This window comes from Lagopus muta, chromosome 7 (genome assembly GCF_023343835.1).
Source record: "Lagopus muta isolate bLagMut1 chromosome 7, bLagMut1 primary, whole genome shotgun sequence".
In the NCBI taxonomy this organism is placed as follows: Eukaryota; Metazoa; Chordata; class Aves; order Galliformes; family Phasianidae; genus Lagopus; species Lagopus muta.
In genome coordinates this window covers 6,463,643-6,719,360 of record NC_064439.1, presented here as the reverse complement: position 1 = coordinate 6,719,360, position 255,718 = coordinate 6,463,643, and the positions used below count along the sequence as shown (strand labels likewise).

The window sequence follows — 255,718 nt, the reverse complement described above, 5'->3', positions numbered from 1 at the left end:
CCATAAAACCTGACCTTGAACACCTCCAGGGATGGGGCATCCACAGCCTCTCTGGGCAGCCTGTTCCAGCACCTCACCACTCTCTCTGTGAAGAACTTCCGATCTAAACCTTCCCTCCTAGAGCTTAAAACCATTCCCCCTTCTCCTATCACTGTCTACTCGAGTAAAAAGTTCATTTCCCTTCTTTTTATAATCCCCTTTGAAATACTGGAAGGCTGCAATGAGGTCTCTTTACAGCCTTCTATTCTCCAGGCTAAACAAGCCCAGCTCCCTCAGCCCGTCATCATAGGAGAGGTGCTCCAGCCGTCTGATCATCTTCATGGCTCTCCTCTGGACCCAGTCCTCCAGTTCCACATCTTTCCTCTATTGGGGGCCCCAGACCTGGATGCAGTAAGGCCCGCAGGAGTTCTGTTGCGGTTTTCTCTGAAGACTGAAGCCATTTCCAGTCTCCTCAGGAGGTCCTGCTTTGGGCTTCGTGTCCTTGAATGACATTTGGAAGTGTTTATCATAGATCTCTGAATGGGAGAAAAGAAACAAGTGGAGGTTAGGCTGACAGGAAATGTCTGGGCTAAATATCTTTATTTCCTTTGCTGTGAAGCTGTCAAGCGTGTATAGGACTAACTTCTTTCCCTGCCTTGGGGAATAGAAGTACCAGCCTGACACTTAGTATGTGCCCCAGCAGAGTGTGTTCAGTACTTCCTCTGGGAGCTGTTCTGCTCTGCATGTGTAATTAAATACTAATTAAGCTATGGGAAGTAATAAGTTTGTAGGGGTTGTGGGTTAGTTCCTTAGAAGGGAAAAACCTGAAATCAGGTCCCATTATCACACTTGTTCTTTTGACCCAGTGATTACCACTTGCAGAATGGAGAAAGAGCTGAGAGAAATTAGCCACAGCTATGCTGAAATAATGTCAGCTTGGCAGTTAATGTGCGAGAGTTCATGTCCTTTCAGATGGAGTGGCATGCTGAACTCTCAGATCTTTCAGATCCAGAATAAATGATCTAACCAACGATGAAAGGGTGGTGGGGTGGCTTCACCACTCATCCATATTTGTGCAGAACATGACATGTCATTGAGGTGTGAGACTGAAAGACATTTTGGGTTTGTAAATCCTGGTGAGGTTTAGGAATGAACTAAGTGATGACTTGCACAGCATAGTCAGGACGGGAAGCTTTTGTGAGCATGCCCAGATACAGAACTTGAGCTGCCTGCACCATCTGATAGCTAGCTGCTGAGTGACATTTTGAGGATGGTGGATTTTATTTTAGTAAATAAAACCTTTTTGTTTTAGTGAAAATTCAACAGGCTTGACACACTGAGTCCCTTCTTTGGTGCATTACTGCCCCGAACTTTACAATAAGATGCTTTATAATAACACAAATAGAGCAAAATGCAGAATTTGTTGAAAGGCTTTAATTACAGCATTAAAATACTGGAACCAAAAAGGCAGCATGTACTCAGCAGCTTCAGTAAGAGTGACAGGGTTAGCTGGCAGATGACAAGGAGGCAGCAGGGATCAAGATAAAAGTAATGTGTGCAATGAGATAGCCTTGTAGTTAGCATCCCCATCAGCCAGCTTTTCGTAATGGCTAATATGAAGCTTTGATCTCTCATTCATAATAATTTAGCCTGAGGATTTTAGGTATGTGCGAAGCAGTTTTAGGTAAAAGCAGCCTCAGCACATATGCTATCTGCTTCGTGCAGATTTATTATTGTTGTAATCCTAATTTGGCTAGTTCTTGCCAAATTCCAATTACTTAATCTACCCAAGCAGTTATTTTAGTTCTTACTGCAGAGAGTTTCCTTGCTGCCTGGATTATCATTTTATTAACCATTAATGAACTGCTACTTTTTAGTTTCATTTACTGTACGGTCTTTGAGACGTCTGTCATTTCTTAAAATCCCTAATAATCTGCCCAGCCCAATTGCTTAATATGCTCTATAATAAGTCATTAATGTTAACTGATTGCTTCTCTTCCTGTATGTTCATAGCAGGAGTCAAGAATTCGTATATAGATGCTGGCTAGAAATATTAACCCAAGTTAATGCTCTGCCAATATGAGTTATGTTCAGAATTTGGAATCCATGTGTATTCAAGCACTGAAATTATATTTATTGACATGTTATGCACAGAAAGGACAGAAGAGAAAGAGATATTGAGCTATAAAAGATAAATTCTGTGTCTTTTTCTTACACTGACTCTTCAATACAAAGAAGAGGAATATCCCTGAACAGAACTAACATATTATTCTTCAAAATGCAGATCATGAAGAACAAATGTCTCCAGCTGATATGTAGAACTGTTGGCCAGCTATGATAGAGGAGATGGCGGAAACTCCAACCATTCTTTTAATAACCAGGAAAAAATGCATTTATTTCAGTGATTTCCGTGTGTAAGTTTGTGTGCGGGTTGTCCATGACTAAAGGCAGAGTCTGCATATTCTCTGTTAGAATTTCTATATGATTACAGTTTGGAATGGGGTAAACAAGCCCTTGTAAGCACTGGGCATTCTATTCAGAATTTTCTACCGCTTGTTTTCACTGCATATCATGCAGGGTTTCTTTTGCCTGCTCTTTCCGAAAAAGAAAAGGTCAAATGAATATTTGGAATATGTATGTGGGTTATCTGATCTGTTCTCTCTTCTCAAATGCTTTTAAACTCTTGGGCTGTTTTCAACAAATTTGACAGTGGGTGAAGATCTCAAAGAGATTATATTCTGAGTAGCTTTGCAAAAGTAGATGTCGGGATGGGAGACAAGTTGCTTTCCTACCACTGAGAAAAGCCTGTAGAACAAGTTCATCCCACATACCCCTAAGTTCATTAGGAGCGCATTGGGAAGACTGTGGAGCTGTTGTGGCTAGTCTATTGAAAACATCAGTTCTGTGATTCATGGTAGGTGAAAAGGCAAAAAGCTTATTGGGAATATTAGAGTAGGAATGAAAGACAAGATTTAGGACTCTAGAGTGAAATTTTCAGGCAATAACTTTAAAAGAAACAAAGGGAACTATGTTTTCCCTTGAGTTATAATTGCAAATTGCTAGAAGTATATTGGGGAGGTCAAAAATATGATTGTGCTCCTGAATGAGTTAGATGTGGACAGGGAGAATATGTCCATTGAGGAATGTTTAGCATAATGCTAATGCAGCTGCCAGCTCAGGAAATCTCCAGGTAAAGGAGTGGATTCAGCTAGCAGCTTAAGGCACCTACACTTGTGTTGAACTGTGCAGGTGTCTCTGTGTGAACCAGATGTCTAAGATCCTTTGACGCTCAGTGGAGAGCTAATGTGGGATTTAATTACATAAATGCAGGCATCTAATGCCATTTAAGGCATTGTGGAGTCTCCTACCTGGCCTCCAGCTCCTGTTCCAAGAACATTCAAGTCTCCTACAAAAACCCACAGAACTGTCATATCTGTCAGTCTCATGTGGGAGCCTGATTTCTCAGACCATCATAGCTGTCACTAAGCTGAGCCCTGCTCGTAGCTGATTCAGCAAGCTATTCAGATCACTGTAAACTGGATAAATCTGCCTATTTTTGGACAACTGAATGGCTCTTGACTGTAGCGAGTAGTTCTGTATTGACTGCAGGAGAAACGTAGACTAGCATGAAAGCATCTACTTGGGGACACTTCAGGCTAGATGTCAGAATGTACAGCTTTTTCCAGACTGTATCAGAAGGTAAAATTGCTTAGTTTTCATTATGCTGTTTGCTTAAGTTCCCTTAGCTAGTCAGACACCTGAGATGATTTAGCTGGTGTTGATTTAGGGGATGAAGACAGAATACTGCACATGAAAAACCTTCTTACAACATTCAGATGTGATTAATAATAAGGTTTGCATGAAATTCACAGTGTATTGTAGAATGATGCCCCGATGTGTAGTGATGCTGAATGCAGATTCATAAATCCCTAAGCCTAAAAGATGCCTGATGGCTGAGAGTTCTGGGGCAGCCACAGATGCTGCTGATGAAGCCACTGGAACAGCAAATTCTTAAGCCATTAGATCCTGTAAGCGCAAGCGATTTTTTTCACAAAGGTAAATCAAAACGAATTTGGTTGATGACAGCTTCACACCCTTCTATGAATCAGACCAGTTGGATCTTGTTAGAGTAGCAGAACTTGCCTAAAGGGAATTTCGGCTAACGTTCAAGCTTAAAATAGAACAGTAAGAAGAAAAGCCAAATGATAATTAGATGACTTTTGGAATCAATTTCCTTCCCAGTCTCTTGCACTTAAAATGTTTTAAAACTAGTGTTTTCTAGTTGGAAAGGCAAAACTTGTAGCACTCCTGCATTGTCACAGAATCATAGAATGGCTGAGGTTCGTAGGGACCTTAAAGATCATCAAGCTCCAACCCCCTGCTGTGGGCAGGTTGCCAAGCACTCGATCAAGCTGCCCAGGGTTCCCCTTCATGAAAATCTTAATGAAATGAGTAAGTCAGCATACTCACTTTTTGGAATTTCTTTGAACTAGCTGTGATGGAGCATTTATGCTTTTAAAACTAAATTGGTAACTGTGCAACTACAGCAGCGTTCCCATTTGATGTTTATTGACAGGATGTCTTAACAGTACAATAAATAACCAAGACTCCCTCTCAGCATCTGTTAACTGTTTGTTAACAAACTGTCTGTTAACTGCTATTAACAAACCATCTATGTCTCCCAAATGCCTTGCTTTTCAAGATGAGACAGATGAAAAAAAAAGCCTTCCACGATCCAATGGCAGACCCTTGTCCCTTATCTCATACCTGAGACACAAGCTCTAACAACTAGCTGAATGCAGCAACATTAACCCATACTAATGGAAGAAGGAAGTTGTGTAATGGACCATCTGTGATGCGGCCCTAAAATCCATAGGGAGGCAGTGACATGAGCCACAGACTGTGTGTGGCAGAATTCACAGACCTAAGTATCTTGCCCTGTTTTGGCTCAGCAAGGAATTACGTTACTGAGAGGTTGCAGAGCTGTAGTATTTTCGTGCTCTGTTCCAGTCCCTTCAACTTCGTAATGCCAATTTTCAGCCTGATCTGTGTTATTTTCCTGTACTTCTTATACTTCTCTGATATTTTCTATAGAGTCTCTCATGCACTGTGGAAAAGTTGTGTTTTAGCTTTTAAGAGTTGCTGACAAAATTCTGTCTGTTTTTGTATTCAGAAGTTCTGTTTAGAGCTGGGAATGTCTTGTTACTTTCTCTGTCATTTCATTTTACTGAAATAAAACATTCTTTGCAGTCTAGAAGGAGGTAGCTGGCTAAACATTCTGTCCAGCATTGCTCAATTGTGCTCACATCCCTTCCCAGGCTCGGTATCTGAGCCAGCCTGGCTGATTTCTGTTCCACTTTTGACTGTTTTGCAAAGTTGTAAGAATGAAAACAATCACATATAACCCTGAAATCCCATAACTGAACTGGAATCTTTCCAATGAAGTATTTTAGAATCATCCCTCTCCACCTGTGTTTTTTTTACCCTGATTAGAAAAGAAAAAAACCTTATTTGCAGAGCAGATAGATTTTATCTTCTTTTTATAGATGTGGAAGTTAAAGCACAGAAATATGAAACTATTTGTTCCAAGTTGCCCAAAAGAGCAGCAACAAGGAGGAAAATGGAATGGAGTCCTTCAGTTCTCACTCCGTTGCATCACACTGCCTTCCTATCTTGATGAAATGTCTGAAATTTAGTTTTCATAGGTAAGTGTGAGAGAAACATTCAGTCTTCCTGAAGCCTAGAACCAAAGCCTTTACCTTTATCACAGATACTGGGGCTGGATAGAGTTTAGACAATGGTGTTAAAGCCTGGTTTGTGCTGCTGTCTTTTAGGTGACAGCCTCATAGCTGGTGTAATCTTCCAGTATCCAGGGACACTTTAGCCTTGGCCTCCATACCTATTGTACAACAGGGTGCTGAGTCTTTTCTTTTTTAGTGCTGAAGTTTAGTTTCCTATGTTTTCAAGGTGGGGGCTTTTACTTTCCTTACATTGAGAAAAGCATAAAAAAGAAGGACATGTAAAAGGAAGGGGTTGTTATTGGGTAAGATTCATGATTTTATTGTAGCTCTATTTTTCACTTCAGTCTTACAGATTTATTCTGATTCCTAACCTACTAGAGGCAGTTCTGGCTTGTGGTTTTCCAGAGACGTGTGCTATGGAAGGCTATCAAAAGCAGTGCTTCTCAAGTGTAAGTTTTGTAAATGGCTTGAGCCTGAAAACAAATTAGAAAACAAATATCTTAATTGGTCTATACAGAAACAAAGTTCCATGCAGTTACTTTTAGATTTACTCATTTTATCAGAGAAAAGAATTCTACTTGATTAAAAATCTCAAAATAACTTTGGAGACTATTAAAAAAGCTGATGCAAATAACATGACCATTGTGTTAATGATTTTAGGAAGGGTTATTAGCAGGCAATTATACAAGGGTCTGGAGGAAGCCGTTATTGCGTTGTCTGAAAATATCAAACTCTGAAAGAGGTGTGCAGTCTAAGGAAAATGAAAGAAGTGAAAGATAAATACTGCTAAAATCTGTCCAGAACAGACCTGGGACTGCGTGAGGGAATATTGTAACATCCTGTGCAGGTTGTGAGATGCCCCCTGGCGTTACAAAGCTCTGCTGTTTCTGTTGGGACCCACAGTCACAGGGGAATAAAACACCTGACAGAGGGTAAGAAAGTGAGAACAATAAATGGAAGCTACAGAAAGCTGCAAAGGTGAAAAAGGGGATTGGTGACAGTGCCATTTAGGATCTAACTGCTATGTACACTAAGCAAAATCGTCTCTGGGAATCTCAGTTTTGAGTAATATTTTGAGTAGCAGGAATGAGGAGATGCTGGATGGAGTGCAAAGAGGAGTGACAAATGGGGTGGTGATAGGGATCCATCATGGGGATCCTGGTTTGGAAGGGATCAGCAGTGTTTTGTGGAGGCTACAGACAGAAGAGAGGCTTTGGAGAGCCCCTGGGAGAGGTGACTCCCTCTTCACCTGGATGTCTCTGCTGAACCACTGTGAGGGTAACAGGACCCTCAGACCTACTCTTCCAATCGTGTGTCTCAACTCCAGTTGCCACAAGCAGCAATGCATCCTGTCTTCTTCCTACAACGATTTCTACTTAACTGGGGCTGCTGAGGAGAAGGAGGAGATGCAGAGAGGGGGCAAGAGAGGCTGTGGATGCCCCATTCCAGGAGGCATTCAAGGCTAGGTTGGATGTGGCTCTGGGCAGCCTGGTCTAGTGGTTGGCGACCTTGCTCATCACAAGGGCTTGAAACTGGATGATCTTTGAGGCCTTTTTCAACCCAGGCCATTCTATGATTCTAAGAGAAAGGGAATATTTCAGCAAAGGGAAAGGGAGAAATAGAAGGTGCCAAGATGAAGAGGAAGGCCTTAGGGAGTGAGGCTTTCTGTTCCAGTTTCTGGAGTCAAAAATCACTGCTCTTAAGGACCACTGTTGCAATTCTAATGCCTGCTTCTCTTTCTTTCGGAGGCACTCATGGCTGTGCATGCACAACCTGTGTGACTTCATGTTTCTATGTAGCCCAGAACATGAATAGAGCCCCCGTTTGCCAAATAATGGTGCTCTGAACACCAGGACACTCTCATATGAAAGCCCTGCTTTTCAGGCAGAACTTTTCTTCAATGCAAATAAATTTGCAGACATTTAAACAGAGTGCAAAAGTATTCCTTGTTAGGGAAATACAATTAATTACCCAGTAGTATCCTGATAACTGAGACAAGGAAAAAGTGGAAAGAAAATAATGTCAGGCTCTGGGGTTATGCATGAGGAGGATTTAAAGAGTCAGGATTTTCTTGCTGTAATGTTGTCAAGGAAGAGAGAATGATAATAACTATGAGATAAACTAGAATCCCATTCTTGCCTCTAAACTGGCACGGCTCTTCACCAACCTTAAATGACCATTCTAGATGTTAACAAGGGGTTCTCTGGGGTTGGGTTTCAAGTATTTTTCTGAAAATTCACATAAACTGTGGAACTTGAAGTATGTACACAAGAAAGGAATGAAAGCAAGTGACTGTAAGATTTGGGGAGGATTCCTACAGTATACCATAGTTACTTGTAACTAGATATTCAGTATTTGCAGCTTTCTTTTGGAGGATCTTCAGATGCCAAAAAATGAAGGTGGGTATTTTCATTCACAAGCTATTTTCAGTATTTTCTGAATATGAAAACCTTTTCCCTTGTTGTATGTCCTTATGATGGAAAAAAGCATATTGTCTCATACAATTAAAAGAAAATAGCAGTGGTTTAGCCAGGTGGCTGATTTTAATGTTGACATCTTTTGGAAATTGAGTACTTAAGAAAGTTATGTTTCTCTTGTGAATTAGATAGCTGAGGACATAGTGCTTAGCAAATGAGAAGGAAATCCCTTTGAACTGCTCAGTATTGGTAGTAACAAAACTTACAATGTTGTTGTAAACCAAGGAATACTAGCATTCTTAAAGTCCCTGTTGGCAAAGCAAATAAGGCAAGAAATTCAGCTTCCATTGGACAGAATGCCTTCAGCCCTTGTGGACAGAGGAATAAGGCCTTGAACACTGACATACATGAAGTGATGGCTCATACTATGAGAGTCAAGGAGAAAATGAAATATCTTCTAGTGTTTTTTAAGAAAGCCTTTCTGGTTTTATAAAGACCAAATCCTGCTTTTTTCAACAGTCAGGCTAGTAATACTGAACATACATCCCAAATATGTCTTATGGCACTATACCAGCTTGAGTTAAAACAAAATACATTATCCCTTCTCTTAAATGTAACCTTCTGCTCTACCACATTATGGAACCAAGTTCTTTGACAGTTGCAAAGCAATGCCAGATTGTGATTGTAGGTTGGCTGGAATTTGTGGCCTCTCTCATCTAGCCACGTTTCATCACTTAAATTATATTGTTCAATTATTTGCTTCCTTGGCTCCAAATTCCCTTTCTTTCCTTTTATGATCTGGTGTAATTCCTCATGCATTCACTAGGTGGGTCCCCACAACAGTACACTGGGTTGGCCATGTGTTGAATAGCCTGAACTCGTCTGGGAAAATGCATCTCCCAGGGAGTTTTATTGCCCTCCTCCCCCCTTTTTGTTGTTTGGCAGAAGTTCACTGCACCACATGTTTGGATGTACAATTGAGTGATTTCAAAACCTGAGTGAATGCTGGGTGGTTGTCATAAAGGGAGTGGGTCTGGGGATCTTCCTAGGAATATTCTGTTCTAACTTAACCTGTTTCAGCTGAGGTTTAAAACAAATTTGATTTTGCCTTGTAGCAGTTTATGTAACATCAAGTTTAAGCACATCAAGCTTTGAAATCACTTTAGCTTTCAAAGGGTGATGCACAGCTGGTTGGTTAGCAATATCATATATATTTCTCCTTTCCAAGATCAGGAGTTAGCCTGTGTATCTTCAATGCTTTCTGATCAACAAAAAACAAAAATCAGTATCCTTTTATGTGTTTATTGGATGTCTATTAAAAAAAACGTATTTTTTAGCTAAAATCTTTGGGAATTTTATTTCCAAGGACCTTCGATTTGTAAGTGTGTATGTATAAAAAAATATTTACTCCCTAAACCTGACCAAAACAAATTCCAAACACGAAGCTTTATCCTTTTCTATTCCATAGCACCCCATGATGAAAACTAAGGGGAAAAAAAGTGAGATACTAGCAATATTTCATAGCATACAATTAGAAAGCTAGTGTGACCCAGTGGTGGGTAGCATATAAGGTATCCTTTGGAGCCCTTTGTGATACTCCCCCAGCTGGGATCTGAGTCTGATTCCTGCCTGGTGCAGCACCCATCTGTCACATCATCCTACAGGAGACCTGCAAGTCAGGAACAGGGCAGCTACTCAGCATGCTAGTTTTTTATGGTTAGAGCTTTATGGTCTTTAAATTCATGGTGCTCTGAAGGATGAGGTGTTTAGTTTCTTTACCATCTCAGGCTTTGTTTTCACACTGTCATGAAAGAAGTTCAATTAACCTGTCAAGAGCTCTATACTGTCAGGTTCAGGCTGTTTAATGCATTCAGGCTTGTACACATAGAGCTAGTTTTCTCTGTATAGTATAATCTATATTGCTAATTTAACTTTAGACTGGATAACTGTTATCTGCAGGTGGCTTATCAGCTGCCTTTTCAATGTCCACTTCTCATATCTTGGCTCCTACAGAAAGATCATAACAGCCTAGCTGATATATTTCAATTACTGGGAGGTTTGGGTTTATTTTTTTCTTCTTTGTTTTTGTTCCCTCTCTTATCCAGGCTCATTAAGTGAATCTATTTCATCTGCTTATGTGACAGGGTAAAATAATTCATCCAGCAAGAAGTGCAAATTTTGATGGAGCTACAGGTTTTGTTTCACGTGATCTGTGCTTAGGGGTTGAAGAAAGGGTTTAGGAAATTCTTGCATCATGTATTACAAAGATAAATGGAGAACTAAAATTGATGGTTTTCTTGCTCAGTGACCAAATTGTATTAAGAAAAGCTGATATTCAGTGTTGTATATATTCAAAGTCAGGAAATCTTGGTCCATCAGATAACAAATACAAGGCAAGACAAAGGCTGTCACAGAACACAGAGGCACAGTAGTACTTAATGTCAGAGATGTGGCTTAAAATGGATCCTCAGCAGTGGCTACAACAACAGATTTCCTGGTTTTAGCAAGTAGGTGGAATTTTCTGTGTCTTACTCAAGGCAGTTTTAATGATTTCCTTGTATCATTTTGATGGCAAGAATCCCAACTTGCAAAAAAATAGCTTCTCTATTCTTTCAGTTTATTTATATATCTCCAAGTGATGGCTTTGAGCTCCAGTATTTATCTCTTCATCATCAAGCCACTATCAGTTACAATCTCCATTCTTCAGCTCTGTGCCAAATCTACGTGTACATTTAGACTGAGTACAATGTTTGAGGAATCCAATGAGGGCAATGAGGAACAGTGAGGCATTCCACTGAAACCTTGGTTGAGATTTAGAAAGTTCTCATGTGTCTGTGCCTGGAGACTGTTTTGGGAAGGGGATCTCCCACTCTGCTGCATTAGAGTCACTGTTCTGCATCTCTGGGAAATAACACAAAGTGAAGCAGGAGCACTTGTCATTTCTACTTCCAGAACTTCAAACCACAAAGCCAGACACACTATATGAGGTTGGTCTGCTCACACTTGTCTGGCACCATCATTTCCTCTGGGAAAATGGCAGGAGCAAATAGCAACTTGCCTGTTTGCATGTAGGCGTGATCCTCCTGAGAACATATAATTTGGCACTGTGTGCTGCTAAGTTCAAACATCCTCAAGCTATGAGTTATTGACAACATTTCTCAGAGTAGACATACAAACTACATAAAGAAGTTTTAGTGATGGCTTATTTCAACATTACCTTCAAAAACTGTAATTGTTCCCAAATCACTAAGTCACCCTGATTAGGAAATATGCTTACAGCAAAGGATGTTGACACTTAACCTTTACATTCGCCCCACTGTCTGTAGGCAGAGGGTAACAAGACTTAACCAGCCTCACCCTGGGAGATGCAAAGCACATGTGCATTAAAGGATGCTTATGTGTTACTGCCCCACAGTGGCTGTGGTTATGAAGGATACAGTCCTACAATAAAGGCAGTAGTGCAGCATCTGACATGTCAAGTAACAGTGTGTTCTCAGTCAGATGATTAGCTGTGGAAAATGGGCATTGCCCATTTCAGATTCAAATTGTTTCCCTGTTTACTATTCAGGATTTGAATGTGATTGGGATAGCTGGGGGTGGCATATCTGTATTCCTAGTGACAGACCTGTTCCTCCTCTATAGGAGGTTGTATTGAAGTATTTTAGAAGGAGGTAAATAGACCACATAAATATTCCAAGGCTTCTTGAGAGAGTCAGCAAGCAAACCTTGACTATAGCACAGAAAATTTGAGAGTTGTTAATAAAGAGGATTAAAGTGATAGGCATCCTCTAGGCTATAGCAAGATTTGATAAATGCCTGCGAAAGTGACGTTCAGTAGGACTCCAAGGCAAAGCTCGACTGTAACTTGGAATTTGCACCGAAGGAAAAGAGAAAGCAGTCCAGGCTCGTGTTACTCATCTGATTGCAAAGGGCTCTGTTTTCAGCACTGCCCCCAGGGTTTTACCTGATCTATCCAAATAGGAGATGCCTGCCCTTCCCACCCTGCAATCATGCATACATAAACAACCTCTAAATACTTTTCTGACTGTTTTGCCAGTTTCAGCTTTTCTTGCTTACTCAGTGACTGTGCTCCTGCCAAAACAACAAACTGAGCATGTGTGGGTTGTGGTTGGGAGCAGAGGAAGGCAACAGCGGTCTGCTCATTTCCTTTGTTTTTCACGTTTCTCTTTGGCCTTTCCTTGGGTGAAATCCAAGGGATGGATCATTGCTGGTTCCATCACAGTGAAGAAGAAACAGACATCACTTTTCAAACAATGACAGCTTTATGAAGCTTGGCTGCCTGAGCCAAAGTCTTGATGCTATCATCAGACATGTCTTTCTTCCCAGTCTCTGCAGGTGACTGCAGCTGGCAGCAGATATTTGACAGCCAGATTCTGTATGTTATCTCTTTTGAACCAAAGCTTTAAATAATTGGATAGGAAGACCTGGGAAACAGATACGGTATTTCAAGGCACAAACAACAGTGTGCTGAGTGCTTTTGGGTGAGTGCAGAGGGCCTTTATTTAATTTGGTTCGATTTGATTCTAACATGGTCATTTGGTTTGGCTTCCAACCACAATCTTTATCAGTGTATGCTCAGTCTCTTCCTAGACCACAACCATCACATACTGATCACTGTGCACCCTGTCTCCCTTATTCAGCTCCTCAATGGCAATACTAAGTTTTCCTTGACTGAGAGGGAAGGGAGATATGGAGAGATGGGAAGTAACCATGCATAGGTTGTGAGATTTTCTCATTTTCTGTTGAGAAGAATAGTTGCTGCTAACAGCAAAGAAATGTGGAAAATTGTCATATCGTGTCATATAAGAGTGAAATCCATCCCTGTGAAGAAAGCCAGTGTAAGCCATGCACAGTAAAATCTATTTAATGTGTTGGAGCTGAAGAGGAACGCAAGCTTGGGGTACTACATCTGACAGTGTCACCATGATGGACTGAGGACTGGCTATTCCCTAACAGCTATAGATTGGAGAGAGCAAAGAAGCATCAGATGATCTGACCTACAGCATTTTAGGACATCTGCTCACTTCCCAGAACTCTGGGAGGCTCTGGATTCCTTGGCATCTGGTTGAGCCAGGGAGATAGATTAACTGAAGGACTGTTACTGTTTTGTCTTGGGTGAGGCCTTCTGGGCAGCCAGCTGTTTTATTTTGTATGTTGCACAAATGGTTGCTTTAAAACTGTATGTTCTGGGATGAGGGATTGGAAGCAAGAGGAGAAGCTGGGGAATATTTTTTGTCTTTACACAGCAGTCTTTGCAAGCCAAAATTGTTGGCAAAAGCAGAAGGAAGAAAGAAATTCCCCTTAGCGTAACAGTAATGCACATTGCCCTGTCATGCAAAGTTTAAGTCAGAGAGGTCCAGTTCAGTGTGGTGCTAAAGGCCTGATTTTGAAACGATTTAGCTGTTGGACTCTAGCTGCTACAGGTTACTCCTGAAGTACTTTAATAGCTTCTGAAAGTTAGGATCCAAAAGTGTAATGCTCTAGCTAGACTGCAATTACCACGCTTCTGTGTACACAGTGAGTTCTACTGACATCAATGGGTTTTCCATAGGCAAAAAATGTTCACCTGGAAATAAATGTCTGTCTGTTCCCAGATATTAGATCATCAGTATCTTACACGCTATCCTGAAAGAGCCTGAGCAAAACCGGGAGAAACTGTAAGGTCAGCGACGTTTGTGTAAACCACAAGACAGATACTTTCTCAGATCATCCTTTTTTAATGCAGCGTGCAGCTCACTTCTTAGTCTTTCCCACATTTGAAAGCAGAAAAATTATTGTGTACTTCTGGCAGTATATCCGTATCTGCTGAAGCTGACTCAGAACAGAAGAAAAGACAGCTTTATTTTTCCAGCTATAGCTTTTAAAAACATTTTTGTCTGATTCTGTTTAGTTTTCAGAGAATGTCTCATGGGTATGTAGCACGTTATGTTACTACTTCAGTACATCTGTATTAAACCTTTTATCATTCCACAGCCCTATGAAATGGCTTACAAATGAGAAAACAGTAGCACTGACCTTAACCCCTATAAGATATCTCTTAAGCCAAATTTCCACATTGGAGGAGCCTGATGTTTTCTTTGTTCTTTCCTCAGACCGCTAATGTCAGTGATGATGAATGAACTTTGTGGGATCGGGTCCATCCTGAGGATGGGGGGGGAAGGTTGTAACTCCCACTTCAACCCGAGCCACGAGCACACACACTTGAAAGGCAAATCTGAAGTGATTGGCAGTAGACATCCTTAACAGCTTGGAAGAAAACTGCCAGCAGACATCTCAGTTAAGTTTCTTCCTGACTGGAAGATAGGGATTGTAGTACAATTACAGATACATCATCCAATTTGTGGAACCAGGGAAGGCATTTGTAAGTTATGACCTGCCTTTATCTTATGTTATCTTATGGAAACAGTAATGAATAAAAATATATTTGATAAACTTATTTAGAAATTAATGATTAGCTTCCTTAACAACGTTGGCCTTCAAATTACTGTTAGGAGGCATTTGAGCTGATGTATGTCTCAGAATTCATATTCCATGTTCCTTGCAAACCTTCCTTTCTGCACTGATGCAGTTCATGAGGTTTTCCTCACAGCTGTTAAAAGCTGGAAACCTTATTTAGTAACATGTATGCATGTGTTGTGTGACCAGGTTAAAGTCCCTACTGCTAAAAGAAACATAGGTATCTCAGATTTCCAGGTTTCTGTATAGATGTTTCTGATGCAATAAAATGAAAAACACTCATAAAGCATTTGGACACAGTCCCAAATTGGAGATGAAAACACTTTAAACCCCAAGATCGTATAAACAGAAAAATGTTTGCTGTCCTAGATTTACCCAGACAGTTCCAAACTCGTTTTGTTTTCCCTGTTAAGTTGAAGGATTTAATTAAATTCACCTGCATCTCCTTTATCTGTAACATGAGATGCGTAATGTGAGAGAATCTCATCAATATAACTTCAGATGTGATGTCAGCTTAAGAAATAGCATTGTAATGATGACCATAAATCTGCAGCTCCTCCATTGCTTCACTCTTTGCTGAGGAGACTCAATCTAAAACTTGTTAAGCAGGTGTCTCTTTGCACCCAGGGAGCTGATGTTGCCTGCCTGTGGCTCAGACCTTGCAGCTCAGTGGTAAATCGTGACTCATGGGGGTCCCATGCCAGAATTTTGCCATTTACCCACCAGTGATAGATTCATGAGACTGAAAGGACTGCTGTGTTTCACATCTGTCAGATGTGTAGAATCTGCTTTGTCATGGGAGAAGTTTAAAGGGAAAACAATACTTAAGAATGAAAGATTTTCAGTAATGGAGAAAAGGTACAAGATGTGTCACTAAGACACATTCATAGCTTCTCCACTGTCTCATGCAGTATGAGGATGAGTGACTGATCAGTGTGTGCCATTTATGTCAGATTTGATGCACCCAGAAAACATCAGAGCTGTATTTTTCATGTCTCTATTGATAAAGAGGGTTCCTAAAATCTTATGTAACAGCCAGTTAGGCCTAAAGCAGACTGTTGTCACTTACCCCTGGTAACACTTTCATTTCTTTTCTCTTGTGGTTGGACACTCAGACTCATGCTAATGAAGGAAAGAGGTCACTTTTGTGCACTACTCTCCTTAAAGTGCTTAAACTGAGTTCTTTATTGTACACTTTGATTAGAACATTTGTGGATTCAGCTGTGAATTGTTTGGGTTTTTTTTTTATGAGCCCCTTCAGACAGCTAAATTTTTCAAATCACACCCTATACATATGTAATATGCAATTCATAAATGATGTATTATTATAATCCCATTACAAATTAGCTCAAATTAGCTCATGTTTAGCAATTTAGATTCAATTCTTAAGTTAAATGTATATTGGAATTGGGTGGTGCAGCGCTCCTGTAAGTTATAGAAGTTTTTATCCTCATACACTCCTCACACCGCCGTTTGGCAAAGAGGTGATCTAGTTAGCCACTAGATCCATCGAATGCTCCAAAAAGCTCTTAACGTGTGCAGGAGTGTACAGTTCTCATACTTTTACAGCTCTGATTTAAGCTCACTTAGGTGCTTTTTTACCTCTGTAAGATTTTGAACTTGGGACAGAAGGAACATGGTCTCAGCACAGTATGATCACGTAGAATACAGTCCTTCTTGCATTAAAACTACCTCGTATCTGACACAACAGTACAAAGTTCAGGCAGTTGTTGAAGGCTGAACTGGACTGTTGTGATTTGATTTTCCTTTATCTTATCAAAAGTCTCCCCAGAAGGCCAGGCATGTCCACACTGCTTGGGTTTTGATTCTTTGCCTCGGTGTCTGCCTGTTTTTGGTTGCTATTCTCTGGCTACCATTCTCTAATCTTCTATCCTGTTTTTCTCTGGCCATTTTCATCTTGAGCATGTGTTAGGAATGTTTTGGTTCAGGAATCTCTGATTTGCCCTAATCTGTCTTGAAATAAAACACTTCTCTCTCACATTTCCTAGCTCTGCCCCTGAATGTAGCTACACAAATTTTGATTGCTGTGTTTACTTTGCCTGGCCGTTTTGGATTCCCTGCCATCTCATTTGTGATGTACAGAATGACATTAAACTTGCTTGCAGTTTCCCTCCCTGTTATCATTTCTAAATCCAGAAAATGAGGATTGTATACTAAATAGCAACTGCATCTCCACAGGGATAGTCCCAGCTGCAGTAGGCATCATAGCTGAAGAAATGGCCCACTGCATTTATGGCATCACTGATCTGCACAGTTCACCCAGTTTTAAGTGAGGCTGATGAGGCGTAGGTCAAATGCCTGTCTTGAACTGGTACAAAGTAAAATCATGTTTCTCTCCTGTTCTGTTTTCCATTATGTCTGTCTAGTGGCTTCTTTTCCTCAAAGGCCTCTCTTTGGTCAACTTATTTTCCAGCTGACCTTATAAGACTGCAATATACATCTGAAAAAATCAATTACAAAAGAACTGGAATACACTCCTATTATATATTAACATGTGTCCTTGTAAAGAAAGACTGTGATCTGGGTATGCAAAAGCTAATAATTGACCAACTTGTGCTGCCATAATATTTGATTTATTTCTTTTCTTTGCAGAAAGCATGCAAAATGCTTTGAAGGAACACTAAAAACAAAAATAACCTGCAAAATACTCCTACCAGGTTTGAATAGGCACATTTAAAACGTTGAATAATTATCATCAGTAGTTATCTCCAAGGGCTCCAAAACTCTTCTAACAAAAGAGCAAATGTAGATTTTATAGGTTAATGGTAATCCATGAGAAGTAGGTTTACTTTGGCTGTTTGTAACAATATAGAAAGTGCTGAAGATCTAACGTGATAAGGGAACACGAAAAGACTGGCTTGTGGTTTTCTGTTACTCACAAGAGACAAGTTCAGCATTTGATTTCAGGAAGTTTCTAAGGGCTTTGCAAGGTGCTCACCATTTGCACAAGTGTGTCAGCAAACCGCTGTAAAACTAAAACTTAACCGTGACGTTTTACTTGGAGGTGAGACTCTTGGTGACTGGCGGTGTTTGAGGGTCAAAAAGGACAAAGAAGACAATGCATTCCTGTGTCAGTACTGATGGCAGAGGGCATGTAGCCTGTAACTCCCTGTCCAGGACCCCCTGAGAACTGCTATGGCCTCCACTCTTGTTTGTCTTCCTTAATTTGTATGTTAATGTTTTTTCGTTATTCACTGATTATGCTCCTTTTTTCTCCAGCCTGAACTTCCTTGTGCCATGCAAGTATTCCACTTCCACAGATTTCTTGCCACAGGACTGTTTGTTTTCTACAATGTTCTGAGCTATTGCAAAAAAAGTTTACTTTCATTACAGTAGTCTCTACTAGGGTAAGTGATATTTGCTGTGCAATTGCTGTATAAAGCCAGGTGGTGAAGTCATTTGTGAGTTGCTGCACTAATGGCAGTGCCATACCATCTTTGGCTTTGTCTTCTGGTGTGCATCTCATAATGTTCAGAATTATCTCACAGTATGCAGGACTATCATAAAATGAGTCACTGCTATCCTTACCCTGTGAATTTTGGAACAATTCAACTTTTCTTCTGAGCAGGCACATATATTCAGAGGACTGAAAAATAGCTTTTCTTCTACTTAAGGAAGTTATCTTTCACTCAAATGAGTCATTTCTTTTACACGTAGTTTATTGCCCAAGGTAAATTTGATAGATGTGATACTTTCAATATAAGCTTTCCAGCTGAGGAGCACCAAGGTTTTAAAGTCACATTTCCTTCTCTGAGTAAAAGGTAAGCTAGGTGCAATATCTGAACAATATATTGACAGGGAAGTCTCATTTGTGGCATCCAGCTGTGAACACAACACTCGCGTAACCATAATCAAACCTTGTTGGTCCCTGTTCTGAAATTAATGTTTATATCCTTTGTGGGAACATATTCCAATCATCTTTTATTACTCTATGATTCTATGATTGTTCACATTGGATTGTACAATCCTTTTAATGAATATATTGCACAGTTGGGGCTTTTTGGTCCCAGTTTCTCATTGAAAATCTCTTGCTGGTCTTCCTTGCTCTTATAGCTAAGAAAGCACTTCTAATTCCTCTGGTAAACATGTATAAATCAATTTACTTATATTTCTTCTTTCATCAGCTTTAGACTTCAGACTAATGGATGGGAGCTGAGAACACTTTCAGAAGCTGATACTTTTTGAAAGCCCTTATAAATATATAATTCCAAAGCTCTTCAGTTTTCTTTATAGAGAAATTGTGTTTCCTGCTGCCCAGCAACAGAAATGCTTTGACACCCACAAATTGTTTGAAGCGCTTCTTCAGTTTTAGCAGATTGTTGCAATTCATCTTTTGTGACTTGAAATACCTAGTTAGTATCTTGCAGAAGATATTAAAGAGGAAAATAATGGGGCAGTAAATAATTAAATGGTTTACTGTGATTAGAATTACCAAGGCTTAGGTTTTTTATAGATAAGAAAACGGTATCCTTCATTCCACATAACCCATGAAACAATAACTTTTTGTATGATTTTGTGCTAATTATTTCTTTGACCTTTGACATGTGTTTGCTTGGCTATTGGGGTTTCTTCATTTTTTCTTTTACTGCTAACAGAAGGATATACTAAAATGTCTTTCCTAAAGTTGCCCTAATTCTTGGCACATCTTAGTTCTGGTAGCACCAAGCCTTTTGCTAAGGGATTCCTGTCAGAGTCTGAAGAGATGAATGAGAAAAGTTGTCCTTTCATCTTTGAACAGTTTTAAGTGAAATGTCCAAGTTTCCACTCTCAGGAGTCAAGTCCTGAGGCTGAGTTGAATGGTAACAAACCTTAACAGTTTGAAGAACAGCATAATTGTTAGGCCACATACCAAGGAACTGAGTGCTAGGTAGCAATTGCCTGAGTGGCTCTGAATAGCAAATATGAATATTCCAGAAAATAAACGTAAATGTAAAGTGCTTCACATTTTGTGCTGGCTGTGAGATAATAGTTGTTTAATATGAATTCTGAAGACTGGTTAAAAACAAAACTTCTGTAATGATAAGATTGTAGGGTTAGTCCCAGCTTTAGTAATCGTGGCCTGCCTCCAGCATGAAACTATCTTCAGTTTCTCCCTTAGAAAACATAGTTACCTTGGGGCCAATTTTGTATGGAATGCTTGAGATCAGTTTGAGGTACATTGGCTACATATGCACCTATGTTTATATCTGCATATTACAATTCTGTGTTATTACTTTGGCATTGCTTTTAGTACAAACTTACATTTATTTCTGGAGATTTTACCATTTTATTATTATTTAATTACTCTTGTAGTGAATGCTCCTCAAAATTCTGCTGTGATAGGGATATGATGGCAGTTTCCAGGCACAAAACACTTGCCAGTATAATCTTCAAGATATTGATTATCAATTCAGGTAACAGAATAATGCTCAGCACTGACAACTACTGTGTAACAACAACAAAAATCCCTTATGCATAACATGTTTGCATCTCAACTGATACGGACTTTTAGTCTTATATAAATTTTCCTCTTTCTGTCTTCATTCTGATATTTATTCTCTTCCCATATACAGGTTCTTTTCCTCTCATACTCTTTCCTGATTTTAGTATTCTGTTATGTAGCAGGGTTTTTTCACATCTGTGCTCTGTCACAGGATTTTAGCAGTTTGTGGTATTAAGCATCACTAGATCTAGCTGCTTTGTGACTGGAGAAGGGGACAGGAAGAGGAGAAAGCATGAGCCAGTGTCCATTCAACCGCTGCACTTTCAGGTTGTCAATCAGTTATCCTGCTAATTACACACCTGATGATCTTTGTCTCCGAATTCAGCTTGAACGCATCTCTCCCCTCAGGTTTGCTGTTAGACTGCCAGTGGGTACTTCAGCAGCACTTTTTAGGACTTCCATAGTTGCTCTTTCCATGCTATTTGGCAAGACTTTGACCAAGAGCTGCCTTTCTTTGAGTCCTGGTTGGCAGCTGTCTGTCATGTATTTCAGGTGAGAGATCTTCATTGCTTATTGGCCAGCATTCTCCCTGTCTGAGTCTCTCACCTTGACATCTGTTCACTCTAAGCAAATCATTCATATCCCCTCGCTCCATGGTTCCTGCAGGCAATTGCACTTTATTGATTGCACACTTCCTATTGTTTTCCAGCCTTTTGCAGCACTTTGTGTGAGTTTCTGACCATGTGCTCATTCACTAAAAGAAGAGGTGCTCCTGCTGCTCATGCTTCTATTTGTTTGATTCTGTAAGATGATTGCTGAATAGGAAGTAAACTAACTGCAAAAATGGGGAAGTCAATACGACTTAAAATACCGTAACAACGAGACTTTGCTGTGCTCTCCCTTCAGTGCTGAGGACCCAGAGGAAGACTGTTTTCTGCTGAAAGCACTCAGACTGGCCCAAAATAGGGGCCGAAGTCGTTACCAGTTACAAAGGTAAGAAATGATTTTTTCTTGCTAGTCTTCATTTTGTGGGAGGGCATTCACTAGATAATACTCTGAGATCTGTGCCAGTGAGCCTCTGAAGATTGGTATTTGCTGTGCTTTGTGCCTTCTGTGTGATATTTTGTATCCTTCCTAGTGACATCACAACTATAGACTCTTCATCATTGATAGGACATAATCAATTACTGATTCTTTTTGGTTTCATTTTTATCTTCAAGGGCTAGGCTTTCTCCTTGAGCCATTTACTTAACTCCCTTTTCATACTACGTTATCCACTGACTTATGCACACCTCTACAGTGTTATCTCTTCAATTTCAATTTTAGATTCTGAAGTCCAGGTCATTTGCACAATTAGACATAATCTAAAGTTCTACAGAGAAAAAGTTAATAATCTCAATGAAGCTACACTGAGTCAGAATAACTAAATTATCTGTTTGGAGTTGGTTGGAGCCAGTGTAGGGAGCACCTTTGTTGTCTAGGGCCATCTTTAGACATTTGTTACTTCTAAAAGTCTTCTGATAAGGTTTTAGACCATCAACTTAAGAACTTGATACAGTTATTTGTAGCTAGTTCTAAACAAAAGCTCTTTCCAGCATGAAATTATGTAACTATACATCTTCCCTTGCTGTCATTTTTTGCCATTTTCTAACACTGAGAGACCTAAAGCAATTCTCCCTGCTTTAGAATCTCTGAAGTAAAAAATGAAATGCGTTGAATCTACATTATAAGTATATACTTTTGGAATTACATCGTTGCTATGGCAATACACAATCTTCAGTCTTTAACTGGATGTATCCAAGGCCATTCACATGACAGAATGATTTGCTTGTAATTATGACTCTTGGTACCTCCAGCATTATACACCTCAATGCGATGTGAGGAACATAATAGGACATCATGTTTGTCTCTTCTGTGGACGTGGTCTACTAACAGACCTGAAAAAGGCTGAGAGCAACTTGATTGCATGGAATCTACACGTGCAGGAGAGCAGGTGTGTACAGAATCACAGAATCACAGAATCACCCGGGTTGGAAGGGACCCCAAGGATCATGTAGTTCCAACCCCCCTGCCTAGCAGGGCCACCAAACATACACATTCAGATCAGGTTGCCCAGGACCCCGTCCAACCTGGCCTTAAACACGTCCAAGGACGGGGCATCCACAACCTCCCTGGGCAGCCCGTTCCAGGGCCTAACCACTCTCCTAGTAAAGAACTTCCCCCTAACATCCAACCTAAATCTTCCCTCCTTCAACTTAAAACCATTTCCCCTAGTCCTGCTGTTGTCAGCCCTTTTGAAGAGTTTACTCCCCTCCTGGGTGTAGGTTCCCTTCAGGTATTGATAGGCTGCAATGAGGTCACCCCGCAGCCTTCTCTTCTCCAGGCTGAACAAGCCCAACTCCCTCAGCCTGTCCTCATAGGGGAGGTGCTCCAGCCCCCTGATCATCTTAGTCGCCCTCCTCTGGACCCTTTCCAAAATCTCAATGTCTTTCTTGTACTGAGGGCTCCACACCTGGACACAGTACTCCAGATGGGGCCTCACAAGAGCCGAGTAGAGAGGGACAATCACCTCCCTGTCCCTGCTGACCACCCCTCTCCTGATGGAGCCCAGGATCCCATTTGCCTTTCGAGCTGCCAGAGCGCACTGCTGGCTCATATTCAGTCTCTCGTCCATCAGGACCCCCCAGGTCCTTCTCTGCCGAGCTGCTCTCAAGGACCACTCCTCCCAGCCTGTACAGGTGCCTGGGGTTCTTCCGGCCCAAATGCAAAACCCTGCACTTTGCCGTGTTGAACCTCATCAGGTTCACCCGAGCCCAGCCCTCCAGCCTGTCGAGGTCCCTCTGAATGGCATCCCTTCCTTCCACCGTATCAACCGCACCACTCAGCTTGGTGCACTCAATTCCCTCATCGATGTCATTAATAAAGATGTTAAAGAGCACCGGTCCCAAGACAGACCCTTGGGGGACACCACTTGTTACCGGCCTCCACCTGGACATAGAGCCATTGACCACCACCCTCTGTCTGCGGCCTTTCAACCAATTGCTTATCCATCGGGTCGCCCACCCATCAAATCCACTTCCCTCCAATTTGGAGATGAGGATGTGGTGGGGGACCATGTCAAAGGCCTTGCTCAGGTCCAGGTAAATGAGCTCAGGTCCAGGTAAATGAGCTCAGGTCCAGGTAAATGAACACTGCCAGCCTTCAGTGCTGGTCCAAGGTGCAGATCTCAGATGTGATTTTCACATCCCAAGGCCACCTGGTGCAGCAAGACTTGGAGAGAACTTCTCTATCTGAAAAAGAGCAGCTCTTTCCAAACTTCCTAGTAGGAATGATCCCAGACCAGTGTTAATTCCTGTGACTTGACGGCATCTTGGAGAGTTGTAGTTGGCCTGCTCCAAAAGTGTGTGGAGACAGCATAAATAATTAGACAATATGGGCAGTCATAGGGCCACTTTGGTTGTTTGCTAGTGCAGATGGAAGAACTGCATCTGAGCAACTTTCCCAACATGTCACCTTTTGTTTTGATCAGGTGGGATCTTGGATCTGCGTCAATGCACACTTTGCCCCTCCTCTGCTTGCCTGTGCTCATCATGCATGGAGAAGCATGAAAATAATTTCTGCAGCGCCTTAGGTTTAAATGGAATAGGTTTAAATGCCAGTCCAGAGAGAAGCACAAACACCTGACCGCACAACCTTTCCTTCAGCATAAAGATTTGTCAGTCTTTGTTGTTATATTGTCCCACCAGGCACAGACATTTCTCTCATTAACCTCATTATCTCACTTTTGTCCAACCTGCTCTCCTGGAGAATTTGTAGTTTTCCCTTCAGATTTCCCTACCGAAGGCCATTCTAATTGCAGTTTTGCTGCAAACAGGGCAATTTATGTGTCTGCAGATATTTCCTCATGTTGACTGTATGTTAGAAAACCCTTCCCTGCAATGTGATGAGGTTCTGCATGTAGAAGGTGAGAGTGAGTACAGGGGGACAGGTGTAGATGTGTAATAGCATTTTAATTATGGCAGCTACAGTTGATACAAGCAAGGTTTTTTTAAAAAAAAAAGTTTGATAGTTATTTCATAAACTTAGGAATGTACTGTGATGATTTATAATGGAAAAAGGGATTCAACCAGTATTTAAGGAATATCTAGGGCAAGTGCTGTGATGGGGTGTAGTCCAAAGTATGTGCTGTTTGTGCTGGGCTGTAGGTAGGGCTTGTTATTGAGGAGCACTTGCATTGTGCTGCAGAAAGACGTGGCTGATGTGTTTGTGATTCTCTTCTGCTGTCTGCCTCTGAGGATGCCCAAAACCTTTCAGTATTTAGGGTCATATTTTCAAAGGTATTTAGGTGCCCATTAGTCTGTGAAATCAGTAATTTAAATACCTGCATCTCTAAAAACGTGGCTGTTGGCAGCTGAACAGACAGGACTGAACATGGGAAAAATAATGTGAACTCTCACGGCAAACACAATATTGCTTGTCCACGAGATGTCTGCATTGGCATTGTTTAGAACAACATGAAGAGCAAAACCATGATGCCTTACTGGAGATCTGGTGGCACTGTTACCCAGCAGTTTCATTTCTGGGGTTGCTTCCTTCCATGGCATCCTGAGGGGGTGTATGGGACACTTACATGTCACAGAACCATACAATGGTTTGGGTTGGAAGGGACCTTATCCACTTATCCACCTTATGACACTTATCCAGTCCCAACCTCCTGCTGTGGGCAGAGCTGCCCCCCACCAGCTCAGGCTGCCCAGGGCCCCATCCAGCCCAGCCTCGAGCCCTCCAGGGATGGGGCGCCCACTGTTTCTCCAAGCATTAAAGAAGTATCTTCATATCTTTTTACCTGTGTGATTTTAGAACGATGACTGCAGATCATTCACCTGAATTTGTATATGTATAATTCCTGAGACTTCCATGAGAAGCAAAATAAATCTGAGCTTTATGTTTCTCCAGGATAGCCATCGCATTTCAACTTTTCTCAGAGGATAAGGATAATTCTATGGAAAACACTGCTCCCTTATCCCCACTACTTATAAATCATGTTTTTTTAGGGTCACCTGGGGGTTTGTTTGCAGTGATTACAGCATACGCTCTGTGAACACATGGATGCATGGATTTGAACCCAGCAAAAATCTGCATTTAAATGATGCGAGCAAAGAAGTGGGGCAGCTGCGGGACAGGCTGGGTGTGATTGCCAACTACAGACACCTGTATGTGGGAAAGAGGTTGCTAAGGGAAGAAGAGCCACTTCTATACCCAAAACTTGTGTTTTGATCCAGAATGCTCGTTTCTAAGCAGATGAAAGCCAAGGGCTGTTTTAAGGCAGAGACCTCGCGCTTGGATTTGCTGCCCGGAGTTCAGCCCTCAGCATCTCCACGGCGTAGCGCCTTTGGAACCCCTTTCGTTTCTCGATACTCTGTAACACGAAAATCGTTTGCCTGAAGGGCGCGATCTGCCCCCGTCCCTCGGCTCCTCTCACGTTGGCAGGCTTCTGGGGCGGGCAGGAGTGGAAAAATGCCGTCCGTGAGGAGCGGGGCCCTCCTGGCACGGCTTCCCGGGCAGAGCCCCGCTCCTCGCACACACGGAGGGGCTGCCGGAGGAAAGTTGGGCTCTTCGCTCTGTCTGCACTTCCTGTGGAGCCGCCCGAGGCTTTCGGCAGCGCCCGGGCACCTCCTCCCGCCCCACGGGGCTCCCGCCCGCCTCAGCCCGGCGCGGGGCTCCGCGGAGCTCCGTGTGGAGCGGCCCGGGCCCGGCAGCTCACCTTACGCACTCCTCCGACCTCGGCCCTTTGGATTTGTATGTAATTATTATTATTAATAATAATTGAGGAGTTAATTTCTTTTAAGGAGAGCGCGAGAGAAGGGGAGGAAACTTTCTTACCTCCCCCCCCCCCCCAACAAGGACACTCCGGATACTTTTGAAAGGGCGGAAGGGTGAGAAGCAAAGCGAGCAGCGCTGCTGAGGACATCTCCCGCTCCGCAGAAGGGACCCCTGATACCTCGCTGCTGGATTAAAGGCTGGAGCTGCAGAAACTCCTCCCCTTCCCCCCTGTTTCTTCCCCCCCTTATTTCCTAAGACCATTAAAAAAAAAATAATTAAGGAGCACGGGAGCACGGAGTGACTGCAGCCGATGGGATAAGTGGAAGAGAGCCCACCTCTCCGGGCCGGGATGGGCAGCACTGCCATGGACACCAAGAAGAAGGACTCGTCCGGCAGCGGCAGGAGAGGCTCCAGCCAGAAGAAGCTCGTGCTGCGAGTGCACATCCCCGTAAGTGGTTCTCTGCTCTCCCTCCCCTTGGCAGCCAGCGGCGTTGTTTTTCCCTGACACGGGGCTGGAGGCACGGGACGGTGTTTGTGCTGCGGGTACCGCGGTCTGGAGGTGGGGGTGTTGGTCCCAGCATCCTCACTGGTGGATCTGGAAACTGTCCGTGCTTTGGGGTTGACGGAGTGCATTTTATCCGATGGTTTCGTGTCTCAGATCCAATTCACATCTGAATCTCCCCCGGCACGGGGACCCAGAGCTCCCTTTGATTTTGTCCCGCAAGTCTGTTTGTTGCTGAAGAGTCAGGAGCAGTTGTATGACCACACTGGAACAGAGAAGCGAGCCATGCACTCGTGCCCCAACTCAGTTTTGGGTCGTATGTTCACACAGTAAGGAAACATGCAAGAATCTGTACTATATACGTACCAAATAATCTCAGACCAGAACTTTCTCTCTGTTCCAATGAGTACTCAGAAGCTGCCTCATTATGTGAGCCTGCAGTGTTTACATCCCTTTTGATTATTGCTTTCTTGTTGTTTGCTTGCTTTTGTTATTATTCAGCTATCAGGGCCTTCTTGTTATCTATTTAGTTGTTTTATTCTTAGTACATGGTTTTGCTTCCAGTGCTTCTTGCAGGAAATGTCTGATATCTTTTTCTGTGCACTCTGTTTCTTTGTTGAATATATTTTTTAATTTAATCTCATCATATAAAAGTGGGAAACAGTCCTGCACGTGTGTCTGCCAGGACACTAAGGAGCAAAAACGTATTTGTAAGTTTTTCCTTTCTTTTAGAGAGAAATAAGAAGTCCAAAGAAGTGCATTAGGTCTTAAGCATGTGGAATAAGATGGAGGAGCAACTCATGGCTCTTCTGCAGATTTCGTTTTTCTCTGGAGATGACTGCAAACCCAGGAGCCTAAGCCAAATTTCTGCTGTTCTGTGTGAGTGCACTCAGTGCTGGGAGAAATGGGTCTAACGTGGTGCTGCTGTGTGTGATGGGAGTTTTTGAGCATTAATCTTTATCATGCAGTACTTTGCAGCTGAGGTTCCTTAAGCCTATAGGCATATTTCTTCACAAGCGTTACTTCAGCTCTGTCCTGGATGGAACACCGTGAGTCCTGGACCTTAATTTTTCATGTTACTTTATGGTTTCGTTTCTTTGCTCTTCAGTTTGTCCTTTAGCTAGTGGTGGTTACTCAGACACAAGCCTGATGTTGCACCGAAGCCCACATGAGTTTTATTGTTCACCCAGTTGGGAGCAGTTCAAGACTTGGTAACAAGCCTTCCATCCCTCCTTCCTATCCTCCAAATGTGATCCCTCTGTTCCATACTGCATTATTTTATCATTCCCAAAGTGAGCTATTGGGCCCAGATCTCTACAGGTAGTACCCTCCTTTTTGGTGGTTTTCTGTTATCTGGCAGTTTAAGTGCGACTGTGCTGTAAGGAAGAACATTTTTGTCATTCTCCTCATTTGACAGTGGAATCTGCATTTGAAAAGATCCATTTAGACTGTTTTTTTTCTCTTTCATAACGTTTTCTTGGCTGTTGTTTTGAAGCATCATTCCTGTTATTTCAGCGGCGCCTGTCAGTGTAGCTGTAGTTGTCAAGGGAGCTTTCACCAGACAGTCATTTTTATTTTGTTCATCCTCTTCTTTGTTTTATTGTGAGATCGTGTTTATTGCTGAGACATGTAATTCCTGCTCTTTGAGATCTTCAAGTTAGAAACGGGAAAGGTCTGAACAGGAAGAGAGAGAGGAGTCAGTTGCAGCAAGAGAGAAAGGTGCTGTTGTGATGCAGGCTGTCCTAAAGCATCTTTATTAACCGTGTAGAAATTCTGACTTTGAAAACAATGACAAATACTGTGAAAAAGAAAGGTGAATAATGCAAAGGTGAATAGTAAGCATGTCGAAATAATAACTTGTATGTTTTCCATCCCTCTCCCACGCAGTCTTATTTTTTTTGGTTGGCTTCTGACAATGGGAAAAAACACCAATTTAAGAAAGCTGGTTTTGTGTCTTGCAGCACCCCAGGACATTTCTCAGGTACATCTTTCTTGATCAAGAGTATCAGGGTATTATTAAGAAAATATATAAAACAGTCTGTTTTTGCTTTCTTTCTGTGTTGAATCTCCTTTGGGACAAGTTGGTGGTGCCCAGGCTTTGCTTCTGGGAATAGCAGTAGACCTCTAAGTTTCTGCTAGTTGAGTCTTCTAGACTTGTCATTCGGTAACCAAGAGTAAAGTGGGGGACTCAGTGTTCTGGTGGCATGGCAGGGAAGTATTTGCTGAAGTGCTGGACTGACTAAACAACTTTTTAGTTCCTTTGTTGTTTTCTTTGCAAATGCACAACTACCAACTACTGATTTGGATGGACCGCAATACGACCACAGGAGCCTTTGTGAGGTAGTGGTCGTGTCAACCTCTGCCTTTCCCAGCAGCGTATTTTAAAGCCTTGAATTTAGAAATGCCCAAGTGGAAATTTCTGATCCGTTGCCATTGGAATCCACTACAGATTTGGATACAACTCCTTGCTCTCTAGATGTATCACATCTTTCAGATGAAGACATTAGCATTATAGAACTCCTTTTTAAGCTATTAGAAGATAATGCTTCCACATTGCTTTGAACATTTTAAGACCTCTAAGATGGGATGCAATTGTCTACTGAGTAGGAAGGAGCTCACCATAGTGAGATCAGCATGTTCTTTTGTCATCTTGCAAAATCAGTCTGTTCTAATGTTAATATTATCATTCTGTCCCATGTTGCTATAAAAAGGAGAGATTCTGCTCTTGCTTGCTTTCTGTTACAGCTGGGATAGTTCAGTCAGTGCCAACAAAGTTCTGTTGTGTTTACACTATTGTGGCTGAGAGCAGAACATGTCTCAAGAGCCTCACCATGGCAAGCTCCAAGCACCTGCTGCTCCTGGCAGGTGAGAATTGCAGAGCTTTGGCACTTCCTTGGTTTGTACCCAAATATGTCACAAGGTGACATTTTATGCAAAGAAACAAAGAAGTTTTTTTTTCATAATAAGGACAAAGATTATGTCTGCACATAAATGTGAAAGCATCTTCTTTCAGTCCAGTGATGTGGCCACTGTCTCAGATACTTCAGCCCTGACAACAAAGCAACAAGGAGGCTCTGGAAGACCTTTATTATCAATATCACACAAGTGTATCTGTGCACTCTTGCATATTTCTCTGTCATCTGCTGTATTTCTGAGCAGATTCCTCAATTTGCAAATTGATTACTGTTTCCAGGCCTGTTATTATGTTGGAATGCCAGGCTGAAACATCAGATGGCTTAATATTTTCTGACATGAGAAGTTACAGTGATGTTCTGACAGCTAGTGTTGGCTCAGGCTTTGCCTCTCCATCTTCCTTGCCACGCTTGCAAAGTCATTACAGACTGTGTGCCTAATAAGTCACTGTGAAATGATTTTGTTCAGTGACAGTTTTTGCAGGGTGAGTCTTGTCTCCTGGTGATTGTTGGTTGGGCTGGTGAGAATTGCACGTAAATCTAAGGAATGCTTTAGAAAGCTGCAGAAGAGAAGTAAGGTTGTCGGCTGTTTCAAAGAAGTTGAAGAAATCAGCTTTTGATGGGATCAAAGAATGAAAAAAGGTGTTTCTTTTCTTGTGAAGAGGAGGTGGAGGGAGATGGAGACAAAGAGGAGAGAGAAATGTTTCTCTAAAATTAAATCTGCAGCTGTCCTCCCTCTTGCTCTCACAGGCAGACTCTGAGTTGTCCTGAGCTTCTGTGGCCTTGAAGTTTACGTTTGGACTCCTGCCTAAAGGGCTGACATCTTAAACATCTGAAGAAGGCAACAGGTATTTGCTTAGGAGCTTTGAGTCTGTACTTTGAGTCTATCTGAAGAGTAAAGGATTCCTGTTTGCACTCAATAGTTGCTACTGTGATTAAAGAAGCTGTTAGTGTTTTTAGTTTTAAAGCATAACACAAAGTGGTCATCGTTTAGTTGAAAAGTACTGCTTCTTTAAAACATCCCATTTCTGATAGAAGGTTCTACTCCTAAATTATCTCATCCTCCTTCTGTTATTTATCCCTGAGAGCCCTGTGAGGTCTGTGAGCTCAGAGGAAAGACATGAATTTCATAGTTGGAATAAGTTGTGAATGTAGAAGAAAACTTACAGAAACGTGGATATTGAAACTTGGTTCCTGGGAATGTTGTTCACACCATGCTTGTATTGGGAATTACTGAAATAGAAGGAGGTGTCACCCTCCTGGAGAGATCGGGACTAAGCAAAGGTCTTCTGAAGATTCATGGTTTTGTAGTCCTTTGAAAGACTACATGATTTTGTAGTCTTCTGAAGGTGAGTTCATGATTTTGTAGTCCTTTGCCAAAGAGAATTCATGTTGTTAAGAGTTAGTTCAGTTTTAATATGTAAACTGTAAGGTCAGCCATGCTTTTTAGAGCCCAGATGACACGGCACCATGTTATGTCTGCCTCAGTGAGTCTGTTCCCAAAAGCTGTTCCTTCCTTTTCTCATACACCAGTCTAAGAATATCAGGAAACCAGATACATTCTTTCCTTCTCTTGAATCATTTCCAGTAGCATCTTGTGGTTGCTGTGTGCCCATATTAACACAGGTTTAGAGGTTCCACTATCTTGCTCACAGATCTGCAAGGTCCATATTACACCCAATTTCACATGGGTACCACACTGCTTTCAAGGGAGCTGCTCAGAGGTGACTTGAAGCAGAATTTAGCCTTGAAGACAGGGTTAAACAGTTGTGTTAATGATGTAAACACTTGTGTTAATGATGTATGTGGACTCACAAAAGTTGGTTGATGTGCCCCTGTGCTGGCTCAGCATGGCTAGTGGGAAAGGAGAGGAGAAAGTAGTAGGAATTCAAAACAGCGTCAGCATGGTTGTTGGTAGACCGTTATGGGCATACATGTTGATTGAGTGCATCTTAAATTGTCAACTTTTTGAAGAAAAGCTGAATTTATATCAAAAGGTGCTCCTTTTTCCATAGGGAAAAGTGAAAGAGCAGAGTCGGTTACGAGAAGAGTGAAGAGCATGTCTGTCTGGCATAAAAACAGACCTTTTGTGGACTACACTACCCTGGGCTGCTCATCAGGCTTTGACAATTAGCCTGTTTCAGAGCCTGATCTGCTTGCAGATGTCTGCTGTCTCAGTTTTCTACCATTGTTTGCACTGCAGATATACTGAGAAAGCCTTGGAGCCTGACAAGTCGGGAGAGTTGTGTATGTCCTCAAAGGCAAAAAGGGAAAGTAGCTTGAGTATGTTTTGCATGTAGTTGGAATGATCTTATGTGTAAGTGAATATAAGATGTCACTGGTAACGATACAATGTTATTGGTGGTTTGGTGACTCAGGACTTTGCTTCCACTGAAATACCTCCAGTATTAGCAGTGAGTTGAAATGGTGCAAAAGACTGTTTCTGCTGCAGACTGATTTTTGTGTGTATTCTTTAGGCGGTTTAGGGTTTGTAATGTAATGCATCAATTCGGTGCTTGCTTCTGTAATGCTGTCTCTCAAATTGCTAGCATAAAACTACACACAAAATCTTTATAGCAGTAAATTACATTATGTAAGCATGACTTACTGGGATGCATAGCAATTGCATAGCAGTCTGTGCTTCATTGTTGTCATTTATATGACATACTGTGATTGTTCAGACCTTTTGGTCATTATTATACAGGGAACTGATGATCTTCTGTTCCAAAAACAGAACCTATGTCATAAGCTGAAGACTTAATCTATTTTTGCAGGCAGGGTGATTGAGCTATATACCCATTTTAAGCTGCTGGAGAGCATATTCATAGACCTAGAGTTTCATTAGAAGGAAATGTGTGCATTATAAACATTATCAGCCACTCTACGAAACCTTTATCATCATTTATTTACAACAGGTGTCAGGCAATTTGCAGTCAAATTTTCATGTTGGTAATCATGCTGGAATAATGACACTAAAATACCCTGTTCCTGAGAGCAGAAGAAAGATAAGCTACCACAGTGGTTGGAGTGCTGGAGTAGAGCACCACAGAACACAGGATTTTCCTGCCTGGTTCTAGATTTCATATTGGTCTTCAATGAATCACTGTTGCACAGGTCTGATTTTCAGAAGCTACCTGCCTGTCAATTCCTTGAAAAAAATTTGGGAACCCATTTTTTATGGCATCAGAGAAATCAGTACCTGCTGAGGTGGATTAGGATTGAAGTGATTGCAGTATTGAAGTGATTGCAGTTCTTTTTGGATTTGGATCCAAGCATGTGGAAATATTTCAATGAAGACAAGCTCTGCTTAGAAAAAGTATAAGAATGAGATTGACTGAACAGATGCCATTAATATTTCCTATAACATATATGCTGGGAAAAATGAATTGTTACCTGCATGACACTGATTTTGAATGGAGTCTGTACAGTGTATCATGATGTCTCTAGTTTTGCCACCTAGCCATAACCTTTGCCAAATTTCTTTAGATTCAGGACTTTATATTCCTTTAAATAATCGAGTTTTCAGTATGTTGCCTTGCTTTTTCATGATGTTGTCTTTATGAGGTGCATCTACCAACAAGTGTTTTTTACAGAATCATGAAAAGTTGAAGTCGGAAGAGACCTCTGGATATTTTTGGTCCATGGCTGCTGAGAGCAGTGTTGGATGAAGTACGTTGCTGAGGACCTTGTTTCCTCACATTTTGCATAATCTCCAAGGATGGAGATTGCACAGCTTCATGTTTCTGAAATCTCATATTTGGGCATGTGAAAGGTGATTGAGACTAAATATTGTTTAGACACTACCCAAACAAACAAGTGATAAACTCCACAGTTGGTTGGATCTGATCCAGAAAGTGTAATGTTCGTTTGGGAAGTGAGACTGGATTTGGTCATGTCGTGTAGACTTCTGACAAAAGCATACTGTCAGACGGGAATGAGACTGGAGGCACAGAGGTCCCAGGAAGGCTTATGGAAAATAGGGAGAGTAAGGAAGAGATTAGGAAAGATGCTTAGTCAATGTTATCACAATATTTATGGGAGCTTGCCAGCTTCTCAGTAGAGCGTTGTGTCCTCTGGATTGTAGTTTTCATCATGCATTGTCATTCCTTCTGCATAAATTAATTAGAGGGGGATTTGCTGGTACTGAATATTAATCAGGGCTTCTGTGTTGGACGTATGATCTAAATCAAGAAGCATGAGGAAAGGCAGTTCAAGGATAAGAGCATGAAATCATCACCTACCTATCTGAATCTCTATCTGCTGTATTGCCTCAGGTTGGACAAAGCAGAATGCTATATGTAAGCTTTGCACTGGTGAACGTGAACCTTGAGACCCACAAATAATATTCCATGCATAGAGTGCAAAACAGTAATACTTTTTTTGTATCACCTTTCTGTCATTTTGATGTGGTGGCTGGTAAACTATGAACTGCTTTTAACTTATCAGTATGCCACGTTGAAAGACCACATGGCTAAATGTTGAGCTAGACATCCATGCTCACATGGGATCTAGAAGTTGGTAGAGACAAGCTCTCTGAAGACTTTGAAGATTTGAAAGATGTTATAGAATGCAGGTGTGAGAGGAAATGTAATCCCTGCAGTACTGATATTCAGGAAGATGGTTGGGGTTAAACAATTTGTCCCATGTTGTACAACAGCGGGTAGTTGCACTCATGAGATCTTGAAACCTGGTTAGTTCACCTTAATAATAACCCTATCCTGTTTCCTATGGTGTTTCTCACATAAGGATCCCTGTACAGGACTGAGGTAGCAATTACTTTTAGTAATTGCTTTTTTAAAATATGTGTGAAGTTCAAGGATTCCCCTTTCATTTCTACAGTCATTCTGTGTTCTGAAATAACACTGTTTGGGCTCTTTTGACCACCTGATCAGGAAGACCATAGAGGAGATTAGATAAGTGAGGGAAGACTACATGACATTTGACATCTGAAGTGAAACATCAATGAGATTCCCTCCATGTGGTTCGTGTGGATGTGGAAAAATCAGGTTTTGTTGTTTGTTTTTTTTTTCTGAATAGGTGGTGGCACATCAGCTGCAGAGATCCCTTAACAAATGATCTTCAGCTGTTTATTGCATAATCATCCATAAATGCAACAGGGTTTGAAGCATTATAAACAACACTGTACTAATCATGTTCAACCATGAGCACCTTCCAAAAAGTTTGTGGGCATCCGGCCTCCATTCCCACAGTCCATTGACTTGTTCTTCCAGTTGCCCCATTTGGGTATTCCTCTCTTCTTTTGCCAGCTTATTGTAAGACAGGGAATACCAGCATGGGCTCAAACTATTCTTGGATACTCCCATTAACATCCTACATCTGCTCAGTGCTCAATACCAGCTCTATATTTTCAGTGGGAAAATGGAGAGTTTCTGCCATTTGAAGAGTTGAGCCAACACTGTTCATGAACGTAAGATTTATAATCCGAGATGAATGGGAGGTAAGAAACATTACTCAGCTGTTCTCTTTGTCCTTTTATTTTAGCTAGTTGATGTTAAAGGTAAACACTACTTCAGTAGGTTTCTTTTAGTCAGGTGATGATTAATTATACATTTTCCTTATTTTTCTATCTTCCTGAGAATGACTGTACACAGCTCTAAGCTATACAGAGGCAGGAGGGTACTTGCCAACATTTTTCTTTATAAAATAATACCAGTAATTAAAAAACTGCAATTACTTCAATTCTTTTTTCTTTGTTATGAATTTAAAGAGTTCTGGCTCCTTTTGCTGAAACAGACCTGTGGAGGCATCATCAGCAGGCATGCAGAAGTTGCTGTTAAATGAACAAGTCTGATTTTCATTAAATGCCTTGCTTAACCATGCACAGAAGCAGACCAGTCGCTGTTACTTAGGAAGGCAAAAATGTGTCTCACCTTTGGGTAGTGCTCCATTCCTCAGCTGTCCTGTTGTACTTCTACCAAGGCAAAGCAAGATGCTGTTTGCCAGTTTGACTTCATTAGCAGACGTGAATCCTCCTGTCCCATTGAGATAGTGAGTAAAACATTAAAATGCTTTCTTCAATATCTGACGTGATTCATTTTCATAGTGGGCACTGTCAGCTAAAACAGATGAGCAGTGAAGCAGTAAGCCACAGTAACTCATTCACTTTTTATGCCCGTCTGACTACAGTCTGAGATCCCCCAAACCCAAGAATAACAGAACACTCAGGTTCACTTGAAATGCTGTTCAAGCATTAATCCTAGAGAAAAAGCATTAGGTGCTAAGAATGCTGGAGTTCAGAGGCTAGGTTTTCATAAGATGTTAGGCACATCAGTTCCCCCTGCAGTATTTGAAGACCAGGAAATCCTGAAGTACCTACATTTGAACATCTAGCCTCATGTCTTTCAGGCTTTCAAAACACCATTCTTCCCATTCTGTTTTATGTATATGTGTTACAAAACAAAAGCTGATTTTCTACTTTTTCCACTCCCTGTGTGTTTTCAGCTTAGAATGGGGAAAGCATTCTCTTGCACCTGATAGCTAAAATAAAATTTAAAAAAATCTTGACAAAAAATAACAAGAAAACGAGTCGTTAGCTTGGTTTGTAATGGAACAGAGATGGAAAGTAATACCAGGAAGTAATTTGGGGTGAGATAAATAGCAGCTGTTCTCTTGATGATAAAGACTGACACCACTACCAATACTCACACTGTGTGCCACGGTGGGCTGCACTACATATGAAGTTATATTTGATGGAGTGACCAATTACAGCAGATGATGAAGACTTAAAAAAAAAAATTCCTTTTCTACTCTCTTTAATTTTAAATTTAACTTGAGAAAAAGCTGAGCTCATTTCAAGTGCAGCAAAATTCTTAAGGGAGAATTTTTTCTTTATGTATTTCTACCTGTGCAGCTTTTAAAATCTGTCATCTACTGCAGGCATTTAGTGCGTTCAGACTCACTGTGGATAGTTGTTTTGGTTGTATATTGTATACAAGAAATACACAATCACTGATTGCATATTTAAAAGTTTTTAAGAGGAAAAATACCTTTCATTGCCACAGTCTGTATATGCATTCTTTCCAAATAGTCTAGGGCTGAATGTGGAGGTTGGTGGCCCTGCATGTGGCAGCGGGGTTGGAGATTCATGATCCTTGAGGTCCCTTCCAACCCTGGCCATTCTGTGATTCTGTGAAATGTTTATGAAACAGATGTATTTGGATTTAGATGTATTTGGAGATGCTGGAGCATCTGCACTGTCGATATTGCTTTGTGGGGTGCTGCTGGTTGTGGGCACTGGGAAGAGAAGAGCAGACACCTCAAGTTGTCAGAAGATGATGGGGAAACCAGCTTTGTCTTTGAAAGCTGGTTTCTTTGAAAAGAGACAAGGGAAAATGTTTTCAAACTAAAAAAAAGGACTTAAGGAAGAAGTTTTTTGTAATAAAAGAGTTGCAGAACTCTGGCACAGATTGCCCAGAAAATGTGGTGGATGCTCTGTCTCTGGAGACATTCAATGGACTCAGAGCACCTGATGGGGCTGTAGGTGTCCCTGTCCATTGCAGGGGGGTTGGACCAGATGGCCTTATCAACTCTTTGATAAGGGTGGATAACAGCAGGACAAGGGAAATGGTTTTAAGTTGAGGGAGGGAAGATTTAGGTTGGATGTCAGGGGAATTTCTTCTCTGTGATTCTGTGGTCTTTAAGAGTCCCTTCCAACTCAAATGCTTCTATCATTCTATGAAATTTCCATTTGCATGTCTGCTGTATGACAGCTTATTGCCTTGAATGTGTAACAGTTAAAGTAACTGAGGCTAACACTAATCTAATTAGCAGTGTACATGGATGTTGATGGATGAGAGCTGGAACGCACGAGCTGAGCATCTGTGGACATTCATGTGGAGATCACCTTCTTTCACAGGAATGGTGAAATCTTATTTCTGTGCATTTCAGCTACAAAACAACAGGAAATATTAAGTGTACGCTTTAAGGGAACATCCCTTTTTGGATAAGAAAGTTCTAAGGGTTCGTTCCCAGGGAGCAATAGTCTAAGTTATGTTTTATGGTCTTGAATGTTCCATGCACTTGGCTGGGTTGATTTAAAAAAACATGGAAGGACACAAGTGCAGAGCCTGTGTGTGTATGGACGAAAGGAAACTGCCCTGCGTGCAGCTGTTTACTATAAGCTGAATACTTTCAGTGTGCATGTACAAGCTGGCAAAGTGCTCATGTTCCAGAAAAATGAACTGTGATGCAAAATGCAATAGATATTTAACGATCTCAGAAAAAAAACAACAACCAACCAACCACCCGCAACACACCACATTATGAATTTGCTTTTGCCTGATGTTAAAACATCTGGACTTAGTTTCCAGCTGTATGGAGATTATTTTCATTTTCATATCCTGTTTTAACGTCACAAAACAAATGGAACAGTGAGCTGACTTTGTGTCCTGACCTTTACCCTGTCTTTCCTTCTTTCTTTCTTTTTGTCTTTCTTTTTTGCAAGATGAAGTGAATTAAAGCCCAGTCATGGGGGGCAGCACGGTCAGGCAGTCGGGTATATTAATTTGAGTCCTGCTGTCCGAGATGGTTGTAGTCTCACCTAACTTTCTTTCTCGTCTCTGCTTCCCTGTGTGCAGCTGTTGCTGTAGAAGTACTCTGAGTCGTGTCATGTCAAATAATGCATGGTCTTCAGAGCTCACCGAGGGGGGGAGAAAACCCTGGGAACAACGTGAGCAGGCGCAGCCAGCCGCTTCCACTAATTGTTGGTGTGGACGATGGAATACAAAAGCAGAAGGAGGGAGGGGGGGAATGGAAATGTGTCTTAGTGTGGAAACGGCTGTGTGAAAACAAATATGCCTGGACTTGCTCTTTGGGAATGTACGTGGAGCACAGGAGAACTCCCACAGCAGGAATCCTGTGCTCTAGTCTGCTCCTGCCAGATGAGTTTAGAAGCTTTCTTTTTCACTTGTATACCTGTAGAGGCTTTTTGGGTATTTGGGGATGTGGATTTTAAGAGCCATGAATCGTGAGAGGTAGCGGCAATTTCCTGCTGGGCTGGCTTGAAAACATGCTAATTTTTTGGTTCTAGTTATCAAGTGCTGCTACATATTGGGAATGTGAAATTTAAATGGATTAGCTATTGATATAACATGCTAGTGGCATTTTGAAACGTATCATGCCAAAGCAGATTCAATGTCTAAGTGAATCTTGTTCTTACTGTGTCCTCAAAGTCAAAGCAGCCCAAAATGCTTTGCAGATCAATTTTATAATGCATAAAATAGAATAAAATAATAGATTTGTGATTTTTTTATTTGTAATGAAACAAAAGCAGAATTTGCTCTCAAGAATTGCTGCAGTAAAATGTCTAACCTGTGTTTTCCTTAAGCTCTGACAATAGATGACAAATAATGATGGAGGGATGACTATTTGCTAGGACAAGCTGCAAAAGAAACATTTATCCTATACGATGGTTGCAATAGCAAATAATGGGCAGCTGAAAAGTTAGTGAAGTTACTGAGATTCAGACAGTGAAATGAGTGAATTTGTACTTTGCTACACTTCAGCTGCACAGGGGAAGCCACCAGCTCTGTGCTTTGTCTTCACTTTGCGTCAAGGAAACACAGAGCTCAGGTGATGCACTGGGAAATTGCACGTTCACCTGTGCCTGCCATCATTATCCTTACGCTGAGCAGTCGGTGTTTTTGCAGTGAAATGTAACGACTGCAATTAGTAACTGACACTGTTGGTAAAAATCCAAAGGCTTACTTTATCCATTTGCTAAATGAATTGCTGATGTCAAACTGAACTAAGAACTATTAAGGAAGCGAGAGAGAAGGGAATAGCCAGCAGAAACACCAATTTGTTGATTATATAATGGACCTGTCGTTAGTAATGTGATTATGCCAGTGCCATTTCTTTTCCTCCAAGACAGATACTTGTTCCTGCTGGGGCTGATTGATGCTGAAGAGCAGCCTGATTATGCCATAGTGCATTTTAAATGGAAAATGGTAACAGAGTTAAGGAAGATGGAAAACTATTTAGCGGTAGAAATATGACTGCTGAAAAGCGAGAACATAGAAGGATATGATGGTTTATCCAAAGAGTTAAATTTATCCCTTTTCAGTGGAAATTATTTAAATTACAGTTATCATCAGGACAGCCTTGAAGACTGGTCGTGGCTCAGAGCACAAACCAATTCCATCAGAGAGAATTCCTCACAACAATTCATTGTGACACTTCTGTTTTGACAGGCAGGATTGGCCCGCAAGCCATTATCGCTGCAGATATTTATTGTTGCAGTGAGGAAATCTGACTTCCTGGCACTGGATTGGGAACTTCATTTCACAGTGATCTCCTGAATGTTTTTGCTGACTAAGACTGATTTTGAACCTGTTGCCAAAAGATTTCTCAGTCTTTTTGCCAAGCATTCCAGTTTTCACATCAGATTGTTCTTTAAAAAAAGATCCCATTTTTGTAATCCATTTACTTCTGAAGGCCACTGTACCCTCTGCAAAAAAATAATAATAAAACAATTTCTTAGTATCTTCCCAACCAAAAGCAGTGGATGCTTTTGAAACAGTTTCTAAAAAAGCCACCACACATGAAATACATGCACCGTAAAAGTCATTCTCATGGAATTATATCTCCTGCCCTTAGTGAAAGGATTTTTTTGGTTTCATTTGTGTGCCAGAACCATACGTGGACACTGGGGATGAATGGCAGCTTTTCCAAAACTCTGATAACCTCGGGTGCTTAAATTTGGGCAGCAGTATTCCTATTTCATGGAGGATACCCACAAGCAGGGTTTTAGGAGATGTAAAGAGTATCTTTTAGCCTGAGTTCCTGCTGAATGCTGAGCAGGGACTTCCAGTTGTATGAGCTGCTTACCACTTGGTGTGTGCTGGCTCTGATTCTGGTTCCTTGCCCTCATTTCCTGTCACTTTCCAGAACTGCTGCAGTCAGCAGTCAGTGCTGAGGACCTTATTTCTGCATAAGGTTAAACTGTTCAGGTTTCATTAGGGGTCTCTCTCAGACGAGGAAGATGGCAGAGGGAACCACCTCAACTTGTGAATGCTCCAATAGCCAGCATAGATGCCAAAAGTATGGTGCCCTGACAAACACCTTGCTAAGAAATACTAAAATCTGAGGGTGCCATTTAGGAGGACTGTGCAAAATGGACAGTGTGAGAGATGTGTGATGGAGATGGGTGAGTGGTAATGCATGAGTCGCTCTCTCTGCTGCTTGTGTTACGATGGTAATTCTGTAGCTGTGATTTCTTCCAGTGGTCTCAATGGGAAAGTAGGTAAGTGGCTGAACTCAGTGTCAGCCAGAAACCTGAAATATCTCTGTGTGCCATTTGCAGAGAGCAGAACAGATGCATTCAGCCTTTCTCTTTCACATCCACGTTATGGAGACGAAGTACAAAAAGGCCAGTCAGAACTCTGACAGCCCAGATTTTGTTTAAATAGAGACCTGGAAATAGTGTGCATCATGAGACAGTTACAAGGCTAAATCCTGTGCTTTTAATGGATTTATAAGTCATTTAAATTAAGTATGCCTCAATGCATGGGCTGAAAATAGGTAAATTCCAACTGTTTCCTTAATATATGCTTTTGTATGTGCAGTACACATGCTTGGTGACGTGTTTTATGTTGGAATTGTTATGGTGGGTTAGTTAATATTATCTTTTCTGAACATCACATTGGAGTTTATCATGATCTATTGAGTACGAAAAAAATATTTTATTAGTCCTAGTTTGAACACAAGGCTGGTTCTGAGGAAAGCTTGACTTTTCTGAGAAGCTTCTAGAAGTCCTGAGGAAAAACGGTTTGTTTCTTTCTGGCAATTGATTAAAATTAGGCCTTAAGAAGTTAGATATTTTTTTTCCTACGACACTCTGCTATTTAGGCCTTTCAGCACAGCTGTCCGTGGGTCTGACTGCGTCACTTTAGGGAACTGCTCAGAGGAGGATCCAGAATACCAGTGGAGACATGGAACTTAGTGCTGGAGCTGGAGCTGTCTCTGACACATTGGTTGGGCTCTGCAGAATGCTGTAACTTTGGGAAAGAAATGTATGATGTGGTGCTGGCAATGGCCTTAATGTTTTCTTGCTCTTAAATTTTTATTTTTGGAAAATTATATGTAGAACAACTGCAACTGATGCAACGTGTTTGTATATTGTATGTATATTGACAGAGCAGGTATGAATGTGCATCCTGTTTAGATCCAAGTATATGCATTCCTTAAGCTGACCACAGAAATTCAGTCAAATATAAACTCAGCTATAGCTGGTAATTCATTAACAGAATCATCTGAAACTTTGTCCAAAGCTTGGCCATGAATGTCTAATTTCCTCAACAACTCCAAAATACACAGTTGATTTAGTGGTTAAAGCAAGTCTAGCTAGACTGCTAACGAGAGCAACCTCCTAACCACAAGCTTGCTTTATCTTGGATGCAGCTGTGCTTCTCCTTCCATGTGTCAGAAGTAAAGATGAAAAGGATTTCCTCTTGGTAGTCTTGACCATAACACCCTGATGATTTTGTTCTGATCCTTAGAGGAACATGTACTCAAACTGGGCACTGGCTCCACAGACCTGTTGGCACTGGCTGGGTACAGCAGACATGGAGGTAACTCTGAAACTGTTGCAAGGCTTCAAATACGAAGCTACAAATATGGATCTGCAAACCTTCCAACTATGAAGCTACAAAAGTCTTTAGAAGTATTTTGTAGAATCATAGATCACAGAATGGCTTGGTTTGGGAGAGTCCTTGGAGCCCATTCAGTTTCAACCCCACTGCCATGCTGGCTGCTATCCACTGGATCAAGTTGCCCAGGGCTCCATTCAACCTGAGCTTGAATTCAGCATCACAGAACTGTAGAATCACAGAATCCAAGGGGCTGGAAGGGACCTCTGGATATCATCAAGTCCAACTCTCTGCTAAAGCAGTTCCTTATAGTAGATTGTACAGTGGGTATTGTACAGTGGGTTTAGTAGAGTATATTATAGTAGAGTATATTATGTATAGTAGATTGTACAGTGGGTTTTGAAAAGGAGATGTACCCCAGGATACCATTGGTCTTCTTGGCCACAAAAGCACACTGCTGGCTCATGGCCAACCTGTTCTCCACCCAAACACCTACATCCTTGTCTGCAGAGCTCCTTTCCAGCAGGTCTGCCCCTAACCTGTACTGATGCATGCAGTTGTTCCACTCCACGTGTAGAACTCTACACTTGCCATTGTTGAACATCATGAGGTTCTTCTACACCAAACTCTCCAGCCTTGCTAAATGGCAGCACAGCCTTCTAGTGTGTCAGCTACTTCCCCCAGATTTGTATCATCAACAAACTTGCTGGGGCTGCAGTCTACCCCTTAGTCCAGGTCACCAGTGAAGATGTTAAACAAGACTTGACTCAGTACCAACCCTTGGGGAACACTGCTAGCTTCTCTGCTGCTTCTCTGGGCAGCTTGTAGCAGTGCCTCACTGCCCTCCAAGTAAGAAATTTCCTTCTAACATCAAATCTAAATCTTTCCACTTTTAGTTTAAAGCCATTTTTTCTAAAGGAAAGCTTCATGAGATTTTGAATGGACGCAAGCAATTTATTTCTCTGTATCTAGAGAAAAATATATTTTTATTCATTGCATTTAAACTCAAGTGCCTCTGCAGCACACTGGCTGCCAGCACTGTCTTGGGAACTGCCTGTCCTGGTTTGGAGGGCAGAGTAATTCCTAGTGAACCATTAATGCTATCAATGCTTTAATTGCAGTGAACATGAAATGGAAAATATCACCAATCTGACCTGAGCATTCTCAGATACCTGCAGCACCCTAATAGTTGCCAGTATCATCTTGAACACTATTCAGTTTGTCCTCTGTAGATCACAGCTCTTATCAGTCAGCTGGACCCTCTAACATCAACCTTCTGTGCACTCCAGGTTTTATTTATACCTTAAACACAGCCAGACCAGCTTTATTTGAACTTGCCAAAGAAGTGGACTCCTGGAAGGTGTCCAAGTTTATATTGATTGGGGGATTTGATTCAAATATTTGTTTTAAAACTCTCCTGAAAAGAATATCTGGTGTCAGAGCCAGCATAATGTAATAGCCCTAATGCATCGCCCTCTTCTGTCTCCTTCCTTCTGCAAATTTCAAAATGTTCAGCAGAAATGTATGTGTCTGTAAGTACAAAAGCAAAAATATAAAAGGTGATTTGCCCAAATCTATAGCAAGATGGAAAATAGAGCCGAAAGGCTCCCTAATCCTGGATGTCAGCTAAAACATTGTGCCTAAAGCCAGACAGTTCTAGGTAAATCAATGCTGGCAGTGCTGATTCTGCGTTGATTCTGTATAGAGCGTTCTGTGTGTAAGATCAACAGTAATAAGACTCCTTTTGGCTTCAGGGATTTACCCGTGATGAGGTTCACTGCTCTGTAAATAGATTTACAGCCTTCCATTGTGGATGATATGAGTTTGACCCAGCTGAGGCAAAATCAGATAGCACCATCAGCTTGTGGCTCCCCATAAAGCATCCATTCCTTGCCATTAGTTGTGAAGAAATAAGCCAGTCTTTAATAAGGGCTGAGAAAGTAGAGCCTTGACTTAAACTGAGCACAGCTGCTTGTTTGTTCCTCGGTTGTGCGTGAGGGCAAGCAGTGTTCTGGCATGCTCTTGGTTCCCTAAAAGCACTGCTGAGGGAGCTCACTATTTTAACAGGCAGGTCACCATGCTCCCAAAGTGACTGCAGCTGATGCCTCTGGAGAGCTGGCTGCTCCCCAGGCCTTGGGGAGAGCAGATGCTGGGAAGGATGCCCTCACCGTGGGAACCACGATCTGAACCTGGAAGTGCGGTGACAAATCAGTTCAGCTGTCTGCAGGGTAGGGGCTGGGCTTTATTTACCTGGTAAAAGTGTCTGCTAGGTGGCTGAGGTGGGTGAAAGCAGGGACTGTGGTGGTGGCTGGTCAGAGCTCCCAGCTGACAAAACCAATGTTGGTATGTTTCATTTCTTAACCATTTTCAGGAAGATTTTTTTTTTCTCCCCTTTTCTCTCTCTGTCTTGTTTTAGTTGTAATTTCACTTTTAGAGCTTTCCCTTCCTCTTTTTGTGCTCGTCTTTTAAATCTAGCTACAAATACATTCTTTCAGATTTGCAGAGCCATCAATGGTTTGCTTATTTGCTTTTCTAGGCTATTCAGTAAGTTACAGAGATCATTACTGCTTCTTGGTTAGTTTAGGTAAGTAGAATCATCTTGATAACACTTTAGAGCCATTATACAGCTCCTCGAATCTGGGGGTACTTCAGACCCTTGTCTAAGCAGATGAAATGTTTTTATGAGCAGTATCCTAGTTTTGTGACATGTACCTGAATGTGGGTGTGCCTGCATACACCCATATTTCCATAGGCGCTTTTGTGTGTAATGCGTGCGGCACATCTGATGTGAAACGCATACAGCAAGAACTTCTTACAACAGGCTTACCATGTTTTGCTGCAGGCCTTGCTAGGAGCTATGGTTGGCATGCTCTGAGCACTGGAACAGTTGTTCTCAGAGACACAGACACATGTTGCATACCGGTCTCTTTGCAAATTTGGGAAGTGGTCCAGAATTAACCTTCTTAATCATCCTATATTTTTGTGTTGACCCTCACGTTATACATAGAATGACTTTTTTTCCAGATGTCAGTAGCTTTTTCTGGTCTTCCAGACCAGTCATCAGACTTCTGGGCTGTTTCTGTCTGCAGACCTGTCAGCTGTGGGGCCTCCACAACAGAAGCAGAGCTGCTTAAGGCTTGAAAAACTGCAAGTAATAATGATCTCTTACTTTCCTGCTTGTTGTAGAAAATGCATAAAGCAAGAAGCAGCCTTCTTTTAACTTCCCATTTAGTTCCATTTCCTAATTCTGTAGGAAAATCTTGTAGGCAGATGCATTATGTCTTTCCTGTAAGAAATTTCATCAGTCTGAAGAGCCTCTATGGATTTTGTCCCCATTTCTATTGCTAGAATTTTGCTCCAGAATGTCGTTTCCCCCCCTCCTAACATCCAATTGGAATTTATTCATGACCTATTTCCATTTTCCAATGGCACCCAAAAGTGTCCTTTATCTTCCTTCTCCGTTAGTGGTGTTTGTCCATCTAATGTAGTTTTGAAGTGCAATCACATGCACTCTCAGCTGTCAACTGCAAAGCAAAGCAAGCAAAGCTCTTTTAGTCACGTCCCATAAGAGAAACTGTTCCTCTCATCATCAGAATAGTCTTTTGGTGCACTTGTTCCCAGATGAATTAACCTTTCCTGAGCACAGATGACCAGAACTGTACACATTATTCCAGATGAGTCTTCACAGTGCTAATATATATATGATATTAAGGTTTTTTTTATCTGCTCTCAAGGCTTCCTGATGCATTCTGTAAGCACACATGCTTAATGCATAGCAAAAGTGTGATGACAGCTCCTCATTAACCTTTAGAGACATGGACATTTTGGTTAGTCTCTATCCAGCTGTTAAATTCTCAAGTTTCGGACAAAATTATAGTCCATAATTATGTGAATACAGGGGTTAAACTAAATTCATTAAATTGATTAAAACTAGCCTAAGTTCCCTCACTCAGCAATGTAATTCATTGAGATCTGCTGCTGTTAGCAAATGAGCCTGGTAGCTTTGTATCATTACCAAGTTGTCTGCCTCAGCTTAGAGTATCTGGAGGGGACTCTTGAGCTGAGATTAAAAACAGTAGTTGGGGGAAGAAGAAAGAAAAAACCATGTTGTTCATCTGTGTTGTAATAAATCGTTTCTTTGCATTAGTGACTTGCTGGGGTGCCAGCAGGAGGGAGTGGGGCAGAAGAATAACAAAGGGATATCTGCCATCTACCAATTAAATCTTGGAAGAAAAAGTAAGAAATTGAGGAGATCGAAATTAACTGGCTTGGCACTGGGGCAGAGCTGGGGAGAGTCGCACAGATGGCCAAAGACAAATTCATGTACCCTGTGAGACCCTCCCAGACCTCATGTCTCATTGCAAATGATAGCTCTCTTCAGATTAATGTTGTGTTGGCTTTTTAATTTGGCAAAATGTTTATTTTTCTAACTTTGCCATTAGCTAAAGCTTAGTTTGAAAATGTGCATTTGAGGTGAGCATCTGACAGTTTGTTGAATTGTAGGCCACTAGGACAGGATTTACGTTTGCAAGGTATTCATGTAGCACTTGCTATATTTTGTATGACTTACAGACCCCTTGCTGCAGATGTACAAGTGAAAATAGAACAATTCAATGCAGGAAGGCAAATTAACTGCCTAACCAAGTAGCTAAAGATGAAACAGAATTAAACGTTTAGTTAGAAATAGTTCTGATGTCTGTGCAGCAGTAATGGCAATATAGAACTATACTTTTATGGTAGAGTCATCAGGGCAAGCTTATAAGCTTGGTGGTTTGGCTAAAACAGCATGATCCTTGGAACTAAGCCTGCTTATGCTTTGGTCTCCCTCTATTTAGGATGACCTGATTCACAGATTTGATGGGATATAGAGTTGCTGGGAGAAACAGAGCTCATTTGAAGTAGAAATTGCTCAGATTCTGGTTCGAGGTCTTCATAGCTGACTTGAGAGGCTGTTCTCTCTTTGCTGCCTTTTTCCACTGGTCTGTTTGAAAGGTATGAACTGTACTTTTTCAGTGGTGATGTTCATGGAAAAGAAAAGGTTAATATGAGATCTGGACAAATAATGATTTGTTTCCAGCAGTGCTACCAGCTGAATTTGCTTTCAGCTGCACGGTGTGCTGAAAACTGATGACTTTGAATTGGCTAAAACTGTCAGTGGGGTTGGAGCAGCTGTTGTGTTGCAGAACAGCAGAAACTGTTTTGCAGAAACAAAACCAACACTTTTCCTTAAAGCTGAAACAGAATGTTGTTTTCCCCACCCGCTCCTCGCCTTCCCATGTAAGGTTTTCTTGTTAGATACCCGCTGAGAAAGTAGCGAGATTTCAAGAACAAAGCTGTTTGCACTTGTGTGTACTAATGCAGTTACCATTTGGTAACACTTATGTTTTAGTAAGGATCTTTTCTTCCCGTGGATTTAGTGTTTTCAGAGCATTTGCTGGATTTACAGTCCTGTAAAGAGAACAAGCGCTGCCTAGAGCCTAATTGGGCATTGCCTTTAGCTCAGCTGCCAATCTGAGAGGATGCTGAGCTTCCTCCACTGACCATTTCAGTGCCCCTTTAGCCCCCAGTCAGCCTGCAGAGGCTTCTGAAGTTATGCTTTGCTGAAAGCTCTGCGAGTTCCATGTTGCAGACTTTGGGCCCTTTGAAGCTCAGCTGGGTGCTTTCTCACCTGGTGGCTGTGAAGGTGATTGCTGAGGGCACTCTCTGGGAGGGCTGCATGGCCTTTGTCATGCCAAGGAAATTGTGTCTTATGGTTGGTGACAAGAGACACCATCTCCTGCTCTGGTGACCATAATTCCTACCAGCTCCTCTCTGTGCTGTGCCACTGCTATGGCAACGTGGTTCCACCACAGAGGACATCTTCTGGGTAAAGGTGTCTTTGTACAGTCACCTAGTGGCTCTTCACCTGTGCTATCAGTGTTACTGCAGCTTCCCCTGGGGCTGCAGCGTGTGCCCTGAAATGCGTCACTGTGTTCAGCGCTGCCATAAACGCTGAGCACTGTGTTTCCTTAATCCATGCTGACTCCATCATTTGTGGGCATTAGCAGAAAAGCACTCACCTCGATAGCAACTGTGCACAGCCCACTTGGCATTTTGCTCTGGCCTGCGTCATCACGTGAAGGCTGGCCAGCTCTTCCCTCTGAAGAGAGGGGCAAACAAAGGGGAAGGAATAGCGTAAGTGACTCTTCTTATCAGCACCAAAGAGGATTTGTTTTCTTGCAGCCTAAGCTGCTAATGCTGAATGACATAAAGAAAGAGATAAAGAGAGCTGCTAAGTCTATGAGGAGGGTTGTGGGGACAAGGTATGATCTCCAAGAGGATACAAAAGGCAAAACAAAGCAAAACCAGCACGGCTATGGAAATTAAAAATAAGGCCCTCCAAGAGAAGGCTTAGTGGAGGAAATGAGCAGCAGGCAGCAAAATGGTGACGTCTGCACCAGGGAACCCAGGGCCAATAGAGGCTGATGAAGATCATCCTCCAAGTAACAGAGATAAGATCTGTAAGTAACAGAAAAGGAATTTAAAAAGGGTTAGAGGCCTAATTTTCCCTCCTTTCCTCCAAAAGAATTTGTTACATCTGCGCCGCTTAAAAGAGATTCTGTGTCAGAATCCTATATTTTTTCCTATATAAACTTTTCTGGCTTCCATTAGTTGGTAACAAATAAGCTTCTGCATAGATAGGTGAAAAATGTTTTCCTGCTTATTTCCTGAAATAGGTAGATATGAAATACCAGTGAGATACCGAAGAAAGAGTGTCTTTATTGAAGAAAAGTACCAAAGAACTCAGAAGTGGGTCTGAGTGGTTAGCTAGGAAGGCTGAATCACCCTTCCAGAACTCTGAAAGCAAAAATAAAGTAAAATGTTACAAAAATCACAATATTAAGTGAATAAACTGAAAAAGAGGTGGTAGAAACTGTAACCATTGCTGATGGCTCAGATCCCAAGGAATTGCCAGTGGAAAGAGGGGCTCCTACTGGAAGTTGTGCTGTTCCTGACAGATCCAAGAACTTCGTAATGGTCAGGAAAGGTGTTCTGAGTCATGGCCAGGTCTTTGACACAGTGAAATTGATGGGTGGAAAAAGCCAGGCCAGCAAGACTGTTTTGCTTTAGGCATGTACCAGGCCTCTGGAGTTGTATTTATCTGTTAATAAGTCATTTTACCATTTCCCAACTTCTAGCAACAGTGTGAATGGAAATATGAGACAGCACAGCCAAACGCAGCCTTGCATATCTTGGTATTTCTCCTAAATTAAGCTTCTTTAATTGAAGTGAAATGTCAGTGCTTTAGAGAACCAGAAGCGCTGCTGATTATTGGCATGTTCGTAGTTTTTGCCATGGGTTTTGCTGTATTGACCATCTGAGCTTCTTGTGTGCTGGACAACACAAAGCAGAGCTGCTTTAAAACAGAACACTTGTTATTAGTAGCTTGTTTGTTTGTCTTTAGGCCTATTTATAAAAACAGCAGGGAATTCTGCCAGCAGCCCAACCACTAAACAATTACAGAGCTTTTCTTGGAGCTGTGTGCGCAGATCCACGCTATAATCCAGCAGCAAACCTCAGCCCTATGCACACATATAGGGGAGTTGTGATTTTGTGTGCAGCACAATTCTTCACTCAAAACATAGTCTCAAAATGTATTCATATTAATGCATGTGAAAATCCAAAATTTGTCTGAACGGGGATCACTGCCAGTTCAGTGAAGCTGGGCCCACAAGTCAGATATGCAGAGCTCAAAAGGAAGTCAAAATGGTCAAATAAATATTAACCAAATACTATACATAGGCTGCAAACTCAGACAAGGCATTCAAGAGTCTGGTGCTCACAAAGAGCTCAGCTGTCCAGCTCCCTCCACTTACCTAAGTTTACATGAAAAATAAAAGGAAACCCTGCTGCAAGAGAGGAGGCTCATCCTATTTGGAAAGGACACTTGTATTGGTGGTATGGTATTTCATGCATTTCTGTTCATGATTGTGGTAGAGGGTTGGTGTTTTTTTCACTGCTAGTGCTGTAATTCAGTTAAAATGTATTCATTAGTGAATGTAGAACTGAAGGGACTGAACAATTGTCCCTTGATGGCAAAAATACACGGGCACTGGAAGGAGCCTTAAGCATTTGGATCTGGCTTTTGTTTTTGTTCCGACTGCTGTAACAGCATAGCAAGAGGATTTTGTGAGTATCTTGTTAAACAGGAGACAGTAAACAAGGCTCTAGTGAGCCTTATGAAAGGTGGGGATGTTCAAGTGAAACTCTGGGGGAAAAGGAGAGTGCTAGCTGAACAAATCTATTTAATGCAGATAGCAAATTTTGCACAAGGCTGCCTCAGCTGGGTTGCTTCTCAGTACAAAGTTCAGGAGCCACGAACTGGAACATCTCTGCTTGAGGAGCACGCATTTGTTAACCAGGCTGGTTGTGTGTCAGGGGGTTGAAATGCTCTTTATGCACTCCAAAAATCTGTCTGCATTTGATAGATGTGATGCAAGGTTTTGACAGTTTGGCATTTCATTTATAACTTGAGCCTTAAGGAGGAGCTAGAATTTGGGATTAAATCCCAAGTCATTGTGAAGTTCGTTAGATCTTTGTTTTTTCTGTTTTTGTTTTTAATTGTTATATTCTATTATTCCTTGGACAGAAAAGAAAGCAAACCTGCCTGGCTGCTGCATGGAGAGGTGTGGCATGGGCAATCTATCCCAGGGATACCTTAGGCTCAGATTATATAAATGCTCCCTTGAAACATTTAATGCCTCCATTCATGTCTGAAGATGCCTGCAAAAATCCAAGAGGCAAGAAGTTGAGGCTGATCTTGAAGTAGCTTCAAAATCAATTGCTGTGCATAGGACTGGAGCTGGAATCCCAGAAACCCCATCTCCTTTTCTTCTGTGCGTTTATTTCAGGGAAACATCCTCTGTTAAAGGTATGACAGAGGCAGAGTCATTTCCAGCACGTACAGCAGATTGAGGGGATGCAGGGCATGGATGGTGGAAGTCCACAGCATCGTTTGCTTCTCCCTTGCAGCAGCCTGGTAATGTCAATGGGAAAGACTGTGTTCTTAGGAAGCATGTTCCATCCCTGTTTGCTGTTCAGGTTGATGGAAAAAAATCTCAAGGTATCAAATTTTGGATGCTCAAAAGTGAAGTCATTCAGTACTGGGAAGTGTGTATATTTTGCTCTTGAACTAGGAGGTGAGGGAATTGGAAGGAATCCTGTAGTATTTGTGTAAGCTTTTTTCTTGCAACCTGTTTACTTTGCTGTATGTGAGGTAATCTGCAATCTTGTGCTAAGGAGCAGATAAAAATGTTAAGGTGTGAAGTTCTGTTAAGTTAGTGACCTTCTGATTCTTTTCTTTTTGTTTTTCTTCATCAAGTTTAAAAATGGGGAGCTGAGCAGGCATGCAGTCTCAGTTCCTTCTTTGTGTTTTCTTTCAGCAGAGCCCTTGCTGAATTGCCCTGCTCTCCCTTCCCTACACACAGACTTTTCAGCCGCTGTTCATTATATAAAGGGTTAAGGTCCAATGATGTTGAAACTACTCTCCTGTTTACAATCATTGCAGAATTGTGGTATGGAAATTTCCATCTCAGCAAGATTAGGAAAAAAAAAAAAAAAATCCCCGCTGATTCTGTGAAGCTTTAGTTCCAAATAAAGAAATAGAGGCTGAATCAAGCAAATTAATTCTGATTAGCACATACAGTGTGTTTGGCCAAAGAAGTCTCAGGCAACTGTCCCCCATCCTCTGCAGAAATCTGCTTGTTTTGCTCCTGCAGCCAGCAGAAGGTTTTCAGTATCAACATAGGAATCAGTTTCACTTGCAGAGGTACCCAAACTGCTAACCTCTGGTAATCTTTTAATGAGGTCTTCTCAAGTGCAGTGCTTCCTTCTTTGGGGAGATCAAGGTGAAAAGTTACTGACTTTGCAACTATTGCTGGCAGTGGGTTAATTTTTTCTTGTCACACTGACATAGATTGCTCTGCAGCTCTTCCATCTGTCTGGGCAATGACAAGTACAAGGATGTCGATGCTTCTAGAGTGCTGAGCTCGTCGTGCAAGATGTCTGTGACAGATTATGATCTGATTCTTTTGAGAAGGGAAAAAAGATCTGTGGGTCCTGTTGGCCTTTTGAAGAAACTAAACAGATGCTTAACTTCTCTGAAAGTAAGAGCAGTGCTGTCTTGGTTTCACATGCTGCATCTTGAATGTTACTAGTATTACTAGGGGTGTCATTTCTTGTAGAAGCCACGTGCTCTGTACCACTCCTGAGCACACACCAAGAAAGCACCCATCTGCCTGCAGCCACCACTGCCTCTCCTGCTCCAGCACTGTAACAGTCTGTAGTGTCTTCACGGGGCACAGAACAGTGCTTTTGTTTAAAACCCTGGAAACCTTAAAACTTGCATTGAGATTTCTGGTAGTGATCTTTTATTTTAACCCCAGAATTTAAATTAATGTTTCTGTGTTGAGTTCCTGACAGTAGCATGACAAAGCATGATGAAATTTGCAGTTGTGGTTTCGGGAAGAGGATCTTTCCAAGTTGTCACTTGTAAGTTGTGTACATGGCAAAGTTTCTCACTGGGACAGTTTGAGAGAGAGCATTTTGTGCCTGTGAAGCCGTACTGCCAGTCTGTGTGCTGTCAAGAGGCAGGAACCAACTGATGCCTGTTTAAAGGCTGGGTGCTTAGTGCTCCATTGGACACTTGTGTGCACACTGCTGAGCTTGGCAGCCTCAGCCAAACGCTGCTCCCAGGTTAGCTGCAGGCTGCTGTAAGCAACTGCCTTGTTTTTCATGAGAGCAAAATTGAGGGTGTTCCACTTCCTCCTATTTTGCATTTAGGACAAGTTATAATTAATCTTCTGTTGCCTTTCTAAGCTCCAACCCAAAGTTCTGCATACGCAATAATAATGAAGGTTAATAATTCAGTGCTCGGGTGATTTATATTTTCAGAGGCTTTACAAGAATTGCATAGTTAACTGTCACAATGTTATTGTTATAAATGAGCATGATGCTCATTTTATAGCTGGAGAAACCTCTTGCTGAAATACAGCTGTGTTGGAAGACAAGTCAAATGAACAGTGGCAGTGGGACAGGCTTCAGAAATGCCTTTTGCAAGAATAAGGCAGGATCACAGAGCCATGGAACACCCTTAATTGGTTGTCACGCAAACATGGATCATTGAGTCCAACCCCTGGCTCCACACACAAATCCAAGCCCAATGTCTGAGAGCACTGCCCCTCTGCTCCTGTGAGCAGCTGTACGGCCTTGAGGATCCCTCAGCATCCTCTGCTCTGCACCCAACAACTGCTCACCCTCAGCTGCTCCTCATCTTCCCCTCCAGACCCGTCCCCATCTTTGCCCTCCTTAGGACACTGCAATATCTTTATATCCTTCTTATACTGTGGCACCCAAACCTGAACGCAGTGCTTGAGGTCAGGCCAGAATTTGCTTTTATGTGACCACTTCTGAGCTGGTCTCAATATCTCCACAGGAAATATCTGTGGACAAGGAGTAATTAATGGCCCTGCAATGATTGCTTTTAGCCTGGTTTATCTGGCCATGGAGCTGTTGCTGTGGTAGCATCCTGATGGAAAAGGCAAGTGGGCAGTAAGAAGGAAAATGTGAGTTTCAGAAATATGGATTGTCTTTGCTTGCAGACACAGTCTTCCTAATCTGTACATAAATAATCTACAGTGGAAGAGAGACAAACTGCACAGCTCCGAGGGAGATCACAGAAGGATTTTTAGGCTTTAATGTTGTATAGAGATGCCCTTGTAAGATCTGTCTGGGTTGGCATGTGTGGGTCTGTGTGGCCACATTAGTAAAACACGTTTGCTTCGGCTTAGAGGTGAAATCCTGGCAGTGGTCAAGTCAGTGGGACTTCTGCCAATGATTTTAATCAGAGCCAGAATTTCACCCTTGGTCTATAATCTTGTGTAATCTCCCTTTGAAGTCACATGGATTTTTAACCAACGTCTTATATAACACCAAAACAATTCATTATCCACACAATATTGTCTGCTTTCCCACATAACCAAAACTGAATGTTGAAAATGTCTTCTAGAAAAAAAAAAAATAATCTGTTGATGATGGTGTTGAATTAAATCTGTTTTTTTTTGTTGTTGTTGTTGCTTTGCTTTTTATAATTTTTGAAATACTCTTTTTGAGTCATCAACCTCAATTGTGTAGTTATGTTTCTGCAAATCCCCCATTTGACCACATAGGTAACCATGCTTTAAGCCAGAAGTTGGAATAGAAACTTGCACCCATCACTTCCAACCTCAATTATTCTCTGATCTTGTGATCCTGTTTTGGATCTTAGAAATGCATTTTAGATCTGCTGAGTAAGGAGTTGATTCATTACTGAACGTGAAGATTGTCTCCTTCTGTGAATATAATTATCAACCAGTTTCAAGTAGGAAATCCTGGGTTTAAATTTACATCTGTGTGTGTTTGGGAGCCTGTATCCAAGGACTGGCTCTACTGAAAGCTGGGAAACTCCATCTCCATCTTACACGGAGTCGCAGTTTGACTGTGACGTCAATACCACATCTGGGAGTTTTAGCACTGCAGAGAGAAGTTGAGGTGGAAACCCCTTCAATGCAATAGCCCAGTGTTTCCATTTCATGGTGAATTAGGTGGGTAGAACAACTTTATTTTGGGGGAGAACTCTCTGGGTTGTTTTGGAAGGGGCTGCTTCTTTCAGATCTTAAGATAATTATGAATCCTTGGAGGTTTTAAAAACGAGACCAGAACCCTTCACTACCTGGTCTGAGTTCAGTGTTGACCCTGCTTCAAGCAAGAGGTAGAACTAGAGATCCCAAAGTCCCTTCCACTCTGAATTGTTCTGTGATTTTGAACAATGCACAATTCTCCTCAAATAAGTCCTTAGTAGGTCCTTACCAAACACAGGTGATCGGTTATGCGGTGGTAGTACATGAGGTGATCATTCAAGTGCAGGTTGTTTTTAACTGCTTTGCTCACAAGGGATGCACAGCTGGATGTTCTACCTGGAATCAGTGTATTTGAAACTTTAGTGCCTATTGCATTCAGGTCTGCAGGTCACTGGCAGAAGGGGTTCAGCAATTCAAACACAAGTGCTTGGGATGAACGGAGAAATTACGGTACAGCATTCCTTGGCCTCTGCAGAAATCAAACTGTGAGAAGAATGGCCTTTCAGGGATTATGAATCTTTGTTGCTGCCTGCATTAAAGTAAAATCCTGTTCCATTAGATGCTAAGCCCTTTGTAGACATACAGTGAAAATATTTTACTCTGGGGAGTTTGTATTATTTATGGTAAAAGCTGAGGAAGAGCTTCAACAACAACAACAAACAACAGAGACATTTTGTACTAAAAGTCGAAACGTCAGCAATGGAAGGGACAGTTGAGCATCCTGTTCACTTGATCGTCTGATCATTCAGGATTTAGGAATTCTGTTGCAGTGAATATCTGGGAAGATGTTATAATCTCTGATAAATATTGTGATTCAAGGAGTAAGACTGCCGTTGTCCTCAACATATAAATATTACATGTTTATAACATGTAATATTAAAAACATTTAAGGAAAAATTTCTGGCTCTATTAATTCATCTGTACCTCAGTTTAATAATGCACCTTTTTCAACCTTATCTCTAGCTATTTGTGGTTTTTAATAAGAGGACTTGGCTGGCAGCTCCTGTTTCTTTGCAACTTCTTCATTCCTGTAAGTTTTTATTTAACTTCTTTATTTTTAACATTGACTTTCAGTTTTTCCCCTCTTAAAAGAAAAACCTCTGTCTTTACCAATCAGCCAGGTCTGAACGAACATGCACACACTTCATGCTAGCTTTGGAGCACATCTTTTTGGGGCTGTGAGTTTTCTTTGGTGAGGGTTAACTTCACAATACTTGGAGGTGACTGTTCCAGCCTGGGAATTGTTTCAAGTGGCACATTAAGAGGTTTATGGAGAGGTTTGTCTAAAGCACTTAGGAATGCAGGCTTTGCAATAGAAGGTGAAATAATTTGTCATTGAAGTCTGGTAACCTGCCTCCAGCAGCTGTCAGTCTCTCATACCATGGTGAAAATCTGTTCTCTTTTCTCAGCCTCCCTTGTGCAACTGGGCTGGTTCCTCATGCAGTGCATCGTAGTACGACTGTGGGAAAACAGGCTGTGTTCTACAAGAATAATTAAGCTCCTTATGCTGCAAATATGACCCACATTTTTAAAATATAGAATTCGGTACAAAAACTTTTGGACTGTAAGTAATCTGGTTTTTGTTCTGCAAATACATAGGACAGAAAGCTTTGTTCTCCAATTTCTCAGAAGTATTGTGTTTTCCTACAGAAGCAAATACAATCCGAAGCAAAAGAATGACTTAGGCTTGGTGATGCCCCAAAAACTACTTTAAGAAAACAGATGGTAAATGGGAAGTCCAGAACAAGAAATCAGTGGGCCAAAGCTTGTTAAAGTGGAATTAAAGCCCCATTTCTAAATATGAGCAATGAGAAGAGGAGCATGCTGCTCAGTACTGCTTTCTGATTTCCATCATTGGTGATGAGAGGCAAAAGCTCCATCTGGTATTTGGGGAATGCCTGATACTTGGGAATACTGGGGGCTAACGAAAGTTTGTTCTGCTATTTTGGCTGCTGAGTTGCTGTCTCTCTATCACAACACTGGGCCTTTCTTGTCACCATCCCAAGGAGTGGCTTCAGAGGTCTGGGATGGAAAGACCAACATATGTGAGAGCACCATCTCTTTGTCTCGCTCTTGATCTCCACCTGAGCAGGAAGATTTCACTTTCTCCTTTTGATTTATTTTTCCCCATCCCTCTTTTGTTCTGTGTCTTCAGAGAGCATGTGCTGTGCTTAGCCACGTGGCTTTTCTTTTACCTTAAGACTCAGCACCTGAAGGAAAACCTTAAACAGGCAAATTTTGCTCTAAATTGAATGTTTTACAGCGTGGCTGGTTAGGCATGGTACCATGCCTGCACTTCTCCAGGTAAAAACTACAGGAATAAAGCTGTTGAAGTTTCCATAGCTTTGTTGCCTGTTGTTTCAACAGTTGCCTGTGTTGAAATGAAAGCATGACAGCTTGGGATGCTTTACATTCTCTTTCCTCATTTCTGCACCTGTAATAAAACTTATTTAAAATAGCTTATGTTGCTTTGACACTAATCAGACCCATGTTTCTCTATGTTGGAAGTTCAAAATTTGCTTAATTATTAAGTGCTATACTGTGACAGAGCTCACGTTTGCACTCTCAGCACCTATTTATTATAGGAATATTATCTGAGCAAGCCCATGATTGTGGAGCAGGGCTTTCATTTTTGCTTCTGCTCTGTGTTACCCACCCACCTGTGTCATACACACCTCTGTCCCATCAAGGAAAGTCCAGAAGCAGCAAAGCAACCAAGCTCAGTAGTGTGACAGTGCAATAGCAAGCAGTTCACTTCTTCCAGTTTTCACCTTCTCATGGGTTATGGAGTGGTTGCAAAGGGTGTGTTGATGGAAAAGCATTGAAGAATTAGGACAATTTCTGCTATTGAATCTGTAGTTGACTTTGTGGGAATGCTTTGTACTGCATTCTCACCACAAGTGAAATGGAACGTGCTTAAGTACTTTGCAAGAATGCTGAGATGAAGCTAGAGTGTTTGGTGAACAGCTTTGGTAGCATTTTAGCCTGGTTTGGGAATTTTACAATGCAAATACAGAATTTAAAAAAAGGAAAAAAAGACCTGATCAGAAAATCTACTCGATGTGCCTGTTAGTTAAACTGTGCTTTTTTTGGAATGCTCTTCCACAAAAGCGATCCCTTGTTCTTGATGAAAGGGAGTCGTGCAGATTCTGCCAAAATAGAGGTGTTTTGGGGACCAAAGAGCAGAGGGGGCTGTGTGGATGATGAGCTGGGAGACAGATGTGTTAACACTGAAGGAGCCATACCATTCACCATGGGAGTGGAGGACTGGCTACATCCCACTCCACTGTGTGCCCATCTTGGTTAAAGCTCTGGATGCACAGGGAAGAATTCCTCTTATGGATCATCAGATGGCTGAGAATTATATTGTGAGAGAAAGCAGTTGGAGGGAATGGATTCAGCCTTTATGAATTCAAAGGCAAGTAGTTTCTTAAACTTTGTCACCATTAGACACAATGTTATCCAACCAACCTTTCCTACAAGTAAAGTTGATTTATTTTTATTCTTGGATCAGTGGCCATGGAGACCTGTTCTCATTCTTAGGACAGCCACAAACGTGTCCTTTCTTGTCTTCTCTTTCCTAGTCAACACCAGATCACAGTTGATAAATTTCTTTTTGTTCTCTGGACTGTTGGGTTTTGGGGCACTGTATTTTGAAAAACCTCTGGACAGGAGTCTTGCAGGAGTCTTACAAAGGCAGTAAATAAAGACACTCCCTCCAACCAGGCCAACAGTAGTGCTATGCAAAAGCCTTCCAGCCTTAGTGGTAGGCCATCTCTAATTACTGTCTCTTATTTTATGGGCATTTTTTTTTTATCACAGTGATTTCATCTGTGCCTTGTTTCCCCAGTTTGATTATGAGAACATCCTGTGGGATAAAGTAAGAAGCTTTACAGAATTTAAGATGTATCTGTTGTTTCTTCTTTACTCAAAGGCTGTTTACTACTTCGGGTTAAATTAGGTTAGTGTGTGATTTATTCTTGACATACCCATGTAAGATACTTATTTCATTCTTACTTAAGTAGCTGCAGTAACCCCTGGATCCCCCAAAAGAACCTTAAATTATAGAATAGGGCTGTGCTTCCTGCTCTGTAATTCCCTCATCCTAATGATGTAAAGTACCAGTTGGAGAAAGAAATTACAATTTGTTATATACATACATACACGTATAAAAATATGTATTTTGGGGTGCATTTGAGTATAGATTGGGGAAAAAACAGAGATTCCCTCTGCAGATCCTGTTGTTCGTACTGGTGATAGTATGGTGATTGCTTGGGAAGAGTGCAAAGTGCTTTTTGTGCTGGCAGATTTGAGAGCGAATTTGCTGTTGCCTATAGGCATGTTTAAGAAGCATCTTTACACCAATTCTCTCCTCTCTCTGTGCTTTAATATGACTGAGCTTTGTGTTATTGTAAACTTAAGACTGTTTTATTGTGTTTATATGCCTTTACACCTTTCTAATTTGTACCTCCTGTGGCTCCTGGGGGTTGAAACTAGAAGATCTTGAAGGTCTTTCCAGCCCAGACCATTCTTGCAGCTGTGTTTTCTTCACTAGATTTGTTTATTTTTCTTCTAGTGCAGTATGCATGTGTCATTGATAAACTTCCGCTGCCTCCAGGTACACAGAGTAAGAGAGAGAGCAGTGGTGTGACCAGCAGAGAGGTGGGTTTTGCAGACCCAAAGTGTCACAGTAAGTCCTGCCTTGGGCTGATCCTAGGTGTGTTTGGGAATAAGACAAGCAGAAGGAAGGTGCCATTTGCCAAAATCTGGTGCATTTTGCCACGTTGAAAAAGAAAATAAAGATGTGCTCACAGAGTACACCTTCATCCCTCTGGGAAGTTCTTTGCTGAATTATGAGCTTTGCATATTGTTTTGATTAAAGTCCTTCATTCTGTAACAACACCCAGTGCTCACATTCCCAATAATCCAGGTGTTACCATTTCTAAAGCCACCCATCCTCCTGACAGAGGCAGCTCTGTCAGCAGCGCTGAATACAGAAGATTTGTATTTGTCTGAGAACAATCACTGCAAACAAGAAAGCAAGTAGGAACAAACGTCTTTGGACGGCATCGGTGTGGGCAGGGAGGAAGTTGTTGAAGTGGAACGATTCAGTAATCCTGATGTTGACTGGTTTAAGGCTCTAATCGCTTTCCATTGCACATGAGTCTCATATCTGTTGTTAATTTTAATGAGCCTTCTGTGCCAAGCCTGCAAGAAGAAAGGGTCCTAATTTGTCCCACTGCCGAACTGTTCCATTGGAAAGTATCCTTGTGTCTTTCTGTTGACATGTTGGCTGACAGCTCTGACACAGGAACAGACCTTGCAAGAAGGAATTCGCCACAGATCCGATAGCTGCGGTGAGAAAAGGAAGCACAGAATCACTGAATATCCCGAGCTGGAAGGGACCCACAAGGAACAGTGAGTCCAACTCCTGGCTCCACCAGGACCACCCAAAATCAAACCGTGTTTCTGAGAGACATAAGCAGGCTGGTGCACAACTAGAGATCAAAACCCATTGGTTCCTGTTTGCTCCCTCAGTGGATCTGAGTAAATCCCTGACAAGCTCCACTTTCTTTTCTTGATTTCTACAAAGGAGGAAAACCTGTCCTTATCTCCTTAATAGAATTATTGTAAAGATGAGCTGGATCATGCTTGTAAAACTCTTTAGGCATGAGAATTTTTACTTGCATGTTATTATTACTGTGAGCTGCCCTCCTTGTTAACCTGGTGAGCCTTTCTTGACATTAAGCATTAGCCTACAACCATCTTACATAAAAATGAATAGCAGGTGAACAGATTCACCAAATATCTGCGATGACCTAATGAATATATTTATGGTAACAACCTTATAAACACAGAATAATTGACGAACAACCCACAAACCAGTTGCAGCCTGGAAAATCCTAATTTATGACTACTTTCTGCCTTCATCTTCATAGCATTTTTAATTTGTTGCACTTCTTTTTTCATGCAAATTTGCACTGCGGGTTGCGAAAGCCATTTGCGCCTGTTGGCAGCGGAGGAATAGGAGCCAACCTGTCACTTCAGCAAGGAGAGAATGCCTTGCCCCTTGCAGAGCCATCCACTCTTGTGTTTCCCTGGCAGCTGGCAGTTCAGCCAGACCACTTTGCTGCACGGCTTTTCTGGTGAAAATTCCTTACTTAGTTTCAAACTTCTGAATAGCATTTTGGCTTTGGAATTTCTTTCTGCTCCCAGCACCTGGGAGCTGCCCGCTGGGCTGCCTTGCCTCCCAGATTTAGACATTTTGTCTTGAAGGTGGCATTACTTTGGAACTGCTCAAAGGGATTGCAACTATGTGGGACAGGCAACAAGAGCTGAATTCTCTATTACGGTGTTGAGGTACTTGAATAAAGTAGGATAGTTTTTTTTCCTGGAGTCGCTCTTGGTTGCTATAATTATCTAAATATTTCTTTATGTAATAAGATGCTGCTCGTAGTCAAAAGTACTCATGGATCCCAGCAGGGAAACATGGCCTGTGGAGATTGCTGTTGCTGCTACAGAGTGCAGGTTCTTGACTATTATTAGTGTTAGTATCTGATATTTGTTAACAAACACTACTTGAGAGCCATCAGGCTCTAGGAGGCCTGTGGATCATTTTGGGTCATTAGCAAAGCTTAAGAGCTTTGTTGTTTGGGATAACAAAAATCTGTGTACTCTAAACTAACCCAGTGCTTCTTCAGCTGAAATTACAGTTACCATGAGCAGAGCTGGTGATAGTTCTACAGCAAATATATATGTTTTTTTTTCACTAACTGAGATCTCTTCAGTGAAAAACACTGAATTATATGTGGACTATCAATCGTGGTTTCCTTTTCCTGCTCTCTTGCTACATTCCCACTTCCCACTTTGCTAAGCAGTTGCCTCCTTTGGCCCTTACTCTTCGACTCCTGTGACATCTCTGTGCCTCTTTTTCACTCCTGTGCTTTCCAGAGAGACTTCACCTCCCTTGTCTTTGTTTGGCATCGGTGAGTGAAGCACAAAGATCTTTTTACCTCAGTTTGTGTGTTGGAGACTCCCCTGATCACAAGAGATGCCAAGAACAATTTTGGGGTCAGCCCTGGCTGTGCACTGTATCTCTGCGGCAGCATATGCAGAATAACCCAAAACTTAGAATATTTTTCTCTTGCAGTTGTGTGAATACAAATGAACTACGGTTTTTTCTTACTGATGGTGTTTAGCTACTTTTATCTGAAATGCATGATTTGTTTTAGCTTTGGGTAGATCACCAACACTAAACATCTCAAGTATTTTCCGCCATTAATGCCAAAGATGGCAAAAAAAACCCAACAAACCAAAAAAGTTGGGTACAACATTTCACCTGCCCCTGCTGCTTTGCTGAAGGGCTTCTTCAGTGTAGATGGATGTGTGAGGTCACCTGAGAGTTGAGGAGTCACTTATGGTTACCCAGAGGGACTGGGGATCTTGATCACTGGTGGCTCTATGAAGGACCAGGTAGCCCATCCCTGCTGAAGAGGATATGCTGTCAGTTTTCAGGGATAGGACTGAAGCTTTTGTTGCCTTTCATAATTTAGTCTCATAGGATTTTTTTTCCCCAAAGTAAACTGGTGAGCAATAAATCATCTGCTTTTTTTTTTCTTTTTTAGGTTGACAGCTGATTTCCTTCCTCTTCCTCTTTGAAGATCTCAGCTCTTCTTTTGTAGTTGTTAGTTAAACTGTTGGCCCAGGGTCTGGTAGAGTTCTCAAACCTTTGCAGCTCGGTGGATGCACAAAATATTATAAGATCTCAGGAACTGCAAACTCTTGCCAGAAAGTAAACAGCTAGGACAGAAGTACAAAGGGCAGCATTTGCTTTATTCTTTTGCGCACAGATAGCTGATTGCCAAATATCCACATCGGGCTTGGGGCATGAAGTGCTTGATCTTATGTTTGAGATTTCAAACAGGAAGTACTCATAGCCAACACGGTGTGAAACGCATATGTGTGTTTTGTTGTTGTTCTGTGTTTCTGGTTGTTCTCCTCCATAACCTTTTTATAGTACTTCCAGGTTCCTCTTTGCTCTTCACAAGTTACATGCAGTTTGCACTGTGTTTGAGTTCCCCAAGCACGTAAGGGCAGGAGGCAGTGAAGTAGACCAGGCTGGGCTTTCTCTCAGTGGGAGAGCTTGCCTTGCTATTGACTTTCAAAAATAATTTTTTTGATCATGTTTGTCTTTGGTGGTTGGGAAAATCAGCACTGGGGTTGCTTTAATTGGCAGAGGTATTCAACAGCAAAGAACATGCTGTTTATTATGTATGCAGAGTGCTGTTTTAATGGCTATTATGAATCAAAGAGGATTTGTATTTATTTCATTAGGTGTTTTTGACTATTCCAGACCAAATTAACGTATAAAGATTTTATATAAGCTTACTCACCCATGGAGTGTTGAAAGAATATTGGTAAGGTTACAAAGTGTGGGCCAAAGTTAGGAAACGTTTGGATATAAGTAGTCTATCCAGCTTACATTCCTTTCTACAGATGCATTAAGATACAGCTCTGATATGCAAGCCTGTAATATAACATTTGAGTTGTGCTGAGGTAACCTACCAGGCCTTCAGCCTCCTTGCACCCATACAGACACTGGGCAGTGCTACCAGCTTCAGTCCTTTCTTTGCATAAATTATATCAATCACAGAGAAAGACAACAAAATTCCTGCCAAGGGATGCGAAGCATATTGGTGAAGCATTCTCCTGTGGAGCACAGATCATGGGAAGATGCTGCGGCAGATCTGTCAGCCCTGTGTCTTTTCTTCTGTTCTCGGGTGGCAATAGGGATGTCTGCTCGGGCAGCTCACATGCAGACACTTATGCTGAGACACCTAAGCTCGAGTTGGGTTGACTCCTGCTGATGATGTCAGATTATCCAATCTCATACCTTTATTTCTGCAAGAGGATTCCATTCTGCTTTTTTTTTTGGAGGTAGTCAATAGTGAGTGTTAATCTGCCCATTCACTGCAAAGTTGCCTCATTCCCATCCTGTGAGAGGACAGGGTCCCTCTCTGCACTGACTCTACCTCATGGCTGCTTCTTAATCCCAGTTTCTATTTTAGGGGTGTCTGAGCTCAGTTTCAATCCCCTTGCCCAGGCCAAGATTCTTTTCTCTACCTCTGCCTCCCCTTGCTCCAGTGGTGATATTTCCAGATGTGTGGCTGCTTGTTAGCTAGTTTTGTCAAACTCTTCCATCCTCCTTCTCCTTTTTTACCTCTTGATGATGCCAATTGTTCAGCTCCCAATGCCAGTACCAGTGCTGCCAGTGCCTGCCCAGTGTTTGTGTCAGCATCCCCATGTAAAGCAGCTGCATTTTGGTGTTTTTTTTGTAAGAACAGAAATGTTTGTGTGGTGTAGAATTTGCCCTGCTGAATTGAGGCTCTTCGATTAAAACCAAGAACAAGCTAGAAATTTCCTACTTGAAGTCACCATCAAATTGTTTTTGCTACAAAAAAAAAAAAAAAAAAAAAAAAAAAAGGACATTTTCCTGCAGTGTTTTTGAGAAATGGCTGAAATATTTTGGCTGAAGTTTCCCCAGTCAGTTCCTGTTTGGGGCAGATGCAGCTTTGAAAAACTTCTGCTCTTTCTCATTACTATTTGGCAAGGCTTAAAGGCAACTTAAAACAGGTTGTTAAAATAGAAATTGCCAAATAGTTGATTCAGATGCAATTCCAGTTTTGAATATGTGTCTGTAGCTGAAGCCATATATCAAGTTTATGACCTTCAAACTAGTTTTGTAAGGTATGAGAGCTGCTGACTTGCACTGCAGCATTCTGGGCAGCTGACACAGGAACTGCTCTTTATGACTTTTATAAACCAAAGAACTTCAGTAGTGGGGAAGGCTCGCTGTGGACTGCTCTGTATTGTCCTGCTACCTCATTTCCTCTATGAAAAAAGAAACAAATTTGGCTTGAAAGCATCATTTAAGCAGCTGAATATTTGTGGTTACATCTGGAGGAACGAGCTGAGCTTGGTGGTTGCTTGCAACAACAAATTAAGTTTCTTAAAATTGTGTGCAATGACACTTGTTGCCAGTGAGCATATTGTTTATGTGTGCATTGAGAGAGAGAAACATTGAGATATAGCCCCACAGTGCTGCGCTTGTGTTTTTGGATAGAAATGTCTCCAGTTCTTTCCTTCTTTGAGGTGTTCACCTGCCAGCATTGGTGCCAGCAGCCTTCAAAGGCTTCACACTACAAGGATCAGGAGAACACCTATGACACCCTGTACACCGAGCCACAAGCATGCAATGGTCCGCATCATATTTCACAGCCTCTAATGACAAAGCCTAGACCTGTCACAAAAACCAAAAGCTGCAACCATGATCTGCCACAGGAAAGGGGCCGGAGTCATCAAGTATGCTACCAGTTTTTTATTTTGAACTACACTTTCCTGGCAGGAAGAATTAGTTAGATAAATTTCCCAGGTGGCCCTGGAAAAGGGACCACACATCAAAAGATGAAAAGCAGACAACCAAACAAAGCACTTTCACACTGGAGCTGGAGGGAAGGCAGCAGAGGAAATTCTTCCTGTCCCAAAGCTCTCCGTTTGTTTTGACCAAATTTCTCCATTTGCTGTAACCTTGAGCATGTGAATCACCTCTTCTTCTCCCAGCGATCCTCTATACAGCCCATGCAAGAGCATTACTTTTATCCTTTCAGTACAAGAGCTTCAAACTCTAGCACTAACCAAGATAAACCTATTTATTTTTGCAAAACTAAAGCGAGTAATATGTTCAAGAGGAAGGTTAGCCATGTAATAACAGATGATGCTGGTGTCCTGTTTTCTCCTGATGGCTCTGTGTGAGCCAGCTTTGTCTTGGAAGACCACAGCTAGCGTTATCAAAGGCAGGTGGGTAAAGGCTATTGCCTTGGGTGTTAAGCTCCATGTTAACTTTAAATGTAGTCAGTGGTCACTTTCATCCTTGACTTTGAAATCTGTCACTTGAAATAGCATACTGCAGGCAGTTCTATGGCCTCTGTTTTAATCTCCTGGTTTCTTTTTGCATCCCTTCCTTCCGCTCTAGGGAAAATAGAGCAAAATAGCTCAGTATCTACCACGGATTGAGGTGCTGTCACCACACTACACAAAAATCTGACTCCCAAAAGCATTGAAACGTTATGCTGCAAAGTTTAAGATGTTCCCATATCCCTTTCCTTGAAATTGTGCCTGCCAATAAAACTTCAGTGGAAGTCTGTTCTGAGGCCCTGATGAGAAGCAATTGGGCTCCGACACCGAAGAGAACATTCTGCAGAGAAAAATTCTGCACGAAAGCCATGGCTGGGGTGGAAGGCAGCTTATTACACGAGCCAACATGCTGGCAGCACCGCAGCTGGAGGTCCCCACGGACCCCGCAGTCTGTTAAATGTTGGTATTTCAGGTGTGTGGGACTGGAAGGCCAAGGGACTGGGGAATTTGCTTTTCACATTTCTTTGCAATCAAGACGAGAATCAGTGGTCCTGGAGAAACAAATACCTCAAGCCCTGTGCGGTTGAGAATGTTTATTTTGTTTCAGGACTTTATAACTGGTGTATTATGCCACATTAGCAGTGTTTTTAACTCTGAGGGCTATGAGAGGGCAATCCAAGAGTATTTTGGAGCTGCAGTTACTCCTTCTTTTCCAAAACAGCTGCCACCTTGTGCATTCTCTAAAAGAGCGTTGCCAACAGTAAGTGCACATAGCAATTAATGTATTCTAAAATACAGTTCTCAGAGTATTTTAATGAACTGTAGGGGCGGATTGTCTTTGGCAGGAAGCACTGCAGAGGTATCCAGCAGAAAGGGCAAGGTTGAAAGGCTTGGAGAGGTTTGCACAGCCCTCAGCCGGTGGCTGTTTGTTGATCCAGCGGTGCTGTTTGTCACACTCAGCACTGATGTCCCACCAAATGCCACCCCAGGGTTCCTAATGCTGCCTGTTTAATGCTGTGCTATCATTGCATCCAAATCACACCAACTGGTGCATGCTGATACATGCTGTTCTGTAAGAAAGCACTGTGACTGAATAGCACATAGTCTAAAGAAGCAGAAAATGATGCATTCAATTACAGAATGCTCCCCAAGAAACAAGATTTAATTCTTCAACCTTCCAAACAGGTGATGCTGCTGTTTTAGGGCCTCATTCCTGCTCAGAAGCTCACCTGGCACTGGTAGCTGCAGGGTGCCTCGTGGGAGTTTGGGTTTAATTCTGGTTAAGCAAAATATCTCTCCAATTTTAAAGACAGAGTTGAACATTCTGGTCACCGCTGTATTTTTTCAGCATAATTATGTTTTTGGTTAGAAGTGATGACTGAAATGAAATTGGGGCATCCCTGCTGACTTCTGGTTTTCTCCAGGGCTGTTTCTTCAGCTGTGCTGCTTGGTTTTAGCAAAGTGGGGTGCAGCTGGGAATGAATCTCAGGTGTCCATGGCTAAGAAAGCCAATGAAAACTTTCTCGACGGGATTTTAATATCAGCAGACCTTGTAATTACAAAGACTGTCCTGGGAACATTAAAACAAGTGCCAGGAAGATGCCCATAAAGCAATCAGATTGGCTGATGGGATTTCATCTGTAGATAACGAGCAGTAGCTGTTGTGTAGAAAATTGAAAGCTTGAAAGACAGAAGGGCTGGTGAGGACTGGGCAGTGTGGTAATGGCCAGAGATCACTTGCTGCTTCAGGCAAGTGGGTAAAGTTGTTCATTATTTATTTACTGTTTATTGTTTGCTCTGCCAAATCTGGGACAAGCATGCTAAAAGGGAATTTCAAAGGGACGGCTCACAGCTAGGCTGTGAAACCAATTGGCTGGAAGTGCTGCTGCCACTCTGCTCCTGCAACCACTGGGAGAGGTTGTAGTGTCAGCCTTCTTTTTCTCACACAGCTCAGCCTTCCAGGAAGACACTGGTGGGACATTTGTTGTTAGGGATGCACCTTTCACTCCTTTAATGGGCACATATAACAGAGAGTATGGACTAGGAAAGATGGGAAGGCTTGAAAGCATTCATGAGCAGCACTAACTTTTATATATGTATCCATAGCTTTACGTGGGTATGTGTTACTAGGGAAGTATATATCTTCATACACATTATTACTCTTGTTACTCAGGCTCTGATTATGAGTAAGGTGAATTCAGTTATACCCTCTTATTTGCTGTGTGTGTAGGTTTCTCCCTCCATAAGGCTGTACCTTTTCCTTTATTTCATGAATCTCTCAAGTGAAAATCCCTTTTGATGGCCTTAGTGACTGTTTTGTGTGCAGTGCCCCATCGCTTCTTTAACAAAGCATAAAAAAGAATGCTAAAGAAATGCTGTAAGCATTTTCTTCTGCAACGATACTTTGTGGTTGTATTTGTGCTTATAAATTATTATTATTATTTTGTCGGCTGGCTATTTGTTGAGTTCTTTTAAACCAAATTACATTCACTTTTCTTTAGGCAAATTGTACTTCTAGGATGTGTTAAAAAGCTGTTGCCCGTGGTCAAAGACTGGGAGAACATGTTTCTCTTTCTGACAGGGGTAGATTGCTTTAAATTATTATTGACACAGTAAAAATAGGAAGTAAAGCTTGCACTCTGAGTACTTCATTTGTTAGTTTTTTTTAATTATAATTTTGATTTTTTTTTTTTTTTTTTTTTTTTTTTAAATAATTCCCTGCAGTGGAAATCAAACATTTCTTCTTAAAATAACTGCTCTCTCACCGGATGCTTCCTATATCCAAACTGTTCTTTGTAAACTTAAATAAACACTGGGCTCTTATCACAAATGGCATCTATTTCAGAGCTCCTTACCACAGGGTTCCGCTGTGCCAGTGGATGCTACAATGAAAAAGCAGGGCTTTGCCTCCAGGCTTTCTGCTGCCCTCTGGGGAGGGAACGTGGCTCTGTGTGAGGCCCCCACACCTGGCATTGCCCGGCCACTCATCAGCATCCGTAGAGCATTCTTCTCCAAGAGCTCATGGAGTCATGGAAGGTTGGAAAAGACCACCCAGGTCATCAAGTCCAACTGTCAACCCATCCCATCGTGCCCACTGACCACGTCTTCAGTGCCACATCTCTGGATCTAGAGCACCTCCAGGGACAGTGACCCCACTGCCTCCCTGGGCAGCCTGTGCCGCTGCATCGCTGCTCTTAGAACTGGGCAACTCGCAGGTATTGCACTGGCGATGAAGCAGCCTTGCTCTTAGGCAGGTAATTAATCCTCCTGTTGGCCAAAAATCCCTCTCTTTACAGTATAAGGTGTCTGACTGCTTTTTCTGATATGAACTGCTATGGTATTAGGGTTAAGACTATTCCTCAAGCATTCCTGCCAGTCTGCAAATGTTCATGTTGCTCGTACCCATGGTATTCAGCCTCCCACTAAACTGTGCCTCTGCAAATGAAAATGAGCTGATAAACTGGTTTACTTTACTTTCATTAAGATGACAAATATGTGTACCACATTCTTTGTGATGAGTTTTTGACTCTTTGCCAGCTGTCTGCATCAGAATACGTTTATTTAAAAGCATTTATTTTCTGACTGTGCTTTCTTTAAGTGCTGCAAGGCAGTGTTACCTCCATTTTTTTTTTCAGCAGCCAGTTGATACCAGTGGAGATCTTTGTACTTCACCTTCTAAGCCTTTGATGACATTTTAACTGCTCATTATGGTATGTAAGCTTTATCCTTTTCTAGGTGGGCTCTTGCTTCAATTCAAAGTTAATGGTTACTATTTATTGCATACTTCAGACTAGCATGCAGCAAAGTTGGTATGTGCACGTAGTGCCTTAGAAAACCCAGAATCCCTAATATGAAGAACATTCTGTCCCTAGGCAGGCTGTGCAAACATGGGAGTACATGAGTAATTTACCTGTGCCCTGGAGTCATGGGGACAACTTAGGTGAAATAGTTCGGTGCCCAGCATGGCTGAGCCCATAGATGAGTAATGAAGAGTCATAAAGCTCAAAGAAAAGAAAAAAGGCTGTGCAACCTGCAGGAACATCTTAATTCCTGGGTGGTGCTGCCATAATGTTACTGCAGTGGGATACTTTCTTTCAGTGCTCTTCAGAGAGCTGCAGGTGTTCTATAACTTCTTATGTTCTCAGCCTCAGACTCTAAACCGAAGGCTTAAAATACCACAGAGAGTTCTGGTGGGGCAGGTTTTAGGTGGAGCTGATGACCATCATCTTTGTCTCAAAGCATTCCCTGGCTTCTTGGGCACTGATTCCCCCATCCTTGTGGGGAGAGGTACCTGAAGCACCTGTAACAGAGGGAACAGCAGAGCTGAGGCATCTCCACTGGATGCATCCATGCTATGTCCTCATGGAGCACTCATCCTTGGAGGTCCCACTTTAGGACCGTTGAAGCCAGAAAGTGACACTGCAGGGTACAGGTTTCCATACATTCCAGTTAAAAGCCTTAGTGTGCATACAGAAGCACAGGGCTTCCTGCTGAAGCCCACAGTTTGAGCTTTTTGTTGATCCACCAGTTCCTACTCCCATGTGGTTTTCTCCCATTTCCAGATGCCACAGTGTCGTCCTTCATCTACTCTCTTGTGGGACTATTTCTGTTCTTTTCTACATGGTGTAATTCAGGACGTACTGATTCAGCGATAGCTTCTGTTGAGTGCTGCACAATTCTGACTTAAAATCTCTCAGTACATCTATTTCAGGCAAGGAACCACTGAGGGACCACTGAGTCTCCTACACTAATTTTGCTCTCTGATTTATTTTTCCATGGAGATCAGGATATTTCTGAAGGACTTCACCCCTGTAACAGAAGATTAGAGTCCAAAATGTCAGTCCTTCATGAGTTATTGGGCACCACAACCCAGCCCAACCCTCATAATTCTCCTCTATCACTCAGAAACCGTCACTGACCCCACAGCCCTACTCTGACACATCTCCTGCAGTGCCTCCTGCCACAGCCACGTAGGAAGCAGGCTGCGTCTGTCTCCAGACATGAGGATGAGGTGTGAAAGGCAGGGGGAAAGGTCAGTGCAACATAGGGCACAAGGCTGCAATTTCTCAGCCTCCAAAGCTGTTTCTGTATGAGCACTCAGTCATTTCAATATGGCTGTGGTTTGGATATGCATGTAAATACAGAGAGGATAAACAGACAGTGGAGAATTAGGCATATTAACCCAAGGAGGTATCAGCTGTATGCATCTGTCCTGTTTTTGGTTCAGGGCATCCCTGGCACAGGGCCTTGGCTGCAGAGGTGTGTGGGGAGCTGACTCCAAGAGATGGGCGCTCACTCACCAGGTTTTGGTGGCTCTCACATGGATGCTCTGCTTCTGGCTTGTCAACAGTGAGTCACAAATTCCAACTGTTTGTTTCATTGCTTGGTAGATCATGCTGAAAAATTGCAAAGAAAAAACTGACTGTTTGAGATGAATAAAAGAAGAACTGTGGATTTTGTTTTGCATGGAATGTTTCTCTCCTCTCTTTCCTTTTCATATCATCCCCATCACCTTTATTTTCCAATTTTTATTATTTTTGCTGATGAACTCCACAGTTCAGTGCTCCCTCTTACTGTTGGGGTGTCCTGCTTTTTTCCTTGTATTCCCTTTTCCAGTCCTTGCAGATCACAGCTGCCCTTTGCTGAGAATCACATCCCACTAAGAACTGGTGTCATTTATGGTGCATATTGGCAGTATTCAGTCCCTGGTTCATTTTCCACTTGGGCTCTCCTTGCCTTCCAACCACTGCTGTGGTTTTTCATGCTCTTCAAGGAGCTTCTCCCAGCTGTGCTGCCTCCTTGGCTGCAGGCTGTGGTGCACATCTGTGCTGCATGCTGCTTTTGGTTGCTGCTCCCTGCAGCATTTTGCAGGAATAAGGCAGCCATAAATATGATGACTGTATTCCGTGTAAATAGGTGTCTGAAAAAGGACCCACAATGAACAAATGCTCTGCCCTACCTTGCAGGCCTCCAGCTCAACGGTATGTTTCCATTTTCTAAGGAGCTTCTCCATAGATTTACTCACTAAGAATTGCTTAGTAAGTCAGGACAAGAAAATTTTAATGGAATCAGGCCCTATAAACTCATGTATGTGGTACTTACAAAACCACTGGATCTTTGTGGAAATTATAGCATACAAAGAGCACCAACCAATGGCAAAGCCTTTCAGTCTCCTCTGGGACATGGTGGAAGGTTGCTGTACTGCCAGTTGGAAATTCGTGATATTTTAGGCTTGTTCTTGGCCCAAAAAGAAGAAATAGGATCAGTGTTCTGGAACAGTGTGAGCGAATTGTGCAGGAATTGTGTGCAACAGAATCTGAAGCTGATTGAAAGCCTGGCTCTGAAGTTTTTTGTTAAATTCTTTGAATGGAAAAACAAGATACAGCTGGTACAACAGTGACTGTTCCAGTTAGGCAGCCAGCTTTGTATCTCTAGGCTGGTGAGAACGAGGTACTCGTGCATTTCCTCTTGTTTTGATCTATGGACTGCAGGTGAGAGATTGACTCACCCTAGAAAGCACAAATAGGTTCAGAGAAAAAGAAATCACACTGAAAAATCTATTTGCATGGAAAGTTGATTATGTAATACGTTTTCTGGAAGCTTATAGGATTGTCCTTAGTGTATAAGGAAAAAGCTAGTGCACTAGCATAGGGAATTTTGGATCTGTATCCTTACAGACTCCCAGAATTTGTTAGAAAAGGATATTTGCAAACATGCGTTGGTGGCCTTCTCACGTTGTACAACCTCATGTGAGATGATGTGCATTAACTCAGCCCTGCTCCTTGTCACTCAGGCTGCTGGATTTCACTTCTGAGCAAACACAGCCTCGCCATCTCACACCAGAGCACAGACACGGGCAGTCACAACTGACACCTCAGGCCTGTGGGTTCAGGAATACCTTGGGGCTCTTGGGCAGGATGCGTGCCACATAAATGCAAGCAGTCATTTAGTAACTTTAAAATAATAATGATAAAAATTCTTGCCTATTTTTCATCCCAGAAGGGTGAAAGAAAAATGGCAAATTACTAAATGTTTTTTTGTGGATGTCAGAAGCTGGATGGAATCCAACAACTATTTCAGCAAATATTTATGAAATTGTTTCTAAACCATTAACTGTTCTGCTTATCTCAGTTGTGGTTGTGCAATGTGTTTCTCTTGCTTCTATTCCTTATCCAAAGGTGGGGGAGGAAAGGGGATATTTTCAAGGTGGAATTTGTGCCATTTCAGACTATGAGAATTGATTTTGAAGATGAATTAATAGAAAAACCCTTTAATAGGTCTTGGTGTTCCTTTAAATTGGCTGTATCAAACTGAGCACTGCGAGTGATTTGAAAGGAATGATTTAGGGATATGAGACAGTTTCCTGGCTTTAATACCTATTTTATTTGATGTGATCTTTAATCAGAATAATCCCTTTAAGCTGCCTATGCACAGAAGTGTTTGAGCTGATCCTTGCCTTGTGGCTTGGTTGGTAGGAGAGCCTCTTTTACTCCAAGACTGCAACTGCACCAATCTTCCTTTTTGCCCTTTCTAAGAACAGTCACAGATGGGTCCTTTCTCCTACAGCTGCGGTGGGACAGGCACAAATGTGTTTTTCTTGCCCCAGCTGGTAGACTGATTTCTCTGGTAACACAGAAACAGAATTATAAGAGGAAGCTTGTTTATTTTCCCAAACTATTTGTATGTTCTGCGTGCATAAAATATTCATTAAGCTGGGGAAAAGCCTCCTAAACACTAAATATTTGTTCATTTCTGTATTGAAAGAGGCAGATGCTGAGCTTGTCTCCAAGTGCTCCAAGCAATAGCTGCCATTTGTGAGCAAACACCACGTCTGCGTTTTATCAGATGGACGCACACCCAGCGTGCCTCTGGTGCTGCTGAACAAAAGTTCCTTCCTGGCTTTCGTGATGTTTGTTATTTGGTTTGGGCAGAATAAAGGACAGCACTGGTTGCACCTGAGTGCAAAGGGGAGCAGGCTCCTGTGATGTGTTGTTCTGAGTTCTGAATAGTGTGAGAGTGGTATCTGAGCCACACTGCTCACACTATAATGATGTAGGAACCAGTAGCCATTAATTAAAAGCAAGTCTCCTATGTTAAAAACTGTTTCAGTCCATCCTGGTAAATGTTATTCTGAAATGGGCCAAGAAAGGGTTGGCAAAGCCTCACGGCTCAGGATTTGGCCACCTGTTTCTCCAGAGAGGTGTCAGTTCATTGCATGAATGTTTTGATGCCTTTTGTTAAAACATTGGATGCTGCAATAGGATCTTTCTGCTTTTTGCCCTAATGTTGGTGTTGTTCTCCCAGGGGTGACCTGATCCGTGGCAGACTTCACCAGTGTCTCAGCCAAGGATGGGGCCGCATGGCTTGGAGGTGCTTTGCCAGTAAAGGACACTTTATGAGATTGCTTGGTGGATTGATCATAGAACCACAGAATGGTTTGGTTCAAAGCCTATCCAGTTCCAACCCCCTGCTGTGGGCTGGATGCCCTCCACCAGTTTAGGCTGCCCAGAGCCCCATCCGACTGGCCTTGAGCACCTGCAGGGATGGAGCACCCACAGCTCTCTGTGCAGCAGTGTTGGGGCCTCAATGCCCTCTGAGTAAAGAATTTCTTCCTAGCATCTAACCTGGATGTTCCCTCTTTTAGTTTAAAGCTATCGCTAACTACCTACACAAAATGTCGGTCTTCCTCCTGTTTATCAGCCCCCTTTTGATCAGAGCTGGATGTGATTATAAAGAAAGATTTTTCAAAGACCTGTTGCTGAAAAAGAAAATTCAAGTCCCCCATCGCTCAGCTCACAGTCGGAGGGTTTGCACTGCTCTTTGCACGTAATTCACGTGATTAATTCCAAAAGCTGCGCTGTTCTCTTCATTTCTAATGCCAATGTCATACTCTGCAGTCAGACAACTTGTTTTCCCAGCGAGGTCCTTACAGCAAATTACAAAGCAAATTAAATCTTCCTCTGTTCACGTTGCGGAAGGGAGAAGTGAAGCCCAGGGGCACCTTTGGTACCGGCACAGAGCAGGCCCACGGCTCCAGCACAGCACCCAGCCCTGCTCTGCGCTGCCTTCCCCGGTGCACCGATGCAGATGCAGCCTCAGTTACGTGAAGCTACCGCTCCCAAAAATAGGCTCCCTTCTCTCCCGATCACGCTAAAAACCTCTGCGGTTATTTGAACTCGCAAACTTCCCCGCTGGACCCGCAGCGTTCAGCTAACGCAGCCGGTGCGGCTCTTAATGACCCTCCTGCGCAGGCGGTGCTGCTGGAGCCACCGTGCCGGGTCTCCGCAGCCGGGTAATGGAATCCTGCGATGGTCGGAGCATCCCTGGCACGGAGCCCGCGTCGCCTGCCTTCTCTTCAGTTACCTCCGCTCCCGCTGTCCCCGCGCAGCGCTGCGATGGGAAGGAGGAACACACCCAGCCCCGCTCCCCATCTGTTGCAGCATCGGCTTCAGTAGCAGAGCCTGAGATGTTTAAATGTGCTTGCCTTTAGGGAAAAGCCTTGCATGCAGTTCTTCAATGGACGTTTCCAGCCAGACTGCGGGATTTTTCAGAGCTGTAAGTCAGAATGTGGCTTGCCCATCTGTGGGTTTCTTCAGGTTCGATTTTCTTCTCGTTTATTTGTTCTGACGGACTCGAAAAGGGAATAGCTTTTGCATTCATTTAAGTGGAGAAGCCTGAGTGCGCTGCAGGACTCAGCTGAGAGGCATTCTTCAGGCTGTGTAAGAGATGCGTGGTTCTCGGGTATTTTGGTTTTTTTTTTCTTCATCTTGTTTTGTCTCTTTTGTATGCATGGCTGGCACAGGGCTGCTGTCCTGTTTTTGCAGCATTTAGTTACAATAGATATTTCAAGGCTGAACAAAATGTTCTTTTATGCAGTTAAAGAATGCAGTTGGGTTTTTTTCCTTGCATAACTTTTCCTTAATGTTTTGGAAAGACAGATTATCTTTTTGGGGTGTTTATTTAATTTCAGTCTGAAACCATCTGCTCTCTGCATCCTGCAATGCCTGTTTTCTCATCCTGATCATCACAGAGCAGCCTGAACTGCTGTGCAACCCCTTGCTGTGGCTAGGCATTGCAAACCCCAAATTGCAGCTTTTTGGTAGGCTCGTCAATTAGAGCTTCTATTTGCTGTTTGCCTGTCTTTTCATGTGATATTTGACTCCATGTCAGAGTAGAGATACGTACTGCAGCCTTCACATGTTCCTTTTGCATTTTTCCCTTTCTGCTGCCAGACTTAATGCTGAGCTCGCTGCAATTCATGGGCCTGTGAATGAATGAATGTCCAATAATGATGATGGCTCCTCTTTGGGATCAGATGCAAAGCTTTGGGTGCCCTGTTAGCGAGGTGATGGGGGGGTTTCAGCGAAGGGTAATTGGAATTTATGCTGGTATAAGATATAGGGGATTTTGCCAGCTCTTCTCTGCTGTGCTTGTTGGTCCCTGTGTTGTAGGTGTTCTTATGGACTACATTTCAGCTGCACAGAGTGGGATGGATTAGGGTGTCTGCTCTGGGGGAGAGATTTCAGCTCGATCCCTGTATGGGAAGGAGTCAGGACTCCAGGAGAGGTGGGGCAGCAGAGGCTGCTCTGAATCTGGAAGAGAAATCTGAAGTTGGGAGTTGGGGCCTGGAGCATCAGTGGAAAGAGAGAGTGATTGGCAGGAGGATTAAATGGATCCTGCTGACACAGGGCCAGCCCACTGCGTTTCAAGTGCCGATGGATTGAAAGGGAGGCAGCAGGAAAGCCAGCCCACAGGGCTGTGCTGCTCCTCTTTTCTGTATGGGGTTACTGAGGGTGGAATGAAAGGGTATTCATCCTGAAAAATGACACAATTTGAAATACAGGCTAAAACCACAGAAAAAAAAACAAACAAGCAACCATTAATCTGTACCAGGATGTCTTACAGCCATCAGGAAGAAATTAGGAGAATACAAAGCAATATTGTTGTAAACCTTTAAAGGTAAATCACAGAGCTGCTGGAAGCCACCTGCAAGCACAATTTGCTGCTGGCTGTATGCAAAGCAGGGCTTTCCATTGGGAAGAGCAGACCTCTGTGCCATTTGGGCACGTTCCATCGCCCGAGTCGCTCCAGCAGTGAGCTGATTTAAAAGGCAAGAAATAATAAATCATCTGAATTTAAGAGAACCAGCAGTTGGTGAGCTTGTTATGCATATGCACACGCAGAAAATGACTATACACGTGTTTACCATATATATTCTCACATATGAGAGCATGCACTACATGTGAGTAAAACAAGAAGAGATGCCCTGTGAGGTGAGCTCTGCCACTTCCAGTCCCTGGAGGCCACAGTCAGCAGTGACAGTCTGCTCCTGTTTCTCACTGTAGGAACCAATGCTTTTGCTTGTAGAACTGATATGTTTTGGTAAACGTATCCTCTCGCTCCTATGTAAGAGATGCTTTTCTAATTGGTATTTAACTGCTTATAATGACTGTGGGCAGTAAAATTTCCATCCTAATGAAACTCAAAAGAGGTGTAACTGCAGCATGCATTTGAATGCTTATTGATAGCAGTGCAACTACTTAATATGTACAGACAGAAATTATTGTTTTTAATGAGAAAAATAACCAATATACTTTCAGGACCATATTGCTCACATTAACTTAATTTTTGCTAGTATTGTCTCTCTATAAAAATAGAAAGCCAACCAAAAATAATAAATGTTATTCTGAGTCAAGGTTGTCTGCTTGTGGTTTTAATTCACCTTGAGAAACAAATGGTGTACTTCTCTTTGCTTAGTTTTGTTTTCTGCTCCACTGCTCATCTCTTCTATGGGAGGATTTTGGTGAAGCCCCACGGCACAGTGAGTAGCTGAGATGGGCTGAGCTGCAGGCAGAAGCTCTCCCAGTGCCCCTGGCAGAGCCTGGGTCACTGATCCCAGGAGGAGGTTTATTTTGTTGTGAAAACTGCTTTGGGACTGTCTGCCACACGTCTTGAAGCAACAGCCGTGTATCAAACAGCCCCAGCCGTGCCAGGCTGGCACTCTGTCCATCTGTCACCATGGTCAGGGAGCCCTCCTAACATGGAAACGTCTCCTGCACTCTCTAGGCAGGAGCAAATGCTTTCTGAAACACGGTCATGTACCAACTGCCAGCCAAACCAAATGCAAATTTGCCTGTTTTGGCTGGCCGGTGTCTGCTGGGTTTAGAAAACAGTACATTGGGCAGAAACAACTTTCTGGGAACACAGGTGTGTAAATATCATACTTAAGTTTTGGATTGATTCACCGGCATATAAGAGTGTTTCCTGGTCGTTTCTCCATAGCGTATTCAGACAGGTCCATTGCAACCATCGTGCTTAATGGGTGCGTGAGGATTGAGATGGCTGAAATTGGAAGACTTCTTAAAGGAGCCAGAAATGAATATAGCTCACTTCTAAGAGGTCTTTCCTGCACTGGGAAGCCATAGACCTTGAAAGAAGCCCGCAGTTTATTTGGGGAGACATCCAGTTTAAAATGTTAGCATTGCATGTAGAGTATTAGAAATACACTTTTGAGTAATGTTTAGAAATACCAACAGAGAGTAGGACCTCATCGTGCTACCTGTTGTATATGGATGCCTACAGTGTGTCTAGACTGCGGGAAGAGACGTGATTGAAGCTTGCCTTAAATTAGCCCGGCTGAGTCCTGACAGCCATACAGCAGCAGGAGCGAGGAGCTCCAAGTGAGCTAAATTGTGGAGTATTTACTCAGCCTCCCACGGGGATTTTACAGCCTACGCTCACTGGGTGTTGTCATGGCTACCCTTGTGTCTGAGCGGGGCGAAAGCGAGCTGGCTGATGCCACACTTGTGATTGCTGTGTAGACGTGCCTGTAGTACGATGGAGCTCCTGTGGTGAGGCTTCTCATCGGAAGGTGGTGGGCATGGAGCTGGCTGCCCAGGGCAGCGTTCACGGCCCCAATGCCAGAGCTCATGGGACACCGCTTTGAGACACAGGGTTGGGTTTGGGTGCCACTGTGTGGAGCTGGGGGTTGGAATCGGCGATCCTTATGATTCCTTCTTGCTCAGGTTCCATCCAGCTCAGGATGTTGTGTAAGTCTGGAACTGGATATGCAGGCCATAATGAAGTTTGGATTCTCACAGAATGAATGATTTAATGTCATTTGTTGCTATTGAATGGCACTGCTAACCAGAAAAAATAAGAGAGGTACCAGTTCTATGTCTGCAGCTCTCAGCTCAAAGCATACAGTGGGACTGAAGGACACACAAGCTGATTTTAAGGCAGAGTATCACACTGTGACTGTGACAATCTTTTCTGTATTGTCTCTGAGAATTTGATCTTCCTTCTGTCCTTGAGGGCTTTTTATGTTGCCAGCTTCAGCAAATTGTACAAGGAGCTATAAAGTCATCCATTCTTTTGGGAAAAGGAAAACAAATAGTCTATCCTATGAAATTAAGCATCCTGTATATAATGGTCTCTTTATACGTTTGGTGCTAAAACTAAAACAAAAGCTGTAGCAAAGTGACTGTACATTTTGTAGATTGGAATGGTTTTTTCTGCTGCAGAATTACAAAGGAGAATAGAGCAGGACAACAAACAGGGAATCTTCCCTCGCCATAGGTTCCATGTACTGTCCCCTCTGAGCTCCCATTCTGGTCTCCAGTACACCAGACATGGAGCCATTCTGTTCTTCCCTTCTTTTCCTCATTTTCTGCTTCTACCTTTTTTCTTTTTTACTTTTTTTTTGGCTGAGGCCTCCTTGCTCAGAGTACATCCCTCCATCTCCTGACTTTCCTGCTAAAAGCTTTCTTCTTGTTGTTAAGAGTATCCACAATTATTAACTGAAAACAAAAGGAAGCAGTAGGCACCTGTCTTCCTAAATGCACTGCAAAAAATAGTTGCAGTTCAAGTACTTAAGGCAGGGGTTTTCTGTCTGCCATGAACGTCACTTCTTAAAGTCATATATATGCAAGAGAGAACCCAGCAAGCCCTGCTCAGACAAGGCCATCAGCTGGAGGGTTTTATTTCTGATTTTGTTTTGTTTCCCTCTTCCTTCCATGGTTTTCTAAGAGATCTGGCCTACAGACATTGGGAAAAACATTCAACTGCAATGACTTTCTGTATAGTGCAGAGATGATTTACTGGCTCCTGATGGTCCTTGCACTGAATCCATTCAGATTGCCCCTGTGCTATAGCATCTCAAGTGTTCTCATTGCATTACGACAAAATCATCCTTTGTCTGCTGTGGTTCTGCTATTTTAATGTGGCTGATGTTCTGTTTTATAGAAAATGTGTGCTTTTCTCTGCAATACCTTGGAATCCTTTGTTGTGTTTATGTAAGTATTGGAAAGGAACTCTGTTGGCACAGAGTACATGCCATCTGAAGGGTAACATTTGCAGTCTCTTGCTGCCTCTCCCCATAGCGGTGTCTCATTTTGTTGTTTTTTAATTCCCTCATCACTCATCTGATCACGTTCACCAGGTCTGAGGTACCTTATCTTCTGCTTTCACTTTATCTGTCTTAACTTGTTCTTCTTGGAGGAAATGTCTCGACAGAGAAAGTTGCCTGAGCACCCAGGAAGGGGCTTAACAAAGAGTCTGTGCCCAGCAGGGACTGCGGAGCACTGGGGTGATGGTCAATCCACTCCCCACTTGATACACAGCTCCATACATGTAAATCAGGCTGCAGTATTTAAAGGCAGCCACTTTCTCCCACAGGCTGGGAATACTTGGAGCTTGCTGCTGCAGGCATTGTATGTGGATTGTGGTGTCACAGAGAACATTGAGAATTTCTTTTTCCCCGTTGACTTGCTTTCTCTGCTCTTCTCTCAGCCTTTCTCTGTCTCTTTATGGGCTGTGATTTACTGCTCAGGGGACAGCAGTGTACCCTCCCAGCTCTGTGCATGCTGTGCACAGGATGGGGCACCAGGCAGAAGTGGCTGCATCCCACCCCAGGTCCACATACTGCAGGCTACACTCGGCTGCTTTGCAAAGGCTGAATCCTGGCAGGAGAGCACAGGCTTGAAAGAAAATTTAATTTTTTTCCAGTAATGTGCTCTTGCAATTGAAGCTGACACTGAGAGACAAACAAAAAACCATCCATGGGTTCTTGACAGTGTTTTTAGATGAATCTTGTCTACAGCCTCAGAAGAAAAGGTGCATTTGCTGTAGGCTGCTGGAGCTTAATGACCATTGAGAGCTTTAGAAGGGTGTGCTGCAGACTGCCAGTTTGACACCCAGCTTGGACAGCTTTTTTGAGGGAACTATGACGGAATTATTGGTTTCACTGGTCTTTTTATTCCCATACCTGGGAAATTCTCAGTGTCAGCAGCTCTTTCAGATCAAATAGCGACAGTTTGAACCATCAACTCACGAGTGAGAAATGGAGAAAAGTAGCTCCAGTAGCTCTTCAGTTCTTGGCGTGTCTGTTGTTGCCCATGAAACTGCCAAGTTTTTTTATGTAGGACATTGAATAATTACCAGATGGATGGCAATTTTCACTTATTGGGTTCTGTGCTGGAGTTCAGCCAGCAATAAATCCTTAACTTTTTAGATCGTGTCTCTTTGGGACTGAATATTTCCATTTCACCCAGGCAGGTCACTTATTTATCTTGATTAATTTTAAAAAGGTAGGGTGATTTATGCTTTGTTATTTCAAGCCTGGTGCTCTATCCACTTTGGTGCATGTGCAACTCCTCCTGCACAATCACCCAGCTGACTCCTGGACCACGCTGCCTCTGGCACCGTCGTGCTGCACACAAACTCAAGTCTCTGTGTTTCATTTCTACCATCTCAAACCGTCCAGGTTCTTTTAAAATATGAACAGCCTTAAAACGAATAGCACACAAATAAATTACAATTGCCCTGTGAAGTACGAAGCTGGCTTGCACAAATCTAACCAGCTTTGTACATCTGTTACTGCCCACTCCCGTTGAGTCATACTGAGACTTAGTCACCAGCATCCTATGCCTCACAGTGCGATTTATGTCTCTTTCTCCAAAACACATGCTGCAGTCTTGATGGCATGGGGGAGGGAGAAAAGCAAAGCAATGAGCAACCTACTCTTAAAGGAATAAAGCCATGTAGCAAGCCCTATTATATGCTACTGTGCCTATTACATCAAAACAACAAAACCAAAAGGACAGAAATTCCTGTATATGTCAGTTTTGAATAATTCTTTGTGCAATAATTGAGTCATCTGATATAAATCCTCAAAGGCTTCTGCACAGGATTGTTCTGAAAAAGGTAATTTTTAATTCAGTCAGTGCTGCCAAGCTACGTACCCTATTCCATAGAGTTCAAGCTTTGGAGTCTATTCACAGCCTATTAGCATATGCAGTATATTTACTATTCAGAGTTCTACATCGGCTTGTAAGAGGTACAAACCAAGGTTGATCTAAAAAAATCTGCTGGTGCGCAGATTGAGCTGAAAGAAGCAGTTCACAACTGACATTAATAAATATTGTGACTTTCTTTGTCCTTGGTAGGACAGCTGACGGGCTCATGGCTCAGTAACATTAGCAGAGGGGGAGATCCTGAGAGCACTGTGAACACGTGGTGCTGAGGAGTGAAATTTCTAGCCGTACTTTGTGGCATCAGGGATCTCGCCAGCACTCTTTGCTCAATTTCTCAATATCTTGTTTTATTTACTTTATCAAAGGAGCTGCCTCCCCATATTAGAAAGCTTAGTAAAGTGCCACCTTCTGCTTGATTTACATTGCACAAAATGACTGTAATGTCTGGCAGGCGTGTCGCATCCTTAAATTCAGTGCAGCACCAGCACATACACAGCAGTTATTGAAACAGAAGAGCGATGTCTCACAGCCGACACCATCAGTGATCAGAACTGCGTGCTGCTGACGCCTACACCAGGATTCTGGAGCTGCTCAGCAGAGGTGCTCAGCCTTCCAGCAGCAATAGCCAGTGGTGTTGCCGTGAATCCATCCCAACCTGAGGCACCTCTGAACCACGCCAAAGACTTGGCCATGGCCTTGGGGCAGGGACCCACCACCACAGATGTGAGCAGACATGTTGCATGGCCGTGCCTGTTGTTTGGAAGGCCTGGCAGCAGGGAGCCGTGTGTGAAATACTCTTTTAATACCCACCCCTGAAATTCCAGACGACTGCTGGTTGCGGCCATAAAAATGTCTTACTCCCACCCAAAACACCTCGGAAATGGGTCTGTGACTTGTAAATCCCCGCACACCCCGGAGTGCCTGGCTGGCTCCTTGGCTTCAGCTATTACAGAGGAGCTTTAGTAGCCTGGCTGCCAAAATAGCCTTGAAACAAAACCATAATAAAAAGGAATCCTTTTTTATTCTATGTTGTTTACTGGATTCGAGGCTTTAGTGGTCTGTTACTTAAGCTTCCTGCCTCTGCAGCAGAACTGCTGGAAACTCTTCTGACACCGAGGTCCCCAGCTGCAGCAGCAGCCAGAGCAGCGTGTTTGGGCAGGCTTTGTTGGCAGGAATTCTCTCCGGTAAGGAAAGAAACAGGGAAACTGACTGGAAAAGGTGAAAAATAGCTTAGCCAACCAGATCTTGCTCCTGTTGCTATTTGGCTACATTTTGCCAGCCAACATATTTGCTTTCCATATCCTAAAGTGTGGTTTTCTTCCTTGTTCTGCAGAGCACTTCTGAGAAAAAGATTTTGTTTTGTTTTGTTTTCCCAAGATACCAATTAACGAAACTTTTATTCTTCTTTTCGCATCGTTCCAAGTATTGTGATATGAGGGCTGTCCCAGGAAAAAGGGGACTCAGGAAGGAATGATGCAGCACTGTGTGTGTCTGAATATTAAACTGGAGCAGCCTTGTGGATGTAAAGTCAATCTAAACTGCTCAAGAGTTCATCTTTTCTAAGGGGGTGGCAGGATTGATGTCTGACAGTCAGACTGCACTGGGCAGTGTGAAGGATCTGAGCAACATGAACACTCATGACAACATGAGCCAACAGAATTGTACAAAACAAGCTTTGCATTGCCTTTATTCCAGGTTAGCATCACTAGGACCTGCAGCTGCCAGAGGCCTTCCTTCCTTACAAAGGTAGCCATAGATTTTGATCCCAACAGAGTTTTCTATCCAAGGACGTGGTGCAGAACTGATGGATACAGGGAGTGATGCAACTCGTTCTTCAGCCAGTGTTTTGCAGTTTCAAATGAGAAGGTCTCTTCCCCTACCAACACATCAAAGGATTTCTTTGGCAAAAGATTTTTAATATCTGCCCAGAACCATGTAATTTCCAAGGGCACTTATATAAAGCAAAGCAGAGAGAGCCCCTGGAGAGGGCTATTGGAGAATATCCACACCAGCTTGTTCTAAGAGTGAGAAAGCTGTCCAATAATGGTTTAAATTCCAGGTTAACGGCAGAGCAAGTGTAATAGGTGCATCAGCTGGAAGCAGATCAGAGCGCACAGATAAGCACTAAAGCCAGGGCCACACCATTGACTTGTAAAGAACCACAGGTGTTTTGCAACACTTTGAAAGTTTTCAGTACTTTCAACTCTTTGAAAGGGTAGGTAATAGCAGGACAAGGGGAAATGGTTTTAAGTTGTAGGAGGGAAGATATAGGTTGGATATCAGAGGGAAGTTCTTTACAGAATGAGTGATGAGGTGCTGACACAGGCTGCCCAGAGAGGCTGTGGATGCCCCATCCCTGGAGGTGTTCAAGGCCAGGTTGGATGGGGCGCTGGGCAGCCTGGTGTGGCATTGAATGTGGAGGTTGGTGGCCCTGTGTGTGGCAGGGGGTTGGAGATTCATGATCCATGAGGTCCCTTCCACCCCAAGTCATTCTGTGATTCTGTGAACACATTTGAAACTGTTCTTATCTTTTTCTTTTCTTTTCTTTTCTTTTCTTTTCTTTTCTTTTCTTTTCTTTTCTTTTCTTTTCTTTTCTTTTCTTTTCTTTTCTTTTCTTTTCTTTTCTTTTCTTTTCTTTTCTTTTCTTTTCTTTCCTTTTCTTTCCTTTTCTTTCCTTTTCTTTCCTTTTCTTTCCTTTTCTTTCCTTTTCTTTCCTTTTCTTTCCTTTTCTTTCCTTTTCTTTCCTTTTCTTTCCTTTTCTTTCCTTTTCTTTCCTTTTCTTTCCTTTTCTTTCCTTTTCTTTCCTTTTCTTTCCTTTTCTTTCCTTTTCTTTCCTTTTCTTTCCTTTTCTTTTCTTTTCTTTTCTTTTCTTTTCTTTTCTTTTCTTTTCTTTTCTTTTCTTTTCTTTTCTTTTTTAAGAGATGTTGGATCATCAACCTTGTAGCTGCATACTTTTCTGAATGAAGAGCAATAAAAGAAAGGAATAGATATCTGGTCTGTCTTCTACAGAGAGTCACGTAAAGAACAAACAAGCACGCGGTTATTTCCTTGTTTAACCAAGTGGTTGGAACTGAGAGAGCAGTGTTTGTAGCTCGGCTTTTCATCTACCCATTCTTTCCTTCAGTAACTGCAGTCCCATGAGGAAGTAGAAGATGAAGAAACTGTTGGTAGCAGCTGCAATTACAGGCTTTATCAGAGCACTCAAAATTATCACGCTGTTTAAAATGTTCTCCAGCAGACTAAGAGGGGTCTTGTGCTGCCCCACTGGGCTCTGGTATAGCCCCAGTAATTTCTGCTTAGAAGTAGAGATCTCCTATTTCAAAAATCTCCTGCATTTGAAAACGGATGAAGAAAGCACACCTCCGTGGTATCTAACAGTTACAAATTAGAATAAGGTCATCAGGTGGGTTTCATGATACGTTTAGGCTCTAGAACATAGCATGCATCCATTTTTAAGCTTGGAATTGTAACTGGCAGCTGAAATTTAGCTCACTGGAAAGTAATTCTGCCTGCCTACCTCTTCCTGTTTTTGAAAGCTTCTGCTCAGAAGTGAAGTTCTGGTTTCATTCCCAGCTGTTCCAGGTTTCTCGGGCAGCTTTATCTACTGTAATTGCTAGCTATATGTCCCTTCAAAACCCACTTTCTTCTCCCAGGCTTCAGCCTTCCCAAGCTGCAGGTTTCCTCTCTGCAAATTAGAAAAGTAGTAATACAGGGACAATAACATGTGGAGCTCAGAGATTATTTGCTTGATTTATTGCATGGAAAATGACTTAGCACACATCAAATTCCAGCTTCTTCACTACCAAAGATGGATAGAGGAAAATGTTGGTAAATCCTTTGGCTAAGTTAAAGTAAACACAAAGGGATGTGTTTTTGTGTAACTTTCCATTCGGCTCTTAAACTTCTTCACAGAGATGTATTATTTAAGTCTGGCAGTAATATATTAAGTACGAATATACTAATTCATGTATTGGCAATGTTTATAAACACTGCTTATGGCTGATTAATTTTACTGGAGCATGTAGGTCATTTTGCTCTTAATTAATGGTAGGAATTAGCAGATTAATACAGAAGTGCTTAAGATCCTCTGGTGCCAGGGCAAGCCTCTGTCAAATCTTGACAACAGTGAAAACAAAAGCTGAAATTGATCAACTCTTCTTTTGGTTTTGAGATATTTGCTTACATTTCCATTTCCACTGAACATGACCTGAAACACATGTCGAAGTGTGGCGATGAGGGTGACACTATATAGCTCAGTTGGTGCTTTGAATTTGCATGAGTAGAGCTCAGAGCACACTGACATGTCGTGGATGCTTTGGTTTGTGGCCTAGGGACTCAAGGCCAGTTTGGCCAAGTGGGGTTGCTTTTCTTTTTCCCTTTCCAGCTTGGCATGACTTACTCCCACATGCTTCACTTCCAGTAATTCAATATTTTGTTCCTTATTTTTGTTGTTTGTTATGTAACTAGAATATTTTCAAACATTTGCAAGGATTACGCCTGAATTATACACATTTTTGAGCAGTTTGGATTTAGTATGATTATACAATGTGATGTGATTAGACTTGTGGTTGTTCTGAATTCTGCAGGCCTTTGGCAAGCAAACCTTGCAGACATCCCAGCCTGTGCTAATTCTTAATTAAGCTCTATTTAATCTCAAATTAGGTTTACGTGAAATTGCTATTTATTTTTGTTTTGAACAGTTTTAAATGAGATGCAGATGTGGTGGTAGAGAAGCACTGAATCATTACATTTAAAGGGTGATGCTTTGCACCAGGCAGGTTCTGCGCTGGGCATGTTTTCCTGACATTGAGATCAAGGTTTGGGATCCAAGCCTCAGTTCTTCAGCATACAGTGCTGCCAACCCGTGCTTGTGCTCATACAGTTACTCATTATGCTGAACTTGACACTAACACAGAAAACTTCATTAGAAGTCCTAAAAATCCCAAGACTAGGACATGAGGTAGCATAAACAGAACAGACGGCAGGAGGTAGAACATAATTGCATCTTGTTTTTGTTAGTTAAAGATGAGCATGTGTGCCTCTTTTATGGCTTTGTTTTTGTTAGTAGCACAGAACAGGGGGCTCCTCTCTGCCTTGTGAAAATGAGTTGGTTATTGCATCCTCAGACACCACGTCTGCATTTGAGAACATCGACATATTCTCATTCAGGTTCTGTTTATTGCCATAAATACTCCTTGAAGGAAGACTGCAGTCCCCACTAAAGGCCACATTGGTCTTTAGCTGAGCAAGGGGCTCCAGTTAGACTGTAATTTCCTGCTGTATTTTTCTGTGGGATTTGGGTTCCTCCCTTTGAAAGTTTCAGCACAGGACCTTCCACTGTGGCTGTGCAGATACTGAGTGCCTTTTGATAGTGATGTACTGGGAGTGCTTCTAAGGGCTCTCTAGTCACAAGTTACTTAAATCTGTTCTCCTTGCCACGCAAGCAGACATGTCAGATCCCGTGTTATCCTTTCCAGCAGTAGCTATGGGTAAGGCAGCAGGCACTTTGGAGGTAGAACTGTGGGCTACAGACATGGGATGCTCTGATATAAGGAAGGAGACATTGCTACAGGACATCATTTTTTCTTCTCTCTCCCATCAGGATCTCAGCTCTTTTGCCATGCCATTCTTGGACGGTGATGTGGAGAACGCAGACAAAAATGCTTCTCGCAAGGTAGGGTCTTTCCAAACCTTCACCTTCATTGTAGTTGCTGAGTCCATCGGTGATAACCACAATTCCTTAGACTTGGAGAAGTCTCAGGCTTTTAACCTTTCCTGCCATTTACCCATTGAAAGCGATACTCTCAGGCAAACACTGTGACTTCTGCAGGCCTTATCATGACAGTGCTTAACGCTGTCACCTGTAAAGAACAGTAACCTCGGTTCCTTTAGATACTGCAGATGTGTTGTATAACACTGTAATTTGATGGAGTGATATTGGATTACTGTATTCTCAGGAAAACAGCTGCCAAAATGTGTGGTGTTGCTACAGAAGTGCGGTGCCTCGTGTTCCTGGCCTCATAATTTTCACAGAGCTTTGACATATGAGTTGATCTGCTAAACGTAGACCTCCTGCCAACCAAGTTACAGACTTGGTGACGAGAGATACCCTTCTGAACAACAGTAGATATCTCAAAAGCTGATCTGTAGCTACACAGCAGATTTGTGGCAATATTTACAAGGATATGGACCTTTCTGTAGGGAGGCCATTTGTCAGTGAGTCTGCAGTTATAGTTCAAGGCAGGTGAAACGATAATATCTCCTTAGTGAAGCTAATCTGCATCTAGAATGATAATAATTTAACTCTGCTGACAGCATGCATCTCTATGCCTTTGCACCTCGTGGCAAAGGACAGTTGTTTAAAAAAAACTTCTGCAATCCATCAGTAACTGAATATGTTTATAACAGTGGCCTTGTCCTTTTCTGCACTGGATCTTTTAGGACTGTGATGTAGGAGTCACTGACAAACACAGAGCAATTCTTGTAGATGCCAGGGAAGCTAAAATACAGTGTTACCAAAATGCTCTTGTTTGATGGGTCTGAATAAAGTGGCCAATATGATGACATGCTGAAAGAGTGCTGGTGATCCTAACTGGAGCTTGATTTTTCCCAAGGAAAGGCGAAGAGGCTATATGAAGAAGAAGATATATCAAAGCCGATGTTGCTCATGTGTAATTTTTTGTGATATTGTTAAACAATTTCAGTTTTACCATTTATGAACTCCTTGTTTTTTCTCTTACCAGTCTTGGAACAGTTTTTTCATGAGCGGTTTTCTTGGGAAAAACTGGAAGAGCATTAGATTAGTCACCCCCTTTTGCAGTTTCATAGAATCATAGAATGGCTTGGGTTGGAAGGGACCTCAAGGATCATCAAGCTCCAATCCCTTGCCATATGCAGGGCTACCAACCTCCATATCCAGTGCTAGACCAGTCTGCCCAGGGCCCCATCCAACTTGGCCTTGAACATCTCCAAGGATGGGGCACCCACAACCTCTCTGGGCAACCTGTGCCAGCACCTTTCCACTCACTTTGTGAGGAACTTTCCCTTGACATTGAATCTAAACCTTCCTATCTTGAGATTAAAACCATTCCCTCAGTGTTTTTTATGAATACTGTTTATTTTCCCCAAAACTTGGGTCAAGTTCTGCATGTGGGAGTGTGGATTTTGGAATAACAGTGCAGCCAGGCTCTAGATCCAAAATGGTTTATTTACCTGACATGTAAGGCCTCTTACCATTTTGTTGCATGTGTTGAACAGAACTCACTGTCAGACCAGCTGACAGTGCCAAACTTCCAATCAGAAACAAATCATCAAATAAAATAAATTGCAGCTCATCCTAAATAGCATTTTTCTCCTTAATGCAAAGGATGGGATCTTTGTAGTTAGTAATTGGTGGCCACCATCAGATTGCAGTAACTTATTTAATTTAAACTCAAAGTTTTCCAGGTCCTGCTGGTGCAATATAAAGAAGTTCCCGATTTTCACTGTTCTCCTTCATGTAAAATGGGTTTCCTTTGTCCAAGTCTGAAATCACAAAGTGTTGTGTACCTTTCGTACACCGTAAGTCAGTATTTCATCAGCAGCATGGCTTTTCCATTCACCAGTAGTGTTGGAGACTGGTGATTAATCAGGGACATCTCTCTTCCTTCGCTGAACTCTTCTGTCAGCTGGGCTATATGTCAAGTCAGAGAAGAGTAGCTCACAGCCTGCCTTTCTGATCTGCCATTAATTTAGTACCACTGATCTTTGTGAAAACCTTTTAGAAATTGTATTAACATTTTTCACAAGGATTCTCAGCACTTCAGTGTGTGAGTGCCTCTCAATCATTATCCTGTGACAGTAATCCTCACTTTGCAGCCAGGAAACTGAAGGGCGGAATTACTTGTTCAGATTCACATAGGAATTTTTTGACAGAGGTGGGAATGTGTCACATATTTCCTGAAGCTCAGCCTTAATCACTTCTCACTGGCATGGTTATTATTATAACCGATGTATTTTTCTTTCCTTTATGACCTGATGGAAGGAGGGGGGCAGTGGTGGTTTTGACCTTCCTCTGTTGAAGGCAAGGTGTAATACTCTGCAGGCTCTCACACGGAATGTTTGGCACAATGTGATGCAGCACAGTAGCTCTTGTGTCAGCTGCAGGTACTCTGACGCTTCTCGTTGCATCACAAAGAGCTTTAATACTTGTGGTGGCTTTGTCTAGAATAACTGGTATTGCTGATTGCCCCGTATTCAAACTGAGACTCTCCAGAAATGGCATGAATCCTTGAAGGAGGAATGGCCTCACGGGATCATTATAAGATGTTTGTCATAAGCTATAGATGGAAGCTTGAAAAAGAAATATGCATTGACTGTTCTCTGCATGTGAAGAAGTGGGTGAGGTGTTTATCTTATGTGATAATGGCAGCTCTATCTCATGAATGACTTAAGTGTGCATAAGATGGAACATGCTACAGCTAAACCCAAACAACTCTGATAAAACAGCTCTGTAGGGATTGGCAGAGCTTTCTGTGACCAACCAGTGCTAATTTTGAATAAACTTTGGAGCAGAGATGAGGTTGCAAAAGACTGGAAAAAAGCAATTATTTTGTCAATATTTACAATATCTGCAATTAGGATAATTTGCAGATTTGTCAGTGTGACATTACTCCTGGTTATAACAGTGAGATATCTAATGTTGAATAGTTAATGATGCTATTATAGTAGACTCATTTTGATTGGAATTAATGGCAAACAGTTCTTAGTGAGCAAATTTGGGTTTTCAAGGAGATTATAAATTTGGTTGGAAAATGTAATGGTGTTGGTGTCATGTATATAAAAAAGAAGCACAGACATTTAGATTTAAGAAAGTGGAATGATGCTGAACAGACCTGGGAGCCTGTGAATTGAGTAAAGCCTGGATGATTAAATGAGTTAGGATTCATCAGTGGAAAATTTTGTTTCTAAACAGGGAAAACATACTGTTGTTATACTGTATAATACTTTATCAGGGACTTGAAAGAACTACAGGCTCATTACTGATACAGTGTGCAGTTCTTACAAAAACGAGGGGGGAGAAAGTAATACATTCTGAGCAGGAAACTCTTGAGTGCAAAATGCCCTGAGTCACTAAAACACATTTTGCAAGTGGTTCAAACGGAGCAGTTGCACCTGGGAGCAGACCTGGTTGTTTGGAAAGTCTGCCACAAAGCTTGGTTAGATTTTGAGAATAGCTGTCGATAATCAGCTGTACGTGGATTCTGGATGTGACACAGTGGCTGAAGGATTACTTTGGTTTTTGGATGTGCAAACAAAGGAATAGGGCAAAACATAGGCTTTGTTATGACTGCATTTGTCATCATCCCACAGTTCTGCTGCCAGTAATGCAGGACGATGCTGATGGGCTCAGGCGAGCACTTTGTCCTGGTTCTGCTCCCAGCATTGTTTTTGTTTTGTGCAGTGACTCATAAACGGTGGAACAGGGAGAAGAAGCAAAAAATACCCCATTTTTACCCCCTTTCTCCTTCGCTGGATAACAAGTCTCCTTTTGATCTCTTTTTTCTCAGCCTTTAATTATCCGTTTCTTTGTGATCAGTGAGCTGGCCTCAGCAGGAAGGACAGGCAGCGTGTCCCAAGCGGACGTGGGGCACGGGCAGTGGATGCAGTGAGGCTCAGAATGAGGACATAAGTGACAACTGCTGCACGGCCCTTCACTGCTTTGCCACAAACACTTTGTGTTAGGAAATGGAGCCTGGAGCCATCCTGCTCTCACCTGGAGCCAGACCTGCTCTTCCCTCCCTGCCCTGCTCCTACCTTTGAGCAGGCCTGCTTGCTGTGGGAAACCTAATCCCAACCCTACAGCCATGCCAGGCACTCTGAGCCTGCCAGATCAGCCAGCCGCATCCCATTGTATTTTAATTTGGGAAGTGTCACTGGGCTTTAATTTTGGGAAGTGACATCTCTGATCCTGTAAAACACGTTGTCATATCAATTGTTTTTGCTCATGCAGATCCGAGGGAACTAATGGGGGTGAATGTAACCACATGGTGCCCAAGAGAGTAAGTCCTTCATTACCTTTTGGTCTAACGAAGTCAGCTCTTGTGATTCTGTGAGCTCTTTTATTCCACCGTAATAAGGGAATCATCCAATTAAGTTTATTAAAGGGCTTCTTTGTTGAGATTCAGCACAAGGGCAAGAAATAAGTGCAGACATCTATCTCGTGTGTCGTCCTTAATTGTGCTTACTGTCCCTGACAAGGGAGGTGGAAGGCGATTTTTGCTTTCTGGATTTTTCTAAGCAAAGAAGCAAAATTAAGGTGAAATAAATCACTGCTGTAAAAGCATAAAAAACTCAAATGCTTCATAAGTGTCCTAACTACTTAGAGCTGGAGAAAAAGGAGCAGAGCTCAGTAGCATTTAATAACTTTCATATAAATTCAGAAGCATTTTGAGGCTTTCAGACAGTTTAGCTTGAGCCCATTCACATTCCAGACAGGTTTTAATTTGGTCTGTTCTGAAAGTGCATCTAAATTCCCCAGCAACTGAATCAGAGATGGAGGTTTTTCAGGGATCCTGAGCTGCGTAAGTCCCATGGCAGACAGGAAGGGATCACTGCAGGGGTTGGTCAGCACAAACAGGAAAGATGGCACATCCAAGGAGAGGAGAATTTGTCCAAATTTGGAAGAAAAGTGGAAATCCAAGGAAGTGCCCTATCTTCGTGTTTCCTGAAGCAGGTAATGAAGGAATCCTCTGAAGAAGGCTGTGTGCCTATGAAAAGGCCCGGGGAGCTGGCTGCAGTGAGGTGCTGCAAGGGACAAGGACAGAAGCAGGGTTCCCTGGCTCTGGCCCAGTCCACCTATTTGTGGTTGGTCTTCTCAGCACAGCTCATTTATTTTTCTGTCCACGTCTCTTTGGCAGGACTCTTCTCTTCCTCGCAGTTAAGAAGTCCTTAAATTTTAAGTTGTCAGCACAGATGCCTTCTTATAGAAGGCTACACTTTGCAAAACAGAAGAGGGATTGGATTTTCCATACAAAGTATGGGAAAGAAAAGGGCAGTGTGGAGAAGATTTGTGTGTGTGAGTGAGAAGAGGCAGGACTGAGATGGATTTTGTGTGGGTGACGAGAGAATGGTTTGCAGTGAAGTGTGAATAGTTTGGTCTCAGTTCACTGCAGTGGGGATTACCATATGGTTGTGATTAAACGTGATGCGACTTGCAATTCTTCATCTTGCAAGCAAGAAGAATTGCAAGTTAGGTGAGAAAACAGTTGAAGTTTTCTCACAGTTTGAAGGGAAAGATGCCAGGCTGTTGTCAAAAAGAAGACTGTTGGGTGGAGGGACAGGAAAATCTGGATGATCTTCAGGACAGGTAATGGGTGGACGACCCCATGGATAAGCAATTGGTTGAAAGGCCGCAGACAGAGGGTGGTGGTCAATGGCTCTATGTCCAGGTGGAGGCCGGTAACAAGCGGAGAGTGGTTAGGCCCTGGAACGGGCTGCCCAGGGAGGTTGTGGATGCCCCGTCCTTGGACGTGTTTAAGGCCAGGTTGGACGGGGTCCTGGGCAACCTGATCTGAATGTGTATGTTTGGTGGCCCTGCTAGGCAGGGGGGTTGGAACTACATGATCCTTGGGGTCCCTTCCAACCCGGGTGATTCTGTGATTCTGTGATTCTTAACAAGATACGTGGTTGTTCAACTGGAATACATCTGGAGTAGCAGCATGTAGGAGAGGTTAAGGGTTGTGGTCCAGGATGGGCTTAGGCACAGTCCTGCTGTAGAGTCAGATTCTCGTACCCACTGAAGCAGAGTGGCCATGTGCAGTCTGGCTTATGCTGGGATTTTGTCATTGAGGAGTACATTGAAAAAAGACAATGAGAAATGAAGATGCAGATCTGCTGGTCCATCAGTGGAAGGCTCTGAGCCATTGATGTGCATTGCTGTGAGAAATGAAGAGGAGGTTAGGGAGAGAGCTGTGCACCCAGGTGAGATGACCAAGAAGCTATGAAGATGCTGCTTCCTGAGATGGAATCTTCCAGCGCTGTCCAGCTCAGGCAGGTGCCAAGCTATCACTTTACATTTTACTCAGGAAATTGAAAGCACGTCTTCTAGATATAAAGGAGTCTAAGGCACCTCTCATTTTATTGCTTTATTTTCAACAGCAGCCAGTTCTAGATACATTTTAGGAGCCTGACGAAGATCATTCAGTTTGTAAAACAGAGCAGTTTCTCCCTGGTCCCCAGCTGAGGATCTTTTTGTGCTCCAGAGATGGCAGCCTTGCAGCGTTTTTGTCTATATTTACTCGGCGCTATGTAAGGTAACTGGGTTAACCTTGAACAACCAAAGCAGCTCATATAATGTACTGTGTGTGTCTGCTTGGCTGCCCAGCCTCCCTGGGGAACGGATTGACATAGGTAGGGTTGCACTTGCACTCATGTGTTCTTTTATTACACTCCTGCTGCTGTAGCTTTATTCCAGCATCTCCATTCCCTGCAGACCTGTGCTCAGAAGTTGACTTTTCCTTGTGCCCGTCTGTCTGTGATAGCTTCAGGGAATGAACCCAAAACACGTGAAGAACAGGCTGATGATCCATCCAGCTGTGCAGCCTTCCTCCAGCACTCCTGCAGGAGTCATCGTGCAGATGCTGCATGGGTTGCTACAGTTTATTCCACGGCAGAGATTCTTCTGCGTTCCCAGCTGATGCATGGACATCAACCATCTTTTAAAACTCACAACCATTGGCTTCAATTAAGATTCCAGGAAAGAAATACTGATATAATTCCCAAAGCAAAATCATAGGTATTTATCCTCTTTGTCGGTGGGCGTAACCTGTGTGTAATCAATGTGTGGAACAGCTGGAGAAGAATTTGTTGTAGTAATTTCCTTTAATTTAGTAGCATGCACATGTGTATTCAGTAGCGTGCCCCTGGTGCTCTAGCAATTAACTAATTCATCTGCCTGGCACGATAGAGAGAAAAGTAGCGGGTTGTGATTGCAGTAAAAGAAAACATCCTGCTGCTTCTGCTCAGAATTGGAGAACGATTTGCTCCATATCTGGCTTGTGCGTGCAGGAGAACACTGATGTTATTTGGCAGATTGTTTCTTGAGGATGTGAGGATAGCATGGAACTTTTGAAGGGTCTCCTAGTGGTGTTTTGTAATTACCAAGTAAGCATGCAAAAAAAGATGCATGAGATATTAAAGGTGGCACCAGAAGGACGTCCTTCTCTTAGCTTTACAACTTCCATGGCATGTCAGTTTAGGAAAAAATGATAATGAAATTACATTCCTGGAAACAGTCTGAAATTACAGAGGTAGCACCAGATTTATAGTGCAATTAAAATGAACTTGAAAACATACTTCTTGCTCCCAACTTTCAGGCAGTAGATTTGGCAGTAGACCTGGTTGCACTGCAGTGAGTGGAGATGCTGCTGCACTGCACGGTTGTTTCCTGGACTACATAGCTGGGCAGAGAACACTGTGTAGGTAGTCTCAGGTGATCTACAGATGCTGTTTAATAAAGTTAATGAGCTTTCATGAAGAAGTTATCTTTTGGGGGCTATTTACCCATAACAAAAGTGGAGTTTATTAATTTATTTATAGTCTGTTAATTATTCCAGGTCTCACTTGGGGGACTGTGCTCGATTCTTCTTGACTCACTGTGAGATGGTGTCTGTGCCAGAGGACGTGGAGTGGCACTGAAGGAGATTTGCAAGCCAAAGTGACCTGTGTTTCATTATATTGATCCCAACCCCTGCAAATTAAGACTCAGAATGGAGTCGAGGCATTGACTGAGCAAGAGGGTGTCTTTATTTATTAAAAGACAGGAGAGTGAGAGTGGAAAAAGAAAAGAGAAGAAAAGGAGACACTGTATTTTCTTCTCTGATGACAACTGTCAGGAGTCTGTTGTTTCTGGTACCCAGTGCTTTAGTTAGAATTGATTTAACCTTTCCAAAAATTTCCCCTCGAGGGCGACTAGTCCTATAGTCCTTCTGCAAAGGCAAAGGTAGTAAGAAATAAATGTGCAGAGATTAAAAGCAGTTGAGTGTCTTGCCAGACATCTCCATGCTCCAGCTGCTGACCCTGGCTGCTGGTGTCCATCTCTCAGACCAAATGCCACCAGCCTTTCAGGTTGGAAATTTTCCCAAGTGAGGAACCACTGCAGGCCCTTCTGTGGTTTCCACAGAGCAAGACCCAGCCCAGCTTTCATCTTTTCTTTCATCTTTGGGCCATGAATATGATCAAGAGGCTGAAGCACCTCTCCTACAAGGAAAGGCTGAGGGAACTGGGCTTGTTTAGCTTGCAGAAGAGAAGACCTCATTGCAGCCTTCCTGTGCTTGAGGGGAGTTTACAGACAGGAGGAGGTGACTTTTTGCATGGGACAAAGGGGAATGGCATTAAACTAACAGAGGAAACATTTTGGTTAGATGTAAGGAAGAAATATTTTACTCAGAGAGTGGTGAGGCACCGGCACGGGCTGCTGAGAGAGCTGTGGATGCCCCATCCCTGGAGGTGCTCAAGGCCAGGTTAAATGGGGCACTGGGCAGCCTGGTCCCATGGAGGGCAGCCAACCCACTGCATGGAGTTTGGAATTTGATGATCTTTGAGGTGTCTTCCAACCTAAGGCATTCTATGATTCTGTGATACTAACAAATATATTATTTTCCCTACCATTCCTCCCATGGCAGCAACACACCCAGCTTCACTGACATATAATGTGCACCTTGCAGACAGCAGTTGTTTAATGCTCCATACATACATGCATCCCTTTTGCTTTGCGTACTGGGAGCGAGGAGCAAGCATGCAGAAGACTCAAACCCCATCAACCTCATGCAGAAGGCAGCGTGCTGTGCCCATGGCCTTTGATTCCACTTTCACTAAGACCTGAAACCCACTGTCACTGATCCCCAGGAACAGGACCCTTAATTAATGACCCCAGCTAAAAAAAAAAAGCTTTGTGCCCATAGAAGTATTTTGTGCATTCAGGAGGAAAGAAACTCTGCATATAACTCAGGCCTGGGCACACAGCAGTTTGTGTAGGCTTCTGTTAATTGTATGTGGGAAGAAATTCATCTTTGCTTCTTTTATTGGTTTGTTTTTCTGGGCTTTTCCCCTTCACCTCTCTAGATGAGCCTGCATGGTGCAGTGCTGTGTTGTGTGTAGATATTCATGCTGGCTGGAAAACCAGCACAGGTCAATGAAGAGACAGAGCTGTTAGAAAGGTCGTGCCCAAGCTGGAGGCTGGGCTAATTATCTGTAACATTGCCACTCTAGAATGATTGCTCTATTTTGGGACTAGAGTTAAACCCCCATGGCAGTGTCTGGTGCTGAGAACTCATGCTCTCTGCTGAGCCTCATTGCACAGTAGAGATTTCTACAGAGTACTACAGATGGGTGCTTAAATGCAGAATGGAGGCTTCAGGTTGCTGTGTTAGCTTAAAGGAGGTCATTCATTGCTCTTAATAAATTTATTGCCACCCACCTTTCAGTTTTCTAGGGAAGGTAAGGGAATGTGCAGCAAATAAATCTGGTAAAAAATATCCCACAGTGTATGTGTGGTAATAAAGTTCATGCACATAGGTTAAAATTTTTGTGAAATTCAAGACATCTTTAACAGCAATGAGCCCAGTGAGGTGGCACAAAACACACATCTACATAGCAGTGCAGGCTGAGGGTGGGAAGGTCTGGCTAACCCACAGCTGGAATAAACAGGAGTGACCATGTTGAGACAAGCTCTGAGATCTTAATGGCACAAACTGAACTGAATTAATGGTGATTTCTCTTTCTCTTCTTTTTTCTCTCCTCCTCAGGTGGACGAAAGCTACTCTGCAGGCAGTCCTTCGAAAGGCATTTTCTCAAAAGGGCTCCAGAACCGACCTTCCAGCCCTGTTTCTGCCCCTGTGAGATCCAAACACAGCCCTGGCTCACCCAAAACTGTCTTCCCCTTCCCCTACCAGGAGTCTCCCCCACGCTCCCCACGTCGAATGAGCTTCAGTGGGATCTTCAGGTCCTCCTCCAAAGAGTCCTCCCCCAATTCCAACCCGTCTACCTCTCCTGGGGGCATCAAGTTTTTCTCCAGATCAAGAAAAAGTAAGAAATTGCTCATGTTATTTCAGGAAGATACACAGTACCTCTGGGCTTGGCCCATTCTTTACCTGCGGTAGTGAAGTAAGTGCAGAAGAGGCATGTGCTAATTGTTCGTTATCGCTTTCACTGTGTTTGGGGGTTTTGTCTGGCAAGTAGGGAATGACTTTTCCAGGACACCCATAATGGCTGAGGAGGGAAATCATGCATCAGAGTGTTGCTTAGAAATCCTGCTGCTGTGGCACAGGCAGTGTCCACGCAGTTTCATCGAGGCTGGTTGGACATCAGCTCCCAGGCTCAAGAGGAGCGGGAGCAGTCATGGGGCCTGGGGTGGAGATGGGCACGGACAGGATGTTGCCTTGGGAGCTCAGGGAGGTTTGCTTGGGTAGACTCCATAGAGAATTGTCTCGTTTTTGGTTAAAAAGAGGCCTTGACTTGATGGTTATAAATGATACGTTTACAATCAAATGACCACTAAGAGAGTGTTTGGGCTGCTCTGCTAGAATGTGAAATCATATGAAAACTGCTCTGACCTCCTTGGTTCAGAGCAGTTGCCTGCTTTGTATTAGGAACAAATTTGGCTTCTTCAACAGCCCGTGTGCTAATACAACATTTCTACAACTCAGAAATGAGGATTGCTGAGAAAAGGCTTCGATTTCAATCCTTTCTTGTTGAATGAAGATTCCCAGCGCCAATCTACAAAGGGTTGTGGTTGCTCTGCCTTGGGGACAGTAGCTGTAGGAGGAGGATTTGGTTATAGGGGAAAGAGTGGAATGACTTTGTGCCACTGAGGTTGTTGGTGTGTCAGAACACAGTGTGTTTTCCTTCCTGGGAACAGAAGAAATAGCTTAAAGGCAATTTTTTGGCAAACCTTCAGAGACAATGTAGATACAGAGTTAATGATGCACATACCCAAGTTTGACTGAGTGTTTACTGCAATGTATTGATAGCTTTCTGTGACTTACACACTGTGAAGAGGCACTTCCTTTTTCTTCAGCAAAATTCCTCTTTAAAATGTAGGTTTTAATCAGAACAAATAATTTTTTCATTACTTTTGTGTGCACTGACACAGCTATACAAACCTGTAGTGGATTTTTCTTTTAGTTGACCAGAAGTTCTGCTGCAGCTTAGTTGAGATTGCATCTGTCCCAGTCTTTGCCTCTCTCTGGAGCACCATTAGCAGACTGAAAGAGCCAATGTTTCTGGAGGACTCCGAGTGGACTGCAGGCATCATTTCTGCTCAAGGACATTTTTTCTCCTCTATTAAAAGTTCAAACCCGCTTTTATGCACCTCTCTGTTTCAAGCCTCATAGTAATTAAAGTCCATTTGAGCTCTTTTTGCTAGACTAGATAGGCTTAAATGCTGCACAGGCAATAAGCTGCTGATGCAATGCACCAAGAAGAGCTCTCTGCTGCACGAATAACAGTGAAACACAGCGCACAGCAAAGCCATCCTGTGACATTTTAAAAAAGTAATCCCATCAAATAGCACCATTTAAAATTTTTCCTAGCTAGGTACATCGGAATATTAAATAAAGGAATCTTTTCAGTAGTCAGCAAAATCCTTTTGATAAGGTCACATCACAGGAACAGGCTTGGAATGGGGCCATGCTATTTTTGAGCTGGCGGAAGATCCCCATGACCCTGCTGCTCCAGGGAGGGTCGCAGGAGCTGTGCTGGGTTTGGCTGGGTTTTGTTGTTAAGGCAGAAGGAACTGCCTCCTGTGAGGGTGTGATGGTTGAACTGTGTATAAAAACAATAACTTGCCCCATTCTGCAGCTTTTTGAAGATCAGCATTTCATACCAGGTGCTTTCACATAGTTCAGCTCGCTAATGGCAAGGCTCGTGCAGACACATGTGCCTCACTGTCACATTAAAGCAGGTTTTATTCACACTGTGCTTAACACTGGTTGGTGATGAATTGCACTCTTAGGATTTACCATATTTGATTGATTTGTCTTTAATTGTATTTAACAAAACCTTTTCAGGACTTCACGAAATGTATGAAAGTTAACATTTCTGTTGCGTTGTTTAGTTTTTCACAGACCAAACTTTTACATCCTGCTACTTTGCAAAGAAAGAATAACCCTATGTATTATGAAGCACTAGCTTAATGGGTTAAGTCCCACTCAAAGCAGAGTCTCTGGATCCTTCCCACCATTTTCTGAGTGACAAGAGTTCTCAGTGACTCCTCAGCTCAGAGACCTCAGATCTGTGCAGATGCTGTGCTGCAGAGCTCTAAGAGCTAACGCAACACATGGCTACACGTTTCCCAAGGTATTTGAATGCTTCTGTGATCAAAATTGTCACATCCTTTGTGATTAAAATCCCATTTTCTCAAGCAGCTTGGGATAGCTGTGTTAAAAGTGAATGGGGCTGAGGCTGCTTTATTTCTTTGGAAAATGACAGCGTGCTGAAATCACATGGGCTTGCTGTTCTTGCCTGCCCTTGCAGCCGATCAGCTCTTGGCACTGTGTTAGCACTATTAAAATGAAAATTACTTGCATGCTGGGCTGCATTAGCAGGAGCATTGTCAGCTGGCTGAGGGAGGTGATTCCCTTTTGCTTAATGCTGCAATGCTGGCTCCAGCACTTGGCTCCACTGTATGAGAGACAGGGATGTACTGCAGTGAGCCCAGTGAAGGACACTGGGTTGGTTGGGGGCTGGAGCACAGGGCTAAGGAGAAAAAGAAGACATTTTCTTTTCATTAGTTAACTAATGAGGGGCTATGGAGATGGCAGAGCTGGGCATCTCAGGAGCTCACAATGAAGGGACAGGAGGCAGCAAGGGCAGCTGCAGGCAGACATTAATAAAAATGTTCTTGGAGGGGGGGGGGGGTGACATAGCATCAGAGCAGGGGACCATAGAGATGCCTTACAGCAAATCTGCACTTTATCCAGGCAATCTACAATTGAAAAAAGCACCGGGCTGAAGTCCACAAGGTTAGTAAGGATTTTTTCCCCAGCTTTACCTGAGTTGAATCCATTCTACACCCCTTTTGCCTGTCATCTTGGAGCAGTATGTGTGGGAAGTGTATGCCATCTCTGCTGTAAATAACATCCCCCGTCTTTCCTCTGCCTTGTTCAAAACACACACTAACCTGTTACTCTGCGTATTCCTTGTTTTTCTTGGAAGCAACCTCTTCCTAGCTTGTTTTCATTTCAAAGACTGTGTGTAGCATTTGCAGTGTTTTCTTTCCCGTGTAGCTGTTCTTTTCCCAGTGAAGGTATTTTGCCATTCGAAGATACACAGTTTACATGAACTGTTTGGGTAGGACAAAGTTAAACCAAAAAGTGATCTGCAGACACGAGTTTAAACATTTTCCAGTTTGATGTAAGGTGTTTAATGCAGTTTTTAATATTTTATTTTGTGTTTTGTTGATAGCCTAAAGCTCATCTTTTGGGTCTTTTCCTTTTGATTTACCCCAGTTCAGCATCCAGCCATAACCCCTTGCCCTGACCTCAAAATCTATTTGCCTCGAAAGGAAAGATGCCTTCCTGCAAAATGAACTGCTAGATGTTTGCAGAGAAAGCTTTATAAGAGCAAACTGGGGGCACCAGTGACCAGTGTCCCACCTTGAAAAGCAGCAGATGCTGCAGCCACCGTGTTCCCTCCTGGCAATGGGCTCCATGTGATCCTTACTGGGAGGGTGTGTGCACATCCCAAAGCCACATGTGTTCTGAAGGCAGAGGTTTGCATGTGGGAGGTGAGGAGCTCACTATCTGGCATTGACTGCTGCTGAAAGTGTGGGCAAGCGAGCAGCCATGGAATGCTGAGCAATTGCATTCTGATTATTTGTAGATGATAAGAAAAAAATGAGCAAACGAGAATTTTCTAACTTTAGAAAAGCACGTGTGAGGTGTAGCTGTCACAGAGCTAACAGCAGCTCACCACAGACAAGAACAAAGAGCCAATATATGGGTGCGTGTTCAAGTCTGAAGTGCTGTGAAAAGTAACTCCACAACATTGGTGTTGTGGAACTGCTGTCCAACTTGTCGTGGGCTTGCGAGGACGCTGCATTATTGGCTCACAGGACAAGGAATGGTTTTAAGCTCAAGGAGGGGAGATCTAGATTGGATGTCAGAGGGAAGTTCTTTACAGAGATTGGTGAGGTGCTGGAACAGCTGCCCAGAGAGGCTGTGGATGCCCCGTCCCTGGAGGTGTTCAAGGCCAGGTTGGATGGGGCGCTGGGCAGCCTGGTCTGGTATTGAATGTGGAGGTTGGTGGCCCTGCGTGTGGCAGGGGGTTGGAGATTCATCATCCTTGAGGTCCCTTCCAACCCAAGCCATTCTATGACAAACAGGGCCCCGTGCTCCAAAGCATTACTGAGTCTTGGCTGTTTAAGCTCTGCTAGCTGTGAGTGCACACCCCGAAAGAGAATGCATCTGGTCTCTGGGTGAGTTTGCACGAGTAGGTATAGAGCTCAGAGAAACAAGAAATGGCACAAGTTTTCTCTCAGTAGTGCAAACTATGGTGATCTGAAGAAAATGTGGGAGGATGGTCTGCACTGCAAGGAAACACAATTCAAATTTCATTTTTCCGTGGTTTTGCATGAGTTTTTGCTTCAGAAACAGTATGTTCTCACATCAGAAACAAGACATACAAATAAAAGAGGAGAGCATTCTTTCACTGAGTGAAAACTAGGCAGCTATCCCTGTAGACATATTAACGTCAAGTACAGTGAACATTTTATTAAAAGCACATGGTTGTAGGAAATTTAAGTTATTAGAAATTGAACTTTCTACCAAGGGCTGAACGCTGTCTCTGAAAGGCAGCAGGGCATTTTCCAGACCTGTTTCCCCTTCCAAAAATACCAAGGTGATAGCAGTAATCACAACACATCGGTGGTGCTGCCAATTTTGCCAGCAAAGGAAATCAATTAAAAGGTTTCCGTTGACCTAAAGCTTTGGGCTGTGATGGACAGAATCAAAACATAAATTAGCTCAGGATTAAAGGTTGTTTAACGAATGCTGTATCTAAAATTACACAGCTTTCCAACACCTTGAAGCTGGTGGTCAGATTTGCGTAAAGGTGAACTTGTACTGTATTTGAGGAAGGAAGTATTTTTCAACATAAAATGCTCATTTTCTGCTTTCTCATCGTAAATAATTTTTCTGCTTTGGAAATTCAGCGCTATTAACTGTGGTGCCCCACAAAATCCATAAGGTGGAGTCCTGGTGCTCCAGTAATAAAGGGCCAGATAGGTGGTGGTGGTGGTTTTTTTTTTCCAGAAGAATGCGAGAAGCAAAAAGGAAAGGCTGCCAGATATTGTATTTGTCCTATTAATTTATATTTTCAGAGAACATTTTGTGGTAAGAATATGCTCTCTGTAAGGAAAGGTTATAACTATACTGGTTTTTACCCATAGATGGAGCCAGCAGCTTTCATTTCCCATAGCCCATCCAGCTGGGCAACCTTGTAGGCCTCCTCACCGTAGAATATCTGTGCTGAATCTTTTCTTCAAACTTCCAATTGCAATTCATGTCCGCCAGATTGTGCTCCGTATTCCTGATGTTTAGGTAATAATTTCCAGTGAAGCAGCAGTTTTTCAGTTTGACACAGGCATGGGATGCCAGGCACAGGCATCTCGTGTACCATTGGATCAAGCTGTTTGCCTACTGCTGCTCTTAACCTTCCCATGCTGTACAGGTTGGTCTGTCCTCCCTCATACCAGCTTCTGGAATCTACATCTGGATTTCTAATCAACAATTCATCCCATAGTCTCCCACTCTTCGGAGCAGAGCAGGACAACCCCTCCACTTGGTGGCAGCGCTGGGCTGATGCACGCAGGGCATGGTTGGCCCTGCTGGCAGCTGATTCAGATCCAACTGTTGTCAACCAGAACTCTGATTTCTGGTTTTGACTCTGCCTTAAATCTGACTAGATGGTGCAAGGGATGGGGTGTGGAAGGATGGGGCTGCTTGGCTGCAGTTCACCTTGGGATGCTGGCAAAGGCTTTTCCTACTTCATCCCATAAAACCTAGGGAAGGTACAGAGCCATTTCTGTCTTCCTCCACTTCCCAGTACTGCTGTGCAAGTACATCTAACTGTGATTGCTCTAGCTTGTTTTGCCCACCAAGTCAGACAGAAGGCTTAACACTATTCATTTCAATCTTATCTACACTGGAAAAATGACTTTCTGCAGACAACATGTGTCAGCAGCACGGCTGCATTTGAACTGCTGCCACATGGAGCTTTGCATGGCCACAGACCAGCCATGTTCAGCCCTGGTTCCTCTGCCAGTTACTGACATCAGCTGTCAGCAGCAGCTGATTTTTCTGCTTAGAATGTGCCCGTGGTGATTGGCTTTACTTAATTTGGAGGGATCTCTCAATGCGTTTCCCATTTCACCTTTGTTTCCCATGGTCAATGTTATTTGTAGTTTGCATATATGGAGCACACCCAGCGTACTTTTGTATACTTTACCAATCTTTCTAGGAAATAAGAGTTTCTCAGGCTATCTTCAAACTGCTAGTGATTCAGATGCAATGATGCAAAAAAGGGGGTAAGTTTTCAGTCTCTGACTTTCATCAGTGTTATGGGATGGACGTGGGATCAGAGTCATTCTCACTTTCAGTCTTTCCTGGGATTTGGACTATGGAACGTGCTATAAATGATTGCTTTTGCTAACTAACCAAGGTACTATTTCTTGTAATGTATAGATGAGAAGACAGTGACCTTAGTTCTATATTGACTCTTGTGGAGACTCTTACTGGCATGCAGGGGAAAGAGAAATCCTCACTCGGTAAAATGATGCTCTCCCTGTTTATTTGTATATCATATGTACAAATAGAAAATACACACTTTGAACACCCGAGAGGTTGATGAACCCTGGTGCTCTTTCCCTGCCAGTCTCTTTCAAGTCCTTGTGAAAGAGAGGTCTGCAGGGCAGTGCTCACATGCAAGCGACTTTGTTTCCCCATTGGCAGTAAAGCTAATGAGAGAGTTTCAAAGTCTCAAAGTATCTAATGACAGCAAAGTATTTGGAAATAAAGTGCGACTTGGTTTGGTTTGGGTTTTTTCTTTTTGAAAATATTTGCAGTTTGAAAATGCAGGAAAACAAGTATGGGGAGCTTTTCAAACATATGGGGATTTAATTTACACAGAGATCAACCATTTCAGAATTTGGTTCCTAGGCAAATACTTGGTTTTAAGTAATAAAGAAGGCCTGTTTATTTTAGTAGCTTTGTTCACATCCTTAGTATTAAGGGCACTGCTTCACCTGAAGCTTAGTGAATGCTAGTCATGATCTCATGGAAGCTGCATTGTGTGTTCAATCTCTTTTGAAATGCGGTCTGAGTCTGAGTGTTATCATTCTCTTAAAGTATTAGAGCCAAACTTGATATATATCAGAGGTTCACAGAGTCCTTTCTTCTTAGATAAAAGCCATGGAAAATGCCTCAAAAAATGATGAATAAAGATGATGTTTTGTTGTGGAATACTGAAACCCGAAAAAACAAAAAACATGAAACCATGACGTAAATGTTGAATCAGTCAGTTTTCTGATCTGGAAAAATATGGAATGAAAGAACCCAATTGCAGGGCAGAAAAATACATTGTATGGGGAATATAATGTGTGTTGTATAGGAAGTGTAGGGAAACCCCAGACTCAGTCCAGCAACCTGCATTTTATCACTACATCTGGTTCTGGATGAATAACCTGGGAAGATGAGGTAGGACTTCTGATTGTGCAGTGCCTTTAAGGACCTTCTTAATCTTGCATAGTAGCCCAGTGGCATGAGAATGACCTCTGACATTTGGTGTTGGCTGGCAACCATCAGTCATTTTCTAATGTGCCCTTGGTGAAGGTGGTGAAGGAGACTTTAATACAGCAAGATGCACGACTTCACAGGCTGAGAGCTGTGGACACTCAGTTTGACTGCTGGTACAGTGAATGTCAGTTACACATTTTCTATGGACTTTCAGGGAAGATGTTTCTCCAATTTCTAGTAGGCTGCTTGCATGAGAAGTAGGCATGGGCAGACACTACAGACTGGCAGCTGCGCTGGTACAAACCACCATGTCAGCTCCCAGCACTCGCTTCAGCAGAGGTGAATTGGGCAAGGCGAGGCTGTAGCACCCATTTTAACTTGGTCAGGAGTTGGAGCACCTTAGAGCAGCTTGTGGAGTTGTTCTGCAGCTATGGAGTTGTTGGCCCATTTCGTGTAGACAGAAAAATGAAATGCATGTTGGTTGTCGCTGGGACGAGAGGATGTGGAGAAGCACAGAAGTTTTCTTTCAGTATAAAGCTCTGAATTTTTTTTCCCTATCACCATACTAAGTCAAATGTCAGAATGGATTAGGAGACCTAGAGTAAAGTCTTTGTACTTGCAAGTTTACAGAGGTGAAAACGCCACAGAAATTGTCTAGTACCAAAGTTAAATTAATGCCACTGATCTAATTCACTTCTTTGTGTGTCTGTGTAATGGAGGTAAGTCCTCCCATGCTGCTTGTTATCTGACTAAAGTAAGCTTACATATTTGCTTTTGTCAAAGCAGAGAGCAATGGTGCCACTTATAAAAATTACTTGGTTTCCTAGCCTAAATTGATTTAACCAATTTGGATTTTATTATTCTTAAAATAATCAACATGTCAGCTGGAGGAGGCTAGAAGACTTGTTCTTAAAATAAAAAGAGGACAGGCAAGGTCTAGCCATGTCAGAACATGAGCTTGGGTCTTTTCATTGAATCTATGGATGGGTCCCAGCTGTCAGGACCTTTGAAGAAGTTTGTTTGACTCATGTATTCTCTAAGCAGGATAATGTCTGTACTGGAGCCAGTAACCATTGCTGTGGGTGCTCTGATAACCCAGCACAACTTCTGGCAGTTTTCCCTGGCACAGTGTGGGACAGACATAGTGAATTAAGGGCACCACTGTGCAGAGGACCCAATTCAGGTCCAGAGAAGTGTTTTAATAGTCATAGGGGTGCATGTGCACATCAGTTGGAGCTGCGTGCACCATCTGAGGGTTGTCAGGATGGAGTTTATCCATCACTCAGAAGCTCTATCAGTGGATTTCCAGCCAGGATATGCAAAGTGAGTGTCTGTGGGTGTTCTACAAAGTGCACGGGATGGGACAACAAGATGAGAATTCATTATAGCCTCATTTAAAACTGTGATAAGCAAAAAACTATCTTGTAATTTAGAGAGCAATGTCCTGCAGAGTGACCTTTCTGAAGGGAAGTATTGAGTCTGTAGTTACCTGCACACTATGAGCAACAATCCGTAATTCATATTCTCTGCTGGTTGCTTTTGCTTTGGTCCACTTTCAGTATGCTGGAATGCCCAGCTAAACAGCACCCCTACAGAGCATTGCTGGAAAGGTTCACATGTCAAAAACTAACTGTCTTACGGCAATCATAGAAACACAGAGCCAGCAGGGTGCTCTGGGATGGGCCAGCAGGCTGGCGGCTCTCCCCACCCAACAGAGAACAGAGTGTTTGCTGAAATCTAAATAGGATCTTTCTGAGACTGAATGTAAGTGCAGCTCTGAGAGCCCCATGGAGGCGTGTGGTACAGCACTGTGGTGACAAGTGTGTGTGTCAGCATCAGCTGTATCTCCCTGGAGCTCATACCCAACCATGAAACATAGGTGCCCTTCTGTGGGCATCCTGCTGCTCCTCTGCTGTACTGAGAGCTGGGATTGCTTCGCATACCTGCGGGTGCTTTGCTTTAGGTTTAGCTAAGGGCCCTTTTTTATGCTTATTTTTGCTTTGCTTCTAACCCCATTCAAAGAGTGAGGGATAAAAGCAGCCCTCCATCCAAGATGTATAGCAGTAGTAATTTCTGGAGTTGTTCAGGGAACCAAGTTTTCATAGTCTCAGGAGGGTTTGTCATTGCCAACAGTGGGGTCAGAATGTAGCTCTCAGTATGAAGGACATTTCATGGTGCTGACAAATACCACATTGTGGCACAATTAATTGCTTCTTGGGAAGCCATATGAAGGTAAGCCATTCATTCATCACATGTTGTTTAACGACTGGCATTATTTGGGAATCCTGAGCATCTCATTTCAGGGTGACTGAATATTTCTGCTTAACCACCTGCGTGTGTTGGGCAGGTTTGGTGTCAGATTTGTTTGCTTACTCTCAGTATAAGGTTTCCATAGCTCGTAATGTTCACAGTCCTACTGCAGATTGGCTTAATGAGGAGTGGATTGCACATAGCAGCCTGACTCATGACTCCAGCAGGACATTGCTGGTTGCAGCTATTTGATCTTGTTTGCAGAGCCTCCATCTCCAACCCATGGAGGTTTCTGTCTCCAATTCCACCTAGCTGCCTCCATATCAGAGGCCAAATCTGTGTTTAATCCATGTTTTAACCCATGCCCAAAATTCACATCTAAATGCTGCAAGGGCAGGACTTTTGGATCATACAATTGTAGAAGGGACCTCTGAAGGCCATTTAGTCCAACTCCCCTACAATGAGCAGGGACCCTATGGCTAGATCAAGCTGCCTGGGGCTTGATTCAGCCTCACTTTGAAAGTCTCCAGGGACAGGGCATCAACCACAACACTAGGTAATCTGTTCCAGTGCCTCACCACCTTCACTGGGAAAGATTTTTTCCTTATATCTAACTTAAATCTACCCCCCTTGAGCTTGAATCTACCCTCCCTGAGCTTGAATGATGGATGATGGGGAAAGAACCACACATGAATATGTAGTACTGAAATGAGAGCATCTACACGTGGCAAATAATACCCATGCAAAGCACCTGCTGCCTTGAGTTTGCTGCAGAAAGGGTGCACAGGGCTGCATTAGGCACATAGGTGCAAAGAGGAACAGTTTGAAACTGAAAGAGGGAAAATTTAGGTTAGATGCTAGGAAGAAATTCTTTATTCAGAGGGTGGTGAGGCACTGGCACAGCTGCTCAGAGCAGGCACAGCTGTGGATGCCCCATCCCTGGAGGTGCTCAATGCTGAGTTGGATGGGGCATTGGGCAGCCTGAGCTGGTGGGAGGTATGGGGTGCCATCGGATGGGCCTTGAGGTCCAATGCAAACCATTCTGTTATTCTATGGTAGCAGCTGCCTTACTGCAAAGGATTTTTCAAAGGCAAAAGTCACAAAGAGCACGTAGCAAGGTAATAGCAATGGTGTTTTGGCTCAGCAGTGCATGGGGCCTTCTTTCAGCTGAACATGGTGCCAGTGCAGCTCTGGCCTAAACTTGTTTGGGAAAATGAACTTCAAAAAGAGTTCAACATAAGCACTTAGATGAGCAGTTAGCTGATTTTTTTTCATCTTTTACAAGAAAGCATTTCTCCTTCCTTGAAGCTGTGTAAAATGTGGTTTCTATCCCCGTGCATGTCGAATTCTGCTATATTGTGCGTTTGACAATCTCCAGACTTGGCTGTCTGAAGTTAACAGCATAATTCTTTGCTGAGGCACCCATGCTAGGAAGCTGGTTGACTTGAAAGAATGAAAGAGAGAGAGAGAGAGGGAGGGAGGGAGGGAGGGAGGGAGGGAACAACAGAACTTTTTTAATTCAATAAAGCAAACATGGAGAGGAAATATTTTGCATAATTTCACTGTTATTTGCTCATCACTTGCATGAAGGTCATGAGCAGTAAGGAATAGTTTCCTGTGCAAGCACTTAAGCATTGGTCTAAATCCATCAGAGCCAAAGGAAAGCCCTACTTCCTTTACAGTCAAAGGCACTCTGACAAAAGCCTCGTTAACAACCATTTCCACCTTAAAAACATGAATAGTAATAATGAGGCTTAGCACCTACCTGGCATCTCCTATGTTCACTGGCAGAAAGCTTTCAAGCAAATGGTGGCAATTAGTGCAAACCAGTTTGTACAGCCGTCCAGATTGCGTTCAGTCAGAAGCTCAGCCTGCAGAAAAATACATGACTTATCAGCAGGTTCTTGCTAATGCTCAGCAATGACAGGCAGAGATCAGTGCTCTGAGTTCAGAGAAATGACCAAAGCCGGGGCTATGGGGTAACAGCTCAGGGCTCTGTTGCACTGGTTAGGAATATTTTTCTTTTTTCCCTGGTTTCTTTTGTGGTTGAAACAAAGACTAAGAAAGAAACTGAGGTTTAGCATTCTTAATTTCACCAACATATGTGATTAATAATCATCACAGAATCAGAATCACAGAAACACCAAGGTTGGAAAAGACCTTCAAGATCATCCAGTCCAACCACCCACCTATCACCAATAGTTCTCACTAAACCATGTCCCGCAACACAACATCCAAATGTTCCTTGAGCATCCTATTCCTATTCCCTAGTGATGGGCCATAATTCCTACATGTTTGTGTAACCACAGTTATTTATGCTTCCCTATTATTATCTGGACCATAGGGATGAAGAATGTGTAAAAATCATCAAAGGATGAAAATGCAAAAAAAAAAAGTCAGGTTGTCACACTTTTGCAAGTTATGCCGAGCATCTTCATATGCCACAGTAACATGTACCATCAATAAGATGATCTGGATGAGAGGATTGAGTACACTCTCAGTGAATTTGCAGATGACACCAAGCTGGAAGGAAGTGTTGGTCTGCCTGAGGGTGAGATGGCCCTACAGAGCCATCTGGGCTGGCTGATCAATGCACTGAGGCCAACAGTGAGAGCTTAGCATGACCAAGTGTCAGGTCCTGCACTTTGGCCACAGCAACCCCATGCAGTGCTACAGGCTTGGGGCAGAGTGGCTGCAAGTCTGCGTGGAGGAGAAGGACCTGGGGGTATTAGTTAATAGCTGGCTGAACTGCTGTTAATTAATAGTGGTGTGCAAGAAGGCCAACAGCATCCTGGCAAGGATCAGAGATAGGGCAGCCAGCAGGAGCAGGAGGTGATCATCCCTCTGTACCGGCACTGGTGAGTCTGCACCTCGAGTGCTGTGTTCAGTGTTGGGCCCCTCACTACGAGAAGAAGACATTGTGGCCATTCTAGGAGTGCAGTTTAGGGTAAAGCACCTTGTTATGTATGGCTGTAGCAGGAGGAGCAGGCGGTCAGAGTGGTTGCAGGCACCTGGGAGATCCTGAAAAGCTTCTTCTGTGGCACCAGGGGCAGTACGTTAGAGCACGGGGTTGCGTAAATTCTTGGGAAAGTGGCCCTGGGTCAGCTCTTACTCCATCTGCAGTTTCTTGGCATGGGATTTATTATTAAGGCAAATTACTGCAATTAAATCGCTTTAAAGTCAAACGCGAAATGCTTGTGAAGGCAGCACAAGAGACAGGGGCACCAAACAAGCCTGCTCCAGCAGCGATCATTCTTTCCGCTGTGTGTTGCTGTGGCTTTGTCCTTTCCAATTTTAAAGTTTGAAAATAAGCAAGGTGATATTTATAGGGACGTGTAGGCATCACTCAGAAGGAGTTAAACTATTGAGGCTGCACGTCTAGACTTAGAAAGCATGCTCTGGTATCATGGGTGCTGCCAGCTGCTTGCATATTTGAATCCAGAAAAGTTATTAAGTAAATAAAACAAACTGCACTATGGAAGTGCCCAAGCAGCATGTCATTTCCTTGGGAAAATAACCCCACAGGGTGCTGAGACCTGCTGCAGCAGAGCATGAGGATAACTCCATCATTCCTCACATAGGAAACATCAGGGACCAGACTGGAAAATGATCTGCAGAGGATTTTTTGATTCTCTGTCATCTAGCTGCCAAGATGAGCGGCTTTGTGATTTTGTACTTGCATTTCAGTTCTGTTTCTGTTCTGCCCTAAGCCCTCTCTCAAATCCTTCCAAATTCTTTACCATAAAAGATTATAAAGCACTACAGCACTCCACTAAATGGCATCGAGACTGTTTGTGCACACTGTATATATGGAGCAAGACAGCAGTAAAGAGAAAAAGTGAGAAAAATTTACTTCCCCTTGGGGTAGCTGGATTTTTGCCATCAGCAAAACCTGGAATCCACCCACTGTAATGAACAAATTAGCAGGTTCTTGGTAGTGCTCTTTCTCCTAAGCTGCATGGGTACCCAACATAATGATCTACTGCAAGCACTCTGAAAAGCGATGTTAAACGTCACTGCTCTGGAGGTCATGGAGAGATGGCTGTGGGAGCCTCGGCGGTGACTGCAAAGCATACAGTGCTGTCACTGGGACACACTAAAGAAGGAGCCAAGTCTTAATCACATAAACAGATTCTCATATACTGTCCCTGTGCTATTTTGTAAAGTGCTTATATAACTGAAAAGATTAACCTTGGAGAAAGAAGGATAGAAAAATATTTTTATGACTTCTTATTTATGGCTTTACTATGGTTGAGGAATTAGTTTGTATTTTACAAAGCCAAGAAGTGGAGGAGGAGAGAGGAGCAGAGCTCTGAATAAGGGCAGATATTTGCACGGCTATCAGAATATTAAAGAAAACCCCAAATCCTGAGGAGTTATTGCTGTCAAATGCAGACATGCAAGCAAATCCTAGAGTGGAGCAGAGCTCAGTATCCAAGCAACGTCAACAATTTTTTGCTAAACTCCTGCTGACGGCTCTTGCCACTTTATGGTCACATTAAAAAAGAAAATGCCTGACATCACTGAAATTCTTAGAAATTAATTTCTCATCCATCCAACAGATGCGAGGCTCGGCAGCACAGAGCACATGCACGTCTTGCAAGAAGTCAGAGTCAGGCAGTGGAAGAAAAGCCTTTGGTGAATGTGAGGCTGGGAAGGAGTTGCTTTGTTTCTCTGTGTCTGAGGCACTTTGTTTCTCAATTCCTGGTCCTCTCCCTTGGAGACAAGAGATGACTCTGTCTCTGGTCATGCAGCAGCTGAGGAACCGAAAGGAGAATAAAACTGGAGTCTCTGAACTCATCTCTCAGTCCCATTTCAGTATTCCTTGCTCACCTCCTCTGCCCTCTCTGCCAGTATTTTATTATGACTGGAAACAGCCTACCTGGTTTACAGGAATATGTTGCTTGGAGCCATAATTCCTTTTCCTGTCTGTTAGCACAGAGGTTCTAATATAATTTTGCTCCAGTTGCATGCAAATAATATGACTATCAGACATGCCAGGCGTTATTGCTAGTTACAAAGACCATGGCAGGGAGTTGTGGTTTGGTTTTGCTTCTTTTTTTGTGCACCTGTATTAATTAATAATAACAACAAAAGCATTCAATCTGGTAGGGTTTTCCAGGCTTTTTTAAGGTAAGCTGGACTCTGAGAGCCAGGACCAGAGCAGCCTGCACCATGCTGGACTACGGATGCGTGGTGCTTTCAGGGCAGAGCAGGAAATGCAACAACAGGGTTTTGTGTTGTTGGAGGTAACCAGAGCTTTGTAACCATAACGTTGAGTCTCTCCTTTGATTCCCAACTTGGAATTTAACCCGATTAATTATGTTTGGGCTACTTTATGGAGTGCTTTCTGCTTTAAGCACTCAAGTCACTGCACAAAGTCGGTCCTTGGGCAAGATTTGGGAATCTGATGGCACTGTACAATGAGTTCTGGTCATCTGTGGTACTACTTTAGATCATTTTCAACAGAGGTTTGCAAAGTAAAAAAAGGAGTGTAATTGGCCTAAAGCTAATTCACCATTTAATGAGATTTCACAGTTCCAGAAGTTTCTTTTCTAAAGCATTGGTCTGGGAACTGAGTCAAGCTGGGGTCAGCCCAAGCACTGGTACCTGCCCTCTGACTCATGAGGGCGTCTTAAAATCTAATACCCAAGGAAGAATTACACAAGGAGTTACTGTTGCTTCTTGCCGCTCCATCTCTGGGATGCTCTCCCAAGGACATGGTCCATGGCTTTTTCTTTCTCTCTATTGGGAATTTTGGGAATGTTTGTTGAAAGGTTTCATACTTTTTTTTTCTCCTCCTGCCAGGTACTTCCTGTGCAGAGTGTCAGGCTTGGATTTTCCAGCAGTATTCACTTACTACCACATAGCTTCCAAGTTTCCAGCCCTCCTGTCATTTAGGCAAAAAGAAGAACTCAGAACTCCTTCTCTAGTTCGTGTCTGCATTGGTCCTGGCCAGCCCACTGAGATTTTTCACACAATCCTAAATATAGCATCTCTGAACTTGACACTGCTTGGTCTTTCCACTTGCAAAGTAAATAAATATGGAGCTTTATACGATCCAAGACGTCCCATGCTGTTCCTTCACTCACTTCCATCACAGGAATGGCTCCAGCAGTCACAGCAGCTTATAAACCGGATGCCGTGGGTGCATTGGGTGCTTTTTCCAAGTAATGTCTCTGCAAATTGCACAGATCAGTAGAATTATCAAGAAATTTGGGTTTGTTTCTTGCTCATTGCAGACATCAAATCCATGCCAGCTTTCCATTATACACACACTATCTCAGGCTTTTTTCCTTCTGCACAATGGCAGACTGCTGAACTCCCTAGATTGCCATGTCAGTAAGCTGCAGGGTCTGTCTTTCTCACTGTGCTTTCATCTCTCTTGAAAATTCAGTGAAGTTTCTTTTGCCAACAAAGTTGCTGTGTTTTTCATGGGTGTAAAAATTAAAAAACAAAAAACAAAAAACAAAACAAAACAAAAAAAAACACACCAAAAAACGGGAAAGAAAAAGCAGAAAGATGTTGAATGATTTATGTTCCAGGTCTCATGCATGTGATTATGAGCACTTCCTCTTCCATACTTCCATCTGCTTAGGCAGATCCTCAGTAATCTAGGCCACTAATTGCAATAATCTCTTTGGAACTTGGGGATGTGAAACAGCCACTGTGTGCACACTGCAGTTCCAAGCAATATGTTATGTTCTTGCACAGGAAGGAGCAGAGCCACCATACCCAGCACACCTCCATCACCTTCTATTCCTTTCCAGCCTGATGCCAGCCTGCTGTGGGACTTTGGGAAAGTTGCTCCCTGCTGTGCAAAGGTGCAAAATATGGTGCTCACCTCATCCTGCTGGGGATCCAAAGGTGCTTTGAGAGGTGGTCTTAGCAGTGGTGTTCCCTGGTGTAAGATCAATAAATATACAGATGTTGTAAAGTATTGGATGATCAGTAAGTATACAGAGAAGTTAGGCTAGTCAGATTATCATGTTGGAAAAGATAATCAGAGATAAATGGAAAGTGCTCACTGGTGTTGTAGGCTCACAAGACACTTCACAAGGAACAATCTCCAGAGAGAGATCCTTCCTCAGTGGCAGTCAGCCCTTAAATGGGGTCTAGAAGAGGTGCAGCCACCCTTTCTGGTCACACAGCTGATTTGCTTTCGCCTGTGCTCCTATATCTCACTCAGTACTTGCTTCAGGTGATCAAGCAGTGATCCAACAGTTCCCCTACACCTAAGATGTAGTCTTGGGACGTTAACAGGGCCGGTTTGCCAGCTGTTCAGTTAGTCTTGATGTTAAAGCATGCAGTGTACTTGGTTTTATTCTCTTATTTACAAATTATGGTGCTTTGGAATCCTTAATTTATAAAAAAATGTCGGGGTAGGAAAACTAGGGGTGGAAATGTGAAAATAGATCTTTGGATTTTGTGCAGTTGTTGGTTTTTTAAAGCCACTTGTATTATTTGTTAATGAGCAAATGAAGATCTGATCTGTCTGTTTGGGATGGCTTAAACATGCAGACTGAGGGAGCTGGTGCCACGCAGGGGTGGACTTCAGTGCTGTCCCTGCCTGCACGTGGTGGATTCCTCTTTCTATTCTAATCCCCTGGCTGGAGCCCAAGCAATCCCTCTGCAATGACAATGCAGGGTTGGATGATCCGTTAGGAATTTCACCTCCTGGCGTTCTGCCTGCGTTTAGTTCACGAGACTGGGATTCATGCCAGCGTGATGTCCTTAGTGGTTCACTGAAGTACACACTTGGTAGCTATGCAGTAAGGAGATGAAACCCTTCCTGTAGGTACCCCAGCTGGTCACTGGGATTTTGTGAGCACTGAGTTTGAGTTTAGTGAGTAATTCAGATCACCTCTGCTTTAAAGCTGTAAGACCCTCTTTCTGTTGACAAAACTGGGTTGTCAGTAGTTCAGTGTCAACAGAAAATGTCCATTCTGCATGAATACCATAGTAGAGGAACCTGAGCATGGTCCTCAGGCTCTTGTGCACCAGGATAGCAGCTAAGAAGAACAGAAGAAGCAGGCTTTGGGAACTGCTTTGCTCTCCTCAGGCTGGAGGTTGGGAACTCTTCAGGAAGGTTTGTCCCACCAGGATTTGCTGCATTTTCCTTTTCAAGGTGTGGTCCAACTTTCTTTGTAGTCATCACTGTCCATGTTGTCTCATGTATCTACTGGGATGCTGTTCACTGTCTATTTTTGTGTTTATCATTTATATAGTCTCTATTATATTTACTGTGACAGAGGAGTGGGTCATCTGTGGGATGTCTGTCAGCCCAAAATTACACTGTCTGCATTTTTTATTGTTAGGGAACACTTAAAATTATTTTCAACTTAAAATAGTAGATAACAGTAATACCAAGCCAGTGAAAGAGTCTATCTGTCATCTTATTTTATGTGTAAGTAAATTTCTTGGCTTTTGCTGTCAGATTTGTCTGCTTATTGTGGGGACCAGAGGGATACAGAATTTGAAATGTCTTGGAAATCTCATCTCCCTGTCTAGGTTCTAGGATGAGGGTGTTGCTTCAAATGTGCATGTTTGTTTCTGAGAGTTGTATTTTGTGACAACTGTGCCAGCACAAATGTTAAAACTGCAGTAAGATGTGTGTGAAGTTGTTCTCTCAGTGATGCTCTTACCAGCTTTTGAATTGCAAATGTTGGAGCTGTGGCTGTGCAGGGAAGGAGTGCCACCTGTGTCAGTGTAAGGTTGATGCTTGGAGATGTCTCCTAAGGTAAATTCAGTGCAGGGCTATGTTTCCGAGGAGCTGTGGTGCTCTGATTTTCAGCCTTTTGTATTTTGGGGCATTCATTTGAATATTGGTACACATTTCACTCTTGTGATGCTGGCCATCCCTAATAAAGGTCCCTTCCAACCCAAACCATTCTATGATGCTGTGATTTATCCATTTGTTGTTCAATTTATGGCCTATTTAGTGCTTCCTGAAAGACCTTTTCTGTCATTTAAAGTGAAGGGAATATTTTGTCCAGCCCCACAATGCCCAGCACAACTTCAACGTCACTCATTCTGCTCCACTCCTGCATGAAGAGTGAGGAAGGGGGAAAGAAAAAGAGCAAGAAGAAGGCAAAGAGGAGATACGTCAAGTTCCAGTGAATCCCATCTCCTTCTCAAGGCTTTGTGGGTGGATGTGATTGATAGACTTGATGACAAGAAGAGACGAGAAAAGCACAAGTGGAAAAATACTTCTGTAGAACTTCATTGCCTCTACTGTTCTTATCTTGTACAAGTGAATACTGAGATATTTTCCTTTTGTTGAGAACTTGCTAAACTTTAGGGTCTGCATTCATCGCACCAGACATCCTGTGCTTACTGGATCAAAGACTGTTTGGCTGTTTTGAGCATAGCCAGATAGTGGTGTGTAATAAGAACAGCTTCGTTTTTCACATCACAAACTGAAATCGCCAGAAACGTGAGCACTGCAAACATAGCACCATGGTACATTAGAAGGATGGGGGAAATGGTAAAATTATCATTTGGATAGGATCACGTTCATCAGTCCCAAATTATTGCTCTTTTGGGGTAGGTGCTGAGCCTGAAATACAGTATTTGCATTTCTGGAATCAGCACTATGCCAACGCTCCCATCACCATTCCTCCTGCTCCTGCTGCTTTGTATTATAAGCTCTGGAAAGAAGGGTTAGAAAAGCACCACAAAGCCGCCAGCATGTAATTTATAAGTAATTTATCAGGCGATCTGGGGAATCCAGAATGCACCTTGAGGACTTTGAAAGAGAAGTAAAATTTCACTTTCAGGTTTTTCAAAACCAATTTAGTTCCAGCCTGACAACTTCCGAGATTGAAATCTTTCTTAATGCACAGTGAAAACACATGAAGTGTTACAAAAAAAACAGGGATAAAGGCAAAAACTCATTACACTGAAACACTTGGTTATGATTATGGAAAGTAATTGAGCCCAGCTTGGAGTCATAAACTTGCAGTCCTTTTATGGGGTGTGAGCTGGACTTGGACCAGATGGAGAAAGTGCTAGTTTGTATTTCCCTTTGAAATGTGGCTGTATGGTCTGCTCAAATGGTGTGCAAATGTTCTTAGGCAAACATACATTTTATTATTGTGCATTGCATCACTTGCAGTCTTGAGCATCATTTAACATATACATATACATATACATAGCAGAAATGTCTTTCACTCATTTCTCTATACGTTGTTTTGAAATACTTTCCAAGATCACTATTCTGATGGAATACAGTTGCAGTTAAAACTATTCTGGTCTTCTGAGAATTGTGGCTGGGTACCAGTGGCAATAGCCAGTAATTACAGCTCTGCAAACATCTGCCTGTAGAACTGAGAAGAGAAATTCAGAAACATTCCCGTTTAGGGAAAATTTTAAGGAGAACAAGGCAGAGAAACTTGATGCACATAGAACTGCAAAATGTTGTGTTTTACTTTTCATAGAATCATAAAATCTTTTGGGTTGGAAGGGACCTCAAGGGTTGTCAAGTCCCAACTGCCTGTCACAGGCAGGGCTGCCAACCTCCACATCTGATCCTACACCAGGCTGCCCAGACCCCCATCCAACCTGGCCTTGAACACCTCCAGGATTGGAGCATCCACAGCCTCTCTGGGCAGCCTGTGCCAGCACCTCACCACTCTCTTTTCTGAGGGTAGACCTGAACTTCCCTTGATTTCTATGAGCAAAGACAAAACCAGAGGGATTTTTGAACGTGGGAAGTTTCAGCAGCAAAGGGAAATAGCTGGGTTTGTTGACTTGCAGTTTGAAGCCTGCTGAAACTTTAATTTCACTAAGGGGATACACTTTCTTTTCAGCCTTCTCATTTTGTAGCAGTGAAGATCTTTCATTTGGAGGCAGAAAATATTGCTTTTTTCTTCATTTTCACACTGCAAAAACCCCTGATAAGACTCACTGATTTCCACCACTTGCCCTATGCTCTGCTGCTGCATTTGTGCATTGGGTCTCCATTAAAAAGGCAGGCAAGAAATGGTTCAGAATGTCAGCATTTAAAGTACTTCTAGCACAGAATTTACATCTCTGGGAGAGGGCTGAATTAGTTTGTGTCTCAAGCCTCCAATGAGTGGTCAGACAGCACGTGCTGCTTGCTATGAGTTCATGCAGTGCCATCATGGTTGGAAAACCATAAACCCATGACATACTTATTTCCTATCAGGGGGGAGACCAAATCTTCAGAAATTCCAGTTCTACCTCATTGAACAAGTTTTCACGTTGTGTTTAGAGTTAGAAAGGTTTTAGCTATGTTTGTGCCTGAAGAGTCTCATTAAATCATTTATCTGAGTGCTTTCATCATGAGAGAAGGGAAACTGAAATGCAGGAAGCATCGAGCAGAGGGAGCATGGCCATGGATGGGGCTTTGTTGGGTTGGATTGCAGATGACTCCTTTCCTTATGTGGCCTCATGCATTAGGGGAAAAATAGAAAAGGAGGTTTATTTTTTCTACTTTATGTGCTCCAGCCTCTCTGTTAAAAAGAATACCTCTGGTTTAAGGGGGTGGAAGGCTGGGCTGAACAGTGAAGGACATTGCGTGGCAGGTTGCTGTGGCTGATGAGGCAAAGGTAAGAAGTGGTATAAGGGAGATCTGCAAGAGAAGTGGCTCTTTTTTTTTTAGCTCCAGAGCCCTTTTTTAAGGCTCTGTTGTAGACCTGACTGTGGGTAGACATGCCAGAGGAACTGATGGTTTGTGGCAGAAGGGCAGCGGGTCAGCATGCAAGTTGGTGAGGTCAACCCAGCTTAGTAGAGATGGGGAACTAGGAAGGGGCTGAGATATGGAGAGGGGAGAGGGGAAGCAGGAGGAATTAACGTGAGGGAAATCTGCTGTGAAAAGCTGATCCAGCATCTTGATCTGCAAGGACAGTCTGTTAGCACAGTGCTGCTTCAAGGCTGGATGTGGCTCTGGGCAGCCTGGTCTAATGGTTGGTGACCGTGCCCACAGCATTGGAGTTGAAACTAGATGGTCTTTGAGATCCATTTCAACTCAGGTCATTCTATGATTGCATGATTCACTTGGGTTGCTTGATGTTATAGAAGACCATTAGCAGTGGGAGACAAAATCATTATACTCAAAGCACTTTAGTGCATTTTTTTAACAAATTACTCTTCAAGTTAAGCACCACTGTTTCATTTGCTGGTAACTCTGTGCAGAAGCATTAGGGTCTTGCTGCTTTCCTTAATAAGGGGGAATGAATCCTCCCAGTGCAATGGCCCTGTACAAAGAGGTCATCAGCTCCTCTTTAGCCTTGGCCTCTACTGAAAAGGAGGCTGTTTCTGCGCTGAAGCAATACCAATTTTTATCTCATTAAAAAGGGATTTAAATTTTTCGGTTTCCAATGACATTAAGTCCTTCTCAGCAGTCTTTTGGCTACTGAAGAGGAAGGAATGCTTTCTGAAAGAGGGGAAACTTGAGGTCCAGATTGTTTTGGTGTTGTGGGAGCATTACTTGTGTCTTTGGGCAAGGGAAAACTCAAAGAGAACTTGATAACTATCTTCAGACACGTAGATGGCTGTTCCAGAAGGGAACAATATGTTTTTCATGTGCACAGTGAATAACACAAGAAGCAGTGGGCTTAAACTGCAGCAAAGAAGATTCGGTTTTGCTGTAAGGGAGTTGTTTTTCAAAGAGGAATGTCTGTGAAGGTCACAACTCTCATGGAAGGAGGTTGAGAACTGGCCCATGGCACATGTCTGGAGACAGCCAAAGCCTGCCCTGCTGGGTCTGCTTGCAGAGATAAATGTGGTGGCTTCACAAGGCCAGCAGAGTGCAAAGAGCTTGACACTTGCTGCAAGTATACAAATATATATATATTTAGGTAACAGTGAGTCATTCTTTCCCCAGTCCCTAAACATTTCTCATTGCTCCCCATGCTTCCCCTCTGCAGTGGGTGAACAGTGAGCCCCAGGGGAGGAGCTGCAGAAAGGGCTTCCTTAAAGCACTGAGGTGATGGGCTGTTTTATGCAAAGAACTGTTGAGAAGAATGGGGATCTTCACATGCAGAGCTGAAACACGTGGCCAGAGCCACAGAGATAGTGCTCAAATAGGAGGACAAGTCAGGAAGGGAAAGACTGGGAAAAGCCTTAAAATGATTATTGTGATTCTTCACTTGGATATCGAAGAGAGCCTTACAAACAAGATGATTGACTTGTTGATAATTTCATCTGTTCTTTTGTTCGGTAGGTGAAAGGACAAAAGCGCCATCTGTACTGGCTTCTTCCATGTTCTCCACAGGGGAGATGGAGGGAATCCCTGGTGGCTGAGGGACTTGCTGGCACCTTTAGTGTCCCTCTGGGTCCCTGAAGTCCCGGGATGCCCCTGTGTGGATTCCTCAATGGCAACAATATCCCTGAGAGACCACAGCTTGCAAGCAATCTGCATTGATGAAATCTTTTTCCCTGCTATTCCTGGCCACTTTATCTTTCTAAGGATATTAAGACCCATGAGCAATCATGGGCACAAAGAGAAAAGTATGTTTCTTTGGAGAAATAAAATGTGGTAAGGCCTTTAATTCTTCCTAGATATTAAAAAGATAAGACTCTATTAGTCTAGATTGGAAGTGTAGGATTTGATTTTTGAAAGATCTGAGCGTCAGGTTCCAGTGATGGCTGGAGGAAAGGCTGGCACTGAGACTTTGAGATAAAGCTTTCTATTTAACACAACTTTTACCATGATTGTGATCTGATTTTTGGGTGGTGCTGTGTGGTGCCAGGTTTTGGACTCAGTGATCCTTATGGATCCCTTCCAACTCAAGATATTCTATGATTCTGTGATAACTGTTGCAAGGCTGGCTCCGGTAGTTGGATTATGACTTGGGTAATGCCTGCATCCCCTCCCACCTGCCCAAGCTCTAGCCCACACTGCTCATCCCTTCCCTAAAAACCAGCACAATACAAGTAGGCACAAAGCTTACCATAATACACTTCTGCCTGTAGGGAAGAACAACAGCCCAAGGAGTGCTTGTCTCATTGGAAAGGCCACGAAGCAGATTTGTGCTGCACATTTGTGCCGGCTGTCTCAGGCGCTTTTTTGCTTTGCAAATTTGAATAGGGCAACCTATGCCAAGCATATAGATATGCATAGCACAAGGAGGGCTTGTCGCTGGAGAAAGTCCAGCCGGTAGCTTTGGAAACAGTTTCAGTTCTTGTTCTGAATTGGCAGATGCTTGTTTCCATTCAGCCATTCGTCATTTGCTGCGGAGGGCTGGGCACGTCTGAGCTCATCAATAGGCAGCAGGACCAGGCTGTCCCTGCGAAGACCTCGCGCTCATGAATCAAAATAGTTGGGTGATGTCATGGCACGGTGCGAGCGTGCCCGGGTCGCCTGGTGCCAGGAATTGTCTGTACAGGGGTGGTTTCCTTTTACAGCCTTTTAAAGAGTCATCATGCTGCGCTGCACATGACTATCCCCTTCAAGAGGGCTCGTGGTGCCTCTGCACGGTTAGTGGTTTTTAAACAGGGGAGCTTACCGGGCACTCACTGACCCTTTCTGCATGAGTGGATCTGCTGAGAAATGTTCCACTCCCTGAGGTTTCTGACAGCCGTGGGCTGACTTTGATCCCATCCCACTACTCACAGCTGCTTCCTGCACGCCGGAATTACAAACCTGCCAGGTTGGGCATCCTGCTGGGGACCCTCTCCCTACCAAGACCACGACCAAGTGCCTGGGGGCTGGATTTCCAGCAAGCTGCCCTCTTTTCCTGACTGCACGGTCCTCCTGGAGTTTTATCTTCTTGCCCGTTCTCTGTGGGTGCAGGTGACACGTTTCTGCCCCTTGTGCCTCCTTTGGATTACAGCTGTGATTTCTTTTTGCGACGGGGCATGACCGACAGCTGCTGCTGCACGGCTGTATGCTGCAGCTCATGAAGCGTTTCGGGAGCTTCAGGGGAAGCAAGAAGAGGAAGGAGCAGTACAAAAATGTGGAGAGACGCTGGTCTGACCCTCATGGCCTCTTAGGTAGGGATAAGCAATGCTTCCCATCAGGATGTGGGGATGTTGGTCCTTCTGTGTGGGGGTATCGGGTAATTGAGCAACAATTTTGTGGTTCCTAATTCCACTGACTGAACTGTGCAGCTGTTGCAGGGGGTTATATGCATGTTATTTTGCACCAGGGGTGGACGTCTGAGCTGACACTTCTAACACACAGAAATTACCTATAGGAAAAGAGCAATACTACAGCTTTACAGCAAACCTTACAAAATCCATTCAAAAGAGACTGTGAATAATGTGCTTTTCACTGGAAAACAGTGACTAACTGCTGAGTTAGGGCCAACACTGTACATTCAAAGATGGATTTTAAGTAAAAAAGAAATGCATATCGATCTAAGTTACTTGTTTAAAATAAGTTTATCTTATTTTAAATAACTTATAAATAAGTTTCTTGTTTAAAAACATGTCTTTCTGATATCACTGTCTGCTGTGTAGTTGTGTTTGAGATGCACTTCCATGAATCAAAAACTTTTCCTGGGCACGGAGAGGTAACTGCAGTGCAGGGGCTGAGCTGGGGAACATCATACTTTTGCTGGGACACAACAGGATCTGGATTAGTAAAGGGCAGTGGAGAAATGGTGATGTTCAATGTATTTCCTATATTGATTAATGGTAGCTGATTCACGGCGCTGTGGTTCCCCGAAGACCATGAGTTCTGCTGAAAGTTTCTGCCCTGTGACCAAGAGGTTTAAAAATGAGTTACAGTGTCAGCAGCACCAGGCGGAGATTAGAGAGACAGACTCATTCAGCAAGTCTGCAAGGCTCCTGAGTCACTCTGGAGTCACTACACTAAATCCAGCAACCAGTGTGAGTTGTGCTGGACCGTATGGGTGGTGCAGAGAGGTGCATACAGATGTAGTGACTAGGAGATAGTATTGATGGTTGGAGTGGCTGCCCACCCAGAGAGCTGGTTTTTCTATCATTTGATGTTTTGTGATTCATCTAGTGGCTAACCGTGATGTATGTAAGATGTCCTACTAAATGCTTCTCTTTTTCTCCTGTTCTGAGCAACTAAATTTTTAAATCTAAGGTATACTGTGTCTTGTTCTGTGTTGACCTAAAGCAACTTGAGGGTTTCTGTTGGCACCTTGAGCTTCCCTTCTCATGTTTCACCACTGGGATAGGAATAGCCATCTGCAAAAGGATTCCCTGCAAGGAGCAATGGTCACAGCTGCAGGTCTGCTTCCTGCAGTCAAAACCTGTTGCTTCTCCTCCTCCATAGACAATAATCCATCCTGTCCCAAGAATGCTGTCGGTGTGAAACTGCAATGTCTGTGACAGCTCTAAAAAAATAGGTGGAAGGCATAATGTTCACTGCACACCATTTGCACTACTCATCCTCACTGCTCTTGTACAGTGAGGCCTGGTCAGCTCTGCCCCCCGTGTTCGCAAATGGAAACCCCACAGGGTCTGGACTCCTTTTTGGGAACCAGGTTAACACTTACAAATGGTTCATGTTTTTTGCCCCAAATGGCCTTAATTATTTGCAGGGAAATGTCACAAAGAAAAGCTTTGTGTTATTTACTAGTTTTAATATGTAGCTTGCTGCTATTACACCTTGCAGAATGCTTTCTGAGCAGCTTTTCAGGGGACTGTAGCAGACCCAGCAGAATTTCCTCCTCCCCACTGTTGTCTGTAGGGCAGGATGGCTGTTGGCTGCTGCAGGGCAGTGTGCTGTAATGGATAGGCTCCCTGGCATTTCTGAAGGGGAGAGTTTTCTGATCCCAGTGAGGCTCATTGCTCTGCCCTTTAAAGGACACCATCCATTCCACAACAGATTGAATAACACATGCAAAAGGTGCAGTGTTGAAAGCATTTCTTCCTTGTGTCCATCACGGAAACCCCTTCGCCTCGCAGGCAGCTGCAGTGAGGCCAGAGCTGCTACATGCACTGGTGTTGTGCCTCAAACTCCCTTTGGATGCTTTTGGCCTCACTGAGCTGCCCAGGAGCTGCTCAGCCTGCGCCTTGCCTCTCTCAAGATGTGTAGATTTGCACTGTAGAAGATGGAGCTGAGGCCTGCTGAGCCTGTGCCAAGGCTTGAGGCACAGGGCTCCTTCCCTATCATGTGTGCTGGACAGGTATTTGGGTCCAAATTAGAGCTAAATTAAGTGTTAACTTGCTGAAATCAGTCTCAGGCCCCATACATACAAGTGCAAATGTGCATCCCTGCTACCCCGCTCTGTCTGTCTCAGTGAGAAGGGCTGGAACGCATCCCCAAGTTGCTGTGGTTTAGAACAACTTTAAAGCAGCTCTGAGGCTCAGCCCATGTGGAAATGTCTTCTCCTCTAGGTCCGAAATCACAGAATCATTGAGGTTGGAAAAGGCCATCAAGATCACCAAGTCCAGTCATGAACCTGACCTATCCGATCCCATCACTAAACCGTGGTCCCTAGTGCCACATCCATGCATCTTTCAAATACCTCCACCGATGGAGACTCCACCACCTCCCTGGGCAGCCCATTCCAATGCCTGCCCACCCTCTCCATGAAGAAATTCTTCCCAATATCCAATCCGAACCACCCTTGGTGCAGCTTGTGCCCATTTCCTTGGCCACTCTGCAGTGCTGTAAAAGAACTGGATAAAAACCTAAAATCGTGCTTCTCTTTAGAAGCAGCTAAAACCATCAGGCATGAGAAACTGAGACTGCTTTGCTTTGTTAATGATTTTCTCTCCTGGTTTTCATGCTCTGTTGAGCTGACAGGGATTTTAGATAATGTGCAGCCCTGGCTGATCAGTGCCGATTAATCTTGTACTGCAGAGAGCTCCAGGATGTGGAAGCTGTGAAATTTCTGTGGTTGATTGTCAGGAAGAAGAAAAGCAGTGACAAAGCGTGGTGAAATGCCTGAGACCTTATTTTTAATACCAGTTTCTGCCCCCCTACAGTCTCTGTGCTGCTGCTTTCTGTAAATACTCATTCTGAAGCATCTGTGTCTGCAAGACCAGCGGAGCCAAGCTCCCTTTGGGCAGCCTGGCTTAAAATCTGTAGCTGGTTTTGGCAGAGAGCTCCTGTTTTGGGAGTATCTGTGGCTGTGGTCCTTATTGGTGCGGGGCTTTGTCTCCCACACACAGATCCATACATACTTTGTTTCTTTCCTGTCTTAGGTATATTTTAATTCTGCTGCAATTCAAATGGCATCATTCTCTCTGAAGGAGAGAAATTAACAGCAAAGGTTGGGATTAATGCTGCGTAGAACTGCAGAATGCAAGTGTGAGAGGAAAGGAGATTCACTGAGGTGGAAGAGGAGAAATTGAGAAAGAAGGGAGCCTGGTACTGACTGTGAGTGAGAGCAGATGCAACATTAACCCTTGCTGAAAGCAGATGATATCTATAGGTAGATGAGTCTGGAAAACCATCTTAATTACCTTGCAATATAATAATTTATCTTATTTTTATGAGAAAAGAAAATAATGCAAATAGAACTTGCATGTATGATGTCACAGCTGAATGCAGCCTGAAGTGTCTGCATGCCAAATGGGGCAGGAGCTCTATTTACATCCCCAAATCACAGAATCACAGAATTGCAGGGCTTGGAGAGGACCTCAAGAGATCGAGTCCAGCCCCCACTGAAGCAGATTCCCTGCTGTAGTTTGCACAGGTAGGCGTCCAGACAGATCTTGAATATCTCCAGAGAAGGAGAATCCACAGCAGTTACTGATTTCCGCACATGATCAAAATTGCACTCTCATCCTTTCTGCCTCCATTGGGAGAACTATGGTGCTCTTTTGCCTCTGCCTACTTTTACTTTGCTATTCATGGCTCTGACTCTCAGAAGAATAACTACACGAGAAGCTGTTATCCTAGACTGACTTCTGCTGCAATTGCAGTTGCAGGAGTGCAATTTAAAAGATGCTGTTAAGGCAGTTTGTTTGCTGGGCTTATGGGATCGGCAGGTCCCTGGAATTGCTGGGATTTGGCTGTTTTCCACTTTCAACTTTATTCTTGTCCAACCTAAAAGCAGCTCAAGGACTCAGAGATGCCCTGAGAGGTGTGATTTAACACCACAAAATTGTTGGAGCTGTTTTATTGTCATTTCATGTCATGTCAGATTCATGCTGAAAGGTGAAGGCTTAGGTCTTGAGAGCAAGACACTGCTCCAGGAGCAATCTTTGTGCAGCTGGCAGGAATTGGCTGGGCTGGAAAGGTCACGCAGCCGTGCTTGGCTCAGGAACACAGCCCAGCACACTGGCACTGAGGAGTTCCCTTCTTAGCTTGTCCTTTCTCTGCTCCTCCTTGGATAAAGTTAGGGTGACTTAACTTGAAGAGAGATGATAGGATTAGCTGATATTAATTAACAACATCCTGTTGATTCTTCAGAGTTTGTTCCAGGCATCGGAAAACAGCTGTTTCCCCAGGCTGTGTTCTCAGCAGGGGAACAAGGGGCCTTTTGAAACGCTCAGAACTACAGTAGCTGGATTGTTCAACAGATGCTGCCCGTCTGGCCCTGTGGCTTTATTTCAGTCCATACAAGATCCATCATGAAGCATAAGGGACTCCCGGGACAAGTCCTGCCGCTCTGGTGATGTTGCTGGGAGGAGTGGAGGACATGTGAGGTCTCTGCTGCTTTCTGCTGGCATCACGTTGTTGTGGCTTAGAGCATCACAGGCAGTGGGAGGAAGATGTAATGAATCACAGAACCATAGAATATCCCAAGTTGGAAGGGAACAATAAGGACCACCAAGACCAGCTCCTGGCTCCAAGCAGGAGCACCCAAAACTCAAACCCTATGTCTGAGAGTGTTGTCCAAATGCCTCTTGAACTCCAGCAGCATTCAGACCTCAAGAGATGTCTGTCCTCTGGCATCCAGTTGGAGTAAGAGGACACATTTCACAGCAGAGAGCAGCTGGAGTGGGTTTCCCTTCAGAGAACATCAGTGGACGTATATGCAAACTGGTGAGGAGCTAAGAGACATCTGCAGTGAATGATGTCTATAGTCTATAGGAATAAAATCTAGTGGATTTCTGGTTAGTTGTGTAGTTCAGTTCCATTTCAGTGCTTTTGTATAGTTTTATTTATCCTACACAAAATATAAACTCTCTTCAAAATTACTGCATTATATATTAGAGATGTTGAACAAGAAAGAATAGGACAAGAAACCAACTGAAGGATTTCATACAATGGAGAAATGAGCAAGCAACAACTGGAGAAATGAAGCAGATGAAAGCTTTGCAGAGGAAAGATTCTTGCTGCAATAGTAGCATCAGCTCAAGGAGCCATGGCTGACTCACTCCTAGTTGGTAACAGGCCTGCTTGGAGGGGGAGCTTAGAGGAGGGGCCCCATAGATCTGTTCTATCCATGTGTCAGGGATTCAGTGAGGAGTGAGATCTGTTCTTCACAGAGAGAGTGATGAGGTGCTGGAACAGCTGCCCAGAGAGGTTGTGGATGCTCCATCCCTGGAGGTGTTCAAGGTCAGGTTGGATGGGGCCCTGGGCAGCCTGCTCTAGAACCAGATCTGGAGGTTGGTGGCCCTGCCTGTGGCAGGGGGTTGGAACTTGATAACCAGTGAGGTCCCTTCCAACCCAAGCAACTCTATGATGATTCTATGATTCTATGATTGTGTTTCAAGCAGATGGCACCTAGTATTAAAAGCTACCTTCTGGATGGTTGATACAAATGAAGCATGGCCTGTTGAGTCCAGGACATCCTTAAGGCAGTCCCGAGCTGAGCAGTGCCCCGTGGGGTGACATCCCCACTGATCAGTTGGAGGAACCACAACAGGACTCCATCTGTATTAGCAACCTGTCACTACAGCAGCTCCTCACATAACCTGCCATGACACTAAAAATAGATAGCTTTGGTCTCCAGTAGATAAAACAAAAGGAAGTCAGAAGGGACAGTGATATCAGAAGCTGCACAGCCAATGATTAATGGAAGGATGGAGCATTTGAAACTACTTATAAATAATCTATTGTGTAAAGCAAATATCTGATAGGAATCTATTTAATTCAGGCATTCCACAGCATCAGAGAATTTGAGGCGTTAGCAGAGGGCATGCATTGCATTTTTATCAGAGGGAAGTGTTTGCCATTGCCACTAAGCACACAGGGGTGCTGCTTAGGGGGATGAAAGATCTCTTCTTCCGAGTAACCAAAGTGGCTGCTGTTTCATGTTGAAGTTGGTGGGAGCTGAGTTTTGGGACCTGTTCCACACTCAAAGGGCCACAGAACCAACTGAAAATGCCTTTGGTGGGAGAAGAACAGCATCTACTCAGCTCACAAATCCCACCCAGTGTGTGTGGCACTCAGCTGAGCTGTCAGAGGTGGCTGCAGCCAGCATGGTGTTCAGCGCTGTCAGAGAGAATTTGCTCCTGATAAGAGGCCAGATTGTTTTAATGACCCGTTTGGGCTGATGGTTTGTCAGCATGGCTGATACATGATATCTGTAGGCTGCCCCTACCCTCTGCTCTATGAGCACTGTTTTTATTTCATATTTTTTATTGCGTTTGTTATCATCTTCATCTTCACCTAGCACTGAGATAAGCAGTCTGCACAGAGAATCTCAAGGGAACACCTGTGCAAAGGGATGCTGGTGAGAGAGGGTACTAATCTCAGTCCTCAATTCTCTTCAATCTTGATGCATATTGCAAGGAAAAAGGTCAGATTATTTATTATGACATATTTTGAACATTCACTGCTTTTACACCATCTGGGGATTTCTACCCTATTCTACATCTCTTCACTAGGTGCTCTTAATCAGTTTTGGGGCTATGAAGAAATGGCACTGTGAAGTGAGTAGAAACTCAGTGCATTCCCAAACAGAATGCACAGAGGTGTGAAAATAGAAATGTAATTCTTTAGAACAGAGTAAAATTATTTATTGATTTTACTGGCAATGTGAAGCTCACAGGCTGCCCTGTGCCTGTTGTCACCACTGTCTGGGGACAGTGAGCATCCCCAGAGCATCCCCCTTGTCCGGCTGAAGGAGGTGAGAGCAAACGGATCCTGGTCAGTGCACACATTGCCTCAAGGACCTGTGCATCCCAAGCTGGCCAAGTCCCCAGGGAACATTAACTGAGGTTAGCTGTCAGATTTGGGCTTGATTCCTTCCTTCCTAAAAGGATACCAGATTTTCCCTTCTATCAGCCAGATCCTTCTTTAAAGCTTTATGGAGATCCTTCCTGGCAGCATCAATGTGAAAACTAGTGCCTGGAGGCTGCATGGAATCCGTGTGAACCCAAAACCGAAGGGTTGTAAAACAGGACCGCAGTGTAAATCATTACAGATGTTCCCCCAAATAAGCACTGGAAGCTTCTGTAAAAAGCACAAAGCAAAGCACCAAACTCCCTGCAAGAAATCCCAGCAGCAAGACTAAGCTTGAGACATGGAGGCTAACGCAGAAACCCTGTCATGCTCAAGAATGACAAAACCATTCCTGACTGAGGAGACGGCAGAGAAATGCCTGGGTTACAGGTGCGAGCTGCCAGCTGAAATGAAAGCCTGCTGCAAAGAACACGAGTGAGCAGCTCATTAAAATTTAATTACTGCACTGCCTGGGAGCTCGCGGGATGCTGCCTCTCCATTGGAGGGAGCTGAGGATGGGTCTTGGCTGAAAGCTGAGACCTGTGAGGCTGTGTACATGGAAGGGAAAGTCCCCCTGAGCAAGAGGAAAACTGGACACAAGAAATCACAGCATTGGAGGCTTATTCCCCATGCAGGGATGGAGAGTAGCTGGAGTCCCCTTGCTGCTGAAGATCTGCTGGGGTGGCTTTGCGGTGCTGTGACAGCCCTGGGAGGCAAAAGGGACATGAGAGCCTCTCTATGGCAGCCATGCTGCGCAGAATAAATCTACAGGAGCAAACTTTAAGTCAGCTAGCATCTAATGCCAACAGCTCCAGCCTCCCAGCTGCCCTGTAATGGGGCTTCTGATTCTCCTTGCTTCCCATGCATGTTCTGCAGAGAGGATACATCTGCACAGCACTGCAAGCAGTGCAATTCGAGCTTGTTTCTTCACCTTCTTTCCTGGTAAGAGTCAGGCATCCAGCAGGTTAGATCCCATCTCTGGTGTTGCAATACCTTGCAATAAACAGGCCACGTAGGTTTGGACTTGACCCTTCATGCTTCTGAAAACAGCATCCTGAGCCTCCCCCATTTTTGTGTTTACTATGGATTTGTGGGCAGGGGGGGTCTCTTTTTGTAACACAAATACATGGAGGAGTATGAGAGCAGGACAGGAATATGAGGTGCTTTCTTGACAAACTTTCCCAGCCTCCTGCACTTTGTGGCTCAGGTCCTGAGCTAGAGCTGGTGTTTTGCAGCCCTGATGAGTTTTTCTTCCATGACCATGTGCAATTGCTTTTCAAAACCAAACTTGTAGTACATATAATGTTCTGCAGTTGAAGAACGTGACACATCAGGAATATTCCCTTTCCTTTGTTATGAACCTCCCATATGCCATTTTCCTCCTATGTGCCCTTCCCTGTCTGCCATCTTTATCCCAATCCTGATTCCTCCACTCATCTTTCCTAATCTGAAAAGTAACCCCATACTTTCATATACCTTGTCAGCCTTTTCTGCATCTTTTGTAGTTCTGTGGATTCCACTTTGAGGCTGATCCTACAGAAACCCATGGTTACCCGTTGCAGTGCATGGCCTGGAGTCTTTCTGGATCTCTGTGTTATGAAGGTTCCTTTGGGCAGAGCCCACAACTGAGCAGGACAAGGCCCATCCTATGCAGACTGTCCACTGTGGCACATACCCAGAAGACTTCTCTTGGCCACCCAGGTGGCTGCTCACTTGAAAAACTGTGTGCTTGGTCTTCACGGGGTAGTTTTTCCTGATCTGACTACAAAGAATGGGTACATGTGCAGGGTGAGATAAGCATATAAAGGCAAAAGCATTGCTCATCCACTGATAGGATTAGGAAGGCAGCTTTGTAAGGGCTGTAATAAAGATAGTGAGGAATAGTTGGCTATCTGGCAGATGGAAGAATGATAAACCTGGGAAGTACTGTGACGTGTTGTATCTATCTGGAAGATTTCACTCAGTAGCTGAAACATTTTTGCTCACAAAGGGCAGAGATCAAGCTCTGAAGACAAGTTCAGCTGTGCACACAAGTGCCCACGGTAAAGTCAATCTCTAAAAAGCGGAGTTGTGTCCTTATTATTTCCTTGGCTTTTGTCTCACTATCTAATCAGCCTTTGCACATGTCAGCAGCACATCCATAATAAGAAAGTGCCATGTGGAGTGTGTGAACTGGAATTAGAGGTGTGATAATCAGCCAAACCGTGTGAGACAATGTAATGGCTGCATAGCATTTGCATTCCTCTAGCTGAGGAAAAGAACTCTTGTATGTGCAAATGAGTTGGGTTTTGTTTTTTATATCAATCCATTCCACGTGACTGCAAGGGGGGCCTTGCTTTGTGATCCCCACCCTGCCTCAAATATCCTAAATTGTATTAACTCCCTAGTTGGCAATCTGTCTGCTGCCCAGTTATTCTTCTGTGAGAATGCACAGCCTCTGTGTTCTCTGTCAGAGCCCTCCTTCACTCCGATCTCCCCATATTCTGACTAGAGTTGTCAAGGTGCAAGGAGAGAAAGCAAGAGGCTGATGATGCAGAAGGGAGATGTGATGTGCAGAGCAGATACAAGTGAGGTTGGAAGTGATGAGCAGGACAAGTTCTGCAACACCTGATCCTGAATTTACTCACAGCCATGGGTGGCACCCACATCTTCATGCCTGTGGGAAGAGAACACTTCTAAAATTCAGGCTGCTCACCCAGCACAAACCTACCCCAGCTGAGCCCTGCATGCTCTGAGGTTCCGGAGTTCCTCTAGGCTGAGCTGGCAGCTGGAAGAGAGGGATCTAAGACACAAGAGCTTAACCCCCTGAGTGTTAGGGTCTGAGGAGCACACAGGGGGAGGCAAGAACAGGACGCTGGCTGGCAGATAGGAAATGGGAACTCATGGAAATCCTGGATTTATTCCATTATGTACCAGCAAAAGGACAAGAAGATGCAGGGGAAGCTGATTATGTTCTTTGCAATAATATCCTTCTCAAAGACACCGAGGAAATGCCTTCTTGTTAACCAGAAAGATGAGATGAGAAACGCAGCGACGCGCTGATGCAGGAATGGGTCCCAGCTCTGTGTGCACTCTGGTGTTCTGAAGGATTTGAGAATGAAATAGCTGAATTATATTAAAATGTATTATTTGCAGGGAAATGATAGGACGATTCCCTGCTTCCCTTCATGCCCTCAGTCTCCTAAGACCTCTTTTGAACCTTCTGCATAGGCTTGACAAAAGAAATGTGACTGACGTGGTTTTAAAAGCTGCTGTGAGAGGCTGTGCGGGAAAATGAGTTGTTACAAGAAGAGGAGTTACTGTAGCAGATGCAAATTGGGGCTGTCTTGGCTGCACTGCTGGATTGTGTTTCACCCCAGCTGACTCCTGTTCACATGAAGGAGTTTCTGGCAAGGTTCTGAGATGCCTTGAGGCTGCTCTGTGGCTGGGAGCAGCTCTGCTTGCACTGGGGCTGTAATGGGGGGGATGGCTGCTCAGCCCCTGCAGGGCTTCTGCTGAAGTCAGGAGGTTTGCTGCTTCTTATTTTCTTTCTGCACCCATTCGCAGGGAAGAAATCAACTCTGGTGAATTTGGGCTCGCAGTGGTAGTGAAGTAAGCTGCTGCCAGCAAGGGCAAGTCTTATGGGGAGAGGCTGAGGGAACTGGGGTGGTTCAGTTTGGAGAAAAGGAGGCTTGGGGACACCTCACTGCTCTCTACAACTGCCTGAAAGGAGGTTGTGTTGAGGTGCAGGTCGGCCTCTGCTCCCAGGTACCAGTGATAGGACAAAAGGGAATGGCCTCAAGTTGCATCAGCGGAGGTTCAGAGCGGATATTAGGAAGAATTTCTTCTTCTGAAGTGTTAATGCAGTGGCACAGGCTGCCCAGGGAGGTGGTGCAGTCACCGTTCCTGGAGGTGTTCCAGATGTGGCACTGTGAGACGTGGTCAGTGGGCATGGTGAGGATGGGTTGGTTGCTGGTTGGACTTGGTGAGCTTTGTGGTCTTTTCCAACCTTAATGATTCTATGATTCTGTGACTTTATTTTATGATTCTACCAGCAAGGGCAAGGAGCACAAAACAGTCATTTTTTCCATGGAGTGAGAGGGTAACAAGGGGATGTTCTGGGACACTGTAGCAGGAGTTAAAAAAAAGCCCTGATTAAAGAAGACTAATTGGATGTGCCTGTAACGTTCTTAGCATTACTTACCCAGAACAACTTTTGCCTAAGTATTTCACTTTGGAGATTTTACTGTAGCATTCTAAAGAGTCAGTATTGAAGTAGAATTGAAATTTGATTTCCTTGCCAAAAGTTCACCCCAAGACCTGCTATTTCAAACTGCACTTCTCTGCTGAAGTGGAGTGGATGGTGACTGCAGGCTGGCTCATGCTGGACAGTGTGGTTTATATGGAACAAATGCTTCTACTTACATCAGCGTTGCTGATCTACTTTTGTTGTGCACATTTGCATCGTATGGTTCACCTGCCCTGCTAAGATGCACGAGGGACAAGCCACGGCTTCTGCTTGGTTTACAGACACGTAACACAGGGGCTGGTTTGCCCCGGGACACTCGCAGCCATGTGTCAGTTTTCAGTTTGCATACCCACAGGCAGCATTTTGTGCTCAGTTATCCCCACCCACACGACTCCCATCAGCACACACTTCACGTGGCCACCTGCATTTGCAGAGGGTTTTGCATATTTTACTCCAATTTAAATAGTTTCATGACAGGTAGAGGGACAAAGGCTGACTTCCTGCTGAACAGTGGCTCAGTTACTTGCGGTGATACTTTGGTAATGAGTTCCTTTTATTTTTTTAATTTACTACTTGCTTCATAAGCATCTTCTTTTATAAGTAATCATCTTGGCTTTATCTGTTCTGAAAAGGACCGTGTTTCAAATGATGACTTCCACAGCATCAAACAGAATATCAGGAGATTCATGTATTTCATTCGGATTATTTTTATCTGCCAACAAGGCTATTTGGGTTCAGCTTTGCAATACACCTCACACTGTGACCCATCTTGAGCTGTTCATCCTAGATTGTTTCAGAGGAGAGATATGCCATCATTTTGAAATGACTGAAGCAGCTGGAACGGGCTCCCCAAGGAAGTGGCCATGACTCCAAGCCTGCCAGTTTCAGACTCAGTGTTCTTGGTGAGTCCTTTCCAATGTGGGATATTCTATGTCCCTATGATCTGAATGTTCTAGTTGCTCACCCAGACATGTTGTGCTGTGGGCTTCATAGGGCTAACTTTAGGTAACACCTTGTCTGAGGCTATATGGAAGGACTGGAGAGCTCAATATCTTCCCAAGGAGTGAATAACCACATCCCACAAACAGACTCTGTGAGGGATCTGAAGCCTTTGAGAAGCTGCTGGGGCACTCAGAGGCTGCTGCCCCCCACGAGGCCAGGAGGAGTACCTGGACCACCTCATGGAGGCCAGGCAGAACTTCAGCCAGCTCTCCTCCTTGCTCTTAAAAACAATGAGGGTTCCCTTCAAATGAGAATGATTGCTAACACCACGATGAGCTCACACCCTTGTTTATCCTCTTTTGGATGGTAAGTCATAGAGACCATCCCTACTCAGCCAGCCAACAAGGACATTTGTCTAGGAAGGAAATTTCAGCAAAAGCTCACCTACCCCTTGTGATTTCATGTCCAGCCCATCCTGGAGAGATGAGCCCACAGTTCTTTGAGTATTTCACAGTTAAAGGGGCAACTTGGAGTCCAAACACCAGGGCACAAAAGCTGGCTCTGGTTCTGCAGTGGTTTCTCCCACGTTAATTTTCTGGGGAGTTTTCCCAGTTTAAAGCTGTTTCTGTTTCTGAGGCCACAGAAGCAAAGGGGAAAACCAGCAGGCTTGTGTTTGGGAAACAGGTAAACAGTCTTGCTTAATGCCGAGAAGAAGCAGACTGTGAAAGCCTGCTTCTCTGTACTGGTTTTCGTCGGTGTCAGCAGGGAAAGAGGTGAGCAAGAGCAGAGAAATTCAGGCAATGGAATTCTTGTGGGAACTGCATCCCTTTGAATATGACATTGCATTACATGTTTGGGAAAAGCAGCCAGACACGTGGAATAATCTCTAATTTCACTGTGAGGACAGATATTGCTGAACACAGAGAAGAGAGCAGCACATTTCAATTCACTTGGGTGGCCACGCAGAAAAAAAACGGGTGGATTGTGTCAGTGTGCCTGCCTCCAACACTGTAATTGCACACAGCTGCCTAGCAGGTGTACAGAGTAGGCTTTAATTGAGTTAAATCAGGTACCACTGGGGCAGGGAGCCTTCAAACCTGCCTCACCTCCCCAAGGTGCTGGCAGGCTCAGTGGTTGTGGTCTCAACTCTCTTGGTTGTGCTACAGACGTGCTCTTGGTTTCAGATTGTTAGGATTCCCCTGTCTGGTCTGGGCCTTACTGTGTACTGCTTACAGTGAGAGAGGGGAAATGAAGACTGAAGGTTTTGTTCTTTGACCAGAGCTTGCTGAGTGATCTTGATTAAATCACATAAAAGCATTCACCTTCAGGTGTTTGCAGCCGATTTCCTAAAGCCCTGCAAAGATGCCACAACAATTTTCAGTGGTGTGGGGAATCCTCAGTAAGGTTGATGGAAGTCAGCCTTGAGATATATGTATCAATTAATGGTATGGATTTGGGTGCAGGTGCTAACACGGTTCTTCCCTTAAGCTCTCTGTTCACCTAACTGGCAAAACTCATGGAATAAGAGCTCCCTGTTGCACAGGAGTCTAGCAGGGCTGTGTTGGGTGAGCACTAAATCTAGATGAAGAATCTCCTTTTTCAAGAACGTCACCGTATTGGGCATTACCTCCAATCTTCCCAAATTTAATTTATCTAAACTGTCACTATCTGATGTACATTAATAGAGGATGGTGATTTAAAGATTCACTCATTTGAGACTGAATGTAACGTTTTGGTCGATGCACTGCGAGGTTTTCAGAAAATCAGAAATCTGCTGTTTGCTCTTCCACATCATCTCAAGGGAGATCTGCTTCTTTCTGGGATCGATTCTGTAAACACCATCTGCTGCAGGTATTTCATGGCAGGAGGAGCTGTGCAGGAGCTCATGGGCGTTATTTTACTGATGCAGATTCTGCAAAGCAAGAGGCAGGACACAGCTTAGAGCCCAAAATCAAAGGTGTGCTGACATTTCCAGGAAGGTGTTGGTAGCACGAGTAGTAATGCAATGTGAACAGCCTGATCCAGTGTTTGTTCTAGGGGTTGGAGCCCTGCCCATGGTGAGGGGCTGGAACTAGATGATCTTTGAGGTCACTTCCAACCCAAGCCATTCTGTGACTCTATGATTCCATCAAGTATTCAAGAAATGATGCTTTCAGTGGTAACAGAGTGCTGCTGAGTTTTGTGGTCTTGGCTGCTCTGAACCAATGAGGCTGTACACACATCAGCAGTGATACACCAGATTTACACCACCTGGTGATGTGAGCCATTGTACTTATCGATGAGTGACCCTGCATCGTGTGTTATTAAAGAAAACATGTTTTCACTATATTAAAACCACATTAGAATTTTTGTGTATGGCTTTTCAAATGCTGTGAACACTTCCTCACATGAATAACATGCTGACTATTTGTAGCAGTGAGCGCTTCCATCAGCTCTAAGCATTCATATTTTATTTTGCATAAACCCTTCCATAGGAGCAAAACAGAGTATCTGTCCTACTAACACTACAGCCTTTTATTGAGATTAACACTGAAATCCAAGCGTGAGGAGCAAACAAGCCAGCTGTGGAAGGTGGCAATCAGCAGAGAGACCCTGGGCAGAAGAGTGTGGCTGTTTCTTACTGTAGCAGGAGCCTCAGTGCTGGATTTGGAGATGATGAAAGTGCCCATAAGGGAGCATGCACTGTATGTGCTGGCCTGTTGCCACATGAGCCTGACAGGGCTGGCAGGGGAAGGGTTCTGCAATGTCCTGTGAGGCACAAAGGGAGTTTTGCTGTCCTAGGATGGAGATAGAAAAGTCTCCATACTCACATTTGCCTGGGATTGCCATTGCATTTGTTTCCCATGTAGAATCCTACAGGAGCTGAATTTACTTCTCCTCTTGCAAAGCATCAAATGGTATTTTTCCTCTAACATTTCCCTTTCCCTTCTTCCCTTCCCAATAGCTGTGTAATTACAACATAGTTTTGTTAACTTAATCCCAAATTTTCACCTGAGTTGCATCAATGAAAAAGCAAGCATTTAGAGCAGAACTTAGCTGTATACTCACTTTATTTTGACTCCACACGCATAGCTTTGGGCGTGCTGCTGCTGTTCTTCACTGTGCAATACACAAGAAAGGGAGCAGAGCTCTGTGGGATGTCAGGGCATGAATTGCTGTTTAAGTTAAAATTGGATCAGAGTGTAAAACACCCTGAGAACACGGGGAGCCCAGGAGCAGCTCATGTAGGCCTCTCTGGCAGCCTTGGCTTGTTTACATATAGATGACCTCGTGTGCATCCCCAGGGGGAAATTTTAGAGAGCTGTTGGACAAAGGCAGTGGCTCAGTTTGGAAATTACAGAAGTCCCCGTCTGCAAGTTCCAGACCCACACATGGAGGTGGGGACAGGCCCAGCGGCCACCAGCAGCACAGCTGGGGCTGCACGATGGCCAGCCATGAAAATCCCCTGGGGGTGGCCTGCAGGAAGGGGAAATAGAAACAGCTTGGGCCTCAGAAAAAAAATGCTTCATTTCTGACGTGGGGATGTCTTACAGATGCCAATGTACGGAAGAAAGGTTTTGTGGCATTTCAATACAATTCAATCTATGTGCTGCAGAGCTGAGCAGGGCAGCTCTGTGCTCCTGCACGAGAACTGGAGGGCTGGGCTGCTATTGGGGAGCTGCAGTGATCCTGGAAAGAGCCTGCTTCACATCCGAGGGGAATGAAATTACAGTAGGTGGAAAGAGGCTCAGATTTGTGAGAAAGCTCTGAACCACAGAATGGTTTGGTTGGAAGGGACCCTTAAAGCTCATCCAGTTCCCTTCCTGCCATGGGCAGGGACACCTCCACCAGCTCAGGCTGCCCAGGGCCCCATCCAGCCTGGCCCTGAGCACCTCCAGGACTGGGGCACCCACAGCTCTCTGGGCAGCAGTGCTGGGGCCTCACCTCCTTCATCACCAAGAATTTCTTCCTTATATTTATCTACATCTACCCCTTTTTAGTTTAAAGCAATTACCCTTTATCCTATCAATACATTTCCTGATAAAAAGTCCCTACACAGCTTTCCTTTTTTTCTCTTTGGGTGCTGGAAGGCCACCATCAGGTCTCCTCAGAGCCTCTTTTTCTTCAATCTGTACAACCACAGCTCTCTCAACCTGTATCCGTAGGAGAGGTGCTCCAGCCCTCTGAGCATCCTCATGGCCTCCTCTGGACCTGCTTGCCTTTGAGGAAAAGCAGAACAAAGCCACCATTAGCCACATTACACACTAGAGACATACTGCTGGAACAGAGGCAGAAATAAGTCCATGCAGGAACAAATCAGAGCACGTTACAAACTATATTTTATACCCAGCCTCTGAGTCAGACTACATAAGGCACAGCTTGATAAGCCAGGATGGGTAGGCTGCTATTTTTGCCTACATCTTATTACAGGTTATGCTTTACATAATTGATGTTAATGCTGGTTGACTCCAAAAGACAATGTGTGGCTCAAAGGATAGATTGCACCTGGGTTCTCAGGGGAAGGAGCTGCTTTAGGTAAGTCTAATGGATGCTCATTTCTGCAGAGCCCCGTATACTGCCCTGCTGAGGTCTGTCCTCTGCTGGGCTTTGTTTTACATTATTAATTAAACATACTGTGCTTCCAAGCACTTCAGACCCTTCTTAAGTTGCAATTTGATCAATTGATACGCAGTGCACCACAGGTATAAATAACCCTATTGCATTAAAGTGACATTTTAAGTAGTTCTGTGGCCGGAGAATGCATCTAGGAAGAACTTCTCAGTGCCCAGTCATGACTCTGCGTTGCTTTAGAAATCCTCCACTACCAACTCCTTCGGTCTTGAAAAATGCCTGTTGTTCTGAGCAAATGGATTAGCACTTTTAAGAGGCAGAGCAGTATAAACATGCATTACTGGGTGCTTTAAGGCGGTTGTATTGGCAATAACTCTCCACAGAACAAGAAAACTGCCACTTGGAAGGGATCTGTACAGTGGTTAATCCCCATAGAACAGCAGCTGGCTCCCTGGAAGGTCCTCATTTCTGCTGCTGGTGTAAAAAAACATTTGTCTTCTGCAGTGCATTTGGGTGATTCTTTCCAGATTTAACCTTGAATTTGGTCTCTGTTCATCAGGATGAGGGTTTGACAGATGACAAAGAGGGATCTTGGATTTTAAAAAGCTTTTGGATCTGCCTGAAAGTTTTACAGGAGAGTCCAGAGATGAATAAAGGAGGGTCCAAGTGGCTGCAACTGCCTGTAAATAAACATTCAAAGGTGTTTCCTGCACTCTCGGCTTCATATACCCTGCTGTCAGATAGCTCCCTTGCTTTCAATCTACATTTCTCCTGTCTTGGCTTTATTTAACTAAGAGAAACCCCCTGTGCCAATCAAACCACATGGCTCCAGGTGCTAGGGGGAAAGTTGACAGCTCAGAGGATAGGAAGGAGATCGAGGGAAAGGTTTTACTGGATCACATTCTGGCATGTGACCGGGAATCACAGGTCCCCAGCATGCGTCCCCCACCTCCAGCAGCCATCCGCATGCCTGTCACACTCTGACACTGGATCTGCAGCAACTGTTGCTGCTGGCATGTATTTATCTTCAGCGGGATTGAAAACAGAGCCAGAGCAAAATGTCATCGAAACTCCAGCAAGACATAGAAAAGAATATACCGATGTGAATGAAAACAGCATGATTTTTGTTGCTTTGAGCAGAGGAATTGGGGTGTCACCTTTGGGATTTTTTACATGCTGGACCAATTGTTCTAAAATACAGTTTGTATTACACTGTCGCTCCTGCACAGACTGATTTCTGTCCTTGTGTTGCTCACTCTGCAGGATGGAGCTTGGTGGCCGGGAGCCTAGCAGCAGGGGAGGACACAGGGCATGGGGAAGCAAGGTCAGAACTCAGCGCAGTGACAAAGTGACTCAATCTGTCTGTCAGGGACCTATTTCCTAACTGCACAACAGTGAGGGCCTCCACAGCCTGCACGTTTATCTTGGCTGTTTAGTGGCTGACCCCATTCTGGTTCCAACCCTTTTAGTTTCTGCAGCACTCAGCTGTGCCCCAGCCCTCTGCTCAGCTCTGGTTATTTTCTGTCGCACTCAATAGCTTTGTCAGAGCCCTATAATTTCACTACAGTTTTGTTTATCCTGATGAAGCAATGCACTCAGTGCAAGACAAATAATTCTCTTTTTGATGAAGCTCCCAACCTCTCATTCCTCCTGCTCTGCCCCCTGGTCGGTGCTGGCACATCCACTCCCCTCTCTCTTCTTGCTGCTGCCACAGTTACATGGACAGCAAAACTCCTCTAACAGCTACGTTTGCTTCTGTTAGCTCTGTAATATTTGAAGGCTGTGCTAGGAAATTGCTCACACCCAAGCTCCAGGGTTCCATGGGGCGAGCAAACCTGGCACAGCCCACACTGCGCCGTCAGGCTGAGTCCTTTTGCATCATCATGATGGCCAGTGAAAGGCAAATGCTGTCAGACATCGTACATTTGGCTCCACACACGGTGTGAATACCTCAGGCACCAGCAGGGCCAGTGCCAGCCACGTGGTGCTCCGGGCATCAGCTGCCTGGGCTAGAGCTCAGCTTGTGCCCCACATCCAGCTCAGCTCAGCTGTTCCTACCTGCGTCATGTTCAGGTCCAGCAGAACTCCAGGATGGGGCTTTATGTTCTTTTGCATCAAGAAGAATGCTTAAATACCAGCTATCTTCCACCACAGTGTGATGGTATGAGTGATGCAAGTAAACTGCTGTGGCTCCCTGTTGTGATGAGAGCCTGCAGATCTCAAGGGAACACCTGGAGGGTCACAAGTACCGTTCTGTGCTCTCTGTCCTCCCTTGGGGTGTTGAAAGGAGAATGGTGCAGAACTTCCTGAAGCGTGTCAGCTAACATGTAAAGTCCTGGTCTGGTAGGAGTAAAGGATCAGATGTTCGCACCATCTCTGCAGTGTCATCTTTGATTTTTCCGGAGGTGTCAGGATCATAATCAGCTGTCAGTAAAAGCAGAGGTGCAGGAAAGCAAAGGCTGTGGTTCTCTTGGCAAAGACAGTGTCTTCTAGTCTCATGTCCCCTGATTCTGGGCTGGAAGCACTCAGCAGCAGTTCTCCTTCTGAACTGGTTTTGGTAAAGCTGGAATCCGGGAGACTTCATTGTGGCTTTCCAGTACTTGAGAAGAGCTTATAAATGGGAGGAAAATCAACTTTTTACTTGTGTAGAAAATGTTAGGACAAGGGAGAACAGTTTTAAACTAAAAGAGGGGAGATTGGATATCAGGGGGAATTTTGCACTGAGAGGGTGGTGAGGCATTGGCACTGCTGCCCAGAGACTTTGGGTGCCCCATCCTTGGAGGTGCTCAAGGCCAGGCTGGATGGGGCCCTGGGCCTTGAGCTGGTGCCTCAGGTAGTAGTTGGCAGCCTTGCCTGTAGCAGGGGGTTTGAACTGGATGATCTTTGAGTTCCCTTCCAACCAAACCATGACTGGTTTTGCACTGGGTACCAGCAGCTGGATCTCAGCATCAAACACCATGTCACCAATGCTTGGGAAACTGGAGTAATACAGAGCAGCTTGCTTCTTGCAGGCATGCCTGAAAACTTGTCACAGTTCACTTTCAGGTGCATATTCAATATGAGTGACTTTCTGAGAGAGAGTCCTGGCTGCATGGGGTATATGCAGAGATCAGGATAAAACTGGTCTTGTCCTGAGCTGCCTGTGCTTCGAGGAACAGCCTGCAGCATTGTCTGGCTGTAACAACCAAAAACAACCCGGTTTCCAGCACAACAGTGACTTGTTAAGAGGAGAGAACAGCTCATGGTGTATTTTCAGAAACGAGGTCAAAATAGTGCAGCCGGGGAGGGAAGTGACTGCTGCGGTGGGTTGGTAATCAGATACAAAGCCTTTCCCTTCTAGCTTAAAACCAGCCTCGGTCAGCAGTGTCTGAATCTTTTATCATCTGACAGTTGCTCACCGTGGCCTTTGCAGTGATGGCTTTGCTCTGTGACATCTGAGGCAGTGCTTGCATACCCAGCACCCAGGGCTGTCTGTGCATCCCCTGAGCCCTATAGTGCCGGCTGGGGGGGGCAGCAGGGATGCACACAACTTCTTTCTTCCCTGAAGGAAAACTTTCTGTTTCCTCTAGGAGGTCTGGTTCTGCCCTCAGGATCACAGAATCACAGAACCGTAGGGGTTGGAGGAGACCTCTGTGAATCATTGAGTCAATCTCCTAAAGCTGTTCCCTGCAGTGGGTCACACAGGAGAGCATCCAGGAGGGTTCTGAATATCTGCAGAGAAGGAAGAGACTCCACAACTTCCAGGGCTCTGTCACCCTCACAACGGAGGCTTTTCCTCATGTTCATATATATAACTTCCTATTTTGAGTTTGTGGCTGCTGCCCCTTGTCTGTCACTGGGCATCATTGAAAAGAGCCCGGCCCCATCCATGTGACTCTCACCCTTTAGATATTTATAAGCATTGATAAGATCCCCTCAGCCTTCTCTTCTCCAAGCTGAACAGCCCGAGGTCTCCCAGCCTTTCCTTGTAAGGGAGATGCTCACAGCCCCCATTATCTTTGTATCCCCATGCTGGACTCTCTCCAGCAGTTCTCTGTCTTTCTTGAACTGGGAAGCCCAGAACTGGACACAGTGCTCCAGATGTGGCCTCACCAGGGCAGAGCAGAGGGGAGGATTACCCTCCTATCCGGGAGGTACCCTACTGGCCATGCTCTTTGGAATGCAGCCCAGAATAGCAAGAAGGCCAATGGTTCCCTCCTCTTCATGTCTGCCTGTGTGCAGGTGGGTTTAAGGCCTTAAATAAAAGGTTGTAGGTGTCTTCTATACACCCACTTTCCTTGACCGTTAAATTAAAGAAAACCACGGAGCAGACCATCACTGCCCATAAGCTGTTCTCTTCTTTTAGTAAAGGATGTAGCTTTTATCCCCAGTAGAAAGATATAATGAAATCAGGTATTGAAGACCTGTCTACAATTCTCTTGTCTGGCACAGCAGCCAGTTGGAGCTGTTCTGCTTTCTCCCCTTGAAATCTATTGACAATATTGACATTCATATTGTAGCCTTCATATGCATCCTGGATTCCTGAGCCTTCAGTCCTGAAGTCACAGCGGCAGCAAACTTCAGGGAAGGGCCTCTGCAGGTTTACTCACTGAGTTTTGACCTGACACAATCAAAGCACCAAACACGGTGTTTGCTTTGTGAGATTTGCATGGCTGCCAGATTTGCCTATGTTCTGCAGTGTAAAATGTGCTGGTCCTCTGGGTTTCTCACTTCTCTGTCTGTGAAGAACCAGGTTTGGGCCCCCTGGGAAAGGAGAATCTGTGAAATCCCTGCCCTGGGGTAGAGCATTAACCCCAACACGAACAGAAGCCGCTGAAGTGGCAACAGGGGCTGCCCATGCAGAGCTGAAGCTGGTGGGGCAGGAATGAGACTGATGAGTCTGGAGATTTGTTAGAAAGAGGGAAATGCAGTGGGAGAAGGGAAGGAGACACCTGCAAGGGGATGAGGACACTTGTGATGGGAGGAAAGGCAGAGGGAAAGAGCAATGGTTGATATCAAATAGATCGCATTGCCCCACTGTGTGGGGGAGATCTTCTATGGTGTCCCCTGCTCTGTAGATTTTGCTGCTTATGTACTCACTCTCTGGACACGTTGAGTGCTTTTGGCTGCTGGTGTTTTCGGATGCTTTGCAGCATGGTGACAGCTCTGAGCAGTAAAACAAGACAGGAATGTGACTGCTGTCATGTGCTGGAGCCATGCTGTAGTAGTGAACTGAGGTGAAGCTGCGGTTGGGTGACACAGGAGGGGAAGGATTTCCTGGAGAGGAAAATCACCTGGCCAGTCCTCTGGAAACTGTGAGCGTGCGCTGCTGGAACTCTCCAGGCTGTGCTGTGTTCTGCATCGAAACTCAGCTGCAGTACAACTGAAGGCAGTGGCAACTGTGCTGCCAAGTGGCATAAGGCAGAGAAGCAGGCCAGTAGCAATCTATTTTCAAGCAGACAAGTGCCACAAAGTCATTTGTCATTTCTCCAGAAGGCTCAGGTAGGTGTGCTTGAGAGCACTGTGCTGTCTCCTATGCACCATATGTGCAGAAAGAGATTAATTCCCAGGTTAGCAAGATGAGAGCTGTGATGAGACAGAAGCCTGAGTCAGGCGCAGTGGGGAGAGGCGAACGTCACAGGCTGCAGCCGTCCTCAGGTTCCTGTTGAGTTCTGAATGGAGCTGGAGTGAGGGAGACTTTTGTTGTTCTTTTAATAAGAGAAGAACAGAGGTTTTGAAAAACATGAACTTCAGAAGCAAAGAAATGGCACTTTTTGGCTTTATTCTTAGCGATGGCTGTCCTGAGGATCTGCAGCACTCTCATCCCTGCTCCCCTGTAAGCACTGCAGAAAACAAACACCAGCAAAGTGTGCTGTGAGGCTGCAACCCAGTAGTAACTCCGATGCCTTCAGTACAGCTCTGGAGCCACACACACTGTGAGAGCAGACAACTGAAGGTAACCCAAATGGAGCCATTCAGTGGAGCACAAATCCGAGACCTGAGTCCTAAAGAGTGTGCTCTGCTGCTTCAGACCTCCCCACATGGCACATTCTGAGCATCTTCCTTCATGCTGAGCACCACTGCAGTGTATTCCCCCAGCACGGCGCTGGGGCTGCAGTGTGCAGTGGTGTGTGCAGATATCCCTGTGTCCTCATGTGCACTGCTCCTCTGTCTCTTGGTTACACAGAGCTGCTGTTCTGTGCACCCAGTGGGATTTCAGCAGGGCTCTGCAGGCCAGGATCTGTTCTTTCCATTTCCCAGAAGCAACAACACGCACCATTCTGTGCTTCCCCAAGCAACTGCTCTTAGAAAGCTGACATGGAGTGACTGCGTATGAAACCTGTAGTATGAAATGAAGCATCAGAACAAGCAAGCTGTTACTTCCCGACCTGTGTTCACATGCTGTACATTCAGCATTCCCCTTCCCTTCTCTCCTCCCTTAATTTCCCTTCACCTGACCAAACGTAAATCCTCCAGGCCAAGGCCTGTGCTACCTGTTGTGCTGCACACAATGTGTGCCACCAGCAACAAAACAAGCACAGTGATGGTAACCCTGCAGTTTGGGACCTCTGCCATGCAAAGCAGCTACGTGGAGAGGGCTGGGGCAAAGCTGGGATGATTGTTGCAGTGCTGGGGCAGAACTGGGATGGCTGTAGCTGTGCTGGGGCAGAGCTGGGATGGCAATAGCCTCTCCTTCCACGTGATGGAGGAGACAGTGCTGGCTGCTGAAATAGCACCAAAGAATTGTAGGTTACAGCTTTCTACAATAGCTTAACTGGAAACAAAACAGCAAGGAAAGGCTGGGATGAGATACCCAAGTTTAATGTGGAAAGAGCTGCTGGATGTTTGCTGTAGCAGCCGGACCCGACGTCCTAAAATAAAACCCAAAGTTATTTCATTAAAGCCCGTGATGCTGAACACAGGGTACTCTGTGAGAGTGTAAACGCCAGGTGGTGCATTAAGTAAATAAAGCAGCCCTGCAGTGGGCATCGTTTCCCCAGCAGCCAGCCATGACCAGCACACAGGACAAGTGCCCATGTGAATCCCTGCCATGTGATGCTCTGACACCGGCTGGGAGGGCAGTGCAGGCTTTCCTCCGGCGTTATCACGGTGTTGATAAGGGTCAGCTGTTGCACGTGGCTTATTTGCATGGGTTGGCAGCCACCCATAAGTCATCTGGTTTGGATCATGAAAAGAAACTGAAAAGCTTCCTGGGCGCTATCAGTTATGTTTCAGGATACATTAACTATTAAGAGCACTTTTATTTTGCTATTAACTAGCATGCTGTACAACATTTGGAGTCAATATCACCAGCACCACATGAATGAGAACAGCCAGTAGCCACTTACCTGCTTCGAGCTTCCTAGTTTCACTGTCACTAAGTGGCATTAAACTTCATTTCACATAATTTGCATCGATTTGCTTATGTGTCAGAATTAACGTGCTATTGTGTCTGAAGAGTGAATCAGCCTAACGAGCAGCAGGCTCAGCGCAGATCCACTGCGGCTTCTGGCTACTTAAAATTCAGCAACCAGAGTCTGCCTGCTTCTCTGTGCTGCTGCCAGCTGGGGAATGCAAATGGAAGACCAGTGCTGTCCTGGGAAAGAACCAGACAGAAAGTGTCACTTGGAGCTGCTGCAAATGGAAACTCCCCTGGTTTTTCCTTTTCCTTTTCCTTTTCCTTTTCCTTTTCCTTTTCCTTTTCCTTTTCCTTTTCCTTTTCCTTTTCCTTTTCCTTTTCCTTTTCCTTTTCCTTTTCCTTTTCCTTTTCCTTTTCCTTTTTCTTTTCCTTTTCCTTTTCCTTTTCCTTTTCCTTTTCCTTTTCCTTTTCCTTTTCCTTTCCTTTTTTTTTTTTTCTTGAGAAGTTTCAGTCTAAGTGATACATGAATACACCCTACATATAAACCTGGAAAGCTATTGTAGCAGCAATGTTATCTGCTTTATCTGCTTGCTCAGGTACAGGACACGAGAAAACTGAAGTGTGATCCCTAGGATTTAAATCACAGAATCACAGAATGGCCAGGGTTGGAAGGGACCTCAAGGATGATGAATCTCCAACCCCCTGCCACACGCAGGGCCACCAACCTCCACATTTAATGCTAGACCAGGCTGCCCATGGCCCCATCCAACCTGGCCTTGAACACCTCCAGGGTCGGGACATCCACAGCCTCTCTGGGCAGCTGTTCCAGCACCTCACCACTCTCTCTGTAAAGAATTTCCCCCTGATATCCAACCTAAATCTTCCCTCCCTCAACTTAAAACCATTTCCCCTTGTCCTGCTGTTATCTACCCTTTCCAAGAGTTGATTCCCCTCCTGTCTGTAGGCTCCCTTTAGGTACTGAAAGGCTGCCATGAGGTCACCCTGCAGCCTTCTTTTCTCCATGCTGAACAAGCCCAGCTCCCTCAGCCTGTCCTCATAGGGGAGGTGCTCCAGTCCCCTGATCATCTTCGTGGCCTCCTCTGGATCCTCTCCAACAGCTCCCTGTCTTTCTTGTACTGCTGGCTCATGTTCAGTTTTTCATCCATCAGGATGATCACACTGCCAAAGTGTTTTGTTTGACACTGCCAGTAACTTTCAGCAGCTTTAACAATTTCACCTTAAACACATCAATGCAAATGGGATGTTTGACAGCTGGTTTCTAGCTGTTTTCTTTGGCCACTGGACAGGGGAGAGCAGCTCTGCAGGACTTCCAGCCCACTTTTTTCAGTGCAGTGTGTGGGCAGGTGGCTCTGCAGGCCCATGGGCAGTGTTACTTTCTGGAGAGGGGTGGATCAGAGCTCCGGGCAGATCGAAGCATAGCACAGCTGATAAATGAAAGGGAGGCTTTGGCAGAGCTCCTGGGCTGTGAGCGTCCTGTCTGGAGCCATCAACTGCATCCTGCCAGGTCAGGCATGGTGTGCAGGTGACAGTGCTAATTGTGGGCCTCACTCAGGGATACAGGAGGATGGCCACCCTTCTCTTAGGAGTCCACAAATGGCCATTCAGCATTTATCCTTTGCTGTTATACCTTGCTGGAAGGCTGGTTTGCATCAGAATGCACCCAGTAGGTGGGTGGAGATTTTAACACCATGCAAAATAAGGGCTTTATTTAAAGGAAATAGTTGCACATATCTAACGAAACAAGTGGTAGCAGTGTTATTTTTGTATGTGTGTGACTAACAAATGCTATCTTGGGCCAAAGCTGTGGGCTCTGCTGTTACAGTAGTGTTTTCGGGAGGCTCTTCTATGCAACATGTGACGTGGGTGAGATCCAAGCTGGAGCTGTGCAAATGCAGGCATAGAACTGAATGTTGGACCATTGCTGCAGGCAACCCTGTGGTAGGGAAAGAACAACTGGAAGTTGCCCCATTTTGATCAAACATAAAACTGGTGCTATTTAGAGTTGTTACGGTCTCACAAATAGATGCTGAATATGAGTAAAGATACTCAGTGATCGTTATGGGTTCCTTCCAGCTGGGAATACTCTGTGATTCTTTGATAAAACTGTACTAGGGCAATCAACAGAAAATACAGGACAAAGCCTTCTGTTGGCCAGTGATACAATAACTAATCCAGAATTTTCCCTTCTTCTTTATTTTCCTGCCTAGAACTCTTTTATTAATCTAATGGAAAAAAAAAAGAAGAGCTATTTAGTTTGCCGACATGAAAATACCACACTTGATTACGCATTTCATTGTCTGATGAAAGCAACATTAGCATTAGAGATAATTACGTGCCATAACAGTTCATCTCATTATCAGCAGCAGCTGAGTTTGCAGGCAGCTTCAAAGACTCTTTCTTCTCAGAAATCCTCATCTGTACTGAATTTTTCAGCCTTGTTACAGAGAAGTCTAGAAACGGTGGCTGCTTTTCAATGCTATATTGTTTAACATGGGATATAAGCTGTGTCTTGTCTCCTCGATCCCTTTCTTCTGTAGTAGGCCAGCACAGTGACTGCATGCACACATACCCGTATATTTACATCTATTCCATCTGTTTAGATGGCAGTTCAATAGGATTCTGTTAACACAGAGTTCTGTTACTCCTGAAGTGATTTTCTCCTGGGGGTGTGTTGGAGATTTTCCATCTTTAATGTCACAGACTTTTATAAAATTCTTTATAGGGTTTTGGATCAGGCTGGATGTGGCTCTGGGCAGCCTGGGCTGGTGGTTGGTGACCCTGCACATAGCAGGGGGTTGAAACTAGATGAGCATTGTGGTCCTTTTCAACCCAGGCCATTCTGTGATTCCATGATTCTTTGATTCTACGATTCAGACATTGAGCTTTTGTTTTAATTACCATAAAATTACAGTTGTTTCCTTCAACCTCAGCAGTACAGAAACGTGAATAAAATAGGTACCACAATAACGCTACGAGGTGAGCTTTTAAATAGCAAACATTGAAAAGGCTAACACATAATTTAATCCAATACCTTCCAAAACAATGATGATTTTCTCTCCACCTCCGTGTGGAAATAGTCACAGAAAAAGTGAAGATGAAGTGTGTCAGGGTGTGCCTTGCCTTGAGTTCTTCTGTGTTAAGAGCCCAGGGGGCACAGACTGTTCTAGGGATCAAAGTGCTCCCAGTGAAGTTTCCGGACAGACACTCATCATCTATAAAAACTCATGCCAAGTTTCCCAAGAGGAGGCTCCCCAGCACGGGCTGTTCTTATAAAATGGAAGGCATGCTGTCTGCAAGGAACTTTACTGCCTGTGCCATCACACATTTACAGTAGTGTTCATGGAATGTGAGTGATGTTACTTCCATGGTCTCCTTTCATCCACATCTTCCTGTGTCCTCTGGCTGTCCTCTCCACTTGTATGGCAGCCCTGTCAGCTTCCCTTATGCCTGGTAATAACACTTTTGGCAAAGATTGTTAATCCTGGAAATTGTTTGTAGACTTGCTGATACATTAGCACACAGTGAACACTTTCCAGCAGTAAGAATTTAAGATCTAATGGTGTTTTTCTCCCTCTTAGTGGTTTTATATTTGCATCAATTACAGTTACCATCCACCACAAACACCAGTCTGAGAGCTCAGGAAACTTTGTACACCCATAAAAACACAGAAGATCAGAGCATCTTCCCCAAACTATTCATCTCTATCTGCAAGCAAAAACAATCCTTTTAGTCCTTCAGCAAATGGCACATGCTCCAATCTCACTAAAATCAGCAGTGCTGAGGGCATCCCAAACACTGGGGCCACTCTCCTTGCCCCTCCCTGTGGAAACACCACATTTCAACACAATCTCCATTGCATTTGTGATAACTGCTGCTTGGTTGGCAGAGCTCTAACAAAACACATATCCTCGGTGGGCAACTGCAATCCCAAAAGACAGCTCCATGATCAGCAGTTACTGCCCAGCTTTATCATTTACATTCCTAAAATACAAAGTATTCTCTATAAATGCTGTTTGTGAGGCAGAATGGGGACACCGAGAGGTAATGAATACCCTTTGAGGTCAATGCAAGACAGGATATAAACCTTCCCAAGGGTTCATTCAACCAGTGCTCATGGTTCTGCAGGCATTTGATTGCAGAAGTGCTGGAGTACCAAGGGAGTTGTACTTATACCCTTTGGCCTGGGTTGTGAGTGAGGACCAGTGGAGGCTGTGTTTGCACCAGTGCAAAGCCTTGGAACAGAGGTCACAGAATCACAGAATCACAGAATCACCCGGGTTGGAAGGGACCCCAAGGATCATGTAGTTCCAACCCCCCTGCCTAGCAGGGCCACCAACATACATATTCAGATCAGGTTGCCCAGGACCCCGTCCAACCTGGCCTTAAACACGTCCAAGGACGGGGCATCCACAACCTCCCTGGGCAGCCCGTTCCAGGGCCTAACCACTCTCCTAGTAAAGAACTTCCCCCTAACATCTAACCTAAATCTTCCCTCCTTCAACTTAAAACCATTTCCCCTAGTCCTGCTGTTGTCAGCCCTTTTGAAGAGTTTACTCCCCTCCTGGCTGTAGGTTCCCTTCAGGTATTGATAGGCTGCAATGAGGTCACCCCGCAGCCTTCTCTTCTCCAGGCTGAACAAGCCCAACTCCCTCAGCCTGTCCTCATAGGGGAGGTGCTCCAGCCCCCTGATCATCTTAGTCGCCCTCCTCTGGACCCTTTCCAAAATCTCAATGTCTTTCTTGTACTGAGGGCTCCACACCTGGACACAGTACTCCAGATGGGGCCTCACAAGAGCCGTGTAGAGAGGGACAATCACCTCCCTGTCCCTGCTGGCCACCCCTCTCCTGATGGAGCCCAGGATCCCATTTGCCTTTTGAGCTGCCAGAGCGCACTGCTGGCTCATATTCAGTCTCTCGTCCATCAGGACCCCCAGGTCCTTCTCTGCCGAGCTGCTCTCAAGGACCACTCCTCCCAGCCTGTACAGGTGCCTGGGGTTCTTCCGGCCCAAATGCAAAACCTTGCACTTTGCCGTGTTGAACCTCATCAGGTTCACCCGAGCCCAGCCCTCCAGCCTGTCGAGGTCCCTCTGAATGGCATCCCTTCCTTCCACCGTATCAACCGCACCACTCAGCTTGGTGTCGTCAGCAAACTTGCTGAGGGTGCACTCAATTCCCTCATCGATGTCATTAATAAAGATGTTAAAGAGCACCGGTCCCAAGACAGACCCTTGGGGGACACCGCTTGTTACCGGCCTCCACCTGGACATAGAGCCATTGACCACCACCCTCTGTCTGCGGCCTTTCAACCAATTGCTTATCCATCGGGTCGTCCACCCATCAAATCCACTTCCCTCCAATTTGGAGATGAGGATGTGGTGGGGGACCATGTCAAAGGCCTTGCTCAGGTCCAGGTAAATGACATCGGTCGCCTTCCCTTCGTCCACCAATGCCGTCACTCCATCATAGAAGGCCACAAGATTAGTTAGGCATGACCTTCCTTTGGTGAAGCCGTGCTGGCTGTCTCGGATCACATGCTCAATCTTTATGTGACCGAGCATGTTGTCCAGGAGGATCTGTTCCATGATCTTCCCAGGCACGGAGGTGAGACTCACCGGCCTGTAGTTCCCCGGGTCCTCCCTGCTCCCCTTCTTGTATATGGGAGTGACGTGACCCTTCCTCCAGTCGTCCGGGACCTCACCTGACAGCCACGACTTCTCAAATATGATGGAGAGCGGCTCGGCAACCACCTCGGCCAGCTAGGTGTGCAGAAATCTCTGGTAGAACCATGAAAGCTCACACTGAGAAGGCAAACTGAATTTGCCTTGGAGATGCCTTATCATGTTTTGAAGTTTTGTTTGGATGGCTTGGAGTTTCCTGCTTATTAGAAGCTACCTGTCTGCTCCTTTTTGATGCACTTGAGTCCCCTGTGGATTCACTGGTTATCCACACAGACCTCTGGGAGCACAAAAAGTGAACCCAACTCAGAGGCCACATAGGTGCCCAGAGCCCACTTCAAAATCTGAAGCTCTGTCCGGCTTCAGTTTTTACGCCTTTAAATCTGCTCTGATTTATGCTGGTATAAAAGAATCTTCCTTTGTTTGCTGACAAACACATAGATGTCATAGGAAACACAGATGTTGTAATGAATTTTCTAATTGGATGTGGATGCTTGTTCTTAAATGGATAATAAATACGGCTTAAATGATCTGTTTGATCACAGCTCAGAACTGCCCTAAGAACACAACCTAAAATACAGCTGGGGTAGACGTGTGTCAAACAGAAGCAGGATGCTCACAAGACAAATGATCTGCTGCTGATACTGATTCTCAGCACAAGAGAAAAATAATCTTTCCCCTCCAAGGTTGCTGAAAACAAATCTAGATTGTAGGAAAGCATTGCTGGGAGCCCTACAGAAAGTGGGCTGAACCTCACAGGATACACCCCCTGTTTCTTTTTGCCTCTCCTCCTAATTTTGTTCTCGCTGCTGGCTGAGACAGAATCATCAAAATGAAGCAAAAGTATGCGTTCAAGCTCTTGAGCCATTTGCCATGAGATAGAGGTAATCCTGAGATTCACAGAAGCATTAAAATAGCAACAAGAAAGTGACACCAGTGCTGAGGATCGCTTTAGAAGTAAGGAAGCAGATGGGAGGCCAATAGAACAGAAACGTAGAGCTGTCTCATCTTGCAAATACACCTCCCTGGACAATGGCTCAGACAGTTCAAGCAGCCAAACAATTCACAGAGTTTTAATCCCCTATTATAAATAAGGGTGAGATACATGCTTTTAGCCTGGGAAAGGTGATAAAAATATATATAGGTTTACTGTAAAGATGAGATTTCTGCCTGCTTCTCTTCTGATCGTTAGTAATTATTCTTTTTTACAGCCTCTGGCCTCTCCTCTTCTCCATCTACCCCAACACAAGTGACCAAGCAGTCCACGTTTCCTCTTGAATCCTATAAGCATGAGCCTGAGAGACTAGAAACACGGATTCACTGTTCTTCTCCTCCGGACACAGGGCAGAGATTTTCTTTGCCTCCATCCCAAAGTGCAGCCAAGCCTCCTATAATGACACCATCTCTCTGTGCTACCTCAAAACCAGTAAGTAGAGCTTGTGTCCACTTCTCCACCGGGAAATGTACAGTGGTGTGTGTAAAATTGTTTCTCATACTACGAGCTAGGACTGGTGCGTCCATCCTGTGGAATGGAATGAGAACAATTTCATGTGCCTTACACCCCAGGCTTGTGTTAGCTCTCAGCGTTCAGCTGGCAAGGCATTAGGAATCCAGAGGTGGGAGCTCTTCTTGTGAGTTAACCAAATAGCAGTCAGTTCTTGCATTGAGCTCAACTGAGCTTTGCAGTGGCTGCACAGTTCTGCACGCATTGCTGAGATGCCGCTTTAGAGAAGGATACAATTTTATTTAGGATTGTCTTTTATATCCCTTGAAAGGAGCAGATGAGAAGGCTAGCAGCCAAGGAGAGCAGATCAAAAAGAAATTCACAGCGTGAGCTGCAGGGTTTTGAGTTCCTGCTGCCTCAGAAGTCTGAGATCACTGGGACAACTGCAGTCTAATGGCACCGGTTGCTGTGACTCTGTCTGCCCCAGCTCACAGTACAGAAGGGTGGAACTACCTGGGTATTTAAGCAGACCCCAGGTAGTAGCAGCATCTTTGTAGGAGTGGTTTCTTTAGCTCCTGGGAATGCAGGAACTCAGCAGTTCCACGAAAACGTGAATTCTAATCTCTGATATTCTCCTCTGCAACATCTGCACTGCATGTCTTTGTCCTGGACTTGAGCAAGGCCTTTGACATGGTCCCCCGCCACATCCTTATCTCCAAATTGGAGGGATGTGGATTTGATGAGTGGACCACTCGATGAATAAGAAACTGGTTGAAAGGCCGCGTTCAGAGGGTGGTCATCAATGGCTCTGTGTCCAGGTGGAGGCCGGAGAGAGGCATCCCCCAGGGGTCTGTCTTGGGACCGGTGCTCTTTAACATCTTTATCAGTGACATCGATGACGGAATCGAGTGCACCCTCAGCAAGTTTGCTGATGACACCAAGCTGAGCGGTGCGGTCGACATGGTGGAAGGAAGGGATGCCATTCAGAAGGACCTCGAGAGGCTAGAAAGGTGGGCCTGGGTGAACTTGGAGATTCATGATCCTTGAGGTCCTTTCCAGCCCTGGCCATTCTGTGATTCTGTGATTCTGTCTTCTCTCCTCTGGCTAGCCTCAGCCTCACAGTAACCACTGGTCTCTTCTGTGCTCTTCTGCCTTCTGGATACGCTAAGCCAGCAGTCCCACATTTCCTCCTTTGAGTCCTGCACCTCCACAGGAATGGCTGCAGCCATTACACCGTGTGTGTCTGGGTGCTGTGACCATTTGGTCTTATAAATAATAGACATTTTCACTCATTGCTCATTATGGCTTGTTGTATCCAAAGCCAGCTTTGTTGTTCTAGACTAAGGAAGCCAGACTCCTTTCAGAATAAACACCTTCCTATTCTGCCACTAGGCGAAAGTAAAGAATTAAAAATACTGAATAATACCAATCTTACACTCATAGTTAGGAACTCCAGCAGTAACCTTCCTCCAGACCATTCGCTGCCTTTGCATGTATGGAGCAGGCTTGGATGCACAAGTTATGAAATTCAGGGGCTTGCAGGACACAGGAATGTTTGTGGTAGGCTTCAGTCTGTTGGTCATATCCTTGGCGTGTGAATGTGGTTTCTATTCAGCTGCTACCCAGGGGTCTGTTGTATCTGCTAGAACAGCGACTGAAACACAGATCTAATTTTTTATTTGTTTTTAATGATTTGCTGCTTGGGACAATAAAGAAACAGAATTCTTGGCAAGTATTCATCAGCTGTAGTGGTTCTGTGTCTGCACAAGATAGTCTGGATGGAAACTCAATATATTGTACTCAATTATCTCCTTTTCAACAGATGCAGAAAAACATATATAAGACACATAGGATGTACAACACCTGACTTTCTTTGTTCTGTATACTTTGCTTTTGTACTCTTTGTTTTATATCTATCTCATTTATAAGAGTGAGTGCACAGGGTGGCAGTGAATCATTAGGTTTTCGTTTCACTAAGTTATTTCCCTTACAAATGTGACAACACCCTGAATACTGCATTTTAGACATTTCAGTTATTCTGAGTCATGGGTTAAATATTTGTTTTCCCAGTGAAGATGTCATAAACAGATCGAGGTCCATTTCTTGCTTACTTAGATAGCTCTTTCTTGGCATAATGATTCAAAAATCTTAAAAGCATTATAAATTATAGGATGAGTGGTTTCACAGTGGACACTGTGAGATGTTCACTTTAATGACAGAGCAGCTCTCACGTTGACAATTGAAAGGAGAGGTTGACTCTTATCTACAAGGGCTCTGTCAACTCAAATCTCATTACATTGTTTAATTAGTGATGATAATGTGTGTGATCCTAAAACTATTATCAATGATTCATGACTGTGGAATACACTGCAACAGCAAAGAGGAACTCTTGGAGCCAGAGCTGGAAGTACTGCTGAAAAAAACCCAACAAATGAGCCAATGGATGAGTATAGGAATGTGTAGCACCAGGGCTTGGAACTCAGCCCATTTTTACATCCACCTGCATTTGAAGCTGATTGTGTACTTGCTTTTTATACGCTTGAGGCTGTGGCACAGAATGGTAGAATCTGCTAAAAAACAGAGAAGAATAAAGATACTTGTTTCCCAGCAGATGTAACCATCACTTTTGTGTTTTGGTAGCACTCAGTGTGTATCTTGCTGTGATTTTTAACCCTTTTATTCAGATAAGGGGAATAAAAAGCAGGAGACAGGCCCTGGCAGAGGGAGACACTGCTTCCACAAGGAGCATCTCAATGCAGTGTGTGTACCTCAGCAGATAACACCATGCTAATGGGTGCCTGCAGTAATCACTCAGGCCTGGATTTATCCTGCCTAACTTTAGAAACCTGTCTGAGCTGCTTACGTTGGTTGCCTCTGTATCTCAGAGAGGATAAATGGGTTCTTCAGAGGGTTGTTCAGCACTCTGCCTCGCTCACAACTGAGGGACTCCGGGTGCTGCATTTCTGACCACGGTGTTTCTGTTGGGTGCACAAAGCAGATGTGTGAGGCTGGGTCAGGCCATGGCAGCAGCTCTCGTGGGCGTCCAATGGCTGCGGAGGTGTTCCTGGTGGTTGAGTTAGGAGCTCAGAATGAGAAATCAGCTGATAAGAGATCAAAGCTACTCCAGAAGATTAACGTGCCCCACATGAAATAGGGAAGGAGCGACTCGATTTTTTGCTGCACAGTTCATGACTTTGTACTTCGGCCTTGTGTTGTTTGGACTGTGTAACCTTCAGGCTGTTAAGTGGTGAATGATAACTCCCCTCTAAAGCAACATTACTAACCATGAAAGGAATGCAGAGAGGTTGCAAATTCAGTAACCAACATGTTCTCCCTGTTTCCGCTTTGCCCTGTTTTGAAGAGGAATGCAGTGTGTTGAGCTCAGTGTGCTTGCATCCTTCTCACTTTGTCCTTTCTTCTTCCACTGACACGTAAGGCACCATGAAAATAGCAGTATTCTGCCTCCTGCAAACACGTGCATTTTGTGGTACATCATTTCCTGGCCTTCATGAGTTTCCTCTTTCTCTGCATGAGGAGTCATACTTACAGAAGCAGAACATACTTACAAACAACCTCTTCTACCTGGTGAACCACTGCTCTCTAACAGGAGCCTAATAACTTCCCAGCAATTTCTTACAAAGAGAGCATCTCATGCAGAAGACAGTCTGACATATACACTGAGCTTGTGTCAGTACATCCTCCTCAAGCCACACGTGTAGGACACAGGAGAAACTGGAAGATACAGTTGGCATCCATTTTACACAGTCAGTGTTACTCAGCTCCTGGAACAGAAGTACAGTCTGCAGCCAGGCCTCTCCCTTCCAGTGGCAGAAACACAGAGGTAAAGAGAAAATGGTTTCTGCAGCTACCTGCTTGTTCAGCAGCAGCATTTCCCTGTGAGGCTATTCGTGCTGTTTCTCAGCCAGAATGTAGTAAACTCAAAAACAGGGCTGTTAACTTGTTTGGCGTGAAAGACTCTTACATCACACCCTGCTGCTGGCAGGCAGCCTGGGAACCAGGATATGTGCAGCAGGTCCTCCCATCTGGCTCTCTCCAAAAAGCCATGGCACCTATCAGAGCGCTGTGATCAGCCTGGCTGATAAAAGAGATTTAAATCTGATGAAGAGAACTGAAAATGCTCTTTGATTCTGATGTTGTCTTAAAAAAAAAAACAAAAAACAAAAAAACCCAAAACAAAACAAACAAAAGAAAAACAACAAAACCACAGGCTGGGAGAAATGGAATCCAGTCTGCAAATGTGCAACAACTCTTTATTTCAGCATTCGTGTGGTTTAAGGAAGTAAATGAGTGCCAAGGCATTACTCTGATTCAGCTTTGATTTATACCACAGTAAACTGATCACGGAACCCAGAGCCAGCAAGGCTGTCATTTACCAGTGAGAAAGCTCTGGCAGTGTTGCTGTGTCCAGACTAGTTCTAAGTGCTTTAATACCAGCACTCCTTCTGGGAGATGTTCTCTAATAGATCCTCTGGGCTCCAACAAGTCAGCTGGGTTGCAACATTCTCCCTAATGCAGCTGCTGCTGTCCGTGTAAAAGTGCATTTAATGTAAAAATGGAACATACTTGTCCAACTGTTGGTATGTGATTAGTTGCAAACCTAGTAAATCAACAGCTTTGTGATTATGTATCATTCAATCACGTAACAATTACACACCATATTAATAGAAAAAATGTCCTGAGCCCACCTGATTTGTTTTATCTGCTTTGACAGAGTGTCAGGATGGCTCCACTGAGCAGACTTCACATCATTGAAAGTCCATAGTAAGATTCAGTGGGAAGTAAAACCTAAATGAGCCAGTAAACTTGCTTGGAAATGAAGAGACCCATTCTACTAATATTCTGTTCTGTCCCTTTACCTCCTCTCTATTAGTCTTATTCTTTTACCACATTTGGCATTTTTATCCCTATTTAAAATACGCAACAGGCACCTTGCTAATAATTTTATATTGGTTAATTTGCCTTTTCTAGAATTACTTACTTATTTTAGGAGGAAAAAAATACAGTTACAACCTGCTGTAATGCCAGTTTCCGGATGTAATTGTAATTGTATTCTGGTCGCAGCATTTGGATTCTTGGCAATCAATCATAGGATGTAGAGAATTTATATTGCGTAATTTCTTTGCCCTGAGGAAATGCATGTCTGTCTGCTTGTGGCTTTTTCGGCAGAGCGATTTATGCAGCTACCTATGGGTGCACCTTGTGCTGAATTTATCTTAACAGCATAAACTCCTCCGATTCCTGTTCCTGCCAGTCCTAGAGCCCAAGGAGAAAGACCAGGATGAAAGGATGAGCAGCCAAAATGCTGAGTCCCGTCAATTCCCAGCTGCTGTGGCAGTGCTTGTGTGACTAAGTAGCTAAGACAATTAAAACCAGAGCACTGTGTGTTTCTTCTATGGTATCTATGGTATTCTATGGTATGGTACACCTTGGTACCAAACTCATGACCCCAGAATCCTGAATGGGGAGATTCTGGTTAGAAGTTGAAAGCAAAGTTACCTTTATCACCCCACGTCCTGCACTATGCATGGTAGTACTACTCCTCTATTAACAGCGAGCTCTGTTTGTGATCACAGCCTGAAACCTAATTTCTGATTTAAGGCACAGGTTCAGTGTAATAGAGCATTGCTGCCAGTTTCTTACCAAGTATTTCTCAGGAAAACAATGATGTACCACGTGTGCTTGTGCACAAAGCAGCAGAAAATATAAACCAAAGTCTTTTAGAAGAGAGCTCTGCATGCACTCTTCTGAAACTTCTCTGTTGCACCATTCCTTCTCATGTATTCAGGTGGGTGGAAAATACAGCTACAGGAAGGAAGAAATGCTACACAGGCCGGGATCCTTAAGAGGGAACTCCATGAATTCCTCATCTATCTCCATCTCTCTCAGCTCGGTTTCGTCCATATTGTATTGTTAGATACACAATCTTTAACAGCCAGCAGAGCTTTACAGAATGTAAATCCCTGGCTGATACCCAAAGGTCACAGATTACACAAAGCAGCGATATCCTTTTCTCTTCTCCGCACAGCCTTACCCCTTCCTCTGTTTGGATGAAACAAAATGCTGAAGTTAGGAGATAAAAGGGGGACATCTTGAGTAACCCTGCCTTCCATTTGTATGGTAGTGTCACTGTCAGCCTGTACATAAGGAGAGCAACACAGCTCTGCAGAAACACAGCTCGTGTCTGTGGTTCTTTTTCTTTTAAGATAACAATCAACCAAGTTTGGCCATTTGAAAGTCAGCTGCATGGGCTGCTGACTCAGAGGAGGACCAGATACCATCTTGGCAGCAGCTTGGAAAAATGTTTCCATTGTGCTCCCGAAATGAATGCAAAATATTTATTCCTTGAGCTCGTTCCCAACAGCATTCTTAGCTGGCACTGAGGGCAGGGCCGTGTGGATGACATTTTTAGGAAGACAGTAATAATTTGTGCAGTGCCCGAGGTATGAATAATCGTGTTTTATGATTAACAAAGAACAGAAGTCCTACAGCACGGGGCGAGTAAGCTGAAGTGTAGAAAGGTGAAGTAATGGAGTGTAGGATGACAGAATTACTGCGTCTCCTGCTGTGGAAGGGATCCATGAGGATCACAGAGCCTAACTCCTGAACAGACCATAGAAAAGGTGAGAGGCACAAGGCCAGCAAGGTGAGGAGGCAGCAGAGGTACAGAGTGGAGACACTTGGTCGGCCTTCTTGCATGTGTAAGGTTGTGCACAATTGCCAGTGCCGAGGTCAGCACCTCTGGTGTTTGAGCTTATTCTCTAGCACAATTTTTGCCCATAGCTGCACAATGCGTCTGTCTGTGGCACGCAGAAATCCTTCTTCCTTGTACCTCTGAACAGAAAGTTACTAATTGCTGTTTTGTGGAATGTGAGCACAGATGATTTCAGCAGAGAAATAAACATGACTCTTGCCCTGAGGACTTCATTGTCCGAGAGCCTGATCTAGCAAACAGGCTGGGCAAATTCTAAAACCATAAGCATTGACTCAAACAGGATGGTTCCTAAGCACTACATCCAGTATGTACTTGCAGAATGGGTTTAAGTGTAGCCATAACATAGCTAGTGATGACAGAAGGCACTGAAGAAAGGTAATCTGAAGGTTACAGCACTGAGTTTGGTTGAGGTTGCTATGTATTTATGTTGCTGAATCTCAGGTGCTATTCTGTTTTGGTTGAAGTCAATGTAATGATGGCCTCGATCCAGGAAAGCACTTAAAAGTGCGGTCAATTTTAAGTACATTGGTGGTCTGGCTGGAGTCAGCAGTACCAGAGCACTTAAAGCAATATACACGTTGGCCACTTTGCTCAGTCGAGGTCTTTGTACACTTTTTATTGTCTATTAAAACACTTACAAACGACTAGCACAAGTGAAGATGAAAGCTGATGGACATGCAGGGGATGGAAAAGGAATTGGGGAAAAACCTGAGAGATTAAATAAAGAGTAAATAATGGAAAGAGCATGAGGATCAGGACAGAAGAAAGGTCGTGGTGACAACAGGAAATAGCTGATCGCCAAGTGGCAAGGAGAGCAGCAGCTGTGAGATCGCTATCTGCCTGCTGGTGTATGTTTGGCCTCTCCAGCTGTGGGCATTTGGACCGTGTTTACATGGAAATATTCATGGTGTGCACCACCTCTGCACCCAGCTCCTGACACAGGCAGAAGCAGCTAGTGATGTCTTCAGAAAGGGATGGCAAGAGGCACTGAGCACCACTGCAGTACAGAAGCACATCATACAAGCTGGGCACCAAATGGATTCCTCCATTACCCAAGATTTCACCGATATAGAGGTCACGTTTTGAAGAAAAGAGTTGTTTCCTCACTGCTGCTTTTCTTCCTGAAGGCCCAAAACATGGCTGTTGCTGATTTAGTTCTTTGAATTCGAGATTTCTTCTCTTTTCAGTTACATGGTTGTAACAGAAAACAAAGAGTTTGAAGAAGAGAAAAACACAGCATCAGTAATAGAGCTCAGGGAGGTGGGTGCACATATTCACCCCATCAGAGATCTCTTACATGATTATCACTGCGTCCCTTTTTCCCCTGGTGCCTCAGTTTCCCATTTATAAAAGCTGCAGTGCAACACCTCCTTAAGTCAAACAGTACATTAAGAAGTTCTTCAGAAAGCAGATATTCTTAGAACTGTAGACGTAAGTGGCTTAAGATAACTATAGATAGCACATTGTATTTAAAGATTTTAGCAGCAGCCTTTTCCATTGCAGACAATAATAATGTATTACAATGTACAAAAAGCTATCAGGTTTTCAGAGCACATCAAAATTTATGCAAAAAATCATTGTAAAGCAGGCTGGTTTTCTGACTTCTATGTTTATTTTAGAGCTTAGTTTAGGACGGGTCAGACATCCCCATAGGACATAATGTCCTGCAGACTGTATACAGACTAGTATTCATACACATATGCTCCAAATTTGATGTTGTGCACTGGATTTGCTTATTTTTACTGCTTTTTAATCACAGTTACCCATAGAATTATTTTAAAAATGTGAATCACTGAAATGCCTGAGTCGATGAACAACCTTAGATAAATAATTACTGTTCTAGAGATCTATAGCCAAGCTTCTGTTCTGAACTTGGCGTGCTTTTCCCAAGAGCTCAAAATATCATCCAAACAAACTGTAAAAGAATATAACAACCACCGAAATGTCAAAGCCAAAACAGCTCCCCTTCTTTCAGGAATGTCCCGTGCTGTCTCTCACCCACAGGGCCTTACTTGGACATCTCAGAAGAACCCAGCTGAAACTCCAACGCTTCATTCAAATGGCCAGGGTCAGTGTGTTCTTGGCACAACCCAGCAGCAGTTTCCCTTGTGAAGTGCCATCACTCCTCCAGGAGCACTTTCTGGTTGGACATCCAGCACCAACAGAGTTGTGTGCCTCATGCAGAGGTCCAAAGCTCTCAGAAAACTCCATCTCCAAAGATGATGCTTTTGGTTCCTACAGCTGATTGACTTTGAAATATGACCACTCTGGCAGAAACAACCACTTTCATCTCAAACTACTTGACTGCATTATTTAATTTAGTATTCAACTTCATTTTTTTTCCCATTTAATTGAAACTGACACTAAATTTCCAGTCTGCTATTTAACTGTGCTTCTGAAATTAAGAAGCACCTCTGCTGAGCTTATGCACAATTTAGTGTGTATATATATATATACATATTAAATTCTACAATTTTAATTCTGACTGTACTAAAGTTAGTGACAGTTATTCTACTGTCCTCAGAGAGGCTAGATTTGCTCATAGCCCAACTGTTTCCTTACCTGTAATGACAATTTAAATGGTCCTTTTTCATGATATTGATAGCTGGGAGATACCACACTATGTTAATACATAAATCTCCTCACACAGATTGCTGAATACTGAATCTGCATCTAAACTTATGTACATGTACACCCAGTGCTTACCATACCCACACTGTGAGCATCCCCTGACCATCAGCACACTTTTGTATCCATGTTTGCATAAACTCTGCAGTAATGTAAGCATGGTGTTGAATTTGAGGTGTATCTCAGGTCCTTAACATTGAACTAATTTAAATTTTTTTTCAGTTCTGGTTCATGGAATGCAGGGAAAAGCCTTATTGGTATTTCCACATCTCTTTATGGTATTGTTTGTAGTCATAAAACATTTAGCTGAAGCACCTGATATGCTTCTTGCTCAACACAGTCCTTACTTCAGCTCCTTCCAGATGGTATCAAACCACAGAAGCAGTACATGCAAGATCTGTTTTCACTTGTAGTGTACCTGAAGTGATGGAACGATATAGTTAATAGACTGCCAAAAGGGAAAGCATGCATGAGAGAAGGGATGCTGTCATGGCAGATTTCTTTTAAGCAGAACAAAAAAAGAGAAGCAATACACAACAATTTTGCCTGGAGTGATCAGCAGTAGATCTGAGAATAATTCAGAGGAAGGCCAGGTTCCTCAAGCTATGCAGATTGAGCACCATCTGAATAATAGATTTTTGTCACAGAAATGATCTATTTGAAGATTACAAGGCAACCATGGGCTTTGTGTTGAAGGAAGTTTACAAACTGCGCTGAAATGTACTTTATTATCCTTGCCTGCCTCTCTGAGATAGCTTCTGAATACTCAGTGGATTGAGATCCTCAGTTAAGATAAGCTCTTAGAAAGCGAGCGCCTAGTGCACAGCTCATTTGTTTAGCAGTTATCCACTTTGTAGGGCAGCCCATGCCACAGAGCCAATTCTTTGTCAGCCCAGCTGCATGTCAGTAGCTAAAAGTTTTGTCAAGACTGTGGGTGAGTCAGCTCTGAGCTGAAATCTGCCTCTGTCTTTCAGTTACCCATCGCAGCAGCTCTCACCTGCATCTCTTCACCATCTGGACTCACTGCTTCCAGTCTTTGAGACCTGCTGATGATCACAGAAATGCCATTTTAACAGTAGGCCAGTGACTAAAGGTCTACTAGAATTTTGTGGGTCTTACTCAAGCTCGAAGTATGGCATCAGTTCTCTTCAGGCTTGATTAGGGAAAAACTATTTAATTCTAGGTTTAAAAAACACCATGCCTGAAAGCTGGTGCAGTAAGTATTTGCAGAGTAGAGCCACCACCCATGAGCAAGGCTTTGAAACACCACACTAAGATGAAGAAATGGTGTATAGTAAATGTTCATACAAATCAGATTTGCCTCTTAGTATTTTTTTTTTAATCTGTTATCCTCAGCAGCCTGTGCTCTGTGGAACATCATGCAGGACTCTGGCCTCCATCCAACAACAGTACTTACCTAAATGCTTCACTTTAACTAACGCAACTAATCCTGTGTAAGAAGCGTCAGGTAAATGCAGGCTCACACTTATTCCTCCATCCAGTTCATATCAGTCAATGCTTACCTGCTTTATTCATCAAACAAAAAAAACCAAAACAGTACATTTGTCACAACCAGATATTTCTACTTTAATCATGCTTATTACCTGATTACTACTGCAATAATTTCTCGTTTCCCTCAACTAGTGAGGTAAGAGAGAGGTCCTATTTCAAAGAGAAGTATTTCTTTTCAAGCATGTATGATAGCAAACATTTGAGACAAAATACTTCAGAATACTTCAAGCTGCTAAGTGGCATCTTTGTGTTTGCAGAAATAGCACTATTTGGGACATCAGTATTCTAACCAAGCTCTAGTCAGCCCCTCCCAAGCACGGGACGTTCTTTGCTTTTCATTCTGTGTTAAAAGGGGCAGAATGTTAATTGTCGTGCTGTTTGATCACTAACACCTCACGCTAGTAACACCGAGTCAGTCTCCATCTATATTCTACAGAAATGAGCTAAGGAATTAATGGTGCCTGCAAAGCCTTAGTTGGAGAAGGCTTCTTTGATATCCCAGACTCAAGACTCTATCAGAGCTGCAGAGTGAGACAGAAATACCCCCAGAGATCAGAGGTTGAGCAAAGAGGGGCCGCCTCTTCTCCACTTGTATTTCTTGTTGAGAGGTTAACTGGCAATCTGGATTTTCACTTTGCTTGTTTACTTCCTTTGAAGTTTATGCTTTCAGAATCACTTAACTCTTGTGCCACTGGAACACAATTTTTCTTCTCAAACAAAGCAACAGTGTTGTAGGGCAGTGTTCTCACATGGGACAGGTTCTTCGTTTCTGGTGTTAGATCAAAAGAGGTTTCGTAAACCCGTCCTGTTTCTCAACCCGGTCGGTGACAGAACTCACTGGGATCATCCCATACAGAAATATTTAGGTAGGGCTTTCCACCAGAAATGCAAAATCACTCTCCACGTTCAGTTTGTATGCCTTTGGGGTAATAGGATTTCAACACTCCGTGCTGTGATTGCAGTGAAGATTTGCTATAAATGCACAGGGTTTATTTCAACATCTTTCCTGGTGCTGAATGTGCTTCTGTGCTCCTTTCTTTTTTTAAGACTAAATTTCATTGTTGCTCCAATTATGTTATCCGTTCAACCCGCTAAAGATCCCCAACAGGGACTGCTGATCAGTAATAATTAACTCTGTGAAGTAATTAATGTTATAGCTTCTGGTACGTGTGAGGATACAGATTCAGTTCAAAGGCTAGGAATTACCTATGAAATGTAAAAGCAATACATAGTTAATCTGTATTCCATGCCAACAGACTCCTCGTTAGGACTACTGATTGATTCCTATTCTGATGGCATTGGGATGAAGGAAAAAACCTTTCTGGCTTGAGTGGCAAAGTCTGTTAGGGCTATTGTAAAAAGAAGCCACTAGAGTCATCTTTAATGTCACTATACAATAACAGAAAGACATAGAGAACAGACACAACTTGCCCCATACTTTCAAACGTGCTGCAGGATTGCTGTATCTCAATTCATTTAGGGCCCTGTAGATTAGGGACAGAGTACTGAGCTGCCACAAGTCAGGATTCAATTGGGGAGGATAAAAGTCAGAATGCTGAGTGCATTTTTAGTGCCAGGCATTGTAGGTATTTTATTACTGTGATCTAAACATGTTGTAATTTCTGCATTGTCACTATCTTCATTTATACATACTACACTGGAATGACTACAGCATCTAATATCTCAAAAGCCTTCTGAGACCAGAGCAAATCTTATTGCATTTCTTCCAGGTGCAGGAAGAAAAAAGTTGAATCCAGCATTTTGTATGAGACATCCCCCTCCCTACTAGTTTGTTTGGTGCTGGAACACAGATTCCTTAGAATAAATGGTAGAAACTACACTACCTGCACAGCTGCCCTGTTTACTCCAAGGTCTTTGAGGTAAGGAGGACTCTACATCAGAACCAGGACCAGAACTCTACACTGGGACTGACTCTGTTCTCTCATCACACCATGGGCACTCAGACATCCTACAGTCATGCTTTCCACCATGCAGTTAGCAGATCCAGGATGGGATTCGAACCTCAGCCCCCATGATCCCAGCCTTTCCAGTATTGTAGACCACTGGTATGTTATCACACTTGAGCAGAAAACAAGTGGGAACTTAACTTACAGCAAGCAGCAGATGAAACCCTTTTTTTTTCTGATATTTTTTTGTCTCTTTCCACTTCATAAACCAGACTAAATTAAACCAAAAATAAGCAGTAAGTTTTTAAAATTAACTTTGCACAGACTGCTACAGAATAAGCATATCTATGACATACATTCAGAAAAAAATTCTAAATTGCTCATTGACAGCTCATCAGGAGAAGAGATGTTTGACTACTTGAGCTGGATACAACTGTAATTGTAAGCAGCACTAGGAACGGTGGGAAAATTACCATTTGTAGTTTACTCTTGCATTCAAAATGGGTTTGTCTTGATTTGCATTTAGATGGGAATTCCTTCTTGTTGCTCTTCAATCCATTAGGTTTTATAAGGTAAGTCATTTTTTTTTCCTTTTGAAGTACTTCGAAGGGCATTCTGTTTTACTGCTGAACCATGAGCTGAACAGGTGGCACCCAGGCATAGATCAGACTCAGCAGTGCTGCTGCCTTCAGTGATCAGAACAGAATGATGGAGAACGGTCAGGCAGAGCTTGGAGATGGGCAGCCTTGAATTTAACTGAAAACACCTATTTCTTACTGGAGAACAGATATGTTTGTGGCAGTGCTTAAGCCCATTCCCAGCACAATCAAATAATGGTCCTTCACTGTCATATTCAGAAAGTTCTCCCAAAGTCCAAGCAAAGACTTCCTTGCTCAAGGCTCAGTAGAGAATTCCTTATTCCATAACCAGTGGATCCAGATAATAGTTTGTCACTTTCCTTCTTGCAGGAACGTATTACATTTTGGAACCTGTGATTGTTTTTCCCTTTGGTCCTCTTCTTTTGAGGAGGTTTTCAACTCTTTCTTTACACATCATTATTTCTCAACTCCTATGTCACTGTTGTTGCTTTTCTTTGGATTCTCTGCGTTTATTCTTGAGTTCAATGCCCAAAGCTGAATCCAATTCTCTAGCTGATCAACAAATGCGTAGAACAGACTTCTATGCCTTACCCATAAAACTTTAAGAGATAGTGTGATTTTTTCCCCATGAATTTGACATTGCTGTCTGACATGTTTCATTCTTTAGTCATTTTTTTGCATGACTGTTGAAAGCCAGTCCTTTCTCATTTTATTTTTGGTTCTTCTCACTTACGTATAGCTCTGAACTTACCCATACCAACGTGCATCCTGCTTTTCAAAGCATTTCAGGAATTCTCTAGATTATCTAAGTTGTAAGGCTAGCCATAAAGGCACAGCTTCTTTTAGTACTGGATCACGTGAAAATGTGGTTATTCATTATTCCTGCATTGAGTCACCAGTGAAAACATTGAACAATAATAGAGAGAACACAGCCTTCCATGCAATCCTCTGTTAAACGCTCCCAGTTAGATAAAGAAATGTTACTGCCTTCCTTGTGAGTATGGCTCTGACCTTTAGCAGCAGTTTCATCTGGACTCTCTGCTTTGCTTAGGAGAGTGTCATGCGAGATAGTGTCAATAGTCTCATTAACTCACACTGCATCTGCCTACCACAAGGCTTCTAACTCGTTATTAAGGTGAGTGAGATTGACTTGGTGTTGTTCATACATGCTGGCAGTAACCGGTGATCTTCCCTCCCTCTAATAACTTAAAATCAGTGTGTTTTTTTCTCCCATCCATTTTGGAATCGAAGTTCTAGTGACTAGTTTACAGTTTCTTGGCTCCCTCCACCCACCTTCCCTTAGAGGCAGATACTCCAAGCAGAATGAAGCTGACTAACTGGAGATGTAGAGATCTAGTCAGTGCAGCAATTGGAGCCCAACACACAAATCATGTGTACTGAGCTCTTGTCTAAAAGAGGTCGTACGAATGATGGCCTACAAAGGACCGTTTCTCCACTGGTTGCAGTAGCAGCAGCCTAGGGTCACTCATCCACTAGGAAAATCTACTCTGTGTGTGTCCAAGCTCAGGTGAGAGGAAACAGGCTCAACCAGCCACTCTGATCTGATGACTGCCACTGATAGATCCCTATCCCGGTGGATGCATTCCTACCAAGAACTCCAAACCTCTTCTGTCACATCAGCCTTTTTGTAGCTTTTTCCACTGTATTAACCTTGCCTTTCTTTGCCTCCACAAAGATTGCTGGCACTTCTTAATTAAGCTTCTCTACCAGTGTTATGTCACATGTCCTCGCTTTTTGGGCCTACAAAATCTGAAAAAATGCTTTCAGGCAATTTTGACTTTGCATAAATTTTTCTTCTAGATTGATACGAAGTTTATTTTCCTTAGTGATATTTAGCATACAAAGTATGCTATACTCACTGCAATGCAAACAGTTCAAATGGGTTACCTGACAAACTCTGGTACCAAACATTCAAATACTAATGTAGACAAATCCCTAGGATATAGTTAATAGAAACCTCCTGTGGCAGCAGAGCAGCCATAACAAACAGATACTGAAATGTTACAGCATGTAGTATCATCTTGGTGGGAATTACAGCCGCTTTGAAAGACAGACTTTCCCTACCTTCACTTGGTAATCCTTTTGTAAAACAGCAGTAGAGTTTGTAGAGAGAGGTATTACTCAGGATTGCCAAAAACATCTGCTGGTTTGTATACTGCTGTAGCAATTCACAGTCAACAACACCGTTCTCACCGTTGATCTGAGTGAATATTAAAGCAGGCTGTTTCCAGAGGCATGGTCCCACTGCCACTGCTGCCCTTGGCATTTCTTGTGCCAGCGCTGCTGCACGCAGAGCTGGATCAGGAACCCATCTGGATAAAGCCCAGTCTTTTCTCTTGGTCTGTTTGCTTTTCAGCTGCATCAGTTTCCTGTTCTGACTCATTGTGTTGCCTACAAGTACAAAAAGAACTAGAATGCAAAGCAATGAGCAGAATGAACGCCATTAACAGCAGCTTGTTTTAGGATTGGTTCAAATAAATTGTAAAATTGAGGCAGAATAGGGGTGGAATTTCAGCCTTTATTTCTCAATTTACTTTGCAATTAGTTGGGTTTTTTTGAGCAATATGGATGTAACAGCATGAAGTTTACATTGCAAATCCCTGTTCTATATTTAATCACCGCCTTTAAGTTATCTTGAGTTTCTCATAAAACTCATCATCTGGATGTAGTTTCAGCCACTGTAAAGCCCTGATCTTGCATTAAGCTCTGAGGTTCCCAGTGCAGTGGGGCTCACTGTATCACATGAGCTTACCTGGCTTACTATAAACATATCCCTGTTTCACAGCAGTGAAATGCACCGTGCACCTTTCAAGACTCAGTTCACTTCCACCTACAAATAACCTTGGAATTGTATTTCCTCGTGTCTGGTGCTTGGGAGATGATAATGTGGAGGAAATACCTGTCATTTTAAACAAGAAACAAAACCAGAACAGTGATTTCCAAACAGGCATCATCTTATTCCTCTCTTGTGTTCAGCAAAACTCATCAATGTCAAGGCAAATGGCATGGAATATAATTATTTAGAGCCTCTAAAAATAGCTCCCAGAGATCATTAAAAGCTTCCAAAACACTCAAAACGGACTAAAAATGCTATAGATTAATAGGAAGTGCCTTCAGACCTTCTGTGAGCGGTCAGATAGGATACAGATTGAAATTCTGGATGTCTTTTAAAAGCATAAACTACAAGGGCTGCTCTGAAAGTAATGCCTCCTCTTTTATGATATTGGCCTATGATCTCAGAGGTGAACATTGGTGGGATGGCAGTAGAGATTGAACCTTTCTGCCAATATTCCATTTTGTTGCTGTGCGACAGACGGCAGCAGAGCAGCAGCCTGACAGAATGGTGTTTGATACGGGAGTGCCTGCGAAGCGAAGGGATGTCATTGAATTCCTCCATGCAGAAAAAAATGGCAGCCATTGGCATTCGTTGATGGGTATGGAGACCAAGCAGGGGATGTGAGCACAGTGAGGCGCTGGGTGATGTGAATACAAGCCGTGTTCTGGATGGCCATGCAGATTTGTATGAGTGCAGCATGCAGGCTCTTGCTCATCACTGGCAAAAAAAGCATAGCTAATGGTGCTGCCTATGTTTAAAAATAGTGTTTTGCAGCTGAGAATTTGCTCTATCAAACAGTGTTACTGTGCTCTTTGTATCGGTTGTAGTTGCCACGGAAATAAATAGGAGGAATTACTTTCAGAGTGACCTGAGTAGAAGCTAAATGCTTTAGGATTTTATTTCCAAAGGGTCTCTATGGCAAAGAGTGGGATATTGCCACTTTCCCAGCCTGTCCACTGAATATCCTTAGAGAGAAGCAGACCAGGTCGGCACTATCGTTAAAATTCTATCTGACGAAATACCCCCAAACGTTCGGTTCGGTTTTAACGAGTGACCTTCAGCACAACAACCCTCCCCACACCGTCTCTGGCGGACTCCCGCCCCTCGCACACTGACAGCCGGGCTGGGCGCCGCCTCCTTCTCGTAGCTGCGAACAGAGGGCGGCGCGCGGGACGGCGGCTGCCCCCGCTCGGGGAGCGCCCGCCGGGGGAACCCCCTGTCCCCCCCCCCAGTGGCGCGGTGGTGCCGCCCGCCTGCCCGCAGGTGAGCGCGCGGGGCCGTACCACCGCCGCCCCGCGGGGGGAACCGAGGGCTGTCCTCCCCCCCCGCCCGCTCTCGCACCGCCCTCACCCGGCGCAGCCGGCCGCGCGTCCCAGCCGCGGGATGGGCTGCGGGATGCGGCTGGCCAAGAGGAGCGCTCAGATCGGTGTTGCGGCCAAATCTCCCTCTCCTCCTCCTCGCCCTCCCCGCCGCGCTTCGCAGTGGTAGTTCCCTTCCCCTCTCGCCGCTGCCCGGCGGCTCCGACTGCAGCAAAACGGAACGTACCATTCCCCCACGGGAGGGGAAGCGGGACGCGGGGGAGACGCGGCCGAGAGCCGCGGCTGGCAGCGCGGCCCTACGGGCAGCCCCCGCTTCCCCCGCGCGTCCGAACGCCGCTGCTTGCGCGCGGGGCCGCGCCGGCACCTTCGGACGGCTCTGCCGGTGGGAGGCCGGCGGTCGCGGGGTTAATGGGCCGCCGAGGGGAGAAGGGAGGGAGGTGGGGGAAGGAAGGGCGAGTCCCGGTTCCTCCCCCTGGGTGTGTGTGTAAGAGCGGCGCGCAGCGAGCCGGGCGTGTGCGGGAGGCCGAGGGGCAGCCGTGCCCCGCTCGCTCTCGCCGCCGCCGCTCCCCGATGCCGCCGCGGGGCCGCTGAGTCGGCGCCTGGATGCTCATCACGTCCCCTTCTCCTCTCTTCCCTCCCGCAGGCGGCGGCAGCGGCTCCGGCTCCCTCTCAGCTCCCGGCCGCCTCCGAAGGGATGCTGGAGAAACTCGAGCTCGAAGATGAAGGTAAAAAAAAAAAAAAAAAAAAAAAAAAAAAAAAAAAAACCGCGAGCGGCGGACGGCTGGGGTGGTGGTGGAGGAGGGAAGGGGCGAACGCCGCCGAGCGGTCCGCGGGGCCGCAGCCTTTTGTCCCCGGGGCGGCACGCGTGCGGCGGGGCCGGGCCGGGGCGGCGGGGCTGTTCCAGCCCGGAGAGCTCGGTAGCGACAGGCCGGCCGCCTTCACCTGCGGCCCCGGCGCCGCTTTAGGGGGTGCAGCCTCCCCGCCGTGCCCCATCTCCGCGATACCAAATATAGGCGCTGCCAGCCGTGGCCCAGCTCGGTGAAGCCGCGCGCCGGCTCTTCCTGCCGCTCCTGGCTGCGGATCCCGGCCGGAGCGCTGCCCGCCTTCCCCTTCTCATCGCATCCAGCGAAGCGTCGAGTGTCCCCAGCTTTCGTCTTTCGGCGAGCTCGGAGCCCGTCTGAACGCTCAGAGCTGCGAGGCGGCCCGAACTTGATAGGAATGCGTTCTCCTCTAGCTGCTGACTGCCGTTACGGAATGTAGGACGAATATTTAAGGAAAACTTTGAAAATAGTAGGCTGAGTCACGCTGTAGAGGTAAATAGCCGGGCTGCTATGCTAATAAGCCGCCTTGGTGGTTAGCAGCGTTGTGGAGAGGTAACACCTCGATCCTGGACTTCCTGTGCATGGAGGAAGGAAACTCCTGGCAGTTGAATTCTATGAGAGTTTGGGTTTTTTTCCTCCTTTTTCTTCTCTTTAGGAGTCGTTGCAAAGTTGGATCTGTAACGAAATACTGAGTCCTGAGTGTGATTCAGTGTGAGCATTTGTTGCTAACCTGTAGCTCCCTTGTGGCACTGATCGCATACTTGCAGCTGGACTTTCCTTTTGTGCTTAGAAAGAACTCAAGTTACTGATTTTATTTTCCAATGTGTATTTTTAACCTGGTTACCGTAAATAGTGGCTCTTAAAAGCTGCTGACTCACTAACAGTTAAACCATGGTAAGCCCTTCAGATGTCTGCGTGTCTGCAAAACATGTCAGGCAGGAAGAAATAACCAAAAAAAAACAAAGTTTTGAAACACTTTTACCTCTTCAACATAAGCATGTGTTACTGTGAGGGATGGGGTCAGGTGGGTGTCCGTACATCTCTGAGAACAGTGAGGTAACGTGAGGGAGTTTGGTGGCTGCTGCTGACTTGCTTTGGGAATTCAGTTGGCTTCCAAAGGAAGGCTTTGTCTGGGGGCATTTGAGGTGGGGGAGCGAGAGATGTTGGGGATCTGTGAAAAGGCAGTGCCTGATGGCACCCTGTGTCCACTTCAGATGGTGTGGGAACTTGGAAAGGTAGCTGTCAGCTGGCGTCAGTACAGGCCTCATTCTGTGCCTGGAGAGGGAATGGAAGGCAAGATGTATGTGGAACTGAACTGTGCAGGATGGCTCTACACGAGGAGGCCTCAAGAAGAAGAGTCGCAGCGCATTGAGATGCAGGCGGAAATGCAGCGGCTTACTTGCAGTGCGTGTTATGACCTAAATTTTTGCACTAGTTGCTGCAGCTTGTGCTAATATTGGGGGTGGGGGAGTACAGTGGCATCTGATAGTGATAATTTCTTCTTGCTGGATGACAAGTAGTGCTCAGAAGTTGAGAAACAGCTTTGAAATCTTGATAAGATTTAATTAAGTGTATGCAACCACAGTTTGATCTTTTGTCCAACTCCCAGTGAACTTTCTCCAGCAATACCTACATTGAAAGGTGGACTAGAAACATGGAACTTGTTTTGCCTTTGCTTTTGAGTATTTCCTCTTTCCAGTTTGTGTCAGTTGATCATTATCTCGTGTATCAAATTATGCTACAGCTCTCTTGAAACACAGAGGTTAATTAAAAAAAAAAAAAAAAGCTGCAAAGTGAGGCTCAATCTGTTCACTGAATGCCATCCAGTATGCTGGGAATGGATTCCTGCTTGTCATTCCCCTTGGAGGTTACACAAATGAGGATGTGAAAGCACAGAAGGCATTCATTTAATTTGGATTCTAATTAAGAGAGTTACATTGGAAAAAGTGATACAGGGAAGATTTATAGCATAAGTTGTAATGTAAGGAAACGTGGAGTCCAGCGTGATGAGATGGCTTCTAAATAAAGGGGGATTTTTTCTCTCCTCCACATTTCATACCTAATTAATTGGGCAGTGCTACACATGATGCTTTTGTCCCTGAAATCAGTGCTGATCGTTGTCTTTTTCTTTGTGTGTAAAGCATGTTTGGTTAATGTATGTGACAGGACTCCATGGGATCACTGTGACTTACTGGCTGAACACTACCTTGCTTATTATCAGTATTGGCTAAATAATAATACTTCTCTTATGGGATGTAGAAGAGCAAATTCTCATCTCTGAGATGGTGGTTAACAGAGCAGCTGCATTACAGCTGAGATGGGACAGGTGCTGAGGAGAAGGACAAGATAGGCTAGTGAATATTTGACTGACTTGGAACTCCATGAAGGGCTTTTTCCCCAAAATAACTTGTGTAAGAAGCCCAGAGTACCTTTGAACTGGAAAATCTTTCTGTTCAAATATAAAACTTCACTAGTGCATGAGATGCTCTGAACTCATTCTGCTCAGTGTTCCTTGGATGGGGGTGACCTACCTGTGTTTCTCAAGAGGTATTGAAGTTATCTGTGGGAGGCAGTGGAGTTTCTTGTTGTAGCCTGGAATAGGTTAGTGCTGCGAGACCTTTCATGAGTCTGTTACCCATGCTGTGGGTTTGCTTGTTCTGGGCCAGTGCTTAGTTGCTAAAATAAGCAACTCTTGATGTTCAAAGGGAACCTCCTGTTTTGCAGTTCACGTTCATTGCCTCCTGTCCTGGCACCAAGCTTAGCTCCATCTTCTTCAGATCTTCCTTTCAGGCTTTGCTGAGCCTCCTTGTCTCTGGGCTGAGCAGTCCCTGCTCTCTTGGCTCTCCTCAGAGGAGCTCCAGTTCCTCCATCACCTCTGTGGCCCTTCTTCTGACTCTCCAGTATGTCCACGTCTCTTGTATTTGAGGGGCCCAGAACACCTTACTCCAGGTGTATCCTTCTCTCTACTCAGGGTTGGTAAGGACACACCTCCTTGTGCTGCTGCAGTTACTTTGCCTAATGCAGCCCAGGATGATGTTGGCTTTCCTGGTGGCAAGGGCACATGGCTGGCTCGTGTTCTGCTGATGTCTGCCAGAACCTCAGGCCCTTTGCTGTCCAGCAGCTTTCCAGCTGGGTATCTCCCAGCTTGTCCTCATACCTGGGGTTGTTTCTCCCTAGGTGCAACACTTTGCACATCTCCATGTTCTGGTTTTTCTTCTCCAGCAGCTGCTGATAAAGCAGAACTTAGCAGATGCCAGAAAAATGCATGATTAACTCAGTGAGTCTTTGCAAAGACAGAAGTTTATTGTGTGGCCCTGTTGTACGTGTGCTTAATTCCTAGTCTGGAAAAAAGAATTCTGCAAACTGCAGGCAGCAGTCCTAGCTTCAGTGTTGTGGAACTGTGTGCTCATTCTTGAATGCTCTCTCCCTTGCACAAAGTAGCACTTAGTTGTTGAGTAGTTTGTGTTAGAGTGAGAGGAATTGCTCATAGTGATGCCCTGGTGTTCATCTCACTTTCTTCATCTCTTGTGTCATGTGCTTGTTACTGGCTATCTCATGAAGTAAACTTTCACCACTAATTGCATCCCCTCTCAACTAATTGTTGTGTCTGGAGTCATTCCTTCCCCGCTCTGCAGACTTTCTGGGAATTGGTTCCTTGCTGAGCCCTTCCTATCTGCCAGCCTCCCACTGGCAAGCGTGTATCTGAACCAAGGTATGACAGTATGTCACTGTGTGCCAAAAACAGTTGCAAGAAGTTGGTAAGAAAATGCACGAGTGTGCATGCTAGATTTTGTTTGAGAATCAGAATCTAGTTAGCAAATCAGTTTAGGAAATACTAAAGATAAGTACTCCACAGCTTTATGGTATTTAGTATTACTATTTCATATTACTAGCAAAATACCAGAGATGCTGTGTTCTTTTGCAGCTGTGATTTGCTTCTAATAAATGATAATCATGTGGTTGTTAGAGCTGTTGTTGCTGAGAGCTGAGAAATGGTATTTTGCTTGTGAGCTGTGCTATACAATACTGGGGCACGTAATGATAATGTTAGGGGGTGTTGTGCATCGCATCCTTCACAGCCTGTTACACCAATGGGTGGGCATAACAAGAAATTATTATGTAGAGAGTATAATTGGGATTAATGGGCTCTATATGGTCCTAAATGAGAATCATTTTCTACTTCTGCGTTAGAATTCATTTGTGTTATAATATCTAAGGCATAACAGCAAGCGAGGAGGGAGAAAGATTGTGTTATTTGGTGCCTTTTTTCCTCTGGATGTCTGATTTGATGTAATACTGAATACTTGCATCTGTTCCTACTGAATTTACTCAGCTTTTTTTTTTTTTTTTGTCACTTTGCAGCAAAGAATTGGAGAGGATTTTGAGCTTTCCTGTGACAAATCTGTCAAGAGGGGTTACAGAATGAACTTTTGAATATTCCAGAGAAGTTAGCTTCAGTAGTTCATGCAGGAAGTTACGATCAAGTGCTGTTCTGTGCTAGGCAACCTCGTGTCCTTTGTCTGCCACTTTGCTGTGTAGTGACAGCATAGAAGTATTCCCAAAGAAATATTCATCTTCAGAGTTCAAGGATGGAAATTCTACTTTTTTTTACCTATAATTTTATGCATGAAGCCTCACTTGGAAAAGCATAAAATAAACTTTTGGGAGTTTTGTCATCTTAGACAAGGATCTTTCACCTTGTGCAAGTACTGTATGTGGCTCTTTCTATCAGCCCAGTGCTCGCCAGCTCATCTAGACAGAATTCTTTCTGCTCCTATAAAAGATGCAGCTCTGATTGTACTGGTTAGTTTCACAGTGAGGAAAGCCCCACTTAGAGGTGAGTAGGAAATAACCAATTCATAGCAGCATGTGAAGTCGTAACCAGTCTTTGTCAGGAAACAAACATGTCAAGTGCTATTACCTTCGCAAAAGATGTTTGAGTACAGCAGAAGATGCAGCCTTGTTATACAGAAGATGCTTTTAAAACCTCTGCTTCTGGCCTTGAGAGTAGAGGAGAAAAAGCTTGCATAAAAATTGAGCTTGCCAAAACACTTATTTTTTTCCCCTAATCCATTCCTGGAAACAGTGGAACTGTTCTGTCTGGGACTTCCTAGAAACAGTGGTAGAAAAAAGGCCTATCGTGGCAGCAGTGAGTCCTTATAATTATTTAGCCAAGATGCAAGCAGCTGAGAACAGAACTTTATAGGAAGTGTTGGAGCTTATTTGTCTTGGTATTATTGCACCTGCACGATGTGCAGGGATCTTCCTAGTGAATACCACAATTAGCTGCCAGCAGGTTGGTAAACTGCTGCTATGTGTAAGGTCCAAGACTTTGAACAGCATAATCTCCACTTCCTTCCAGGTGTCCTGAGAACACCCTAGCATGTTGATTTGCAGATGCTGAGTTGGCAATTGGCTACTTCAGTAAGCAATGGTAGAAATAGCAGATATGACATATCAGTGTTGCCTTAGAGATGACTACAAGATGGTGTCTCTTGCTTGCTTGCTTGGGCATGCAGCAGTGTGGTGGCGCAGGGTGACTGTTGCCTTTTCCTTCATAAACATCTCAGGAGGTGGTCTGAAATACCTGAATCTGTGAAGGGCTGACAGTATAGGTGAAATCATGTTGTTGTGTTGATAGTCCAGTAACCTCAGCTGCTAAATTTGATTTTCGTGGTCAAGTCAGTGCTCTTGGAAAACTTAGTGCCTTTGGGCAAAGCTGGGTATTGAATGAATGGGACTTGATTTAAACTGAAATAATGCCAGTGTGGTAGGAGGGACAGTGGAATATCTGCATGAATTGGCTCAGTGTAATTATGCTGAATAATCCTTCTGCTTCCGAATCACCTGCAGCAGGTATGACTGCCTATTTAAGATAGGATTGTCTATAAAGCACACTGTGTTTTGGGTACCTTGAGGCTGGATGTTCACCAGTATGTGTTTGTTTGTGGGGCTTGACTTTAAGTGAGGTTGCTCAAAGCAGCAGAAGTTGTGTTAGGACCTTGCTGCAAGCTATTTACATCTACTGCACTGATCTGAATGCTTCCAGAACTTAGCAGGGTGTTGGGAAGTAGGAAAGTCCAAAATATGCACTATTTCCAGAGGAAATACAGCACTTGAGGTACTGTTTTTCTTAGCAGCTCTTGCTCCTTCAAACAAAGCATGCCTGTCTGCACTGAGGCTGTTGGGCTATAGATGCATGCAGTGTTGGGCTTTAGTGGGGCCCTGCTTGAAGTATGAAGACTAACAAAGGACAGGCAGGGAGGTTAGGAGTAGATCTGCCTGTGGAGGAGTTACACCAGTGTCTGATATTAACGTATCGTCCAGTCAGTGGAGTACAAACAGAACTATGTTAGGGCAGAGCTGAATTTGGCATTTGGCATCTAGTCTAGTTTGGCATCAAGACAGAGCTTTAGGAAGCCTAAATAACTCCATCCTTTTAGGAGTCGCTCACGTCTGACGTGTTTCTGACTGTGGTGTGGTTATCCTCATGGTAGTTCTGACTGCTGTTCAGATCAGCCTGACTTGTTTTTTAGATGCTGAACTTCACGTGGATTTTGCTGTTTAACGTACAGCAATTTGGTGAAGAATTCTACTGGGAGTCAGAATTCACAGAAGTTTAGCTGTAGCAGAGATTAGATGGCAATCCTCAATTTTGCCTTAAGGCAGCTTTCCGACACTTATTACAGTTTTTTTCAGAGGAGTGTTTGCTTTTATTTGTTTTTGGACAAGATTACTGTGCTTTTCTCTGTGATTTAGTTCAGATATTGAGTATTTTTAATGATAATAAACAAGCAATTGAACAAAGAGCTTTGCAATGTATGGCCGTCACTTGAGCTCAGAGAAAGATCAGCTTTGGGTCTCTGCAGTAATATGTGATGAAGAGAACAATCAGTACAATGTCTGAATCAGGTTCCAGAAAGCTTCCTTGAGTGTGCCATATTGATGTGTGTTGGATCTTCAGTTCTCTGCATAGCTCCAGTCTGTACGTGCTGTTAGGTGAGTCTCTGAAGTGATGTGCTGAAGCCAGAAGACTTCATAAACTATTGAAGTGTGCATGCAGATTGTTAAATCAGAAGATACAGCAATAATAGCTATTTAGAAAAGGTAGAAAAGAATTCAGAAAAGGTTGTTGTGTATAGGGAGGGAATGAGAAGACATGTGTAAGGGGAAACTACAGAGAAATGAGAATCTTAGTGCTGAATGACTCAAAGCTTCAAGCTAGGGTCTTGCCAGTAGTGGGTCTTGTCAGTCATCATTCTAGATTTGGGACCAGCAGTCAAAAAGCTAAGGTGGGAAATACCTGAAGTGCTTCCTTTCAACACATTCTATTAGACCTGACAAAGCTGTTTCTATAGCAGATATGGCCTGAAGTCCTTAGGCTTTGCACATGGAAGTTTTTTTTCTTCCTTTAAAGCATTTTATGCTTTCAGTTTACATGGTTAGTCTTTTGTGAAAGGTCTCCTGCAGATTAGATCGTAGCTGTACTCAGTAAGAATATATAGTTGTCTCTTGTGAGGGTGATGGATGCATTTTGAAGATGTTTGTCTTGTGGACAATGCTTTGGTTAAGTTGTGACCTTTAACTCTTAACAGTAAATAGGTGTCTCTGTCCTAGAGTGCCTGCAGACTGTGTGTAGTAGGATTAGTGCTTGCTTTAAAGAAACTGCCATGAAGTTAAGGTTGTTTTTTTGTTGTTTTTTTGTTGTTTTTAACCAGTCTTCCTGTATAGATAGCATTTCTCAGGATACAGGCTGCTTTATTCCTTCATCTATCATCTATCCATGCCTTGAACCTGGCTTGAATTCTGCTCTCCAGCGTTATGTTTCCTGATGTCAACATTCAGAGGCTTAATACCATCTTTGGTTTCTTGGGTTGTAGCTGGCATCTCTCAATCACAAGGAGCGCGTTTGCATTCCAAACTGGCAATGCTTAAAATTAGATCCTTGTTTGGGATGCTCAGGGAAAAACCATACTACCTGTTGTCAAGGAAAGAAATGAATTATGAGGCTGTAGGCTGATGTTGCTGCCTCTGTTCACAGAAGCGCAGTGATTTGGCTGTAATTGAGGTACAAACCTGACCTTGGCCTTAGTGATACTGGGCTATTCCAGAGATGCACAGTTAAACTTCAGGTGGCTCACAAACAATGCAGCTTTTGCTTGTAAACGAGTAAGTTTCTCTGCCTGCCTGGACAAGAAGCTTCAGAGCTGCTATGATTAGCGCCGGAATGTGAAGTTTCTTAAGCTGCTTGTTGCTTTCTGTCTGCCTCAGCTCTCACATTATTTGCTTATGCAGCCTGCCAGCAGAGAGCAGCGGGATAAAGGAAGTGTTGACTGCTTGCTTGGACATCCTTCACTCCAAAGCTCAGAAACAGAACTCAGTGCAGGGTTTTGAAGTGAGTGATAACAGCAAGGTAGGCTGAAATCAAGCTCTGTATCTTGCATTTTTTTCAGGCAGTTATTTGCATGACTTTTCTCTTAAATATCTTAGCTCTTATTAGGTTTGAAGAAGCAGAGATACTTAAGCCTCAGAACCAGAAAAGCGAAGCTGTCTCAGGGACTGATAACCCTTCTGTTCTGCACTAAGGCAGCTGCTGATATTTGTCTCATTCTATGTTTAGGATCTTAGGAAGAGGGGACTATACAAAATCCCAGGGTTGCTTTGTTCTGTTTAACCAGCTTCTGGAGTTAATGGTTCTGTGACAGCTGCAGTGAGTTTTTGTTTGTTTTTGTTTGGTTTGTTCTGGTTAAGCACACGGTGCCTTTTCCCTACTTACAGTTCATGTATGAAATGAATAGCAGTAGGACAGTTCTTTCTGAGAGGATCTGTTATTTGGTCACTTACCTGAATCGTGCTCATCTGACCAAGCACTTTTTTTTTTTTGAGTTCTGGTATTCTTTGAAAGATACCATTAACTCTAAGCCATTTGTGAATTCATTTTGAAGATGAACTTCAAATTCTGGTCATCATTTCTAAATCTTCTTGCAAACTCCTGGAAGCATCTCCTAGTTCTGTTTCTGAGATTGCTAATTAGAACCTCGAATTAAAGGAAACCTTGATCCTCTGAGTCTTTTTGCAATGTTTTCCCTGTGAAGCATCAAACTACTGCTAAAAGCCCTTTGTTACTAACTTAGAGACTAAAGCAGTATAGCAACTAGCTCTGTAGTTAGGGTTTCTCCTGTCTACATATGTGATAACTTTGTCTCTGCATTGAGCAGCCCCTTGTGACAAGGGGAGACAGCATCTGAATTACCTTAGTGATCTGGAGTGATGCAGGAGTTGCACAAACTAGAGTTGGGAATGGCTTTAAACTGAGACAGGGGAGGTTTAGGTGAGATACTAGGAGGAAGTTTTTCACACACAGGGTGGTGATGCACTGGCACAGGTTGCCCAAGGAGGCTGTGGATGCGCCATCCCTGCAGGCATTCAAGGCCAGGCTGGATGTGGCTCTGGGCAGCCTGGTCTGCTGGTTGGTGACCTGCACACAGCAGGGGGTTGGAACTGGATGAGCACTGTGGTCCTTTTCAACCCAGGCCATTCTGGAATTTAAAAGGCAGGCTGATGTGCCAAAAGGAGTAGATGCAGGAAATCCTAATTCTTTTTCAAGTGCCTTAAGAGAATTCTTCATCTTAAGATGTGGAAAACTTGCTATTCTACATGCAGTTCTTAACCTGTCCATGTACCTATTCTTTTCCTCTTGTTTCATGTATTTCCAGAACCTCCATTTGTGGGATGACCTATGCTAAGAGGGCACAATTTAGGCTTTCTAATAGTGCCTGTGCGTGCTCCTGCTTTCTCAAATCCTCCTCTTGTCAGAAGTTCTGTATTCTCATTGCAATAAAGAATTCATCTTGAATCACTGAAACTGCTGATACTGATCTGTAGATGCACTTCCTATCACGTTGTATCTGGGTGTCTTACATCTGTGAACTTAATGTGATCTTTCCTTAGCTGCCAGCTCATGCATTCTTTTACACTGGGATGGGAAGCATCCAATCTGCAGCTTGTGTGTCGTGTAGCCTGTGGCTGCATGAATAATGCTGCTCTGGAAGTTTGCTGTGTGGTCTGCCAGGGTATCTTCAGTTTCTCTGCAGCTTTCAAAAAGAGAACACTTCTTGTTTCTTTCTTTGCATCCTCTTCTTCTGTTTCTTTGTGTATGAAATCCTTTTGGCTTGTCATGGAACAATCCATTGCTTTCTGCATATCAGACTAAATCACTTCTACAGTCACAGCTAGTCCTTTGCTAGCTTTTCTTGGTCTGTTAGCAGCAAAGCAGTTCCAAGCCTGTTCTAAAAACGTAGTGATTTATCTCCTGCCACTTACAATAGGCATCTTTGTAATCATCTCTTTCCACCTTTTCCATTCTTTGTTACCACTAGGTTTTAACACCCACGTCCTCAGTCAGATGATCTTTTGGCAGTGTTTGGTTGTTGTGGGTTTTGTTTTGGTTTTATTCTGAGAACAGCTTCTTCATGAACGAACATAAATCAAATGATGCAGTCCAACACCACTTCTTGTTCTGTGCTCCTCGTTCTTATGTGAAGTCAGTATTCTTTTCCTGCTGAGTCTGACATTGATTCTGCTTCTGGTGTCTTGTTTCTTGTCTGCTCTTTTGGGGCTCCTGGCTCTGGAGCAGTCAGCTCAGCAGACTGAAGCCATGCCCTCTTACTGCTTTGTTCTGTTACAAAATTCATTTGTTGTGCACAAACCAGTTGCTGTTTTCACTGTGAGACATATTGTTCTTATACAGATTACTGTAAACTTCTGTTAACCAAGTATCTAATTACCTTAGCTGGTTAAGGAATGGGAGGATGACTTTGTTAACACCTTTTAGTAAAGCTTTTCAGCTTAATTGTATCGATAAACTTCACCTAATGGTGAAGAGCAGGGCTGCTCCAGGGAGTGCTCCTCCAGCTGTAGAGATGTGATTGAAAGATGAAAGGAAACAGTTTGCATGGGACACAATGCCCTCCTTTCAGATGCTCCCTGAAGCCACATGTTAAACTTGGTGTGACTGGATACCAATGCAAAAATAAAGAGCATAATATATCTATAACGTAGGTTTTGTTTTAAGATGTTATGTTGTATTGTTGAAGCTGGAAGACACGTGTGGCCTAGGATCTCATTGTTGGGCAAATCAGACGTGATGGACCACAGGAAGAGGCACCCTATGGTTTGCAGTAAACACCTCTGACAAACTTCCTGTAGGTTTCTATGTGACAGCATTTGGAGGCTTTTCAGTATGTGCTGACCATATGTGTTACTGCACGTTCCTGTTCTCCATCTGCAGGCACTTCTTCTCCAAGGCATTCCAAAGAGAAGAATTCTGAGGGGGAAGCTGCAGGAGGAAAGTGTGGTGATAAAGGTGTGAGTAGAGTTGAAGGTATCTGTATGGAAGACCTGAAGAATGGCTTTAGGAATGCTGTGGAAGTTTCCCTTTCATATATGGGTATTCAGGTGCTAGCTCTATGTTCTCCCTCTAAATAGAGGGTTAAACTTAGCACCGGGTTCCACTGCAATCTCTGAGTCAGTGTTGCTCAATAGTTTATCCATGTTTTTCTAAATAACACCCTTTACCAAACAAACAAACACGTCTGATGTTGTAGTGGAGTGGGAGAGAAGAAGGGAATAAAAATTACTTGCTCTTAAGTACCTGTGGTTGGGGAGTATGTTTGGGAAAAATACATGGATGGATCATTTATGCTTTAAAGGGTCTTTACCTGTAAGAATAGCTGAAACGATGATACGGAGATACTTGAACTTAAAAGAAGCTTTATGGCAGCGCTCAATCAGTTGACCTCAGGTGCTTTAATTTTCCAAAAGTCTGTCTCCTTTCAGGTGGCTTCTACTTCTGCTCTGCTTATCAGGAGTTGTAGAAGGGAGGGTTGGGAATTTGGGCTTTTCTGCCTTTGCCTGTGACTCCTGGGGAAGGAGTGCACATGGACAGTGTCCACCTGAAGATTTATGAGAAAGTTATCTTGCAAGAAATAGGCTTTCATGTGGAAGCACCAAGATGGAAATGTGTGATCAATCATAGTGCACGCTTTTCCCAATCCCTGCTCTAGTTTGAGATGGCTCCTGCTGGGAATCTGCTGTCTGTGAGCAAGGAACGTTCAGATAATGAACTGTAGGAAGCTGCTGTTCGGCTGGAGGCAGCATCCTGACTGGTGCTATAAGCATAAGCTGAGTTCCAACAGATGTATTTCCCCAAGGCTTCTCTCCAAGTGCCTTTGCTGTGCCAGGGTAACTGTAATTGTCTGGTGCCATTCCATCTTCACACTTAATGCAGGAGTTGTTACAGAATCAGCATGAGAGGCATACGTCAGCCATCTGACCAAAGAAGAAGGAGGAAAATTGAAAGGGACGGCAAAGACAGTCTGTGCTTGGCACTGCTACAGTTTAGTTCAGCTTCCAAGGAGAAGCACTTAAGATCTTGTTCTCAAAATTACTGTAGCACGTAGTCCTTCTGTGGTGTGGTGCAACTTGGGGCATCCATTACTGTAACGGCGCTTCTGCTAACGAGGCTCCTTATGCAAATCTAATTCTGGATACCTCAGTCACATCAGGCAGGAGCAGAGATTCTGTATGGCCTCTTGCACATGTAGTATGCATCACTGTGCTTAGCACTGATTTGTGGTGAAAGGGAAGAATAGCCAGCATATGCACATAGCGCTGCTTGTTGGGCAGATGGTCTTCCATGCAGAGAAGATGTGATGTTTTAAGTCTAAGTAGGAAAGCATTTGTTCTCGTCTGTCTGAAGGGAGTACTGCTTTGCAGATATAGGGTAAGGCTGCAGTAGCTTAACAGCTGCAAAGAATGAGCATTTAACAAAAAGCAAATTAAGCCAGACCTAGAAGATAAACAGGTAATAGATTAGAAATATCTTAATGGAGATTAGGGTATCTGTATTTGATTATTTGCATTTGCAGCGTGATGGTGGTTGTATATAAACAAACTGTAAGTCTGTCCTCTTGAAGGTTAGAGGAACTGTAAGAAGGCTGTGCCTGGGCTGCCTGTGCTGTACAGGAGGGATGGGTGTGGAAGTGAGCTCACAAGGTGTACCAGATCTTCAGCTTGAGACCTTCTCTCCTTTGAGCAGCTGCACAGGCTGATAGCTCACATCCAGTGTGTGTAAAAAGAATTGACCTAAGGCAGCTGTAAGTAATCTCAGCTAGCTGAAGTGTTTGGAAGGTCTTGGAATATATTTTCCAGTAGACACTTGATGGACCAATTTAGAACATATGAGGTGGATCTGTGCTACTTATGTTCTGTGTGTTGGTAGCTAACACAGCAGGGCATTATACTCTACTGTAGTATAAGGGTCTTCTGTAGAAGTAAACCTCAGTTCTAGCTGGACAATTGGATCCTTGTTGAGATTCTGGTTCCCTAGCTATTTCTGAGTCTTAAACACAACACTCACACATAGCTGCTGTGTGTGTCTCAAGACTTCTGACTAACCATCCCTCCTCAGTGAGGGAACTGATTTCTTTGTGGTGCCTGAAGTGATTTGCCTAATTCAGATGTCTGAACTGGAAGACAAAACAGGGGAAGGCAGGGTGTGTGGCACTGGGCAGGTGCTGCTAAGTGGGTGATGGTGATGTGAGGTCTGGTTGACAGCATGTATTTGGAGAGTAGGAGTGTGTGCTATATGAGAGGAGTTTTTATAGGCAGATCCTTACCATGCTGCTCCATGCAGAGTTCTTAATGTTGCTGCCATTAGCAGCCTCAACTGTTTGAGCCTGGCAGCGTGTCACTACAAATCTAAGTGCAATTACTGCACTTGCTATAGGAATATATTACATTTGCATAACTGTTGGTTTAATTGAATTGAGCAAAAATGTGCTCTGCTTAAGATTTTCTTCAACTAAAAAGAGCTGATCGCTTTGCAGTTCATCAATTTTCTGATGTCCTCCTATGCTTGTTACTACCTGCACTGTGCTTATTTGCCTAGAAAGTAACGTTGTGAAGACAACAGGATCTGTAGGAAGTCGAGCTTCAGAATGAGAACAGAATTTCCCTGGGCACCTGTGCCTATGGCCATTTCTGGGTACGCAGTGAAAGTTGTGGAGAGCCTCTGTTTCAGTCAGCATGAGAAGGACTTGGTCTGCAGTGGGTTTCACAACTGCTGGAGCCTTGCTTGCCACAGCAATTAGAAGGTATATAATGAAAGAAGCAGGAGACTAGAAGTTGCAGAAGGGAGTTTGCTGCTATGTAGAACTGCTGACTGTTGCAGCTCTTGTGGTGCTATGGAAAGGCATGGTAGTGGACTGTCTATCTGATGGTTACTGATCATGTTAGTACCCGGTCTTACTTGCTTACCACTCCAAGCCTGGTTCTCATTGTGTACAATCCCGTGGGAAAAGACCTGAAAGTAAATAAGGACTGTAAGAGTTGCATTTGTGACTGTAGGGCAAACCTTGTCAAACTCAGCCTTGTTCAACATCATTTGCTGAATCCAACAAACGAGTTTCTTCTGCTTCCTCACAGTTAAATTCTTCTGTATTCCTCTGGAAGTGCTTTTTCGTACTGTTTGGGTTTCAGCTGGGAATGGACTCTTTCCCCACCCCTGCCAAGAGTAGTGGAAGCTGGAGATGAAGAGCTTGGTTAGTATGTAGAAGAGACCATCTGTGTATTAGAGCAGCTGCTTAAGGGGGAGGTTCAGCTTTGATTCTATAGAACTGGATTCAAGAAACTGTGCTGAGCTACTCTGGCAGTATTTTCTCTAACAGTAGATAATTATGTTTGAGCAAATACATCAAACAAGGAGTTTTGGAGCTGATTGCTTCCTAATGCAGAGTTCCTTGGTTAGTAGTTATTTCCAGTTTGTGGGGTTTTTTTCACTCTGAAAAAGCATAGTGTATGCCCAAGTTCTTCCTGCACATTTATTACAGGGCTTAAAGGCTGTCTGGTAGAGATGTTAACTTTGTCTGAGTTCTGGGTACCTGCTGTGAATAACGGAGGGCTGAATTGCTTTGAGAGCATAATTAATAATAATGCAGTTAACAACATACTGCAGCAAGTGTAGAGATTGCATGTGTATACATCTAAACTCAGACAAAGGCAAAGCTGATTTAAGTTTATGTAGGCTGGATGCTGACTCCTGGTTACAGACATACACATTTAACAGGGGAAAAAAGCAATCAGACCAAATGGATCCTGACTCCATGACTGATGGTGTGATGTTTGTGATGTGGTTTGTAAGGTAGTTTGGGTAGAGCGATGTGATTGTGCAACCTGCCTGCTGCCTCTTCAGGAGATAGAGGGCTCCAAAAAGTAGGCTGGACAGAAATGAAATCACAGCCTTTCTAATATAAGGAGCTTGAATTAGTTAAGCCTGACACTATTTTAATTTCAAACTGGCTTTGTCTGTACGTAATTGCAATTCAAGTACTCAGTATGCATATTCAGTATTTATTAAAAACCAAATGCCTGAATTGTAACTGCTCTATACTGAAATCCCTTCTCAGCAAGGGGGAAAAATGCACTTTGTGCTGTTTAATTTGCAAGGAAAGATGAACAAAATGCAAAGTGCAGAACTATGAACTGTCTGTCTAGATTGGAAAGTGTGAATTTGAGTTTTGCTTGAGGGATGTCCTTCTGCAACGGTGTTGAGTTGATTTGGCATGCTTTTAACTTCTTTTTTTTTAAGGTTCTTTAAATAAAACAAAATGTTTTTACTTACAGCACTTGAAGAATCGGAAAGTGACATTTATGTGCGATTCATGAGGTCACACAAGTGTTATGACATTGTTCCAACAAGCTCTAAGCTTGTTGTTTTCGACACTACGCTACAAGTGAGTATTCTTCTTTCAGTCTGCCTTTCCTTGCAGTTCACTTTTTGAGATGGGGGTGTGTTTCCTGAGTGTTAATTGAAGTATTGTCTCCTATAATGCTGTACTTTGAATATGAGAACCCCATGTTGTTTCAGCCATGTCTTTCACATTGTGGTGGTGGAGGATCTTGGAGGGTGGAGGGGAGGGGGGGAATTCTAGCTGAACAGGGTGAGAAGATATAATTGGCAATTGTAATCACTGATGAGATTCTGAAAACCCCAAATTTATATTCTTCATATCTGTCAATTTGTGGAAAGATATCTTACATAGAGCTCCACGTCCAAGAATTAAATTTCCAGGTGCTCTGAGCCTGTTCCTGCTATATTGTTGAGATAAGTTAGGACTAAAATGGGTGGCTTAATGATGCAAATTACTGCATTCTCCAGAAAATTTTTGTTTTCAGCTTTTCTTTTTGCTTTTAATCAGTAAATCATCATCTGCTAGGCTCTTGGCTCTGTGGGAAGAGCTTATTTGCCAAAAGATGGCAATAGCTGCCTGCTGTAGAGATGGGTAATCTGTTTTGCACTGTGGTGGGATGCTGTGGCTTTCTTTATTTCCTTGATTTTTGCCATCAGTGCTTTTTGAGGTGGATTTTTTTTTGCTCTCCTTTTAATGATGTTCCAGTTCTGGCTTAAATAAGCACATGAAGTATTCTTGGCATGGAATGTACCGCTCAGACTACAGCCTTCCACTGTCAGGAAGAACATTTAATAGATCCTTGATCTCAAAATGTTCCCAGAACCATCTTGTGTATCAGATAATAACATGTAGTGCAAGATCCTTAGTATTGTGGGCTAAAAGATGGAAAGCCTACTTGCACAACAACAGAAAATAATGTGATCCTTGAGAACATTGCACACATTGACTTCTCAGCTGTCAGTGGTCACCTGGGCCAAAGGCTTGAGCTGCATCATCGTTGCAGTTAGAAAGAGGAACTTTTCCTCTTTATTACGAAAACCAGTTGGTGCTGGAGCCAGTGGGGTGAGTCACTCATTCCTTTTGGGTTCCCCGAATCTCCTGGTGAATTGCAGGAAGTGATTTTAGATACCAGCCACTCTCACTGGAGCTGTGTTGAGTAATGCTATTAATGTAAAGAAGTGGTTTAATCTCCATTTAGTGAGCCAGTGTAAGGTAACGCTTAGCGAAATAGTTCTAGTGAAGACAGTAGTGAATGTTAATCCTATAGGAAAATTGGTGACTCAATGGAAAACATTTTATCTACTCTCTACCAAACCCCTGTCTTTGGGTTGCCTAATAGTGACTGTGGATTGCAGCTGGCAAAGAACAAAGGACGTGCCTTGGCCTATGATTATGGGGTCATTCTCGGTAATAGAAAATCAGTTGCTCTTTTAGTAGCTTAGAGCAGTCCTCTGAAACAACAGTGTCCATGAGTCTTGACAAAGGGAGGTGATCTTGTAGATGTGTCTTCCCTGGATGTTTCACTCCTACCCACGTGAGTGTTTCTCCTAATTTAAGATCAAACAAAAAAAAGCCTGGTGCCTTAAAGTTCCCAGATCTCTTGAAATTTTAATTTCTAACAGTGAGAATGCTTAAACAGTACGTGGGATTACACTAAGTGAGGCAGAAAGGTAAGCTACCAGCAATTGATGGAAGAATGAAACAGTGGAGCTGCATTGTTTTCTCGTGCTATCCTTTGGAAGACTGCCATTGGGTTTATATCTGACTGCAGTGCCCTGTCTCCCTCTACTGGGCAGAAATCAGAGCATTTACCCTGCAGATTTGTACATGAGATACTATAGAAAGTATTTCAAAACTGTTGTTAACTGTAGGGAAAACTGGAGCTGTTTTATCACGTGACATAAGCAATACCAGTGAAGCAACATCAAGAAGTGTTAAGTCTCAGTGTTTTTGGAGGGGTTTAATGTGAAGATTTGTAAGGAATCTTCCTTTATCCCTTGAATAAAAGGACGTGGTAAGGAGCAAAGCTGACAGGAGGCCTTAAATAGCAGTATTAGTAGCTAATTGGGAATGGGCTGACAATCTCTTCAGTCCTGGTATTGGGCAGAATGCTTGGGGGCCTCTTGATTCCAGCAGCTACCAAACATCTCACTTCTCCTAGCACAGCACTCCGTCTTGTCAGGAGTGAGCCTGTGCCACTGGCATCTTTGTTGCACTGTTGTGAAAGCAGCAATAGCTTGTACACTTCAGTTAGGCGTGCTTCACCAGGAGAACGTGCTGTGTGCTGCAAAGTTGAAGAGTAGATATGTTAAATAAGTAGTAGACAGAGCTGTGGTCTGCTGACCAGCCCGAGGCCAACTGGCACAGCTCCGTTTGCCCCGTATAGCAGCTTATATTTCTTCCTAAACTTGACTGCCTACCTGAAATGACCCATAGCCTGTACTAACCTTGAGAAATGGTGGCTGTAGCTGGGAAAGTGCTAACTGACACGGTTATTGAGTGACAGTGAACTGTTCTTTTACTGTTTTCTACCGCAGTGCAATTGTAGCCTGTAAACAGTTGCTCCTCAAATGTGTTGAGCTATGCCTCCATGCTACAGCTCTCCCCTGCCTGACACCCCTGACTACTCAAGAGAAATCCCTGCCTTTGCTTTTCCCAGAGAAAAGAAACTTTTAAAAGTCTGACCTGAGCATGAAGAGTTGGAGTTGAGAGACCATGAGATGCTACGTGCTACCCCGTGAAGTTTGCCAGCTTTGTGAACTGAGAGGAAACGAGGCAAGCTGCAGCAGTATGCAGCTCTCTGTGATAAACTGCCCTTTGAAATTCTTGCACATCTCCCAGGATGCAAACAACAGAACAAAATCTTCCCAGCCCCTTTGGGAGGGGTAGGAGGGCTGTCCCTTGAAGGGCTACTGTGCTGTCAGTGAAGGACCTTGCTGTTCCTTTTTACTTCAGTAAATGAAAGGTGATCCACATCTCAGAGAACACTGAGCTGGATGCAGTCTGGCTGGTTACCTGCATGTGTTTTCAGCACAGTATCTGGGTACTCTGTGTGTTAATTCATTTAATGTGGCAATATTCTGGGGAAGTAGCATCATCCAGATCTGCATGTGCTTTTTATCTGATGGTTTTAATTGACAGTGGGTGCATATACTGGTGCCTTAAAGCAATTTGGCTTCTTTGAAACTCACAAAAGTGCTCTGAAAGGAAAATACCTGTTTCAGTAATTCCTGTATTTTGTAGTTAAGTGTCAACAAAATGTAGCACTTCTTCACATTCTGTCAGTCAGATGAGTTTTTCTCTGTTGGTACTACCATCATATACTGATGTGATTTCATTTTTCAGTGTTATTGCCTAAGCTTGACTTTGTTATACCTTCTTTCCAACAGAAAAATTTCTTTCTCCATCCTACTGTGAGCTCTATTTCCATTTTGAAAGGAAATGACTCTCAGCACAGCATATAGCAGTCTCTGCAGCTTAGCTCTCTAATCTTATTTAAGGCCAGATTTTTGCTCGGCCTTCAAACAGATTCATTATTTAAACGTTTTTTGTCTTTGAGAAGGATTAGCTTGTTTTGTAACACAGACTAATTGACCGTCTATAAGAAGGGTAAAAACTAAGTTGCAAGGCAGGCATTTTCAGGCTGGATGTGGCTCTGGGCAGCCTGGGCTGATGGTTGGTGACCCTGCCCATGGCAGGGGGTTGAAACCAGATGGTCTTTGAGGTCCTTTTCAACCCAGGCCATTCTAGGATTCCGTGGCTTCCTTGCTATGTATCAAGCAGTAATTCACAGTTCCAGGAGTGGCATAATAGCACGCTTGCTGGCTGTGTCTTGGCTTTTGTTGGTAACTATCACATACTTTGAAGAACTCAAGTACTTATTTTTCTTCTGCATAACTAGAAAAATATTTGGAATAATCTTCTGGAAACTTATTTGTTTTAACAAGCTGAAAGTAAGTATAACTTCCGCAGAGCAAGGGATTCCACACTAGAACAGCACGAGAGGCTTTGTATTTCTCTTTCTTGTGCTGACTTGAAGTAAATGGGGTTCATTATTCTTGTTCCCTCCAGGTCATTCTTGACTGGGGTGTTCCCTCTCTCCAAGGTAATGAGACAGCAGGCTTCCAGAAGGAATGCTCTAGAATCTTTTGCTTCCAGAAGCATGCAGCAGTCTCAGGGTCTGCTGTCATAACAAGAGTTCTCACAGCTTTACAAGGGGACTGTCTGTGCCTTAATCAGCTTGGAGGCTTTTTTCCCTTTGAGTTTCCTAAGTTTAAACTGTCTGCATTTTTGCATCCCTCCTTGCTTACTCATTCCACAGAGCTGTAAAAAGAGCAATGCATTTAGCTTCTAGCTGGCACGTGGGCTGAGACAGGCCACAAAAAAGCACCCTTGAGATCAGGCCAGAATCAGTAGCATAATACTGGAAGGCTGTTTTTCTATAGAGTTGCTCCTATACATAACAAGCGTCAGAGGTCGATGCCTGCAGCTCTCAGGACCAATAGGAAGCATTCACTCTTTGATCTTGGGGGAAGATATTGCAAGTTCTTCTGTACCAATTAAATGGAAATGTCTTAGTCAAGACAGGGTGTAGCTGGAACACTTGTGCTTGGCTCAGTGAAAGTCATGCATTGTTCTTGCTCTCCCTGCACCACTCCTGCCAGGTGGCAGGTTCTTAATTTGTGAAAGAATTTCTGTGCCCTTTCCAATGCAGCTGGCCCAGTGGCTCTGCCTGTGAGGCTTACTTTCTTTCTGACTCCTAGCCCACTAGTGTGGCATATAGTAACAAAAATTCTAGCTCTAAGTGATTGCTTTCTTAGAAAGCAAACCAGTGGTTTTCAGTTATTGAGTACTGTATAGATAGGTGATACAGATACAGCTGCTTTAAACCAGTTTTGGATCACCCAAGAAAGGGAGAGATCTCAATCCAGTAATAAAGAAGGAATCTCTTCCCCTTTCCCAAGGAACAGGGTTCACCAAACACTCCAAAGGAGGTGATCTCTGAGTGGAGATGCTTCCCTTGTGGCTGCTAGCCCTTAAATGAGGTTAGGGAGGGGTGGACCCAGGGTTGGCCCCTTCTGGTCACACAGGTGTATTCCTTCCACTGGTTCAAGCCATGACCTAATGGTTCCCATACCTGTACTGCAAGCTAGAAGGCTCAGTCTCCCCTCAAATAGCATGGAAATAAGTATCTGCAGAGTACTTCACTAAGGTGGAATAGCGGAGTTGACTAATCATGCACCATTGGCTGTCTCAGAGAAGTCTTGATGGAGCTGTATGTAGTGTTAGAGGGAAGATAGTGTAACCAGCTATTAAAGGCTGTGGACATACTGATATTCGGTGTCAGTTAGGGCTTTGGTTTGGTGTCTGTAGTTGGATTAGACCTTCTTGGTGCATATGTGAGATAGGGGAGGATATCTATGTTGGCAGACTAATTGGGTAAAAATGTAGAACGTGTACCTGCATCCTGTAACTGAGAATGAAACCCTACCTGTCTTTCCCATGAGTTTAAACTTGAATCATCTAATGAAGCTCCTCCATTTTAGTAAGCTCTCGATGACCCTCAGTGCATCCCCTAAGAGTGTTTCTATTCCATGCCCTGTGAGTGGAGAAGATAACTGATTTGTATTTGTGTAACCTTTCCAAAATTCGATGAACTGGAGAAGCTGCTTACAAATGTTTGTTGGTTGGGGATTTTCAGGTGTGGGAGCAAACATAGCCTTTAAGTTAATAACAGGTCTGTATAATTCTTCATTACAATTACACCTTTAGCAGAAGGTGTGATAAAGGTAGAAGAAGAAACTTGCTTCAAGACCTCCTTGGCCCTTGCCCTAGGTGTAATTTGCTATTAACTCCTTAATTAGGTTTTTTTTTTTAAAGGCTTAGTACATCTAATGAGGAAATGCTTTTACTAAATACATTGAGTGAAGAAGAAAGTAACTAGAAAGTAAAGCTGAATGCAGCAGTCATCATGCTGAGATTAATGGTTGTAGTCTTGCATACAAACCCCAGTAAGCCAGTTAATAAGTACTGGACTGTATCTGTATTATGAAAAAGGGATCTGGCTTTTGAAAACAGCTCCTTTACAGGACTGTATTTCTGTATTACTTAAAAATAATTGAAAATAAAGTGAGTTGGACAGCTAAAACTTAATTTCAAGAAAAATTGGAATTTTACATTGTTTAGTGTCCTCCACAATGTTTTGCTTGACACTTCTTGAGAAACATTCAGACAAAGCAATTAGTGAAACCCTAAAAATATATGTATTTCTGTGGAAAATTAACTGTTTACTGATACTGGGTGTCATTCCTAGATTATAAATTAAGATATGCTTTTCTCAGTTTCCTTCTGACTGCTTGGAGAGCTAATGGTGAGATTCCCAGGATTCACCTCCCTGAAATGTCTTTGCTTCAGGTTGATTTTGGGGAGAATTACTTCATCCTCAGAGGTGTTTTAAATGTCGTTGCCATCTGGGTGTGAATTATGAGATATTTACTGTCTTATGTTGCTCTTGGATTCTCAAGGTGATGGATGTTTGTGGGCACTGGAGATGAATTCTAAAGTCCTTTTTTCCAGTTTAGCTTATCACAGAATCACAGAATGGCCAGGGTTGGAAGGGACCTCAAGGATCAGGAATCTCCAACCCCCTGCCACACGCAGGGCCACCAACCTCCACCTTCAATACCAGACCAGGCTGCCCAGAACCCCATCCAACCTGGCCTTGAACACCTCCAGGGACGGGGCATCCACAGCCTCTCTGGGCAGCCTCACCACTCAAAAATGTTCATGCTTTAGAAATAAATCACTTGGAGATTATAACTGTGGAAGAGGGGGATTCCTATATAATCTTCTGGGGGAAAGTTACACTGTTTTCAAACTTAAAATCGTGTAATGGTGTGAGTTGAAAGGGAACTTGAGGACCATCTTGTTCCAACCCCAGCTGCAGGCAGGGACATCTCTTGCTAGATCAGCTTGCCCAAAGGCTCATCCAGCTTGGTCTTGAAGATCTCTGGAATGGGGCATCCACAGCTTCTCTGGGCAGCCTGCACCAGAGCCTCTCTACCCTAACTGTGAAGAATTTGTTCCAAATATCTCATGTAAATCTACTCCTTTCTAGTTTAAAGCTGTTACCCTTTGTCCTGTCATTATACACCATGATAAAGAGTCCCTCCCCAGCTGTTCTGTAGGCCATGTAGGTATTGGAAGGTTGCTGTAAAGTCTTGTTGAAGTCTTCTCTAAATCGCATCCTGTCTCCATAGCTCAGGTGCTCTAGGCCTCTGAGCATCCCTGTGGCCTCCTCTGGACCTTCTCCAGCAGCCCCACGTCCTTGGGAGGGGGTCCCTAGAGCTGAGCATGGTGCACATGTGGGCCCTCAAGAGAGCAGAGCAGAGAGGGACAGTTCCCTCTGCTGGGAAGATGTTCTTGCAGTTAGACAGCATCAGGCTTGCATCTCATACATCGGTTGTGAGTGTTTTGGTGTTTTTTGGGTTTTGTTGTGTTTTTCGTGTTCCCCAGGTGTGCCAAGACGTGGGCATCCATAGGACTAGCTGTGCTGCTTTGAGAAATATAGTTCAGATTATGTTGGGTGAAGAGATCTTGCTCCATTCTTTGGATATTTGCATCAAAAGAAGTTGAAAGGCGATCAGCTCATAAACACACCTAAACCAAAGGAATGGAGTGTAGGCTGCTGAGGTTTGGGGGTTCTTTTGCAGTACAGGGATCACAGCAGAGGCCTGCTGTTTTCCTAGTACAGCGAAGACTGACTGTTCTACTTCTGATGTGCTTAGCAAGTAGGAAGTGTTGAAGTATAAATGTGTTTTGGCCCCTGAAAGGAAAGAAATATGGAAAGCTTTTATGCCTTCACTCTACAGCGACTGTGCAAAATGTAAAAAACTAGGACAGTCATAAAATCATCATAGAATCACTATACAGCTTGGGTTGGAAGGGACCTTAATGATAATCTCATTCTACACTGCTGTAACAGGTGTGACACCCACCAGCCCAGGTTACTAAGGGCTCCATCCAGCCTGTCCTTGAGCTGTTCCCCTTTGTCCCATCACTATCAGATAGGTTGGTCTCTGTCCTGTTTATAAGTCTCCTATAAACAGTGAGAGGCTGCAATGAGAGGGCAGAGCAGAGGCTGTCAATCACTCTGCACTTCTCATTGTAAACATACAAATGCTTTTTATCACTCAAACGTGGAATTTATTTTCCTTTTTGTGAGGAACTGTGGAGGCCTAATGCTAATAGACAGCTCAGCACTACTGTGCTGCTCTCTCGCTCTTCCTCCTTAAGAGCACGGGGGAGAAAATACAATGGAGAAAAGCTTGTGGGTTGAGATAAGGACAGGGAGATTGCTCGTCAGTTGCTGTCACAGGCAAAACAGACTGCATGAGGGAGATTAGTGTAATTTATTACCTATTGATAACAGGCCAGAGCAGTGAGAACTAGAAGCAAACTAGGGGAATGAGGGCTGTAGTCAGTCCTTAATGCTTCGCCTTATTTGTTCCTTTGTGGTTGCTCTCTGCTCCTGTTCCATGTGGGATCCCTCCCATGGGATGCTGTCCTTCCCAAACTGACCCTCTGTGGGCTTTCCGCAGGCTGCTGCTCTTCAAGCACTGCTCCAACATGGCTCTGTAGCACGGATCCCATCCTTCAGTCACTGCTCCAGCACAAAGCCCCAGGGGGGGTTGTTTCCCCAGACCTTCTGCTCCACTATGGGCTGCACATGTAGCTGTGCTCTGCACGGTGTCCACAGGCTGCAGAGGTCAGTCTTTCCATTCGTGGGCCTCTCCTGGGCTTCACCTTCTTTCTTCAGCCTGCCCTTCCGGAGCACAACCAGCGTTAATCACTTTGGCCTTGGATAACAGCCATACCACAGGGTCCTGGAAGATCTCTTAATGCTGCTTGTGCTGCTAATCTTTCCTGTCATTCCTATGCTTCACAGTGGCAGATTTGGAGTTGCTCTGTTTCTTACTTCTCTTATCTTCCACCTTTTTCAAGTTAACATTGGCACTGAGACCACAGTGCTGAGATGTCTCCTTCAGCACGGCTTTGTGCTCTGCTGTGCTCTGCATTCTCCATTCACCACCAGGTTCCCATTACAACCTTTCTCCAGGATGAGAATCTTTCTGCTGGGTGAATGAAACAAATGATTGCAGTATTAGCAGTCACCCTCATGATGGGGCAGGCTTGGTGGGTGAGTTTGAAATCCATTGGTCGCTTATGAGAGCAGTTAGATAAAACAACATGTAAACGTGTATGTGTGAGGCAGGTTGGTGTCTGTGGGATGCAGCTTGTCTCAGTCTAAGGCTGGTGAGTCGTGCCCCAGAAATAACTGCTTCCCCTGTTGATTATGAAGAGGTGAGGTGAATAAGGTCAGCATGCATCAAGTCCATCTTGAAATCTGAGCAGACAAGGACCATCTTTGAACGGTTCGCTGTGCTTCTCAGAACCACTGCATGGTTAATAAGGAAGAAAGTGCTTTTGTTCTGAAACGTTTGTACGTGGCATTGAACAGCAATGCTCTTTGGGACCTGACTACAGAACAATGGCTTTGGGAAGGTCAGGCCATTCCAGCATTCTACTTGAGATCAGGGGACCACAGCACAAAGCTGGCTCAAGCGAGCAGTGCTGGTGGAGCTGGGAATTACCAGTACTGCTGGGGGTCTAATGATGGCACGTGCTGGAAATGTTCAAAGGCTGCAGACTGTACGTAATCTGAAGTAAAGGTGCTTGTGGATATTTTCTGCACCAGCATCACTGAAATGTCTGCGTGTGTTGGATCGAAGCCCAGCTGCACAGCCCAGTGCCTTGGCTGCCCACCCAGCAGTGCTTTGGGCAGCCAAAGCTTCTTGCGGAAGGCTTGGGATGTGAGTTGACAGTGACCTCTTAAAATGTGTGATAGTGTTATGGAAAGATACAGAAGCTGAAGGTTCCCAGCTTTGGGCACTCTGAGTGTTCTTTTTTTTTTTCTATCTTTTTAATGAAGGTTCATTAGAACCGACTTAATTTGCCCCAAGGTGGAGTCAGTCTGTGTGACCTCACTTCTGTCTCCTATGTGCTCTCCAAATACTGCTGTTAGCTTTTGCTGTGCTAACAGCAGGCGTGATGTTGCTGTGTGGGAGCACTTGGTGCATCTGCCTGCAGGGTTTCATTGTGGTTTCAGTATTCCTGTTGAGTTAGCGTGCTCCTGTGGTGCATTTCCTAATGCTTGTTTTACTCAGTACCTCCCTGTGTCAGTAGGGTGCCTTAATATCTCTGGCACCTTTCTATTTAACCACTTTCTAGAAAATTAGTGCATGCTGTGTGCACTACAGTCTTATTTGTGGTGCTTGGTATTTTTTTCCATACGGTTTCTTCAGTTTCAGAGCAGATTAGGGGTGGATGTGGATCATCATTCCTGCTCATGGATGGTGTGGCAGAACGATCGGTGAGTTCTGAAGGCAGCTTTGAGAGCTGAGTTGAGATCAGGGGAGCAGGTGAGCTTCTTGTGAGCAGGGCAGAGGCAGACTGGCTTTTGAGAGATTGCAAGAAATACGGGTTGCTTTCAGAAGTCCCACCTCAAAGGCTGGGGTTTGCATGCAAGTAGGGCAGCACCAGGTAGCAAAATGCTGAGTGTGAATTACAGAGCTGCAGGAAGAGGTGTTGCTTTCTGTTGCAGACTGAGAGGCTTATTCAGTTCTAGAAATTGAAGCTGATAAATTATAACTCAGTGAAGTCTAAATAGGTGTCACGCTGAATGTGGTATTACACTGGCTTTCACCTGGAGGGCTTTGCAAACTTTCTCCAGGTAGATTGCACTGAACAGTAGCAGACTTGCTCTTTGCCTACCTGTATTTTCGTTTGTTGCTGCTTTTTTGGGCACAAATGCCATTGACGTGAAGCCCTTTTATTCCTGGCTGTTGTGGAGAGGAGCCTCTGAGCACAGAGCTGTCAGTGGATGTTAAGGTGTCAGTGTGTCAATGCTGTCTGTTCAGCTCGCGATCATCAGGCGATTGCAGCTGGTACTTCTGTGCTCTTTGGACCAAAGAGCAATGCCATGGATGTAGAGATACTCGTTCATCAGAGGTTCTCACGTGGCACATTCACATAACGGAACGAAACAGGTCTGGTTTTGCTGAGTTTTTTAAGCCTTCTATGGAAGTAAAAGGCTTTAAGGTTTTTGTTTGGCAGCACGTGTGGTTTTTGTTCTGGTTTGAATAGCAGCTACCTCTTCATAACCTAGTGTTTTTTCATAGTAACTGTGGAAATCCTTCTGCTGCTGTCTGGCGTGCTAAGAGCAAAGATTTATGTCGCTGTTCACTTTCTTTGCAGGTAAAGAAGGCCTTTTTCGCCTTGGTGGCAAATGGTGTGAGAGCAGCTCCACTGTGGGAGAGTAAAAAACAGAGTTTTGTAGGTAAGTTGTTCTAACATAATTGTGTTGTATTTGAATTTTCAGTGTGCTGCACTCTGCACTGTTGTGGGAGGTGCTCTGGGTTTAGCCATGGTCTGACATCCTAAGCGATGCTGCTGGGTTTCTTTGTTTTCTCTTGTGAGGCACGAAATGTTGTTAGCTTGCATAGTTGTGCTGTTCTTTGACAGTCACAGTGACTCTTTGAGGTCTTGAGCTTCTGAAATTTGTTATCTAGTGTATGCTTTTCCCTGTACACTTAAAAATAACCGTAATGGTCACAAAAAAAGAACTGTGAAAATAAGAACTATGGAAAGAAAAATATAACACCGATGTGCTTGTGGTTCTCTGCGTGTTCTCAGTAAGGTGCACTGTGAAATCACTGAGTGCCAGAACTAACTTGGAATGCCATGGATATTATATCCCACAGTGGAAGAAATAGATTTTCTTTTGTGAGGCTGAAGGAGGAGGAGAAGCACATAGGTTGTGGCTTTGAATGTTAATTCACAGTTGTATATTTTTATTGTGAAGTTTTGTATCAATGGGAACATCTACATACGTAGCAAATAGGCAGTGTGTTGCACAGATTTATTGTTAATTACATTATAGAGCATGACTGTAAATTGAGAAAATAACTGAACTTTTATGTTTGAACTGTATGTCTGAAGAACTTTCTTTCTGTATCACTTTTTGTAGGAATGTTAACAATTACAGATTTCATTAACATACTGCATAGATACTATAAATCTCCAATGGTGAGTATGATGTTAAGCCTCTATCAGTTGTTATACAGTATAGAAAGTGAAATATCAAACTGCTTGAAGGATGGACTGTAGTTATTTTAAGTGTCTGGAAGCTTAGACGTGTCATGAGTACACTCAGAATTTTTTGAGAGAAAATGCTTTGCTCAAGGAAGTAGAATGGTGTATGGATACATCTATTCAATTCCTGGCTATAACCACTTAACCATTAAGGTCCTATAAGCTTGGGCAGGTAAAATAATTTTCTGCTTCTGTTAGACATGTGTAAACATGAGGAATTTCCTTAATGAGCACTGCCATTTATTGTGTTCTGTGTGGTGCTTCACCATGAGAGCCTTGGGGTTGGGTACAAGCTCCATTTGGAATTGCAGCTATTGTCTAGCACTCTTGGAATGAAGGACCTGCAATAACCTATTTATTAAGAACTAGGCAGAGTATAAATGTATGAATGTGAAATACTTGATTATTGATCACTGTATGTGTTTTTGTCCAGATTGTTTCAAAACACATGAATTAACATTAATCAGAACTCCATGTAAATGGACATTATCAAACAATATTGTATGCAGGGCTGGAGAGTGCTTGAAATTGTAAGAAAAAGTTAGTTGTATTTAAAAATCAAATATGTGGCTGCACAGTGGCTGGTGTGTTTTTATTAATTTATACCTTTATAAATAAATCAGCGTTGTCTCGTAACTGATAGAGAGTTATTCTGAGAGGAATATGTGGAGCTGAGCACAAAGCTGGCTTGTGGAGCCGTGGGGGAATTAAGAGGTAACTCAAATCTTGAAGTGGTGCTTTAGAAAGAATGAGTTAACCTAGTTGAACAAACACAGAGGTTTTAGTTGCGTGGCTGAGTTACACAATCAGTTGAAGATCTCTTGACTTCAATTAACTGTAATTTAAAAAATTCCCATTGGCAGTCGGTTGATGAGGTTCTCTTGCTTACATGTTCGTACAAACATTTACATCCCTTTCTTGTTCCTGTCAATGCCAATTCCCCACTGAATTAAAATATACGTACTGTGTTTTAGTAGCTAAAGAATTGGCAGTTGGATGGAACAGGCTTCTGATGTATGTGGATGTGGCTGGATGTGACTCTGGGCAGCCTGATCTACTGGATGGCAACCCTGCACATAGCAGTGGGGTTAAAACCAGATGATCATAATGGTCCTTTTCAACCCAGGCCATTCTGTGATATCAGGCTTCTCAAAGTTAGGTGATCATGTCTGTTCTTGATATTTACAGTGATGTATCTTGTCACATAACCAGTGCTCCTGTGCAGTTTCACTTACGGTCTAGCAGTTGCCATTCCTGTTTGTGCTATCTAACATGCTGTTGTGCAGAAGTCCATAGAAGAGGTGGTGCTAAACACAGCCTGTGGGCTGGGGAAGGGTGAATAACTGAGAAGTGGCAACATCTGACCAAAGGGTGACTGATGCAGTCTCCTGTAGAAGAAGAAAAAGAAATAGTAAATGTTCTGTTGGGGGATGCTCTAGTTCAACTAAGTGCAATTGTGCTGAAAATTCAGTTTTTAAGTATTTTAATCACTGCTAAACACACCACATCCCTCACAGTGTGAAGCATATTACTGTTCATGAGCTAGATAATATTCTTGAATGATTGATCAGGAAAGTTCAGGTACGTTCATCCATATGGTGTCATCACAGAGCTGGACTTGGCCTCATCTTCTCAGCAGCTGAGGAGTTCTCCTGTTCTTCTCATCACTTTGGTAGACTCAACTATGCTCCACAAGCTTAGCTGGCTTCTTTTTTAATCTTTTGTTTTTGTTTTTTAAATACCCTAAAAGAAGTCTTTACTACTCATCTGGACATCTTTTATACCACCCAGAAGGAGTACATTGAGTAGCCCAATTATAGTGTGGTAATTTAACATTCTCTTACACTCTTTGAAGGGTGTCAGTTCCAGTGTGATCCAAAAATGGTCTCCATTGGCTCACAGAAGAGTGGAGTAGGTTTTGTGGAGGCTCCTACCCTTCACCTGCACACTCTTCAGCTCCATCAGGGCTTACAGAGGTACAGGCAGAGAGGAGCAGTGTAGAAGGCAACAGGCTGCTTTGGCCTATGCTATGGCAAGCACAACTCTTACCTGTTGGGAGTGGCTGGCTTGCAGCTTGGTACCTGAAGAGAGAAGCAGCTTCTGCATCTTAAGCCCTTTCAGAGAACCATGAGCAGTGTGGAAGGAGCTAAACCAAGTGCATTTTTGTTTGTAGTTCAACAAATGTAAAGTTAATCACTTTTTAGCATTAAGAGGTGATCAGGATAAGCTCTTGTTGAGGTGTGTGAGGGATTATCAGAGACTTTCCTCTGGGTGATTATTTCAAGGTGAGTCTAGAAGAGATCTGGGCTATAGCTTGGGCAAGTGAAACATCTCTCCTGTCCCCTGAGATGTGGTCCTGTGTGGTATTCTGCACCGAGCAGGATTGCACACTTTTGTCTCAATATTGCCAAGAAATATTATTCTGGTCTGGGCAATTAGTTGGATTCTTGTTAAATTGCCCGCAATGAAAAATAAGGGAATAATTCAGAGATAAATAATATTGTTAATTATTTTGGGTTTAAAATTAATACCTTCCATCTGTTGTAGGTTCAGATCTATGAATTGGAGGAGCACAAAATAGAAACCTGGAGGGGTAAGTTCATTTACTGCTCAGTTGCTAGTTAAAAGTCTATCATTAATATTAAGTACAGTGGATTTTTAATTAATCATAACATATTTTTCTCCACATACTTTTTAATAGAAGCAGGAATAATAAAAGCTTGTCTGCTTCTTCCTGGGGTTCATTTATTTTTTCTACCTGAAACAGCACATGAACTAGAAGGATTATGCTATGTATTGCTTCACTACTTTTCCCTGTTCAGTACCATCTCGATATTTTCTTAAAAAGAAATGGAATCACACCAGGGGGTGTACTGGCCTCAGAGTGATGTCTGTACCTGGAATGGGAATGTAACTGAACCGGGGTGCAGAGTGAATAGATGGCTGTAGGTATTGAGTGAAGTGAGAGTTGAGCAGCAAGCCGTGCCTGAGAGAGCTGCACAGTATGGTTACAACACTCATAGCATGTGGGGATGTGAGCAGAAATGCTGAATGCAGCGAGGGATCTTTGTGAGGAAACGGACTGCATGCCGTGTTATAACATAGATCAGCCCTCTGCACAAACCAGTCTGCTCAGAAGAGATCAGCAAATGGTTTGCTGTGGTCGCAGTGACCCCTGGTGGTAGTCAGCTTAGTCCTGTTGGAATTTCAGCCTCTCTTTGTTGTTGGCATAGATGAACATGCACAGGTGGTAGGGTATCTATAGTCATTGTCTCCTCTGCTCATTTAATTTTGTGCTAAGGAATTCATGAAGTGCTTTTATGAAACTGCTGCTGCTTTCCCACAGAAATGGTAATGGTTTGCTTTTCTATGCACAGAACTTTATTTACAAGAGACATTTAAACCTTTAGTGAACATCTCCCCAGATGCAAGGTACGATTTTCCTTTCCATTTTGCTTAACTTGAAAGAAACGAACTCCATTTCAACACTGAATTTGAGTCGTCTTTCGCACAGAGAAACAGCTTCTATTGTAAACTAGAGCAGGAGAGTGAACTTCTGATTCTTGCTTTTAGTTTTTGGAATAGGATTGCTTATACCATTTAAAGTAAGCTGTAGTGATTATCTCCAAGTAATTGCATGTAATATCCTCAGTAGTATTGTTACTGTTAAGCCATGAAGAGGTTATTCAGTTTTGTCATAAGGATTGTGTCTGAATGGAGCTGCTTGCATGGAATATCCTAGAAAACATAATTTGAAAGGCCTTAACTTCTGTAACATTTAAAGGTAATGCCATTAACTGTGTCCTTTCTGTGGGTTTGTAAACCTGTACATGCATCACTTGATGTGGCTCTTTCTTGGCAACCATTTATTTTAAAATTTGCTTTTCTCCTCAGCCTTTTTGATGCTGTATATTCATTGATCAAAAACAAAATCCACAGATTGCCAGTTATAGATCCCGTCAGTGGAAATGCACTTTATATACTTACCCATAAAAGAATCCTCAAGTTCCTCCAGCTTTTTGTAAGTACTTCTGTTTTGCTTTAACTGATATTTTCCCTCTACCCACTCACCTCCAGCCCAGGTAGACCTCTCCAATGTTAAGCAACGTGTTCAGAAACTTCATGGTAATCTTCCATGTTTGGGCACTCTGTTGTTTCTTTGTGCATCTTTTCTGCTAACAGAGAAGCTCAGGTGATACACTGTAGCCTAGACATTACCTTTATTTGGTTTTAATCATCTGAAGACAAAGAAGCAAACACCAAACAAAAAACACCAGGGATATGTCTTGGCTTTTTGAGTATTTTGGTATTGTCTTCTGGGTGATCTCAGCTGCAGGAGCTGTTTTGATTACATGGGTAGAATAATGACTCATCTCCTAGAGCCAAGCTTAACACAAGTTACTGTACTGTATGTTGGTCACAGGAGTGGACAGGAGGCAAAGCAATCAAAAGGATGTCAAAATAAGCATGCAGCATCTCACATCTTTGCCTTCGCTTTTCAGATCAATGGGGATGACATAGTTTAGGATCCAAAGATTTTAGTGATGGGCCGTTACAAAAACTGACAAGCAAAACAGCTTAGATGTGCAGTCTCAATTTAAATCTTGTTGGAACAGTGCTAATGCTTCTAGATCTAAGCTTGTTTTGGCTTTATCTAAATCTAGTAACAGATTATCATAATGATCTGTAACAATTGTTTGGAGTCTCAAGATGGATGAGTGAATATATGTTTCCTAATTATGTATGGAAAACTCGGTAACTGGTGCGTCATGCAGAAAACTGCATTGTGTAAATACATTCATCTGCCCTTCCTAGATGTCAGAAATGCCAAAGCCTGCCTTTATGAAGAAGAATCTGGATGAACTTGGAATAGGAACTTACCACAACATTGCCTTCATACATCCAGACACTCCTATCATTAAAGCCTTGAATATATTTGTAGAGAGAAGGATATCGGCTTTACCTGTTGTGGATGAGTCAGGTGTGTGTTGATTCTGCTGTACACAAGTGTGGTAAGATAAATGCTGTTGAAGCCTGGATTGACTTTATATATATATATAACATTGTGTGTATATATGTAATTTATATATATATGATTAGAATATGTAGAATGATTATGCAAGATAGAGGCTGACAGACCTGGAAGATTCATCATGGGTGGCCAGTTTTGATTTGGTTTTTTTGTTTGGTTTTCTGTCTTTCCTTCTTGATCTCTCTGTATCATTACAAAATAACAAATGTACAGGACACAAGAAAACTTTCTTTCTATTGCAAGCACTTTATTAATACATGTTTTTCTTTCTAGGAAAAGTTGTAGATATTTATTCCAAATTTGATGTAATAGTAAGTATGCCTTTTAAATTCTATTGTGTTTTTTATGTAGTGAGCAATTAGAAATTAATGTGCTAATATATAAGTTTTTATTGCACTTAATAAAGTAGATGCAAGAATGTATGTTGAGTGGTAGTTCCAGCACAGTCCAGGAGAGGGAGTTCGAGCCTGCAGATAGAAAGAAAGGTTGAAGAAGACTTACCGTTTGTTTTCCACTTGAATCTCTGTAGTAGGATCTACTTAATGGGTAGAGTTCAGACTAGCCAAAATATTGTCCTCACCTGGCCTTTGAAAATCAAAACAAATGGTTTGTTCTTCTAGTATATATTGAAATCTATAGAACATCATCTTTCCTTTTTTCCTTGTGGCAGAAGCAGGATGAGTGACATCAAGCCAGATATTAGATAACAAAGTAAGGAGACTTTCATGGGCCTAATGCATAACCACAAAACATTATTATCAATTAATCCAGTCTTTCTATGATGTGTAATTTAGTTGCACCTTTGACTGTTCCTAAAAACTGCAACTGAAGAGTATCTGCTTTGTTTAATATGTGACTTGGAACAGACTCAATGTACCCCCGAAATGTGTGTCTACTTGGTGCCAAGATATTTGCTCTGTTGAGTACTTTATCACTAAGTAGTGAGCAGTGTGCCTTGTTTTTCAGAACCTTGCTGCTGAAAAAACCTATAATAACCTAGATATCACGGTGACACAAGCCCTACAGCACCGTTCTCAGTATTTTGAAGGTGTTGTAAAGTGTAGTATGCTGGAAACACTGGAGACCATTGTTGATAGGATAGTGAAGGCTGAGGTGAGTTTGCCACTGTTTTTTAATTTCCCCTCCCTGTAAAAGTTGTGTGACCAAACTAATAAATAGGGCAAATTTATCCTTCTGGAATTATTTTGGTTACTTGAAGAAAATATGTTTTGTTCATGTTTACATATGTAGGGATCAGTTTGATTTCTTGACTTACATATACTTAAAAGAATACAAACTGTGAAACAAAGCCAGGGAATAAAGTCTTACCAAGAACTTGTTCACCAATTGTCTTGTAAATGACTCAGTGCTTTTTTCCTGTTCTTCTTGTCTGGTTTATCCTCTGATTTTAGTTCTGGGAACCTTCTTACACACAGGTGTGAATGACTCCTTCAATTTTACAACATTTTTTTTTCATCTTTGGGGCCATAACTGTACATTTGCTTAATATGAGCAGAATTCCCATGTTGTATAAAAACCCCTCAGAACTTCCATTAGGTGATTTTGACACAGTTTCCTGCATCAGCTTGAGCTTCTTCCTGAAACTCAGTGATTTTAGCATTGCTGATGCACAGATTCCAAATGTGGCTGATCTAATTAATGTCTTCAGAAGCTTTAGACATTTGGGTTTTCAGAACAACTCCTACCCTTTGGCTCAGTCTAAACATAGTGAGGCTATGCAAAAATGAGTCAGTCAGAGCCACAAGGGAGGCACTAATTGGTGCTATTTTTAGCTGCCAGACAAAATGTTTGATCTCACTGGATGTGAAACAACTACACTGTCCATTCTTCTTGAATTCATTACACTGAGAGAAGAAAGAATGTGTGTGTGTGTGTGTGTGTGTGTGCGCACTGAAAATATCACCAACATAGATTTGGCAGAAAGAAAATGCAAAACATATTCTCCCACTTTCCCCCTCTCGCAGTGTTTCCTCACAGTGTCAGCTGAGTGTGACTCTGCAAATACATCTGAGATCCTCTTTTTTTCTTTTTGCTTTATCTGACTGGTGGTGAAGTTGTTGACCTCCACAATAAGCTCACATCTGTATGAAGTCAAGACACTGCAGCTTTGTTGCTGTCACTTCTGTGAAAAGATGAGAAATATTTTTCACTTTCTTCACAATTGCATTTGATTGGTTAGACTTGAAGCCCAAATTCATTTTGGGTAAGAAGTAAAGCAGTACCAAGGTCTCTACTTGTGATAGACGTCCTCCCAAGGATGACCTCTTTATGAGGTGGCTCAGCTGTGACCATTTGGTTGCACAGCTCCCAGCTTGAGCTGGGTTGCAGTGCTGAGATGAGGGCACTCTCCCATTCTGCAGTATTTTCAAGGCATAGATCTTGGCTTGTCTGCCATTTCAGGTATGATTTTATTGCCGTCAGGCAGCTGTGTGCCTTTAGCTCTTACTTCACATCAGGAAAATCTCTCAAAATGTTTTCCCTGCTCGCAGGTTCATCGTTTGGTGGTAGTGAATGAAGCAGATAGCATTGTGGGTATCATCTCCCTTTCTGACATTCTACAGGCTTTGGTACTCACGCCAGCAGGTATGGATGTTGCATTCTGATGTTTGCCTTAAGTCATTCAGTAGTGCATACAGCTTGCTGGTCTTAGCTGGTATGATGACAATAATACTTTGCTGATTTAAAAGTTGTGTAAGTTTGATTATACTCTTCAAATAAGTGTTTCACTTCTCTGCGAGTAATAGCCAACAAAGTGCTTAATTGTCAGTCTTTTGTCACTTTTTACTGTGTTAGAGATGTCACACCAGAGTGAATTATTCCAGTAGAACTATGGTGTATCACTAAACTTGATCAGGTTCCCTTTAACCTATCAGCTCATTTAATTTTTTCTGCTACTTTTACTTGGATTGTTTTGTTGCTTTTTACTTTTGCCCAAGTCACTGATCTGCTCCGTGTTCTTAACTGGAACTTCACTTTGGTTGTGTAAATGACTTCAGTGTCACAACGACTAAAGCAAAGTCCTCCTCTGGCTTTGTGAGAAGGACAGACAGAAAATGTCTGAAGGTCACAGTTTTGCCTTCAAAATACCAGGTTGAGGAAACAGAGCTGAGTATATCCTTGAGGGGAGTTACAAGGGGGTTTCCCACTCCCATACTCCAGGTCATGTGCTTCTGGTGCTTAGCATGTGGCAGCTTCTCATGAGATCCCTCTGTGAGCTGCTTTATCCCATTGATCTGATGGGAAACTTGGCCAGCAAAAAAGCTGTGGATTCATCAGGTGTCACAAAAGAGCCTAGCCCTAGAGAGCAGGAGGTAGCACAACACACAGGCAGGGCTGTGCTGCCAGCAATGTGGGGTGACAAAGTAAAGATGTCTGCAACGTAGGTCAGAACGTGATTCACCTCTTACAGTGGATGTGTGAGGACGACCAGGTAAATCATGCCCTGTAAATGCCCTTTTTCTGTTACTGACCAGAAAGAAAAATGTGTTGACTGACAGGAATTGAGACTGGTGTGCAGGAGGGGAGGGAGGGAGAAATCAGTTGTGATGTGAAAACTGGGTGAATGTAATGGATTTTTCAGTGTTTGTGATGACATATTACAAACAGTTGTTGGCAAGAGCTTCTGCTCACTGGAGCTGGATGTCGAAGCCAGCTCACCTTAGGGGTCACTCATTGCCCAGTGTGTAGGCAGTGCTTGGAGAGGAGGCGCAGCACTACGTGGTTCTGCTGAACAGCTCTTTTGGATTCTTACTGTAAGCAGAATCTGCCCCTGAGCCAGAAAAATCACTCAGTGCAGTGTAGTTAAACTGAATTCCTACCTTGTGGTTTTTTTTCCCCAAGTATGACCTCACTTTTTAAGAGCACTATGATGATTAAACTTGGCTCCCTGGGCAGATGGACAGGCTTGCAGCATGGCGTTTTTGGGGAGCGGTACTTCAAAGGCAGTTGTGACTTGGAGAATTACCCTGCCAATGAAGTTAGAGGCAGGCCTCCAGGCCTTCTTCAACCTGTGTTAGCATTCAGCAGTCCTGAAGTGTGCTCCTTATGGATGCAGTCCAGTCCTGTGGTTCTGGTAACGTGGTCAGACAGTACTTGCAGCGTTCAGAACGAGCGGTGCCGTTCCGTGAGGCAGCTGCTGTATGCATTAGAAATCACACGTGCTTTCCTCTTCTGTTAACAGGTGCCAAACAAAAGGAGAATGAAAGTGAATGACTGCTGTGAATGTATAAACGTTTGTAGGAGAACTTGAACAAAGTTTCTGGGTCAAGTTTGTCTCGAGAACAGTGACTGCAATAGAACAGAGCAGGATGGTTGAGAATGTGTTTTGGGACTTAGTGATGGATGATGAGTCTATTCCCCCCCAGTGATGTCGCAAAAAAACAAAGCAGCATGACAAAAGCTTATGTTACAATGTAGGCTTGTATTTCAAAACGTCTTCAGAACATTTGCTGGAAGACTTCACACGATGTCCTTCATTAAAATGCACTGTATTCTGAAACTTTTTCATTTTGTATTTGACGGAAGTCACTGGTCAGCAATGGATATATGTGACATAAGGCAAGTGTATGGCATATTCATATCATAGTGCCTTATGTCAAAATACAGCAATATGTCATCACTGTTGCCCATCACTGTCAAAGGAAGTATTGTGTTAAATGAGACACTGTATTTGAATGTGAAAGTCTTTAAACCTAAACCAAATCAGTTTCAGTTCTCATTAGACTTGTCATAAAAGCTGTAATTTGAATATCAGTAGACTTCTTTAAAACTTTAATGACAGTTTTGTGTTAAATGTCGCATTCTGAACCGAGTTGTAAAACGAGACTGATTTTAAAAACAGCTTTATTTATTTTTACTTTCATGACAATTTTTTACACATCTTTGGTGGATAGCTAAAATTTCACCATATCCATTAATAAACTGTTGATTGTTATACAAACCAGTGGCAGATTTTCTCATTATTTACAACGTTGGAGTTGTAGGGCTGTTGGTCAGTCCACGTGAGTGGAGTTGGAGATCCCAGCAGTGCTCCATGCTGTGCTGTGCAGGCACCGTGTGGGAAGGGACGTGCCAGAGAACCAGACTTTCCACTGTGTTGAAGATGTAAAATGATGTCTGTACGACTAAAATGCAACTCTGTATTGTATGTGATTTGTACAGAAGCCGAGGAAGGCCGTGGGGTTTTGCTGATGTAAATGTACTGTAACATTTGATGATGAGATTTTTATAATTGTAGATGGAAGAAATTAAACCCTCCAACATCCGTTTGGTGTTAGCGGCTCTCGCCACGTTTTTCTGCACGTATGATGTATGTGTGTTTTGGGTGATGTAAGCTCCACACAGATGTTCCCATTTTCCTTCAGCTTATGAGGCAGCTTGTGCTGATGGCACGGTGCAGGTAGTGCTGCTTCTGGCAGTGCTGTGTTTCCAGTGGGAACGTGGCCCCAGAATAATGGCACTAGGCTGACCCTTTATTTTTCCATGTATAAACACTGACGCAAAAGGTGAACGATTTGCAGTTTGCTGACAACATGTGAGGTTTTTAAGAGCAATGGAAAGCCCTTTCTTCAGACCTCACTTCCTGCAGGAGATTTTGGAACAAAATGTGTGAAAGTTTTCTTCCTACTGATGTTTTTCATGTGTAAAAACATTCTTGTACACAGGGACAAACTATTCTCTCACACTCTCATTGCAAACCGTTGTCTTGTCCAGCATCTTTTCTGACTAATGACCTGCCAGCTGTGCTCCCTGTGCTTCTGAGAGGCACAAAACTGAGAAAGCAGCCACCTGGTGGGGCCAGCTGCACACTGCTGCTGTTACAGACCAGCAGCTCAGCTCGCTTGTCTTTGCTGGGGAAAGGAGCGACAGAAACCAGAAATAGCAGCTCTTGTGCTTCGTGAGCTGTGTGGAAAGGGATCATTGGTGGTAGACTGAAATTTCATGTGGTCATCACTACCTGTAAATGCCATCCAAGCTGCACAGGTGTGACTTCTTGAAAGCTTGCTTGCTGTTCCAGCACCAGAATTACAGCCAGCTTTAGAAGGTATGGGATGGAACTGCTTAAGTGCAGCACTCTATCTCACTCTGCCTAGCACGAGTCTGCAGGAACAACATTTTCAGTCCTACATTAGGGTAGTTCTGGAAAAATTGAAGGGTTGAGCCACTGATAGATGCTTTTTTCTTACATTATATTTAGCACAAAGTCTTTTGGCCATATTCCATCCAGACAGCTTTGTGCTTGTCTGCATAAATTAGCGTGCAGAATGAATTTGCAGTTTTCAAACAGCCATGCACAGAGTCCCTGTTTTAACATTATTACAAGTGCCATGCATGTGTTATGGACACTGAGCTAGCAGAATCATGGAAAGCTGGGATCCTCAGTGATGCAAAACTGTATTCAGAGGATTTCTACCCTTGCTTTCTGAAATTCAGTTCTGAATATTAATTTAAGCGTGACAAAAGTGTCATCAAAAAGGCATTTTCCCTTACCATGCTCCTTGTCCTGGCACAAGTACCTGTTACACAAACTAAACCAACCATGTCATTTTAATGCAGATCGATTTACTACAGAGCTGGGAAACTGCTTGTATCAGCTTAACGAAGGCATAGAAGTAAATGGGGGTAGAGAAAGGAGGGATGATTTGGCAGCAGTGCAGCATGTACCACGCTGTGTTGCCAGAGCACCTAAAGCTTTCATGTAGAACACTTCCCTTTCACGTAGCTCGCTAGGGAAAACCAGACAGCAGTTGGTACCTATGGAGCTGAGACCACAGAATTCCCTTTCTTTACACAGATGTGGTGATGCTGCAGGTGGAGGTCTCAGGGAGTTCCTCTTACAGCTCTGGTAGACTATTCCATAGCATAGATTGTCATTCCCAGGTATGCTGAGGTGCTGAGGAAGTGGATTCCATTCAGCCAGCCGGATGGGAAAGCCTATGTGATTGATTCCTGTGCTGCCCCATGTGTTTCCTTGCCAGCAAGAGATGTCTGCAAAAGATAATTATTCTAAAGTACTTCTTGGTCTTGCGAGGGATCAGACGATGTTTGCTACTGACCTGCTGTGGATGTGTTTAAGTATAAGGAAATGTCTTTGTAGAACTATGTTTGCCATTATTTTTTCAATTAAGCTCAGCCCCTCAGTATTTTGCACTATCTAGAGATGCTGTGAGCTCATTACTTCAGAAAACTGTCCTTTGCTGACATTGATCATTTGGCTGATAAAAACACTTTCATGTTGTTTTACTTCTGGACTCCTTTCAGTTAAAAGGTCTGAGGTCTGTAGGCCTTGCAGACTGTATTTGCTGTTTACTAGCAACTGAATTGCAACTGTTGAGTCTGAGGCCTATTCATCTCCAGTCCTACAGAATATTGCTCTGCTGGGAATGTTTGGGTAACGCAGAAACAACCAACATTGCTTTCCAAGGCTCAAGTTCTTGTCCTCCCAGCAAGCGAGGAATCTGACTGAAGCAGTTCCAAAACTGCTTTGAGAACACACTTTGCCATCTTTCAATTGAGCTCAGGGTAAGCTGGAGTCATTCAGTTTCGGTCCAAGCAGAGGTGAAACCATGCGTGCCTAATCCTGCTGAACAGCAGGCTCTCCATGCTCAGCTCTCAGGAGCAGCCAGTTTGCTTCAAAATCTTCACACCTTATGTGCTCCCACATTAAATGTTTACTAGGGGTAATCTCCAGGAGAAAACGTCATTCTGAATAGTTTTATAGTACCCTTGTATCCACATCACGTGCATTATGCAAAAAAAAAATGTTCTGCAGACAATGCTTTTTGCTCTTAACTCCAGGTCCAAATTTAAAGGCAGTTTTGAGTGTTACTTTATTGGCACTCATGATGATTGCATTGATTCCCACTGAGGTGCATGCAGAGAGGTGACAGGTACACATACAGCAAGCTGATCCCTGGGGTGTCCCTGCCAGCAGTGAATGGCAGAAGCCCATAACAATAGTCTCAGTGATGGGAGTTGCAGGTACCATTTAATGCAGAATTATTTCTTTTGAATGTTTTTTTCTACTATTATTCTGTCAGCATTTCTATACAAATGTTGGAGAATTTGATCTCTATCAAAATCCATGAGGGGCCAGGAACAAGTGCAGGATGGAACTGAGTGTACTTCCTAACTTCAGTGGGCAGCAAAGCGTATGCCATACATGTAGGAGCACACCCAGTGCTAACATTGGGTGCAGTTCCAATAGCTCCTCGGGAAGCTGCTGATTTGCCAGAGGATTGAGCAGGTAATTAAATTGGTAATTGCTGTTATAGGAACTGAATGTACAAGTCAGATGTGTTTTGCATTTGGAACCTGAGTAGCACTGTGTTCGTGGGTTTGTATGTGCTGGATTGCCATAAAAACACTTAACTGCTGGGTTATGTTTCCTAAAGGAAATTCATCGCAGCTTTTTCTCCATCACAGCAAAGCAGACACAGGCAACAAAAGACAGATGCTTTCCAGTTTCTCAGCCTCCACATCTGTTCCTGATCTCACTGCATATACATGCTCTATTTGTGCCGGCACTTTTTGTTTTGGAACCTAGACCATGCCTGATGTGTTGCATTTGTTGACCATGTCTGTTGGTAACATGTTTACAATAAAATGAATATAACTTATCAACGATTGTATTCTTTGTATAACCAGTACAACCATTTAATTTGAAGGAGCATCTGGTACAGAACTGGCTTGGAACACATCCTGAGCATAGGTGCCTGGTGTCAGTAACTCATTCCAGTGTTCTGTGAACTCCTTTGTAGTTCACAGGACAACCTGCAAACACTCTAGGAACGAAGATGCTGGAGTAGTGCTAGGGAAGGGCAAAGGAAAAGCCCTACTGCTAATGCTGCTGCTCCAGCCTGCTGCAGGGAAGACACAACCTGAGCAGTACAGGAAGCATTTCAGCTTATCTCCCAGTAGGAGAAATGCAACAATACCTCCTCAGATCCAGAACATCTCTGCTTTAGCTACTGATTGAGCAGCAGCATCCCAGATTGCTCCCAAAGGCCAGTTGGTGATAGCACCAAGTCTTGGTGCATGGAGAAAGGACAGAGCTGGTCTGAGAGTTTCTCATTTGCCCATTTCAAGTGGCCCAGACAAGACAAAGTTGTCATAGGGATGGCATAGGGAATAGCCACTTCCTTCCAAAGAACCAGTGGAAGAAAAGAAAGTTGTAGGTTTTTCCTAATTTTCAAACACGCCAGGAGGGATGAGCCGTGGGTTCCTGCCCCACTTGCTGAGCAAGCATGGACACTATCCTAGGATGGAACATCTCCATTGCAGTTAGAAGCAATAAGTAAATCAGCTGGTTGGGAGCAGAAAATCTGCAGTAGTGAGCTCTCCTTATAGGCAGTGAACAAGTGGAAGTTAACAGGAATGAGACGAATACATGAAGGTCCAAAAAGTGAGATAAGAGAACAGAATAAGGGGAAAGGCCTAATCAACAGAAGTAGGGTGTCAAGGAAGAAGCAAAAACAATCAGAGAAATAAAAAAAATAAAAATTGGTGCTTGCCAGAATACCTGAATACTACAGACAAGTAATATGAAAGGATAATGAAGTTGAAAGTGCAGCTACCATGAACTCCATGTATGTTTCCTGACCCATTTACGTTGTTGCAGCTCCTCCCTCAGCCTTTCCAGTCCGCACAAACATTGGGCAGTGCCATGGTTTAGAGAGCAAAGATGACAGTAAAGCTGCAGAGAGATTCAGTGGATGCTACTGCACCACAACATATCACACCATGCAGAGGGAATGCTGTGACCTGCCCTGGGCAGAACTGTCCCTCCACACCTTTCAGAGAGCTCAGAACAACCTGTCTGCGTGCAAAGATAGGATTTCTACGTGCTATTTTCCTTCCTCAGCCTGACCATTCTCCCGAAAGGGAATACTCTAGGGTGATGAAAAAGCAAGCGGTAACCTATGATGTGTGGAAATGGAACAGGTTGGCTGTATAATCAGGGAACGACATCGAACCCCACAGCTCAAAGTACCCTGACCAACTACCATTCTCTCCAATGCTTATGTGATGTTTCCCAGGTCATCAGTACTTAGCCATGGAGATCCTGTAATCCATAGGATTACAGGCCAGGTTGGATGGGGCAGTGGGCAGCTTGATCTAATGGCTGAATTAGCATTTGGCAACACCGCCCACAGCAGGGCATCGCAGCTGGGTGATCTCACAGGTGCCTTCCAACCCAAGGGATTCTGTGATTCTATGAGACGGGCTCAAGTCGCACCTGGAGAGGTTCAGGTTGAACGTTAGGAAATACTTCTTCACGGGAAGGGCAGTCAAGCAGCGGTACAGGCTACCCAGAGAGCTGAAATCCTCACCCCACCGCCCCGAGAGGTGCGCCGAGTCCCTGAGGGACCGCGCAGCACTCCACACCCCGCGCCGCTCCCAACCGCCCTCCAAAAGAGCGCTACTACGCACGCGCGGTTTTCAAGCCCCGTCTAGCCAATCCCCTCCCGCGCAGCTCCCTAGCCCCGCCCCCTCCCTTTGAACGCCGATCTCAGCCAACCCCCGCCGCCTAACCGCGCGGAGCGGCCCAATCGGCGGCCGGCGCCGCGGAGGGACGGGGCGGAGGGGGCAGGCATGACGCAGCGAGTTTTTCCTCGCGGCGCTTGGCGCCGGCTCTCGGCGCGGCGGCGGCGAGGTCGCCGCTCTGGCCTGTGACGCGTGACGCACAGGTACGTGAGGGGCCGGCGAGCCCGGCGGTCACGTGGGGCGGGCGCTGCCGCCGCTGTTGCCGCCAGGCGCCGCGGGTCCCGCGCGCTCGGCCCGTCGCCGCCGCCGCCCTTCCCCCTTGCCGCATGAGGCTGACGGCGTTCCCACAGCCGCCCGCCCGCCGCCTCCTCCTCATCCGCCGCCGCCGCCCTTGATGTGGTTCGGGGCCGGGCGGGGGACAAGATGCCGCCGTCCAAGTCCCGCAAGATCGCGATCCTGGGCTACCGGAGCGTAGGTGAGCGCGGGGCTCCGAGGGGAGCGGGCGGCAGCGGCGGCAGGTGCGGGGCCGGGGCGGTCCGGGCTGCGGGCGGGAGGCGGCCGGGAGGCGCCATGGCGGCGCCGCAGAGCGCTGCGGGCCCGGGGCCGCGCCGCCGTGCGCCTCTGCCCTTAATTGGCCAGGGGGCGGCACGGGCCGGGGGGAGTGGGGTGAGAGGGGCTGCAGGCGGTGGGACGGGGGCGGGGAGCTGGCTTGGCGCTGCCGGGCGTCCTCGGGGCTCCGGGCTGCGGGTGAAGTTCCGCGTCCCCTCAGTCACGGCCCGGCCCAGGGCGCACCGCGTGCCCTTCGCTCCGATTTCTGCCCTTTTCCGCTCTCTGTAGACGTACGGCGATGGAGGATGAGCGTACGGCTCTCCTCAGAGAAGGAGAGAACTTCCCGGTGCCGTCCGAAGCCGGGAGCGTTGCGGCATCCCGCAGCGGCCGGCCTTCCTCCTGCAGTCTGCGCTGCCGAACGGCCCCGCCGGCTGCAGCCTCGTGGGGCAGGAGCGGAGCGGCCGCGTAGTGCGGCTCTCGGCATCGATCGGGCTTAAAAGCGTAGGTCGATGTTAAGGATAATGCGCGGCTGGAAAAGAAGCCGCTGTAGGGAGATGGTGCTCTGCTGTAGGAGGGTTTTGGCTGTAAGTGAGTGATTTGTCTGCGGTCACGCACTCGGCACGAAGGACCTGTAACGACGCCGTTTTCTTTTCCCGAGATCAAAAAAGGTTACGTGAGCGCCGGCGTTTCTTAGATGCCGTGTGCATAGCGGCAGCCTGGCTTCAGGGTGAGGTGGTGGAAAAACGGTGCTGTGTCTGTATGGTGCTAGAAGGGAGCAGCCAGCAGGAGGTTTGTAGTTTGCACGGAGTGGCTGACATGTCACAGTCAGCCTCAGAGTTTGTCTTGTTACGTTTTCCTCTTTTCTTCTTTGATCACTGATGAAAAGCGATGGGCAGTGTGAGTCGGTGGGAGGAATGCTGTAAATTTGGCGCTTTGGGCTTTCAGCTGTCAGAAGATTGGATGGTCTTGGGGCGGATAAACCATTGAGACTGACAGCACAGCATATAGACACTGTTAATGCTGTTGTTGGTGTGACCCAGAATGCTTTGGGTGATGGTGCTTGTGTGGATGGAGGTGGGCAGAAAGTTACCTCCTGCCCGTTAGGATGTACTGCTGTGCTTTTTCACCTGCAGCTTCCCAAGAGTGGTGTGGTTTGGGGTCTTGTGGGACGTGGTCTGTTCCATTAGGACAGCTGGTTGTTGTAGACACATGGAAGAAAAGAGAAGTAGTAGTTTGCCTTTTGTTAACCTTGACAAGTCTGTTGCCTTGCTTGTTCTTAGGTACAAATCTTACATGTTAAAGCCACAGAGTTACTCCTCTTAAGTATGGGAGCATTACATTTCTAGGCAAATATTTACGTAAATGTTCCGGCAGTAGACACGAGCTGTTGGTTGTACCATCATGTAGGGCTGGCAGAAAAACAAGAAACAGACTGTGAGATGAAGGTTGGGTCTTTTGTCCACCCGAGAATGCCTTGTAAAGTCCAGGAGAGTAAAGGCATGGTTTGGCTTCAGATAAACATTCAAGTAAGTCTTGACCTGGTATGGCAGGAATACCACTTGAGCTCTGCATAAAAGAGAGGATCCCATCTCTTTTTAAGAGAAGAGGAAATGAGGGCCATTACTTGTGGGGAAAAATCACCCTTTGAACAGAGCTAGTTTTCATCAGGATGGGGAATAATTCCAAGATCCGAAGGGCTGCTGAAGGCTTCTGAGCTTCCTTTTATAAATAGGGAACTGCCATTAACCTTAACCTTAGCTTTGACCCTGCAGCCTGGGAGGCTGCTCTGTTACGCTGTGCAACCTTTCCAGCTCTATGGCTCGAGTGAAGCTGAGGTGAGCTGGGCTGTGGGGTTGGGTGATCTCATAATTTGCATATAGAGCACAAGATGAGAACGATTAGAAAATGGCGACCTTTTCTCCCTGTTCAGTTCTGTGCTGAAATAACCGAGCTGACACGTTTCAGGCCGTGAGCTGTTCCCTGCAGCTGATGATTCGACAGCTTTGCGGCTCTCTCAGGCTCTGAGCAGCACACATGGCATCAGGCAGGCACGTGCCCCACGAGGCTTTGTGAGACACGACTCTGAGTGTTCGCTGGCTTCATGCTCAGCCCTTGATTTTCCCTTGTATGAAACCATCCTCTTATCCCAGCGATGCCAAACAGCGCAGGTTGGGACTGCTGTTCTGATGGCTGTTGGTATAGAAGGTTCAGGAGCCTGCTTGTTCCAATCCACTCCCTTATCTTTCAACACTGCCATCAGCCTTTCCTGTGTGAAAGCAGCGTGTTCTGCTGTGGGAGTGATCCCAGCAGCCTACATCCTGGGGCAGGGAGATGCAGAGGAGCATTGCCAGGAACTTCAGGACCTGTTGGTGGGGAAGGCCAATTGTTTGCGTATGGCATACTGGTCGTGGCATGAAGCTAGACAGAAATCTCACAGGAACATTATCTTTGGGTGCTTGAATGGATCTAAAAAGAAAGTTACGCTGCATTGTGTAAGCGTGCTTGTCCTGTATAAGGTTCTGATAGAAGTCAGATGGATTTTTAGCTTAAAATTCGATTGTTTGCTAATAGGAAGAGTTTGCCTTTGAGTGCTGCTGTCAGTGAAGTGACCAGAGTGGACCAGAGCGAACCAGCTACTTGAGATCTGATTCCAGAAGAAGGCTGTCCTGTGTGTGATGGAGCATATGATTTCATAAAGTTATAAAGCAAAGCCTTCACTAAAAGGAATCGTCATGTTGCCCTCATTGTGTCCTGCTCGTAATTCATTATTTCTATTTATGTTTGGGGTCTGTGGAAATGATTCAGCCAAGACTGAGGTACTGATGTCAGGATGGTCACTGTTTCTTTAGAGCAGTGTCCACTCTGAAAAGCAGTACGGAGTTGTCCAGAATGCTTTGTAGTCACATTGGTTCTTTTTGCTCATAGAAAAAGATGCATTCTGTCTGTGTCAGTGAGGTTTCCTGGGTCATTTTGTACTAGAGCTTATTGCTGGAATTCTCTGTATTGTGGCACACACACTTCAGCACATCCTTGAGGGCTTAGAACCTGGATGGGGCCCTGGACAGCCTGAGCTGGTGGGGGCAGCTCTGCCCATGGTGGGCATTGAGCCTGGATGGGCTGTGAGGTCCCTTCCAACCCAACCGTTCTGTGATGGAAGGTGAGCAGGGAGGCGCTGCTTGGATCGTCTGCTTCAGTGCCAGGCTGCTATCATTTGTGTTTTTGCAGCTGATAGGACTATTGCTGCTGGTGTTTGGAAGCCTGCATTGTATAGGTGCAGACAGGTGAGCTGGGAGTGCTCCCTGCTCAGTTTGGAGTCAGGTTCCTGGTGGCTGCTGCGTACCTTTCATCTTTTCTGCAGCGAAGCAGCGCTTTGTGACTTTCAGCTTCCTCTGTTGTGTAGGTGAAAAGCGGTCTGTGCTGCACTTCTCAGGCAGAAATAGTCGTGGTCTGTGTTTGCAGTAGGCAGGTAGCAGAAAAACTGGAGCTGAGCCGAATCACCTGCCATATCTCTAATACAGACGTGTAATGATTGCCAGTGATTCCTGGCTTTGAGAGCAAGAGTTACTTGAATATTGGGCTTGTATTGTCAAATGGGGCTGAAGCTTTGCTGTCTCCTGTGGAAGATGGCCTCTTAGCATGGCGCCCTGTGAGGGTCCCTCTGTTCCTGGGCAGAGGGAGGAGGTGATCTGGGAGGCAGCACACGGCTGTTAGGTGAGAAGGAACGAAGAAATGGGCACTGTGGCTCAGTGCAGTTCAGTTTACAGGATCAGCAATGTCTGCGATGTGGGGAATCATTGGGGCTGAGCAGGAAAATGGAGCAGGTTGGGATGCAGCCGGTGGTGGCAGTTTGTGCTGAGCCGTAGGCAGCAAGCAGCCAGAAGACCTTCCCAGTGCTTCCCTCCTTACAGCTGCACAGCATTGCTGGCTGGAGCAGGCAGCTCTCATTGCATTCCAGGGCGCTGCTGCACTCTGCGGTGATCTGATGGCAGCAGTGGTAACGGCAGCAGCGGGGTTATGTGAGGACGCTGCTCTGGCCTTAACTCTTTGCTTGCCTGCTCTGCTTTCTTGTAATGGCAACGCTCACAGGCTTTGCTGGGCAATTGGAGCGTTCTGTCACTTGATTACTCAACTGAGACTTACAGTTGGCAGGGGAAACCAAACAAAACGTAGATCCTGCCATTTCTAAGCTATGAAAAGCTGAAGCCCTGCCTTCAGATCCATTACACTGCCCTAAGCACAGGCTCTGGGGAGACAGGCACCTCTGTGGTACGTGCTGCCTGATGTGACCATACACCCAGAATGAGGAGAGCAGCCTAAAGCAGGGTGACCCACCAATGGCTGTGGTCAACCTCCTGCGGCTCCTGAAGGTGACATTCAGGGATTTATTACAGAACCTGCTCGATTTAACTCTGTGTTTGGTCCAAAATCTCAACAGCTTCTCTGTGGGATCTTCATCCAATGTTGTGAGTGCTGCATGAGTCCCAGTGAACCCGTCCAGCTGTCAGCCTAAATTACTATAAATCAGAAGCTGCAAACTTGCAGTGCGGTATGTAGGAACACGGAGCTGCCCTTGTTGGCTGTAAATCTGTCTGCTTGAGGACTTTGGGTTTTCTGGGGCCTGTAATTGAAGGGAGCAGCAAGTTTGTTGAGAGTGTGCTAGCATGAGAAACTGAAAGGTCTCTCCTGAGCTGGGGGCGGGGAGGAGGAAGGGTGGCTGCTCTTCCAATCCTGATCAGGAAATGGGCTTTTGGTTATGGTGCTCTCAGAGATAGAGCAGGTCCTGCACGTGGGAGGAATGTGGAGGATGTCCACATTGTGTCACCTAACAGATCTCTGCATGGGGCCTCAGGTTATTAATCTTACTGGATTGTAAGACCCCCACTGGAATGTGGGATGTTTGAAACTGAATTCTCATTTTCAGACCTCTGAAGTACAGTGGATGCTGAATTGTTGTTTGAACAAAGGATGCTTTATATAGGACTTAAACAAGGTAAAGCATGGGGACAGGCTTTCTGGACAGGCTGGCTTGCTGGGCTGAGGCCAGTGGGATGAAGTTCATCATGTCCAAGTTCTGGGTCCTGCACTTTGGCCACAACAACCCCAAGCAACACTGGGGGCAGAGTGGCTGGACTGTGTGGAAGAAATGGACCTGGAGGTGGTGGCTGATGCTTGACCAAGTATGAGCCAGCAGTGTGCCCGGGTGGCCAAGAAGACCAATGGCGTCCTGACTTGTGTCAGAGACAGTGCAGCCAGCAGGAGCAGAAAGTGAGCATCCTCTGTACTCAGCCCTGGTGAGGCCACACCTCAAGTGCTGCCTTCAGTTAAAATAAAATTCGTAGTTGTGTTCAGTCTGGAAGCATCTCCTGCATTTGAGGATTACAAGTGATATACAGTCTGCTTGGAAGTTGTGGAAATGCTCAGTGGATCAAGGGCGAAAGTGCAGACTGTGCCAGGGAGTCAGGATCACCGCTTCCCTCTCTGATTTGAAAACCTGCAGAAACTAATCAACAGGCTCTATTGCTTTGCAGAGAAACCTTTGGGTATTTTACAGAATATCCATTGCCTGCAAATGTCCGTTGACTCCCCATTTAGGTGTAGGTGTTGCTCAGCACTCCGGCAGCATAGGAGTGATTCGGAAGTCCTTAACCTGTTTGGATGCACAGGTTCTTCCTCAGCTCGCCATATGGAATTCCATCAGTGTACATGCAAGTGGTAGATGCCACATGGAGGATGTGAATGAGGGTGGTGAAAAAGGGTAGATAAATGGATGTTGTGAGTTCCTCAGAGCAGGTGGTGGATTATTAAGCATAAAGTGCCAATCAAGACCAGGAGAGGACAAGCGAAGAGCAGCTTGTGGGTGCTGGGAGGTCCTGCAGCAGGGAAAGCTGGGACTTCTGGGAATTCCTACGTGAATTAGAACATGATGAGGAAATTTATTGTTGTTTAATTTGGATGAAATCCTTAACAATTTGTGGCTAAAGGCCAAAGATGAATCTTTTTTTAAGGCATAGGACTAGATAAATGATTTCTGAAGGCCTTTTAAAGAGCAGAACACCCTACCGTGTGATGCTCAAAAGCCTCGTCCAGAAGAGCTGCAGTGCTCGTATCTTAAATAGATGATAACTGAAGAAATGCTTCATCCCCGTTATGGAACGCTTTAAACAGTGAGATCTTTATAATCTAACATTGATGCATGAGGGGTTAATATTTCTGGAATGGTTATATCACTGTCCTTAAGTTAATTTGGAAAAAGCGGGAACGCATGAGTGGTCTGCAGTGTGTGGGTGCCTACATGTGCCAGTGCAAAACGAAATGATGCTATTAATGTGTCCCTTGACAACATTGTCTCCTGAGTTAGTGGGATACATCTGTCTGGCTTCAACAGCTTGTCAGATTGCATTGCCAGAACTTCCTTCAAGATGTCCGACCTCCTCTAAAGGTACTCCTGCTACATGAAGGAGAGCTGGGATGCACAGTGTGTAGGAGAATGCCAGGAAATCTGTCCTGCAAACTGACAGAGCAGTCCAGCTCTTGATGTGAATGCAGTGGGGTATGTTTTGCTTTAAGTCTACCGTCAGTAACAAATGTTTTGGTGTTCTAAATAGTGTTTCAGAATTATTGTTTTGAATTAGGTCTGGAAGTTTCTGCTTGGAAGCTTGAATGTCAGCTGACACTGCTGCTTCATTTTTGGCACTGCTGTTCTCTGCACGGCTTCCTTGGGGGATGAGTGTTTGTGATGGTGCTTTGCTTCAGCCACGTGGCTTAGCATGGTGAAGGAATCCTGAAGAGAGGTGTTGTGTTTGGAGGAAGGAGTTAGTCAATCTGTTGTTGGTTGGTAAACTTGAATCTAGAAATGGCTTAAATGCAAGACAAGCAAGTTTGTTTCTCTGAGCAGAGAGGCTGAGCCCTCTGACCGTCTCAGAACCACGTTCTTTATACAGCTTGTCTCACACATGAAGTGTTTTCCTGCTCGCCCTCCCTCAGCTGCAGTTGTGTGGTGGTGGGGCAGTCCCAGTGCAGCTGGCTGCTGGTGCTCCTGCATGTCGTGCTGGCTTCACTTCGGTCAATGCAAACCACTTTGAACAAGTGCAACTTAATGTTCCTATAGAAAACTTAGATGATGCCTTCTCTCTTAGGATTTCCGGGCAAAAAGACTGTGATCTGAAAAAGCCATTATCTCATTTATAATTTATAGACAGTGATGGTACTGTTGGATATACCTCTGTTTAATCCGAAGATGATCATGTGAGCATCCCGCTATGGCATTCAGCTGCTTACTGGGGTGTGGGCTGTACGAGCTGGAGGGTGGTGAATAGAGAAGAGCACAGGATGAGTGTGTGTGGAGCTGGCTTTTAAGGGCAGCCTGCCGTGGGAGAACTTGGAGCTTCTTTCAGCATGTGGAAACCAACAGTGAAGACGGGTTGTTTTCCAAATACGCAGGCTGAGGGTGTAAGCTGCTTCTGAGAAGCTTTGCTGTACCTACAGGAAATCTCAGCCCTTGACCCGTTGGCCTGCAGCAGTTCAGATTTTACCCATTTCTGCCAAGTGGATGTCATGTACTTAGCTCCTTAGATACTGTTTAGACTAGACTTGAATTTATGATTAACTGGATTAACTTGAGATTTAACTGGCTAATAGCGGAGTAATAGCCAGCACCATGCTTTGAGAACGTTATTTGTGTAGGGATGCAAGACTTGACAAGGTGGATGTGTGTGCTGCTCTGCTCTGAAGGTGGACTTGGTGCTGGAGTGCTGCAGGGTGACCCCACTGGCCTGTGGGGCTGTGCTGGACATCAATATCTAATATTACTTATTACTAATATTATTAGTAATACTAATATTATTACTTAATACTATACAATATTATTACTTAATACTAATATTAATACTTATACTTAATACTATTATTATTACTAATATTACTTAGACCATTCCTTGCTGTTAACAGAGGTTTTCCTTTGCTTACAGAGGCTGCTCTGTTATGTTGACCTTCTAGACAAAGTCCTTTCTCATTCAACTTTGTATATTTTATGGGGTAGGGTATATTGTATAGGTGTGAAGGATGGAACGTAGCACATTGCTGCTCCATCTGAATTCACAGAATCACAGAATGACCTGGGTTGGAAGGGACCTCAAGGACCAGGAATCTCCAACCCCCTGCCACATGCAGGGCCATCAACCTCCACATTTAATATTAAACCAGGCTACTCAGGGCCCCATCCAACCTGGCCTTGAACACCTCCAGGGTCGGGACATCCACAGCCTCTCTGGGCAGCTGTTCCAGCACCTCACCACTCTCTCTGTAAAGAACTTCTCCCTGACATCCAACCTAAATCTTCCCTCCCTCAACTCCAAACCATTTCCCCTTGTCCTGCTGTTATCTACCCTTTCCAAGAGTTGATTCCCCTCCTGTTTGTAGGCTCCCTTTAGGTACTGAAAGGCTGCCATGAGGTCACCCCGCAGCCTTCTTTTCTCCAGGCTGAACAAGCCCAGCTCCCTCAGCCTGTCCTCATAGGGGAGGTGCTCCAGTCCCCTGATCATCTTCGTGGCCTCCTCTGGATCCTCTCCAACAGCTCCCTGTCTTTCTTGTACTGGGGGCTCCAAACCTGGACACAGTACTGCAGATGGGGCCTCACAAGAGCAGAGTAGAGCGGGACAATCACCTCCCTGTCCCTGCTGGCCACCCCTCTTCTGATGGAATTCAGCTGTGTTACAGGTGCTGTCATTGCCTCTGTGGTGCCTGTGCAGTGGATGGAGGGCTGGTGCTGCGACTTAGAGCTCCACTTCTTTAATAAGTGCTAAGCCTGATGGTTCTGATGTATGGAAAGGTAATTGAAGTAGTATACTGACCTCGAGCTTCAAGGAAGAGCTGGCTGGGAGCTGAGAGTTGCTTCGTGTTGAAGCTGCAACTTTGAAGCTGGGAAAAAAAGGAATGCACAGAATGCATTACAGCAAGATACACACGTCTTTATTTCTAATGACAGAATTTTAAAGCTGATTTAATGATGAAACAATGACAGGTACTGGAAGTGTCTTTGAAAGACATTTCATATTACACGTACCCTGCGATCCAAGGAAAGGTCAGCTTCATTCAGCTACCTAATTACCTGTCTGAGCTGCGTGTGCAGGGGAGGGCTTGGCTTCTGCCCAGCGCTGTGAGTTGAGCTTTATTTTGTGGGGGAAGAAAAAAAAATATCAGTATGAAGTTGAGTCTTCTCCTCTAAGTGTGTCATAAACTGAAACAGTTGGGCCTGATTTGTCACTCAGCTTTTCTGCCTGCAAAGGCAAGGAGCAGAGGTAACCAGACTGCACTAAAATACCCAAACTGTATCTTGTGACAAATGTTTCCTGAGGTTCCTGACTTCAGTGGAGACGTGTGCCAGCAGGATCCTTCTCTGCAAGCATCTGAGGGTCATTTTAAAATCCCATTGTAATGTTGGTGTCACAAGGAAATAATGATGAAGTGAATGAAACTATGTCTCAAAGCAGATGTATACGCTATGTTTAAGTGATAATCCTTCGCGATTAAAGGTAGTAATAGTAGAATTAAGTTGTGTCTCAGTAAAACACAGCTCATGGTGTCATCTCCAGAAGTTTAGAAACTTCTTCACTGGCCCAGGTGTATCATTCCTGTAGTCATTAGAATGATTCACTGAGCTGCGTGGACGTGGTCAGCAAAATAGCAGCTATGCATAATTAGTACCTGGGGGGATAAAATGTTAATTAACATGGAAAGCTGCTAATGATGAAGTCTGAGATGAGTGATGAGCTAGTGATGAATTCTGCAATCCTTCCTATCTTGTGAAAAGACTTCTGTCCAAGAGCAGTGCTGCTGTGCCTGTTGCTGCCTGGTTGCACCTCACTGTGCTCTGAGAAGTCTGTGAGCTGAGCTGGGACGTGCTGCTGTCTCCATTTTGTGCACTGGTGTTCCAAATTCGAAAAAAGACAAAGATCCCAATTCTCACAGTTAAATTGAACACCTCCCTGTGCTTCACAAAGACTTTCTCATGCTCAGAAAGTTGAGTGTAAATGTGCAGGAGATGCTACAATTCCGGAATGTAGTGGGGTTTATCTAATCTGATAGGGCTGACAGCATTTTATTCTGAAATTCACTGAACCTTTTTTTGATCAAACCTCTAGTGGTTGCTCTGTGGGTAGGAGCAGTTCTGCGCAGAGACAAACTTGCATAAATTGCTGGGTTTGTGGCATGGATGCATTAGGTGCTGCCAGCTGCTGGGTCTTTCAGAATGAAGCAAAGTAAGTAGGCTCTTCTGTGGAAAAACATGGGTTAAAGACACCGCCTGCATCTGAAAACATCTGAAAACCCACCAGAACAGAGAAGTACAACTCCTTGCTAGTTGGCAGCTCTTAACCCTAGCAGCTGTTTTCTGACTACTTGTGCAGCCCATGGCTTGCATTGAGAAACCCTGCTGAGATAAGAGTGCGCCATGGCCATCATCGCAGAGATGCTGAGTTTGGGACAGCTGCAGCTTGCACAATGCCCTGCTTGTGGAGCTGCTGCGTGCCTTGCTGGTGGGCCGCTTGCGTCATCTGTCTCCTGGGGGAAGTTGGCACTTGGGAGGATTTCAGCTGGGCTTTCCTTCTGTCTTACAGAGGAGGATGTGGGGAGGGGAGGGCAGGCACCCCAGAGGTGGTGCGTCCCCTTTTGAGTGCCCCGAGTTGCCTGGTGTTAGAAAGCTCAGATTTTATGGGTGGGCCCAACAGCCCGGTTCTTGTCCAAGGAGTAAAAGGATGAGTGAAAAACTCTGTTTGGCAGTCATTTTGCCTTGATAATTACAATGGTTACAGCTTTTTATGAGGGTGGATAGTGATAGGACAAGGGGGAATGGCTTTAAACTGAGACAGGGGAGGTTTAGAGTAGATATTAGGAGGAAGTTTTTCCCCCAGAGGGTGGTGAGGCACTGGCACAGGTTGCCCAAGGAGGCTGTGGATGCCCCATCCCTGCAGGCATTCAAGGCCAGGCTGGATGTGGCTCTGGGCAGCCTGGTCTGCTGGTTGGTGACCCTGCACACAGCAGGGGGTTGGAACTGGATGAGCATTGTGGTCCTTTTCAACCCAGACCATTCTGCAATTCCATTCCATGGTGTTTGCTCTGAGAGCACTGATCAGAATGTCCATGGTGTGCTTCACTTTATTCAGCCAGTGGTCTGGTGCGTGAACAGAAGTAGGACAGGTTGTTCTCTGAAATGGTGTTCTGTCTGGAAACTGCTGCTTTTCTGTTTTGACAGTAGAAAACGCCTTTCTTTACCACTCTAACATAAAATCATAAATAATGAATCATCTATGTAGATAGCCCTTCCCATACTTCTGGACAAGCTATGAGTCCCCTGGGTCTCATATTCCAGGTAACATAAGTCCATTAGTTCAAACTCTTCTCTTTTCTCCTGTTTCTTCAGGGATGAGAGGAGTGGGAAGTGTGGAGGGTTTTGCTTACACTTGTTTGCCACAGACTAGCCAGTGCTTTGAGTTACAGTAACCAAGTGTGGCTGGAAGAGTCACCCTGTTGCCCTGCCTCAGTGCTGCCTTTGCTTGATGCAGTACAGAGTTAGAGGAAATGGTCTTTAATTGCACCAATGTAGATTCAGGTTGGATATTAGAAAAAAAAATTTCTTCTTGGGAAGAGTGGTGCTGCAGTGGCACAGGCTGCCCATGGAGGTGGTGGGGTCACCGTCCCTGGAGGTGCTCCAGAACCATGGAGATGTGGCACTGAGGTGGTGGTGGGCTGACTGTTGGATTAGTGGTCTTAGTGGTCTTTTCCAACCTTAACGGTTCTGTCATTTATTTCTTCATAGTAAGCTTAAACTCTCTTGTGTTGAACAGAGATTCAAAAGATTGAACCACAACCTTCCTCCAGTAAGATTTTAGCAAGTGCTTTTTCACCTGGAAATCACAGCTCTGTCAGTTTGAGCTGCTCCCAGGGGACTTTGCCTTGCTCCTGCTCAGTGCACTTCTTTTGGTTTCAGCGGATGTTTATTTCCCTAAAACCTGAAGACAGGAAAGGTGGTATTGTGGAGGATAATATGAGGAAAAGCTTAGCAAACTGAAAAGTATTTGCTGTCTATTCCAAATGAGGGCATATTTGAGTGGAGGTTTTTTTGAGACATGCACCTGTGAGCGATGGAGCCATTGCTGCTGGTGTGAGCAGCCTGACAGCAGAAGCCCATCCTATGCTGAAGTATGCTTACGGTGTTGGTGCAGTGGGATTGCAGCATCTGCTGTGCCCTCCTCCCTGCACAGCAGCTCGGGGATGCAGTCAGCCCTTCTGTAAGAACGCGGCTGCATGCAATTCCTTGGCCCATGCCTGGCAGACTGTGTATTTATGTTGTAATTCTCTGAAAATGTTGCCTGATCTTTCTGGGGAAAGAGGAGATAAGAGTTCAGTGGTGACCTTAATTCTCCTCTCTTTCTGTAGTTCAAAGGCTTGGAATAAAACCTGTGGGACAAAGTTCAAGCCAAGCTGTTGTTGACATTGGCCTGTGTGTCTCTTGGACATGGGCTGAGACATGGCACCGGCACTGAGCTGGGTTTCATGTTTCTGGTGCCCACTTAGGGAGCCCTGGTTTAGCAGGACACTGCTGCTGCTCTTACCCATGTGGTTTGACTGACCCCAAGTCTGGGGAGCTCCCCTGTGGCTCCTGCAGGACAGCAGGGTACACGTTCTGGGTACATGTGGATGGGTTACAGGGAGCCTTGGTACAAAGCTTGGGGATATAGGAAGAGAGTGGTGGAATATTGCTGTAGTCTTGTTTGTTTGTTTGCTTCCTTCTTTTTCACTGCTAGGAGGAAAGCAGTAATTAATACAGCTGGATGTTAAATGCAGCACTGTCTGTTGGCTCTGACTCCTTCCTAGGGCTCTGTTTCCAAACTTAGCACACGCAGCAGCAGACAACGGCTTTCAGTTCAGGATCTCTCTTAGGGGGAGAAGTGTTGGGCAGTCAGCTTGTGCTTTTCTGTTCTATATATCTAAGGTATCTAGATATCCAGGTATCTAGGAACTCAATTTTAAATAAAGCAACTTTCAGAATGTTGTGTGCTGGTTTTTTGAATGAACTTTTTCCACTGCAGTGTATTAACGGAGCACTGTCAGAGCACTGCCAGTGGACAACGGTATCGAAAGCAGTTAAATATAGGAAAGCAGTTTTACCATAAACCAGTTTGTCCCAAATATCTGTTCTTCATGATGTCATTGGAGTACTCCTGAGCAGGATGGTCATGATTCTAAATTCTAACTTGAGGTCATACTTTATGTTTCTTGCTGATGGGAGTATGAAGGAGTACAGAGCATGTACACATCCAAAAGCAGCTAACACACTTGGCAATCTTTATAAGGGTATATTTATCCAGTAAACAGCATGTAATAGGATCTGGTAGGTTCCCGAATGTGGAAGATGTGCTGTAATGGAAATCGTGTTAAGGTTATGGTAAAGCCTTGAAAAGTCTTTTCTTTCCAGAGCTTTAAAGTTGCTTCTTACGGTCAATGTATGTGACTCACTTTCATTTACCATCTTGTAAAATCTTTCAGGACTGATTTGGTTCTGTCTGAAGGCCTTGTTTTCTGTGCAGTGACTGAAAATGATGTCTGGTTTTCCTTGCTTCTGGGTGGACAAAGCTTCCGAGCAGAACAACTCACTGAATTTAGTTCTGTGAGGGTTTGGCTCTGCAGCTTTTAATTAGTTTTAAACTGGAGGAGGCATTTAAATAGTGCTGTTGGATCAGCATTAGAACCGAAGCAGAACACACTCTGAGTAGCTTTTGCACAATTTCTGATTAAAAGTTTAGGAGACCCAGTTGCTAAATTTAGGGATGTAATTCTAAAATAGGTCACTTGTCATCTGCAGTTTACATGTACCACACTGCTCATATTGCCTCATCTAAAAGTGTTGCTCTGCCTGCTACCAGGTATAAGGGGGTGACAGCTTGAAGGCTTATTTTAGTACCAATTGTCTTTTCCTTGCTTTGCAGGAAAATCTTCACTGACGATTCAGTTTGTGGAAGGACAGTTTGTTGATTCCTATGATCCAACCATAGAGAACAGTAAGTACATAACTGATAAGCTGCTCTTCTGTAACTAACTGTATCAGAAGTCATTGTTGTAATGTTACTATGTCAGTGATAATACCAGCTCATTACTTGAACAGGTAAATGCACTGGATGTTGAGCCCCTGTCTGGAAGTTGGAATACAGTAATCAGCAGAATGAGGTTTTTGATTTATATCATAATAATTAGCAGTCAGTGGCCATCAGCACATTTTACTCAGGATTATTTTACTGGATAGAACTGAACCTCAGATACTACTTTTTGAAGAATCTCTTGCTTTCCTTTAGCAAATCAAACTGGTTAATGTGTTCCTTTGACCTAAATGATCTGATAGTCTATGTATGAGTGTTCAAACACTATTATGATGAGGTGTTTTATTAGAATTGCAAACAAGGCTTGTTTTGAGATGCATCAAACAAGGTGTCTCATGCATTACATTTCATTATTTTAAATCTTACCATAGAATCATAGAATGGCTTGGGTTGGAAGGGACCTCAAGGGCCATCAAGCTCCAGCCCCCCTGCCACATGCAGGGCCACCATTTTAACATCTCTTGGGTCAGGTAACTTTTCATTGTCTGCACTTTACAATTGCAAAGTATTTAAAGTGAACTTGTAGATTTCTGTAGATACATGGGAATGACTTAAGAGACAGGGGGTCAGAGGCTGTCTCTAAAGTGTGGAGAGTGCCTGCATGTCTTGGTTTAGGATTTTGGCACATTGCTACGAGACTGACTCCTTACAAACTCTTATCCACAGAAATATATTGGCTGTAATTGGTGCTCTCCAGCTGTGCATCTATCACTGGCAGCATTTAACTGTGTGTACTCATGTTAAAATGCCTCATACAGATTTACTTTCTACCTGGTTTTGGTTAGAGTCTATGTTTTTCCACTGGGTTTCATTATGTATGGATGGATGATTCATTTGTAGGTGAATTCTGCACGTATTTGGCTCTTACTTGGCACTGCTCACTTAATATGAAGTGTGTTGTGGCCATGAAAACTGAGCAGGGGGCATCTTGAAAATGTCATCATTTTGTGTGACTCCTTTGTATGGAAAACAAGCAGCATTATTATTTTGCTGGAAGCCTTGTGATGTGTGGCATAGCTGGAGAAAGTTGCTTTCTGAAAGGTAGAACTGAAGGGCCCTTCTTCTATCAGGAGATTTGTTGCTGGGAAGTAGGGGTGAGACCTAGAAGATATGCCCTGGGGATCAAAATAGCAGGAAGCCTAGTATAAAACCATTCTTCTGAATGGTCTTTCTACATTTTTCTTAGGAACAAGTGTAAAATGTAAGTCTTGAACTAAAAGGATGTGACTGAGTATTCTAGTGGCTTTGTTTTCCAGTGGAAAAAACCTCTACCTTCTTTGGAAGGGGCACAGGGAAAATGAGCTGCATCAAGTTTCACTCAATGTACAGAAAAGTCAGCACTTCTTCAGTGCTGCATTTTCCTTTGCTTCTATTACATTAGAACCAGAAAAGTTAGTTTATCTAAGCTAATAAGCACGTTGAATTCAGTTGCTTCCAGTAAACTTGTGCATCAGGAAGGGTAACTCATAGCATTTTGTGGCAGCAGTGATGGTGAGTTAATTGCTTAACAAAGTAGAATTTCCTCTTCCTAATGTCCTAACAAGAGTGACGCTGTGATGGGTGGCTGTTAGTGAGGCAGCAGGGTGGAGAAACCAGTGGGACAATCACTTGGGAAATGGTGGCAAGAGAAGCAAAGCCATTGCAGAGCAGGAGCACGTGGAAGGAGCCTGTATGGACACTGAGCTGGATGGACACAGACTTTCTCAGCTCTTTGTGGAAAAACAGAGGAATTTGGAACTCTTAAACTGGGATCAGCCAAGAATCTTAATTTGGAACTCAAGTCAGAAGGAATAGAAAACGAGAATGTGCACACAGCTCCAGTATTTTTTGGTACAGTTGTCATTAAAAGGGTGTTAGAAAAGGAAGGGGGCTGAAGGCACACCAGTGGTTGTGAAGGCAATGCGTGTAGGTTCACATGGTTGGCTAAAGGCATCCTTAAGGCTCAGCTGCCATGTGCATGAAGCCTTGCAAGGGTGACAGCATTGTGCTTGGAAGCTGCTGCTGAGCAGTGTTCTCCAGGGCTGGGCATGGGGCTCTGCTGTGTTACACACCTGCTGCAAAAGCTGTCCTGGTGATAGGCATTGACTTGGACTGAAGACAGTCAGAAAGGGTTGCGGAAGGTGGTAACTGGTGTGCCCTCATGAGGAGGTTATATTTACCATTCAGTAGCTCTGGGAAAGGTTTTATACTGCTCCCCTATCTCTGCTCAACAGCGCTGTTGATCTGAAGGTCTGTGTTTGTGTGCCTGGCTCTGAATCCTTAGCACAGTGGCTTGTTTTCACAACAGCTGCCATTTGAGCAGCATTTGCAAATCTTCTCATTCATGTTTGTGTCAGTGAAATAACTGATCTTAGGCAAGCAGTAGTCAGCAGCCCATGGAGTTGCTGTGCAAGTCACACTGCTTCTTGGCTGTAGCAGCTGCTGGGGCTGTGCTGTGCAGTTACAACTGCATCAGAGTGGGTTTGTGCCAAAGGAGGAGGCTTTCGTGGTGCTGGGAGTCTCTGCTCTGGGCTGGCAGCTCCTTGCCCAGCCTGCAGTAACTGCCCCACAGCTTCCCTTCCCTGCTCTGCCACCCATTGCTTGGTACCAATGGTGATGGTGTTTCTGCTTGGTCTATTCTGGGCTTCTAGAAGAGCTGCCATCTGTCCCTGTCCCTTTTTAAATATTAACTTCATGATGCTCTTGTACCTACTTTGATTGCAGAGTGCTTTGATGTGGATGGGAGTTGTTGGGAGTCTGGAGGGTGCTGTGCCCTGGCACCTGTAATGCACTGTGTCGTCTTCATGTTTGAAGCACTGGTGCTGCATGCAGCAGCCCTGCATGTTAACATCTGTTCAAACAACAATTTGTATCAGCCAAAAAGCTATTGTACATTGTTGCTTCATAACCTTGCAACCTTGTGCCGTGGTTCCAGCAGCTCGCTGACTGCAGTGTGCAGGCACAGGCGCTAACACAGCTGTAGTGCTGGGACAGGTGGGGTATGGTTGGTAGGAGCTCTCTGTGAAGCTTCATTTGCACTGCACGTGTTGCTACTGTAATGGAAGCTGCATGGCTGCACATGTCTAAGTGCGTGTAGACACTTGCCTTACAGAATCATTAAAATCATTAAGGTTGGAAAAGACATGCTAAGATCACCATGTTCAACTGCTGGCCCGTGCCCACAGTGCCACATCTCCATGGTTTTGGAACACCTTCAAGGACAGAGACTCCCCCACCTCCCTGGGCAGCCTGTTCCAAACAGCAAAATGTGGCTTTGTTGTGTTTCAGTTGCTCCTTTTCATGAGCATGCTTTGAGTGACTTAGGCAGGCTGAATCCAAGAGTTTTGGCTGTCTTCAATGTGGAGCTAGCCTGGTGACTTGAGGTAATATGTTGTGGAGGTGTGACAGAGCAGCAAGCACTGGGGGCAGGAGGAAAGCTGGTGGAGCTCAGCTTGAAGGAGACGCTGTGCGAGAGTCAGGAGGTGTGAGCAGAAGCTAGCTGGCACAGCTGGATGGAGGAGGACTGCACAGCTGGATGGAGAGGAGTCAGCTCTGCTGCAGCTTGAGGATGAACATTCTGTGGTCAGCACAGCGCTGCACTGCTGGCTATTTCCCCAGTAATCATTGTGAGGAACGAAATGACTTCCTCTGACCATTAGCAGCTGGGAAGACTGCCTTCACCTGTATACAACGCACACGTAACCAATGTGTGTGTGCTGCCCCGTGATCTCAGGCTGAGGGCGACATGAAGCCCTGGAGCTCAGCTTGCGTGCTCTGGTTGGTATGCGTGGTACTCAGCAGCACGTTGTGCTCCACGAGCTCTGACACGGTTTGCTTTTGCAGTTGCATAATGCAGACACTGAGAAAGGTTCCTCAGCTTGCAGTGTGTTGGCATTTCATAAACCCTGGGAAGAGCAGCAGTTCTCATCTCGTAGGAACCGAATGTACTTCCTGACTAAGGACTGAACAGACTGGTAGCTGCGGCGAATGTGCAAGTACTGTGGGGAGCTTCAGCTGAATTGTCATTATTTAGGTTTAGCATGTTCTTCAGTTAGCCTGCGTGTGTATCTTAGCCCCAAAGAGGTTTTTGTAAATCCAGATCATTCACCTCGTGGTATTGGTATCCAGGCAATCGATCTCGCTAAACTGCTTGGAAACTGGGGGAAATAACCTGTGTGAAGTTCAGAGTTAGCTTTAACATTAATTGCATTTGTGTCTCGTGTTAACCACAAATTACAGATGCCTGCAAGTCTCTTTGAAATGATGTGTAGCAGTAGAGCCTTTCTACTCTTTGTTTCTAAGCAGCTCTAAAGGAAAAAAAACAAAACATGTTGTAAGAATCTTCTGAAATTTGAGATTTTAAAGTCAATTTCTAAGTTTCAATACCTACTGTAATCGAGTTAAAAGCACAGCAGCCTGATGCAGCCTTCTAGTTTAAAGCCTGTAACTGATGTGTTCTTAACCCATCAGCTAGCAGTGGCAGAGATGAGTGACTTCTTTTCTTTGTTCATCATTCTGAAATGTGTACCTGCTGTTTTTTATTCTAGCTTTTACAAAACTGATCACTGTAAATGGCCAAGAATATCACCTTCAGCTGGTTGACACTGCTGGCCAGGTAAGTACCTTTCTCCCTTTGCATCTTTGGAGTTAACACAACAGACGTTGGTGCTTGGGAAGAGCTACCCTGATTGTGACCATGTCTTCAAAGCTGAAGCTCAATTTCAATGATTCCACTTTATTTTGTTCCCCCAAAACAGTGTTTGTGTAGTGTTTATGTAACTTTTTCTATTGAAATTGAAACAGTAGCTAGTGCTTAAAGTACACATGCCTAAAAAAGCAAAGAAAGAGCTCCCTTAACTTCAGTGTATCAAAGTTCTTAAGTAATCTGCATGATGGTCTGGTAGTCTTCATTAATTGGAAAATGCCAATTCAGTAAGCCATGCAGAAGTTTTTCTTGACTTTCTTTAGTTTCTGTGCTCCAGCACCTTGGTTTGTGTTCATGCAATAGTCAGGCAGAGTAGACAGCAACACGCATGGGCAGCGCTCACCAGGCTGCAAAGAAACTCCTGCAGTTTGTTTACGTTGCTAAGTAAGTGAAGGTTCATGCATGCTTCTGAGTGTAATGAGGGGGAATGCAGAAGGAGATGGTAAACAAATGTCTGTGGCATGATCAGTGGCTTCATAAAATAGAGGTGCTAATTACACAGGGATGCTTGGCAGGACCTGCAGGTGAGTGTGTGCTCCATACACAGGAGTGCTCTGTCTCTTGAAGGGCTGTGCTTAAAAAAGGGACTGCTAAGTCCCTTACCATCTTCCTGTTTGCATGCTCTTACTTTCTGAGTGAGTTCTGGTATCGTGCCTTTGGGTTTTCCCAAACTGTTAGTGTTAAGCAGCCAGTACAGTACACAGGCAATGCTTTAGGCATGAAAGCTGCAGGACATTTGCTCATAGCTGGGAGAGTATTCAGGGCTGTGACCTTCTAGGACTATTTGATCACTTTCAAAGAGAGCTACATGATGTAAGAATAACTGTGTGCCATGATTACATGCTGTCAGCTTGTGGTGCTAATCAGCAGCACTAGATCCACAAGTGATCAGTCAGAGAGTTTAGTAACAGCATTGACCACACATACTGGGGTCATAAATACGTTGCTTGGGAAATTGAAATTAAATAGAATTGCACAGCTAGTATTTTTCCCAGTCTGGTCATTTCCAGCCTTGATTCTTCTGTGAATGACTTGAACTTTGAGTTGTGGCTCACAAGGGTTAGAGGGAGAGATAATGTTGGGTTATGGAAGGTGTGGTTTGAACAAATTTCTCTCAGTTCAGTCTTGCTTAATGATTCATAGAGCATCCTTACGTATGCAGTATAGCAAAGATCATATTGCAGATATATGTCATGCACTTGAAAACTTGGCTATAGCGTGAAAAGTTACAGCTCTGCTCGTTTTGTCACTTAGCAAAGCTCTCCCCGAGTTCCAGGGAGCTTAATGGTCTTTTTTTTTCCTTTCCTGACAAGCTAAAAAATAGTTTTCTTGGTACTTATTTTCTGTCTTGTGCCTCTGCCTCTCACAGTTACATGTTCAGGTTTACATGGTGGAGTTAAGAGGAGGCTCACTGTGGGACCTCAGGACAGGATGCAACAACAAATCTTATCTGAACCTGAATTCAAACTGTGGCAATCCTCAGTAATTGCAGATAAAGGCAAATAACTGCAGAGCTGCACTTTCACCTGTTTTTCTTGCAGGCCAGCTCACATCTCTCTGTGTTGACACTGGGATTACACAGCCAGCAGAGAGGGCAGCTTGGCATTTAAGCAGAGGTGGGGGAGGGCTGCCCTCAGTGTGTAGCATTAAAGGCAAATAAGGGCATCATGTGCAAGTGTCGTTCTTTCAAACTTTTTTTGGCAGAATCTGGGAAGTTGATTTATGAAAGGTTGTGGGGTTTTTTTGACATTTGCCTATTAAGGAAGTTTGCTTTCTGTTAGCTGTCTAGATTTAAGCTGCATGATTGCACCGCTCCATCTGTTCAGTCATGACAATATACAGGGAGGTTATGAATCTTCAGCTAAAATTAACATCCTAAGAAACACAAGCTTGAAAAATGGAGAGCTTGTACAGTAAGAGGTATGGCTCTTGTCAAAATGCAAATGTTACCTGGGAACTTCTATTAGAATGTTTCTATTTCAGTGTTTAACGTGAAATTCTTAGTATTAGCGTTGTGTTTTCTGCATTCTGTCAATCTGTTTCAGTTACTGAGTTGTTCATTTGCATTTTTACAGGCATTGTAAATTTAGAGATTTATTGCCTGGGTTTGTTTTTCACGTTGCTCAGTGCTGCTGGTGGTATTGCTTTGGTGCTTTTTTATTTTTTATTAAACAACTGCCATACAATGCAAACTTCTGGTAGCCATAAAGCAGCTAATGCCTACAGTTCTTGCATCTGTGATGAGCATTAGTTAGTTTGGTGTGCCACAGCTGCCTAACAGACCCCATAGGTAAGTTAGTTGTGGTCAGTGCCCTTTGAAATGTGGAACTGCTAGATCCTGTCCGCAGCTGCTGAAATTTGGGATTTGATGGAAATGTATCACTAGCAAGGTAAGAGGTGTAACTGCTGATTAGTGGTAGGACAGAGTGGATGCTTTGTGCTAGGGTAAACTGATAACTGAGCAGTGTAAGAGGATTGGGGATAGCTTTAGCTGATCCGTAGTCTTAGAGGGAATAAAGAGAAAAAGCTGTAGATTAAGTTGTAGAGTATACAGACTAACAGGCTAACTAAGCTGGTGCCCCAAGCTTGCTTTGCTTTCTCTTAATTGGGTAAAGATTCCACACCAGGCATTATGATGAACCTAATTCTTAGAATTACACAAAAATATTCTACAGATGTAACCAATGGCTGCTGCTGATGTGCTAGCATCCAGCTCTCAGCATTGGCAATAAATAATGCAATTGCAATATTCCTTCTACAGGATGAATACTCCATATTTCCTCAGACATACTCCATAGACATCAATGGCTACATTCTTGTTTATTCAGTCACGTCAATAAAAAGGTAACAAAGTCTGTTGTGTTCTCCTGCTTCACGTGTTAGCCATATACATATCAGCTCAGCTCCTGCCTCTGCTTTATTTTTCTTTACGTATGTGTAATCCCTTCAGTCTCTTTGCTTTAGAAATGCAATTGAAATACAAAAGAATGGCTTTTTTTAGAATTTTCCCCTCAGATCCAAATGTCCCTAGCACTTTGCAGACCGAAGCAGGAGGTACTTGTGTGAGAAATGGGGCAGTGCTGAGCTCCAGTGATTGAGTGTAAGTGAAAGCACACAGACTGGTCCAGGAACAAGCAGGCTTTGTGCTGTAGCATAAGAGGCAAAGATGGAGTCCAGCACGAACCACAAGGGCACTGCACGTTTGTGTGAAGAGCCAAGCTAGGTGTTCATCTTCCCTCAGCCTAGCAGCTTGTTGCAGTACTGAGACTCCTTTGGTTTCCCATCCTGACTCACTCTGGTTAACCATCAAAAACTTTGACATAAGCAGCAATATGAGACTTCTGGCCTGTAGGCTCAGTCTTGCTATGCTACAGCAAATCTCTTCTTTGAGATTTTTCCAGGGTTTCTGTCTAGTCCTCACTGCTAAATGTAGTCAGTTCTCACATGAGGACAGGCTCCATCATAGCTGGAGAAGCACTTAGAAGTGTCTCAACCTTTTTTAAGGTATTGTCATCTTCTGTTATTTTATCCTTTCACTTTGGTCTACTTGATTTAAGTGCAGGTTAACCTTGAATCACTCTTAGTTTCCTAATAGTGTACAGCATCTTCAGCCAAAATAATCCTCTTTTATTTTCTCATTTGTTGAAAATGATGTTAAGACCTGAAGCCTTTCACTTCAGATAGAAGAAAAGCACTGCTTCACTTGTAAGCTGACCAGCTTTTGGCAAGCGCTGAAGCGCTCCATGTCTTTTCCTCTAAAGCAGGAAAAAGTCATCTTGAGTGTCTTTCAGTAAACCTCATAAACTGCAGGTGAAACAGCTTTCTTGTTGGCTCTTCTGTACTTCTCAGAAAATGGATGTGGTCTGGTCATCAACTTTAGCTGCTTCTGAGCTCTTTAATGTTGAGCACATTTTCAGTTCTTCATTCTTGGAGTTCTTCATTCTTGGTTTTCATCAGTAGTTTTGAAGTAGTGAACAGAAAGCACGTTTTGTTTTGGGGGAACTGCAGCAGATGTGAGGCTTTCATGTGTGTCTTAAGAAACTACTTTTTTTTTCCTTCTTTTTTTCTCCCTCCCTTAATCAGAGATCTGTTGTTGGTGCTGAGTGACCTGTATGAAGTTGGAGTAGTATTCCCAGTCCTAAGAAGAAATTCATGTTGTTCAGTGTTTGAATCTTGATCAACTTAATCCCAATTCTTGCTTTATTTTGTTCCAAATTTCAAAGTATTGATGATCCTTTCTTGTTCAGTTTCTTATCTAAGTTCAGTATCAGGATGGTGTTAAGGCAGCAGTAAAGATCTTCCACTGTGCTCTGGTAACTCAGGTGTCTTTCCCAGGAAGCACATGTCTCAGTTTCTGTTGAAGCGTGGTATCGATGGGAGTGCTGATCCAACTGAGTGGGAGCTTTGACATCAAACTAAATAGAAATGTCCTCTTAAAATTATTTTCTTCCCTGCTGATCTCCACTGGGAAGTTTATAATGGGGCTCGAGTGAAAGCTGATGCCCTACATTTGTGATATTCCCAGACTCTCAGCTGCAAGGTTACTGGAAGGCTTTTGCTCTAGTTCAGCTTAATTAAATTCCAAATTTGTATCATGCTATGTTCCATGATTTTGTATAGCACAGCTGGTAATCCTTCAGGTTGTGTTTCACACTGGTTTCCTGTAACCCTGTTTGATTAACAGAACTGGAAAGGACCTCTTGTGGTCTGCAGACCTCTTGGTGTTTCATGAGTCGGTGTGACATTGGTTTGGTGTTTTGTTTTCTTTTTTGGAGGGGGGTGGGATTTGTTGATAAGGGTTCTGATTTGTGCCTTTGCTCCTTCCAGTTTGAGAAAGCTTTCCAAATTAATTAAATTGATCCAGTCAGTCCAGTTTCATTCTGGATAGTTCTTGCCAGCTTGTTTCTGTGCCAGAATCGTGGGAATTTAAATAGCCTTCCCTTTGGTTTTCACCTTGATCTATTAATAAAGATCAGCTGTTAATCCTTGGTCTATTTTGCTAAAAATTGAGCTCTAGATGAGCAGAAACTGAGAACTGAGCAGCACAAGGTGGAACCACAGGTGAGGGCATGCACTGTGCTGTGCAGTGGTGCAGTGTTTTTCTGGCTGCACTGGCAGCAGCTTACCTAGTAGTAGAAAGAAAGTGATTGTGTTACATTGGTGACTCAGTCATCCTGTGGCTAATATGCTACATCTCTCCTCTTGCTTCAGGCTGAGAAACAGTCCTGTGGTCTGTACCAGAATTACTTTGAATGATTTCTCCTTCAGTTTTCAGGGTCATCTGATTATCTCTGTAGTGTTGCCTCTGCACTTGGTCACAGCTCAACACCATTTGAGTCTTACTTCTGAGATACTCTGCTGAAAGCCCAAAACCAGTTCTCAAGCCCAGAATTTCTCTTAGACCTTTTCAGCATAAGTTTTTCATGGCCCTTAATTCCTTCCATTGATTCCACATTTACTGTATTCTGTAGTGTTGTATTTGAATCAGTAACAGCAAGATGTGCTGGACTGAGTTACTTCTTTTTGTACACAATTAATTTCTGGATATACTATACAGGATATACTAAATCTGCCAGCTCAGCATGGAAGTTGAGTTTTGCTCAGTCTGTAAAACTGTTGCTGAAGTAATGCAAACAGACCTCCTTGACACAAAATCCTTCTGAACCACAGTACTGTTTGTTGCTCAGAAGTGAGAAGCTCTAAGGAGTCCCAACAGCCTGAGTGGTGCTTTCATACACCAGTTCTTTGAGAACCAGAGCTTGGATGTGCATTGGAGTGCTGCCCCATTTGTGAGAGCTTCAATTCTAATTTAAGCACAGAAGTGAGGACCCCTTTCTTGTGTAGCCGTGTGTTGGGTCTGTGAACCTTCACCTCTCTTAAAGCTCAGGTGTGCACTTCATGCACCTGCATCTTTTTTCCAGTGTAATCAGAAGAGCACAGCATCTGCTCTTTCACTCTGTTGATAGCTTGTTCTCTAGTGTCAGACGTGGGGTTTCAGGCCTCACAGTGTTGTGCAGTGCTTTTCCTTATCTCCAGTCATGCAGACATCACGTGGGCAGCAGGTGAGCTGTCAGGTGCCTCAACAACCACTGCTTTGCTGCTGTCTTGCACATCAGGTTCCTCACTATCCTAAAGAAATTAGAACTCAGCCTTCTCTTGGTTTTCACAGAATGCCAAAACAAAATTCAAAGAATTCTGTATGAGTCAAGATCTATTAGAAGTTATGTATTCCTTCTTGTTGGATTGTGCTTAATTGAATGCTATTCCTTTGAAACTCTGCTTCAATTTGACATGTCCATCCAGGTGTGTCGGGCTCTAGTAGCTAAATTTCTTACTGTGAATGCAAACCAGATTCGGGGGGGGGGGGGGCATGGAGGCTTTGTGTGTTAGCTGCACCTGTCCTGGGTAACATTGTTTATTTCTGGGTGGGCTGGAAGGATGTGCAAAGTCCTGTTTGCTGCTGCCTCTGGGACCGTTTTGTCTGTTGTACACAAACCAGTAACACTTCAGCATCTTTGTAGTTCTGTCACTATACGTAATTTTTAACACAGCAATCTACATATGCATTTAATTGCTTGTGTATTGATTGGGTATTAAGGATAAGCATTGGAGTGCACGTGTGACTTCATCCCTTTATTTTGCAGTTTTGAAGTGATAAAAGTTATCCATGGCAAGTTATTGGATATGGTGGGAAAAGTCCAGTAAGTAGTGACACTTTCATCTCATTTCACTGCAGGCATGTTGCTAATACTTTGTTCAGTATACTATAACTATTCTGAAGTTCTGAACTTTCTTTCACAGAATACCCATTATGCTGGTTGGAAATAAAAAAGACCTGCATATGGAACGGTATGTGAACTCCAATATGTGGGAAATGCAGGGCAGCAGCCAGCATTCCTGTGGCTGCCATGGCCAGTTTTGTTCTTGGCTTTCCATCACTAAAATCAAAATATAGGTTACAACAAAGGTACCAGCAAGGAATTTTGTCCAGAATGTGTGCTAGCAGCTTCTGTTGTAATGTTGATTCTTGCTAAAAGCTTCCAAAAAAAGTAGCTGAACATTTCTTTCAAGACAAGTAAGGAAGTGTCTTTTTTACCACTCTAAGACGTGAGATGATGCTGCAGCTTAGGCAGACAAGTCAGTGTTTGGGACATTTGCTTTCTTCTGGGTCACACAGGAGTTCTGCCTGCCCAGCAGTGAGTTTGACAGCAAGGAATAGCAATTGTTTGGCCTTTCAAAATGTCATAACTGCCTTCAGTGCTTCAGTACTGTGGGGATGTTCCTGAAGCTTCAGTCCTTATGTGAGTTACAAAGAAACATGCTTTCCTCTCTTTTGCCAGGGTGATCAGCTATGAAGAAGGGAAAGCTTTAGCAGAATCCTGGAATGCAGCTTTCTTGGAATCTTCTGCTAAAGAAAATCAGGTAACAGATTTAAGATTCACTTATTTGAATAGCAGTGCTGTGGAATGTCTCATAGTTTCACTTAATAAAGGAAGCTAAATATCTGCACGTCCTGTCCAGATAGCTTGTGTAGATGGCTGGAAACAAACTGGGTGTCTGTATTCAGGTTTACATGTATATGCTTTTTGATGCAACCATAAGTTAACAGGAATGGAGAACTGAAAGTTGAGCTTTGCTGAACAAAACAAAACAGTTGGTGGCAAACTCAAACTTGCATCTCTGCTGTGTGTGGAGCAGGGCCTGTGATCTGCTGCAGTGACCTTGAATAGGGATCTTTGCTGCTTCATGGGGGTGAGTTGGTGTAAGGGAATGAGCCTCATGTTTTAAGCAGGAGCTGGTCTGTCTGGTGGGGGGAATGCTAGTTGTATGGGCACAGAACTAAGGAGAAAAATGTTTGACCAGAGCAGAGGCAGGCAGATACTGATGTGTTACAGCTGTAGTGAAGTTGCTTTAACTTCCTTCAAAACACCTTCTCAATATATTCTGGCATTTGAACTTGTCCTTGTGACTTATCATAATGCTTTGTCACTGATTTGATGCCCTACACTTAAGTATTTAAGCTACAAGAACCTACTGGTTTGAGCTTGAAGGAATTAAAAGCTACTATAGGTTGAAGGTGTCAGCCTCTCTAACTTATTTTGTGTTGCTTTTTTGATGTTGTTGGCCTTGCTGAAGTCAGCACTGTTGCTTCTTGCAGATGTGGATGTATGGTGGGGTCACAGGGGCACTGGCAGGCTGTGTTTAAGAAATCAGTCCTTATGCACAAGTGCTTACATTGCTTACATTGCCTCCTATTTAATCTAATACATCCTTAGGTGTTCTCAGCAGCAGTCAGAAGGGCAGTCCCATAGCTAGGGCAGCACCTGCATGAGCAGCCTTTCTCTTCCCACTTTTCAGCTGCGAAAAAAGCAGCTGCTGACTGATAACTTGTGGCTCTGCTGGCAGCAGACACTTGGGTAAGGTTGGATTTTGCCTGGAGGGAAACTTGCAGGTTTTTTTCTCCACGTATGGAATTAGTTTCTAAGTACTTCTGTTTCTGGCTAAGAGTTGCACTAACCATGTCAGAACGGGCTGTGATGAAAGCATGCAGTTTCTTAGTATCTTTACTTCTGGAGAGCCTCAGATGCATACCTGCAGAAACTAAATTGCCAGCCTGAGGAATAAAGCAGTTAAAAGAATGAGATTATTTATTTTCAAACAACTCAGTACTTCTGGAATAGGCAGAGCCATTGTTTGTCCTTTTTTTGGACGTGGTTCACAGTGTGTAACAGTGTAGTAATTCATATCTTAGAGAATATCTTACTAATAACTCTTGTGAAGTTTGTATTGTGTATTGTCTTGGTTCAAAGGAAAAAAGGAAAGCTGTGTATATTTATGCAAAGAAGCTACAAGCTTTATATGATGCTTGGCATGCCTTGCATATTAAATTGCTGTGTTAACAAAGTCCCATTGACTGCCATGTATTTGTGCCTGTCCCTTGGTCTCAGAGTATCTGCATTAAGTTAGCTGCTAGCTGAAATTCGTATGGGCAACTGGTGCTGAGGTAGAACTCCTCCTTGCTGTGGACATCACAGTACAGCAGTAAGGTCATGTCTTGTGTGTAATACACCTAGAAACTGGCTGACCTGAGATGTTCAGGAGGTGGTGTGTTGCTCTGTGGGCATCTGATGGGCTCCATGGATGCATGGGACGTATGTGAGAAAGCATAATGGAGCTCAGAGGGGGGCAGCTCTCTTCATGTTCCTGCAGACAGTTGCTGAAGGAGGTGGATGATTGAGCTTGTATAAGGTGTAAGGCCTGGAGCTGTGAGGTTGTAGGGATAAAAGAAGTCTCGTCTCTGAAATCTGTCTGCTTTTGGTGGATGTGGAGCTGGAGTATGACAGTCTGTGGTGTGCTGGTCTGAAATTGGGTTTGGTACGTGGGGCAGCCTACAGAGAGACTGTAGGCTGATTCCAGTTTGACCTACTTGGTCTGCCCTTTATAGCAGCTCTTAGCAAGGAATCCAATTAAACTCTAAGAGGAGAGGAGGCATTCCCTGTTAGAAGTTCTAGCAGAGGCTTCTCTCTCTCTCTGTGAAAGGAGGCGGGAAAGCATTGACTCATCTCCCTTCCTGCTTTGCCCAAAAAAAACCCAAAAACTATTTGGAGCATCTGTGGGAGTCCTAGGAACAAATCCCTGCTGCAGCAGGCAACTCAAATGGTTGTGCAGATGAACTTAATCCAACCAGGCCTGTTCTGCTGGGAGTTGTCAGAAGACACCATACTGATGAAATGGCATGGCTTTGGCTCTCCTACTTCCCATCTATTCGGAGATCTAAGCTGACATGAGGGTAAGTGGTAGGGGCTGCTAAGGGTACCTCGCGTCTGATCTCCTTTAGGCTTTGTGTCCTCTCTTCTAGATTTTGGTGGCCTGCTAAGGCTTTGGAGCTTGTGCATCATACTGGGCACCTGGGGAGATCCCTGGACTTTGAGAGGGCAATTCTGGGCCCAGGAAAAGATGCAGGTTGAATTAAGTCTTGGTTGGAGATCATCGGCCAGATTGGGTGAATGCTTCCTACAAGAAGAATTTGGGGTATTTTGGGGCTTTTTTTGGTTCATTCTAAAAGTCTACTTCAAGCTGGAAGTGTTTAAGGACATCGTGTATCTTGTAAGCAAAATGCGAGGCACACAGGATCACATCTTTCTGAGCTCTGACCTGGAGCTGAGTTCAGGTATTAAATCCCTTCTCTGGGCCCTAGATGTGCTTGTTGTGTTTTCTCAAGCTGCTTGATTATTTCTGGATGTGTTGAAGTGCTGTGTATCTATGGGGCTAACTTCAAGAGCTTCATTCAGGCTTTTCTTGGGGAATTTGTTGCTTCGTTCCCCTGAGCCACAGCGCAGTGCTTTGTCTTTAATCCCAGCACAGTAAATTGCTAATGGTGTGAAATACAGCCAGAACCCAGATTGGTCCCTAAACCTGCTTGAAGGCAGAGAGTAATGAGCATTCATGTGCCCATCCACTTACACCGAATTCATTAGAAGGGTTTATTTTAGAAGGGGGAAGGAAGTAGTAAAAATAAAAAACAATTTAAAAAATCCACTGCTCACCAAAACAACTCTCCTGAAAATGAGTTCTGGGACGTTGCTGCTTTTTCAAGAGTAGTTTCATATCCAAGCCTGAAAGGTGCAGTGTGTGAGGATGCTGAGAGGGGCTCGGAGTCTTCCCCCCCCTCTCCTCCCTCAGGGATTTGGGAGTGCTTTCCCTGGGAGAGCATTTGGAGGGAGGGGAAATGCTCTTCCTTACCTGACTATTGTTCCAGTTCCTTTGCCCAGCTCTGTGCCAAGAACAACCAGTAGCAGCAGCAGAGAATTTCCTCTCCAAAATCACCAAGCAGTTGTGTTTGGAAAGCAGCACGGAGCTGAGCAGCAGCTGTGGGCTGGGTTTAGGGCTTCAGACCTTCCCATTTGTGCACCTCCTGGGCTCTGTTCCTTTGGCATCCACGGGTGTGTGTGCAGGAGCACTGAGCCTCCTGGTGCCTCGCGCACAGCAGCACCCATTGCCATGCCTGGCATCTCTTTCACTTCCTCAAGGGAAGGAGGTAGAAGGGAGGCAGATGGCTTTCTGGAGGCTAGATGTGACCCACATCCTGTAACTGCACCATATGCAGACAGATGCATACAAAGTCTGGCTGCGTTCTTTATTCCTTGTTGCAAAACAGTTTCCTGCGTCGCTTAAAAGCTCATTCTAAAATCCTTCAGCATATTTGGGCTGAATTACAAGTTCCTACGGGTTAACTGCAGGGCACTGATTAAAGCTTCTCACTGAATGTATGTTCCCTGTGAAATGAATTAGCAGCCCTGTGAACTCCTACATCTCAGTGTTCCCAGCAGCGTGGCTTTGACAGTGAATATATAGCTGCTTGGTTGTTGGAATAAAGCGTGGGTTTTTATAGTAGGTGCTTTCAAGCAGGAATAGAAAGACTTGGTGCATTAAAATGTCAGCTGTAAGCAATGAAATATCAGTACAGTGTACTTGTAAATCAGTACATCACCTATTTGTCAATCAGTATACCACCTATTGGTGACTAAGGGCGACTCTTCATTAGTGGAAGCAGTTTGCTGGCAGCTGTGGTCCTGCCCATGCTTTGCCTTCCATCTCATTTGCCCGTTTGCGTTGTGCTGCACAGGGCAGATGAGCCTCGTCCTGCAGGTCCTGTTTGGATTGTGGAGGGCCGTCAGCAGGCGACTCCCAGCCTGACAGCGTCTGCTGCTTCCCTGTGCAGGGGTGCATTCTGTGTTGGTGCAGGGGGTGAAAGTGCTGAGCACTGCTGCCTGTTGGCCCTGCCTGCTGCTCACCGTGTGCTCTCTCTTTGCAGACCGCCGTTGATGTTTTTAAGAGGATAATTTTGGAGGCAGAAAAAATCGATGGGGCAGCTTCACAAGGGAAGTCTTCATGCTCAGTAATGTAATTCCACTGCAAAGCCTGACAACAATGGGAATACATTCTACCTGAAGAAGCAAAACTGCCCTTTATCTTCAAGGATAAACTATGCTTCTTTTTTTTTTTTTTTTTTTTTTAATTTTTTAATTTTGTGGGTTTTTTTTCTTCTGTTAACCTGAGAGATACACAGTTGGTTTGGAGCCTTTCCCTTCAGATTATGTTAAACTCTGACTCCTGTGCAAATGGCTTCACTTCCATTTTCAAATTTTAAGCAATCATATTTTCAATTTATATATTGTATTTCTTAATATTATGACCAAGAATTTTACTGGCATTAATTTTTCAGTGTAGTTTGTTGGTTAGAATAATCATCAAAATGATGCATATTGTTACACTACTATTAACTAGGCTTGGATATCAGTGTTTCTTTGTGTTAAATGTATACTTGTAAATAAAATAGCTGCAAACCTTCATGTTCTCCTTAACTTTGTGGTGGTTGCCCCATGCCAGTTTCTGTGTGAGGTGTTCACCTGTTGGCCTTAAGAGGAGCGTGCAGTGGCTTAGGCGGAAATCCCATCCAAGGTGCCTGGATAACTCAGCTGGATTTTGTGCTGGTTATAGAAAGGAGATGCAAGGGACACCTTAGTAAGGGTGTCAGGGCAAGGTGTGGAGGAGCAGCTGGATTTTGTCAAACAGCACTGCTTGTTCCTCTGTGTGACCGTGGGAGCTGCAGGCTGGAGGGCACGCATCTGTTCCAAGGAACAGGCTGACATGCAGCTGTGCACTCGGGTTGGAATGGATTTGGCCAAGTTAAACTTGCTAAGAAAACAAAACTGTTGTTTAAAATAAATTGCACGTCGAACAAATAGATGTGAGTTGCTTATCATGCATTTCTGTACTCGTGCATCCAGCGAATGTGGGCTCCCAGCACCTGGCCTTTCACCAAGGCCTGTTCCCAGCTGTCTTGGGCAGCTTCTTCGGTCTGGAGGCAAGCTACTTGAACTTGGTATTTGAGGAAAAACAAGTGCAGTTGGCCTACTTTGTGTAGAAGATGCTGATTTAGGGAGAGGTTTATTAAATTGTTTTTTATTTATATTTTATTAATTGTTTATTAAATGTTTTCTCATACATTTGAGTCCATTGAAAAGTTCTAATTCTTGGCAGGAATAAAATGGAAGGGATACTTGCAGCGGTTCTGCAGCTAGACTTGGCTTTTGGTTTTCAGTCTGTGCTAAATGCTGCAGATGTGACAAGGCTCATCTCTGTGGTTTGTCCTCAGGCTGTTAATTGTCTGAACAATTAGCATTTGTAGAAAAACTTTACTTTCAGGATTCAGAACCTGACCTTCAGTGGAACCCAAGGTGTGTGGAAGGCACCTTCCAGCAGTGAGGATCCTGGGTAGCCTCACTCCTTTGTGCTTACTGAGGTGTTCCATGGGTTTGGCTCTTCAGCATGAGAGCCCTAAATGAGTTGGTGCTCTTGGTAGCCCAAAGTTATGTATATAGAAGCAAGAACTCTGTCTAGCTTGCCTGGAATTCAGGGAGCACTGTGTGGCAGCTGCCTTGATCCCACCAGGGGTTCCCAAGAGCTGTGCTAAGTGATGCACAGCTTGTAAGGGAAATCAGGAAGGAAATGGCAAGTTCTCTGGGTTGGCTGAGATCCCACCTGTGTCTCTGTACCCTGTGCAGGTGCTGCAGGCACTGATCCACGAGGACCTGCTGGGCTCATGCTGCTAATTAATGCCACTGGGCTCTGGCTTTGCAAGGAGAAATCAGCAGGCTCTAATTAGTCCTTATGCAATCAGCACTGCTCATCCTCTGAGCGTGCTGCTAATGCTGGGTAAACCTCACAACCTCTTCTTAATGAGGTCAGCATCTCTCTCTCACAGCTGGGGAGAGGCAGAGACCCTTGCAGAGGTATCTTCAATCCATGAGAATGGAATGGAACACACGACTGAGCATCAGCAATGCTGGCAATTGCTGCCCAGAGAGCTGTGGGTGCCCCATCCCTGGAGGTGCTCAGGGCCAGGTTGGATGGGGCCCTGGGCAGCCTGAGGTGGTGATGGGCAGGCAGCCCATGGCAGGGATGGTAACTGGGTGGGCTTTGAGGCTGCCAGTCTGCCTTCTTATTGCTGTCTGTTCCAAATAGTGATGTTAAAAAGAAATCCTTCCAAAAGAAGCAGCAAATGTGCACCACTAATCATCCAAAACCCTGCCAAGCAAATCTATTGTTTCACTGCCTGTCCCCAGTCAAAACCCTGTGCTCAGCAGCCCTGGGCTCCATTCTGCCAACTAAGCACAGCTGTGCAAAGCCCCAGCTCCCACTGCTTTGTCCCAAAAGCCCCGTGGCAGCAGCCCCACTGCCTGGCCCATATATAGCGGGGCAGCCTCGCGTGCTGTGGGGTTGGGTCAGCTTCTGATTTACAGTCCTGGAGAGCAGCCATCAGGAAATGTCTCAATACTCAGGAAAAGTAAGTATGGCCTCACGCTGGGACGGGCTGCAGTGGGGTGAGGGTTGGGTGATGTTGCACTCAGGTACAGATTCAGTACAGCAGGGATGGGGAGGGTGTGGGAACAGGAGTGCATTTGGGAGCAGGGCTTTGTGTTTGAATCTTCGTGTTGGAAACCATAGAATGATTTGAGTTGGATGGGACTCTTAAAGGCCATCTGGTCAAACCCCCCTGTAGTGAACATGGACACCCACAGCTCCATCAGGTGTTCAGAGCCCCGTCCAGCCTGACCTCGGGTGTCTCCAAGGATGGAGCAGCCACCGCCTCTCTGTGCAACCTGTGCCAATGCCTCACCAGAATGCTTGTGAGGGGATGGTTGCATGCTAGGAAAGAGACCGAAAACCAAGCTGACCCCAAAATGAGGCAGTGGTGAGAGGTTCCCATTGGCTTGCAACTGAGATCCTCACCTCCATCCCTCTCTCCTCCCCACCCCAGATCACTTTCTACGAAGGGAAATGCTTCTCAGGCAGGAAGCTGGAGGTGTGCAGCACCTGCAGCAGCTTCCAGCAGCGAGGTTTCCCCAACCGTGTCAACTCCATCCGCGTGCAGAGCGGGGCCTGGGTCTGCTTTGACCACCCTGAGCTGCACGGGCAGCAGTTTGTGCTGGAGCACGGCGAGTACCTGCACTGGCAGCGCTGGAACGGCCGCGGCGACCGCATGGGCTCCTGCAGACCTGTGGGCATGGTGAGCAGCTCTGATTGCCCCAGGGGGTGGAGATACGAATCTGGGCGTAAAACACAATGGCACTGATGGGAACGGGGTTATTGCAGTGGTTTTCAAGAGGCAGGGGATGCTCGTGGGGGGACGGGAGCGTGCATCCCAGGGGGTGCCAGGGTTGGACTGAGGGCTCTTCAGCTGAGTTGCAGCACACAGGTCTCCTGGTGCTGATCCCTCTGCTATGGGATGCGCCCCGAGCGCTCAGCCCTCAGCTCCTCACGCCTTCTCATTTCCCCAGGGGATATCAGTGAGTGCTCTGGGGATGTAATTCTCTGTGGCTTTTATTTTTGGTGGTGTTACTGACTCGGTGCTGTTGTCCCCAGCACGGGCAGCACTACCGCATCCAGCTGTTTGAAGGGAGCTGCTTTGGAGGCCGCAGCATGGAGCTCACTGAGGACTGCTCTTGTCTGCAGGGCCGGGGCTGGGAGCAGCCCCACGTCAATGCCGTCAGGGTGTACGGTGATGGCGCGTGAGTACCCACAGTGTGCTACAGCTAATGGGAAGTGGGGAGCCTACAAGCCTGGCCAGGGCTGTGGTCAGAAGCACCGGGGATTTTGGTGCTTCTGAAACTGAGGGCAGAATGAGAGCAGCTCTAGTATGGGTATGAAATCATAGGGTATGATTCAGGAGGGTAGAAGCTAAGCACAAGCTGCACGAACTTGGAGATGCATCCAAGGGGCGTGCAACCCAACACTCGGCCCATCCCTTCCCTTTTTCTCTTTTCCTTTCACATTTCCTTGTGTTTTCCAAACACCTCTTTAAAGCCCACGTGAAACCTGCTGGGCACTGCAGTCAGGGCTTTCGCCTTCTAAGTGGCTTCCCCAGGGCTTCCCGCGACACCAGAAACCTCCTCCTTGGACAGCAAACGTGAGGCAGCAACACCTCGCCTTCACGTTAAACCCTTTTTCTTAAAGACAACAGCAGCTGCTGTGGTGAGGAGGTGGGATGCTGGGATCCCCCTGTGGAGACTTGGGTGCCTTGTGAAGCTGCTTTGTGGATGCATTGCCCTCATCCTTCTGCCCCACGGAATTCCCAAACACTTCTGCAGGGCAGCAGCTCTGCCTTGTTCCAGCTGTTGGGTGGCAGAGTGCCCCAGTGCCGTTACATTTCGCCTGTCTTGCTGTATTTGCACATCTCATGAGATGCTGGGCATTGCAGAACAGGAAGAACTGTGCTGCACTCCAAGACTGCAACATCCCGACACCAGGTGTGCTGTGGAGCTTGTTTTGATTCAACAGAAGACCTTTCCATTTCATAAAAAGAAGAAAAAGAAAAAAACCAACCAACCAGGCTTAGAATCATAGCATCACAGAATCGTTATGGCTGGAAAAGACCCTGAGATCACCGACTCCCACTCCATCCCACCATGCCCGATAACCACGTCCCTCAGTGCCACAGTTCCACGGTTCTGGAACACCAGATGTCTTCATTGCCCACTCACAGCGTTGGTTTGTTACCACCAGGAGCTCTGGAGGGAAGAGCAGCTGGAGCCCAGCAGGGGCCCTGCACCATGGGGAGGACCGGTGCCATAAAGCCAAGAGCCCATGAGAGCTTTGGGACCAATGTGTCCCTGTAGCAGAGACCGGAGTCGGAGAAATTGGGATGCGGCCCAGAAACTTTCAAGCACTTGAATTTTTCAGATTCATTTCCCCCTCCTTCCAATAAGGGCCACAAAGCTTTCTTTCCCTCGCATGTGAGTGTAGATGTTTGCCTGCTTATGTTCACGTGATGGGACTTTTTGAAGGCTTTCTATGCCTTTGGCATTGCATGCCATAGGGCTTTTCTTTTGGGATTGAGGACAAGCAGACAGAAATGGTGCTGATGAAGCCATGGAAGCAGTTCTCAAATGGAAGTGCTGTTGTGGGGCAGTTCTGAGGTGTCCCTGTCCCTTTTTGCTGCACCTGCTCAATGGGAACTGTCTTTGGCCATCCAGCTTTCCTCAGGATCCGTCACCAGATGAACCAACACAGCACATCCCACCATGATGATGGCCCTTCTGCAGCAGAAGGGCTGGTGCTGTCCTTGTTCATTGCAGGGGAGTTGGAGCAGATGACCTTGAAAGATCCCTTCCAACTCAAATGATTCTGCGATGCTATGAAATAAAGGAAGGGCTAAGTAAGCACACAAGTCCTCACCCGTCACCTTGTGTGACCAATATGCCTCAGTCCCATCTTTCTGGTGTTCTTTGTGCTCCCTTTTTTTCACAGCCTTCCCCTAGGTGGAGGAACAAGCGATCCTGATGGGTCCCTTCCAACTTGGCCTATGATTCCGTTCCATACGCAGAGAAATGAGTTGATGGGATGGGGTAGAAAAGGAAGAAATCCATGTGTGCATTATGCACGAGGCTGGGGTGTGTTCAGAGGAGGATAATGATGTTATACATCGCTCTTAATTAACGAGAAGAGCTCAGCAACCTCTCCAAGAGTGCACATTGGGATACACGACGAGGGCACGGAGATCTGGGGCACCCTGCCCTACAGCTGTGTGAGCAGCGCCGTGAAGCGAGCCTGGAGGAAAGCCTGCACATGGCTTTGTCATCTCCTTTTGGATAGAAACTGGCTGCAAAAAGTACTGGAGGATGAGCTTGTTCATTTGTAGGAAACACCCCAGAGCCAGCTGTTTGGCCAAGCACCCTTTGGCAATGCTGCATGCTTGCAGACCGCAGCTGTGCCAGCAGTGCAGTGGGACCAGGCAGGCAGCCGGTGCTGTGCGGACAGATGGAGCTGAGACCCACCTGGAGGCATCCCAATAGTGCACATCAGCCCAAACACACCCAGCAGTCCTTGGGGTGGCTCAGCTGAATGCTCCCAGCTTTTGTATTACAGTGCTCACGGGTGGTTGGCTTTACAAATGGATGTTTTTCCTACAGATGCAGCTTTTTGCTCTGGGTCAGGCTGCTCTGAACTCGCCAGCTGTTGGCTGACCCTGCAGCAGTCACTGCCCCGTGCTGTGCTTAAAGGAATTCCTCCCACAAGCAGTAGGTCCTAACCAAATTGTCACTGCTGGATGTCTGGTGAGAGATGGGCCACAAAAACCAACTGATTTGGGATAATTTGGGAGATTAAAGTCGTGCTCTGCTGTCATTGCTGAGCCCATAGGTGGGGCGAGTAGCAGTGGCCTCTGATTTAAGAAGAATGAGGCAGAGATGAAAAGTTCAGCAGTGAAACCTGAACGTGGAAGTGTCAGAGCAATGGCAAAGCCTGGTGAGATGTGAACAGAGGATAGAGCTGGTGGCTGTTGCTGCACTGAGACCATGGCACAGTGCATATTAAGGTGAAGAGAGAGAAGAGCAACAACATGAGCTGCTGAGATAAGAGATAAGGGGAATAAAACATAACCCAAATCTGTGCCTGCTAGGAAATGTCAGAAGGGTTGCTGAGAATTGCTGGAAAAAAGAGCATGTATTAAGTACAGATAAAGGTATGGTTCCCCTCATGACTAAAGACTCTAGGAGGTAAAATGCATTTCATGAGTTGCAGCAAGGACATTTCTGCTTTTAGTCCAGAATGGGGCTGAGGGGACTCAGATCCCTCTGTAGCACTACCAAATCATAGAATCACAGAACCACAGAATCATAGGGGTTGGAAGGGACCTCTGGAGATCATCCTGTCCAACTCCTCACTAAAGCAGGTTTCCTGCAGTAGATTACACAGGAAGGCATCGCAGGCAGGTCTTGAATGTCTCCAGAGATGGAGACTCCACAGCTTTCCTGTGCAGTCTGTTCCAGTGCTCTGCCACCAGTGCTGTGGATTTGTTTTGTTGCGTGCTGTGAAGATCAGCAAGGTCACGTCCCACCATAAACACACCATCCTTACAGCGACATGAAGGGGGAAGCCTCTGCTCTGGGCTTTGGGGCTGGCATCACCCAGCCGTGGGGACACCATTAATCTTTCCTTCTTGCTCAGGTGGGTGCTTTACGAGGAGCCCAACTATCGTGGCCGCATGTATGTGGTGGAGCGGGGCGAGTTCAGCAACTTCCGAGCATGGCAGGGCTTCAGTGCAAACGTCCAGTCCGTCCGGAGGGTCATCAACTACTTCTAGCTGAGAGCAGCCCATCAGAGCTGGGCTGCTGGGCTGCTGGGCTGCTGGGCTGCTGGGCTGCTGGGCTGCTGGGCTGCTGGGCTGCTGGGCTGCTGGGCTGCTGGGCTGCTGGGCTGCTGGGCTGCTGGGCTGCTGGGCTGCTGGGCTGCTGGGCTGCTGGGCTGCTGGGCTGCTGGGCTGCTGGGCTGCTGGGCTGCTGGGCTGCTGGGCTGCTGGGCTGCTGGGCTGCTGGGCTGCTGGGCTGCTGGGCTGCTGGGCTGCTGGGCTGCTGGGCTGCTGGGCTGCTGGGCTGCTGGGCTGCTGGGCTGCTGGGCTGCTGGGCTGCTGGGCTGCTGGGCTGCTGGGCTGCTGGGCTGCTGGGCTGCTGGGCTGCTGGGCTGCTGGGCTGCTGGGCTGCTGGGCTGCTGGGCTGCTGGGCTGCTGGGCTGCTGGGCTGCTGGGCTGCTGGGCTGCTGGGCTGCTGGGCTGCTGGGCTGCTGGGCTGGGCGTCACTCCTTCAACTCACTGACCCGTGGAATAAACTGTTCAACATCAAATTTTGGCTCTAAGTAAATTTGTTTCCGTCGATTGCATGAGTTCAGGAGGGAATGGATATGCTCAGTGTTTCTAAGGTTATGTGCTGTGATTTTGCTTTTCTATGGTGCAATGATTCATAGGGAGTGATGAGAAACATCTTCTCCCATAGCTGGTGGTGAGAAAAAGACCTGTGAAAGCTCCCAACAGCCCTCCCAGTCTGAGATGGGCATTAGGAAGGAGTTCTTCTCATTGCAGGTAGGGATGCACTGGCACTGCTGCCCAGAGAGCTGTAGGTGCCCCATCCCTGGAGGTGCTCAGGGCTGGGTTGGAGCCCTGGGAAGCCTGAGCTGGTGGGGGGCAGCCAGCCCATGGCAGGGGGATGGAACAGGATGACCTTTAAAGTCCCTTCCAACCAAACCATGCTGTGATTCTACGGAGATCCTATGACTCAAAAGCCCTTTGGCTGACTCTGAAGCCCTGTGGGCTGCAGTGGCCATGCCCTGGGTAGCTCCTGGTGATACGTGGTCTGCTGGAGTTGTAACAATATTTAAGCATCCTTAATGGATTGCAAAGCATTTCTGGGTCAGGAAAGAAGGCAGGGAAATTATTCATTCATTGAGTGGGATGCACAAATGTACAATTCATGCATCAACTCTTGCGTAGTTCATTTTCTTTTAATTAAATGCAGCTTATGAAAGATTTTAAGAGTTCTTCCAGGATTAGCATTGCTTTTGCTTCACGAAGACTCTGATCTGCTCCTGAATTCAATGCACTCTATAAAGTTAATATTCAGCCACGTGCACTGCTGTCTGCTGTGACCTTCTGGACAGTAATCT

General features: G+C 44.2%; 3 protein-coding genes across 19 annotated transcripts; all 3 read left to right on the top strand.

Annotated features, from left to right (window-relative positions):
- The first annotated feature begins 25,686 nt into the window (after positions 1-25,686).
- On the top strand, positions 25,687-210,615 carry PRKAG2 (protein kinase AMP-activated non-catalytic subunit gamma 2). 15 transcript variants are annotated; one of them, XM_048951507.1, is made up of 18 exons: positions 69,111-69,182; positions 70,700-70,821; positions 87,328-87,399; positions 97,511-97,790; positions 153,725-153,939; positions 172,156-172,237; positions 183,624-183,698; positions 188,018-188,127; positions 199,402-199,483; positions 200,174-200,232; positions 202,846-202,891; positions 203,676-203,730; positions 204,193-204,319; positions 205,114-205,279; positions 205,604-205,641; positions 206,297-206,443; positions 207,841-207,934; positions 209,532-210,615. In XM_048951507.1, exons 3-18 carry the CDS (start codon positions 87,346-87,348, stop codon positions 209,561-209,563), a joined length of 1,662 nt encoding a protein of 553 aa, XP_048807464.1. In that variant the 5' UTR covers positions 69,111-69,182; positions 70,700-70,821; positions 87,328-87,345; the 3' UTR covers positions 209,564-210,615. The 15 variants fall into 15 exon arrangements, with proteins under 15 accessions (XP_048807458.1, XP_048807461.1, XP_048807462.1 ...); XM_048951501.1 differs by lacking the exons at positions 69,111-69,182; positions 70,700-70,821 and adding an exon at positions 25,687-26,328; XM_048951503.1 differs by lacking the exons at positions 69,111-69,182; positions 70,700-70,821 and adding an exon at positions 49,714-49,840.
- Positions 210,616-216,072: 5,457 nt separating this feature from the next.
- Positions 216,073-247,572, top strand: RHEB (Ras homolog, mTORC1 binding). Of its 3 annotated transcripts, XR_007378219.1 has the most exons (9): positions 216,073-216,311; positions 230,368-230,439; positions 235,062-235,129; positions 237,981-238,063; positions 241,864-241,920; positions 242,021-242,068; positions 242,560-242,641; positions 245,079-245,390; positions 247,035-247,572. XR_007378219.1 is itself a non-coding variant. In XM_048951530.1 (8 exons), the coding sequence occupies exons 1-8, from the start codon at positions 216,260-216,262 to the stop codon at positions 247,125-247,127; spliced, it is 555 nt and encodes a 184-aa protein (XP_048807487.1). In that variant the 5' UTR covers positions 216,075-216,259; the 3' UTR covers positions 247,128-247,572. The 3 variants fall into 3 exon arrangements, 2 of the variants coding, with proteins under 2 accessions (XP_048807488.1, XP_048807487.1); XM_048951530.1 differs by lacking the exon at positions 245,079-245,390 and having other exon boundaries at positions 216,075-216,311; XM_048951531.1 differs by lacking the exons at positions 241,864-241,920; positions 245,079-245,390.
- A 926-nt stretch (positions 247,573-248,498) lies between these two features.
- Positions 248,499-254,439, top strand: CRYGN (crystallin gamma N). The gene is made up of 4 exons (XM_048951532.1): positions 248,499-249,569; positions 250,044-250,292; positions 250,649-250,794; positions 254,231-254,439. The coding sequence occupies exons 1-4, from the start codon at positions 249,549-249,551 to the stop codon at positions 254,364-254,366; spliced, it is 552 nt and encodes a 183-aa protein (XP_048807489.1). The 5' UTR covers positions 248,499-249,548; the 3' UTR covers positions 254,367-254,439.
- The last annotated feature ends 1,279 nt before the right edge of the window (positions 254,440-255,718 follow it).

What these genes read in the sequence shown, in the direction of transcription:
- PRKAG2 (XM_048951501.1), top strand. Translation starts at nt 26,230, where the DNA reads ATGGGCAGCACTGCCATGGACACCAAGAAGAAGGACTCGTCCGGCAGC. An exon ending in TTTTCGACACTACGCTACAA is followed by an intron (nt 188,128 to 199,401) that starts GTGAGTATTCTT and finishes CTTTCTTTGCAG; the next exon opens with GTAAAGAAGGCCTTTTTCGC. An exon ending in AACATCTCCCCAGATGCAAG is followed by an intron (nt 203,731 to 204,192) that starts GTACGATTTTCC and finishes TTTTCTCCTCAG; the next exon opens with CCTTTTTGATGCTGTATATT.
- CRYGN (XM_048951532.1), top strand. Translation starts at nt 249,549, where the DNA reads ATGTCTCAATACTCAGGAAAA. An exon ending in CCTGCAGACCTGTGGGCATG is followed by an intron (nt 250,293 to 250,648) that starts GTGAGCAGCTCT and finishes TGTTGTCCCCAG; the next exon opens with CACGGGCAGCACTACCGCAT. An exon ending in AGGGTGTACGGTGATGGCGC is followed by an intron (nt 250,795 to 254,230) that starts GTGAGTACCCAC and finishes CTTCTTGCTCAG; the next exon opens with GTGGGTGCTTTACGAGGAGC.
- RHEB (XM_048951530.1), top strand. Translation starts at nt 216,260, where the DNA reads ATGCCGCCGTCCAAGTCCCGCAAGATCGCGATCCTGGGCTACCGGAGC. An exon ending in TGATCCAACCATAGAGAACA is followed by an intron (nt 230,440 to 235,061) that starts GTAAGTACATAA and finishes TTTTTATTCTAG; the next exon opens with CTTTTACAAAACTGATCACT. An exon ending in AAAGACCTGCATATGGAACG is followed by an intron (nt 242,069 to 242,559) that starts GTATGTGAACTC and finishes CTCTTTTGCCAG; the next exon opens with GGTGATCAGCTATGAAGAAG.